Source organism: Pseudorasbora parva, chromosome 20 (genome assembly GCF_024679245.1).
Source record: "Pseudorasbora parva isolate DD20220531a chromosome 20, ASM2467924v1, whole genome shotgun sequence".
Taxonomy (NCBI): Eukaryota; Metazoa; Chordata; class Actinopteri; order Cypriniformes; family Gobionidae; genus Pseudorasbora; species Pseudorasbora parva.
In genome coordinates this window covers 35204251-35444978 of record NC_090191.1, presented here as the reverse complement: position 1 = coordinate 35444978, position 240728 = coordinate 35204251, and the positions used below count along the sequence as shown (strand labels likewise).

General features: G+C 37.1%; 12 protein-coding genes, 2 long non-coding RNA genes, 2 other non-coding genes and 1 pseudogene across 33 annotated transcripts; 9 read left to right on the top strand and 8 right to left on the bottom strand.

Moving 5' to 3' along the window:
- Positions 1 to 579: 579 nt before the first annotated feature.
- mical3b (microtubule associated monooxygenase, calponin and LIM domain containing 3b) lies at positions 580 to 26362 on the bottom strand. Of its 5 annotated transcripts, XM_067426932.1 has the most exons (31): positions 25670 to 26351; positions 21824 to 22149; positions 21530 to 21737; positions 20312 to 20425; positions 20136 to 20237; positions 19140 to 19295; positions 18835 to 18935; positions 18485 to 18742; positions 17344 to 17459; positions 17113 to 17239; positions 16954 to 17038; positions 16713 to 16860; positions 16024 to 16220; positions 15815 to 15921; positions 15418 to 15483; positions 15093 to 15263; positions 13148 to 13258; positions 12453 to 12636; positions 11398 to 11492; positions 10561 to 10838; positions 10222 to 10475; positions 9798 to 9875; positions 7247 to 8542; positions 7081 to 7169; positions 5626 to 5733; positions 5364 to 5457; positions 2887 to 2952; positions 2674 to 2766; positions 1256 to 1355; positions 1038 to 1111; positions 580 to 933 (listed from the first exon to the last, which is right to left on the bottom strand). In XM_067426932.1, the coding sequence occupies exons 2-31, from the start codon at positions 22082 to 22084 to the stop codon at positions 749 to 751; spliced, it is 5322 nt and encodes a 1773-aa protein (XP_067283033.1). In that variant the 5' UTR covers positions 22085 to 22149; positions 25670 to 26351; the 3' UTR covers positions 580 to 748. The 5 variants fall into 5 exon arrangements, with proteins under 5 accessions (XP_067283033.1, XP_067283034.1, XP_067283036.1 ...); XM_067426933.1 differs by lacking the exon at positions 13148 to 13258 and having other exon boundaries at positions 25670 to 26349; XM_067426935.1 differs by lacking the exons at positions 2674 to 2766; positions 2887 to 2952; positions 9798 to 9875 and adding an exon at positions 3482 to 3532 and having other exon boundaries at positions 25670 to 26349.
- A 1494-nt stretch (positions 26363 to 27856) lies between these two features.
- svopl (SVOP-like) lies at positions 27857 to 35780 on the bottom strand. 2 transcript variants are annotated; one of them, XM_067427572.1, is made up of 16 exons: positions 35070 to 35780; positions 34294 to 34471; positions 34085 to 34185; positions 33890 to 33988; positions 33547 to 33618; positions 33336 to 33460; positions 31908 to 31971; positions 31639 to 31764; positions 31409 to 31537; positions 30881 to 30954; positions 30485 to 30681; positions 30284 to 30395; positions 29381 to 29462; positions 28246 to 28335; positions 28028 to 28141; positions 27857 to 27915 (listed from the first exon to the last, which is right to left on the bottom strand). In XM_067427572.1, the coding sequence occupies exons 2-16, from the start codon at positions 34430 to 34432 to the stop codon at positions 27904 to 27906; spliced, it is 1536 nt and encodes a 511-aa protein (XP_067283673.1). In that variant the 5' UTR covers positions 34433 to 34471; positions 35070 to 35780; the 3' UTR covers positions 27857 to 27903. The 2 variants fall into 2 exon arrangements, with proteins under 2 accessions (XP_067283673.1, XP_067283674.1); XM_067427573.1 differs by lacking the exons at positions 34294 to 34471; positions 35070 to 35780 and having other exon boundaries at positions 33890 to 33984.
- Positions 35781 to 38610: 2830 nt separating this feature from the next.
- On the bottom strand, positions 38611 to 59041 carry si:dkeyp-27e10.3 (UPF0606 protein KIAA1549). The gene is made up of 22 exons (XM_067427977.1): positions 58599 to 59041; positions 57277 to 57502; positions 50375 to 51706; positions 50100 to 50188; positions 49844 to 50018; positions 48781 to 48911; positions 48431 to 48617; positions 48278 to 48337; positions 47575 to 47729; positions 47310 to 47487; positions 46900 to 47084; positions 46492 to 46697; positions 46024 to 46151; positions 43984 to 43998; positions 43671 to 43897; positions 43262 to 43491; positions 43041 to 43182; positions 42625 to 42969; positions 42482 to 42534; positions 41746 to 41873; positions 41512 to 41666; positions 38611 to 40831 (listed from the first exon to the last, which is right to left on the bottom strand). The coding sequence occupies exons 2-22, from the start codon at positions 57398 to 57400 to the stop codon at positions 40604 to 40606; spliced, it is 4473 nt and encodes a 1490-aa protein (XP_067284078.1). The 5' UTR covers positions 57401 to 57502; positions 58599 to 59041; the 3' UTR covers positions 38611 to 40603.
- Positions 59042 to 60006: 965 nt separating this feature from the next.
- Positions 60007 to 65479, bottom strand: parp12b (poly (ADP-ribose) polymerase family, member 12b). Of its 2 annotated transcripts, XM_067427627.1 has the most exons (8): positions 65010 to 65479; positions 64032 to 64167; positions 62876 to 63131; positions 61904 to 61996; positions 61676 to 61802; positions 61394 to 61562; positions 61174 to 61294; positions 60007 to 61006 (listed from the first exon to the last, which is right to left on the bottom strand). In XM_067427627.1, the coding sequence occupies exons 1-8, from the start codon at positions 65336 to 65338 to the stop codon at positions 60906 to 60908; spliced, it is 1332 nt and encodes a 443-aa protein (XP_067283728.1). In that variant the 5' UTR covers positions 65339 to 65479; the 3' UTR covers positions 60007 to 60905. The 2 variants fall into 2 exon arrangements, with proteins under 2 accessions (XP_067283728.1, XP_067283729.1); XM_067427628.1 differs by lacking the exon at positions 60007 to 61006 and having other exon boundaries at positions 61174 to 61310.
- Positions 65480 to 65558: 79 nt separating this feature from the next.
- On the top strand, positions 65559 to 68357 carry LOC137049188 (uncharacterized). The gene is made up of 3 exons (XR_010899566.1): positions 65559 to 65698; positions 66341 to 66397; positions 68221 to 68357. It is a non-coding gene; the product is annotated as an uncharacterized lncRNA (long non-coding RNA).
- Positions 65950 to 74003, bottom strand: ttc41 (tetratricopeptide repeat domain 41). The gene is made up of 15 exons (XM_067427626.1): positions 73045 to 74003; positions 72776 to 72873; positions 72471 to 72654; positions 72168 to 72385; positions 71237 to 71388; positions 70706 to 71165; positions 70382 to 70621; positions 70034 to 70193; positions 69756 to 69904; positions 69207 to 69337; positions 68922 to 69102; positions 68663 to 68813; positions 68212 to 68361; positions 68005 to 68123; positions 65950 to 66722 (listed from the first exon to the last, which is right to left on the bottom strand). The coding sequence occupies exons 1-15, from the start codon at positions 73728 to 73730 to the stop codon at positions 66592 to 66594; spliced, it is 3210 nt and encodes a 1069-aa protein (XP_067283727.1). The 5' UTR covers positions 73731 to 74003; the 3' UTR covers positions 65950 to 66591.
- Positions 74004 to 74278: 275 nt separating this feature from the next.
- On the top strand, positions 74279 to 81067 carry hsp90b1 (heat shock protein 90, beta (grp94), member 1). Its single transcript, XM_067428706.1, has 18 exons — positions 74279 to 74437; positions 75260 to 75362; positions 75698 to 75839; positions 75942 to 76058; positions 76506 to 76837; positions 76911 to 77022; positions 77105 to 77224; positions 77299 to 77415; positions 77504 to 77641; positions 77727 to 77804; positions 78205 to 78270; positions 78383 to 78652; positions 78745 to 78990; positions 79081 to 79217; positions 79496 to 79574; positions 79676 to 79831; positions 79919 to 80020; positions 80794 to 81067. The coding sequence occupies exons 1-18, from the start codon at positions 74389 to 74391 to the stop codon at positions 80818 to 80820; spliced, it is 2391 nt and encodes a 796-aa protein (XP_067284807.1). The 5' UTR covers positions 74279 to 74388; the 3' UTR covers positions 80821 to 81067.
- Positions 81068 to 81123: 56 nt separating this feature from the next.
- glt8d2 (glycosyltransferase 8 domain containing 2) lies at positions 81124 to 88627 on the bottom strand. 4 transcript variants are annotated; one of them, XM_067428708.1, is made up of 10 exons: positions 88476 to 88627; positions 87276 to 87313; positions 85616 to 85705; positions 85342 to 85534; positions 84135 to 84252; positions 83732 to 83819; positions 83482 to 83594; positions 82667 to 82833; positions 82478 to 82590; positions 81124 to 81426 (listed from the first exon to the last, which is right to left on the bottom strand). In XM_067428708.1, the coding sequence occupies exons 2-10, from the start codon at positions 87292 to 87294 to the stop codon at positions 81260 to 81262; spliced, it is 1068 nt and encodes a 355-aa protein (XP_067284809.1). In that variant the 5' UTR covers positions 87295 to 87313; positions 88476 to 88627; the 3' UTR covers positions 81124 to 81259. The 4 variants fall into 4 exon arrangements, with proteins under 4 accessions (XP_067284809.1, XP_067284811.1, XP_067284810.1 ...); XM_067428707.1 differs by having other exon boundaries at positions 81129 to 81426; positions 85342 to 85543; XM_067428710.1 differs by lacking the exons at positions 87276 to 87313; positions 88476 to 88627 and adding an exon at positions 86958 to 87097 and having other exon boundaries at positions 81125 to 81426.
- A 657-nt stretch (positions 88628 to 89284) lies between these two features.
- On the bottom strand, positions 89285 to 102362 carry fbxo18 (F-box DNA helicase 1). Its single transcript, XM_067428086.1, has 22 exons — positions 102264 to 102362; positions 101128 to 101265; positions 100719 to 100877; positions 100179 to 100645; positions 99898 to 100028; positions 99454 to 99586; positions 97448 to 97638; positions 97218 to 97292; positions 96790 to 96872; positions 96516 to 96684; positions 96188 to 96407; positions 95914 to 96001; positions 94949 to 95035; positions 94636 to 94772; positions 94429 to 94525; positions 94132 to 94295; positions 93418 to 93493; positions 93033 to 93236; positions 92781 to 92906; positions 91263 to 91369; positions 91005 to 91139; positions 89285 to 90239 (listed from the first exon to the last, which is right to left on the bottom strand). Exons 2-22 carry the CDS (start codon positions 101144 to 101146, stop codon positions 90072 to 90074), a joined length of 3036 nt encoding a protein of 1011 aa, XP_067284187.1. The 5' UTR covers positions 101147 to 101265; positions 102264 to 102362; the 3' UTR covers positions 89285 to 90071.
- An 8994-nt stretch (positions 102363 to 111356) lies between these two features.
- On the top strand, positions 111357 to 129816 carry LOC137049539 (uncharacterized). The gene is made up of 3 exons (XR_010899635.1): positions 111357 to 111446; positions 124780 to 124828; positions 129460 to 129816. It is a non-coding gene; the product is annotated as an uncharacterized lncRNA (long non-coding RNA).
- adm2a (adrenomedullin 2a) lies at positions 112600 to 123388 on the bottom strand. The gene is made up of 3 exons (XM_067427660.1): positions 123273 to 123388; positions 122748 to 122959; positions 112600 to 115777 (listed from the first exon to the last, which is right to left on the bottom strand). Exons 2-3 carry the CDS (start codon positions 122822 to 122824, stop codon positions 115369 to 115371), a joined length of 486 nt encoding a protein of 161 aa, XP_067283761.1. The 5' UTR covers positions 122825 to 122959; positions 123273 to 123388; the 3' UTR covers positions 112600 to 115368.
- Positions 129817 to 132052: 2236 nt separating the features above from the next.
- Positions 132053 to 186714, top strand: sbf1 (SET binding factor 1). Of its 7 annotated transcripts, XM_067428502.1 has the most exons (45): positions 132053 to 132312; positions 150040 to 150125; positions 150235 to 150372; positions 150670 to 150795; positions 152174 to 152284; positions 153211 to 153264; positions 155490 to 155519; positions 157041 to 157146; positions 157342 to 157474; positions 158264 to 158372; positions 160236 to 160349; positions 163624 to 163701; positions 163880 to 163993; positions 164072 to 164200; positions 164316 to 164414; positions 164812 to 165016; positions 165138 to 165250; positions 165563 to 165712; positions 165924 to 165992; positions 166308 to 166469; positions 166582 to 166838; positions 168047 to 168219; positions 168337 to 168410; positions 170826 to 171018; positions 171272 to 171399; positions 172104 to 172279; positions 173472 to 173608; positions 173713 to 173920; positions 174027 to 174223; positions 174659 to 174673; positions 175670 to 175807; positions 175953 to 176048; positions 176259 to 176333; positions 176682 to 176854; positions 177362 to 177538; positions 177644 to 177745; positions 177828 to 178013; positions 180992 to 181118; positions 181337 to 181467; positions 182548 to 182787; positions 182872 to 182979; positions 183062 to 183267; positions 184195 to 184282; positions 184446 to 184577; positions 184668 to 186714. In XM_067428502.1, exons 1-45 carry the CDS (start codon positions 132081 to 132083, stop codon positions 184764 to 184766), a joined length of 5994 nt encoding a protein of 1997 aa, XP_067284603.1. In that variant the 5' UTR covers positions 132053 to 132080; the 3' UTR covers positions 184767 to 186714. The 7 variants fall into 7 exon arrangements, with proteins under 7 accessions (XP_067284603.1, XP_067284606.1, XP_067284605.1 ...); XM_067428505.1 differs by lacking the exon at positions 153211 to 153264; XM_067428504.1 differs by lacking the exon at positions 155490 to 155519.
- An 801-nt stretch (positions 186715 to 187515) lies between these two features.
- Positions 187516 to 187602, top strand: trnay-gua (transfer RNA tyrosine (anticodon GUA)). The gene is given in 2 exon segments: positions 187516 to 187552; positions 187567 to 187602. It is a non-coding gene; the product is annotated as a tRNA-Tyr (tRNA).
- A 661-nt stretch (positions 187603 to 188263) lies between these two features.
- Positions 188264 to 188351, top strand: trnay-gua (transfer RNA tyrosine (anticodon GUA)). Its single transcript is given in 2 exon segments — positions 188264 to 188300; positions 188316 to 188351. It is a non-coding gene; the product is annotated as a tRNA-Tyr (tRNA).
- A 309-nt stretch (positions 188352 to 188660) lies between these two features.
- naf1 (nuclear assembly factor 1 homolog (S. cerevisiae)) lies at positions 188661 to 193626 on the top strand. Its single transcript, XM_067427125.1, has 9 exons — positions 188661 to 188793; positions 189504 to 190066; positions 190233 to 190404; positions 191052 to 191145; positions 192166 to 192248; positions 192421 to 192581; positions 192693 to 192744; positions 192904 to 192994; positions 193147 to 193626. The coding sequence occupies exons 1-9, from the start codon at positions 188755 to 188757 to the stop codon at positions 193467 to 193469; spliced, it is 1578 nt and encodes a 525-aa protein (XP_067283226.1). The 5' UTR covers positions 188661 to 188754; the 3' UTR covers positions 193470 to 193626.
- A 7005-nt stretch (positions 193627 to 200631) lies between these two features.
- ccdc136b (coiled-coil domain containing 136b) lies at positions 200632 to 238462 on the top strand. Of its 3 annotated transcripts, none has more exons than XR_010899495.1 (10): positions 200632 to 200770; positions 201053 to 201297; positions 219170 to 219499; positions 219711 to 219785; positions 223915 to 224226; positions 229277 to 229394; positions 230212 to 230485; positions 232282 to 232416; positions 235248 to 235313; positions 237105 to 238462. XR_010899495.1 is itself a non-coding variant. In XM_067426860.1 (10 exons), the coding sequence occupies exons 2-9, from the start codon at positions 201243 to 201245 to the stop codon at positions 235301 to 235303; spliced, it is 1404 nt and encodes a 467-aa protein (XP_067282961.1). In that variant the 5' UTR covers positions 200632 to 200770; positions 201053 to 201242; the 3' UTR covers positions 235304 to 235313; positions 237105 to 238462. The 3 variants fall into 3 exon arrangements, 2 of the variants coding, with proteins under 2 accessions (XP_067282961.1, XP_067282962.1); XM_067426860.1 differs by having other exon boundaries at positions 235199 to 235313; XM_067426861.1 differs by lacking the exon at positions 235248 to 235313.
- LOC137050141 (5S ribosomal RNA) lies at positions 227711 to 227827 on the top strand (annotated as a pseudogene).
- Positions 238463 to 240728: the final 2266 nt, after the last annotated feature.

The following is a 240728-nucleotide window of genomic DNA, read 5'->3' as shown; positions in this document are numbered from 1 at the left end:
ATAGATAAATATCCAGATATTTGAAATGAAAATGTAACAGTCCACACATTTTTCTCAAATAAAAAGTTGTTTAATGCAAGGAAGTGTTACAGAAGGAAATATAACAACAAAATGTAAAATGTTATTATGTTGAAAAAAATCTAGATAATTTAAAAAACACATTTCAGCCAATAAATTAATGCATGTCTTTATACTGAGAACTGACATTGAGTTGACATTGACTAACATTGTGTGTTAGGCTAGATTATGCAGGTTAAACAACAGGAACCGATGTAAATTAGGTGAAAAACAATCAAACAAGGAAAATAAAATAAAAATCTTATCTTCTGTATCTAAGTTTGCATGCGTCGGCCTGTACTGCACAATGACAATGTGGTTATATATGCCATTTCATATTCATTTCTGTCAAGTCAAACCATGATGGATCTGGGTAAAATGACAGCTGTATCTTAACTTTACCCAGCTGCTTGAAATAAGACTACAAACAGAGCAGACAAAAAGATGTTCATTTGCATAGTAGCATAGCAGTCTTAGAGGAGCATTATTTGGCAGCAAGACATCGCCACTCGTCCTATTTATGGGCCAATATCTTGCGGAGTCCTGATTTATTATGTAGTTGCACATTCGACCAAGAATACAGGTGGACAGGCCTGATTGGACCAATGAAAACAGAGCAGCTGCATATTTTTGTAGCACAAACAGGGACAGAGTAGCCCTTAAAGCGGTATGAGATTCGTGCATGTGCAAGTCAATCCCAGTGCAAACTGAAGCCCTTAGACAGCATCACGGCCTCCAGGTCTCCATCCTCCTCTTTTTCCCTCACTCGCTGCTCCTCCAGCAAGGCCACCAGCGCATCCCTCTGCTCCACCACATCCAGCATCTCGCTCAAAATACGCCTCTCCTCCGCCAGCTCGTCCTCTCCTTTTAGATCGTCTGAGAGAGAGAAGGACGTGCTGTGTGACTGCTATGTAATTGTTATTAAGTGAAGAACCACAGAGGAGAAAGGGGAACTATTTATATCCTCCGTGTGTACTAACCGTCCACGGCCATGCGCTCTCTCAGTTCCTGCTGCAGACGGCTCTGCCTGTCCTCCAGCTCCAGTTCACGTGCACTGTGGACAGACGAGCACAGAGCAAATAGTACTAGACCAGATAGAGAAGAAAACACTTACATAATACCTGACCGCACAGATGAGTGCAATCTACACCATTTAGAAACTATTAAACATTTAAAAAGTTGAATGAAAAATACTCACAATATCATGAGCTCAGATTCATAGCGCACGAGAGCATTCTTTTCCTGCACCAGCTTAAACCACTGATGCATTAAACTGGGATCATCTTTCTTTCCCATTCCTATGAGAGAGAGAGAGAGAGAGAGAGAGAGAGAGAGAGAGAGAGAGAGAGAGAGAGAGGGAGAGAGAGGGAGAGAGAGGGAGGATGGGACCTTGTATGTGATGGACACGATATATGCATGTGCATGAATATGCTTATAAAAGGGTCCAAATGAGCACTTGTCAAGGATCTTATGAACTTTAGGGTCATTAAGATTTTTTTTTAGATAAATCTCACCAAAGCTGCATTTATTTGATCAAAAATACTGTAAAAACATTAATATTGTGAAATATTATTACAATTTAAAATAACTGTTTTCGATTTGAATATATTTTAAATGATTCTTGTGATGGAAAAGCTGAATTTTCAGCATCGTGTCACATGATCCATCAGCTGATTTGGTGCTCAAGAAATATTTCTTCTTCTTCTTCTTCTTCTTCTTCTTCTTCTTCTTCTTCTTCTTCTTCTTCTTCTTCTTCTTCTTCTTCTTATTATTATTATTATTATGAAAACAGTTGTGTTGCTTAATATTTTTGTGTAAACCATTTTTTTTAGGATTCTTTGATAAATAAAAAATGAAAAAAACTGCATTTATTTGATATATTATATATCTTTTTTTCTTTTCTTTTCTTCCCATAACATTACAAATGTAATGCATCTTTAATTCATTCATTCATTCAAAAAAAAATCTTACTGACCCAATGTTTGAACTGAATTTATATAAATTAGTGCTGTCAAATTGATTAACTCCAAAATAAGTTTGTTTACAAATAATATGTGTGTGTACAGTGTATAATTATGTTCATATAAATACACTTACATGCATGCATATATTCAAGAAACATTTTTTTAATTTACATATAACATATTTATATATAATTTCATATAAATTATATACAGTACATACACATTAAAATATTTCTTGAATATATACATGAATGAGTGTGTAAGTACACACACATATATCATGTAAACACAAACTTTAACTTTAATTTTGGATGCATTTGTTAGCACTAATATATAAATAACTAAAAATGTGCAAGCAGACAAAACTAAACAGGACACTGATACAGACAAGACAATAATACAAAACATCTGCATACACACGCACACACGCGCGCGCGCGCGCACACACACACACACACACACACACACACACACACACACACACACACACACACACACACACTCTGTCTTTTCATATAGCAATAGAATAAGACTTGATGTGACATTTTAGATCAACTGACAGCCATGTAGATCAATGACGGCCATGCCCATGCAACTCCACCACGAAAGGTTACAGAGTGTAAATTGGCATTGCATGAGAGAAATAACATACTTAGCTGGTGAAGAGGAGGTTCTTGCACTACATAAAGAAAAAACACTGTACAGACATAAACTGAATGATCGTGTTCTGTCCCTTTAGCTTTGGCTGTGTACAGCAGGATGAAAGAAGAAAGAGAAGAGAGGAAATAAAAGGAAGGATTTAGAATTTATAGCTCTGACAAAATTTGCACTAGAAGGGTGAGACGGGAAGCTGGGGTGGTGTTACCTTCAGAGGAACAGCAAGGACAGAGATAGACAGGCCTTCTACGAGGTGAACCTAGAAAAGGCTCGACTAAGACCGAAAAGACAAGCAGAAAAAAAGAGGGAGAGGAGGTATTCAGGAGAGAAATAAAGTGAGGGAAGGAATAATGGAGGAATGGGAGGTGCGAAGCTGAAATGGGTCGAGTTGGATGTTCATGTTCAGGCAGTGGTCTGACTGAAAACCTGCCGTCTCAGAAAGTAGGCCACCAGAGAGATTTGCCTAAATGTCCCCATGTGTTTCTAAGTTAGAAAAGCAGAAATACACCATGTTCCCTGACTAAAATCTGTGTTTGTATTACAAACAGTCCTGCCATTCAAACCTCATCTCACAGTCACACCCACCAGACGATACCACTCAAATAATGCTACCACGAGCATCTAGATTATATGCAGACACAAAGCTAACAGAAAGCAGACAGGACAGTGTCCTGGAACACGGAAAAAAACACCACCACACAAAAAATGGATGATTAATTGATGTTAGCACATTAACTAATAAGCCTGCGTAAACCTGTTGGTTAGTGTCACTGTCAGCGCTCATTTGAATGTGTTGTACATACCACCCAGATGTATGTCCAAGAGGTCAGAGGTACTAGAGTCTTCCCAGAAGTCTATATCATGAGGAAGGACACATCATGAGGACCGTGACCCTTAAAAGTCACAGGAAACATAATATCCTGCGCTGCTCTGTCTCTTCAATGTGTTTCAGCAAATATAATAAATGTAGCAATAAAAGATGGTGTTTTTGATGAACGCAAGACTTTGCAACAAACATATAATGGGTATGAACAGTGAAAGATGATGACATTTCATAGTACTTCATAAGATGCCTAAAAAACATTACATATATAAATATAATTCATAAAATATTTGTAAGATTTAATCTTAAAGAAAAGTGAACAAATATATAAATTACAAAATACACTTATATTCAAGACATTCTATAAAAACAAGCCGCCTTCTGTTGAAAAACTGCTTAGACCAGCTTAAAGGATAGTTCATCCCTAAAATTAAAATTACCCCGTGTAAAATTACCCTAATTACCCGTGATTTACAGCGAAAGAACAACCCCTGACCTAACGCATGACGTACTGACAAACACAGCGGTGCAGAGGATAGAGCAAAACAAAACACCAGTCACAAATTAGAAGTCTAAAACAAGATTTTTTTTTAAGAGAAATTTTGAAAGATTTTAATATAAGAAAAGAGCTTGAGTTTGTTGCTCTGTCCTATTTGTTTGAACCACGAGAGGCGTCAAAGCTTAGGCTACGCTATTCCTGCACCATTTACATTTTTCGATTTGCTTAGGCCGTCTATCGGAAGCTATTTATTTTAATGTATAAAGTTTATGGATCTTTTTCTCACACAAACGCATCATTTCGCTTCAGAAGGCCTTTAGTAACCCCCTGGAGCCGTATGGGTTACTTTAATCATGGATGGATGTGCTTTTTGGGGCTTTTTAAATCTTCTCCTCCTTTCACTGTCATTATAAAGCTCGGAAGAGCCTGAACATTTTTTAATATAAAAGAAGAAAGTCATATACACATAGGATGGCTTGAGGATGAATAAACTGGTTTTAAAGTGATTTTGGGCATTTCTTAGCTATTCAGGCTGGGAGACCAGCTAAATACTAGCTTGGTCAGGCTAGTTTGGTTTGAACAAGTGAAGACCATCTAATACCAGCTAAGACAATCAAACCAGAGGCCAGTTGCATAAACATAGCCATTCTAATAAGATAGAGTCTAGTATGACCCAGTCAATCAAGGGGCAGTCAGTCTAACTTTTCAGTGTCAAATAAGACCAATCCTACGATTTATGTAACCGTAGGCAAAATGCTATGAACAGTCTTAAAGAAAACAAACTGATGACTAACTTGTAAGACTAGTGTTAGCGGTTTATGCAACTGGCCCCAGGTTAGGCTGGTTTAAGCAGCATTTTTCAACAGGGTTTTAATGTTTCATGCAATGTTTTAGGGTTTTGTTTTAATATATATATATATATATATATATATATATATATATATATATATATATATATATATATATATATATATATATATATATATATATATATATATAATTTTTATTAAAAAAAGTTTATCATATTATTTTAATTCTATTTGATAAATAGAAAAAGTTCACAAGAACAGCATTTATTTGAATAAAATCCCTGTCTTTACTGTCAACTTTAATCAATTTACCATGTTCTTGTTGTATAAAATTATCTAGCTTTTAAGTTATTTTATTTTATAAAATAATATTATTTCTATTTTTTTCATCATAATTTTTCTGAAAACACAGAGAAGTACTTTTTAAAGTTATGTAACTGACAATAATATACATTTTTAAATAACTGAATGCAAACTGATAAAAACATTTCTATAAAATTTTATTCCAGAGTCTCATCAGTTTTTGACGAGAAAGTGAGGTGATTGACGGGTACCTGCTTCACCTCTGAGGGCCTTCTCCACAGCCACACCCTTCTCCTCCAGCTGTCTCTGCTTTACCTCCACCTGCTCCAACTGACGCTGGATTATCTGAGGCACCATACACAAAATTAAATACACATAGTTTAAGAGACAAATAAACAAGCATGCTTTAAAACATGCAAACAAACAAACACTCACACACACACACACACACACACACACACACACACACACACACACACACACACACACACACACACACACACACACACACACCTGTGCCCTGTGCAGCCTCCGCAGCTCCTCCTGCTTGGCCTGTCTGCGTGCTGCTCTCTGCACTCGGCGTGTCAGCTTTGCATTGAGTTCTTCCTCTGTTCCTGCTCTCTGAAACAGCGTGGTACACAAACTTATGCTGGAGGGGTCCGGGAACACCACCCAAACACCTACCACCTCTGACGGACATGATGAAACTGAGGTGGCTGCCTTGGTTGGCCGCTCAGGAAAAACACTGTGTTTCTATTGAGGAACAAGATGCCGAGTGTTTCTGATTCAGCCAACGGGTTTAAAGGTTGAAGGGGCTCAACACATGAAATAAAAAGATGCTACCTTAACAGCATAAGCCCTCTTGAACGCCAACGCATGAGGAACGTAAAGCGACTCGGGAGAGAGAAGGTAGAAATTTTATTATTCTAAACTGTATTTCAACAGGTAAACAGTGCTAACCACAGCACAAATCTCAATACTAACCACTACAAAACACACACCTATGTGCTACCAACCACAAAAGCTACTTTCAGTTTCAGCATCACAATCTAAAGTCTGAAGAACATTCAGTGCAATGATACGATACCTCTTCCCCTTCATATACTTCTTCATATATGGTCTCTTTCAGAAGGTCTGACTTGATCTCAGATAATTCCTCACTCATCTGAGAGCACAGCAGCCAGAAAAAAAGACATTTGATTGCCTCTAAAGTTTAATAATAAAAATCACAAAGTGTTAAATGATTCCATCAGTCCAGCTATACAACTCTAGGCCAGGGTGTCACGGATGAATGCTAGACAAAGGGTCCTATCGTTGTATAGGTTGAAAATAATTTAACTATTCGAAGATTGAAGACAACCATAAGAATGCGTACAGTAGAAGACAAAAATCAATACAAGAAGAAAACTGTATAAAAAGCAAGGGATTAAAGGGGCTATATTGTGATAAATCAAATTGTGCTTGATTTTTCAGAAAGAGTTCATTGTACTATGTAAACATACTTTCATCTATATATTCATCTATATATTTCAATATATTCATTTCAAAATATAAAAACAAAATTTATTGGAACTGCAAAAATGTCACATTTTGAAATTCTAAGACTTCTGACACAAAGCTCCACATGTGAAAAGGACGTTTATGTACAGTACAAGCACTGTACACGTTTTAAAGGTACAGCAGCAAAAATGGTCCATTTAATTGCAAGGATTAGACAGAGGGGTGAAACTGTCATCTAAAAGTAAATCATTTTTATGCAAAGAATATATGATATAAAATACAAATATATCATATAAATAAGTTAATATTAAAGTGACCCATGGGGAAAAAATACAATGGTTAAAAAATATGTGAAATATATAAAAATTATAATATCATATTTTTATCATGTTTTTTAATTCAAATATGAACATTCAAAAAGGAAACAAAATAAAGTGAGAAAGCAAGACGAGGGAGTGTTTACTCTACCTGAACTCTGAGAGGACATCTTTCTAGAAGAGCATGACAGGACAAATCTGTGTCTTCAGAAAAACTTGGATTCTTCCGGAAACACAGGTCTGAGATGTGGAAAGAAATAAAACCTCACAGCCACTACTTTATGTGATACCGTTTATTTATATATCCTCGATCTCACCTGTGGTTCTGTTGATACTCGGCACTTTCCGCTTGCTCTCATTGTTAGCTGCGGCAGGTAGAGTTTCCGCCACCACCACTGCCTCCTTCCTCTTTTTGTCCTTCTTATATACGGAAAAAACGCTCTTCCAGAGGGACTTGGGCTTCCCTGGCTCCTGCTCGGTCTCAGCTGCTGCATTCATGCTCTTCCTGCTTTTACGGGGAGAAAACAACGAGTTGCGCTTTTTCTCCTTCTCCTTCACACCCGTGTCTGCCCCCCACAGCTTTATCTCTGACCTACGAAGCCTGACCTCCGGTCCCCCTGCCAGCAGTGGGGCGACCAGCCGGTCTGGGAGCGTCCTCCTGTGCTCTAGCCTACGGGTGTCTGTCTGGCTGACCGCGTCTCCGTTCTCCACAACGGCAGATCTTTCTGGCAGTCTGGAAGCCTCTTCCGCCTCATCCCCACACAGGATCTCAATTTCATTCGGGGGAAGACTCCGAGCATGATCCAGTTCTGATTTTAAACCGCCCAGCTGCGAAACACGAGCAGCGTAGGTCGATGTGAAGGCCATAACTTCTCGGTCCAGTATGGGTTCGGAATGGCGAAGGGCGCGACACTGCTTGCTAACAAGAGGGGAGTGAGATGGGCTGTAGGGAGGTGTCGGAAGACCTGCGTCTGAATTCAAAATGCTTTCATTACAAAATGAAGTGGAATTGAGGTCCAAACCCTGCTTGTCTTCCATCACACAACCTTCTACAGTGATGCTGAGTCTGTGGATTACAGAACAGCGACCTATCGCCTCTTCTAAAGAGACGCCTGCATCGCCATCAATATTGTGAGGTGGTCCAGGTGGGGATGTACTTTTAAAGTCTGTCAGAGAGGGAGTTTGTGTGCTGGAGTCACAGTTTCTTGCCATTTGGTTGGCAGAATCCAAAGCAGCGGTATTGCAGGACGGTATGTATGCGACTGAGGTGTAAAAGCTTTCTTTAACATTAGATGTTTGGGCTTCTATATGTTTGGGGAGGAATTCTCTAGGCAGCGGAGTCAGGCCTAAACTCCTCCTGATCTCGGCACTTTTCAGCCAGAACTCCTCTACGACCTCTGACCTCTTGGCAGGTGAGTTCTCTGAGTTCATCGACAGCTCATGTGTGGGTGTGTGGCCAAATTCTGGTTGTTTCAAGGAGGGTGGGAACTCTGTGGAGGCAGGTGATTGGTTGAATGGAATGGACTCTTCCTGTTCCTGTTGGTTGCATGATTTGGAGTCTATGACTGCGCTGCCCTCTATTTTTGGGTCGTCGCTGTAACCTTCACAGGACTCTGGTTAATAAAAGAATAAAAGGATAAAGGAAAAAATCAAATGAAAATGTGAAAGAATTCTATAATCTAGAAAAATTCTTGAGTTTTAAATTCTTCTTAACAAAACAGTTTTGCGAGGGAAGCAGTGCATCCGTTCAGATGCTCTTAAATAAGCAGTATCATGAAGCAGCCTAAAAAAAGATGATAAAGGTGATAAAAATGGTATGGGTCAATCATGATATAAATAAACTATAATAGTTAGTTTGATCATTTTGGAGGTTTTTTACGTTTCACAGATCCAGATGTTCTGGAACTATATTTTCCATCAATTCTTAAGCATGTACATTAGCAAATGCATTTTTTAAATAAATAAATAAATACAATTAGAATTGTAAAAAAAAAAGATTAAAAGTTGTATGCCATGTATTATGCTTTATACCATGTATGATGTGCAATATTGCATTTTTGTGGATGTTTTTCTGTGCATCAGTTTTATTACTGTCTAGGATCTAGAAAGTTTTTAAAAAATATTTATACTTCATGAACTGCAAAAGTGATTAACACTACTGAATGTGATAACCAGGCAGGCAAATTCTGTTAAACCGTCAAAACATTTTATTGGCCTGGCCATTTACTTTTGATTTCTGTATGCGGCACACTACAAAGACTCTCCTTAGTGAAATCATATTGGTTAAAAATTATCACACTATATACAACTTATTTTGAAACAAAGAAGTAAGCTATTTAAGTGCAGTAAATGGCAAACCTATTTGTGCTACAAACCAGTATCTTAATAAATATGACAATATATTAAAGTAATATGATAAGATATACCAGTTTGCAGTATGAAGCAGCATAACAAGACATTTTGTACAGCTAAAAATAACTGGAAATGGGTCAAACTGAATCATCATACATTCAAGTTACAAATGGCAGCTCACACATTTATATGGACAGCCAATATGTTGACTGCTTACATTGTGCAGCATTATTTATTTCGTGTGGGCAGCAGATAAATTACAACATAAAAACTTGTCATGTCATGACTGGTTAGGACACACAGTTATGATAGCCAAACTAAAACAAATGCACATTATTTCAATAAAATCCAGCACAACGCAAAAAACATACAAAGCCAAAATAATTGCAAAATATACGCAGATTATTATTCATGCACAGCCTGCAAATGAAATAACCTACAAACAAGATATTTTAAATTGATCTAATGCAGCAAATGTTAAAGAAGGCTATCAATGGTCATCGGGGGTGGTGCTACCTTTAACAAACCCCGCCTCCTCTTCCTCAAGCCACACCCCCGAGAGCCGTTCCTTCTCCCAAGGGCAGTACTCACCCTCTATTCACATACATACACATTAACGTGTCAACAGCCCGAAATACACACAAATACAGTGGTGAATACACAATAATAAACTCAATATTTACCACTCAGTGGTGAATACACAATAATAAAAATACAAACAAGTGTGACAATATTTACCTCACACAAATACACTGACCAAAATATTGTGAGAATATGACACCAAAAAATGGATAGGACATTAAATTGAACAATAACTCAAAATAAGATGGTATTTCTGAAATAAACAAGCTATATAGGTCATAAACAATTTTAGATAAGATTTAACTTTGTTTATTTTATCAGTCATTTCTATAAATATTGAATATAAACAAACACTCACCATCACTGGACTCTCCCTCGTCCTGTTCTTCTTCTGAAACTTCTCCTTCTTCCTCCTCCTCCTCCTCCTCCTCCTCCTCCTCCTCCTCCTCCTCCTCTACCTCCTCCTCCTCTTGTTTTTCCTGGTTCTTCCCTCCTTCTTCCTCCTTTAGCCCCTCCCCCAGACTTAATTCTCTCTCTTCATTGGTCCTTGAGTGCAAACCCTCCCCCTTCTTCCAGACAAGCTCCTCCTCCTCAAGGTCTGACTCAGAGCTACTGAAGATCAAAAAAAAAAAGAAACATATTTACCAGGACAAAACATGCCAGTGAATATTAGGATAGCAAGAGCATGTTTGGATACCTGGACTGCTCCTCTGTGTTCTTCTCCTGCAGGCTAGCACTGAGGTTGTGCTGCGCAAGCGTCTCTTCTGGAACCTCATGCAGTGGGCTGTCCTGTTGCTGTGGACAGGGTTTATAGTTCTCCAGCTCAATACGCTCTGGTGTACCACACAGTCTCTTGGCCAGGCTGGATGCCATGTCGGGGTGGGCGCTGGAGGACCAGCAGTCTGGCGGAGTGGCTGTGCCCACTGACCCCGGAGAGGACAAGGACGCAGAAGTTGAGGAAGGAACAGGGGGAGCCTGAAGAGACGGAAACACAGACATATACAGCATATCTATTACTATCATTTAATTTCCATTCTAATTTACACATGTATATATATATATATATATACACACACACACACTGTAAACAAAAACAAGCAGGAATGGAAAATGCTTCGCAAAGACCATCACAAAGACAAAATAAATGATGAGAATAAAAAGTTTGACAGAAATAGAGAACAAATAGAGAATAAAGGAACCAAGAACAATAACTATAAGAATAACTATATTAGCATCCACACTGACGGATGATGATAAGCAGTAAGCACACATCATTTGAACAATTATATAATGATAATATATTGTAATTTATTGCATTTATATTTTACATAAATAAAATACATAAATATATATATATGCAGTATATAAGTTAATTATAGATGTGTACTATATATGTAAATAAAATATATAAAAACTATACAACTTTCTAAAATGTCTGTTTTTTTAGTACACATGAATATAGATAAAAACAGGCACATAGAGGATCTAAAGGTGATCTAAAGTATAATGGCGATCTGATGAATGATGAGGTTACCTGAGCAGGCCGAGCGGCCCCCGGTGGGGCCGGTCTCTTTCTCTGAGCCACGCTGGCCAGTCTGAAGCTGAAGTGCTGCTTACAGTAAAACTTCCCTGTACACACCGAAAGAAAGGAAGGGAGAGAGCGAGAAAATAAAAAAGCAAATTCAAGGAGTAAATGTCTTATTTATACTCTAGTAGAAGTCGGTCTGAATGCCGCCTCTTTTTAAAATTTGAAGTGTTTGAGTCATGTGATGTACATAACCCCCAAGGGTGTAGTTTTGGTTAGAACATTGGGGGTTTGAAGTGTAATAAACTGTTTAGCAGGGTCCTGGGGAATGCTCCCTCGTGAGATTTATTTATTTGTTTGTTTGTATATTTTTTGCAAAATGGTCTTACGTGGTGTCATCCAAACACGCATTAATAACACTTGCAACAAAGTAATAGCCTAGTTAGTTGCTGGTGTAATTTTTCAGAGTATACAGTGATTTGCATGCCATGCATGCACAATTAAATAAACCGTGCTTCAGTCATATTACGCTCTAATTGGTCCGTTCATTTCTTCCAGGAACTTAGTGCTTATAAAAGCTATGAGCGCTCAATGTAATTAATTAATAGCCTGATTATATGTTTCCATTAATCATGGCATAAATACCCCACCCCCCATCCACCCGCAAACTACGCCGCCCCAGCATAACCCTATCAGTTAGAACTTTTTGGTGTTTTGACCCTTATTTAAAAAAAAAAAATGTTTAAGGGGCCATTTGCTGAGGGCTTTTAGTTTGTGTGTGTATGTCTTCTACTGTTGGACAACAATAAAAGCCCTGTCTCACAACACATTGCAGACCTTATGACTGAGCAATGGTAACAAAAGAGCATTTTGCTTGTCCGAAAACAGTAGCCCACAGCAACAACAGGGAATTTTCACACTCCATGCCGCCCATCTTGTGACAACGTCCATAAATGCTAAACATCTATTATTTGTATTAAGAGCATAAAATCTTAGAATCACTAAGTAATGATAATGATAATTTTATTAGTGGAAGTATTAAATGGTTAATTGTGCACACACACCATGTAGTTGGTCATAAGCGTAGTTGGAAAGGCGTAATGTGGAGCTGCAGTGGTCACACTGGAAGCAGCTCCTATGGAAGAACTTTCCCTCCGCGCTCAGTCTCTCCATGACATAAACGCGACGGCCGCAGAAATAACACACATCACTGCCACCCATATTCACAGGAAACTCCTTCTGAGATCCCTACAGATGAGAAGTCAAAAGTTAAACAGTCGGAATAAAGATGCCTAACACACACATGGGTCAGTAGTAGTTAGTTTAAAAAAAATATTATCATTATTATTTAAGTTAATATTTAATTTGAATTTGAATAGATATAAACTATTTTAATACAATCAATAAAATATAGCTAATATAATGAAATGCTTCAAACAAAAGCTCAAACTTGACCAGATCCCACTGACAAAAGTTGGCAGTCATTAAAATAAATTACGTATGATTGCAGCACTTTCATGGAACAACACTTTGGGTGTGATCAGTCTAACAAAGCTGTCAAGCATTGGGCCTTATAAAAGAAATGGGATTACAGCAGGAACTCACACATTCACAGTAATTAGTAATAAATATAACATCAAACAAAGTTCAGCACTGGGTTACAGGCCTCAAACACACAGTAATACGGCACTTAAAGGGACACAAATCTATTCACAATGTTAGGAAAGCTTTGTTGTCAGCACTACAGGAGAACTCTTACCAACTCCCCCCTGTGAAGGAGCATGGGAGCTTGATCCTGCTGACTCTGAATCTGATTGGCTATCTGTTGAGCCAGTGAGCTCACTCCGCCTGTATACATCTGAATGTAGCTCTACAAATCAAAAGATGAGCATGGAAAAAAACAAGCACGAGTGGAAAATGCTCCTGAGATGAAAACGATCACAAAGACAAAATAAATAATTTATCAAATGAAAATAAAAGGCTTGACAGATTGGTCTAGGAAAGTAGAGAATAAAAGCACCAAGAACAATAAAACTGGCAATAACTTTCTGTTTGACAATAACTTTCTGTTTATTATAAGAGTGCACTGCAGTTATGATGTCTGCCACTTTAAATGTTTAAGATCCTAAAAGTCAGGCGAATTAAGCTGGTAAAAAGTGCTCTGAATGGTTCCTATGTCGTTATTGTATAGTTGTGTTGTCATAGAATTAGAAATAATTTTAAAACGGTATAGTTCTAGTTATAAGTTCTAGTTATCTATCTATTAAAAAGATCTTTTAAAGGAGTGGTTGCATGCAATTTCACTTTTTTAGCTTTAGTTAGTGTGTAATGTTGCTGCTTGAGCATAAACAGTATCTGCAAAGTTACAGCGCTGAAAGTTCAATGCAAACGAAGATATTGTCTTTTAAAGTTATGGCAGTTTATTGCCTACAAAAACGGCCGGATTGGACTACGAGCTTCTTCTCGGGTTGGTGACATCATAAACCCTTAGTCACCGCAGATGTGACTGCCCGTAATGGTAAGGGGCGTGGCGTTTCCGGACAACCTGTGCTTGGCACTTCAGCCAATAAAAATACATGAAACTACATTTAGCCATCTAACCAATCTAAGATCGTTTTTCGGAAGGATGGGCTTCATAGAAGCAAACGAGCCGTTCAAAGGACAGTGGAGACAGCGGTGTGTGGAATAAAGGTAAAATATAAGAAAAATATGGCGTTTAAAAAAAAAAGAAGAAATATAAGGACATGTTATACTGTGCCCCATAAACACAACAAAGTCTAGAAAAAAACACGGAACCACCCCTTTAAAAAATAGTCAGTCAGTCAATATAAAAAAAGATAAGATGGAGATAATAAATCATTCTGAATCTGATATTCTTCGGTTAAGACCCCCAAATCACATGTCCCACAACCTCCAGGTCCCCAGGCCACTTCACACACAGAGCTCCTTCACAACCCATTCATAGTGGGCCAACAGTCCCTGACTAACACCAAAGACCACCAGATTAGCCATTTCTATCGCAATAATTTACCCTACTGGATCCATTTTGTCTTTTACCTTCTCGCTAAAAGGCAGAGATTGAATCTTTTCCCTGTAGCATAAACCCTATTGCAGTGTGCATTTTTCTTCAATAGGGAGAGTGGACATCACAATGTTATACACTGTGCAGTAAAACTAAACATCCAATGAAGCATCTTCTAATGCTGCAGTTGTTTCTGTCAATCGACTAAATGGCTTTTAATCTAATAAAACGCCTGATGAACGTTATTCTAAAGTATGTTTAAAGAGGCTTTGCCAATTCTAGTTCAGCTTGTTAGCAGCTACGCTAAATTGTGTATGCTAAGTTTGTGCAGAGGACACAGGTTGAGTCAGCAGCTTTCGCTGGGGGCAAGATGAGCTAATTCACTCTATATTAGGAATACATTACATCTAATGGCTAACAGAGGCACTGTGACATTTTATCACAACCAAAACAAAATACTTTATTTCATATAAAAGATTATGAGTGAAATATAAGGCTGTTAGAACCAGAACTTGACTAATCAAGCTATATTAAATCCTGTTTTCTTTTGGTATCTATTTCTGTTGTGTCATGCTTCCTAGTCCCGTCCTTAATTGTATATTTTGCTTCTAGTACAGAAAAAATATGTTGCACCAGGTCATGACATGTTAAAGTACACAAGCATCACAAAATACTCACACACCTGTCTTCGCAGTGCAGTAGATGAGGCAGATGAAGAGGAGTTCTCCTCAAATTTAGCCAGCAGTAGGGTTGCCATGGACCGAACTTTGCTGTGACCCTCAGTGACCTTCGGTTCTGACCCAGGAATTACTGCTGAAGTCATATTTTCTTTGGTATCGTGAGGAGCGTCCTCCTAAATCAGGAAAATATAACAAATATTAAACAGAAATTGGAAAAATAATGTTCTATTATGTGCTGTCAAATTAATTGTGATCTAACATAAACACACACACACACACACACACACACGTGTTTGTGTGTGTAAACAGCTTGTCAGAATGCCTCACCTCCTCTGATTGGCCAGCCTGGCTTGTTCTCCTCCGCTTTCCTTCTGCTTCCTTTTCTTTCTTATCCTGATAGAGATGAAAAATAGATGAACAGAGCAGTTACAGAACAGTTGTGTAATTGTAAGTGTGTATGTGTGTTAGTATGTGTGTGAGGGTTTTTCTATTCCGGTGAGGATTCAGTCTGAATGCACACTAACTCATGGGGACTAGTGTCACAGTGGGAAACTAAATTGAGGTCCCCGTGAGGAAACAAGATTATAAATCTTTTTTTTTATTTTGTTGAAAATGCCAAAAGTGGGATAGAATATACAGTTTGTACACTATAAAAACAATTACGTCTATGGAGAGTCCCCACAAATATAGTAAACCAGACATGCACATGCGTGCGTGTGTGTACCTTGGGATTGCGTTTGCGGGACAGACTCTGTCCCAGTTTGCTGAGCAGTGAGATGGGTGACCTGGTGCTGGAGAACAGAACAGCTCTCTCTTCTGAACTTTGGTTTTCTGTGTGGAGAAAAAAGCTTTTGTTTACATAAAAAAAAAACATAAAGGGCCAAAAGTATTACACAAGTGAAAAGAAAATAACAAATAATGCCTTATTCTGACCACTAGGTGGGGCTGTGTCTTTGAGGAGCTCATGTAGTTGACTGAGGTACATGACCATGCAGAGAGAGTCACTCTCTTCCAGTGCACTCATCTCTTTGCCGGTCATTATAGGACAAATACCAAATTCTTGCTCAGCCATGTTCAAACCCAACTGACCATTGAGCTCCGCCTCACTCTCCTCCAGAGACGCAAAATCACTGCAAGAAACAAAGGCGCTAGTATCAGAATCACACATTCAGAAAAACTCAATGCAATAACAGTCAGCCCACACGTTTAGTCCCTAAATCTCTTTCTGATGCACTGAAACCCTCTGAATGTTTAGCTTTTAGTTTGAGCCATCATTATATATATATATATAAAATACATGCCACTATATAGATATGAATGAATGAATGAATAAATAAATAAATATACCAATACAATTTTTTTTTTGTAAAATGTCAATAAATACACCAAAGTTAAATTTATTTATTGACACATTTCATAATTTGTATTTCATTTATTAACTATATAGTGTTAAAACATACTGTCTCTTCTGGGAAATATATATAAAAATATTGATGTCACAGTCACATAATAAAAATTTCTTACTTTTGCCAACCTGTAATATAAGCTGGCAAACCAGACATTATCTGTATACAGTAGGCCATAGCCCTCATTCATGCCCAGATTAAAGAGTGTGGACTCACATGAGGTCAGGTCTGAATCTGTGAATGAGAGCGCAAAGGGCCAGGCCGCTCCTCCAGGAAGTTGTGAAGTCTGCCACACACACATTCATGTAACCGTGTGTCTGCTCCTGACACCAGGTCAGCAGCTTACTGTAACGAGCCATTGACTCTACACACACACACACACACACACACGAGAGAACATGTGAGATTGCAAATGACTGTGGGAGAGGTTATATATTATATATGAGGTCACACATACCTTGACGTGTAAGTCTTGGGTGTGGGGAGCTAACTGCATCAAGGTGCAAAACCGGACCCTCACCTGTGTCTATGAGATGACGCACCTGTACACACATTTTCAGCATCATCATGATCACCATTACTGGTTATGACTCGATTAGGACTGCACGTTTCTAACCTGAGCAGCGTTGATGAGTTGCATGTTGATATTGGGATAGCGGCTAGCAGGATCCACGCTGAACTGGCTGTAGTTTTTACTGACGTTTTCTGGTGTTGTCTGAGGAAGCAGCCGATACACACTCTCTCTGAGATAGGGAAGAAATGGATGGAAATATTAGAACAGAATTAAGATTTTGCAATTGTCAAAACATAATGTTCATAAATAATTCGGATCCCTTTTAGCGCTGACCTCTCAGCCAGAACCTCTAAAGGCGTGTTGCCCTGACCCCAGCTGCGAACCATCCAGGCTGCATCCATGGCTGCCAGGAAGCCCCGAGCAATTCCTGTTCCCATTGGCCAGAAAGGCTATAGAAGAGAAAAATGTTTAAAATCAACAAAATAAAAGTCAACAATACCTGAAAATATTACAAAAGCTTTCAGAATGTGCTACAAAAAACCATGGTGTTTTTGCATTTTCCAATAAAAATATCTGCATAAGATATTATTAACTAGTTTTTAAAATGTAGTTTATATTTGTAGACTTTTAAGTAGACTTAAAACGCACTAACATTAGCACTGAAATATTTGAATAAGTGATGTAATATGCCAAGTTAAAATCTACTAATATTTTTAAAAAATTGATACCGCTTAGCCAGTAAATATTATAGCTAATAGATGGCAAATATAAAAATTCTAAATGATACATATTTATAATCAATACATAAGTTGTTATTTTCTTAATTTTCATTCACTATATTAATTTATTATTTATATATTGATACTTTTATTAAAACATTTATTAATTTAAAAACTCTAAAATCCTTAAAAATGTATCTAATAAATTAAAAATAAAATACAAATTAAATTATACAAATGAACTTAGTCAACTTAGAACTTAGAAAACATTATAACCTATAGTTAAAAAAACAATTATATTTATTTATTTATTACATGAAAATATTATTTATAATTTTAATAATAACTGATTAATTAAATTATTAATATTTTAGTAGATGTACTAATTTAAATATGCTATAATCAATATACTGATAAATAATAATAAACTTTGATTATATGCTAATATGATATGATAATGAAACAATTATTATTTTATAACTGTAATATAAATATATTTATTACATTATTAATGTTTTAAGTGGTACATGTAAAAAGTAGAGATAACGTTATACAAAAATCAATAAAAAAAGTTATAAGCCGATAACAATATGATACCAAAATACTTTGTACACAGTTTTTCTAATACAATATTTCTTCTATCTTGTTAATTTATCTTTTTTCAAGGTTAAGGTTTTGGATATTTTAACTGCAAAACAAGAAAAACAACTTAACAACACACATTTTTGCATTGTATATTCTTCTCTGGCTCTCACCTCTAGTAAACTATCCCCCACCAGGGCGACCAGCAGAGGGTGTCCCCTGCGCTGGCGCACCAGCGCTGCGTTCTCAGAGGCGTACATGCAGGTGAAGTCAAACATGGCCACATCTGGCTGCCCATAGTGATTCATGGCAAAGTCCAGTGTAGGAAGCTGATGATTGGTGGAAAAATCAGCTGCTTCACGAGCGTACGAGAGCAGTGCATTCTGGTCCACGTTATCCCTGGACAGCAGCGTCTCAGTGTCAGCATAATCCTGCAAAAGAAAAAGAAAAGAATAAATCACTCAATGGTATGTGTGCGATACGCAGATATTTGCACACAACATTAAATCATGTGACGACTCACATGCCGAATGACTCCTTTATCCAGAAGACTTTGTTTTTTGGCGGTCATTACAAAGTAGTGAGTGTCGTCTTTGTAATATACTATATTCTCTAGATCAATTCCTGCACAGAAAAGATATTGACTGATACTCATGTTTACATCATCGTAAACAAATGAAAAAAAATACAAAATTAACAAATGATAAACAAGACAAAGGTGTGTAAAAATGTATATTAGTTGTTTATAATGCAGTTGAGTGCAGTACATCAGGTCTTGGTCTCTTTGAACTGTGGTAATATTTTAGTTAGACAGAAATAATTTAGTACCGGTATCTTGCCGGAGGTCCTGGAAAAACCTCTGGTTGAAGATGAAGGCGACGCCGCTGATCTCCTCCACTTTAGCCTCGGCGGTGGTGTTGCGATTGATGAAATTTGCTGTGATAGCAATGGCCAGTTTCCCCCGGAACTCCTTCCTACGAAACCCTACCGTAACCAGACACAGACAAATTAAAGTCTTACATTGGAGTGTAAAAACCCAGAAAATGACTCAGTGTTATGAAGACGTCCAAAGCAGGGTAATATTAGAATAGGGGAACTGTCTGCTATAGATGACTGTGAAAAGCTGGAAGCATGTGATACGCTTTTGTCACCTCTAGTAACTTTTCAAACATTCCTTAGTTCATGATGACACCACACAAGATAATATTTACTGCAGTATTTTTATGACGTCTTTAAATTAGGTTTAGACATCACACTCATGGTAACAACAAGATATCAAAAACACACGCTAAAAATGCTGACTTGTTTCAATTGGTTCAAATGTGGACAAACCCAGCTGTTGGGGTACATTTTTACCCAAAAGGTCGGGTTCGTCAATATTTTACCCAAATTTGGGTTTAAACAACCCACCGTTTTTAGAGTGTACAGTAAAAATACTTTTTATTCTAGTACTCAATACTACATGTTTTAGATTTCTTTGCACATCTTAAGTTCATCTTGGACATCTCTCTTTTTTTTTTAGAATTAGCCACTAATGACCACAATGTGAGTGCTGTCATTTCCTATGACTCAAACTAAAGTACAAATTAGAGAACAAATTGTCTGCACAACATATTTTTGGATTTGGTGCATGCATGAAAACAAAAGAAGGAAGACAAGTGAAAATTAGCAGGAACTACAGTTTATAAAAGGTGTGAACACAGGAAGACACTGCCATTGTGACCAACAAGGGTTTTTAACAACCACAGACTGAAGCATCTGTTTGGTGGATTTCTGATAATCTCTGAGTACAATAGATCTGAGGTGTTTTTGCAGATACTGTACCTGGTAAGGTGTTTCTTCTGCCGTCTGCCCCAATAACTACATCAAACTCCAGCTGTCTGACTGGATGAGAGTTGGGGTGGACGTCTGCTCGCCAGCCAACACCTGAGCAGACAAATATGAAAAATGTAAATTCATTTGCAGTTATAATTGGGGTGAGATTGTTATATCTCTCTTACGCTTGTCCTGGTCTTCTGGAGGTTCCAGTAGATTTTTGAACTCCACATTCACGTGAACCTCAACACCCAATAACAAGGCCACCTTCAAAAGCATCAACTGCAGCTGACGAATACCTGCGCATAAATGGATGTTGATTAAACTTCAAATTAAAGTAACAGGATAAATAACGAGAAAGGTAGAGACAGTAAAAGTGTAAATACACAAAACTGTTTAGAAATTAAAAAATATATATATTACTGAATATGTATTTTATGTCATTTCATATGTAAAACTCACTAAAATTAGTTATTAAATATATTAATAAAAGACAGCTATATTAAAATTCTGACTGATACTGTTCAACCAATAATAATTTTTATGTAACAAATTTTACATTTTAATTTTAGTTTAACAAATTTAGAATTTCAGTACTATTTAGTCTACAATAAAAAATGTTTAATTAAAAACTAAAATAAATACATTTAAATACTACTAAAGTGAATTAAGGCAACATGTTATAATGTACAGTTCAAAATAATGGATATTAATTTTGATATTTACTACAGACTAAATGTATTTAAAACATAAAATATGTATTTAATGTAAATCTACTTATTAAGTATTTAATGTTTTTTAAAAATGAAATGTAAAAATAGAGGAAATGCAAATGTAACAAATGTTACATTCATTTAAAAATCAACTAATACCAATAAATTAAATACAGTATATTTAAATTATTATTTAATAAAACGAGAGAAAAGTCAGGACATTTATTGATTCACTGGGAATTGATTGGAATGTGAAAAGTGGGAGATGACAAACAGACACAGAGTGGCCTAGATGATGGCATCCAGAAAGAAAGTCACTTTAGAGGCAGATCAATTTTGATGAAGGATCATGAAACAAAACGAAAATTTCCCCTTGGAAATGATTTGCACTGATAAATTGTGCACAATAAAACCATCCATTCATATCAAGAAAGTAAAAAAAATACACTGACCCAAGTTTTATAGACAAGGCTTAAACTTGTCTCAGACTAAAATGCATGTTTGAGCAAATAATATCTTAAAATATGTGTTTTGTCAAGATGCACAGCAGTAGTTTTTTCCTAAGGCACATTTATAAAAGATAAGTCAATGCTCTAATTAAACTAAAGCCTAATCCTGGCTTAGTCTAAGCCCTGTCTGTGAAACAGGGCCTAAGTAAAAAAAAAAGATTAAATTTGGCTGTTTACTCACTGATATGGTCAATGGCTCCAGCACAGAATTTTCCGTAAAACTTTTTCGCTCCCAAACCACGGAGGTCCTGAATGGTGAAGGGCCAGAGATGCAGAACATTGTTCCGTGAGAAAGCATCACGCTTTTCTACAAGAACCACCCGGGCACCCAGAAATCCCAGCTCTATAGCTGCCCGTAGTCCACACGGACCTGCGCCTATGATCAGACACTGAACACACAGCAATACTTACATGTAAAACAGTGAAAAAGAAAACTCTTTCTTGCAATGCATTGTGGGTGACCCTATGTATGTACCGTGGTGCTGGTGCAAGCGTGGCCTCTCATGTACTCTTTCTGACTGGCTCTTTTGTCCAGCTTGGCCCATAGTGCTTTGGCCTTCCAGTAGTGCAGTCTACTCCTCAGGGTGTGGTAGAACTGCGGCTGACCGGCGGGATGCAGCTTCAGCTCTTCACACAGCTCCTGGAAGGCCCTGAGGGTCTCTCTACATGTGCCAGCCTGCACGAAGGCATCGAACAGGGCGTGTGCTTTACACGAATCAGACCGTCCGTCCCACATATCTGCTTCTCACAAGACTCACTCAGGAGTCAGCTCACCTCCAGAACGCACCAGGCACAGGACTTCTGAAAAAGAGAAAGAGAATTATCTCCAGGGCTGCAGGGTGATTTTGGACAGACATGGAAGAGATGAACATAGAGCAAGAGAACATGAGAATTGTATCTCCATCAGTCTGATAGAGATAAAATTAAAAGGAAAGCAATTTGCATATACTGAAGACTGTGAAGCAGATGGAAAACTTCTTTTGCGTCAGCAAAAGTTCTGCCACATTCCTCAATCTCTCCATTCATCTACACATCATGGTCCACTCAGACTCTCATTAGCTCCTCAACTCAGAATGTCACTGATTATACAAATGTCAATAAAATGCTCAAGAAAAAGAAATACATTTACATTGAAATTAAATGAACTGATCTGAAATTAAAATATGTGGTTGGGAGTAACAAGTTACATGTAACGGAGTTAAGTAATTTAATTACAAAATAAATGTAACTGTAATCAGTTACTGAGAGAAAAATCTGTAATTAAATTAGTTACTTAAGAAAAGTTTAATCTCATTAATTTTCAAGGTTACATCTGAATATAAGCTATTTTAAGTTGAATAATATTAATTTTATTGCATTGCCTGTTTTTGATGTGATCGATGCCATGTAAAGGCTTTAGGCTACAACATGTCTGAGATTTGGTAAGTGCTACCATGCAAGTGATTAAAAAGCGTTCCAGTGCTGGAAAATAAAAAAGTAATCAAATGTAATCAGTTACATTACTGTAATAAGCAATTGAAATATTTACACTATTAATACCAGTGTTGGGTAAGTTACTCTAAAAAAGTAATGTATTAGTTAATAATTACATCTTTAATAGTGTAATTAGATTACTGAAAAAATTACTCTCTCCAAAAAGTATTTAATTACTCATTACTAATTACTTTCCCAATCCTATATTAACCTTGAATTAAGTGATTCCAGGATAGACATGAAATGGCTCTTTTAATTCAGTCCAATAGATAATATAAAATGTCATCAATTATTCTTATTAACTGACCAAAGTATTACAAATGTGAGAAGGATAGGTAAAAACATGCATTTTAAAGTTAGACTTTAAATTTTGAAGTTAATTCCACTATTGTGTGTATATATATATATATATATATATATATATATATATATATATATATATATATATATATATATATATATATATATGAACATTTTTCACCAATACACAGTATTTAGTTCAATTACTTGTGAAGTAACTGTAATTAAATTACACAAAACATAAGTAATCCCTTACTTTACTTTTTCAAAGGAAAAGTAATTAAATTATGAATTACTTAGTAACTAGTTACACCCAACACTGCTTAATACTTTTTAAACAGGGTAACTAGTAATCTATAACCTATCACATTTCCAAAGTAAACACTGTACATCTCATAGTGCACACATGCACAATACTTGATCTCTCCGAAAAATTATTATATAATTACCAATAGCATATAACATAATATATGGTTCAGTGAGATCATAATTAGGTCATATTTGGACATGTTGTGATCATTATTTTTGTTAGTTCCACAAAAAAAACTAAAAAACAGTCAATTGATAATACAAAATATCTGTTCTGAAATAGTGAATTTTGAGTAAATTCAAAATAAATAATAGTGGTTTCATGTAAATAATAAAAACGTGTTGTTCACCATATATATATATATATATATATATATATATATATATATATATATATATATATATATATATAAACAGTTGCTCCAGCACTGATTCTGATTGGCTGTTGTATAAAAGGGGCGGGGTTTCCATTGAGAGTCATCAATATGACAGACAGTAAACCACTTCATTACACACATTACAGTAACTGCATTTACTCAATTCACTCAGCACTATATTCAGCTGAATAGTTTGACCTCTAAGCGCCTGCATGAGAATGACTCATTAAATGAGTTTGCAGATGAAGCCTGATTTGATATCTCGTGATTAAATGCAATGAGCAGACTATTTAGTGTGACTTTGGTATTCAAGTCCTTTTATGGCAGGTTTTCTTTCCCTCTAGCACTCAAGGAAGATTAATTAATGTGCACAACTACACATACGTGTCTTGTCTCAATATGACACAGTGTGATTTGATTGTTTAACCCCACTAAAGCAGACACAGACATAGTGTCTGACAACGTTGACCTTTAACGGTGCATGGGGTCAGCCAGGCATTAACTCTAGGGAATGCAACCCACCGGGAAGAAGAGGGGGATTATGGGTTAAAGTGACAATCTAATCTTTCTACTATGAACATTACTACTATGCTGGCTCAAAAATGAAACGTCTGTCATAATTTTCTCTCCCAAAATCACAATAAAACAATAATAAACTTGTATTCTAAGTCTCCTGATGACTTTTTTTGTTAGGAACGGAGCAAAATGTGAGTTGTTTTTCACTGATAATCTTCCCCACACCTAATTTACCACATATTACGGAGCCCCAAAAAGGACATGATGGAAAAATTATAATACAATGCTTTTGTGTTCTTTCATAAATATTTTGCTTTCCCCATAGAAACTTTGCATTCGCTCACAAAATGTTTGCATACCCCCAAGAAACTTTTGAGTTCTTTTCGAGGGAATCTTTTGAAATATGTTTTTTCCTCCCATCTCATGTTGTTTTCCCCTTTAGGGGCTCTGTAACATCAAGGCACAAGGTTTGACATTAATTATTCATTTATTTTGATTCATAACTGCTAGTCAAGTGCCACAATATGTACATATTCAAATCATAACATTTCAGTGTTTTCCTCATGCAAAGTTAGGACTTTGGACGACGCACAAGTCTACTTTTATGGTATTTTTTGTCATTTTTGTAACTTGACAGACCTTGGTCACCATTTACTTACACTGCACAGAAAAAAGCAGTGCGAACATTCTGCTAAACGTCTCATTTGTGCTCAAACAGGTTTGAGTATGCTTAAATTACAGATTTTTTATTTTTGCATGCTTTATCCCTTTAAGCAAAGAATACACTCACAAGCATTTTATGTAAACAGCAAGTGGTTGTCAAAATGGAAATTCCACTGCATTGGACGTCACCCACACATGATAATGTTCAACATAAATGGAGGGCGAAACTCTGGAGCATCATTATAAAAATGAATGACCTGTATCAATATCCTTATTCCCCCCCTCTCCTCTCAAATGTCTCCGTGATTGACTGCTGTGCCGTTTGAGAGCAGAGGATTACAGAGAACGAGGAAAGTGCTGCAGAAAGAGGATCGATCAGTTTTTCCTCTAGTCAGCCATTCAGCCATTGATTACACCGTGAAACTATAAAGTCATATACACATAATAATGAAAAAATACAGCTAATCATTGAGTACTTACTGTAGAGCCATGTAAGCCTTTTCTGCTATATTCCATATCCTATTGAGCACCTGAATCACTGTAGGCTGCTTCAGAATGTCAAAAAGCATCAACACTGCTGCACCAGTGAGACACACACACACACACACACACACACACACACACACACACACACACACACACACACACACACACACAATTCAACACTAGCAAGTGATATTTACCCTGCTGCTTCTCTGCGGAGTGCACATGCTGCTGACATGCTTTCCTTCCTCTTCTCTCGCTCTGTTTCTCTCTGGCAAGTTCCCAGGTGGATCTAGAGCTGTTGGAGCCACATTAACTCTGGTGTCATATACACAGCTGCAGTGCAGGAATTAGCTCCACCGCTTCACACACACACACACACACACTCATGCACACACACTCTGTCCTCTTTCTCTCTCCACCATCTCTCTGTAGCCAAGGTCAGAGGAAGGAGCTACCAGGCACACACTGACTCCTCCTCTATTCACACACATGCTTTCAAAACAGGCAACAAACACAAACATTGTCTTTCAGGACACACACGTGCATCTCTAACCCACATACACACTGTAGATGATTCGCATATTTCAGGCAGCTCATGTTGAATCGCACAGATTCATTACTCAGTATTGCAGCGGATCTGCTGGTGGTTAGTGTTGGAGTGTTATTGAAAGCAGCCCTAAATCTAATCTGATTTACAGCGGGACGGAGACTTCTTAAAGAGATTACAGAGCGCAGATGAGGGAGGGTGAGCGAGGAGAGGTGGAGGAAAGAGAGATCTGGAGAACATTACCTTAAACTGTTACACTTTTGACTACTTGATCTTTAGCTCTGCTGAACATAAAAATAGTGCAATGTCTCCCTCAAGTGGTTGCATCTTTTTTTGGAAATTCTGATTTTTGGGGGGGTGGAAATTCTGAATAAAAATAAAATAAATACAAATTCAAACTGTTTAGCTTTTCAGTCTGGGGGAGCAACAGAGTGACAGGGGATCATAGAAAAATAAAAGTAAAAATAAATAAATAAACATAAATTCCCACTGGAAGGAAGAGTGGGATTAGAGGAATCTTTATGCATGTGTGTGTGTGTGTGTGTATATATATATATATATTTAAATAAGTAAATAGAATAAATTAAAATTAATTAATTAAATTGCGATTATAATAAAAATAGTAGTTAGTAATCTAGACTACATTTGATTTAAACAAATAAAATCCTAATATAAATCAATACAAATTAGATTAAAATGAAACAAACACAAATAAATAGTTAATACATTTAACACAACACATAGATCTATGCATACAGTGTATAGTGAGATAAATTAGCTAAACCTATGAACTAATTTTAGATTCATAATATAGGCTACATTTTTCAGGATCATCTGAAAGACTGAAAACCCCTCAACCAAATTACGAATGAAAATACGGTCAAGGTTAACATAGACTACTGTTGACGAAAATATGATGAGGAAAAATAGCGTGATAAACAATAAAATGCGGAATATTCCCTTTAAATGAGCTAAAGCATCGTGCTAGCAGGCTAGTTAACTCACCCAAACATGACCCAAACGCACAAGATAAACGTAAACTTACACGAATGCAAAAGTAAACCTACGTGCTAGTCAGACTACGTAAATTACGTTGTGAATGCGCTCTTGCGTAACAACTCACAGCACACGACAACGAATCTTCATGAATAATTAATAATCGGCGATTGTATTTTTTTGTTATTTACTTATTTATGGAGCTAATGAATGCCATTATAGTAAAACCGACTATTAATTAATGGCATAAAATACTGACTAAACAAATAGAATATTTTTGTCAAAAGACAAAAACAAAAAATCCTCTGCTAAATGAAAATAAACACACACACACACACACACACACACACACACACACACACACACACACACACATGTTGGTCTATGTGGTTTACAGGGACTCTCCATAGGCGTAATGGTTTTTATACTGTACAAACCGTATTTTCTATCCCCTTACACTGCCCCTGCCCCTAAACCTACCCGTGCACAGGAAACATTCTGCATTTTTACTTTCTCAAAAAAACATCATTTAGTATGTTTTTAAGGCCATTTGAATTATGAGGACATTTGATATGTCCTCATAAACCACATTTATAGAGTAATACCAGTGTAATACCCATGTAGTTATACAAATTTGTGTCCTCATAAACCACATAAACAGGCTCACACACACACACACACACACACACACACACACACACACACACACACACACACACACACACACACACACACACACACACACACACACACACACACACATTCATGAACTCAACACAAGCATGAACACAACACAGGCAACACAATTAATTAAAAAACATTTAAGTTTTAATAAGATCATGTTTTGTTACAAAAGTGCAATTATTATTAATCTCCATTTAGGTGTTTTCAGCCATGTTGCTGAAAAAGAGGAGGGGGTGAGGGTGGAAACAAAACAGATAAAATGTAAGTACAAAACCATCTCAATATAACCTCAGTGAAAAGTTGTTTTGAGAGTTGTAAAGATGCTTACCAGTAACGCACGCCCTCTGGTCTCAATGGGCATAAAGGCCACTCCCACCGCACAAATCACACACGCTGTGGCGAATGGTGACAGGGCCAAAATCACAGACCTAGACATTAACACCTATGACACAAGCTACAATGTTATCTTTGTATAAATCAAAAGCGTTAAACACAAAACAGATATTTATTTAGACACACACACATGGAAAGTCAAACACAGAGCACCTGTGCAATAAAAGGTGCGATCATTCCCCCAACTCGACTGAAGGATGTGCAAAAACCCATTCCGATTGAGCGCACGGATGTGGGATAAACCTGCAAACACACACCAATCATTACACTTTAATTTTAATATAATACTAATAATAATATTAATTTAATAACAATAATTACTCACCCTCATGTCATTCCAAATCAATAAGACTATGAAATCTGAGAGATTTCTGTCCCTCCACTGAAAGTCTATTCAAAATATATAAATGGATATTTTGGATGTATTGGAATGACTTGAGGGTAAGAGTAATTGATGACATTTTTGGATGAACTATCAATTAGGGTTAGTTCACCCAAAAATGAAATTGATGTCATTAATGACTCACCCTAATGTCGTTCCACACCCGTAAGACCTCCGTTCATCTTCAGAACACAGTTTAAGATATTTAATATTTAGTCAGAGAGCGTATCCAAGTGTATGCACACTATACTGTCCATGTCCAGAAAGGGAATAAAAACATCAACAAAGTAGTCCATATGTGACATTAGTTAGTTCATTAGAATCCCTTGAAGCTTCGAAAATACTATACAAAATACAAATACATTTTGGTCCAAAAATAACAAAAATTATGACTTTATTCAGTATTGTCTTCTCTTCCATGTTTGTGTTCAATCCTCAAATAAAGATTTAAAAGGTTGTGAATCAGCGTATTGATTCATGATTCAGACGTGTATCAAACGTGTATCGATTTACTGATTCATGACTGTTTGAATCTTTATTTGAGGATTGAACACAAACGTGGAAGAGAAGACAATGCTGAGTAAAGTCGTAGTTTTTCATATTTTTGGACCAAAATGTATTTTTGATGTCTCAAGAGATTCTAATGAACTAACTGATATCACATATGGACTACTCTGATGATGTTTTTATTCCCTTTCTGGACATGGACAGTATAGTGTGCATACACTTAGATACGCTCTCAGACTGAATATAAAATATCTTAAACTGTGTTCTGAAGATGAACGGAGGCCTTACGGGTGTGGAACGACATTAGGGGGAGTCATTAATGACATCAATTTCATTTTTGGGTGAACTAACCCTTTAAGATATGAAGAGGAAGTGGAGTGTTCATGTGTTTGGTCTCACCTCTGCTGTGTAAATATAGACCACATTAAAATTCATGGAAACCACAGAGCGGAGAAGGAAGAGCAGTACAGTGAAACCAAACCTGCACAGGGACAAACACATTATCACTTGTAACAACACATGGCCACAAGAGGACCAGGAATTGTTTTTACACCCCTATCGTAAGTAAATGACTATGTGGAGATTAGCTTACTGCCATACTACTTTCTGCATTATATTTTATTAACACTGTTCAAAGCATGTATAGAATATGTAAAACAGATGATACTATACTTAATTACTAAAGCAATAATAGCAGTGTGAACTTATCAGCAGGTACACAATATAATTCCAAATTAAGTATTACGTAATTGAACATACGAATCCCATAAATAAATTTACATTTTTCTTTTACATTTTAATTTTAGTTCAAGTTTGAGTAATTTTGTTGTTATTTAAATGTTTATTTATTTATATAAATGTTTATTTAAATGTTTATTATGTTTATTATTTAGATATGTTTTTTTCTACTTTCTTAGTTGGCAATGTAATTTTTTTTTAATAACATACATTTTATTTTATATTTACATTAATAAAAAAAAATTAAAAACTTTTTTATACTGTACATTATATTTGTAATTCATTTACAATTGTAATATTTGTCATTGAAAATAATTATTGGCTTTTTTAAATTATTAACACACAATATATATATATATATATATATATATATATATATATATATATATATATATATATATATATATATATATATATATATATATATATATATATATATAGTGTGTGTTAAAACAGATGTTTTTATTTAGAATGATTTATATTGTGTTTTAATGAGCAAATAATGCTTTTTATGGTTTTAATTTAAATGTAAAATAATTTTACAGAACAAATGAATATACTCACATTGTTGTGCAAATATTAACAAGCATGAAAAAAACGGCAGACAACACCAGCAGTATGGCCATGCTGGGCTTCCGTCCGAATACATTTAACAAGCAGATATTGAGGGGGATGACTGCAGAGGAAACACATACATCAGGTTTTAACATTCGACTAAACAGAATATGTGAAAATGTGGAGAGTGAGAGGTCAAAGGTCACTCACGTGCCACCTCGCCCAAACAGCTGATGAGGAGGGTCTGGTAATCAGCCATGTTGAAGGGGATGCAGTAACACAGCGTGTCTTCCTGGTTGTGTTTGATCTGGTGCTCTAAGTCGGCATCTGTCACACAGAGAAGGTTCTTCTCCAGTAACTCAGAGCCGCTGAGGACGGAGCCATAATAAGTGAAGGAGGCCACAAACCTGTGGATAAACAATGTAATACATCTCACATCTAGCATACAAACACTGCACAGGAACTGAAAAGTGTATTTGCTGATCTCACACACACACACACACACACACACACACACACACACACACACACACACACACACACACACACACACACACACACACACACACACACACACACAATAACCAAAGGGAAATTAGACATTACCATGAGTACCACAACAATAGTGATGTTCTTCTATATGTCGGGCTGATCAGAGTCATGGCATTTCCTCTTTCTGTCTAAATACAAACAGACATTTCAGTTGTACTTTTCTGTGCGTTTACACAGACCAAAAAGCATACATTATTCCTTAAGAACATATAGATACTGTTCAAAAGTACCCACAATCTCAAATGATTAATATATTTTTAATTCAGGTTTCATTTAATTGATTTCATACACATATTGCATAAATAAGTACATGTTATTAGTACAGTATACAACCTGTATACAAAAAACGGCCCCATATCGGTTATTGACCAATTTCCTTTTTATTTATGTGTATCTGTAAATATTGCATGTTTAAATGTACGGGCTTATTTTTACATTTAGGTCACGTTTCTCATCATCTAACACTCACAGAAAGTTAAGCTGAACATGATATCAAGCATTATGCAATTATTTACTTTTGCTTATTGCTTAACTGAAACTGTCATAAAGCAAAAAAAAGAAAAAGGAACTTCTCATACACACCACTTCAGGTTCCCGTAGTTCTCCTTCCGGTAGGGTGGCACCATTCATCCTGGCGATCCAATTAAGTGTAGACAAGGCTCCTTGTATGTTACCTGCTGAGACCTGGTACCGCGCAGACTCAGGAATAAACTAACATGAAGGAAAAGAGCAAGCGAGTGAGTCAAAGAAAAACATCTACTTCATCTTTCATTTACTTCAGCATGTTTCAGCACCATTTAGATGAAACTCACCAAGAAGAGGCCAATGAGTATGATGCTGGGAATAATGGAAAAACGGATCATCCAGCGCCAGCCCATCGTGGGCACCACGGTCATACCGAGAACGATAATAAGCATGGATCCCAGCATCCAGAAGATCTGTCCAACAACACATGTTAAGTCAGGGTTGGAGATTTCCCAGTTGCAGGTCAAACATAAATTTAAAAAACACTTTCAGAAGCTCCTTTAAAGGTGCTATAGAAAATTATAATTATTATTATGATTTTCCATTTGACACTCACTGAGGCAAGAGGAAGCAAGGATGCTCTGTGTTTAGCTGGGATGAATTCGGTCTTCAAAACAAACCTTTAAAAAGAAAAAGTTTTGGAACTTAAAGGCCCATTCACACAAAGGTAAACTGTATATTTTATCCAGCTGATGAATGATTAAGAGATTGACAGCCAATCAGAATGCATTGTGATATAATGATCTTGAGCATTTAAAGGGTTAGTTCACCCAAAAATGAAAATTCTGTAATTAATTATTTACCCTCATGTCGTTCGACACCCGTAAGATCTCCGTTCATCTTCAGAACACAAATGAAGATATTTTTGTTGAAATCCGATGGCTCAGAAAGGCCTTCATTGACAGCAATGTCATTTCCTCTCTCAAGACCCATAAAAGGTACTAAAGACGTCGTTACAAAGCCCATCTCACTACTGAGGTTCTACAATAATTTAATGAAGCAATGAGAATATGACTTATAGTGATAGCCGATTTCAAAACACTGCTTCCTGAAACTTCAGAGGGTATGAATCAGTGTATCGGATCAGCAGTTCAGATCGCCAATGTCACGTGATTTCAGCAGTTTGTTGGTTTGACACACGATCCGAATCATGAATCGATATGCTGATTCATTAAGCTCAGAGGCTTCAGGAAGGAGTGTTTTGAAATTGCCCATCACTATATTAGTCGTTATTTCATTTTTTTGCGCACAAAAACTATTCTCGTCGCTTCATAAAATTATTGTAGACTTTTTAAAGACGTCTTTAGTGTCTTTTATGGGTCTTCAGAGAGGAAATTATATTGTGGCCTTTCTGAGCCATCGGATTTCAACAAAAATATCTTAATCTGTGTTCCGAAGATGAACGGAGGTCTTACGGGTCTGGAACGACATGAGGGTGAGTAATTAATGACAGAATTTTTATTTTTGGGTGAACTAACCCTTTAAAGTGACAGACAAGCACCTGCTTAGAATAAACAGAACAATATTGTCTGCTGGTGTGGATGCTAACATAGTTATCGTTATAGTTATCATTCTTGGTGTGAATGGGCCTTTGGTCAATGCATTTGAATTATTATTTTTATGTATTCTGGAAAATTAAGTCTCCCACGATTTATGACCAAAGAATTTCCATGACATTTGCAGTTGTTTATGATTACTGGATCAAAGTTTTAAAAATACTTTGATTTAGACAGATTTCCTAATGAATCGATCAAACAAAAATGACTCCAAAGAACAATTTGCTCACAAAATGAACATTTCTATGGCTCGCAAGCAAGTCATTGTCTAACAAAGAGATATTTTTTAAATATTTTTCAGCAAAATATATGTATAAAAAAAATTTCAGAACTTTCCAGTCCTAAACCTCTATTTAAACAAACCTTGAAATTTCTAGGTTTGTATGTATTAAAAGTATGTGCATACAGTATGTTTTGCATATTCTCACCCTTGAGATGTGGCTGCAACACCGCAGCCCACCATACAGCGCAGGAAGATGAACCAGCCGTACGATGGAGAGAATGAAGTGAGCAGAGAAAAATATGATGCCCATATAAAACCACCAAACACCACCTGTGCACACAAACACATGTTTTCTAATCTAATTAACCTTAAAGTCACAATATACCACTTATGGGTTAAACGGAATATCGTCTGACCTTCCAGCGTCCATATTTGTCGGCAACATAGCCACAGAGGACCCCAAATACCATAAAACCCAGGAACACCATCTAAAATCATACACAAACACAAACAAAATACCATTCCTTTAATGACTATTTCTGAATTGTATAGAATGGCACACAAAATAATGGCAATCAAAAACCTGGGACAGAACGTACTTCAGCATGAGCTAAATTACATCACTTTTAAATGGATACAAAAAGATCAATCAAACTGGTCAGACAGGCACATGTGTGCACCTCGCACTGCAACATTCCATTCCTCTCGAACTTCAAACAGAAAACAAAATAAAGGGCTCTGATTGGACGAGCAGCTCACCGTGGAGACAAGGGCCACCTCCCAATCCTCTAGACGCCATTCACAGCGGATCTCAGGAGAAACCACAGCCAACAACATGATCTCCATTGCCTCCACTATCTACACACACACATCAGCTATGAAACATTCAAGCAGTAAAAACACAGTATGTATGCTGGTTAATGAATCATAGACAAACACACACACTTATCTTACATTGGCACTACCCATGATGACAAAAAGGAGAATATGGAAACGGCCGAAGCCGATGCTCTCCACAGCCTCCTCAACGGTGTAGCATCTCGGTTCTGTATGAGCTAGAGAAGTCAAAATCCCCCTCAATAAGATGACTGGAAGGTATTTGCATTGCTCTCTGAGAGAATAAACAGATCTACTTTAAGTTTTTTTGTTTGCTTGTTCCTCACCTTTGGCATCAGCAGGTTCAGCAGGTGTGTTATTGCTGCTACAAGTGTTGATCTCTTCATCCAGCTCCAGCTCCAGTTCCTGAAGCTGGATGGCATTGACCAGTTCGGTCTTCATGGAAGACGATCGCTTTAATGCCATCCTCTCTGAAAAGTCGACTTATTGCTTGAATCGTAGACACTGAAAAGTTTGGACGAAACCTTTATGTTAACAAAAAAAGAAAAGAAAAAAAGAGGCAAAGACCTAAAAGCAACAGATGAATGCTTACATAAAAAGTATGATGGAATCATATTTTTTTGATAACATTGTAACACCATGATTTTATTTTAACGTGTACCGTACGTGATACAGGCATGTTTTTAGGGGATTTTATCATGTTTTTGTACATGGCACCATGGTAATCACCTTTTTTGACATACATCATGGTTACACCATTTTTCTAGACAAATAACATGATCATAGCCTACCATGTTATTTTGTTGGTCATGGTTGCACCATGTTTTCTATGACAAGTATCATTACGATATTCTTTTATGTCTTTTGATCAATAAAAAAACGAAATGAATTAAACATTAATTAAACAATTAATTACACAAATACCAAATTACCACCTGATACCTTCACTAGGCTATACAACAGTAGATTTTTGAATGTGCTCAAATTATTATTTATGTTACAATGAAGGATGAACATTACAGTACACGATAACACAGCAGACTATTCTACTTAGCCTATGAGTTTATAATGAAACGTGAGCTTGATCAAATTAAATTCTTACTATAACACCGATGATAGGGTCATCAAAAACGATCCTTCGTCATGGCGAAGCCTTTCCCATCGCAACTCACCGCGATTGACACTTTTTTTGATACTGTATTTCACCGACAGGCAGCTGTTCCTGAATTTCCCGTATTTGTGTCAAGACCTTTCAGTGATTTATGCAAATCAGTGTAGCAAAACGATAAATATGGGTCCTACTAAACTACTTCGAGTGTATGATCCAGATTCTGAACTCTGTAGAAATGGTTAAGCTCCTTTGTAAAGATGCCGCATCAACCTCTCCCGCAGTATCAACACCTGTCGACAGGTAAACACCGTCACAACCTTCAGCGTGTAAGTGGTTCTGGCTAACTTTTAAAGGGCCATGTCTCTTTTTCTCTCTCTCTAAAGATAACACGCCCTATATCGGCTTTCTTTGCTCTACTTCTAGAACTGTGGATTATTTTGCTGTTTATCGAGACTGGACGCGGCTACTTTAAGTGGACAAACAGGTTTTAGTGTTGCTCATGACCTAAATCTGGTAAACAAAGCTGTGGGCTCTGACGTGTTTGTAGTGTCCATATAGCTTACATTCACGCCAAAAGGAAATAATTGTAATTTTACGGACCTGTTAGGCAGGAGACGTGAGTAATGTTACAGGTTTCAGACGAAGAGGGCGTGACCAAAATGCTGACAGGTGACATTAGCTACTGTAGCGACTGGAGGGATGAGTGAATTAATCACATTTATGAATCGAATCTTTTCAACGAAACGAATCCATTAAATCTCTTAACAAAACTGTTTACTTTAATGACATGGGTATGACATGGGTATTACAAGAAGAGGGTGACTTATGTCCCCACTTTCAAAAGGCTTATAAATCATATACAGAATGCGTTTTCTTTTCTTTTTGCTGAGAAAGTAAACTGTGGGGGGGAGAGAGAGAGAGGAGAGAGAGAGAGAGAGAGAGAGAGAGAGAGAGAGAGAGAGAGAGAGAGAGAGAGAGAGAGAGAGAGAGAGAGAGAGAGAGAGAGAGAGAGAGATAACATGGTATAGTCTTATAAGACAGTTCCCACAGAATCAGGTAAGAATATTTTAGGACATAAATATCCTATAATATTTATTGAAGCCATAACTGAATCTTTAACTGTTATAGAGGACAGACAGACAGACAGATAGAAAAATAGATAGACAGATAGACAGATAGATAGATAGATAGATAGATAGATAGATAGATAGATAGATAGATAGATAGATAGATAGATAGATAGATAGATAGATAGATAGATAGATAGATAGATAGATAGATAGATAGATAGATCTTGTGGTTATGTTTCACAACTGCTTTAAATTTGTATTATTAATCTTTTTTTTTTAAGATTTATGCTGCATTACAAATTGTATTAGACAAGTTGCCTCTACCCAGTACTGACACAAAAGAGACATAACTGACGGCACATTGTTTATTATTTATTTTACACGACAATATAGAGACATTAAACATCAAATACTGGGATGCAGTTTGCAGAGACCAAGAGAGAAATAAACAAGACAGAAGTATATATATATATATATATATATATATATATATACCTCCATGGTATGATCACAAAGATGGTGTTAGCATCTTCAACAAAAGAGATGATAACGTTGTTAGATTTCAGGTAGTTTAAATGAAATAAACTTTCTTAATTTAGTTTACATTCCTATGACATCCACTATGGCACCGACATAGGGACAGGGGGAGGTATACTATTGCGCACGCAAATCACACACACACACGACAGTCAAAATATCTCTCACACACACACACACACACACACACACACACACACACACACACACACACACACACACACACACACACACACACACACACACACACACACACACACACACACACAGCATTCAGTTAATCTCAGCGTTTGTACATTGTAATTGCTATAAATGTAATTAAGTTCAGTTCAATGCTGTAAGGATTTTATGGTTTCAGACAGTCAAAATATCTCTCTCTCACACACACACACACACACACACACACACACACACACACACACACACACACACACACACACACACACACACACACACACACACACACACACACACACACACACACACACACACTCAGTGTATTGAGTATAGCACCATGTTAATCAATTGACTGTAATATAACACTTATTCTCAACTCAATTTAGTCTTTTATGAATGCGTACACTTCTCATTAAGAAATATGCAAAATTGAAAATAAAAAAAATGGAAGAAAATTAAAAATCCCAGTTGGTCTTTGCTCAGTGGGAAAGGGGGCGTCTACCAATGATGTTTGCCTCTTACTGGTCAACCGTGGACTAGATACTGAATATTTAAATATGGAGAAATGTCCGTTTACATATTAATACTCTTTCTATGAGATATATTTTAGTCATAAATATTGATTTTCAAATACTTTCAAAAATATTATTCAGGTTTAAAAATGACAAAATACTGAAAATTTCTTTTCTTTTTTGATGATGATGATGATTAAGATGGTTTCTCTGTGCTTTGACCATTGGTTTTTAGTCTAATGAACCATTACATAGTAGTCTTTCAAAGCTAAATTCTATCAAGCTTGTTTGTTGTATTTTTTTCAATATTTTAGAGACTATTAGCATGCCCATCAAGACAAAATCACACAAAATAAACAAGGAAGAAATAAAGTAAAATCCATCACTTCACATGCGTTCCCATTGTAAGGCCTGCCAGAAGTCTACATGATTGATAAAAATATAGAAAAAATGAAGAAAGGACAGTGAAATTAAGGAGATAAAAAAACAAACAATCTCAAAAACAGAAAGGGTTTCCACACAATTTGACCAATACATTTTCATGACTTATCAATTAGTTGTTTATTGATTATAGTCATGATCTATTGCACTCCCGAAAGAGCAATTTCATGCAAATAAAATATTTACTAGATATATATGATGTACCCTGAAATCTAGAAAATATTACTATGGAAAACATTTTCATGATATTCCACATAAGTGTGGAAACCCCATATGACTAAAACATTTTTTTTATAATAATAATAATAATACAAATTAAAAAACATAGGGGAAAATAGAAATAAAAAGTTTGACCCAAATAATAAAAAAGAGAGTAAAATAATACAAAGAATTAAAAAGGAACATTGAACAAGGCCTTTAACCTCAACACATTTCCTTAAAGGAATCTTTACAATACCTCTGTGCAAATCCACATGACCAAATACATGAAAATACATTGAGAATGCCTACCGAATTACGAAGCTAAAGGAACTATATGCCTCAACAGTGATTTGGTCTTTTTTTAAATGTCCCATAGCAACACTTTTCCCCACATCTTTATGACGTTTCATAACAATAAAAAATAAATACAATCTAATATGTTTAACATATAATCTAACATATAATCAGATTGTGCTCAATGAGTTGATACATTAATATGCAATATATATATATATATATATATATATATATATATATATATATATATATATATATATATATATATATATATATATATGAACTCTTATATCTTTCTTTATAGTATTTATATAGTTACTGTATACTGTACTCTCTTTTCCACAATAAACTCTTTAACTGATTGACTTCCATTATCACAATGATATGAATGTGCAAAGATGAGAAAATGTGCAAAATTAATATCAACTGAGAAACCACCTCAGCCAAGACACTGAACTGATTAGACAGCCAACATTCATAACCCACTGGCAAAAAGAGCTCAAAAGAATACACACGGGCATCATGAATGTTTGCTTTGATATCTCTCCTCAGATACAGACATAATAATATGATGTTATCAGCATGGGAACCATGCTAGTCAGCAACTGAGGCCGTCTGTCGATCAACTCTATGTGAGCTTACTCAAAAACTATGCGGAGTAACTTCACTGCATGCCCTCCCCATGCAGTTTGAAGTACTCAGAGCTCAAATGTAAGGCAAGACCTGAAGACCTTGACAGACGGTAGCTCTGTTCCAAAACCTAGTGAGCTGCCGCATTGCCTACATGGGCAGCACCCCAGTTGTTATGGAACCTCATAAGTGGCTCATTTGGAACAAACTGCATTGCCTGCATTCATAGACTGTGTAAAACAATAGAGGCAGTGTTTGTGATGTAACCCGTAGGTTTCATTTTTGACGCAGGCGGTGCCGGCCGACACCATATTGGCAGAGTGTCACCACGCGGCACTCCCAGATAACCGAAAATGGGCAAAGAGGCGTGACATGGGTGGAGCAGCTAATAGTGACAGCACCGTCAATCCACCAGTCACTCAAGTGGCCAGACCCTTAATTATGCAGAACTTTAAGACTTAATATAATTTAAGCTAATGATTAATAAAAAAGTCACCCCCCTCACAGTTGTCATGAAGGGCAAAAATAGCTATACAGGCCAAAACCACTTTTTGTACCAGGTGTACATATATTTTTAACTAAAACTATTTAGCCTAAAGTTTTTACCATTTTACCATTTCTCCTGCTCTGTCTAGACTTTGATGTTAGCATTTTGCTAAGCCAATGGCATTAAACTCTAATAATACAAAAATACAAAGAACTAGCAAATGTTTGGTAAAATAATATATTTTAAGTTATCAATTAATTTTTTTTTTAATGAAATATAACTTTATATCCAACATTTCTCTTGCCCTGTCTAGCCTTTGGTGTTAGCATTTTGCTAAGCTAACGGCATTACGGTCTAATAAGTAAAAAAATACACAGAACTCAACTCACAAATGTTGGGTTAACTACTTATCTAATGCCTTGTTCACCATGCTGTTGGGTTTGCCTTCTCTGTGAAGAAGTCATGCAATCTTGCCTTATAATTTGCCTAAAATTTCAAAAGGTATCTCATAAGAGAGATAATTATGTCAGCTACTTTTTTCGGGCAGATCACTAGGTTGTGGAACAGAGCACGTTTCCACTTGATAAGCCGCCTTGACTACATGGGACAGGACAGCGGCAAAAACAAAACAAAATGCCACTTCTTTTGGACAGGGCTAATTTGTGTTATTGTGGCAGAGCCCAGAAATGATTTTTAGCACCAGAGGAAGTCCAGAGACACGAAGATGACCCATTTGAAGGAAGCACTTTGAGAGACATGGAACTAAATAGGAGTGATTTTCACATTAGCAACAGTCAGCACTAAGTCTTGAAGGTTCACAGCTCTCAGCATGCAAATTGAGAGTCTGAATATGGGGCAACTTTGTCTATTTTTTTAAACAGACTGGACATGACAGTTTTTTCTTTGTGAATTATAGTATTTAAGAGTATTTAAGTGTATTTTCTGCATGTCAGCAGTGAAATTTAAATCGTGGATTTTTCCAGCCAATACAAGTATTGATGATTGCTAGTATTTCTTCATATGTAACAGACCAGCCGTACTTGAATTTGAAGATTTTGGTTTGGGTTTTGTGTAAAGCAGTTTCTCAGCCATCGGGCGGTGTTGGGATTTGGGAGGTTGTTTATGTGGTACATCGGGAAGTTAACCAGGACTGGGGAGTTGGGATGGTCTTTCTCAACTGTGGTAGCTGACAACAGCAGCCTGTTTCTGAGAAAGTCTCTGCAGTTCTTCCCTGATGGCCTTGATGAGAGAGGCAGAGGAGTGAGGGGGTGGAGAACGCTCCACAGGGGCAATATACCCTGCGCTCGAGGCTTCCAGGTGCGCCTGCGGTGTTGTGGGATCCTGCAGGGATGTCCTGGACATCTGGAATACAGGTGAAGAGTATTCTGGGAATGTCAGTATCTGTGAGAAACAGAGAGGGAGAGAGAAATAATGAATACCAACAATTCAGGAAAAAATAAACATATAGATTGTGCTTGAACACAAACTTAAATTAAATTGGTTGTATACATTATACATATATATATATATATATATATATATATATATATATATATATATATATATATATATATATATATATATATATAAGTTCTGTGAATATATTCTGTGAGAATAATGATAGAGAATAATTAATAAAATACCAACAAACATACAGATTATACTTGAACACATAGAAATATACATACAGGCATATAAGATAATTGAAACAATTTATTTTAATTGTTTATTTTTGTACAGTATATTTAAATGTAATTTATTTAATCTAAAATAAATAAATTACATTCAAATATACTGTTTAAAAAATTAAATAAACGATTAAAATAAATTGTTTCAATTATCATGATTTAAAATGAAATCAAATTAAACCAATGAAATTGTGCAATTAATAATAGCTTACATATTCACATTATTGCCATTGTGCTTGATATGATTTTTATTGTATGCAACTAAACTGCAGTGGTTTGTAAATACAATAGCACAGTTTTGGGATTTTATAACATCCCATATTGAATGACACACTGTTATATTTACTAGCACAATTCTGAAAAAGTTATTATGAATGTGCATGTTTGATTTACAGCCTCTCGGTTGGATCCTGGTCTAGAGATCTCCTCATCTGAGCGGTACTGAGTCCAGCTAGATCCTGAGGGGCCAGACACACTACGGCCAACTCCAGGATACAGTCCAATCCGACTTGACAAGCCCACTTGTGTCAGCTGATGCAACTGTGCACCTACACACACTAAACATTATCAGCAACAGCAATCATAGCACATAAACCACATGTTAAAGTCAACTAACAAGACCTTCACCTGTGCTGCCCCCTACTGGTCGTGGCCGAGAAGACGACGGCATCTCTTCTCCATACTGCCCCCTGCTGGAGTATCCAGGATCTGACTGCATCTCTGATGGTGGCAGATATGCAGAGCCTTGCGCCTGTCTGTCAAAATTACACAAACAATTTGCTAAGTAAATATTATATCTAAGACTGATCAATATTTATACACTAGGAGACAAAGGAGCTAGTTTGTTTTTCCTGTACTCATACTTGTAATTTGCTCTGATAACACCACCTTGCATCAAATTTGCTGAGTGAAATCCAATATTTGTTTCTTACAAATCTTCTGGTGCCGATTCAAAAAATAGTGTCTGTTTTGCAGAGCCTAGCACATCAGACTGTTCCATAAAATATGTTGAGCTTATTTTTCCCAAAAAATTCAAAAAATCCAGTACTTGTTTCTTACTAATTGTGGGGTGCTAATTCCAGAAACAAAATGTGATTTTTATGATTATGACACTTTTTCTACCAATTCTTTTACAGATTGTAAATATTGTAAATAATTTGTGGTCATCAAAACGAAACCTTTTACTGCTTTGTTAATGCATTATTATTCATTCTTATTTTGTGAAAAAACTGTATGTGTTTGTCAAAAAGTTTAACTGAGCATCATCAAATTAGGTAATACTATGCCATGTTTAAAAGGAACAACATCCTTCTTGATCATGTTAAATGGCTCCCATGTTAAAACCTCCCAGAATCCTCCTCACCTGTGCAGTAAACCCTGTACCGATGTGGGAGACATTCCTAACTCGGCATATCTCTACAGAGCAGAGAGAGAAGAGATATTTCACATGAAATTTCACATTAGCTGCATTCCAACGCTATCCTTCAAATATCCACAGTCACTCACCGCAGAGAAAGGACTGTGTGCAGGGGCTGCTGGGTAAGAAGAGGAGCCCCATTGGCGTGCAGGGCGCGAGGACGGGCTGGAGGGTTGACCGGGGCTGATTCCTCCGACGCCAGTGACTGCTGTAACGCCAGTGAACGTTAGAGGAGCTGGGCTTCCTTGAGAAGAGGGTGAGACGAGAGCAAAAGCATCATCCAATAAGGAGTGCATCTGCTGTCTCGCCTCTTCGATGGTTGGGACGTAGGTGGGCGGAGCAGGGGCGGGGCCAGATGGTGGTGATCCAGGGTCCAAAAACACCTCATCAGTAGGAGAAGGGCTTCCTGCATCTGGGAGCTGATCTGCATCGGACTGGAGAAAGAGGATCTGTGAGTTTGTGTGTTTAAGTTGGGTAAAATCACATATGCATGTGTGTGTCCTACCACATATGCTACGTTGTTGACCCCTGGGTACTTCCTGTACGTGGCATCTCCGTCAGTAATAAGGCGATCTTTGTCTCTGAGACTTCCGCTTCCACTCAAATTTTGTCTCTGTCTGTGCCTGGGAGAGCGTTTTCCTCTGGAGCTGCAATTCCCCAACAAATTGCATTCACTTTCCTTGATAGCAAACTAGAAAAGTACAAGTGAGATTTATTTACACTGACCTTTTGCGTGGCTCTCCGCACGATGAAGGTGCGTGTTCCTCAGGATGCAGGATCTTGTGTATCTGCTCCTGAGCTTGTTGATAAACTCGCTGCTGCTCGGAGCTGTCCGCGAACGCTGCCATGATGTCCTCCATGGAGGGGAACTCATAGTGGCCCTTTCTCTTGGCACGCAGGCGGATCTTATTGCGATGGTGTTCAATCTCAGATTTATGCCTTAAGGCTACTTGGATCTGCGTCAGTTGGAAGAATGGGAATAAGTTATGAATATTTTCTTAAAGATGACATGAAATTAAAGTCATACATCATTTATTGATGAATATTCTGGAAAAAATGTTGCATTATGCAAGTGTGAGGTGCATGCATGTGAGCCTGTCATGCATTTGTTTTATGTGAAGAGGAGTTTGCTAACCTCACTGTTGACCTTTGCTCCATCAGGCATACTGTCTGTCAGGTTGGGACTCAGGGCTTGGCTATGTGGATAGGAGGGCGGGCTTGGCATGGGCTGCATGGCGATAAGCTGTATCTTATTGGACACTCTGCGTGTTCCATCTGACGAACCTCGAGACAGGCGGTCCACATGTTCAAATATGGACGACGAGGACAACTGCTCATCCACACCACTTCCAGGCTGAGTACCTGAACATCAAGGCCAGATGTTAAAGGCCACACATTTTTAACTAACAATATGCGAATGCAACATGACTATGGGTAAAGAAACTTACCAAGTTTGTTTTTTGCTGTTGATCCACGGAAATAAATGGAGAGAAAAAAAAGTTTAATTTCATTTTTAATATGTAATTTAATTTAGCTTTTCACATTACAAATCATTCCAAAGTAACTTGATATAATTATTTTAATTATTAATTAATTTATGGAAATAAGTATTATACTTAATTTTAATTATTAAAACTCACGCTTGACTCTCAAGCAATGACATTTTTTATCTAATTAATTACATGATGTTGCAAATAATTAATCTAATTTATTGCAAAAAAATTTTAAAAACATTAATTTTGACTGAGAAATTACCCCCAAAAGATAATGTCAAGTCATTATTGTGTTAAATGGGTAATCAAATAGGCACTACAAAAAGTATCTTTAAAGCCGCACTTGGCTACTTTTGCTCTCGGGGTCCCCCTACAGTTTGGAAAAAATAATGTCCTCAACTACTGTCGTAAGCTCTGAAATCCTACAACAGGGGATGCCATCGCGCGTGTATTTGTTGACATGACAACCCTGATAGCCCTGAACTAGTGATGCGTGGCTCGTCTCATAACCCGCGGACCCCGTATGTCTATTTAATGGTCGCGGGTGCGCGGCGGGTTGTAAAAAATATATACAGTGGTGCGGGGCGGGCCAAATAACTTCATAAAAGTGGCGCCGCGGGTCGGTGCAGCGCTAACAGTTCCCCGAACACTGCAAGAGGAGTTCGAGTTCTTCTGGCGTTGCGTGTGAAATGTCTTCATCCCAGGTAACGTTACAGTCAGTGGCATATGTTTCAGCATGTCATATGAATATAATTTCATGAGTTTTATTTTTTTCAAACGCCAAATAATCACAATGCTCACGTTTACAAGCCAGCGTCATTATAGTAGTCTATTGGTTATCGTTTTACAGAATCTATATGATACTTCAGTTCAATGTTTGAGTGGTAGGTAATCACCATAACAAGCAGGACCGCATCGGTCGGGCACGCCTCCTTCAGCTCACGCCGACGAGCAAACGCTGGTCACATGTTGACCCTCGTCCTGCCTTTAATCCCATCACTTTTTCGTTTCCTCTTATTGCTTTCCTCCAACAAAACCTTTTCTTTCTTATGTGTCTGTGCTGCTTCGGACATGACTATATTATCTGACGAACAAAGTTGGGCTCGCACGTCCGAATGTAAGGAAGTGTGTGTGTGTCGGTGGAAGTGACGCATATGCCGTAAAGCAGTCGAATTTTGTAGTTCTTTTTGTTCTCGGGTTACTACCTGAAACCTGAAGTTTAAAAGTACGATTAAAAACGATACAGACCCCATCAGGCTATGGCAGACGTGTCATTCAACCTATTGTAAGTCGATTTATCATCACAAGAGTCTTAAAAAATATATTATGAAGGTTGAAAAGTTACCTAGTGCTGCTTTAAAAAAAGATACGTTTGTTTTATTTGATTCAACATAGAATTTATAAATCATAAACTTTTTAGCTACAATGGCCATGTGTTATTTTTTGACAGCCATGTATATATGTACATATATATATGTGTGTGTGTGTGTGTGTGTGTGTGTGTGTGTGTGTGTGTGTGTGTGTGTGTGTGTGTGTGTGTGTGTGTGTGTGTGTGTGTGAGCCTGTTTATGTGGTTTATGAGGACACAAATTTGTATAACTACATGGGTATTACACTGGTATTACACTATAAATGTGGTTTATGAGGACATATCAAATGTCCTCATAATTCAAATGGCCTTAAAAACATACTAAATGATGTTTTTTTGAGAAAGTAAAAATGCAGAATGTTTCCTGTGATGGGTAGGTTTAGGGGCAGGGGCAGTGTAAGGGGATAGAAAATACGGTTTGTACGGTATAAAAACCATTACGCCTATGGAGAGTCCCTGTAAACCACATAGACCAACATGTGTGTGTGTGTGTGTGTGTGTGTGTGTGTGTGTGTGTGTGTGTGTGTGTGTGTGTGTGTGTGTGTGTGTGTGTGTGTGTGTGTGTGTGTGTGTGTGTGTGTGTGTGTGTGTGTGTGTGTGTGAGTGTTTTTTGTGTCATCTGGTACCATGCTTGCTCTTGCGATGTTGGGGTTTGCTGTCACTTGGTGTCACAGCAGGTCTGGTGCTCTCCTCAGCTGATTCTCTACCGCTAGATGCATCACTTCCTAATGAATCTCCATCTGATGGAGACATTCTGACAAAAACACAAGTTGTGTGGTTAAAAACTCATGTAAACCAGGGTTGTTATTGTTAAATAAAGCTAAAAGCTGAAATATTAGAATATTAGAAATTATGCCTTGGAAACGAACTGAAATGGATTCATGATGAAGCAATAAAAATGACTAACTGTTAAAATTTGTAATAAAAATAAATGAAACTTAAATAGTAATATTAAAAAAAATAATAATTAGAAAACAACATAATAACATGACTACAAATTACACTAAAATGAAAATTGCAAAAATAAAAGCTAATTTAAAATAATACTGAAATAACACTGATATAAACAGAACCTATCCAAAACAGTTCCTTACCGGCCTCTTCTCCGCGCTGCACGTGATGCTTTTGTAGACGAGCTCTTTGATTTAGGAGTGTTCAATTCTCCGCCCTCTGAGGGCGTGGCCTCTTTAACAGGCGGCGGTAAAGAAGCGGGTTCTTGGATTACCATGATGTCATCCTTACTGTGTTGCCCCAAGTGTAGCTTAGCAAAATCAAAGCCTTTAACGCTGGGAGGCTGCAACTAAACAGATCATAAAAAAACATGAATGGACAGTAAGTATGATACAACTTGCTAAATTAACTGTTGCAACTTGCAAAGCAGCCCTTTTTTCCATGAAAGCCCTTGACATGGGTGAGCACTAATAAGCACAGTCACGAACCTCCTTCACATGTAGTGCCTATGAGTGGGCAACACATTCACACACACACTCAGTGATCCAGACCTTCTGTCTCTGCTGGATGGTGCTCATGGCGTCGGGTTGAAACTCAAGCTTCTCAGAGCGGCACAGCTTCCAGTACAGGATGATGATGATGAGGATGACCACCAGCACTGGGACCACAACTCCTACGATCAGCCAAATGTTACTGGGCTGAGTCTCAGAGGGCTGCAGGGCCAGCTTCTCCACCGCTGAAACGGAGTAATGTGATATTTGGCACAAGAAAGTGCCCAAAATCCCATTTGAAAAGTGTCTTAAAGGGGTCATGACTTGAGAAATATAATTTTCCTTGAGCTTTTGTCACATACGGGGTCTTTGTACCATTAGGTAAGTGAAGGAACGTAGTAATATAATAAAGAAAATCAATGTCATGACCCCTTTAAAGCCACTACCTAGTCAATACTATTTTGACTCACGTGTGGCCAAAACTCCATGTACCCGGTAGCCCAGGACAATGGCAGCTCTCTGCAGGTTCAGTCTGTTGAGCATGGCTGCAGTAGCCTGGGCTGGCAGTCTCTCTCCTGATCCCGCTTCCACGAAATACACCAGTTCCAGTGGGTAATCTGGGCCATCCAGACGGGACGCTCGAACGATCTGAGGCACAACGGGGTTCATGCTTATGTCATGTGTGGGAACTGGGAAGGATAGAAATAGTGCATACACTTGTGTGTTTGAATGTACCTGTACACTGTTGTTGCCGATACTAGTAGCTCTTCTCCATCGTCGATTGCTAACCCCGATCCCAAGTCCCTCTCCAACCAGCAGTGCTAATCGCCTCTCCATTTTGGCCTGGAAGGTCCTTTCATTCACACGCTGGTCCAACACACCCAGTAAAACTAGAGCAAACGCACATAAAAGGAAACGTGTGTGAAGTACCAGAGAAATTGTGATATTTTTAACAGTTCCCTTTATAACTTACAGACTAGTATAAATCTACCCGTATTTTAGTATAATGAACATTTATAGGTGCTGAAAGTAACTGTAATATTGAATTTAATAAATATTAATTATTTAACTTAAATAAAAAATAATATTTATCTAACATAAGAACTCACATCAAAAATAATATTGCTTCCTTAATATTTATTAACATAAATTAATATTCTTTTTTATTATTTGATTATTATAATTATGGGTTAAATCCTTTTTTACTAAAATATATAGATCAGGTAAGCACAAGTAATGTAAAAGTACAATAAATATCCATTAATTTATCCATTATATTATTATTATAATTATTTTTAATATACATCTTGGCTGTTATCTTATACAGAATGAGCCAGCGACAGTGTTGGTATCAATCGTGTAAGCTTCCCAACAATCATTCCTATATATTATATTACTTCCAATATTCTACATCTCGAAATCTTTTTTTCCAACTTACCTGTTTTCACCCAGGATGTGCGTAAAATGTGGGTCACATTCAGTTCAGGATAATGGAAAGCTGGAAGACAAAAGTTTTGATAAAATAAGTGATAAATAAATAAAGTTTATAATAAATTAAAACAAAGAGCATGTGTGTGTATATGTCACTCACGTTCAGCGATCTGCAAGGTAGGAAAACCAAGATAGAAGCTGAACTCCACAGCACTGAGCTGCCTCATGTGGCCACTCACATCTGATCCCGTTAGGAAGCCTTGGGAATCACGCACTGCAAATGTGATGTCCACCGGAGCCTTCTGCTGACGCTGACCCTTCGGAAGGCTACTAGTGATATTCACAATCTAGACAAAACAATGATACAGCACTCTAAATACAATTTAAAGGTAAGAAATACTCTAAAGGAGAACAAGATATTTGTGTTGACAAGCTTTCATATATTCAGATATGCAAAGTGTGTTTTATTTTGAATATGCCTCTGTCAGGGGTTCTAATGGATATACGTACGTGAACTGTGAAATTTCCATTTTCTTGTGAGCGCTTGCGTACTTCCGCATAGGCCATGAGCAGCCCCTTCTCCACACGCTCGCTGAAGCTACACAGACGCACGTCCACATGACTCGGTACAAACTGCAGCACTGCAGGAAAAAATATGAATATAGCACTCATTCTTGATATATATATATACAATATTTATATTATATTATTATATCATATATCAAAATGATTATAAAAAATATGAACTAATATTAAAATATTTATTTTTATAATAAATTTGGACCCACTTTATATTGGGTGGCCTTAACTTTATATATGTACTAACATTTTAATTAATAATTTAATACAATGCACTTATTGTGTACATACAGGTTTTTACATTGTACTTACATTTAAAAAAATACCTGCATGTAATTACATCTGTAATTAATTTTCTGTAGTTACATTTGTAATTACACAGTGGGCACTTCCCTTGCACCTAACCCTACCCTTAAACTTACCCACACCACCACACCTGTCCCTAACTCTACCCATATCCCACCTCAATATCAGCAAAGGCGTTTTGCAATACAATTTGAACACAGTAAGTACATTGCACTTATTTTTTTATGTAAGTACATAGTACTTAAGGCCACCTAATATAAAGTGGGGCCATCAATTTTGTTATTGCTCAGAAAGAATGTAAAATAAAAATAAATGTATTAATTAACAATCACTTTATTTTTGTTTCCTTTAGTTAAACATGTAATTACTGATATTATTTAATTACCTCATGTAATTCCAAACCTGTAAGATTTTCGTTCATCTTTAGAACACAAATAAAGCAATGAGTCTTTGCTTTTTAGAAAAGTTTGGAATAAATTGCTCAATTTATGAACTTTTTGAAGCATCGAAGAGTCAATAAAGTGTTATAGCTGTCAACGGAGGGACAGAAAGATCTTCATCCAGTCTTACGGGTTTGGAACGACATGAGGCTGAGTAATAAATGACGGAAATTTCATTTTTTGTAAAATATCCCTTTAACCACACATGAGCATGCCATTCACTGGTTATATGTTTGTGTCTCTCTCACCTGTGTGGACCTGATGTTTGTAATCAGGCACTGCATATATGGTTGTGACAGATAGAATGGTAGAAGAGGAAGTGCTGTGTGCTGATTGGCGGAGAGCATTGATGACGGACATAGCAGTGTACACTAGTGGACCGGAGACTGCCCGGAAGATGAAATTGGGCGGGGCTTTAAGGACCTGGATTGATAGCACAGATTGATATCACTGATACTAAAGATAAATGCTGATGTGTGATGTGTTGTAATCTTATGCACGGACCTGTAACTCAACTGAACGGTTGAACTCTCGTCGAAGAATCTCCCGCACATGAGCTTTGGCAAATGCCACGGATGAGCCACTTGGCATGCCTGCAGGAGTCACAGAAGAGGGTCGTAAGAAAACTTATTTTAGCTTAAATTATTACTGTGTGATTAATAACTAAATACAAAAATGTATGTGAATAGAGAACATTAATAGTGGCCAATACTTGATATGATTTCAATATATTATTCATCCTAATTAAATCCTAAAATTTAAATATCTTGTTGTCTTACCCACTCGGACTAGGTACATGTCCGGTTTGGTGATGTTACAAACGTACTGTCGGGGTGCGATGGACAGAGGAATTCTGGGAGTTGTAGGCGGTGGGCTTTTAGTGGAGAGGCTGATGGGGCTCATGGTAGTTGTGGTTTTAGTTGTGGTTGTAGTTCTGATGGTGGTTTTAATGGTGGTTGTCCGGGGTTTCATAGCAGGGGGCTTCAGCGTGACAGCTTGGATTACTGGACCCTCTGAGGGGCCGGGTGAAGGCAGGGCAGTTGGCACTGACGGTCGGGTTTTGCCCCCATGGGACGTGGGTATGGAAGGAACACCCTTCTCCGGGGCTACAGGAGGTCGTTTGGTCTCGGTGGTTGATGGGATGGGAGGCTTTGTAGGTTTTTGAGGTGTAGTTGGGGTCACTGATGGAATAGACTGAGGAGTTACAAGGTCAATATGATCGGGGACTTTTCCCAAAGTTGCAGTAGTGGTGTGGGGGGTTCCCACAGTATGCGTGGGGGTAATGTGAGGGTGTGTCCTATTCCTCACAGTACTAGCGTTCTCTTTGGCTTGCAACGTGTTGTAGTATTCTAGACTGTTCATGTCGGGAAGCAGCATTTCAGTCGGCTCAATGGGAAAAAGCTCCGCCCAATCGAAATCCAAATCATCGTCCATATCACTCGTGGGGGCAGAGTCAGGAGCCAATGGAAGGCGGGGATCAGTAGGATGGGCTGTCCTTAAATTATTCCCGTATTTTACAGTTGCACTGGGCATGAGGTCTCTGGACGAGAGGGGCAGGATGGGACGAGAGGGGAAAGCTGTGTTGTAGCTGACTGTGGCGTCATCGTCAGCATCATAAGGATCATATCCATGGGTTGGAAGGGTGGTGACAAGAGAAAACTCCTCCCCTTCAGATCCCATGAACGTAAGAGTTTCCAGGTAGTCTCCAGAACCCCAGTCCACCTCTGCAGAGTGGGCGGGATACATGTCTTCGGGTGGCACCAGGGTCGGGGGGGCTGGCGTAGGCGGTCTGTTGCCATGGAGAGGAGGCATCTGGCTGGGCGTTAGAAGGTCTGGCGGCCGTAACAGCAGGTGGATGCCCTGGGCCCCGTCGCCTAGGTTACCCGACCCTTCAGAGCCAAGGGACGGGGTGGGATCTATGCTGGAGGCACTGTCATGGTGACCAGGGGACGAGGGATGTTTGGCACCTGGAGGCGTGTGAACTGGACGCCTGGTTCTTTCAGAACGCTGAGGAGATGATGAAGATGATGATGAAGATAAGGCAGGAGGTGAATGTGTTCTTGTTGGAAGTTGATTGAGACTCCTTCTAGACATGTTGGATGGGAGCTCCACTTAGGAAAGAAAAAAAAGGAAGAAAAGTTTGAGCGTGCTGCAAGATGGCATAAAGCCAAGTCACAAGAAATTCAATATTTGCAAACAGCAGAAGGACTGATCATAAATACACCTACAGTACAGAAAAAGCCAAGATTGTACCCTAGAAACTCAACTTCTCTATGGGAACTAGCTCTCTGGATCAGTATTTAAGTGAATGATCTAAATCAATCTATCAATCTACTCGACATATAAACAGGTTACATGAGCAAAGAAAACAACTTCTGAAAGCTTATTTTACCAAATATAGAATCATTTTCAGAATATTCTGCCATATTCCAGGATGACAATGTCAAGATTCATCAGGCTCAAATTGCGAAAGAATGGTTGGGAGTGAACATGAAGAATCATTTTCACACATTTTCACACATGAATGTTTTGCATCGGGCTAAATCTAGCAAAAAAACACGTCTGCCTTTGCATTGCGCCGGGTGTATGATGGGGCCATTAATTATTAAAACTAATTAAAATGAATTAATTGAATTCAAAATATTACTTAATACAGGTGATGGTTTAAGAATCAACTATTTAAAACCCCCTAATCTGAATATTAGGAGGCACAGCCATTTAGTGGCCATTGTCCATGCAGCTTGTGGATCTGACTTCTTAAAAGTGCATGAAACAATAATTGCCATTTTTATGAAAATCATGATCCAATTATGGTTTAGCATAGACTGAAATTATAACAGCTAAACTAAAACTTTTATCATAAGTCTTACTATCGCAGTAAATGTGACACTGTTGCCTCTTAAAATGACTGTTCTTTATTTCAATGAGCCATATGGTGAGGCTGCCCTATGAGAGCTGCCCTCTACTGTGATTCATCAGCATTGTGGGCCACTGAGGGTAGAACAGAGGGTTTGTGGGTAATGAGGCTGATTGAACAGCACAGTGTGGGGGAGCAGGGGAGTACAGGACAGCTGAGTGACATTAGTAGGCCAGTGTGTCATACACTAGTTGAGAGAAAACAGAAGTAAACATCATATACACTAGCAAAGATGAATCCTTCACTGAATTCGAATGGCTTCAAACTTCATGGTGGTACCAGACAGTGCCAGACATGGACATGCTGTGTCATGTTTCCTCGGGCCAAATATCATTGTTCGTCTTGTTAAAAAACACTTGTCGAAAATAGCAATCCATCTGTTTAGTGAGTCATAATGACGCTAAATGCTAACTTAAAAAATATATATATTTCTGGAGCTGTGTGCCAACCATCAGATAGCAAATCTGGCTATATTTTATATAGCTATAATTTATAACTATATAAAGTTTATAAGTTTATAATCTAAAACTGTGATTGGTCTATCTTGACCAGTGCAAATAAGGCTCCATGTGACAATGTCATCTACCACTTCCGCATGAATCTGGGTGATAATTTATACCCGAACAATGACATTGATCAAATTTAATAGCAATTGAATGATAAAAAAACACAGTCAGGGGTTAAAAGAGAATAATTACTATTTTGACCTATAGTATGACCACACAGTCAAACCAACATGCATTCAGACACCTTCAACATTTTCTCACATTATCACAGTTTATTCGCTATTGTTTAGAAAATGGTAATAAAATATAACAATAAATCAGTGTTAAACTGTGTCCTAACAAATTCATCTTGATGATGTCAGGTAACTTTGATAGAAAGATAGGTATATAATAGATAACAATCAACCAATCAGCTCCCATCTGTTAAATTTAAATACACAATTATATAATACCAATTTAGGTCAACCAATTACCAAGCGATGCTTCATTATGTTCAGTCTGTGGTGTAAAAGGTTGCATTAGCAATTAAAGCAAAAAACATGGTCAGGTCAAGGTGTCTGGATAGTTTTGTTCCCATATTTTTTATACATTTTACTGGTAGTCCACTGTATGAAGAGCTTTTGGGTATAATATGGCACAGTTTACTTTATTTTGCTATCCTCGCTTACATAAATGAACTAGTGTTCTGCAACCACTAGTAAAAAATATATATATTTAGTGTATGAATAATTTTTGGTTTGACTGTATGTAACCATTCTTCCTGGTCTGCTGACATTTGATATGGCATCTGTTTCAAACAATTCAATGCTCATAATAAGTTTTGTTAACTCTACAATAAGTAAATGCACTTCACCAGTCATTTTATACTTCTCTGGCACATAAGGTCTATTAGAGGCAATGTCTAAGCCACAATAAACCCAACACATTTGTTAGCTTCAGTTTCATGCTAATGGCATTTCTACTCACTTTTAACAAAGTGAAGTGCCAAGAAAGATTGGAATATAATCTGACATAGAAAATAAGATTTTACAGTAATTTACAGTATTAACGGTAACGACACCTTTACTTGGTGTATTAATACAGAATGTGTAGTAACAGATGCATGTTTATCATCTTTAAATGCAGCTTGGAATGTGGCTCATCCAATAGAGATGGGTCACGATGATAACTAATCAACTAGTTGTCCAACAACCCACTAGTCCAACAACTAACAATGAGGCTGAATAGTTTATGTAGATTTATCTTATACATTAGCAGAAGTACTTTAACCATCCTAAGCTGTTTGAAAAAGTGTCACACCTTGGTGGTTCATGGTCATTTTGGAGGAACATAAGAGTAACTTTTTCTCTTTTGTTTAATGAAATAATATAACACAAACTTCCCTGAAGTTGTAACAATGAAATTATAATAATCAATAAATAATTATATTATATACTTCTAGAGGATTTTAGGTCATTTAGATGACCTAAATTATACATATTATATATATAAAACATTTTTGTTGCTTGAATTTTTTTTTTTTTTAGCTATTTGGCAAGGCAACACTTACATTTATTTTAACTTTATGTACTAAAATCACTCAAATTAAAAAATAATTAAAAAAAACATATAGACATTAAAAACTAATAGAATAGATTATGACAAACATAACACAATTATAAAAACTTTAACTAAAATTAAAATGAAAAGTATAAAAATAAAATATAATTCAAAATATTAATACAAACTAGAACATTATCTTAATGATTCTAAAATAACACTGTTCATGTGTACATTTCTCAAGTTCACCGTCATTTGTAAAAGCAAATACACAAACTTTGCGAACTTATACTACAGTAAAAATCTACACTTTTAAGTTGAAACATAAGGAAATATAATAACCGTGTATAAGACAATATTGTATTTCATTTATACGGACAATAAAAAAAAATCAGTCATTCTTCAAAATATCCTTAGTCACCGAAGAAATAAAGTTTAACATAAGGCTGAGGAAATTATGATAGAATATAACATTTTGGGTCCCTTTTCTGGTCATGTACACCATCCCGTCTATGAAAGCTCTAATGTATGCGTACTGAAACAGCAGGAAGAAGCACTCTAGGGAACGACATGCGAAATAAGTTCAGTAATTAACTTCAGACTCAGTTAACTGTCAGAGCATCCCCGGTGGAGAACACAACTTCACACAGGGGGCAAGTGAGACCCTGTCTCCCTCACACACACACACACACACACACACACACACGCGCACACACACACACACATCCTATGAATGGCTCTGTGGCGTGGTCAGGCGAGGTGTTTCCATGGTGATGCTGCGTGTTGCATATGTGTGTGTTGCAGGAGTGTGTCACACGCCGACCGCTTCATCAGTATGCTACAGATGCAGCAGAGAGAGCACACAGGCATTTCTCACACCGACAGAATGAGCTCACGCGCACACATACACACTTACATTGATTCCACTGACACAGATTCCCAGGCATAAAGGAGAAAACAGAGGAGAAACTGCATCTAGGAATAGCAGCACATTATTACAGACCGAAGTCCACTTAGCCTTGATGTTACTAAATCCAATCGTCAATGCCGACCATCAGATACCGCAGACAGAGCCACAGAAAGAGAAAGATTGTGTGTGAGAGAGAGACACTCCACTCCTCAACGCAAGATCAATGGCTTTAATGGGGGGCTTGTTGCACCACAGGACACACTTCCATCACAGCTGTGGGCTTGCTGAGGGGTGTGTGACTCCTAATAAACCCCCATCCTTTCCAGCATTTGATGAAGTGGGTGAGCCAACGTGCATTTAAAAGTTGCCTCTTCCCTTACAGAGAGTGTTGAGACACTCATCCATCTGTCTGGGTTTGTGTGTGTGCGTATCTTACAGTGATGTGTAAGCAGCGTAAACAAATGTCAGCCAAAGGCAACCACACAGTACATCTCCAGTTACTGAGTGACCATCTTAAAAATAAAGCTTCCAAAACCGTTTGGGTTTGAAAGAATGTGAATGATTCTTAAAAAGACCCATTTTTTTCTTAGTGTAAAGAACATTTTAACAAACCAAAGCAGGGTTTTCCAAAAAGGAGTTTGTGAAAGAACTGCAAAAACTATTAATAAATTATATGAAATCTAAAATTTAAATAAATAAATGGGGATGCAAGATAATCACTATATATCCTAGTGCGATTATCAAATCAAAGGCTGCAATTTAATTAAACAACTATATCTAATTAAATAACTCTCTAGGTCACATTTCATTATCATAATTATCAAATATAATTATTAGGACAATTTACAATACTAATATACTTATAGTATATATAATTATCTAGTAATAATAATTAATATGAATAACATATGTTATTATTATATATAATATTAATACTACAGTAACAGTCAATAATGTATAACTATTATTATTATTACTAGTATTATGATTAGCAACATTAGAGAATAGTGAATATACAAATGTGTCATTTAAATATTGAAACTTGTTAAATTTAAACTTAAAATAGTTTAGGGGCTAAACATTATACGTAATATTATAAATACTATAGTAACTGTAGTCATTTCTGATGACTGACATCACAGAGTTTACCGGTATTTTGGTAGTGATGTGTGAATGGCAGGTAAAAAGCCAGAACGCTGCCGTTTGCGTGAACAACACATTTGTGTATTTACCGGAAAGGTAATTCTGGGAATTTTACTGTAATTTACCAGGATTGCCGTGTTAAAGTGCGGGGCTATAGAGAACGACGTTTGATTCTCCAAAAACCTTTCAGTGAATATTTCTTAAAAGAACCATTTTTTCATAATGTGAAGAATTAACGAAAGAACATTTTCCATGGATGTTAAAGGTTCTATGGATCCATCAATGGCAATAAAGAACTTTTATCTCGAAGAGTAACCAAAAAAGGAAACTACAACTTAGCTGACCATTTCTGAATTGTATCCTCAGCATGTAATATCAAGAAGTCACTATGTGGGCAGATATGCACTTCCTTCATGTTGAAACCGTCTCACACACATCTCACTGTGAATCCCATTCATTCTGCACCTCTAACAGACGTCATTCACACAAAGAGAGCTTGACTCGTACATACGCCCACCGTCTCTCTAACGTTCTGATCATCTGCGACAGAAAAGACTCACCATTTATGGGACTGACTCACAATATGTTCACAGAAACCAAATGAAACGTAACGGAAGTGACGAAAAGCAATAGTGCTAAAGCCGAACGTTTAATGACGAGATATACCTGCCACGCGTGAGCTGGACGTCGGCATGAATCCCACCAGCATCACGGTCGCGATCAGAAGCACACAACATCCGAGCAGACGCCGTGAGCTCCTCAAGACCATCCTTGAACTGGAGCTCTCCATTTTTTTCTTTTTTTCTTATTCAAGACAGTCCATCTGACCCTGATAAAATGTCCCCCGGATAGCCACAGGTCTTCCCGTTTGGTATCCTTCCTCTGTACATTGCTGTGAGAAGAGGAAACACACAATTTGTTAGAGATTAAAGCTGAATATCACAATGAGAGCACATAATAAGATGAACTGGAAGCATCATCATCATTCTTCCCACATCAATAAATCCCACATCAATTTTTTTTTTTTTTTTTTAATTCTTGGCAAATTTTATCATCACAGATTCACAGTTATAATCCATTACAATTCACCTTCATGGCACAAAAAAAAAAACTGTTTTAGATAACAAGGATTCTGTGAATATTATAATGCATTTTAACGTACATTATGAGTACCTTTATAATGCATGATACATAAATGCTTTAAGTAAAGTGTTACTGATATTTCTTCTGAGGAAAAGAAAGAATCAGAGTTTAAACTTTCACAAAAGATCTGTTTTATGGTCAAGATACCAATGTCTACAATCAAAGTCTGGGATTTCAATATGAACTTAATAACTTTTGTCCATAATAATTAGAACATTGTATTATATCAATATTGATGATGAACAATTTCTATTTTCAAAGTAGGCTAGATATGTGTAGGCCAATATCTATTATTTTGTATAATTAAATTTTAGCCTATTCTATCAAATATTTTATTGTAATTTTTTTTAACTGTAAATCACAAGTAAAATATCTAAACATATTGGAATTTCCTTCAAAGCAAAATATCTATCTATTTATCAATCACACATGCATCATCCGTAGTATGCACATTTTCATTTATTTCAATGCCATGCAAACCTATAATGCCACAAAGTGAATATACACAGTGTGGGAATGTAGGTTATAGTGACAGATCATCGGTGCGCGCGGCCCAAGGCTCCCGTGAGGTTAATATCACGCGTATCATGTCAGACAGGTATAGAGATAACGGGCATGATCTGAAGCAGATACATAGCGGTACAGATGGAAAAGGGCGGGTGTGGGAACCGACTAAGCGCATACACAGGGTCAAATATGGAAAAATAGCATCTTCAGACGCTTTTATCCACGCAATCTCCCCAAACCCTAGATTCATATGACCCATTTTTTGTATTTTTGAATGGGATATTGACATGCAAAGATACTGAGGGTGAATAGCGCCATATCGGAATCATTTTCGTTACCTGTCATGTTGAGATGCACCTCGCGCGGATGCGGCTCACGCGCGCGCCCCTTTACACACCAGATATTAAGATGAAAGAACGGCCATAAAAAGGAGAATGTCGATGTTATCGGTGGAGGGAATCAAATCAGATGAATCATATCATACATTTATGCTGACAGCTCCTCGTAAAGACGGTATCCAGTTCGTTGCTCGTGCGTGGTTCATTTCCCGGTATCCGGTGTAGATATATTTGTGCAGAAGCGGTTATAACGGTCTCGCTCTTCCCATGAATGGCCCATTTTCCAAGATCCCATCCCCTTCAAACACGCTGGACAGCTTAAAAAAATACGTGGGCCGCTTTTAAAAGATGTTGTTGGCAGCTCATGTCTATTTCTTCGGCATAAAACACTCCATTCAGTAGAATTACGCCTTATCGATATCTGCGGCGCTTGGCAAAGACCCGCCCCTTCTATTTATTCATACGAAACGTATAGAATAAACGAGGCACTGTCATTGGCTGTCAGCAGGATCCCTTAGCAACCCTCACACGCGCATTTTCTTTTAATTTTTATATTAATATTAAATACATTTTATCTTGTTTAAATACTGGACCTTGGTTTAGTCATTTTCTAAGCGCAATCGGGAACAAACACTATACACTAACATAACCATAGCCTACTATTAGTACAGCCATGCTATAAATCATGACAATTTTACTACAGTAACATGGTAATTTTTGAACGTGAGCTGCAATAATATAAAATAATAGGCTACATACTCCTTTCTTTGGCCCATTTGAGACCCCACAAGGTCAAATTAACATTCATTTAATTTCAAAACATTTGTGCTACTCACTAATATACGATTACAGTGATTAGCTCTAGTAGACTTGAATGGAAAACCTAGTCTTTTTGTTTTCAAACGAGTGACAAAATAGGAAAAACAGAGAGTATTTATTGACGAATACATGGTATGAAAAAAGTGCAAGTTTGTACCTCATGAGCTGATTCATATCACCTCACAAAGGTTCTGCATTCACTGAAGGCACACCAGACAAATCCAGGCATGAAAAACCAATAGAAAACTACAGTAAAGTCACAGTATCTAAATGTGTGGATTTGAGAGTTGGACCCTCTCATATGAGCAGTTATTTGATCTAAATAACTCATAAGAGCTTAAAATCACAGATGAAGCCACATCATTTCCTGGCAAATACAGAGCTATTTTGGATAAAAACATTGGAATATAGGCTACTTAATATTTCTTCATATTAATATAACAATATTTCAATCAAAGGCATTGCATTTCATTTCAATCAGACAATTGTTAATTATCATGAATATTATATATATATATATATATATATATATATATATATATATATATATATATATATATATATATATATATATATATATATATATATATATATATATATCCTCAATTCATTAATTGAGAAGTAAGAAGTTTGCAAAGGAAACTTAACACTGCACAGGACAATCACCAGGGGCCAGTTGCAGAAACCTAGCCACTATATCAAGAAAGTGTCTTAAAAACTAGTTTGACCAACTAGCAGTTAATCAGTCTTACCTTTCCAATTTAAATGATACCAATATACCTTTTTATGTAACAGACTTTAAAAAATGGTATTTAGTCTTTATGCAACTGGCAACAGATTACAGTATGCCACTTCTCAGACATTCCATGACCCGACAAACGCAATTGAACATGTCAAACACACTGATCAGACAAAAGCCCATCTGATTGTCTGTAGCCTTTGCTCTGGTTCGTCAGTGCATTGTGAATTGGCTGTAAAGGGATAGTTCACCCATAAATTAAAATGATGTCATTATTTCACATTATTTCATTATTTTAGCACTTTGAGATTTTGTTTAATATAAAGTGCATTATAAATAAAATGTATTATTATTATTATTATTATTATTATTATTTCACCCTCAAGTTGTTCCAAATCTGCAGGAAGTTCTTTCTTCTGTTGAACATAAAGGAAGATTTTGAAGAATGTAGATAACCAAACAGCTGCTGGACCTCTGACTTCCATAGTATAGAAAAAATACAACGGACGTCAATGGGGACCAGAAACTTTTAAACTGGTAGAATTCTTAAAAATATCTTTTGTTGTATTCAGAAGAAAGAAATGTATATATTTGAAACAACTTGAGGGTGAGTAAATGATGAAAGAATTTTCATTTTAGGATGATCTATCCCTTTAAGAGCACGAGAGTGTAATGGCAAGAAACCAAAGCAGTAACTCATAATTTGAATGTCTATCCTCAGGTATGCAAAGATTGAGTGTGTTTGTCTGTCACTGGGAAGCTTTAGTTTCCACCTCATTGATAGACACAAAGCGTGGTCGTCTGCGCACCCTTCTCTTTGTGTTGTGTTTGGGGTTCCTTTGATACATATCTGTAAAAAAAAAAAAGACAGTCAATATAATATAATATAATATAATATAATATAATATAATATAATATAATATAATATAATATAATATAATATAATATAATATAATATAATATAATATAATATAATATAATATAATCCAGACCTGGAATATGAAGGTGTGTAAGTACCTTGGAAACTGACATAGTAATGTCTATTGCCCTTAATAACAGTAACTTCAGCATTGCTGTCCTCCTGAAAAGCTTTCTCCAGCTCTCGGGACGTTACAGAGGTCACACGTTGCTTGTCATCCTAAAGAAAAACAGTACTGAAACAAAACCACAACCTGACCATAAACATGAATTTCTCTCAGATGAGAGTATGGTCACTATGTTTGCAATCCAGTCTCACCGGTTGACCGTACTCTATCCAGTTCTCGTGATCTCCTTTGTAGTACCACATCCACTCTGTTGTCAGGATGTAGTGGGCGGGTTTAGAGACGGAAGAGACTGTTGAAAGTCGACGCACAGGGTCACAGTTCCTGGTCATGGACACAAAATCCACCGATCTCGAGCCTTGACTGAGTCCAAGAGAAGGGATGAGCAAAGAGAGTGAGACAAAGAAAGTTAAAAGGCATAGCTCATTTTTTTAATTACCAAAAAGCCAAATTCTTGCATATGCATTTGTACGGACCTGTTTTCATTCTTTGGGTCGCAGTAAGCTTTCTCTATTTCCTCCATGTTTCTTAAATCCCTCCAGCTTTTTCCATCATAAACCTCCCACTTATATGGAAGATTAAAGTGGACAAGCACGCACTGGTCTGAAGCAATAAAAAATAAAAATACATTTTTTCTCAAATGTAAAGTAAATATGTTAAAGACAAGATTAACCACAAGTAACCTGGATAACATAGACACTAACCCTGAAACTTGCATTTCCGTCTTATGAAGTGCAGACAGATTTCATTCTTCTCTATCGGAGTTGCCGGTTTGACACCTTGATCTGATATCAGTTCTGAAACGTACATAAATGTCTATGTATAAATTAATTAATGAATGCAGATATGCCAAAACATCATGACCCCCTGCCTAATATGCTGTTGGTCCTCCGAATACTCTCAAAATATCCCACCGAAGCATGGACCGTACAAGTCCCCTGAAGGTGTCCTGTGGTATCTGTCACCAAGACATTAGCAGCAGATCCTTTGAGTACTATATGTTGCGAGTTGGGGCTGCCATAGATCGAACTCTTCATAATGTCCCTCAAACCATTCTTGAACAATAAGCTCAGTGTGGCATGGCGCATTATCCAGCTGAAAGAGGCCACAGCCATTGTCATAAAGGGGTGTACCTGGTCTGCAACAATGTTTAGGTAGGTGGCACGTGTCCAATTGACGTCCAAATCAATGGCCGGACCAAGTGTTACCTAGCAGAACATTGCCCAGAGCATCACACTCCCTTCACCGGCTTGTCTCATTCCTTCCATTACTTCATTAAAATTTTGTGTGGCTTATGCCACAGTAGACTTCCTGTTGGCTCAGACCAGACGGAATAGCCTTTGTTGCCCTTGTGCATCGCTGAGCCTCGGCCGCCCAACATAAAGTCACCAGTTTGTGGTTTGACCCTCCTCGAACCACTGTTGTTAAATTCTCACCACTGCTGCAACCCACAAGCCTTGCCGTTTCAGAGATACACTGACCCAGTTGTCTTGGCCCTTGTCAAAGTCAATCAGATCTTTTTTACTCCTGCATGTTTGCTTACTATAATCTCCCCAGACCATAATATGTGGCCTTGTTAGGAAATTATCAACAATATACACTTCACCGTTGATTGGTCACAATATTTTGGCTCATCAGTGTATAAAATGTGTGAATGAATATTAAAGTGCTCTTACCACTGTTTAGAGCTTGTGAGTTCAGGCGATAAATGCTCTGGTAGATGTAGGGCAGGTCATGGATGATGTCACCACCGAGACCCCGCTCCTCCAGCATCCTGCGGCTGTGCTCGTCGATGCCGTGATGCCGTTTGCACTTGGGGCCGAACAGGCAGTCGTCTTGCACAAAGTGCTGACAAATATGCACCTTAGTGCAGCGCTCCATAAAGGTACAGGCCCCAAAAAGCCCTGTGCTTTTATTATAGTGAGCACACACCTGCGTACATACAGCACGAGATGGATTCTTTAAATATTAGAGTTATAAGCACATTAAAATATTACAAACCCCCCACATGCATTTACTGATAAATAAATTAAACTATACTAATGAAATGCTTTACACATACTGTGAAACTTCTAGATTAAACCAGTGTGTCACAGAGCTCAGCAAAGCATTCTACTTTACCTGTTCACAGGACATTCTCCTTTCTTTTTTTCCATTTCTTTTGTTTTTTTTTTTGTTTGTTTTTTGTGTGTGTGGTCCAAACCAAAGTGGAGAAACACACTTAGGATCTTAGAACATCAATATCTCTCCATCAGCAACTCTTCATCCTGAATGCGGACCACAAATCTTCTGAATTCATCATTTGTTTCTTTCTTTTTTTTTACATTAACATACTGACTGGAATGCTGATGAAGTAGAGCTTCACCTGGATGACTTTTTCTTGTTCTGTTTTTTAAAGATCTTTTTCTGAAGATTTTTTTTTAAGATTACCAGCTTTTGATTGATGGTACTGATCAGACAGCTCCTTTTCCAGGACATAACGGAGAAAACAAGCTCCTTAAGTGTTCTGATGGACTAATGCTACACTCGAATATTCAATTACTTCACACTGTGACATTGTATATTTGGGTGTAACCAGTCGATGATTCAAACATGTCAGAACAAACGTCTGAGCGGTTACGTGAGCTCTGTTCTACTCTGTAAACGTCTCGCAACTGAGCAAACAGTGAAAGAAACGGAGAAGGGCGTTTCAAACGGCAGGAGAGGTACCTGGAATGCAGAAATATTCCAATCATAGCATGAGTTTGGCTTCGGGGAGGAATTCTCTCATGATATTGGAGTCCAAAAGACATTTTTGTAGCTATTTAAGCCTTCCTGTTTGTATTTCCTCACCTCTGGCAGTAGGGCAGGATCGTTCTGGAGCAGAAGCAGGAAGAGATCATCCTCGTTCAGTTCATGAAGGGTACACTCCCGCAGAAGGGGATAGTTATGTTGTGACTGGATATTATGGGAGAATTTACACTCCTTCCTGACAAACACAACCACACAAAGCATATAATGATTTTTGGTCTCTACTTAATTACCAAACTTTGTTTACACTTAATTTGAATGTGTCCTTTTTAATGTAATTATGCATTTAAGTGCTGAGTAAAATAAACTAACATGTAGTTACTATATAATTAGGGTTGCATGTAATGTAGCCTACTGTTATTACCACAGTAAGTACATAAGTTATCTTATAAAGAAGACACTGTACAATAAAGAGATTGAACGATATTGCTTTTAAATTAACCATATTTTTGTCTATGATAACAGATAGCTTATGCAGAACTGATTTTTTTTTCTGTTTTCTGATTGAAAAATAAAACGAAATAATTTTACTTAATACCACACTGAAAACATAATATGCATTGTGAATATTTTATTTACTGTTGTTATTTATGTTGAGTAATTATCAAAGCGATCAATTAAATGAATTAATATACGTTTGAATAGTTGCTGTGCTATTAATAATATAAATGAATTACGTAATTCCTATTAAAATAATCAACGTAGAAGATTTTTTATAAATAATATATAAATAAATACTCGATTTTTTAAAAGCTACATTATGTTCAAAGAAACAAATGAACAAAAGCAAGTCATATTAATAAAATAATTCTAGATAAGTTAAATCGCATGGGTCAACTTAAAATGCGTTATAAACGGATACTTTCTTACTAATAAACCGACTTGAAAGCTAATAGCTGTTGTTTTTTTTTAGTCTTGTATTAACGCAGCTGTCCTTTAAATTATAAAAACACTTTATGCACTATATTTCGTTAATAGGAAAATCTTCCACTAGCTATCCAGATATTCTCCCAACCTTACCTTCCTTTCCCATATCTGCAGTTGCCATAAACAAAATACTTGCAAAGGTGTAAATCCTGACACTCGTAACATTCGTTTTTGGAATATTTCTTGCAGAGTCGCAGAGATGTTTTCGCGACAACGATGTAGTCAGGCTCTCCATCCTCTGTTTTAGGTCTGCTCTGGACCACCGCGAAGCGGGCACATTTCTTAACGATGTACCAGAAATCTGCTTCGGTTATTTCAAAGCGCTGGAAGACCCTCCGGTGCAGCAGAGATATCTCCATAGAGCCTTTATTGCTACATAATATGCTGGTCGCATGATGTATAATCCGAGAGTAACCAGACATATCTGCGCAGAAGTGAGACCACTGCTGGCCAGCTGCGCGTCCGTATTTCTATGATTTCTAATAGCCTATGCGTTTCGGTTTCTAGCCTACCAGGTTTCTACAGAAATGAAAGCGGAAACTGTGATAGCAATTGCTATTTCTTGCCAAAGAAATACCCAGTGCCAACTACTTTCAAAATAAAAGTCTCATAAAAAACAAAACAACAAAAAGTGTATTCACACTAGGCACTCTAAACCGTGCCCGAGCGCGTTTGACCCACAAAGCCCGGTTCGTTTGACAAGTGCGATTGCTCCGTTCCGTGCCATGGCGGCTGGCGCGGTTTCTTTTGGCTGGCCCTGGGTTCCAAAGATGGATGGCTATGTGAGATTTCTAATATGGATATTCAAGGACTTTACTATAGACAGAAAAATGTATCTACCGGTATTTTAATAGTCCCTTAGAATAGAATATATATATTTTAAATTCTACAATATAGTCATTTAGAATAGAATCGAATAGAATTGATTTAATGTGCCTCTTACAAGAAAAGACATGGCAGGTCTGACCATGTGACAAAATCTTAGTGTAAACGTTCTTAGAAGCAAATTAACAAAAGCAATACAAGTTATATATTCATAAAATAGTTCTAGATGGCAAATATCAGTGGGTCATAAAGACTTGCTATGAACTGACCATTTCATATTAGAATACAAGTCTTAGAATATTCAACAATTAGAATATTTGTAACAGTTGCAATATTTCGCAATATTGCTGTTTTTACTGTGTTTTAAATAAAGAAATGCAGCCATGGTGAGCATAGCAAAAACATCTTTAAAATGTCCACACATTCTATAAAAAAACACATCTCTATGGGCAGAATTTCTAATATGGCCAAAAAAATTCTCTATTCTAATATAATATAATAAAATAGATTAATATGCCTCTTTCAATAAAAAACATGGCTGGTCTGACCATGTGACAAAGTGATATGCAGTAAGTCAGCCTTCTCATCTTTCATTTCAGTGACTTCAGAGCTTCCTCCTGGATGATGAGTCTGCCTGGGAAAGTCAGGTTGATCTGGTAAGAAACAGTCATCCGTCAAACACACCAGCATCAAATGTCACTCCATGGCCCAAATACAGAGACATGTAAAGCCGTCTACTGCCTTTTTAGGGTTTCATCCTGGTTACAAGGTCTTTCTGTATTAGTCTTTAGACTGTTGTAGCCCACTGTGTGATTCTTTTAAATGCAGTTGTACTGTAGTAAAATCGAGCTCACTGCTCCAGGTCTCTGGTTTTTGGGTGCTCAGGGCCCAGGAGGTGAATCCTTATGTCTGCAGCTCTCTGGAGGAGATCCAGCCCCTCTCTCCTCTCCACTCTACTGCAGCTACGCAACAACACTTTACCTGCCAGACACAATAAAATAGACTAGTAATATATATATATTACACACACACACACACACACACACACACACACACACACACACACACACACACACACACACACACACACACACACACACACACACACACACACAGATCAGGTATAACATTATGACCATTTTCTTCCTAATATTGTGTTGGTCCACCTCTTGGTATCAAAACAGCCCTGACCTGTAAAGACATGGACTCCACTAGAACCCTGGAGGTGTGCTGTGGTATCTGGCACCAAGATGTTAGCAGCAGATCTTTTAAGTCCTGTAAGTTGTGATCGTAACTTGATCATGGATCGAACTTGTTTGTTCAACAAATCCCAAAGATGCCTGATTGGATTGAGATCTGGAGTATTTGGAGGCCAAGTCTGCAACTCAAACTCGTGCTCCTCAAACTATTCCTGAACCATTTTTGCTTTGGGACAGGGCATGTCATCCTGCTGAAAGAGGCCACAGGCACCAGGGAATACCATTTTCATGAAAGGGCGTACATGGTCTGCAACAACGCTTAGGTAGGTGGTATGTGTCAAAGTAACATCCACATGAATAGCAGGACCCAAGGTTTCCCAGCAGAACATTGATTAAAGCATCACACTGCCTCCGCCGACTTGCCTTCTTCCCATAGTGCATCCTGGAGCCATGTGTTCCCCAGGTAAGCCACACACACGCACCCAGCCATCCACGTGATGTAAAAGAAAACGTGATTCGTCAGACCAGGCCACCTTCTTCCATTACTCCGTGGTCCAGTTCTGATGCTCATGTGCCCACTGCTGGTGCTTTCAGCATGGGCACCCTGACTGTTCGTGTCTGCAGCCCCATACACAACAAGCTGTGCATCACTCAGTGCTCTGTGTATGACAGCTTTCAATCAGAGCCAGCATCAACTTCTTGGGCAGCATCAACTTACGCTTGCCCAGCTTTCCTGCTACTAACACATACAATTTGAGGACAAAATGTTCACTTTTTGCCTAATATATCCCTCCCACTAACAGATGTCGTGATGAAGAGATAATCAGTGTTATTCACTTCACCTGTCATAATGTTATGCCTGATTGCTGTATATGTATATGCATGTATCTTTTCTCTCTCTCTATACACACACAGTACAAATACATTTCCTTCAAATCAGAGTTTCTTAAGTTGTGATTCATCTTAGAGCAGCTTGCTTTGCTTCAAAACTTTTAATAAAGAATATGCCTCTGAAACCAAGGCCACTTAAAAGTGGGTGGTCACTGATGTGTTTAGTCACTCACCAAGCTTCATAAGAAGGACAGCAAGGTTGAGTTGCGCGGTGGGAAGCAATGTCCGAGCCTCATTTTCTTTAGTACTTATAGCATGACGGTACAGTTCAACAATTTTCCTCTGTGTCCATCTAAAAGTGCAAATCAAGCCAGTGACCTTAAGGGTTGATGAGTGATTGAGGTAACCTGATAAGCATTGTACAGAAGTCCATCTCTTACTCTGTATAGGTTTGAACACTGGCCCAGAGATCTGCAAGCTGCTCCTCCACTTCTGCTACCAGAGGATTATCATGGCCATACCAGCGCCTCCTACTGGCCAGCGCAGCTTGGAAGCATTTTTCTGCAGTCTTGGGCTCACAAAGACTCAATCTTAAAAATGTGAAAAAAATGCACCAAGTAATTTATGTATGTTTTACTGGCTGGTTAAAACAGTAGTCTTTGACTATTTCAAAGGGCAAAATATATTGAATAAAAGTAAAGTGGACTGTGGATGTTGTGTGTTTAACAAAGAATGGACAGCAAAATACATTTCTACCAGTATCGGACAGAAAGTGGTGTGGAGAGTAAGTTAAAGATTACAACTTAAGTCGTCATTTGACACAGATGTAGCATCATTTAAAAATTTTATTAAAATTTGGGGGAAAACTTTTTCACACCCCTTTTGTCTTACTTGTAAATGGCCTTCAGTAGCATGGCTGTGCCTTCAGCACAAGGATGGACAGAAATGTATCTAGAAGAGCGGATCTCTTTGAAAAGCCCTGGCACTACACATAGCCGTCCGTCCGCCAGCAATGCCAGACATAGACGACAAAGCAGCTGTCCTGTGAGAGCAGATTGGAGCCACCAAATGCACGCTATACAAAATATAACACACTTGTCTTTTTATTAAAGTTATGTGAATGCAGGAAAAAATATAAAATGCATGTTACCAACTATCAGTTTGACCTCTGCGCTGTCAGGATGGGCTACTGTAAGAGACCTGGCAGTCTCAAGTCCCTTGTGGAAGTACATCTCTGAGTTTTTCAGCAGATGCATTTGGACGTAAAGCTCTGCCAGCATATGCTGCACTTTGAGCAGTAAGCTCATACTGTCACTATCCAGCTCCATTCCCTGTCGAGGAAAACAGAATGCAAAAAATATATTTTTTTGAATGCATACAATTTCTGACAATGATTTAGCTAATCATATTACAGAAAGACTTGTATTATTTTTACCTTAATTTGGACAATGTGATCTGCTTTAAGTAGCAGCTCTTCAGCTTGCTGCATCTCACCAAAACAGAGCAGAACTTTACAGCAGAACAATGATAATCGCCACACACTGCTGTGATCTGGAGGTTGAGCGTCTACGAAAGACCAGGTGAGTTTAATTAACATATACAAGAAAGTGATAATTATGCCATAAATTATAGTTTCTTGTACAATTTCTTTACTTACAAAAAGCTACCAAAGTATCCTGTCAAATGTGTCCGAGACTACATGAATACTATGAATCATGGTAAATATTTCATAAATATTTGAAATACAAATTTGCATTACTAATATTTATAAACACACACAAACCCCTAATAAATAGTATTATTTCAAGAGGCCGGGTTTAAAAGAATAACATGATAGTCCTACATGATGAAAATTTAAAAAAATATATTTACACGGATATGGAGTGTAGTTATTGTAATGCCATATATTTCTGTCTATATGGCAATGACAGAAGAAGATTTTTACATTTAATTTGATAATGATAATAAAAAATTTCGGTTTTACCATTAAGATGTTCCAATGTCTGAGCCATCTGATTCTGAAATAACGTTACATAGTCAAATCCTTTCTCCCTTAGTAGTGTCCAATAATGTACAACATCAGTTGTCATCTGTGGGTATTGCTTCAGGCTGCTTGACAAAAACTCCATGATACTATGAAAAAGATGGAGATATGATATGATATGAGATATATATATATATACACACACATTATGGACTGAAAACACAATGCCTGCATTAGGGAAAAAAATTCTAATCAAAGATAAATTGCAGTTATCGTACGCTGGATCGCTAAGAAAGTCCTGCAACTCGTCGAATGAACCAGTTTGCTTAAGATGCCAAGGAATCTCTTCCACCTTTCTTGCCCAGCTACAAAGCTCTAAACCGGACTTCTGAAAAAAATTAGCAAGGATCTGATGGCAGGAATTCTGACCCTCCGTACCTTAAAGTAAAAGAGACAAGAGCACAACAGTGTGAATGCACTGGAAATGCTTGTTCTGTTTTGAAATGATATTACTCTTCAAAAGTGTTTGTACTCTTTTTCAAGAATCCTAGTGAATTCAAGAATTTCTTGGTGGCAAGGAATTAAAATATAATAAAAAATAATAAGACAAAAACAAACATCCCAACCATGCAACAACAGATTCATAGCCTGGCTGAGGGACTGATGCATGATGGTCAGAAGACCATTGTCTTTCTCCTGAACCCAAGGCCAAAAAGCAGAGCGCAATCGGGCCCATTCCAAAACCTTGACTCTCAGATTACCACAGTAGCCTAGATCTTCCAACAAAGCCAGAACCTGAGCCTCAGTCAGGCCAGCACGAGACACATGAATAAGGCAGAGTGTGTCCCACACCCAGCCTGAGAGATCTGTAGAGAGGGGGGAATTATTGTTAACTATAACTAATGAAATCTATAAGTTAGGACAAGCCTTGTAAAGTAAAAAGGACTTACCATCACTGAGTGATGCAGTGCTTGTATGAGTCTCAGTGACTTCCGTTGGAGTAGTTCTGCTGAAATCTTTAACCCAGCGATGTATGACCTTCACCCAGAGCTCTGGAACTGAATCAGCTTTTACATAATCCTCCAATAGCTCCATCTCTTGGTTTTTCTCCCTCAGCACTGCACATGTCCGTAACTCCGTGCCCATGAGCGCTAAAAAGGCTGGCAAGTGGCACTGTTTCTTACACGCAATTCTTTGCAAAACACTGGTTGGCAGCTCCTTGTCGGGTAAAGCCAGATGTCTGAGCAAAATGCTCTGCTGAACACTAGGATCAGAGACACGGGGACAGCTGAGAATCTGGACATCGGTCCTGCTGGTGAGACTTTTGTAAGTGAGGTCAGTAAAGGTGGTTGTGATGATCACTTTACAAAAGGGAGGCAGAGCATCTGGCAGCCATTGTAGGGCCTTCACCTGGAAAACAAAATAGTGTTAATTTTTTTTGGAATAAAGAAGTTAAAGACAACAGGGGACTGAAAAATCACCTCTTGCTTTGAGAGTCCAAGTGTTTCTGTCAGAAGGTCAATACCATCTACAAGAATAATACAAGGCCCAAGACTGGCTGCTGCCATAAATGCCTGGACCGCTTGATGGAGGTACTCAGCCTCGATGGCGTCTTCCCAATCTGGAAAATCACCTGACAAACAAATAAGATGCAAATTATTATGGCACTTGGCTTTTATTTCATGATGCTCTAAAACAGGGGATCCAATTTCCTGCAGCGTTTAGCTCCAATCTTGATCTAGCTCATATGCCAAGAAGACCTTGATTAGCTTGTCCAGGTGTGTTTTATTTGGGTTGGAGCTAATGCTGTGTTCCATTGACCTCAGAAGAGGGATGTCCAAGCTGGGCATGACATCACACCCGAGTTGACCACATTCCAGTACACAGGTCGGAAAACTAATATGGACAAACCTATGCAAACCTTTGTTGTGATTGCTCTTTCAGAATACAAATGTATTAAAAAAAGTGGTATTTTGCACAGATAATGCCAAAGAATCATGTCTAAAAGTAGAGGTTGGATAGTACTGTATGAACGGTTTATTGAGACACTGACAAACAGAAATACTACTAAAAAAAATAATACTAGAGACTAGAGCAGGCATATTGGATTCTGAAGTCTGGGTTTTTGTGGTTCCTAAGAGTTTTTCAATCACAACTCCGACCAGTTAAAGTTCCTACAGGGAACTTGGAATTTCCCACTTCGAGGACAAATGGAATGTACCTCAAGGGCCAGCATTGAGGATTTCAAACATTCAAAAAAAAAATGTCTCCATGTCTGGTCAGCCCCCCCCCCCCCCCCCCCCCCAACACAACACAACACACACACAACATAATAAATGATATATTTGTTGTGTTTATAAAGGCAGTTACAAGACTCATAGACACTTCTGGTGGAACAATTAGGAAATTTACCATAATGTGCTCTTCGAAGTTGAGCAGTACACTGTCTGAGCATAGACCTGACATCAGTGCTGGATGTGCTGGTTCCACAGAAGTGAGCAATGACTGGGAAATCAGGATTCTGTCGGCAGAAGGCCCGCAGCCACCACGCTGCCAGAGTGGACTTCCCACAACCCCTTTCACCACATACCAGTAAGATAGATTTCTCTGAGTCTTTCTGGTCAACATCACTGAAAGCAAACAACAATTTGACCTATAATATAATATGTTAGTCAAACACAGTTTGCCTGCTGTATTTGGTTTTTATCTTCTTACCATGTAAAATGAGCACCTGGATTTCTTCTGTGTTTCTCAGATTTTGCATTATGGGTTATAGAATGCAGAAATTTGTTTAATGCATTCAGTATTTCTGTGGTGGGTCCTGAGGCCACAAACCAGTCACACAATCCATGTGCATGTCTCTCATGGTAAAGCCGATCAAATGAATCCTGCTGCCATCCTAGAGTAAAACAAACCAATTCAAAAATCCTAAATGTTTCTTATTTTAACCTTCACATTTGGGGTCTGAGAACCCTCAAAGAAATTTAACAACTCAAAATCTCAAAATATTATAGGCATACCTATGATGGATTTTTTTGGATCCTCATGAAATTTACAGATGACTCCTTCCCAGTCCACCCTTATCATCTCCTCCAGTTCATGAAGGTTTCTGAAGAATCTGTCAAACAGTGGAAAGACACACACACACACACACACACACACACACACACACACACACACACACACACACACACACACACACACACACACACACACACACACTTGACTTTAGTATTTTAAATAAATCTGTATAATCTGTTTTGAGACATTGTGATCTGCATACTCAAACCTGACAGGAAGACAGTGATTTATGATCCTTCTTTTTAGATCTCTGATTCTCTGTCTCTCACTTTGGCTTTGATTAGATAGCATGTTCAAGAAGATGTGCATTTCATCACTGCTGTCATCCTCTATGTCCTGTGGGGTATAATCTTTAAAATAAAAGAAGCAGCTTCTGTGGTTGTCAATGAAGGCTGCCTTGGTGATCTCCAGCTCTGTCAGACTACAGGTACGATACCTGTCCTCCATGACCCAAGGGTAACCAGCCTTTGCAGCAACATGCATGTTCCTAGCCACCTCAGACAAAGAACACGGTCCAATATCAGATTGAGAATAATTTTCCTCTGGCAGACATTGTCCATAGCTGTGTCCAAGAAGACAGATGAAAAAAGAAGAGCGGTCGATGAGATCCAAACTGATTTTCAACTGCTGGTCGAAAAGATCTGGCTTTATCTGATTTCCATCACTGTCATTATTTTCATAACCTCTTTCTTGTCTGCTTTGCTGTAAGTCCACAGGTTTGAAACAGGTGCCTCTTGTTTGGCAAAGTGCATCTAGGAGGGGAAACACCTTTGCTTTCAGGTAAGAAAACTCTTCTCGAAGATCACCTGGAAAATAGCACAGATAAGGCTGAAGAGGAAACACCAGGCTGTCAGAAACGCCAATACTTTTTTCTTGGGTGTTTATTCCTTGCATTTTTAGTGTGTGACACTTTCAGAACTAAACATATCTACATTGAACAGAGAAAAAAGAAATACACAAATAATAAAGGGTACATAATTTTAATCTCAACATTAAGAAAAATCCCAGTCAACATAAAATAAGTAAAACAGAGAAGAGTCTTTAAGTCAAAGTTCAAGAATCCTATCGGGACTTTCTTTTCTTGATCTTGTGGTCTATCGTGTCAACAACTTGTTGCTAAGGTAACCGTAATTATACGTTTAATTTGATTCTGAATCAGCTAGTTCCGTTTCCCCCAACCCGCTTATAGCAGTAAACTAAACCCACACCGTCCCCAGATCAGTTGTTACAGTCTAGGACACGATGGATTGGCATCCCGTCGAGCCAATCGACGCGAGACACGATCGGAACGTGTAAAATCGGACATGTAAGGCGGTGATTGGAAGACGCCAGCTGCGGATCGTTCTCTAATTGGCGCGGTGTTGTGCGTGGGGTGCTGTGATTGGCTCATGACGCCTGAGCACAGCCCTAACGCGCATGGGTTCATAAAGCCGACTTCTCCCTCTCTGTCCACGCACTGCAAGAGTTCACCGAGGCGTACAGGGTGCTGCAAAGCTCAAGGCGTTAATCTGCTATTGAGTCTCATTAATAAACCATTTTTCTTTCTAGAACAATGAGGCGGCTGTGGATTATTGGTCTCCTCTGTACACTATTGGCTTTCGGTGAGTATATTTTATTAAATGGCAATGGAACGCAACGTTATGCAGTTTGCTGTCTTTGAACTTGACAAAGCGTCAGTGAGTTTTTGCAGTAAGGCTGCTGTCTTTGTGTGGTTCCGCTTTCTGCCATGTAAGGTTTAGTATTTTATATATTGATTGGTGATTTTGCAGAGATGTTAACGCGTCCTAAATGGATGAATTATTCAGAACAGGAAATAAAACATGGAGCGTGGATTTGCCTTGCATGTGCTTCTGGAAGTTTCCTTAAGATTGAAATGGCCATCATATATTCAGAAGCCATTCCATTATGATGGTTATATGATGCTTTAAAATGACAAAGTTGCATTGAAATAGTTGGCCTAGTAATGTACGATTAAAAAAACCAACTAGTATAGTAATGACAGAATGTAACGTTAACCATAGTCTAATTGCACATTTAAAGAATCATCGATCTTGAGCCATGTGAACTCTCATCAAGGCCTTTAACTGCCTAACTGGGATCTTCTGGATCAAGAGAGTGCATCTGCAAACAAATCAAGGGCGTTTAGCACATTTCAGAACCATCTGGGCAATTTTAAGAATTTCACTTCACAATGTCCACATTCATATAAAATGAATAAACAAGACTATGTAGTTCAAATACTAGGCAATTAAGTTATGAAACTTGTGATTCAAATAAGTTAAGCATTTTAGTGATGTGTGCTGTTACTTCATTACGTTGAGTAACACCATAGCATCTGTATAGCTTTGAAGTGCTCTTTATCACCAATGTTGCATTCACACTTTTTTTTTTCTCCTTCTAATCTTCGTTTTGCATAATTGCAGCATCTGTGAAAGCTGATGATGACGTTGACATTGACGGCACAGTGGAAGAGGACCTTGGGAAGAGCAGAGATGGATCCCGCACAGATGATGAGGTTGTTCAGAGGTCTGTATGGGCTTGAACTGCACTTGACTGATTTGAACTTTTATTTATTTGTTACAGGACTTTGGAAAATGTCCTGTAACCCTTAATTTAGACTTGGATCTTAGTGCTCTTAGTTGCTATTTTTAGCATATTAAATGCACTTGTATCATGAGGTTACATTTGGATGTATTCAATTTAAGTTCCTCACAAAGACCATAAATGACCCCCAGTGAGGGTTGAACATCTGGTTGATGTATTTGTCTCGTTTCACAATACCCAAGGGTAAATGGTAATAAGTCCCCAGAGAAACGCATGTCACAAGCATCCTTTTTGCTCTCCCATCTCTTCTCTAAAAGGGAGGAGGAAGCCATTCAGCTAGATGGTTTGAACGCCTCCCAAATAAAGGAAATTCGCGATAAAGCAGAAAAGCATGTATTCCAGGCGGAAGTGAACAGGATGATGAAACTGATCATCAATTCTCTATATAAGAACAAGGAGGTGAGTGGTGGGGGCATTAGAAGATATTAAAGCTAGTTTGTCATGGTTTTGCAAATCGACAAGATTGACGGTTCATAATTATTCATCTTTTTCCCCCTAAAGATCTTCCTTCGAGAACTGATCTCTAATGCTTCCGATGCCTTGGATAAGATCCGGTTGTTGTCACTGACTCACGACGATGCCCTTGCTGGAAATGAAGAGCTTACTATTAAAATTAAGGTTTGTTAAAATGAGTCCTGAGACTTGCCGTCAACCCTGTCTGCTGAACCAACAGTACTTAATTTCCAGTAATGAGGGAGACATAACACTTTTACATTTGCGTTGCAAAAGGAATTCAAATGTGTGAAGCAAATAGAGGAGTTTTTCCTTCCTGTAATTTTCATTTTAATCTTAATTTTGATACTCAACACATTGTTTAACTATGCAATCTATTACATTTATTAGTTCCTTTAAAGTCCAGTATCTCAAATGTATTTGGTTAAATTATGGTTTAAGATATCTTAGAAAGTTATATTACTCTGCAAACACTTCAGAATAATTTAACAGTCAACCCTGTTTTAATCTAAAGCAAATTAAGACCTTTTATATAGGTCACCATAAATGGTCAATAAAGCAAGCGTGTTAAAATGCAAATAGTTTTAATTTAATCCTGTCCTCTCTCACCAGTCCGACAAAGAAAAGAATGTGCTTCATATCACTGACACTGGTATCGGAATGACCAAAGAAGAACTTGTGAAGAACCTAGGTACCATTGCCAAGTCCGGAACTAGTGAGTTCCTTAACAAGATGACTGAGATACAGGATGACAGTCAGTCGACCTCTGAGCTGATCGGTCAGTTTGGTGTGGGCTTCTACTCTGCCTTCCTTGTGGCTGACAAGGTCATTGTCACCTCCAAGCACAACAACGGCACTCAACACATCTGGGAATCCGATTCCAACGAGTTCTCCGTCATCGAGGACCCTCGTGGTGACACTCTGGGCAGAGGCACCACCATTACGTAAGCACTTAAACTTCAGACGTCTCATAGATAGATGTTGTGACAATCTGTGACTATAGTCTTGTTTCATCAGGTTGGTGATGAAAGAGGAAGCTTCTGACTACCTTGAGCTGGAAACCATCAAGAACCTGGTGAGAAAGTACTCGCAGTTCATCAACTTCCCCATCTATGTATGGAGCAGCAAGGTCAGTGTGTCCACCAAAGACTCGCTAGTTTAAAGTTCACCTGTAGTTTTAATTAACTTAACTCATTGTTTTTGTTTTTCAGACTGAGACCGTAGAGGAGCCCATTGAGGATGAAGCTGAGGCAGAGAAGGAAGAGACCACTGAAGATGAAGCTGAGGTTGAGGAAGAGGATGAAGACAAGGACAAACCAAAGACTAAGAAGGTAATCTATATGCAAATCCCCAACGGCAATTGTTTTGTTTCCAAATGATTACAATGATTCCTCACTCCCTTCAGGTGGAGAAGACTGTGTGGGACTGGGAGCTGATGAATGACATTAAACCCATCTGGCAGAGGCCTGCAAAGGAAGTGGAGGAGGATGAATACAAAGCCTTCTACAAGACCTTCTCCAGGGTGAGAATCTGTGCTTTGCACAAATTATAAACTCATGATCATCTGTGGCCTCTTGGATTGATTCAAGTGGAATTCTGCTTTCATTCAGGACACAGATGAGCCCTTGTCACACATTCATTTCACCGCCGAAGGCGAGGTCACCTTCAAGTCCATCCTCTTCATCCCGGCAGCTGCACCCAGAGGTCTCTTTGACGAGTATGGGACCAAGAAGAATGACTTCATCAAGGTAACTTTAACCTTTAAGTGGGAAAAGTACACATTCTCTTATGTTGTAGTATCAACTGTACCTAATTTTTTTTCTTTTCTCGCAGCTATTTGTGCGTAGAGTCTTCATCACCGATGACTTCCATGACATGATGCCCAAGTACCTCAACTTCATCAAAGGCGTTGTAAGTGCTTTTGGCTGGCTCTTTAAGTGTATCCATTATGATATTCAGGATGCACTGAAATTTGTGACCACTTTACAATCCTAGTTCAGCAGTGCAATTTAATATATATTGGCTTGTACACATTTCATTTAGCAAAAATCTATCTTCAGAATAAGTTTAAAATAACCAATTCCAATTTAATACTTAACCTAGGAATGAATTCAGTTATTTTCTTAATTTAAAATGATCATTTATATACATAAAATAAACTCTGAATAATTAGCTGGGAATTAGTGTTTTAAAATATAGATCCAACTTTATTTAATAAACGATTTGATTATCGTAATCCCATGCCAATGCAGGAAGGTATATGGTGTAATCACTTAAATTGACGTTGACTCCATGTTTGGTAATCTCTCAGGTGGACTCTGATGATCTGCCTTTGAATGTGTCCAGAGAGACTCTACAGCAACACAAACTGCTTAAGGTGAGCTAATTGTGTTACTCAAAGTAACGTTTACTTTTGTTGAATTATGAAGTTATTCATGCTGTACAGGCAAATTTCAGTTTTCATAACATGTTGGTTTCTATTGTTCTAGGTCATCCGTAAGAAGCTGGTCCGCAAGACCCTGGATATGATCAAGAAGATTGCAGAGGAGCAGTACAATGACAAGTTCTGGAAGGAATTCGGCACCAACGTCAAGCTGGGAGTTATTGAGGATCACTCCAACAGAACCCGCCTGGCCAAGCTGCTCCGCTTCCAGACCTCCCACAGTGAAACCGTGCTGTCTAGTCTGGAGCAGTATGTGGAGAGGATGAAGGAAAAGCAAGACAAGATCTTCTTCATGGCTGGAACCAGCAGGAAGGAGGTGCTTAAGTGGTTTAACTTTTACCTGTGCCTTACTAGGATAATCCATTTCTCTATTTCCATAGTAACATATTTCACTGGTTTTGGTTTTAGGCTGAGGCATCTCCATTTGTGGAGAGGCTTCTTAAGAAAGGATATGAGGTAGTCTACCTGACTGAACCAGTGGATGAGTACTGCATCCAGGCCCTGCCCGAGTTTGACGGCAAACGCTTCCAGAATGTGGCAAAGGAAGGTGTGAAGTTTGACGAGAGCGATAAGGCCAAGGAGACCAGGGAAGCTTTGGAGAAGGAATTTGAACCCCTCACCACCTGGATGAAAGACAAGGCCCTGAAGGACAACGTATGATTTCCTATATTTCATTGTATTTCATTTTATAAGCTGGCTGACTTGAAGTGGCATATAAATTGAAACAAGCTTGTCATGTTTCAGATCGAGAAGGCCATTTTGTCCCAGAGGCTGACAAACTCTCCTTGCGCTCTGGTAGCCAGTCAGTACGGATGGTCTGGCAACATGGAAAGAATCATGAAAGCCCAGGCTTACCAGACAGGAAAAGACATTTCCACAAAGTACGTCCTCTGACTAGGTCTTAAACACATCTGTGGATATACAGCATCTAGTAATCATCATAGCTGCATAGCAATGACCTGGCAAACATTACCAACATAAGCTGTTAATTTTTGCAATATTGCTCTATTGTCAAAAATATTGGTAGATGTTGCCATACCTTTAGAACTGATTTTGCAATTCCCCACTTCTTGGTTTGCTATGTGAAAATGGAGAGGGGTTAATTCTAAATGCATTTATCTGGTCATAATTGGGTAAACCAATTCTTCTCTCATTCTAGTTATTACGCAAGTCAAAAGAAGACATTAGAAATCAACCCCAAACATCCTCTCATCAAGGAAATGTTGAGGAGAGTCAAAGTACGTCAACTCATTTTGCTTCAAGTCACTTATTAAATATTACACAATCTGCAAATTGTTCAAATAGTCTGACGTATTTCTTTGCTGGATGTTTCTCCTAGGAAGACGGTGAGGACCAGACAGCTGCAGATTTAGCTGTAGTGCTCTTTGAGACGGCCACACTGCGCTCTGGCTACCAGCTCTCAGACACCAAAGCATACGGAGACAGAATAGAGCGCATGCTGCGACTCAGCATGAATGTAGACCTTGATGCACAGGTATATGCACAATCCAGCATTGGTGTACGAAACAATGTTCAAATGAAGATATCTCATTTCCTCAATATCCTGTTACTGTGTCTACAGGTTGAGGAAGAGCCTGAGGAGGAACCAGAAGAACAGACTGAGGAAGCAGAAGCTGAGGATGAAGAGGAGATCCAGGCAGATGAGGAGGCAGAAGAAGATTCAGTAAGTAGAAATGGTCACAAAGACAAACCCTCATGTTCCAAACGTTTTTTTTTTTTTTTTTTCATGAAATGCAAATGGAGAATTTAATTTGCACTAATTCGATAGCTCACTTTAGACATTACTTTAGATCACGAGACATAACTTTGCAACTACATGTCAGCAAACTCCCATTAAAATATTAGGGTTTAAGTTTTGCAGTTAGTAGATTGAGTTGACATGTACAAGTTATTTATAGTCAGTAGAATGTCTTTGGGCAATAAAATGGCATTAGCAGATATTAAGCAGACAGTCTAACAAAGACCTGGGTATAAACACAAAATTCTGCACAGAAGTGTGGCACAGCTTTCAAAGTACTCAACCATGGATGTGCGTTTGACACTTGACCAGTACAATGACCTTTTTATACTCTACCATGCCTGTTTAAAACAAGAACAGATTTTCTCTCTATACACTACTTTGACTACTGGACCGTACAATCACCACTGTCTATTGTTACAAGTGGACTTCTGTCTAAATCACCTTACGCATGTTGTGACGGTGCATATACAATTAGGCAGACCGTTGACAGCCAAAGTATACTTTGAGCTTTATGCTCTTATGCCTGGTATTTGTCTAACTACAAAGTTAAATGTCTAAAGTCGACTATTGAAATAGTGTTACATTTAAGTGGTTTAAAGTGACATGAGGGTGGGTAAATGGGAGGACTGTCCTTTTACCATTTGAGATGCCTTATGTCTTTTGTCCTAACACGCATACTTCTGTTTCCGTTTCAGGATACCACAGGCAAAGATGAGCTGTAAAGTGTAAATCTGGGAGGGACTGTGTCGAACTGCTGCAGAGTGAAGATGCTGATCTCAGTTTGTTGTCTTTTCTCTGTGTGGGTGGGTTGGGGGATAGGAGATGTTTTTTTTAAGGCGCTGCGTTTTTGTGTTTGAGATTCTTTTTTTTTACATTCCTCCATGATTGTAAATTTGTTAATATTTAACTGACCCAGTTGTGGAGTGCTGACTCCTGTCCACAGAACTATTAAATGTTTCCGGAAAAGGACCTTTTGTGTAATTTGTCTTTCCTGTTGCCTGGTTTTACCTATTTTACAGACACCCTTCAAAAATAACAGGGTGGGTTTGATTTATTGTAATATTTAATTGCTAAAATAGTACTGGAACTATTGTCCAACATAAAATTGCCAACTCCAATTTATTGTCTCAAAGTGAAATGACCACAGTTTAAGTTCAGGTCTTATGGTCGTACCAGGGTGAAAGTTCCTGTGGGGTCTGGGATAAACCATTTCTCCCAAAGGTCCAGATGGACACAGGGGTAGTCCCAGGGCTTGAAGTGGCCGTTCCAGTGCAGTAAGTGTGCCTCTTTGAGGATGGACCTGGGATAACGAGCATCAGGACTCCAGCCTTTATAGAACACCAGAACAGAGGGTTAGGATTTATTCTACTATAATGCAAACATTCCCAATTCTACATTCTCTCGGCTTCCAGTGTTATTTTAGTATCACTGCGCTGGTTGGTTATTAATATTTTGAATTGGTTTTAATTTTGACTTGTTTTAGTAATTTGTATTTTTTACATTGTTCACTTTTTCAAAATCTTGCTTTACAACTAGCTGAAAAATGTTAAAACACTTGTTATATCAGTTAACATTATTTCTAGTAAAAAATGGTTTAGATTAACTAATAACCCTGCCCTACATTCATGGGTTTTAAGGACTAAATTTGCCTGAGATGTCTGGTTTATGATTGAATAATGTTCATATGCCTGCATATTACATGGACTTCAGTTGGGAATATTTTAATGACAAATTCAGTATTTAAAGAATAGAAAAATTATTCTTTATAAAATTATATAATTTATTCTCTATAAATAAGTCGGTCTCCTATTGACTTTTTTTTTTTTTTTAAACCGTTCAAAAGTTTGGGATAAACTGTAATTATGAAAGATTACAATTGAAGAGAACACTTAGTTTTTTTTTCTAAAGTTTTTTTTTTTTTTTTTTTTTTTTTTTTTCAGACAAAGCTGAATATTCAGTAGCCATTAGATCCTTCAGAAATTTCCTCCCAACAGTTGTGCAGTTTAATTTTTTTATGGAAAAGTTTTTCAGGATTATTTGAATGGAAAGTTCTAAGCAAAAGCATTGATTTAAAATTTAAGTTGTTTGTAACACCATAAGTGTCTTCACAGCCATAATATATTTTTAATGTATATAATCTGTTAAATTGTGTACTCCTCAATTATTGTGTCTATATATCCTAAAAGTATCCTAAAAGTAATTTTCAGATGTAAAGCATGGTTTCATTTGCATGAAAGGTGGTAATTAATGTTTAAATGTTGGTGATTGTTTTCCAAAGTAACTGAAATACACAAATTGAATCAACTAGACAGAGTGAAAAGATCTAAAATAAGTCATTATTCAGTGAGATGTGGAAGAAAAGCCAGAAAACTAAGTTACCCAGGTGTCTGACATGCCACAGTGGATCAATGGTTGTGTATTTATCATGAAAGACGATCAGCATTGGAGGAGTGGCCACGCCCCCTGCCACAGCACTGCTGTACAGGTTATCCCTAAATTGGAAAAAAAAAGTTGGTTTCTACTGAACTAATTTGATTATTGAAAAATCATTATGAACCATTATATCACCTGACATTCTTAGCCATCCATTTCTCAAGCTGTTTAGTTATCTTTTGCTTTTTCCATTCACCAATGTCTGCCACAAAAACACCTGGATTAAAGGTGCAGTCTGTGGGGTTGATGCCCAACTCTCTGATTTCCTCTTTGCGGTAATCCAGAAAGCCCATATAGGTTGTCTGTGAGGCAGTTGTGTTTTGATGAAATGAAAGAATCAACCCATGCAACAGTGACTAAAGTGATTAACTAAAAAAGGACTTATGCATTTTAACAGGGTGTAATGTTGCAGTTTGAGCATTAAAAAAGTCTGAAAAGTTACAAAGCCCAGTCACTCCAAAGGGAGTTACTCTTTATCTCAGTGCACAATGTGATCTCCCTGAAACACATTGATTGTAGTCTTTTACGAGTTTCTTATGGAAAGGCACACATCACAGTATTTCTCAATTAAGTAATTTGTCCAGCTGACCAATCAGAGCAAATCACATTTTACGGAAGGAGGGGCTTCATAGAGGCAGGAACTAAACGGCACATTTCCCAAAAGCATCGTTAGCCAACTATGGTCAAAAGTTCCAATTAATTGTGTTGGTAACGACAATACTTGCGATCATAGTTGGCTTTGGGAAACGCACTCCGGGGCGTTACTTACAGACTAGGAAGAGAGGTGCTGCAACAATGTAAAATATGTGAAAAATAATGTTTTTTTAACATACAACCATGAGAACCTATTCTAGTAGACCCCCCAAAAAATATCAAGACTTTGTAAAATGACATAATATGGCCACTTTAAGACATATCCAAAATACTAACATGCACCCAGGAAGACCCACCTGCATCCCCACACTGCGCACCATCTCGTGAGTGGCGGGCAGATCACAATCTGAGGCGAACGCTGCAGCGTGCCCTGCTTTCAGCTTCATGTCATACAGTTCCTTTATATCTCCTGTAAGTCATATATAATACAAATAGTTATCACACTGAATATTGCAGTGAAGTGGTTTCATTTCATGCACTTGAAATATGAGATCATCATCCCAGAATCAATGTGTAAGGTTAGTATCAATTTCAGATGGATTCCACCTTGTACTATGACATCGTCATCCAGGTAGACAATCCGCTCGTGGTTTTCAATGGCAAGAAGCGGCAAATAGAACCTCACAAAGTTTAGCTGCAACACCAAAGAAACCAGGATCGAGAAACAAAACCTTAACCAATCAAAGCAAAGCTCTATGATGGACCTACAAGGTCACATACACTACCTGGCCAAAAGTCTGTCAGCACCACCCACAGTCAATGTTTGTCTAAGAAAAAGAAACGACTGTATGCTTGATTTAATGCACCTGTTAGTTTAGAGTGTAGCTGAAGAGAAGGGGGTGTCCACATACATTTGGTCATGTAGTGTACCAAGTGACCACACCTGTTAGAAATAATAAAGAGTTTACCTAAAACTTCAACTGTATGTCAAAAAATACGCAGAACTCACAGGGTGCAGCAGTTCTGGTCTGGACGAGTCCGGATTGACTTTCCCCTTCAATACCATCGGATTGAACTCCAGGATTTTGTATCTGATTTTTCTCAGCTTGGTCTTCTCTATGTATTCCCTGTATTTGAGTCCAGAGAAAATGCTGACTAAGCCATTTGGGGAAATATTTATTGATTGAGCACATTTCTTTTATTTCTCTTAATGTGTAAAGAGTGGATTAATAGGTCTGATTCACATAGTGTTATTTACATATTTTTTTAATTAAAACTATTAAAAATATGTTTGTTAACTGAAATAAAAAAATATTAATATTTCATTAAAAATGTAAAATAAAATGAAAGATTATCTTTTGCCTAACTAAAATATGTTTAATTTGAAGCAAAATTACTAACTGCAAATAAAAAAGAAAATTAATTAAATATTGATATTAATATTTTTCAATAAAAGTAGTAAAATTACTAAAAATGACATTGACATCAGCATGTGTAATTAGAATGTCATTCAGTCATACCAGTGTTATTTAAATATAAAAATTATTAATATTATTAATAATATTTATTACATTTAAAAATGTATGTATGTATGTATGTATCTGCATTTTTTTAAATAGATATTTTAATGTTAATATTATAATATACAATACAAACATATAATATCAAATATAAATTTATCATTTAAAAATAAAAATAATTTATACTACGGGGCCATTGAATGCTTGAATCTGATTGGCTGATGAACGTTCTGAGGTGTGCAATTATTTTCTGGGAAACGCAGAGCGAATGTAGCTTCGCGTCGTGACCGCATCACCACCTCAGGTGTGCATTATTTTTCTAATAATTCAACGGCCCGTCGTCAGTTACTCCTTACAAGGCAAATATATATTATTTTAACAAATAAAAATGCAATGAGTATGTTTATACACAATTGCAGAGGTTCTAAACTAGAAAAAAATAGGTTGCAGAGAAAATTCCCCAAATGCTGATGTCAAACACTAACCATACAATTAAAGACTACAGTATTTATGTAAAAACGTTTATGGTAATATTACTAAAAATATTTGATTTTTAATTTTTATAGGCATTTTGTACAATAAACTATATATAGTGTTGTATCACCACTATACTATGTTTTGTGTTCACCAGAAACAATGTGAGGTGTACCTGTCATCAGAAGGCGATATATTTGCATTAAAGTTTAGACCTAGCACCTTATCTTTTTGATGGCATCTCGCAGGGTAACTATGTAGAAGAAAACACTAGCACGACTGTTGCTATAGACACTGTTGATGGTGGCCATGGAAGCACCAATCCGCTCCTCTGAAGCACAGATCACCACAGGAATGTCAGTGTTCATCTCTTTCTTGTCCTCCATACCCATTTTGACCTCATCTTTCTTCAGCCCTGCATAAACTACAATAAGATCAATGTATAACAAACCAAAGAACATGCATATACTTGCATATCAGTGCCCTGCATGTGTACCTGAATACTTGGGCAGCATCTGTAGTCTGGTCTTGTTGTAAAGGAGAGCAAAAGCCACCAGGACGAGCATAATGAGGAGCCCACGATTGACTGGCGCGCACACACACACACAGAGAGAGAGAGAGAGAGAGAGAGAGAGAGAGAGAGAGAGAGAGAGAGAGAGAGAGAGAGAGAGAGAGAGAGAGAGAGAGAGAGAGAGAGAGATTCACTAGATTGCAATAAAATGATGACCACTAGAGGTCACTGTAAGACTGTAAGAGGTGAACGTTCATATTTACATCATCCCCCATTTAAAACTGTTCTATTCATTACTAGTAACTAATAAAAAAATGAAGCATTAGTATCTAATGACTAGTTATTAGTCAACTACCATTGTACTAGTCTGGAGTGTTGCTATTGTTAACTAAAAGCATTAAACATTGTTTTTGTAACTTAAATAAATCTGACTATAAATAAATATTAGTGAATTAAAAGGTTCTATTACTGTAATCGCTGACATTATTTTGGAACATACTGTATTGTTACCAGTCTTGTATGTCCCTTTTTAATAATATTTGATACTACTATTATGGGTGTAATTTCTGTTTCACAAATTTATCTATTTTCTTTCAGCCAATATCCAATAAAAAAAAAAATTACAGAATAAAAAAAAAGAAATATATCTGAAATAAAATATTTAAACAAAAAAAAAACTTTAAGATTTTTTTTTTAATAATAACCAAAATAAATACATCTGAAATAAAATATAAATTTTAGATGCAATTACCGCATCTTGCCTGGGCATTTAACTGAACTGAGTTTAAGTTGAAATACCAAAATTACTTAAATTAAAACTGAAATAAAAATAAATTAAATCAATATAAAAGAATAAAACCAAAACAGCATACCAAAGTTACTTAACTAAAAAAACTAAACTAAAATATAATATAATAATAATAAAAGCTAATTCAAAATATTACTATAATAGTATTTCAATTATATTAAAATACCACTTCCAGTCACACAAAATGGTGTCAAAGATAAAACAAACTTCTGTTGCATTTACCTCCTTAATGCAAAACATGCCTTTACTACCTATTATAAAAACAGGAAAGGGATCAAACTGACCAAATCTTTTTTAATACAAAGTTTCTATTAATACAATGACACAGCATTTATCATTAATAATGTTAGAGAAGAATATTGCATTTATGATTCTAATAAAGACTCAAAGCTACAATATAAAGGCCTGCAAATACACATGCACACTTAACACAGGTTAACTCTGGTAAATGTGTTCTGAGTGGGATTTCCAGAGACCCTGCTATACATCACTTTTATTTGTCCAAATCTGCCTGGTTACCTCATTTACTCTGGGACCAGTGGGACTGACCCCTCCTCCAACACATGCAAACACTGGACACATTCCAGTTTGGCAGGACATTGGCGCAAAGCGAGGCACTAAAACATCTCTGTGTGCTCTCAGTTATCCACAAGATTTCACGATGAACGTAAGACCTTTAGTTTTGTATCAAGAGTCTGATTCGGAGTGTGACTCATACACTGGCCATGATCACCGGCCTTGATGTTTTTCCATGTATCATGAAACAATGATTCAGTAAACAACTGCAGTGGCTGGTTCATGGGGACGCAATCTGCAAAACTTGCATTTGTTACTTACATTTCCTCAACAATGCCATTTCCCCCCACCATCAGCATCTGTAAACAAAGAGAAAGAAGACATTAGAACTGTTACATTTGGAGATTAATTTTGTTTAGTTAAAATTAGAAAACCAAAATGATTACCGGTACTTTAAAATATTAGGGCTTTCACTGTAACATCTTAAATGACAATACCGAATGATTTAAAAATGATCAAATTATTTGTATTAATTATTATTAAAAGTTCAATAAATTGTTTACAATTACTAAAATATTCAATTATTGTTATCTTTGATATAATGCATTGTTATATTATATTTCTAATGTGTTTAGTGATGTTTTATTTTCTTGTTTTGGTTAATGTCATCCCAGTCTTTTGGTTGTGTTTAGGACACATTTCTAAATGGATTTTGGGTCTCTTGAGGCTCCTGCACACATGTGGGACTGTTTAACGGGAGTCTCCTGGCCTTTCCTTCCTGGTGGCATTCTTCACTAAGCCTTGAACTCAATAGTTATCTATTTCATTTCTTTCTCTCCACATTTAATATCACATTTTCTAAGTCCTCCAAACACTGAGAAAACTTACTCTGACTTTGCTGAAATGAACCAGAAACTAAGTGTACAAAACACTATTGCAAACACATTTTGAGGTCTTATTCTGTTGATTTATTTAGGAATGTAACTATATTTAAAAAGCTCTCACAACTTATTGTCTTCTAACACAAAATACAAATTATTGTAATCAGTTTGTGTGGCTTTCAGATTTTAAAAGCATAAAGCATCTTAATTGTAGCCTAACAACATCATCGACTGAAAAGTCAACAAAATGATGTAACGTTAACCGTCTCCCTCAGACAGTTCGTGTTAACTAAAATATTATTATGGGCAACAAAATTTCCATTAATAACAATAACAAACATTATTAAATAGATCATTAGTTAATGTATAGGCTACTCGTGTACATGTAACATTATAAAAACAACAACAAAAAACCTTATACAAAAAGAGATGGCGGAGTTTGTCCATGTCTGGCATCGTAATGAAACAATGTCGCAAAATAGGTTTTCAAAGTCTTAATAACTGACACACAATATATCACTGATAGTTAATGTCGACTGTATAAGTAAAGCTTGGGGGAGCGTAAGGGGCAAAATAAGAGCAAGTAACACGCTTGTAATCGATTTACATTTAATTGTTTATAACTATATTAGCCACTTACCAGTTGCCAGAAGTCGCGCTTTAACGTTCATTAAATCTGTACGGCGCGGTCGAGTGGGCGTGGCCAACGCACGAGCAGTCCAGCTAAACTCGCGGATCCGCATGAGACCTAGCAATGCATTTTGTTCAGGTTTTCTTCCTAATATATCTTAAGTCCACACACGCCACTGTGTCAAGTCTTACAAGGGACGTCCTGAGCATTTCTTATATACCAATAGTGGGTGTGGTAAATACAAATAGCCTATAACACTATTCTATTCTATTCTATTAGCATTTTATATTATATAGCCTACATTTTTATAATGATATGGTATAAATATTGCAGAATCCATGATCATTAATGAAGTTATGTATTAATATACAATTCACATTATAAACGATTGATGTTTCATAATCCTCTGTGATCAATCATGATACTGTATAGCAAATAATGGTCCTTTTATTTATTAATTTAATCAAAATATATTATTTTCCCATGTATTATTATATACATTTATAATGATATAATATCAATATTGAAGAATACATAATCATTAATGATGTTATTATATATTAATATACAATTCACATTATAAAAGTTTAATGTTTTATAATCAGCTGTGATAAATCATTAAACTGTATATAATGAATGGTTATTTTATTTATTAATTTAATAAAAAATAAATAATTATCTTAATGTTTCACTACGCCAAGCTGCACACGCCACACAGAGTTTTTTTTTTTTTTGTCCAATAAAGTTCAGAAGCTTAAAGAAAAACACTGCATTTTGCTGAGATGTGTTTGTTGGGTACTTTAGTAAGTCTGTATACATTCTCAAACAAATCACTTTGGATAAAAAACGTCTTATGAAACAAAAAACAAAAAAGTTTTAGAAATGCAACATACATATACATTCTCAAATCACTTTGAATAAAAAAAAAAAAGTTATGAAACAAAAACAATTTGTTTTATACAATTATACAACACACATTTTTCCCCCAAATGGTCAATTTGTTTTCTGGTCAAACAATTATAGACGACAAATTATGATCATGCTTGTTCAAATAGTTAAACAAAAAAACAAAATTATTTGGAAAAAAAAGATTAGACAATGGATTTAGTTTATTACACCAACCATCTTTATGTGAAACAGTATATATATAGGAATGGTTATTTTTCTTCCCACACATCACTGACATGACAATTACAGACATAAACACAATCTTAAACATTAGTGTTCCTCATCAACTATTGTGTCATTTACAACAGCTGTAATACTGTAGATATCAAAAGGCTTGATGATGCCCTTCTAAAGCTGCCAGAAAAAGACACACTGCCTATTTTCCACCTAAAAACAGTGACGTCAATGTTTATCGTATTCCAGAAAAGGGCAAGTCACAATGTGGGAAAACCTGTAAAATAAAAAAAATAAAAACATTTGCAGATGAAAAAAAAGTAAATCTTTTTTTTAAATAAGTATTAAAATGGTTACTGAACATTTTTAAATAAAAGTAAAAAAGATGCAGACTAGATTAATCCACAAACGTGAATCTGCAAAAGCACCATAAAAGAGACAAAGGCAAAAGGCCACTTATATGATGCGAACACACGATGCCGTTTAAAGTAAAGATAACAGCATGGCGACGTTGATGGGCAGCTCCATTCTTTCATTGGTATAGGTCATGGATCTGACCCTTTCAGGAGGAGAGAGCAGGAAGGCTGTCGGTCCCACACGCTGCTCAACACAGGTCAAACACAGAACGCCGCCCGCATCCACGCTGTCCATCTGAAACACATACATTGGATGAATCAATACAGGAAGTGAGTTTTTGCTCTTATAGGAGTAGTTCACTTCATTTACTGAATTAAAATGTCTTGATAATTTACTCATCCCCATGTCATTCAAGATGATGTCACGCCTTTCTTTCTCAGTCGAAAAGAACTGAAGGTTTTTGAGGAAAATATTCCAGAATTTTTCTCCATATAGTGGACTTTAATGGTGTCCAACTTCAAATTGCAGATTGTAGTGCACCTTCAAAAGGCTCAACACAATCCCAGACGAGGAATAAGAGTCTTTTCTAGCCAAACGATTGGTCATTTTCTAAAAAAAGATTTTAAAATAACTTAACCACAAATGCTCTTCTTGCTCTGATCTACAATGCACAGCGCACATTACGTCATCACGTTGGAAAGTTCACGTGTGATGAAGGCAGGAGTATCGTGGTAGGACGAAAAACTCCTTAAAACTCAACTTAAAATAATCGAACATCATTACATCATTATCGTTACTCTAAGACACATATTCCTTGGCTGGGGTCACGTAGAGCCCTTTGAAGCTACAATTTGGACCTTCAACTCGCTGAAGTCCACTATATGGAGAAAAATCCTGGAATATTTTTGGCAAGAACTTGAACTTCTTTTCGACTGAAGAAAGACAGACATGACATCATCTTGGATGATATGGAGGTGAGTAAATCATTAGGAAATTTTAATTCTCAAGTGAAATACTCCTTTAACAGACAGACGAATGGTTGAGCAAAGAGACACTAACATATCTGACAGGGAGTCTGCACATGCTGAGGATGGAGTCTGGGGTGATGTGGTTCTGACAGTCATCAATGGAGCAGACGAGACACGGGTTTTTACTCAGCAGGGTGCTGGTCAGCTCTGACCTCAGGAAGTACTCCTGTGAAAGAGGAAGAGGCAGGAAACTTAGGGATAATAAAAATGCTTCAATGTCATGATATCTGGATGTTTTTTGGATTATAAAGGTCAGAATGAAAATGAAGCAGCAGCAGCAATAACTCACCCCAGGGAACGTGAGGATGTTATTGATGGTCTTGGTAATGTACAGTGTTTTCTTGGCTCGCGTGATCGCCACATATAACAGGTTCCACTCGTCATCTGGGACATTTGCTGCAGCCAGAGAGTAAATTTTTTTAGAATTTTCTGGAACACTCAATTTTTTTTTTGACAAGAAAAAAAATTAAAGGAAAAGAAAACAAGACAGACAGACCAAGGGACATCAGGCAAAATCATCATAGATTAACAGAAGTGTTCAACATTTAAAAAAAAGGAAACTAAATAAAGGCATACATCTCAATTTGTATTCAGATAAGATATACATTTTTCCCAGTATGCTTCACTTTTCTTTCAAGCATCTCTTAGAGAGAGAGAGAGAGAGAGAAAGTCAAATGTTCCATATCATACATTTCCTTAACTATTTCTATCCATTCATTAATTGTCAGTGAATCATTTACTCACCCTGGTGTTATTTTTCTGGTTTTCTCGTCACTACTTTTTAAAGATTTTTTAAAGGACTACAATCAGATATCGTACATCACTTATTGCCCTTATCTCTTTATTTTTTTAAAGGATTTTTTAACTCAAATTACAGATATATGGTATACAAAATACAAATTTTAATGCATTTAATAATATATATTAAATACTATGTTTAAAATGGCGATTTTTTTCAGTAAATAATATTTTATATTATAATCTTGGCATACTTCATATCCCCCCCAAAAAAATATTATTATTTTTTTTAGATGGGCTGCAGTGTTTTTTGCGTGAAAAGAGATCATATTTGTGTTTTTTCCCCAAAAATATGAAACTGTAATTTAATATACATTGTATTACCCTAGAACACTTGGAATATATAGCATGTAGAATCATTGTGATACTTTTGCATCTTTTAAAAAAAAAAAACTTTATGCTGGTTGCTATTCACTGCCATTATGGAAACTATGGCAGTGAATATATATATATTTATATATTCATGGACAATATATGGACAAATCGAAACAGGATCTTTTAAAAATTATATTTTTAAAGCGCATATGGCATTAAAACAACACCAGGATGAGTAAATTATGATAACTTTAAGGGATAAGATTCTTTTTACTCATTGCAGTGAAATGTGTGTGATAAAAATACACCTTTCCTATTTTATTTTTAATGCCTTTAAAAAAATTTTTTTTTTAAGAATATCAAACTGACAGGCTAAAATTGATGGAACCCATGATATATGCCCACAGATTTCAGATCATCACAAATGTACACTTTGATCTACCAGATGCCACTTGGCTAAAACCCAGACAGGATCAGGCTCCGATACAGAGACTGCAATAACTTTAAGAGCTGGGCTTTATTTTGTTATACACAGACACATTCATTGTGCAATATGTGACATCATTTTAAGCATCATGTGGGAGAGTAATATTGCTTTCTGTAATATTTGTTTTCTGTCAAATAAAACTATAATATACTAACTCTAATCTACAAATGATAAATACAAAAGATTTTTCAATAAATTACCACAAACCTGCATTGAAACCACCCACTCTCTGCAGGTTGTGTCGAGCACATGGTACTTTCATGAAGTCATCTGTCACAACCACTGTGTCAAACTCCAGGCCTTTTGACTTATGCACCGTACCAAGGACATAATCTGTCACAATAAGAGAGATGAAGGGGTTGCATATAAGGGCTGTATGCATACAGTGATTTTACAATGTGTATTCCTCAAAACCAGTGCTTTACTCTTCTTTTTCTTTTCTCTTTCTGTCTGACCCACCTGCACATAGCTGGCTTTTCTGAGCACGATCATAGATCCGTTTAACCAGCTCTGGAATGCGTTTGTTGTATTTCTCAACCACGGCTAGCTTGCCCTCCAGCTCGCGGTCTTCTGAGGCCATGGCATATCCCTTCAGACCTAAGAATCCACCCATCTTATCCCTGCAGAAACCTCGGATGAAGAAATCCTTGATCAAGAGCCTCTCTGATGTAAAGAGACAAACCAAACTTTAGAAAAACAAAACTTAAAAAAATCCAACAAGATATTAATAACGATTTAAAATAACATAGCAAAAACCTTAAATACTGCAGAAACCATCAATTATGATATTTTTTTTAAACGGTGAGACTAACATAAAATACCTTTTAAAGCTAAAGTGACTCACCATTCTTGCGTTTGTCCTCTGGTTGCATCAGGACCCAGAGATCCATAATTTTCTCCAGTCCAAAGTTTTCAACCCCCTAAAATCAGAAAAAAAGTTTTGAACATCAAATACATTTTTATGAAAAATTCTGTGCAAAACAAATCAGAGCCGAACAGAATATATATGAAGTTTAAAATACACATTAAGATAAACATTGCTATTGTCATGTCGAATGATTTAAAGAGGCCCTATTATGTCCTGTTACAAAGTCTTGATTTAGTTTGTGGGGTCTACAAGAATAGGTTCTTACTTGAATGTTCAAAAAAAACATTTTTCAAATATTTTACATTGTTGCAGCAACTCTCTTCCCAGTCCACCAGTAACGCTCTATTTAGATCCAAACTCTATGTAGGCCCTCCTTCAGAAAAGTGCAATGCGCTCTGATTGGTCACGCTCCTTACAAAAACCGCAAGTTTCAACACACTACTAACTCAACCCAACCAGCCCTTGTCCCTTTTTTGGCATATTTAGGTGGGAATTGTTTAAATGAGGAATATTGTGCTGTGTTCATTCCCAGAAGAAAACTCAAGGCTACGTTCCAGGCTTTTCTGAGAATCCGAAACAATGCAAACTGATACAGGGAATAACTCCCTTTTGAGTAACTTTGTGCTTTGTAACTTTGCAGACCTTTTTCATGCTCAAACAACGACGTGTAAAAAAGCATAATGGACTCACTCCCACAATGTAGATCTTGCAGCTGGGGTTGATGTCTGTGAGTCGGACAGCTTCGCTAAAAACAGTGACGTTACAGCGGCTCAGAATAGCCACGCTCCCTTCTGACAGCCTCTGTCCCAGCTTCAGACGTTGCAGTGTGTGTGTGTCCTCTCCTCTTACACTCCCTGTAAATGTACATATTTTTATTATATTGCCTGATTTATACTTTCATCCAAAATCTATCAAATAAATGACAGGTTTTTTAAAAATAAATACTCTCTTTATTAGAACTACCCAAATTTACTTTCTTAAACTTACCATCCTGATTCCCACCAACCAATATCTGCTTCACTTTTTTACAACTGTCCAATATTGTAGCGCCAACGTAGGCAATCTCGGAGCCAAACCTGAAGCTCTATGAAAAATAAGAGTGGTAATAATTGAACATTTACCCATAAACACAATATGCGAGGTACACTTTATCTATAAATAGTCTCTGGAATTTGCTTGTGAGCGTTTACCTACCTGTGTGAGATAGTAGATGTGTGTGTGAGGAACAGCGTGCAAAGCATTGACTGCTCCTCTGAAAGTGTAAATCTGTTGATGAGGATCTCCAACCAGGATTTTCCCACAGCTCTGAGAGAGCATAATGTCCACGATGACTGAAAAAACAAGACCACAAGCAGAACAGAATTAAGAAATTCAGCTCTACAAAAAAGTGAAAATTTAATTAAAAATAAAATCTAAGAAAATATCAGAACCAAAAACTCCTGCATTGTAAAGCTAACTTAAACGACCTGGATGAATTTACAAAACAATGATGGGTCATTTGTTTAACCTGGTGTGCAGTCTTGAGCTTCATCAATAAATATGGCATCATACCGGTCCAGCTCTGGTCTCGTCAGCTGCCAGAGTTTGAGGTATCCTATTTGCAACAATCAAAAGAAATGATTAACATAAGTTTTAGATGGAAGCATAGCTTATGTGGAAAACTGGATTATAAAACCTTAAACATTTTAAAACATTTGCAGCAGCAATTCCTTCTTGTGTGTTTAAGAGAACAAAATCGTGATTTGGGAAGTTGGCACAAAATATGTCATGTTATCTTGCAATCAGAGTCGGATGTCTGGTGTTTGAGAAAGATATCGTGTGAAACAGTTCTGGGAGGTAATTATACCAAATAATTTTCATGGCAGAACTCATTTACTGTAGACAGTTACTGTTGATTAAAAGGTTAAATGTCTTTCATTATTTATTCATTTCCACCCCCAATGTAATACCAAACATTGGGGGTGAAAATGATTAGACAATGAAGGACACCATAATAAAATTCATGATTCAGAAACTGGAAATACAGAAATATTTTAGATGAATATGCTTGCACTCATTATCATTGACTAGGTTTATTTTAAATAATGACATTTGGCATTATCAGGCCCAACAAATATTCCCCCACTCTATTTTATATAGTAGTACTGACTCTAAAACTCTGTAAACTTGAATTTTTTTCTAACATTAATTTTCATTTAAGGTGAACTATATACATAATACAGATCGTCACTTTCCAAGATACATATTGTTGCAGTCTTCTATTGCGATATATTGTTACACCCCTAGAATTTATGCACATCTTGATGTTTGTTTATATAATATACCGACAATTAGATAGATAGGTGGATGGATGGAAAATCTAAGTAAAGCAATAAACAGAAAAACTGATTTATTATGACTGAGTATGATAGGAAATTATATTATTTGGAGTTTATACAATAAATATCTGTATATCCAAATTTTGGTGCTTACCATCATGGGTCATGTTGTACACTCTCTCTTTTTTGGACTTCAGGTCTACCATTTGGTCCCATAAATCCTGCGCCATACCTGCAAAATTCTGAAGAGACAGACTTTTTAATGCATTTTTTGTCTCAAATTGCTACTGACACAATATTCATTTTAGACTACTTTCATTTTAATTTTAAATCGACTTTATCATTTAGTAACCTTTAACACAACATTCCCAGAAGCACAAGCTGTATTCACACATGTAAACTGATAGAACAGGGTCTCTTCACTTTACCATTGTCTGCTGATCGTCTGGTTGTACAGTCTTGCCATGTGTGTTCTTGTACTCTAATGGAACATGTTGGGGGCCAACCCGCTGATCTATGGACGCCCAGTAATTGTGGAGGGTTTGTGTCACCACTTTAGCATTGACGAATCCCCCATGTGCTTTAGGCAAGACCCATGCCACATCAAACGGCTGCAAATTATTGGACAGTTTCCGCATATCTTTATACCTGCAGAGCAGAAAAGACAAAAAATATCCGGATTATTATAAAGGCTTACTAAATATTAAATCTTCAAAATAGCTGATAGTTTCTCTGCTGTCTGAACAGTATACCGACCTCTGTCCCACAGCTCTGAAGGCCATTGAATGGATGGTACTACATTGGACGTTGTGCGGAAACAAACGCTGAGCTTGCATCGCCACGGATTTGTTGAAGGCCAGGTAGAGGAAGCGCATATGTGGTCTTTGCTGAGCGTACTTCACGAGTGTGGTTGTCTTTCCAGTGCCTGCAAAAAATAAGAATGAGATTATATAAACAGAATACTATATTACTTACTTTATTTGAACTAAAGATGTTCAGCAGCAAAATAATAAGAATAGTTTTTCCTCACCTGCAAAAGCCATTATTTTAACAACGTGATGAGTCTGGATGTCATGGTTGAGTATCTGCTGTTGCTCGTGAGTGGTAAGCTGTCTGAAAAAATTATGATGATCATTACAATAATATCATATATTGTTTGTTATATGCGCTATTCAATAGTTTAAGATTCAGCAAAGCTGTATTTTCAGGATCGTTACTCCAGTCGATCTTAAAAAATAATTTTGATCAAATAAATGCAGGCTCGATGAGCAGAAGAAACTTCTTTCAAAAACATCACAAATAGTAATGTCTCCAAACTTTTGGCCTGGGCTGTACTTGTTTTAAACAATCGTCCTGAACCCAAAGATTTGTTATCCAAAAAAATGAATATACAGACAATAATAATAAATGTATTTTATATAGCACCTTTAAAAGTGGCTCTCAAAGCGCTTATCCTACCTGTTGTCATGCAAGCTCGGAGGAGGTGGTGCGTTCTCCATTAAGTGCAGCACATAGAAGATATTGTAATGCCACCTAAAGATGGAGGTTCAAAAAGTGAAGAATCATTTAGATCAGAAGTGTTTGTGTTAAATACTATTCACTCTGCTAATCACATTACCTTTTTTTTTACTTCTCAGCTGCAATAAATAAACATCTTCTGGACTACTTACATGGACCTTGTCTCTCACCTGTTGCTGATGTTAATATTATTCGCTCTCATGGCCAGGAGCAAAGTCGCGACGGCCCACAGGTATTCAGAGATTCCTCCTGCTGTCAGCAGACACCCAGACCTCCGCAAGAGAGCTACCAGATCCAAGACATCCTTTACTCCGTCAGAAAAAATCAACATCAAGGCCATGGTAGACCAAGGATTTAGACCCTGTAAAACAAGTCGAAACAAAATTAATTGGTTAAAAATGTCCAAAAAGTGGAACCTGATGCAAATTAGAATGCTAAAGCACATTGTTGCGACAAAAAGACACTGAACTAGTAGTTTTAGAAACAATCACTTTATATATGATGAGCAGATTGAATTTAGGCTTTTATTTCACATATAAACATTCATGAATTTATGAATCTGGGTTCTGGGAAACGGAAACTCAAGCATGTTCGCTTAAAGTGCGAAAACCAATGAGGTTCATTCTTGTGTTACGCAGCACGTTTGAACTTCTGCAAGAACCAACGAGTTTTCTTCCTCAAGCAGGTTCAGTTGAGCTTCTGTTTATGTCCACTGATCAATGTTTAAATGTGAATAAAAGCCTAAATTAAATCTGTTCATCATATAAAGACATCGTGTCTGTTCAGAAAATTTGGACTAAACTGCTCAATTCATATTAATTTTATGATCTCTTCATCATCTTTTTGAAGCGTCAAAGTAGTAGTTGTGTAGCTGTCTATGGAGGGACAGAAAGCTTTCTGATTTCATTAATACTTCATTTGTAGACTGCATAAACCCAGCCTGATCTGCCGGCGATTTGATTTGGCCCTGCAACTCAGTCTGGAAACCTGTAAATGAATTTCTACTAGTGATGTTAGGTTCTTGAATGAATCGTTCTTTTGAGCTGGTTCTCAGCAAGTAACCAGTCGAGCCACTTCACTAATCGAACTGAATCTAACTTTGTTCTGTGTTAATGACGCAAGAAGCAAAAGCCGAAGTAGCATGTCCGACTGAAAAAGAACCGATTGAGGCGGCTCAAACATCTGTTGAAGTTTGCCGAGGATTACCGAGGCAAGGTGATTGAGTTGACAATGCATGTCTGAGGCACATAGACTACTGGAAATATGCTTATTATGATGAATACTGTTATTAAATAAAATTTTATTAAAACATGCATAACCATAAATTTTACTGTATTTATTATGCTTGCAGATTATTTATAAGGATTATTCTTTCTATATAGCTACTTTAGACATGTAACATATCCGCGTTTGTTGATCAGTGCCCGTAATGTGTACTGTAGTTGCGCAATTTTCAGTTGAATCTGACGCGAAGGATAAATTAATTAACTGAACACAACACCATTAAGTGAATGAAAGGCAATCATCAGAAAATGCACTCACGCAAATAACTATTTGATTGTTTCATTATGCATTGATAAAGATTATTACTTTATTTGAATGTTCCCTTGATTTAACATGACACAGAGAAATGTATTAAAAAGCATTAAAAAAATGCATAGTGACATCATTGCATGATGACGTCAGGAACCTATGAATCAGCTTTTTGAACCGGGTCATTGAGCCGAACTGTAAGAGAAGAACCGACTTGCGGAAATGAATCAGACTTTGCATCACTAATTTCTACTTCTTCTGTTACACTTTTGCGGGAACCAATCACAGACTGGCTTATCCATCTGATGCGCTATTGGCAGGTTTAAAACGATGACGGATAGAGAAGCAATGGGTCGGTGCCTGTTGATCATGCTTTTGTGGTCTGATTGGTTGAAGGACTATCCAATTGCATACGGAGTCATTTGAATAATGCTTCTTTATCACACCTCTTGTGGAGCAGAAAATACAGAGCAGACTCCCCAGACCAATGTTTAATTTTAAACTGGGTGATAGCCAAACAACTTAATTTGTGTTCCAAAGATGAAAAAGTCTTACTGGCTCAGAACAACACAAGGGTGAGTAAATTATGACAAATTTTTCATTTTTCAATGAATATATTCCTTTAACTGCGAGTTTACATTACCTCATCCTCCACCATGTCTGGCAGTCTGTCTTTGATGCAGCCTTCAGCGTGTGGGTAGAGCCGATGTACTTTCACACACTCCAACACGTCCTTCACATTCACCCGTTTACTGTGTTTGAACTGAGACATGTACCTGGAAAATCATGCATGTGTTTGATTTAGTATATTCCATATTTTACATGTGAATTCATTCTTTCCTGTATGTTTTGTTAAAATATTTTAGTTATGTTACCCCTATATCTGTTCACCTTTTTTCTATTTATTTTCTGTATTGTCCATTTTGGCACTATAATTACTTTGAATATAAACTATCAGCATTATAATTAAACTACAGATGACCCCCCGATGTACTAATGTCACACCTAACACCCTCGAGGGTGTGAGAGCAGGGGTTGTGAACCCCCCTTTTTTGCGTCAACAGATTGTTGAGCTGTGTATTCTTACCTCACCATATTGAGAAGACAGAGGTCTTCCTTTTTGATAATTTGATTATTCTGCAGGATAGACTTCACTTCATTCACTGCCTCTTTTTCCCGTCTACGGTATCTGCAGTACAACTTCTTCCAAGGTAGAAACTAAGGAACAAACCATGGGATGTCACAATATGTATGTGTGTTTGTGTGTGTGTGTGTGTGTGTGTGTGTGTGTGTGTGTGTGTGTGTATATATATATATATATATAAACTTTTATCTAAGTGTAAAGTTTGAAAGGCATCAACAGCACACCTGGGGGTCAATGACAACGGCCCTCCAACGATGGCACACCAGGCTTATGTGTCGATAGAGATCATCTGCTGGGAGGTGAGCGAACACAATCTGGAGGATCTCCTCTGGCAGGTCCTGGATCTGACCCTGGGGCACCTCCTGACCTCCCTGCACTCCCAGCAGCCCGTAGTGGGCATCAGGAAGGGCTTCAACCAGGTCCTCCTCCTGCTTTTCTTTTTCCACCAATTCTTCTTTTTTGACCACTGTACTCGCCATCTCAAAGTCATCGTCGAACATGTCCTCAGTGATTCCTTCCATAAAGTCTTCTACATTTTCCTCTTCTGGGGTAAGAGATCCGACGGGTTCCTCTTCTTCCTCCTTCTCCTCCTTTACTGGAGTCTTGGTTCCTTTTTGAGGGCTGGTGCTTATGACTCCGGTGACAGAGAAGAATTCGGTGATACCCCTCTGTTGGTCCACACCACCTGAAGCTTAAAAGCAAGATGATAAAGTGGTAAAATAGCACTGTTTTGAGCAGAAAATGCTAAACACACTGATAAATACCTTGTCTGCTTCTTTTAGTGGGTGTCCTAGGCTGAAGTCTTCGGTTTGGACTGTTGCTGAGGTTGACATTAAATGGCTGTGTGAGAGCTTGGTTCCCTGTGTTGCTTTGCACCAGACCATCACATTCTGATGGCCCGAGGTGCCTGCGTTTGGCCCTTCCTTTAGAACACACACATATTAAACACATTATTACCTACTTAAAACACGTTAAACAGTTAATAAGCCATTTAACTTACATTACATAAAACAGACAAAACTCCCAAAGTCTGGGCTGACTACGAACTTGGACCTCAGTACTGATTGGAGCTTGTAATCATTTATTTAAAAACATATAATCAATGAATCAACTTACAAACATGATGCGTAAAGAGAAAAGTGCAAAACAATTGTTTTAATTGAAAGCATTTACCTCTCATGGACGATTCCATGATATGCAGACGACGAGCCTCTTCAGCCTACTGATGTTATGATATTTGAACTTGCGTAGAATGCATCCACCGAAACAACAACAACAACTTCACAAGGGTCCCATTTCCGCTCTGCGTCCCTAAAATTTAAAGTTCACGCATTATTTCAAAATAAAAGTTCTAAAAGTTTAGCGCTTTTAACAGCGCTGTGTGACTGTAACTTACCGAAGAAGCGGCATTCAGGGTTAATATATTTCGGAGTATTTAAAAGTAAATTCATATACTTGCAATTTATTGGTGGAGAGTGGTGCTGTGTATTTTCTACTATCCCTTTAAAAAACATTGATTCATTCAAGATTACGCTGACCACTTGACTACGCCTACTGAAATAAAGTAATATTTAAAAAACGTAGCTTAATTTATTTTATCTAATTGCCAAAGTTCTAACTTTCATTTTGTTTAACTTGATGTAGCCTACTAAAATATTTAAAAGTAATAATAATAAAATAAAATAAAAAAAATTAACGGACTTTTATCTTACTTATCGTAGTGTTTTTTCTGAGGGCATTGACAAGGAACAATTCGAAATCCTCAGCATTTTCCTCACATTTGGCCAGGTTTTTTACCTCAGTAAGTATTTAGTTAATCTGTTTGTTGCTATTATACTTTAAAAAAAACTTGTCTGGTCTTATTCAAATATCCAATAGATGGCAGCAAAGAGAGAAATTAACGCTTCGTTAAGCCCCGCCCCCTCTGCTCCATTCAGTAGAACGTTCCATAGAAATCGTCTGTGAACATCACGTTTTTCAATAATAAGTCCATAGTTAAAATCTATTTGATTTTATTATTTTGAAGGCTATAATGAAGAATGATATTGCAATAATTTTTATGCCGTTTTCTATAAATTGTAACTATTAAACGAACAGCTCTGTATGCTGTAGCCTAATCGAGGACGCTTATCAACTTTAATCGCAATGGGGAAATCCTTATTTGATAAAGAGCTGATTACTGGTGTAAGTGAACAATGTAGCCTACTTACTGTAGCCTAGGCTATATTACAAAACACACTTTCATAACTGTGAACTCATTAGTTACTTTATTGATGTTTAACCGAAAATTGTTATTAACATCAGTTTACCTTGTTGCAAATAGGTCCTTGCCGTTGTTACACATTGTCATTTGGGAATGCCTTACCTCAGACGTGGAGCATGTCATTAATCGAGGGACTTTGTAAACGTACACTGACCTTGTTTGTTTTTGCAGTAATGATCTTAGTCTGAGCCTGCTAGTGTGTGTGTGTGTGTGTGTGTGTGTGTGTGGTTCAAGTATACCCTATAGGGACAACATCCACACAAAAATGGCAATATCTGAAATCCTTGTCCATATGGGCACAGTTTTGGTCCCCATGAGAACAACTGCTTAATCATACTAAGTGACTAAATGTAAAAATGCAGAACGTTTTCTGTTGGTCAGTTAGAGTAAGGGGATATAATATAGGTTGCAGTTTGTTCAGAATTATATGGAGACAGTCCCCATGAAATATGATAAAACAAAATGTGTGTCAGTGTTGCCTTTGCTAAAACTTTTAAAAATGAGCATTTTCGACAAAATGACAAAAGCACATAACTAAAATCAAAATGAAAACTGAAAATATAAAAAAGCTATTATATGCTGTATAAATAATACTAAATACAGTGTGTGCACACACCACTTACAGTCTGTAAATGTTCAAGGGTGGTTCTTGCTCTTTGACATCATCACGCAATACTGTCTGCATCGCCAGGCTGCTCCAATCATGAATCAAAAGCTTCATTTTGCACTTGAACTTCATGCTGTCTTAAAGCTATTCTGAAGATTAGACTACAAGACTCTTATGTGTAGATGAAGATGTTTTAAGAGATGCAGAGCTTTCACAAAAAAGTGGAATTCAGTTTGTAAGCATGCAATTCCTGCCAGGGAAAAAGGAGGCATGACGAAATAAACTACTACAAGTTAATACAAATGAAGTCAACCGTTTTTTTTTTTCTTCTGAAGTATGTCCAAAGTATTGTTTGATAAGGCGAGTCTTGAGTCTATGCCTGAAGATTAGGAGAAATTCTGCTGTCCAGGCACGTAGGCTTGTTTCACCATTCGAACACAAGGACAGTGACGTGTGTAGCCTTTTTGTGAGGTTAAAGTGTGACTTTTGTGCACTGTGAAATGTGCATTGTGGTGTTCAATCTGTGGTCTCTCTTGAACATGCAGTGAATAGGGACTGAAGGCAGCTATCACATCACTTCTGAAGACTTGAAATATACACAGATCAGGCGTAACATTATGACCTTCCTAATTTTTTTTATGGGTCCCCCTTTTGCGGACCCGTTGAGGGATGGACTCCACTACCCCTGATGCTGTGGTAACTGTCACAAAGATGTTAGCAGCAGATCTTTTAAGTCCTGTAAGTTGCCTTCATGGATCAGACTTTTTTATTCAGCACATCCCAACAGATTCTCGATTGGATTGAGATCTGGCCAGTTCGGGGGCCAAGTCAACACCTCAAACTCGTCGTACTCCTTAAACCATTCTTGCTTTGTGGCAGGTGCATTATCCTGCTGAAAGAAGCCACAGCCACCAACGAATACCGTTTCCATGAAAGGGTGTAGGCTACATGGCCTGCAACAACACTTAGGTAGGTCGGATGTGTCAAAGTACCGTCCAAAGGGATACTCAAGGTTTCCCAGCAGAACATTGCCCAAAGCATCACACTGCCTCTGCTGGCTTGCCTTCCTCCCATAGTGCATCCTGGAGCCATGTGTTCCCCAGGAAAGTAACACACATCCAGCCATCCACATGATGTAAAAGAAAACATGATTCATCAGACCAGACCACTTTATTCCATTACCCTATGGTCCAGTTCTGATGCTCATGTGCCCACTGTTGGTGCTTTTGGTGGTAGACAGGGGTCAGCATGTGCACCCTCACTGGTCTGCAGATATGCAGCCACAAATGCATGGCCATAGGGTCTGTTAAAAGCGTTATATAAATGCAGTCCATTTACCATTTACCTTTCTATCAGGGTCTTGAACAATTTGAGCTACAGTACCTCGCCTGTTTGATCAGACCACACAGGCCCCACATGCATCAATGAGCCTTGGCCACCCATGACCCTGTCGCCAGTTCACTACTGTTCCTTCCTTTGACCACTGTTGATACTGACCACAGCATAATGGGAAACATCATACAAGAGCTGCAGTTTTGAAGATTGTCGCCATCACAATCTGGCCCAAACTCAAACTCACTTAAATCCTTACGCTTGGCCATTTTTCCTGCTTCTAACAAATCAACTTTAAAGACAAAATGTTCACTTGGTGTCTAATATATCCCACCCACTAACAGGTGCCATGATGAAGAGATAATCAGTGTTATTCACTTCACCTACAGTGGTCACTGTACTGTTCCAATTCACTGCAATTAAATGGAAAAGAGTGAATACAATTTTTCAGAACTTCTTTTATGGCGGTAATACTTTAGAATACTGTTGCCGGTAATGTTAGATATAATCCACTAATGACTCAAGTGTTGCTACATCCTTTAGAAGGAATTCATTATTTGGAATAGTATTCTAAAGTAAAAAGCATAATAACCTCCTAGTAATGACTGAAGTCATTGTCACCATTCATGGCCTAATGGTTAGATAGTCAGACTGGCAACCCGAAGGTTGTGGGTGTGATTCTCAATACTGTCAGAAAATGACTGAGGTGCCCTTGAACAATACTTGAACAAGGCACCTAACCCCCAATCGCTCCCAATGGGTTACCACTTGGCCTTCACGTGTCTCTTAACCTTTTTAAATGTTTTGTATAGTAATGACTCGAGTATTACTACATCCTTCAGAAGAAACTACTTTATTATTTGGAACAGTATTCTAAAGTGAAAAACATGATAACTCCATTGTCATGACAGCAGTCATTGTAAACTTTTGAGGTTTTGTAAGGTTTTTATACAGTAATTCATTCCAATGGATTTAAAATAACACAAGTAATTCAATGACTCAAGTGTTATACCAAATCCATGGGCCCCCATGAAATCTGTGCACGCAGAATTCTGCAGAAAGCTGAGCAGATTTCCTCAGATTGTAGTGTCCATCATTTGAGAAGCACACACTTCCTGTGCGTGATTGTGAGGGTTAATTAGTAGACTGCACAATTTTATTTCGGTGAGAGAGTGATACTTTAAAATGTCTAAGATAAAATCGACATGCACTGAGAGGTTAAGTAAACGTCATTAGTCTACAAAAATTACTTATTTATTAACATTAGTTAATTTATTTACTTTGGTAGGTATTTATTTATACTGCTCTATTGTTGAATGATATGAAATTGTTAATTTGATGATTTGTCTACAATAAAATTGATAAAGCAATATTTTTACTTGCTTTTAGTGGATGTAGCCTACAATAAAATAGATTAAGCTTAGTTTAAAAAACAAGTTGTTCTATTTGGAGTTGTATTGTAAACCTTAAATAAAAGTGAATATTTTATATTTTATTTGTAATGCTTCCAGTTCCAAAATTCTTAGATCTTTGTAACACATTTAAAACCATTCCGCAAATTCCACAGATTCCGTGTGGCCCATTACTAGTGGGTTACCATGATCTTCACTTTAGAATTAATTCTGCATTATTCTTTACTTGCATTAATTATGAACCCGTATATTCTTAGTAGTCCGGAGTTCTGAAAAAAAAATGAATACCACTAATAGCTAAAACTACCACATTTGTCTTCATTAATCAGATTTTCTTGTTAGTTAATTTTAGTTACTAGAATGTTAAAACTGCGTAACTCATTTGTTCCATGTGTATAGTTATATTAATGACAGAACAGTGGTAAGTTAAAAGAGAAAATTTGAAGTAGAAACACTAAAATAGTATTGACTATAAAACAAAACAAATTTTTTCTCAAAACATCTATAGCAATATAGAACATCTGGTGAAAGTTTTGGCCATTGTTTAGTCATTACCAAACCATGCTAACCAAATCCTACCAAATCTTTCCAACCTCATTTTTTGGGGGGATTCAACTCAAGCAATAATATTAATAGCTGCCCTGTGCTGTTGGGTTTTTTTTTTTGTCGTTTTTTCCATATGCTGCTGGTGACTGAATTCCTGCCCGTGTGAAGCTGCACGTATGCAGAATGATTCCAACACTTCAGCTCTGCTCAGAATCCTGATGAGAGATTGTGTGTGTGTGTGTGTGTTAAGAGTCAGGCTTTGTTCCCACGTGGCTAGACTGTATGACATCACCTTCAGGAAGAGTGCGTCTTAGCATGCACTCCTCAAGACCCTCTCACACTCGTGTGCTAGTTTCAATCTACTTCTGAGGTGCATGCTTTTCTTTTTAAATTACTGGATCTTCCTGACATTCTTAAAGAATTTACATAGGCCTTTATAAAATTAAAAAAATTGTGAAACAAACAATACTACAGTTTAAAATAGTTTAGTACAGCATAATTGTCACATGACCTCCACACAAGTGGCTTTATTTGATCAAATTAAAAATAAGTAGTTAATTTGCATTTTAAATATAATTTTCTGATCAAAAAGATCAGTTCTTGGCATCTAACAAAAATATGTTGCAAGAACATTGTTCTAATGTTCCCATTAAGTTGTTATTTTGGAATGTTCTCTCAACATTCAAAGCATCCATTTTTTAAAACTTTTTAAACAAGTTGGAACATTTAAAAAATGTTAGTCCAACAAAGATGTTCCATGACTGTTTTTGTGCTAATGTTTTGACAAAATTAGCTATTAAAGAACAACACTGGAAGAACGTTTGCTCATAAATTTGTGAACCTTGCCAAATCGTTAGTTAAAGAGAACATTTCCTGTTAGCTGGGATGATCAAGAAAGTGCGTCCTAATTTGTGTTTTTAAGCACTTGGTTATTCTATGACGTTTTGTAGCCTACACACAGAAAAAAAGGGTGTCAAAATTGTACTTTTAGGGGTACAACAGCTTTTCGCTGGGGCATTACCCTTTAAATGACATCTTTGTACCTTTTTTACTCCCAAAAGGTGCATAGTAGTACCTTTGAGTACAAATGCGTATACCTTAAGGTACTACTATGAACCTTTTTGTGGTAAAAATGGTACAAAGTTGTCCTTTTAAGGGTACTGCCCCAGCTGAATAGTGCGAGTGTGTTCTCACTGAAAATTCCAAATAGAACAAGGACACTTGCAGTTGGCGAAAAAATAAATAAAGAAATAAGTAATTACTTTATACAGCCACATATGAATGTGTGTAGTATACATGTAAACTGTTTTTTGCCAACTAGGGAAGTATGCGATTTCGGATACCACCAAAGTGTTGATTATATGATATTTCATGCACTCAACTGTCGCAGCTTTAAGGGTCTCTACACGATTATGATGTTGAATGACAAAATAACCTTTTAAAATTCATACACTACATGGTTTAGTACATAGTGCATCATTTGGTAGGTCTACATAGTCCTTATATAGAAACTAACTTTTTTAAAGAACAGTTTGAGAATTAACTTTTGCGGTATAATTTATGTTGTAGAACAGAGTGTGAAAGTCTTTTTAAAATAATGTTAACCACATGAAGCCATTATTTTACTCATAAATCGAAAGTCTGCTCTAGAGGAAAACCATTGGCTCGAACATTATTTTAAGACTACAGCCTGAACAACTCCACAGCTGCTGACATGACTGTGACGTTCATTGCTTCTGCAAATGCGTCAAGACACTGGTGGTGAACTCTGCAATCTTTCTAAAGAGGTTATTAGTAACCTTTCCTTTTACTACTTAACCTGTTAACCGTCAGCCACTTTTTGGGCATAGATGTGAGATTAATTGGTTGTAGTTCATGAATACAAAGCAAGTCTCTTTTTAAAGACACTGCAGATTATTGCTGCAGTGAAAGCATGTAACATTTTAGTTTTGGGACCTATTCTCACTATTAACTTGCTTATTAACTTGCATATACTAGCATATTGGCCGTTTATTAATTCTTATAAAGCACATATTAATGCCTTATTGTTCATAACCATATTTTACATCCCATAATCCTACCCCATACCTAAATTTAACAACTAGCCTACAATTACTAGACTACCTAACTATTAAAAGGAGTTTATTGAGGCAAAACTCATAGTGAATATATGTTCCCCAAAATAATTTTTATACAATTTTACAATATAATTTGGTCTCTACAATTGCTTGAAAATCAAAGCCATATGTTATCATAAATTGATTATAAGTTCAAAGCCATAAATCAAAGCCATATAAGCTGATTATAATTTGCCCGCAAAAAGGATTTAGAGGGTCATGAACTGAGATTTTTTTTTTTTTAAGTCTTTGACATACAGTGTAAGAGTTTATCATACTGGAATGTCCTGTAACTAAGTTTCAGAAAACGTTCTTGTTAGTCCAAATGCAGCTTTCATTGTTACCAAGCCCATGGAATGACTCGTTGTGGGATGTGTGATAGATAGGTGAATGGTTCACACATTGCAACTTTGGCCTTGCCCACTAGTGTGTTAGTGAGATGATGAGGAGAGAAGTGATACAGGATGGAAATAACATTACCTTCCAAGGGATCGTAATGCGTGATTATTTGATTTATGTTCAACAATGTGAATGTCTCAGATGAGCATTTTTTTATTTGTATGCGGTACATTTCACTCAGGATTCTTTGGTTAATCAGTCGTAATTTCAGCAAAGGCTTTGCAAACATACTTTTGCCATTTGGACTCGACAGTAAAGTATAACTGTGTTAATGCCTGATCTGTGACATTCATTTCTGATATCAATGATTCATGTCCCAGTCAGATATTCTTTGTCTTTGTGTCAGTAAACCAAACCAATGACTTAACGATCAACTTCACATTGTTTCTCTAAGTAAGATGAAAATAATCCGTTATTTAAACTGTGACTAAATTATAAGTAGAAAGCGATCAAAGAACACTCCCTTTGCAATCGCTGAACTTGTCAATCAAACAGTACAAGTTCACCAGTCGCTGAGTTCTGGAACTCCCGTAATAATCAACTAATCTCTTATTGTGTTTGCACTGTTAGTTATGATGAAAGCATTTAGTTAGTGTGTAGAAACTGAGTTGCAACGACGAGATCGCTTCATTTTTGAGCTCAACATATCTGTTATTGGTAATAATACAATGCAACCTTTCATACCACAATCTAAATATAATGCCATAATCAACACATTTTACGATTAGTTAATCTTGAGAGCTGTAAAAGTAAGAATGTTCTAAAAGTTTTCAAGAGTGTTCCACATATTCATATGCAAAATATCAGCCAATCACAGCTGTGGGCGTTTCACTGAAGTCTCACAGCAGACACGCCCCTTCAGAGCATTTTAAATCAGAGGACTAGACTCAGGGTAGGGAAATGCATTTTATTTCTAAATTATGACCATATACTAAAAGTGCACCACATGAAACATTAAAACAACGCAGATCCCCTTTGAAGGACTGTTTTCATGAAAATGCTAAGTCCGATTTCATTACAGTTTTGATTGTTTAAGCTTTCAAATGACAACTAATTTATGATGATTACTAAAAATAATAGAGGAAAAGGCTGTATAAAAAAGCTTGCCAAGTGTTCCCACAACTGGGACACTGACAACAGTGCACAAAAACGAAACTTCTGATCAAACTAAGGTTTTAGCATTGACAGCCACGTGCGCATGACTGCTTGTTTGGGCAAGCTTATAGTTTTTACAATGACTGTATGCAAACTTCTAATTCCATTCAGTGGCCTCCCACACATTGTGCCTATATTCACAGTGAAGCTTATGAGATCCTGGCTGAGAAGAGCAGCATATGTTGAGCTTCGGATGCTGTGATAATAAACCACAGCATGGAAAATCATGCTGGTTGCTGCTGATATATCGTTAATGATGATGGTTTTTAAATACAAATGACTATAATTACCCATTACCCAATTACTGAAATACTGCAAAATACAGCATGCTGCGTTCATGTTCTGATGATTTTAGTTAAATGAGGCGCGTCTATATTTGACTCATTTTCTTTGGACACTTAGCTGGTACCACCCTGATTTCCCTGAAGTCCATAATATATAAATACATTTGAACAATATTTGTTCATTTCTTAAGCCAGATTTGGTAAATTTCCTCAGCATAATTGTACCCAGTGTATCTGTTTCTGAATATTTCCTCTCTATTATAACTAAATAAATAAGTTTATGTTGAAGAACTAAACTTAACTGGAATAAAAATATTTAAATATATTTAAAAATAAAATGACAAACACCCATAATAAATGAATAATACAATTAATAATAGTGGAATTAATAATATAAAATAAACTACAACTAATAAAAACTGAAAATATAAAAATAAAAGCTAATTTAAAATATTAAAAAACTATATAATTAATATAAAATTACACTGTTTGAATGCCCCTGCTTAATTAATATCAAAATACAAATAGCTGAAGGCCTTCCTACACTTGCCTTTATTTTATTTAAATAAAGCTATTTTCAGTAGGCATAAATAAATGTTATATTGGGGCTATATATTATAATGCTTCTCATAAGTGTACTTCATACACACCCCGTAGCATCATTGAAAGGTTAAAAGAGGTCAGCTCTCTGTAACCTTGAACTTTTAGATATTTGTTTATTTTGAAGTGCCTCAGGAATTCACCTTTTAAACATAATTGGCCATCTTTTATGAGAACCTGTGACAGGAATAAAAATAGAACTGTTTGATAAGTCACATGTTAAGAATGATGCAATCCTGGCTTGAAATTACCACCAACATTCCCACTCTTGGTCCCCAGATATGAGAGGTATACGGTGTCAGATGACATAAGAATTTGGTCATATGCAATTGGTGGACTTGTATGTTGGCCCTATTGCATTTGAAGGAGATGGTCGTGCAATCTCATTGAGCTTTTTGAAAACTTTGTGCCCAAAATGAAACATTAATACCTTTTTCTGTATTAAAATAGATTTTGTTTGTTTGTACCCACAACTGGGCACTTAAAGACTTTTGAAATATTTATTTCGCAGATTATCAGTATTAAACATTCTTCAGTTTCATATGATCATTTCATATGACCAAGTAATATTATTTTTTCCTGTGACGGCTGACTGTGTTCGCCCTATCGCATGATCAGCTGACTGGTTTACCCATCTCACAGTGACCTGCTTTTTCTGTCTGCACAGCTGTTAGTTGCGTGGTGCATGTGATGTTGCCTGCATGGTCACTTATTAATGGTTCCGTTAGAAACCAACTTTTCCTGTCTGAGTGGAAATTTGGTGGTGAATTTATATGGGTACGAGCATTTTATTTGCTTTCTAACTTCATTTTAATGTTTAACTTGTTGTGTCTGATGCCAAGGGGCATCATTGGTTTATTAGCACAGAATTTTGCATTGGGAAATGTTGTGTAATAAAGTTTGTTACAGGAATATGTTCGAGCGGTTCCAGTGCTCTTTAGATTCATAAAGATAATAGATAAGCTTGGACAGATATTGCAGACAGACACACATATTTGCTAATAGTATTTGGCGGTCATGCGTTATGTAACTTAATGTTAAGTGCAATACAAGGTGACAAGAGGACCTGAGTTATATTTTAAGCAAATCTGTTAAAAGTGAATATGATTTGATATCTGGGTTGTATATATATATATATATATATATATATATATATATATATATATATATATATATATATATATATATATATATATATATATATATATATATATATATATATATATATATATATATATATATATATATATATATATATATATATATATATATATATATATATATATATATATATATATATATATATTAACCCATGTGATTGTACATCACTTTGATCATGTTTATCGATATACAACAATTCAGAAAATTGGGGTTAGTAAAATTTAATAATAATAATGATAAAATTAATACTTTATTTAATAATGTGCGGATTCCACAAAGAAATATGAAGCTTTTTGATCTAATAAATGCATCTTTCTTTCAAGTTTTTATATTAAAAAAATCTTAGTAACCCCAAACTTTTAAACTGTGATGCATTTTCTTAGTGCACCTTCAAAGGGTTACTTCACTCTTCATTTATTCACCCTCAAACCTGTATGTTGGTTCAGTTCTATTCCACTCTCAAGAGAAGATATTTTGAAGAATGTTGGTAATCGAACAATTACTGGTCCCTATTGACTTCCATAGTACAGAAGAAGAAGAAAAATATGGATGGGACCATTAATGGTTTGATTACCAACATTCTTCAAAATATCATCTTTTGTGTTCAGCAGAAAAAAGAAATTCATACAGGTTTAGAACAACTTGAGGGTGAATAAATGATGACAGAATTTGTTGGGTGAACTGTCCCTTTAATATGTGTTTTGTGACGTCTGTGTGTCCTTTCAAAGTAACAAACAATCGCTGTTCACATTTAAAAGAGAACGACACATCAGATTTCATCTCACTACTGTGTAGTGCTTTATTTCACAGACAAAAAAAGAACATTGTATGGGCGTGACAGACTAATTTTTTTATCTTCCCAAAATATAATATTTTTTAGAACCCACCTACTCTGAGGTGTGAGAAAACACTGTATGTGATAAATAACGTCTTTGGTGACATAGATACATAAATGCAAACATAAATACATTAACTTAAATATCAAACCTAATGATATGATTCACAAAAGATTGTGTACATGATACTGACCTCGTCCTTACTCAGTGTGCTAACACCCTTTAACATACATTCATACAGATCCTGCTCAAATCCTTAACACAAAACTCAAGTTCAAGTGACAAACATAGAAACATGCTCCTGCTTTAAAGTGCTTCGCATGGTAGTAACAACACATCTAACCTATAGTATCGACTGAAACATTTTAAGTTTTAAGCTCATGATCAGGATGACGTTCACACTCTCACACACGCAGACATCTTTAAAAGTCACAGATTCATAACATTCTTTGTGTTCCTTCATCATGAAGACATTTTGTGCCCAGTGCTCATCCAAATTAGCGTGAAAGCTAATGCTTGTGTTATTCTTAATGAATCAAGTAAGGCTTCAAAGTGGGCCAAAGGTTATGGAAACACGCAATACATGGGGGCAGCACACGAAAACACATGCGTACAAAGAACGATCAGAGCCAGATGACGCACTTGTTACGTTTCAACCCATGTCACCAAGACGTTCACAACAACTCATCCGACAATAAATAAATAGAGAGTTAAATAGTCAAAAAAAGGAATGTGATCAATATATAAGTCAACATGAAGCTCTCCCTGTGCATGTACACAAAAAGTACAGATTAACCAGGCTCTCAGCAGTTTAAAAGCCTTTTAATGATCAGTCACGAGACATTTATCAGATCGATTACAGCAGAGAGAATGGTGTCGGATATATAGAGAGCCTTTGAGCAGATTAGCGCCAAAGCACTAGCGATCACTACTACTTCCTATTATCATCATTAGAATCAGCCATGACAAAGAGAAAGACTTTTACAGTTATCAACACCAACAAATCCAACTGAAATTCAAGCCTTTGTGAAAGTAAAAGATCACTGAATAACAGTATAGTGTGAACAGAAAGGTATCAAGTAAATTCAGGTTTTTTGGTCGGTTCTCTGCCTTTCTGGAGCGATCTGAAAGCAAGTTGTCCTAACATACAAACCACAAAGTGGGAAACCTAATGCTTTCTGAGAGTTTGGTCTGGACACCCTGTAGAAATTGAGTTTTTGATGTTTAAATAGGATTTTTAGGATTACGCCTGCTATTTTAATCCTCAGACATGCACTTTGATGTCTCACAGCATTCCCCCCAACATCCACAGACCCCCAAAAGCCAGGAGAAGTTTCTAAAAGTTTTAAATTGCTTGGTTTTTACGGCTACTTTTCCCATGTCTGCTGGGTATTTTTGGTGTGTATCCACCCACGTATTCAGACATGATTATTATAACAAAAGGGAATTCTTAAAATACATGACACGGATAGAGAGTGTTTTTGGAAGGACATTTTCCCGAAAGACTTTGGCACGCTCGCGCCTCACATTTTGGTATAACTAGAATCTTTAATTAGAGTTACAAGAATGAGCTTGCGAATTGCTTAAATTATGCCAGTCAGTGTGTGTTGAGGATATTTTTGAGGGCATTTATGATATTAACAATTTAATAAGAATAGTTTTTGTCCATACAATGCAAGTCAATGGGGTGCAAACCCACCATTGAACACTTTGACCCACATTAGGGTAAGGAAATCGTGACTTTTCATTGGCAATCAAGATGGGAGAAATGGTTTTCATATAGCCCTTCTGCTAGTTTTGTCCTCTGTTATGGAGCTGTAACCTTGGTTATGGGTGTCTAAGGGTGAATTATAGCCACAATTTAAGAATGCTCTGAAAAGTCGTGATTCTGTTTATGAAATGTGGCAAAGCCCAGCAGGATTCTGTCAGACTGGAAACTGAGACCTTGGGGATTATGACTTATTCTCGTGACTTTATAAATCACGTGAAGTGTAATATTCCAGGCGCCAGACCACACAGAGCATGCAAAGGCAACAATGTGTTAATCCGGATTCAGCGGCGATTGCTACTGTATTGTTTGCGGGTTCAATCAAGAGACCACTGTGTTTGTAAATTCACAATTCGCCATTGTTTAAAACCCAAGATTTAAAGCCAAACTTGCAGTAACTATTCATGTGAGAAGGTATCAGATGGGGGTCTTTAACAAGCTCCGAAGCCATCAGAGAAAGTCTGCTTTCTTCTTAAAAGAGCACTGGAGTTCAGTCTTCGAACACACGGCCCTCAGACTGACAGAAATCCGATTTGCACACCTTGTTGAAATCCACATTAAAGGCTCAGCGGGTTTGATCAGTGGTGTAGAAGTTAACAGCCTTAGATGATTCTGGATGTAATGCGGCATAACCCGGAATAATCTCTTATGTGAAGATTTAACAAGATGACAATATCAAAATAAAGAATCTGTTTGAGTACCATAAAATGAGAGGCCAAAGTCAAAGTGTTTCAGAGGCACTGAGTTCAAAATTTGCAATCAAGTAACAAGAGGTTCTTTCTGTCCAAAAAGGCACAGTATACACTCCAGAAAACCAAGGCAGAGAGCAGGAAAGAGTACTACAGCAGTATCGCAATAAAATAGACAAACACCAGGACAGATACATGTAACGCTGTTTTCTTGGTCTTAGTTTTAGCCGGACGTCCCCCTAGACTCATCCGTAGCTGTGTGGACTGTGCGGGTTAATGGGGGAGTCTTCGCGTCCGCTTTGGCCGACCAGCTGGTGGAGGCGGTGACCGAGATTTTGTACCTGGCAGGTACCAAGGACGCATCCGACGCGCATCAGTTGGCCGTGGTGATGTTTGTGGTGGCCCCGCGAGTGTGTGTTACGACGACCTCTCTGCCTAGGGCTTTCACCCGTCTTGCCGGACTCTCCTGCTTTTGGCTGACCAATGTGGAGTGTGTTTCCAGTTAGGTCTGGAGGTGGTGGTCTGGAGAGGATGGCCCGCCACAGAATGGTGCGGTCGATGGAGACGCCATGGTCAGTGTTTGGCCGTTCAGTAACATCTGGAGAGATAGTGCCTTCCTCTCTAAGCTCATGGAGTCTTGTCATGAAGTCCAACCTGCAATGAGAAGGAAATGGGACTTATAAATATTGCACTTGAACAGGATTTTAAATGTAAATGTTGTTTTATTACACTCTGGAATACTTGATTCAGATTGGTCAATCTGTACAATCTCAAATACACAATGTACAAAAATGATATTATTATAATCATTATACAATTATTATTACATAATTAATTCTCATAAAAAAATATATAGTGGCTAATTAACTCCAAAATAAAATTGATTTGGATATTATAATATCGTTTGTAAAAGTATAAAACTAAAATAAAATCTAATAAAATAGGCACATTTCTAAAATCTTAAATTGAAATTAGGTTTATGCAGCTATTTATTGCACATAAAAGGCTTGATCCAACATTAAGCGTCATTTACTGCTGATACTAAATGTGCAGTTTGGTCATCCGTGCAAACATTTACTGCAACCACACTTCTGAATAAGTCAACTGCTCACTGTTCAAAAAGGGTATGACTCTTTGGGACTCAATGTACGGTAAACACATTAGATTTACTCCGGTTTTCCTGTAATGGCCGAGGCCATCTGCCCTCTGTTTGATTATGACACTGGACACTGAAGCCTTTGGTTTTTGCACAGGCCACTAATTCAGGTCTCGCTCTTAGAATTTTCAAGCAGCTCATGGCAGGTTCACGCTAAGACAGTGGCAAAAATTTAAGCCTCGTGATTCGTAAAGATCCCTGATTTTGTACTTTTTCCAAATGATAAATTCCGGAAAAAAAGGGAAAGCATAACTATAAAACAGCAACCCATTTATACAAAAACACTAAAGCTGAAATTTGAGAAATGACAGGGTGTATTGTAAGGTTGGACCACACCATCTAATCTCACGGTGTCATACTAAACTTAGTGAAAAGGTTTGCTGAGTAATGCTGCCTTTGCCACAGACATGTGTTAGGCATTTTTGCTAGCACGTTCTCGCAAGCTTAACTCAACTTTCCAGAATTATCAGTTATTCTTGCAGTTACTCTTTTTTGTCCAAAAGTTTAATAGTTAGGCATATTTATTATTTATTTGGTATTATGTTTTAAATTATTCTTAGTATAATATATTATATTATATTATATATATATATATATATATATATATATGTATTTGTTTATCTTTTCTCAGAAAGATTACTTGCTCAGTGTGCAAACTATGCAGCCGGCTAGTTTTTTCCTTTGCATTGTGGTCAACCAAAATACCACCTCTTTAAAATATAATAATTATCTACCCAAATTGGCTTGGATGAATAGCAATTTCCCCCGTTTTAATGTAATTCCACTGGTCTAATATGCCATGCTGTATTTCAATTCTTGCGAATTCAGCAACTAAGTCTCCACACCTCTAAAAACTACATCTCAGCAGCTTCACATGATCAAAGCGAAGTGCTAAGAATCAGTTTCTCTTTGAGCTTGATCCAACTAGGTCTTTTAGATGCTTAAGCAGAGATAAGCTGCCCGTAGACTTCATCCATTCGCCCTTTGACCTTCTCTGAGGCTCCATTATCACACTTCCATATTTCTCAAATCCTTTAAAATGTCTGCTTGACCACCCTGTCTCATGGCTCGTCCTAAATGTGCCATCAACAAAACTCACTCACATTGCTAGGGAGTTTGCCTAGACGTTGGCCAAAGAGCTGGAGCAAGTTGTTGCTAGAAATGTCCTGTTTATCCATCCTATTGTGATCCATACTGTGAATAAACTTGATAAGGGCAGCCACTTGACATGTACTTGAAAAGACGTGCTAATTAAAAATCTCACCTGGAGACATTTAACCGACGGAACACAATGAAATAGGATCTGTGATTCTGGGATATTTCTACTCTGAGCATAGTGTTCAGCCAGGAAAATTAGCACCTGCCCCTCGAAATTCAACCCATCTTGGGATAAAGGTGGTAATCATGTTTTGCAGAAACTCTGTTTGCAATGCACTGAAAAGATCAGGCACTCCCAGAAACCAGAGGAGCAGTCGAGTTTTGTGTCGAATTAAAGTTGAGGCTCTATCAAATGAGCAATCAACCTGGTCTTTGCTGGTGGACTTTGTGTCTGAGAGATTTAATCTTTTTAAATGCAACATGCTCGTTGCTGCACACGTCTTGTCGGGCTTGGTACTGGCGGACTGCCACGAAAACCCTGTGATGCCTTGTGGGAACGAAATAATTTTTGGGAAGACAATACAAGTAGATCTGATGTTTGACTGTGATCCTCCACAGAGAGAGGCAGGTCAGATGTGTCCAGACCAGTATTATTAAACCCAGTGTTATAATTGTTTGTTCTTGCCGTAAGGCTGGGATTTTTGCACCTCTTTGAAACTGGTAATGGCTGTTTGTGAATTGGTCATCAGCTGGTTATATTTAGCTGGACAGAAAAAAGTCTTTACAGGTGACCTTCTCTAATTACTATAAGATGTTTGTTCCATTCAAACCAGCTTCTATCCTAGTCATAATGCACATACTGTAAATATTATGCTCAGAAACAGTAGGAGGAAAACAAATGCTCAGTACTGTAGGGGACCTGCAATGTCATTCGCGGTCATAACCCTGGAGAAGTACTCAAATATTAGTTACGTCTATTAGTAAAGTTGAAGGAAAATGAGCCTTAACTGCCTTGCATGCTTAAGACATCCATCTAATACTTGATGGTGATATTTATTGGACGGCACTTTAAGACACTTCTGAATTGCAATAGTGAAACTCAAAAAAGGAAAAGTGATTTATGTTAACGGTTAATGTGTGCCGTTGACTAGGGGCTTTTTATGTCCTTCCTCCTCTTGTGTGTTTGTTTTTATGGTTTTTATGGTTTCTGTTCAGAGTGGAAACATGCCGCATGAGGATGAGGAGAAAGGAATCCAGGTCTTAGTTACTAATCCACAGCGGAATTCTGCCTGACGGATGAGTTTTCCCTTTCGCCTCTAATAATAATGACCAAGCGGCGTGGTATAAAATGCTAATGTTTATGTTGTAAATGGAGGACTCAAGTCCAAACATGACCGGCCCAGTTTCCCATTGAGTGTGAACCAACGTATCATGGACAGCACGCTTCCACTTGAGTGAGCTTTAGGACTTGTTTCCTCCAACAACTGGAAATCAATATGATATGTAGTTTTATATGACGACCAAACAGCATTTTACTCAATTGAAAATAGAAGAAAATTGCTGTGCCTGATGCCCTAAATAACAGACAGTAACCGCGACTTTCTTAAATTCTGATTATAGCTTATCAAATGTCGCTCATCAAATGTTCTTCACAATTAGAAATAAATGGTTATTTTTTTGCCTGCAATCTTGGAACGGTCAACGCGAACTTCAGATTCATGTGGAAATGGTATTAACTCCAGGCAATAGTCCAGGTTTTTACTTTTACTGAGGTAACTTTTTAATGTTGTGACACCTTCGTCTTGTGTTAGTTTAGCAAAAACATCTGCTGAAGTGTATTGCAGATCGATTCGTACATGCATCTCAGTATGGTTGCAGATGCTCAGTGAACTTGCTCTCGAATGTTCACAGACTGACATTGACTGTTCCAATATGGCGGACGGCTTACTTATAGCAGCCCATTGAAAGAGCCGTTAGTGAGGAATCTATCTATCTATCTATCTATCTATCTATCTATCTATCTATCTATCTATCTATCTGTCTGTCTGTCTGTCTGTCTGTCTGTCTGTCTGTCTGTCTGTCTGTCTGTCTGTCTGTCGGTCGGTCGGTCGGTCGGTCGGTCGGTCGGTCGGTCGGTCCGTCCGTCCGTCCGTCCGTCCGTCCGTCCGTCCGTCCGTCCGTCCGTCCGTCCGTCCGTCCGTCCGTCCATCCATCCATCCATCCATCCATCCATCCATCCATCCATCCATCCATCTATCTATCTATCTATCTATCTATCTATCTATCTATCTATCTATCTATCTATCTATCTATCTATATCTATATGGTGCAACTACCTTTAGTGTACTGCAAATATACCCCACTATAGTGGGGCGATCCAATTTCCAACAGCTGCGTAGCAAATAAAAAAAACTACTTTCCTTTTGTCTCTTGGCTCCTGTCTCTGCATATTCTCTCTTTAAAAAAAAAAACTCAAGATGTTATGTAACGGAGAAAAATATAGGCTATGTTTGCGTAGCTTTTTTCAGAGACTAAAATCATGTTTAAACCACCAGAAAGGGCTCACTAACCGACATTTTCGGTTCAGGGACAGCATGTCACAGCATGTTAAACAATAAAGATCCCTGACTGATATTGCAAAGGTTGCTGTACGTTCTATGTACAACACTGTCCATGTAAAGAACGTCGAGTTCACTGAAAACTGAGAGGGAGAGATATTGGAAGGTCAGAGTGGAGATAGGGACTTCTTTTACAATGCTCTTATCAGGCTTTTTAGAGATAGGAAGCCTCCGGCCACTTTCACTGCATGCAGAAGTGCAGTGTGAACATCTTACTAAACATCTCAAATTGGTTTGACATGACATGAGGGTGAATAAATTAATTTTTGGGGGTGAACTGTCTCTTTAAAGGCACCTGACATTATTGCAGTAATCATAAACTTCCTGACACCACAGTATTATCAGCTGTTTATTGTTGGTTTGTAACTGTAAATCAACTTGTCAGACATCTGTGACTCAATATCAGTATAATGTCCTCACCAAATATCGCATATACCAGCAGAAAAGCATGCGGAATACAGGTGCCACAATTATACTGTAAATACTGTATGTCAAGGACAAGTACAGTCCTTCCCTTGACATTATGGTTTGTCATGTGACAGTATTGGGTGGGAAAGAATGTCACAAGATATTAATGAGTTGCTATGAAAAAAAGTTCTGGGAAAAAACTACCCATTAATTTTATCATTCAGGCTGAGAGTGATACACTATTCTATTACAGCTTTTGAAAGCCTTAGGCATCAGTTTTTGTTTGTGTCTTCCAACAAGATGAGGAAAATTGTACGGTTCAGCAAAACGTATGAGCGCAGTATACAGATGTCAGCCAGAAGAGGGCACACAGACACTTATACTTTGAAATTCATTCCTTTTGTCTGCTGTCATTAGTCATCAGCCAGAAATAATGAGTTGACAAAGCATGTCATTGCCTTCATACATTTAAATTGCGGTTTTCAAGAATAACTACATATCCCATTTCAGAGATTTGCAGCCAATTAAATGTGCTTTCGGGAAAAAACATGCTACATTAAGAAAACTACTACTTTGACAGATTTGTTGAGGAATTATAGCCTATTCCTACACCCTTCAGTCTGCTTCTTATTCGCCTACCCTCTGAAATTATGCAAATGTTTATCACTGCTCAAAGAAAAACACATTGTGCATTAATTTGTGTCGCTTCTGAAAGCATTGCGGTACAATGTATTCTGTTAATCACACAATGAGCACAAATTAACTAACAGCTTGTTTTGTAGGAGGTTAGGAGACCAAACATTTGTATGATGCAATGACTTTAGCTGCTTACATTATATGTAAAAGGGGACGCTAAAGCTGTCTTATTATCTGAACCCATTTAATCTGGGTTTTTACTCTTTGGAAGCAAGCTTTTCTAATAAAGGTCCATTCAAGCTGTTTTATTCCTGGTCACAGAAGGGAAATAACATAGTCAAAACATTCCACAATAAGATATAATAGAATTTTTTGAAACTTTTAAAAACTTTTTAAATAATGTTATAAAGAATTTCTTATGATCAGGCAATTGTAGGGAAAAGGAAATGAAAATCCAATAATAAACAGTACTTGGAAATCTTTCATAATGTGACAGTCAGTTCCTTATCCAAATATTGGTTTTGGGTTTCCCCAATGGTCTCAAATTCGACTGCTTAAATTCGAGGTGTTGTTGCCATGCTTTAAATGCGTAGCCTAATCATTAATAATATATTATCAATAGACCCTTTAAGTATACATGTACATGTTTCACGCTTGTAGTGATGAGAGAGCCGTCATCTTTCAAGCACAAACTGGAATGAATTAAACAGCTCCGGTCATGTGACTCTTACATCAGCATTAAAATAGTTACTGTTATGCAAACTTTGATAATGAAGGCTATGAAATTCTTATCTGAAGGCTATATCTATAAACTACTAGTAAAGTGTTACTGTATACAAGTTTTCTTAAGGAAGAGGCAAGGCAGCCAACTGTTGATGAATGAAATGGTGGGATGCGTGCGTTTGTGCAGTCACGTCTACCATCCTAACTGTCCTTGTTCACTGCAACCATTATCTCTCGCGACACAACATCCTCCTTTTGTGTAATAAACTCTTTTTGTATATAATACATCCCTGGTGACAACCTACTTCGAAATATTTCGGAAACTTTGTGCCTTTTAACAGGTGTTTAACTTTTTGAAGGAGCAAATACTGAAGTTGCGCTTTTGACTCGGTTCTTTTGAACAAACCGTTTTAAAGATTCGTCGTCGCGGAATAAAACATTTAGAATAAAGCCGTTTCTTCTTGCCTCGTTAATGCATTTTATTGTAATGTTAGGTATCCTTATTCAGTTAATATAACACAAAATGCTTAATATAATTTATAATTATAAGAAATAATACTTAATTAAATGTAGCCTATGTCTTGTTTAAAAAAAAAGTTTCGGCCCATTTTAATAAAATACTATTTAGTATCAAAGCCAACTCATTTTGATTTGTAAAATTTCTGCAATTAGGAAAGCAATGAATCTCGCATATTCAGACACATTTTTTTTTTGGTTTAAAATCTGTGATTTATTGACAAATCGTTCAGACCGGTTTTGTAAACCGGTTCAGCGGATTCATTAAAGAAGATTCGATTCAAAAGAACGATTCCTTCAATAGACATCGCAACCGTTCATTTATCCCTCAGAGCTTGGTTAGATTACTTCACCACATAAAACACATTTAGGCCACCTACCTACCTGCTATATTAAATAATAAGCATAAAAATTAAAAGTTAAATGGGACGTACAACAAATCTGAGACCATTAAAAGGCGGATTCCTACCTGTTTCTCACCGGTAGTGCCAACAGTGAGGAGAGCAGGCTGATGCAATACACAAAAACCGGGAAAAGGGCTCTCATCGTGGGCGAATAATGTTCTCACGCCCCCTTGGTCAGGAGGGGGCTTCCAATGCACCTGGTCAGTATTGAATTTCCAGCTCCTGAAACTTCCAAGTTAGACCAAAATTCCAACTCCAGGGAACTATGGTGTTTCAACTGTTCATAAAAGGAAGGGAAGGAAAATATTAATTAATGACTATTAGATTATCCCCCCCGCGCAGATTAATAACACATGCATACTTGCTGTGCATCAAAATACTATAGGCTATTGGTACTGGTAAAACATTTATGTGATTAAATATTATATAGGCTACAAAAAAAGAGGGGTGCACGAATAGTCCATCAGCTCTAATTAGTTGCCAACTAATTACAACCTACACCTTTCCCTTAGTTATCTTTTTTAAATAGCCTACATTCTGAGAACGTTATTTTTGTATACTAGTATATCATACAAATAAACTTTACTGACCTTTATCTCAGGTTAAGATCTGGTGCCACGCGCAAGAAATTGTCTTGAAAATGTTCCCACGGGTGCGCACGCGCTCGCCGAAATCAAACTCTCATGAAGTCTGAGGTCTAGCTGACATTGACGCGTTTAAATATGACTGGGCGGGACTACAGTGTGAGTTTTAAAGGTGTGTCTCTTATCCCTTATACAGCTACTGAGTCATTTTCTTATGGACAAACTTGATTGGTGTCAAATGCAATTACTTTTACTTGTTTGATTAGGGCATTTTATGGCAGGTCGTTAAATGTATAGGCTAATCAATTATATCTTTATGAAGTTTAATCAATTATATCTTCAGTATAGTTTTTGCATTGCTTGGAGACACTGACCTTCCACATTCTGATGATCAAAAACAAAATGCAACATGGGTTATGCAAAATGGTAACAGTAACTCAATGAACATTCTCACTAAACCCCTTCCCTTGTGTTTATCTCTAAGCATTGGGGTGAGTGTGCGGAGGGGATAAGGATGCTAGAGACCAGTTGACTTCCCCCGAAATTCAGGAGGGCAGGACGCACCCTTGCATGTTACTAATCAATGTGCATTTTAGCGATAATTGATTGGATAGACATTCTCTTTCATTTTTGTCACAGAAAGCAAACGCTTTATTTAACAATTTTGCTGTGAGATTATCTGCAAAGTGTAGTACAAAAAGACCTAAAAGTACTATATCCGGATGTGTTGGAGTGGAGAAGTTGGTCAGTCTTTCTTTAGTTTCAAGGGGGTTTATAAGTAGCTATTCTCCTGCAATGATGCCATAGGTTTATCTAATATGCATTAATTTCACAGCAATGTTTTATTATAAATGGTGAAACTGTTTTAAATGGTTATGTCATGATAATTACTATTTAGTATTTTATTTACTTACTATTTTCTTCTTCTTGGATCTCTTAGGCTTACGTCATGGTGCAAGTTCAATGCCAGGCGAGCATGTGACATACAAACTTTGAACTCCAGCTATTTGTGTTATTCTAACTTTTTCCTTGAAAAATCAAGGTGTCAAAAGGTGTCGAGCTCTTGAAGCTTGATTTTATGTTATTTTGCCCATGTTTGAGCAGCAACCGTGCCATTGATAACAGACAAAAGATTTAAGATTTCATCAGCTTTCTAAGGTAAAAGTCAGCATGAAATGGGATTTTTTTGTTAAATAGTCTTTTCTTCCCTTTTGCGACGTATATCTGAATAAAACTGCTTCTTGAACAAGAACAAATAGGGCGGGACTTGATATTATCCACTGGGAATTGATTGGATGGTTGTGGTTTGCTATTGGTCGATCTCATGTGAGTGACATGGTTGCCCCGCCCTCGCGCCAGTAAACTCGTCATGAGAGAAGGTGTCATAAATGATATAAAAATGATAACTTATTCATAATATATAAGGCAATATCCCATTAAAAAAAAACAAGAACTGTCCATTTTCATTTCATGGTGACTCTAAACACATTTCTCGCATATCTTCTGTTTCTAGAAATGTCTCACGGATCCAGTGGGTATGGGAATATATGTCACTTATTCAGGTCAGTGTTGGACATTTATTAAACGTTTGTTTTTAGTAAATGTAAAGTATAATGTAGGCTACCCCTGCTTTGTATGTTACTGGAAAACACAGCTAAAGTGAATATACATAATGAACCAAGGTGACTGATTAATGCAGAGAGACTAGAAAGTTGTACGTGCCTAAGAATTAACCAGGTTGGCAAGTCCCACCATTTGCATAATCCTGAAAAATCATGTGACAACAGAACTGTGAACTGGAGCCAAATCACAGACGAGAGCAATTGGTCTCCCGCTCTGATCTCTCATCAGCTGTACGTGTCAATTATAGTTCACATGAGTAACTCACCACAGCCAATGAATCCAGTTCAAACCGTCAAGCACAAGCCGCCTATTATTAAACTGTGCTGATTTTCCCAAAACATATGATGATATGGTTGTATTCAATTGCAATAGATGAGATAAAAAAAATAAAATAAAAAATCTTCCAGCGACTAAATCAATACACTACAATGTACAATGTTTTGCAATATTTAGGTAACTTTTTCAAAACTTCACAGTGAGTACAACTGCGCAGTCAATGTGGGCTATACCATGGATCGTTTTCCATTGCTTTGGCACATAATACATTCAATACATCTTTCAAATGACATTCTTCTTTCCTCACTCAGACACAAACAGTGGCAAAACATGTACCTATGGGACAATTTGCAGGGTTTTATACTTTTTAACAAACTTAAACTTAACTTAAAATCCTTACTCAATACAAAACTGAATGAGACATGTATGATGTTTTTTATTTTTTTATTTTGCATTTTTTATTGATGTACCAAGCTGACGTTTGGTATGAAGATATAGATAGATAGATAGATAGATAGATAGATAGATAGATAGATAGATAGATAGATAGATAGATAGATAGATAGATAGATAGATAGATAGATAGATAGATAGATAGATAGATAGATAGATAGATAGATAGATAGATAGATAGATAACGGTTAGTAAATGGATGTCTCATGTATGCTGCCCCCTAGTGAACAAAACTATAACTACACTAAATAAATATCATTGATGTAATGAGAGATTTCGGAGATCTAAACAGAAAGTGATGGTGTATTTGATCTCCCAGGGGAAAATCCTCAGTACGTTCAAAGTGCATATAAACAACATCTCTTAAACATCTTAAACACAAAAACAAACCTCTCCCATGACGGTCATTTTGCTGAAATATCAGTGACGTCTCTTCACTCGTCTTCCTCCCCAGTATGAAACAGTAAATCCCTGTGCTAAATCCATTTGAAAACATGCTTGTTCCCACTGAGCTTGTTTCCCTCGCATGTTTACGAATGTTTGAGTTTGAGAACGCAATTGGTTTGTTATGGCACACAATCAAGTTTATTTGCATTGCTGGGATGGACAGTTAGTGGTCTTGTTTGTTTTACAGGGCTTCTGTTTCTGTTCTGTTACTATTACCCATCAGCCAGTGCAGCTATCATACACATATCTTTGGATCTGTGTGTGGGAATGGCAGTCTGCTTAGCGGTTGTGTTTGGGTGTGACTGCAGGGGAACAATAGATGTATATTTCCAGAAGACAAAGACACGAGACTGTGTGATAGTGGGATCAAATACCTGGCAGTTATAAAAGATGAATGAATGCTGGTGTATCAAAACAAACACCGACCGCCTCATAAAAACACGTCACTAGTCATCCTCACATGATGACTCATCGTTATATTCCTGTCACTGAACAGGATTGATCTGGCAGGTATACCGGTTACATTCTCCAGCTTCATTGTTCAAGTTTATTAGACTTTCAAGTTTAATAGTTTATTGGCAGCATAATCAAGCGTGGTTTGCCAAAGTATACACTTATGATTCAATTGGGTTCTAGATAGAACCTAACCTATAGGGATCTTTTCTCAATTTTAAAGTTCCATATGCCAGAAAAGGTTCTACGGAGAGAGACCAGTAGTGTTTTTCTTTTTCTTTTTTTTTCTTTCTAGTGATGAAGTATGTTTACGAGCTGTTTAACTAATTAATAAAAATTTAATTAAAACTAAATTAATTTATTTAAACTAAATAGATAAAATGATCCCATGATGGGAACCCAAAAGGTTCTTTTCACCCGACAGAACCCTTTCTTTTTCTTTAAGCTTTAAGATTAGCATAATTTTGGATACAATATTGTCAACATATCCATATCAACAAGGCACCAGTAATATAGTCGTACAAAATCAAAACTTCTAAATATAATTACAATAAAATATAGTACAATCTTTATATAAAATAAAATCATGCAGACAGAGTTTATTCACATTATTTTACTACCCAATTTTTTTTTTTTTTGATTGATTGGTTGCTTGACAAATATATCCTAAGAACGTTTTTTAAGTCTCCAGTTTACCTTTTCAGTCACAAATACTAAAAAAGTTAAATTACTTATATAAAAACAAGACTTAATATCTTCAGTCATTTTGCATCTCCAGTAAATGTATCTTGGTTAAAGACATTTTTTATATTTGTGCTAAACTGTACAATATATATATATATACAGTATACTATATACTTAATTATATATATATATAATTAAGTATAAAATAGGGCATTTCTTTATGCAAATTTGTCAATGAATTTGGTCAAATGTCACTTCTGTCAGTTTTGCATGTTTGTTTAGGTGGAATACCTAATGCATCTGTAAACAAGATGTTTCATTTTTTATGTTTGATGTCAAAACTTTGTTAAATTTACTATACACAGAACAGAATCAAAATAAAGATCATATAGCAGCTAAATATTGGCCTTTTTTAACAAAACAACACATCATTCAGGCATAACATTGAGGTGAGGTGAATAACACTGATTATCTCTTCATCACGACACATGAGGGATATATTAGGCAACAAACTGACATTTTGTCCTCAAAGTTGAGATGTTATAAGCATGGAAAATGGGCAAGCATAAGGATTTGATCGAGTTTGACAAGGGCCAAATAGTGATGGCTAGTCTGCAGAGGTCATTATATCAAAAGCGGTCCAAGGAAGGAACAGTGGGGAATTGGCGACAGGGTCATGGGCGGACAAGGCTCATTGATGCATGTGGGGGAGTGAAGGCTGACCCGTGTGGTTCGATCAAACAGACAAGCTGTAACAGACAAGAAGTTAATGCTGGTTCTAATAGATAGGTGTCAGAATACAGTGCATTGTTGCACATGGGGCTGCATATCCGCAGACCAGTCAGGGTGCTCATGCTGAGCCCTGTCTACCGCCAAAAGCACCAACAGTGCACATGTACTAGCAGGAGCACCAGAACTTGACCACCGAGCAAAGGAAGAAGGTGGTCTGATGAATCACGTTTTCTTTTACTTCGTGGATGTGCGCTGCTTAAAGCAGCACTAGGTAACTTTTCAACCTTGATAATATATTTTCAAGACTCTTGTGATGATACATCGACTTACAATAGGTTGAATGACACGTCTGCCAAAGCCTGATGGGGTCTGTATCGTTTTTAATCGTACTTTTAAACTTCGGGTTTCGGGTAGTAACCCGAGAACAAAATAACTACAAAATTCGACTGCTTTACGGCATATACGTCACTTCCACCAACACCCACACACTTCCTTACATTCGGACGTGCGAGCCCAACTTTGTTCGTCAGATAATATAGTCATGTCCGAAGCAGCACAGACACATAAGAAAGAAAAGGTTTTGTTGGAGGAAAGCAATAAGAGGAAACGAAAAAGTGATGGGATTAAAGGCAGGACGAGGATCAACATGTGACCAGCGTTTGCTCGTTGGCGTGAGCTGAAGGAGGCGTGCCCGACCGATGCTGTCCTGCTTGTTATGGTGATTACCTACCACTCAAACATTGAACTGAAGTATCATATAGATTCTGTAAAACGATAACCAATAGACTATAATGACTGTACCTGGGATGAAGACATTTCACACGCGCCGCCAGAAGAACACCTGCATGTGAACTCCTCCTGCAGTGTTCAGGGTAACTGTTAGTGCTGCACCAACCCGCGGGGCCGCTTTTATGAACTTATTTGGCCCGCCCCGCACCACTGTATATATTTTTACAAACCGCCACCCAACCAGCGACCATTAAATAGATATACGGGGTACGCGGGTTATGAGACGAGCCGCGCATTACTAGTTTAGGGCTATCAGGGTTGACATGTCAACAAATACACGCTCGATGGCATCCCCTGTTGTAGGATGACAGAGCTTACGACAGTAGTCCCCCAACTGTAGGGGGACCCCGAGAGCAAAAGTTGCCAAATGCTGCTTTAATGAATGAATGAATAAAGCATTTATATAGTGTTTTACAATGTACTACTGTACACCACAAGCACTTTATAGATACTATATTTACTTTAGGTGGAGAGGAGAGAGCATGATAGATCCAATTGAGTGGATAGGGATTATTTGAAAGCCATGATTGATAATGGAGTACTCCAATGGAGGGAATTTGGCCTAATAAAAAGAATAATTACCCCGCTTGGGGGTTATTTTATTATTATTTTGAAATAATGACTACATATTATTTATTTATATAATTGTATTTATACTGTTTTACATCTGGAGACTTTTCTTGATGTGTGCCTTTCGCTTTCTTTTGCTTCCCTCTTGTCTTTCTTGCTCTTATAGGCGACTCCGCCCTAATCGGACATGCAGAAGCACACCTGCTGATTTGTCACCTGAGGACTGGCATCTTTTGAAATACACCTGGAGGAGGAGAGAATACAGTTGCTGTTGTCTTTTATGAATCAGTGTGTTGTAGTAATTTAGCGCTGTATTATAGTCTAGCAGAGTGACTTGCTGTTATATAATTTTGAGTGTTTATTTCCTTGTGTCAATTACTGTTTTGTTACGTAAACCCTTCTGTTCTTTTTCCTTGTTTTGTTTTGTCTGGCTGGCAAGTTACTTTACTGTAAAACAAAATGCTTAAATAATTGTGTGCCATTTATTTTTGATTGTAAATTACTTTTCGCCCCTTAAAACAGAGCGTTCAGAGCAGAGAGCTAAAATCAGGGTAAGAAAAATTACTTTTATTTATACATTAGGACAATTTTTGATGTAAAAAGCATTCTAACATTATATGTGCACCCCAGGAAACATCCTAAAACAACACAGTTCATGACCCCTTTATTCTTTTTTATGTCATATAATTTTTGTATTTTATGCTTTGAAACACTGAGCTTTGAAAAAAAAAATGAAATCTTTTATTTATTTTCATTTTTCAAGCATCAGCATCCAAAACACTTTTATCAATATTTGCAGGTTATTCCTCATATTCCAGATTAGGATGCTCTGAGATGATCTATGATTTTTAATCAGCCAAGAGACCTCTTCCTGTCTATTGGTTTGTTAACAGGATGTCATGTGACTTTCAAATCCGGCTCAAACAGCTCTGCTTTATATTCTCCCAATAGACTATATATCATGTGATGGAGGCAGACACCTCTACACACAGAGCACTTTTACGTATAAACTTGTGTCTACATTTGCCCTTCCTGTCACGTGGTGCAGACCAAAGGACCAAAGCGACTCTTCCTGTGAACTTCTCACTACTTTTCTGTTTCATATGTAGTGGAGAAAGACATGGCCATTTTTTTGTGTTCAGGTAGAATTATTCTGCAACATCAAGCTAAATATCCTTTTATGCTTCTCGTTGGAAATATAATAACCCACAATGCACTTTTCTTGATACGCAGTTGCCCATTTGGCTCGATAGTGTGGTTGGATACTTTTGGGAACTGGATATGGAGGTGACCCAGTGGTACGAGATACTTCATGACTGTTAATGTTGCTTTTCTCAAGGCATTGTGGGAAACTTGATCCCTGAGTCCATTATTAAACAAGAGGGATGGAGCTCATCTTTACAGACTCCACTCCTGTATATTTCTCCCTTTTTAAGACTTTCTACTTTTTATTAATTAATTTGCTCCTTTGGGCTGTCACAATGGAGGGCTAAAGTGTAATGTGATTCACCTGACCGAATAAAATGACACGACTCCTTTGGACTCCAGTGACTAGAACAATTACCAACAATTATAATATAATTATGAAAATACAGTAAATACAATAAATAAATAAATAAATAAATACAGCCAATCCACAGGGGCATTTCTGTCAATTGGAAAGCGCTTGTTATTTTCATTCCTGCAAACATTCAGATAAATTCAGAGTCGATGGCAGGCTGACAGTATAACATCCCTGTGAATGTTTTTAATTCTACTGTGATAAGTACTCTGGGTCAAAGGACTTTACACAGGAAGTGTTGGAATTCTTTTGGAGGCGTGTGGATGCTGACAGGCAAGGACACAGGCCTCAGATTGTGGGATAGGCGGGTTATCCGGTAGGCCTTTTCAGCTTTTTCCTCTGTGATGAGACCCGTAACTGTAGCATTTATGCAACAACTGTCCAAACACTGAATCTTTATAGCAAAACGCACCAAGTCAGCCACGTGTTCATGCTATCAGTGAGATTCTGCCTAAGCAATGGCAAGCAATGTAAAACCCCCTAAATAGGACCACCTAGTACAGCTACCTAGAATATGTGCAAATTGAAACAAAACATTTGCATGCAATTTGATGATGTTACAGTGTCATGATAATATTAGCTAGTTTTAATATCATAATATTTAATTTAAATGTTAATATTATGGCGATATTCTCCAAATGCTCCCTTCTTCAAGAAAAAGCCTATAAGGCGATTTTATTTTAATTTGAACAAATATTTACTGCACTAGTATGAATTTTTTCTACGCAGAGCCTTTAATATAATTTTATCATATACGTTAAGGTAACAAATCAATACTGGATAATTTAATGGACAATTTTTATACAATATTTTTTTACTGTGCATGCTTTTTGTTTATTTTTTATTTAATTAAATGATTCAAGAATGCTTCTGAGGACCGATATCACATAACCTCAATCAAAGTAGATTTTGTTTTCTCTCCTAGGGACACATTCAAGATTCACAGAATTTGGTGAAGCTTATTGGGTTCATTGCAATATAAAGGTTCTCCATAAAGTGTAATGTTAGAGTTTTTTTTGTTTATTTAAAATTCAGTTTACACCACGGTCGGACAGAATTAGAATAATTAGAATAATAATTAAGAATAACAATATTAGAAAAACAAGCAAACATGAACAACCAATACCATCCTTTACACTATATCTTGTACACGCACTTTAATGAATGACTACGCAACAACATTCCCTGACCGTGAGCCCCTCCCTGCGTCGCTGAGCTTACGGCGCATGCGCAGAGCGGCGCTGTCAGGGCACGGCACGGCACAGTCACAGCGACAGTATGGCGGCGGACTGCTGCTGGAGGGATGCTGCTGTCGCCGCTGCCTTCACAATGTGATCGGAATATCGTCTCCCTGCGGAAAGACTACAGTCACCCCCGAGGCCTGTCGCCGTGATCTCGAAAAGATGGCCAGGCTCGCCGATTACTTCGTGGTAGTCGGCTACGATTTCGATAAGAGAGGTAAGAGAGAGAGACACAGCAAGCGATTCTTCCTCCTCCTCTCCCCCTCCTCCTCCTCCTGATCTGTTAGATTGGAGTGTATTAGTCGCGGTTTATTCACGGTAAACACAGCAGAAGGCGGAGGGAGAGGGACGCAGTCCCAACACAGCTGATTCCGGCCTGGGATGGGCGAGTTACTATCAGCCGCGGATGTCCCAGGCCTCTGGATCTTTACTCCCGAACTCAAAAGCCGAACCTGACCGAAGTTGCACGAAGACTGAACTGTCTATATGCACTTTTACACGATTCATGATTAGAAATTTGGCAGCGGGTACTATTTTGTTGTTTTGCCAGGGTGTGACTGTTCTAGCAAGGATTTATCAGCGTAACCTTTGCCACTTTGTCATGTAACAGCCTGGAATATTGTCCAGTATGTGCCTGTATTGAATAGAAATTCAAAAGCTGCCCCAGTTCGTCCAATAAGACATGTCAACAAACATCAATAAGATGCAGCATGGCACTGACGCTTGTGGTAGTGACTAAAACTAATAGGTTGCCTACCTAGACAGCATGCTTTGCCACCTGTGATGCACAAAACGCTGTTTTAGTGGGCAACAAACTAGGTTTTGAAACAGCCTTAGTTTTTGCCATAGCACTGTTTCAGCCTGCACGATTCTGCATTATTAATGGAGTGGTAGTTCCTCATAAGTTGAAAATCTTTCTAAACTTGCAAAATGCAAAAGGAGACTTAAAAGAGTGTCTAGGTTGGATAATGCTATGGCCTTTAAAATGCCAAGCATCCAACAACAAGTAAACTCACTATAAAAGCATCTTAAATGTGGTCTACATTATCTGCGGGCCATATTGTGATAAGTTATACGATAACTTTGTGTGAGGAAACGACCCAAATATATTTTTTTTGCACCTTTCACCACATGACATGACATCTTCAGTCACAATTCATTGTCAAGAGTTATCAGGACGTTTTGCATTTTTTTTTGTGCTAACTTTTGAAACAACATGAGTTTTTCAAAATATCTTCGTTGGGTTCCTCAGAAAAAAGAAAGTTCTACATTTAAAGTATACTTATTTTTATTTGAATGAATGTAGAGAGCTTTGAGTATCTGTAAAACCTTCTGTCTTTAGTGTGTTTTGTTATCGGGAGGTTGAGTGTTTTGGTTAGTGGCCTAGATTCGTGCCATATAATGGTCCCGATGAGCATGCATAATTTACCAACCCTCATCTGAAGAAAGCACGTTGCTGGAAACTCGCATCAGACCAACCTTTATTTAGAGAGCTGCCTCTGTGCGTGTCTTATTCCTTATTTATGAGGCGCACACTAAAAAACGCGGCGAGTCCCCTTTATATGGACAATATCTGGGACTTTTGAGATGAATATGCATAAATTGCATGCTGTGTGCAGTGGTCCGCTTCAAGAGTTGTTCAGCGCAGATAGGCCTTTGGTTTTTGTTACCCGTGAGATGCAGCTTTTTATATGTGGCCGTACACGTAGTCTGGCAGGATGTTGAAAGGCTGCATGCTCTGCAGAATGTCTTCCTTTCCTGTTTCTAGCCTTCTGCTGCGTTTCAGCATCTGGTAGGCAGACCTTCACGTTACAATAAAGGTGTGTGGAGAAGAAAAAAAAACTCTCGTGAGCTCTCATGAAGACAGGAATTTGCTCTTTTTATGTCCATTGATATCCAAGAATAACAACATGAAATGCTAAAAATAACATTTAAAGTACAACACAATCATTCATGTTGTAGCATGCAATGCAACATAGCAAACTAAATCAGCAGGTCCTGATTGAGCTGTTTGGCAAACCCGTGACATTTATAATGCTGTGAGATCTCGGCGAGTGAAAGTGTTGCTATTTTTTCCGTCCCTTGACATCTGTCTCACAAGTTACGTTTTTTTTTAAATATGTAAAAGCAGACATGTTCAGCCATGTTGAGCCTTGGTGCTTATGAGGAAAATTTGAGTTTGAATCTTGCTTGCATATATCTCCTGATCTTGTTTTTTTTTCTTCTTTCTTATAACCACCTGTCTTTTGTTTGTTGTACCCATATAGAAAGTGTCAAAAAGCTTACATGGATTTTTCACCACAAAATCACTCTCAACATGTATGACAGAACATGTTGCACTTCTGCAGAACCCAAAGAAGATATTTTAGAAATGTAAATATTTGTTTGGTCCATGCAATTCAAGTCAATAGGGTCCAAGCCAACCCCATTGATTTTCATTGTATTCAAAGTTAATTTTTCAAGATATCATCTTTTTGGGTTTTGCAGAAAAAAGAAAGTCATACAGGTTTGGTTTGGAGTGAATTTTGGTGGAACTATCCATTTAAGGAAGTAGTCCTGTTATATTTATGTCTATCTGTCTGACACATGTCTCTTTGTACTATGTAGTTAAATGTGAACCTGGACATGTTTCAAGGGATTTTTATGAAGTGCCGTTGAAGTGGTGCCTACTTAACACCCAGAGGGCTGACGCTCTTAAATGAGATAACTTCGCTCAGTGTTTTGTTTACCAGTGCAGAACACGTCCAACTGACCCAGGGGCCATATCCCCGTCTCGGGCCCTTTGACTTAGTCTCCATCAGTCATATATCCCACTGTGCCAAGTTTCTTCCATTGCTAAATCACCATTCTTGAGCCAGCATGACTGTATCATTGGAGGGCATTGAGCTGTCAGGGTGGAGTCGCCCAGCGTCTGTTGTGAAACTGCGCAACGCCACTTGTCCGCTCGATTTTCAGGCCCTGCGAGGAGAACGGCGGTGAATAGGATTCTCTGGATGAGGGGCTTTCTGTTTAAAAAACAGGAAATGGGAGTCAAGGCTCTAGGGAGAAGACATGATTGAGTGGGAATCCAGATTGTGTGAGAGTCCTCGGTCTGCAGTGCAGAGTGAGAAAATGGAGGTCCAGAGTTTGGGGTGGGCTTCACTAAAAGTGGACATCCATGGAAATGTATTTTGGGGTTCGGCATAAACCCCTCCTCTCACTGCCCTCTTTCTCTTGCTCTCTCTTGTCGCTTTTTCTTGGGAGGAGCCCGGCTCAAAACAGAGAGGCCCTAAACAAAAGAGGAGAGCGTTTGTTCTGTTGCACACTCATTGTGAGAGTTGTCTCTGCCAGTCTGTTTTCTTGTTTAACCCCTGCGTGCTGTTGAGAATGTTAAAATGCTTGCCTGCAGAGTGACATTATTAACTTATAACCAGTCATCTATAAGAATTCTATGCAACATTTTTTTTACACTTTAAAAAAAAAGTGTTTCCTCAAAGCAAGGGTGTTTTGAGTGGATGTTCTTGAATCAAAACACTTGAATCAAAACTAGTTAATTACGATTCCAGGACGAATGACTCGATTCAATTGAGCGAATCAAGCACATACAGCTTAATTATCTTAGAGACTTAAATAAATGTAGTTACTGACTGATTGTTCAGATGACTATATTTAGTTAAAGATGCACATTTTGCTGATACAATATTATTGTGATTGGTTGCCAGGGTACTGTGCTGCAGTTTCTAAGGTGTTCTGAGTGGTTTTTAATGCATTTGTATGTGGTTGCTAGGTGACCCAAGTTTAAAAAATGTCTTTAATCAAATGAAGTGGTGGATGATCCAGTTCTGTTTGGTGAATTAAAAACATACAGCAAAGCCCAGTGTAGTATGCTAGTTTTTAGCGAATATAACACATAGAACTTACTTTATTTGGGATACTACAGCATTTATTATAAATTATTTATCCATGAACATATATTTTTTTAATCATATGCACTTGTTTTTTAATCAAAATAACTTTCCGCTTGCTGCGACATCTCTTCTCTGATGACATGTTTACTGGCGAAAGGGCTGGGAAACCTGTCGCTCACATGAGATTGAGCAATAGCAAACCTCAACCATCCAATCATTTCCCAATTTATATAATTAAATTCTGCCCTACATTCTTGCTCTGAAAACCTGAATAAGTTGGTAAAACTTAGTTCCCTCATTTATGTTATCTCCCACTTAACTAAACGTTAATTTTACACACGCAAACCCACACACACACACATACACACACACACACACACAAAAAAACATAATACAACACTTCATTTTGGCATTTATTGTCCCTTTTGAGTGCCATAGCAAAGCATGCTGGGAAATAGAAATCCCAGCCCAGTTAAATTTAAGTTTGTCTAAATTCAAATAAATAAGTTCATAAAACTCAAAACAAAGAAACAATTTAGATAACCTAAAATGTGTCAGTTTGAGAACTCAAAAGAAAGTTCTAAATAATCATAAAAGTTCATTCAAGCTAATTCGTTTCATAGTAACATGTATAAATAGAAACATGCCAAAGTGTAAAACAAAAAAAAAGTTGGTCAAAAGGGGTGGCGTACCAAACAGTGGCCCACCTTTAACAGATCTGCTCTCTGTCTGCCTTGGATAAACTCACTGACTCAGCCGGACGTCTAGAAATATTCACCAGTGGAGTACAGATTCTTATTCATGAGGAAGAATAAGGCAGAAGGGGGCCATGGCGTGATACGCCGGCCGCTCTGTGTTACCATGACTCCCCAATTCTGGTCATTTGGCTTGACTATAAACGGCTCTGTGCCGAGGAAAGGGTCGCTAGGGCCGTGGCTACAGAAGCCCGGTCCCCATGCCTGCAGCGTATGGCCGCAAAGCTCTGACGGCCAGCTGGTGGATGAATACTTCTCATTCATGTGGCAGCCGAGGGGCTAAAGGGCAATGGAGATTGCCCTCATTCTGAGACACACACACACACACACACACACACACACACACTCTTTCCATCTCTTTTTGTCTTTAAAAGGGTTTAAACTTTATGCATTTGATTGTACGCATGCATATGTACAGTAATGCACTGTGTAGACAATATCAAATAAATACATTTGAAACTCCTAGTTGTTAAGTTTCATTATGAATGTGGTGAACTCACATGATACAGTGTTAGGCTGCTGTCCAGGGCCTGTGCGATAGAAAATCACGTGCCTCTTTTGGCCAGTACTGCATTGTCATCTTATATTCGTTGGTCTTGTACATGCGCTTTTTATGCCTTGCAAACCCAAACATTTGCCTTGGTGTGACGCATTGAACGGAAACGTAGAACGTGTCGAAATTGTCACTTGTGATCGTATTGGAAGCGTTCATTCGAATGGGTTGAAAGTATGCTTTTTAATTGGTGTTGTTGTGGGAGCATTAACTTCGTCTAAAGTATCAAAGACATGTTACAAAAAAAATTCTATTTCAAATAAATCCTTTTCTGTTGAACTTTCTATTCATATTCTTCTATTCGCATCCATATCCTTCAGTATCCTACAAAATATGTATCAATTTCCAACAAAAATTTTAAGAAGCACAGCGGGTTTACAATATAATAAGAAATAAGTAGCCTGGCTCCACCCTTCTACGTACTTCCGATTTTAGTTTTTCTTCAGCACTCGGTACATTGCGGTACATTCTGAATGGACGTTGATTGAACAGATGATGTTGATGTTGTGCGCTTATATATGATACGTTTGATATACGTCAAACTAACGTTAACAATTGGTTATGGCAGATCTCGAGTGGCTCTGGGCAGATCCAATAGTTTTAAACTTTAGCAGAGTACCCGCCTTCAAGAAAGTTAACGCTTGTCAATGGAGAGTGGCCAGACTCTGTACAAATGAAATGTAAAAGAGTCTGGTAGGACCAGGCTAGCAAATCAGCATATTAGAATGATTTCTGATGGATCATCTGACACTGAAGACTGGAGTAATGATGCTGAAAACTAATTAAATAAAAATGTAATTAAATAAAAATAGAATACAATTATTTTAAATTGTCAATTTTTTAAATAAAATTATGGCAGGACAAGTGAAAATGTGAAAAATCCTTACTGTTCAATTTTGGATTTTTCTTTTTACTCGCACATGCAATATAATTAGATCTGGTAATGGGACGTGGTCTGCAGTGACTAGTTAATAACTGTTTTTATGCTTCATATCCAGAGGTCTTGTGGGTCAATGAGCAGTCTCTATTGGAGGGACGCGGAGGTCAGGGCGGGAAGGGGGAGTGAGCTCTCCGTGGCCGCAAACCTTTCATGGTCTTCCCTGGTATTTTGAGAATGCGGCCCATTCCTCCTCCCAAACCCCTCGGGTGGAGACTGAAGAGCTTATTCTTCACATGCCCATGGGGTTGCGGGAAGTAATTCTTATAAATCCTCTTTTTTTTTTTCAATGCTGACCTACTGGATTATATTTAGGGGTCTTTAGCATTGTGGCTGTTGGGATAGAGACACGGAGGAGTAAATTATATTCTGGTGCTCTTTCTGTTTTAATGTTGACCCGATTGGTCCATAGATGAAAATAAAAAAGTACCTGTTTGCAAAAAAAGACTGATCTGATTGTTAGCTTGGTGTGAGTGTGGCTTAATGCTCTGTGGTTAGCTCTTCCTGTGATTTTCAGGGTCTGTTTTGGGGGGTTTCCCTTCTCCAGACAGAGGCTGTTTTGGTGCATCAATTTACAGGCTATAATTCCCATCCATCCATCCATCCGTCCATCCATCCATCCGTCCACCCACCCATCCATCCATCCATCCATCCATCCATCCATCCATCCATCCATCCATCCATCCATCCATCCATCCATCCATCCATCCATCCATCCATCCATCCATCCATCCATCCATCCATCCATCCATCCATCCATCCAGTTTCTTTTAATCCACTGATTTATTTGCTTGCCAAAGTCAGTTTCTTCAAACCTTTTATTTATAACGCTGGGCTAGTGTTAATTTTGTTTTCTATTTTTGAGTCAGTTGTTATTGCTTTGCCATTATTACACATTTCTGAGTCATCTAACGTAGACATGAATCATTTATACAGCAAGAGAGACAGTACTCTTGAGTGTTGGGTTAAAAGCATGAGAAGCTTTAAGCCTCACATATAGACAACGCCAATGTCAGTATCAAAAAAGACTTTGTTTAATCTTGAATGTTTTTATTAATATCATTTGTGTCCTGCTGTCAGTTGAAAATGCCATGCACTTACATTGGAAGTCTGGGGCAAGACGTTTCAAAGCAGAAATGTGAAGTATGCAGTCAAGACGAGTTGAAAAATGCAATGTAACTTTGCATTGTCACACTTGTCTGAAAATGTTTAGTGGGTAAACTGTTGAAACACCGTCTGTATTATGCAATACCTTGCTCCATAGACATTTATTCTAAGTGCAAATTTTACTTTTCAAAAACTGACTGGTGAGTTCAAATAGCTTCCTGTCCTAATTGATAGCATGCCATAGATGCTTTCTCATGCAATGTTTTGCTGTGTTGTAGCCTTGTGGGAGGATAGTGAGACGTCAAACTTCTACTCTTATATGCTATAACTGTTGGTGATTTTTCTACTTGTATTAGAGTGCTAATAATCTCTTTCCTCAATCTAAACACCAGTCACTGTCTCATGTCTTCTGGCTGCCTCTTTCATTGCCTTGTCGGAGGAACATTGACTATCCCTAAGCTAATTTCATTACTGCTTTCCATATGATTTCCAAACCTTGTCAGAAGGCTTGGAATTCCTGCTGAGGTGGAATGCCTATCCAATGACGTCAGCATTATGCAAGCAAAAGGAGTCCAAGTGCGTTCTTTTAGTTTGCTTTTCGCGGTTCACGTAGGATATCAGTCACACTCTGAGCTTTAGTCCTTTGCAATGTTTGTTTATTGATGCAACTAGGTTTCAAGGCACTTAAAAAACGTACCTGCTTATCTTCTAGTAGATATTAGCCAGAGGTTATTTAAATATATTAATGTGTGTATGAGAGAAAGAGTATCTATGTTTATCTAGTGTCATGAAGAGAGATAGTTGTAAAACGTGCATATCCTTGTCAGGGCTTGGCTAATAGAAATTCTCAATATTTATTAGCATTTGATGGTATTTAAAATATTTTTTATTTAAATGTTATTTCTTTATTCATCTATCATTTTGACCAAATAGCTGTTCTTGTGAAGTAGTCACTAGACTTCATTATAGGCATTTTCACTGGCCACAGTTTTGACATCGATACCATGGGGAAAAACTGCCATATTCTTAATATTATCTGATTATTAGGCTGCTGTCACTTTAAAACCCGACACACGGATCTATTATACTGTTACACGTGTTTTCTTTCTTAGCTGTTTATGTTCACTTAAAACACAACTGACTGTGTTCACGGGAATACTTGCCATCAATCACTTTGTCATTATTTTGTGTGTATTTGACTGTTTAGGCACAATAAGTAGCTTAAAAAAAATGGATTTAAATAATAAGACTGTGTTGAGCTCTATAACAATAATTGATTATTCTGTCGATGAATGTACCCAAACAGTTAGACACCAATCTAATAAAACACATTATATATAAAAGCGTATTTGTTGTTTCCATGGTTTCTACAAATTAAAACAGTAAATCGAGGGTAACGCGGGTATGATGTCACTAATAGGGGACACACGGACATGGTCGGTGTCCTGGATTAAATTGTTTTTTTCTCTGGTTTTAAAAATTCTTGGAAACATATAGGATAATGTAAGTACACAAGTCAACAAAATATATAACACTGTTCTAGTGGTTGTTTGGATATTTTAATCCAAAAATCTTACATATTATACCTTTAATTTTCTCATAATCTGTGGCATAACAATGAGGGGGGCACGGAACTATACTGTGGCCATTTAGAAATTAACGCCCAAATAAAAAGCTCATTAAAATCATTGCAATGTTTCTCGCCCAGCCCTAATCCTTTTTTAATGCAGCAGTTAAGGCCTTTGTGCCAGTGTGTGTAAGAGTGTTTATCTGTAATCTAACTAAAACTCGATTTATGTCTCATGCTGTGACAGTAGTTTGTCTTAGAAGCCCATAAGCTCTTTAAGAGTTTTTGGAAAGACCAGTATACTTGTCCACTGAAAACCAAAGCGCACGACCTAAAATATCAAAACCGCAGGCCATTGCATAGAATACAGAGGGGCACCTCGGTTTCACACATTGCTGACGTCATTGTGGCTGAGCAAACGATTCAAAATTGTTGAGGTTCAAAAAACTGTGTTTATGATTTTTAAGCCACATTATATTTCTGGAAGTAATAGGTATTGTTTGTGTTTTTTAAAACTATTGCTCTGAATGGTCTCTCTCTCAAAAAAAGTGTGGAAATCTTCTTGAGGCTTTGAGTATTTCCTCTATTGAAAAAGCAGCCAGGGCTGAATGCGGTTGTGGGACGGGTGTTTGCTGGCGTGCAGGAAGGATGTGAGTTTGTTGAAGAGCTTTTCTGCACAGAAAGAAAAGAAAACTGCGCTCACAGTATCCCTGAACAAGAGCAGATTTTGGCAAATGCAATTCCCTCAATGCAAGTCCACCCAGAATGACCAAGGCCAAGAGTTTGTGTCTGATTTTGTTTGAGGTGCATTAAGCCATTTACTTGCTAGCGGTTAATAATTGCATTAGAAATAGCATTTGTGTTTATTAAAGATGGTTTATTAAAAATCTGGCTGATGTGAACAAGCCAATAATGAATATATTTTCTTTTGGCTGATAACTAGAAATAATATTCTGATATTTTGTCTAAATAAAAAAATAAATAGCAGTTAAACTTAACCTTTACAGTCATTACTAGATTTAAAAACATGCATACTTTTTATATATATAATAGCATGATGTCAGCAATGTGTGAAATCGAGGTAGTCCTCTGTATTCTATGCAATGGCCTGCGCCCTGCGGTTATATATATATTTATACATATATTTATATATATAAAACTTCACTGCACTGTAAAGCCGAATAAGTTGCCAAAAATAAAATGAGGCAACTGGTTGAAGTACGAGGTTTTTATTTTGTAATCAAACATTTGAATTCCTCTGAACTTTAAATATTTGAGAAAGCCAATTCATACATTTAACTAAAAAAAATTTTTTTTTAGTTTAGTTAACTTTTGTTATTTTTGTAGTGGAAACTTGACTATCGTTAACTAACTAATTCAATAAATGCCCCCCTGCTAAACACAATGCTTTGGTAGCATTAGCATAGCATAGATAAATGAGGACAGCAATATTATACAATTAACATATATGGCCATGGTGCCAACCCCCAAAAAACCCAACATAACAGAAACTCTTCTTAAGTAGCATAACAAAACATTAACCACTACTGAATCTCCCACTTAAAATTAATCTTGCACCAAAAACATTATATAACACTCAATTTTAGCATTTACTGTCCCTTTTGAGTCTCATGGCAAAAGCATGCTGGGAAATAGAGATCAGTTTTAGCCCAGGTAAATTTAAGTAAGTCTAAGGCTGAATTTGAAATCGCCCCCTACACCCTTAAATAGGGCATTATTTAAGGGGACAGCCATTTTTAGTGGTGTCTGAAACCAAAATGGACATGTTTGAGTGCACTTATTCAATCCCACATTGCACCGTAATAAAAAGTGTATAGGCGATGTACACTCAACGGCTGTCCGACTTCACGCACTCGTTTTCATTCATTCCTTCAAGTAGGGATGTGACGGTGTGGAAATTTTCCCACTGGTTAATCAACGTGTGACAACACCGGTAATACCAGTATCACCGACTGGGCTTTTAAATCACTAATTCTATCCAACCAAAAGGAACATGCACACAGCCGCTCTGGCATTAATAACGGAGCGGAGCAAAGCGAGTGGTGAATTCCTATGAAAGTTAAGCTTCCATATGCTTGTAATGAAAACGCGCCAGTGTTCATACACCATGAATGACAGCTCATCATCAAATGTGCGCTCTGTGTGGCCAAGCAGATTTTAGTTTCAGTTAAGAATTAGCGCTGATTTGGGGGCGGGTTGCTTGAACTGTGGGTTCATTAGCCTATTATTTTTAATGAAAAACACAAGAACACACAATGACAAACTCACTTAAATAGGCGTGTTTGCATTTCACTTTGAAACCAAATCTTCTGCGATCATCTTGTCTGTCAGCTGGAGATCTGACTCCTGCTGCGTTTGTGCTGCGACACTCATTCGGATCATGGTTTATCAAGCAGACACGTTCAGTTTTTATTTGTACTGTCTGTTCTCCAACTGAACTAAATGACTTTATTACTATAAAAAATCAAAACGACAGTGGGGGCGGTGTCACGGTGTGCACATGATGTGACCAGTGTTGAGCCTGAGCAACGGTAACAACGGGAACACCGACTATCGTAGCAAGCCTTCCTTCAAGTGAAATATATTAGTGAACTAATGCAGGGAATAGTGAATGGGGGGGATTTCGGATTCAGCCTAAGTTAAAAGAAACAAGTTCATAAAACTCAAAACAATGAAACTATTCAGATTACTTAAAATGTGTCAGTTTGAGAACTAGGGCTGTCAAAATTGCTCAAAAATGTCATTCGAATATTCGAACATCTGGGCGCGCATTTTGTCAATAACGCACATTACGTCAATAACAAGACAAATTAATACAAAGAGACATTAACTACTTGTATAGTTTGTCTATTTAAGTTTATACATATTTGACAACGTATTACTTAAACAAAAACAAGTAGATTGTTATTATAAATTATTATTATATATAATTATATATAAATTAACTAATGGCCAAGACCGCAGAGTGCAGACCTCTCTCTCTCTCTGATCGAGTGCTGATCAAGAGTTTTGTGCAAGCAATTTAAGGTCGCGAGACTCGCGACTCTTGTCCCAAATATAGCAGGCTTCATTCAGTGATTGAAACTAATATTATTAATATTAACTGCAATATTAACTTACAGCATATTGAGCTCTCCGAGCTAGCTCAGCTGTTCTAAACATGGACCTTTTCATTGACATGGTAAAGCAGTGCATTTATCCTTTATATCTCTTCAGTCAGTACAGTAGCCTACACTTTTTTTAATGTTTCTGTTTAATGTTAAATAAAATGAGGCATGACATGCTAACTGTATCTTACATAGCTTGCATATAACTATCTCGCGGCTCAACAATTTTACCTCCTACCGAACAAAATCCAACGTACTTCCAGACATGGCTTTTTAGATTAGGAAGTTAAAATCTCTTTCTCTGCTGCGGTCGAGTTGGGCTCTGCACTTTCTGCCATCTTCCCTGCAAGACGCGTCCACTTTCAGCAGTGACAGTGCGACTCCTGTGACCTGTCCCTGAACCCCAATGGCGCGCTCACTCGCAAAGCAGACAGCCACGCCTCTACTACCGCGGCGGGTTTTTTTTTTTTTTTTTTAAATTTTTTTTTTAATTCGAATATTAATTTTCTCCTTCGAAATTCGTTTTTTAAAAACTATTCGAATATATATTCGAATTTAGATTAGAATATTCGTTGACAGCCCTATTGAGAACTCAAAAGAAAAAGAAAGTTCTAAATACTCATAAGAGTTATAGTAAAGTTAAGTAATTTTAAATTAATTTAAGTAATTTGAGTTCACTCTACTCAAGCCAATTAATTATTTACACTGTGTTTGTATAGTATTTTTTAATCAAATAAATGCGGCTTAAGTGAGCAAAAGAATATCTATCTAAAAACATCCAAACAACCCCAAATATTTAAATGTTAGTAGATTATAAAATGTTTACTTTGCAGTTTTGCAGGTTATACTGCTTAAATAGCCTTCATTATTCGTGTTAATTTATTCATCTTATTTTTAAGCCTGTGTTCTTTCCACTTTGAACATTTTTCGGTCAAGACCCACCAGTTGAGAACCGCTCATATATATGGTGGTTGACAACTTCCTGCGTCCACCCACCTCGCCTGTGCTATAGTCTCTGACATGTGTAACTGCGGCCTCTCAGGTCTTTGCAGCCATGGTGACGGAACTGTTTTGACAACGTGGGGTGCAGGCCAAAGGAGCAGGCTGCGGTTTTCTAGGTTTTGATACGGTGCCAATTCTTTCTCTTGAATCCATGTTGAACTTTTAAAGAGACCGGTTTTAAGATCAGACTGTTATTCATTCTAGAAAAATTGCCAGGTGACGACAATACATTCTTTTCGCGTTTGAGAGCTTTTATAGTGCAACTCGGTCTTCTCACTTTGTGAGCCTTCTTGTTTTTGCCACCCCACCCACATGCGCTAACACACAGTCGCAACCACGCTGCATGTCTGTCTCTTACACAAGCGTGATAGTGAATTCCTGTAATGCACATGCGCAGTTGCTTCAGAATGCATGTTAAGGAAGTCCGTATTACTCATGGCCTAACCACATACTTCAGTTGTAATCTCTGTGATTGATACATGAGTGCTACATTGGTGGCATCCTTGCATCAGCTCCCTCATTGATTAATCTGAAGGAATCTTGTGATTTCTGTCATGCAGTGCCTGCTATAGTCTGTCACCTGCCTTCGGTTTCACTTCACCTGCTTCAGTCTGACTAGCAGGTCAATGTGACTCATGGCGTCTCTCAGATCCTTCATGAAGGAGCAGGTGAAATTTCCCTATTAATAACCAGACGCTCTTGTGAGTCATGGTAAAGCAGAAGTTCTTTGTAATGTGATCATTCAGGGTCTATGTCAATCTTACGCCAAAATTGCATGTATATCTGCATTGCATAAATGAAATTTGAGAGCTCTGTAGTTGTATGCCAGGGTCAGAGTTTACATAGTTCAGACCCATTGATTTGTTCGACCTCTCACCTATAAATAGATTTTTTCGAATTCAAGTTCTTTTAAGACTTCTTTAAAAGGTGTGGTGTAGTGATTAAAGCACAGGGGCGGATCAATTGCCACAAAACGGGAGCCCCCCTGAGTCAGACACTTAACCCCAGGTTGCTCCAGGGGGATTGTCCCTGTAATAAGTTCACAGTGCTATTTTGTGGCTATAATCACGCGAAAGTTGCGGAAACAAATCCCAATGGTCATTCCCGTTGTGCTCCGATAAATACACATTTAGCTTTTGGATCACATACACCTGAGCTTTGCCTTCCATCTAAACAAGCAGGCCTTGTCTTGGAAAGATTAATTGAAGTCTCATATGTCCAGATCCGTCTTGAGAGATTATCCAAGCACATTCCCCACGTCCATGTACCATACGACCCCATTCATGAGCCAAAATCTCAGGTGCAAGGTTTTTGGTAGTCTCGTCAAGGTGGATTGCATTGACAGATCATTGAGAAACCTTGTACAACCTCCATAAAATCCCTCTGACCCCATTTTTTTCTTTTGGATTTCAGAAGGTTCTCAGACTTGCATTGACTCCAGCTGCCTGTGGATTTGCTCTCAACTCGCTTGTATTGATTCCAAGCTTTTTGTTTTGTCCCTTGAGTCAAAAAATGAGGTCAGAATTCTCCTCCCGAATTGTCTAAAGCCTCGTCCAGAGCTCCTACTTGTGCATGTATGCAAAATCTTGGGTTTCAATGTGCTAAATGCACATTTATACCTTAATAACTTCTGTTAAGGTCTTTCACATTGTTCCCCTCAGGAATATTCTTGAGAAAATGCAAGCCTCATTTGCCAACTCAGCTGTTATCTGGGAGCACCACGGAATGCTGGAATTCGGCATGAGTGAATTAGTGCTGCAAGAACAGTGCCTGTTTGTGCTTGGACGTCTCTTTTTCCTCCTTCACTCATCTAGTCACTTTCATTCTCATTCTAAGAAAGCGGAAAAGTAGGAGGGGTGGGAACGAAAGTGAGTTTTAGATTTCCCAACATGTTGGAGGCCTCAAATATCAGTTTGGTGTTGGCACGCTGATTCTGGCTCAAATTAGTTTCTTGGCTGCATGTCTTGATTATTTTTTGTTACTTTTGTAAGAGAAAGCAAAAATAATCCTGAGTCTGCACTCTTAGCCTGTGGGAATAACATGTCAGCTTCACTAAACGGGGGTGAGTGTAGAGTGACGGCCTAGGGGGCCTTGGCAGCAGGCCAGAACTGTGTATGGATATCACCTGAAGATGGTGCATTTACTCTGCACCGGCCATCTTGATCTTTATCTGCCCTGATCTCTGGAGAGATAAGGGAGAAACCCAGGCAAGTGCAATCCAAAGATCATTTTCACAACAGGCGAATTATGGCATTGTACAGTGTTGTGAATAGGCTCTATTGTGGTGCCTGTACTTTGTACACACTCCTGGCATTTTTTTGCCTTGTGTGCGCTACTGTAGAATTGCATCTTTTTCTTCCATAAGCTATAGTCTTTCCTTTTAAACTGTACCAAACAGTGGTTTCACCCTTCTTGTCATGTTGTCCATATTATGAGGAAATAGATGAGAGGTCCTCGAAAACCTGAAAGTCTGTCCTTCCTGACTTGCTTCTCGACTTGCTTCTTGACTTCCTTCCTGACTTCCTTCCTGACTTACTTACTTACTTCCTGACTTACTTCCTGACTTACTTCCTGAATTACTTACTTCCTGACTTACTTACTTCCTGACTTACTTACTTCCTGACTTACTTCCTGACTTCCTGACTTCCTTCCTGACTTCCTGACTTCCTGACTTACTTCCTGACTTCCTGACTTACTTCCTGACTTACTGACTTCCTTACTTCCTTCCTGACTTCATGACATCCTGAATTCCTGACTTACTTACTTCCTGACTTCATGAATATGTAGGATCTGTATTTTAAAAAAAATATTACTATTATTCTCTTTCTTGCAAGTCTTCTGCATCATTTGCGAGATGAGTGTTTGAGTTTCTCTTGATATTTGCTTTCTTACCTTTAATGGCTAGTAGGTTGGCTTTTTTTTAGGGAGTGGTTAAAGTCTTATTCCAACTCCAGACTTGTTTGATGACACCCAGACTGCACGTAACAACTTTTAGTTAATTTCCCACAATGCCTCATTGCTTATGGCTCACCTGGGTCGCTCTTGAGTAAATATGACACTCTTTATTGAGCCCGAGCTAAGGTAAGGAGGGTGTGGTCGTTTACACCTCAGTTTATTATAACACCATCATCTATGTGCACTACATCACTCACTCTACTATAGTGAGTCACCTTTTTAAGCTTGTACACACGTGATGGTTTGAGGGAAATCCAGCCTCTGACAAATCAGGCAGCTTCACCTCTCTGTCCCTGATTTTCTGTTTATGAGCTTTACTATTTCCTTTCATAGGGATTTTTAAAATTGTATTATTATTATTATTTAAGATGTTGGGGTAAATTAACTAGTTAACGAACTTGGTGATGCATTCAGCTCTTTTAAAATGAAAAACAACATTATTTGATAAAAATATATTTAATAATAATAAAATTGCTAATTAAAAAGTATTCAGGAAGAATGTTTGAGAAGTTACAATTTTAATGTTTATTTTATTTTGTTATTATTTTGTTTTTTATCATTAGTTTATTATTATATTTGCAACACCATGGAAAAGTAGTTGGAATACAATTTTTTAAAAGGTCATTATAAAATAAAGAAAAATAAAACTAAAAATTATTAATTTAATAAAAGTATTAATTTACAGTAGAAAGAATAATAAAATCAATAATAATAATAATAATAATGATTTTTCCTCATTTTTCTTCTTCTGGAAGAAGATTTGAGAAGTTGAACATTTTAATGCATTTAACATTATTTGAAATGTACATTATTACATTATTTTTCTCTAATAATTTGGTTATATTTTCCAAACTTTCTTGGAAAATTAATGGGAATACAATGTTAATACAATTTTATAAAAAGTCATGAAAATGTTTGCTTTTAAGATTTAAAAAACGTGCATCATTATTCCAAGTTTTCCAGAATATTTTTCAAATAAGTGAGCTGTGTCCAAAGCACGGGACAAATACAGTATTCATTCGTAACCTTTGCCCTTTACTCAAATGGAGGGCTTTTCTTGGACAATGCTTTAGTTTGACACTTAAAGTCTTGTCCTGCTGGTCAGCGTGCCGTCAGCAGCACAGGGACTGGGTCCCTAACTCATTTATTCTGGGTGAAGAGGGACAGCTGTCTAAATGAACTCAGGCTCAAATCCCATGATTCCTTTGTGCAATAAGAGCGTGCTCTAACTGACAAAGTCCCTGTGTTCAATCTCACAACACTTGCTTTTCAACAGACCTTCTACTGTAGCTCAGTCGTGTGTGTGTGTGTGCGCGGTTTCCACATATCTGATAAGATGTTCAAAGAGACATGAATTCCTGAGTGATGGTTTTCTGGAGTGCCGTCAGCGCTGTACATTGGATCCTCCAGCCCTGCAAGATGATTTAATTTGCGTGTGTGCAAATGTGCTTTCTGATTTGTACCTCGAGTCTTGGAAGATGTCCCAGTCATTGTCTGCTTATGGTGGGTATGTTCGTGGTTTTGTTTAGCGGTTTAAAGCCCCAGACAGGTGCTGCTCCTCTTCTCCTCTACTGTTGTGACATTCACAGCACACACTCTTTTCGCCGCCTTCATACTTGAAAATGCTGGTGTTTTTTTGTTTTACTTTTTCCATTTACTTTTTTTAGGTTTTAATTTCAGCCTGCTTCATCCATCAGAACTGAAATGTTTTTTTAAATAGATATTTGTGGACATATTTCAACATGTTAACATTTTTATATTTTAACATTTATATTGTCTTTTTTTTAAAAGTTTGAAACAACTAAATAACAATACTTATCACAAACACTAATCACAAAGGCATAAACATAAGAAAGTTCTTGTTTATAGAGGTCAGGAAGTACACATTATCAGCCTATTATGCCAAGTTATGTTTTTTCCAGAGAGGGTTGTTGGGTTATCGTGTCATGAGCTAAACACGGTTTCTTTCAAGTCAAATTGTCAAAGCTTTACATGAGCTACTTTCATGCCCTATTTGTCCATTTATCTTTTGTTTCTTTTTCTTTTTGTGTAGGAGGTAGTGAGGGTCAAGGCCGGATTCACCAGCGTTTCCCAGAGAAGGACTGGGAAGATAACCCCTTTCCTCAAGGCCTTGAGCTGGTAAGCCTTTCGCAAACAAACTCAAAGCATATGATATCCCAAAATTCACAGATTTGTCCACTGGCGGTGTTTTCATAGGATCTGATAAAGTCTGTGGCATCTCTTTCAGTTCTGTCAGCCCAGCGGATGGCAGCTGGATTCAGAGAGAAAGCCTCCCTCTTTCTTTGTGTCGGTCCTCACAGACATCAACTCCGAGCGGCATTATTGCGCTTGCTTCACCTTCTGGGAGTCTGTGGAGAACCCGCAGGTTTGTGCTTGAGCACGTGCAGATAAACACAAGGAATGTGAGAGAGAAAGGAAGACAGAAATTATATAACAGGATGCAGTGGGGCTGATGGGTGGGGTGATTTACTGCTCTGTGAAAATAGATTATGCTGGTTTAGAAACTGATTTTTTGTATATGGATGTATAATGTTCTACGGAATGCCCTGGAGGTAAGCAGATAAACAAAATTTTTTTTTGGGTGAACTATCCCTTTAAATGATTTGAAGTGTGGTAATTCCAGGTGCTGTTTCAGAGTGTTTTATGGGATGTGTGTGTTCAGCTACAGAAAGGAGAGCCCAGTGAGGCAGATGAAGATGACGGTCCAGATGTGCTTCAGCCTGCTCAACTCTACGCTCCTAAAAGCCTCGTCCTCGTATCCCGTTTGGACCACACAGAGGTCTTTAGGGTAAGAGACGCATACACACAAAGTTGCACATGACCGCTACGGTTCAACTTCAAGGATTTTAAAGCATTTTTTTCTTGTCCTGCTAACATATTCATTGATCTGAATCACAAATAAACAACATATTTTATATATCAGAAAAAAATCTGTATTTTTATGTTTTTTTCTACATTTAAATGTTTTGTTAGAAAAATCCAGATATTATTATTATTAGTAGTAGTAGTAGAAAGGAAATGAGATCAGGACACCATAGGCCGGATTTGAACTTTTTTAATTATAAATAATTATAATTTATATAATAACTATAACTATAATAATTATAATTTATTTAATAACTATAATTTTTAATTATAGACAATTTTATTATAAATAATTGTCCGATATTCTGTACAAAAATAATTAAACGATTATATTAATATAAATGTTTAAGAAAATTATTTAATAGTACTAGCTGTAAATTATATATTTTGACTCCTCAACAGATATTAAATATGCACGGTTGTTTCCGCCACAAAAAAAGAAAAGATATATTAAAAAAAAATTGACTTTTTTGTTGCATTTATTTGTTTATATCCCAATTATTTGTATATTCTACAATTCTGAATTTTGTCTTGGAATAGCAAGATATAAACTCACAATTGCGAGAAAACATTTAGAACTGCAAAACAATTTCAAGTTTATATCTCACAATTCTGACTTTTTCTCAGTGAGATATAGGAGTTATAAAGTCAGAATTGCAAAATATAAACTAACATCAGGATTGAAATAAAAAAGTTACCTTCTTTTTTTCTTTTTGGGCGGAAACAAGCTTCCATAATAAGAAAAAAAAAGGAAAAGAAAAATTTTACAGATTAATTTTGCAACCCAGGGGCATCTAACAGAGTCATTTTTGCAATCTTGACAAAACCTCATATATGTCATTCAGCTAGATAATGTTGTGATGGTGACATTAAAATCCAAAGAATTTGCAGTGTTACACACACACACACACACACACACACACACACACACACACACACACACACACACACACACACACACACACACACACACACACACACAAACTAATTTGGCACAAGTGCATTAAAACCTGTAAGATGTAATAACAGAAGTGGCCTGACTGGTCAAGTGACATGCTGACATCCAAATTGTTGAACCCTGAGGTCAGAGCCATGGCCTAGTGTTTTACACATGCACTCCAATCATGTTGAGCCAGGAAATACAGGTTCAAGTCCGGCCTATGGTGTGTCCTGATCTCATTTCCCTCCTCTAATAATTTCCTGTCTCAATGAGTATCAACCTTAAAAAAACATTAGTAATAGCTTTATGATGTTATGAGATTTCCCTATATTTACACGTACTCGTATCTCTTTATTCTCAGAACTGCTTGAGTCTCATCTACACTGTTCATGTGGATGGCCTCACCGTTCCCATGGAAACGGTGATCGGAAACCTTCTGACCTGCATTATTCCTATAGCTGGAGGCTCTCAGGTAAGAAATGCGCACAATCCAATGTTTTAATCTAAAACCGATGTCTATATATACTGTTTTTTGAGTTCAACTCAGACAGGTTCTCTCTTGATGAATGAGTGTTTTTCTCTGGAGGGATTCTGATCAGAGGTTAAAGACACATTTGTAAATAATCCCGTGCATCATGGGTAGTGTGAAAGATCTGCACAGATCCCACAGATGGTCTAGGCTTAATTCTGTCTTTGAATGATGGACTCATGATGATGACCCTGAATACTGTGTTGTGTACATTAATGCACTCGATAACAAAAATGAACATACCATATTAAAAGTAATCCTAGTTTATAAGATATTTCACTTAATAAATTCATTAATGAACAATGAAATTATTTAAACCCCATATCAGGTTTTTTAAATATTTAAAGGAACAGTTCACTATATAGTGTAAATTCTGTCATTTACTCATCCTCATGTCATTCCAAACCTTGTTTGACAACGACTTATTTTTTTCACTGAAACATGAAAATAAGATATTTTGAAAAATATCTTGACTGCTCCTTTACATATAATGAAAGTCATTATGGGTTTGAGGTGTCAAGCTCTAAAATGACACAAAAACACTATAAAAATATCATAAATTTGGTGTTAATTAATCAGTCCAAAAGTCATAACATCCTAAATTTAAGAATTTATTTTCAGAATGGGTTTTTGTGCAGTCAAGCTCTAAAAATGAATGCTTTTCAGTTTTATTATAGGAAAAAGATTAGTCAATTTCTTCTTTTGTGTTCCTTGAAAGCAAGTCATATGAATTGGGTATTTTTAAGTGAACTATTGCTATAAATATGAGTGGTTCTTCTATAACATGTGACCAGTTCACTTTTGGTTTTTGTGTTACAACCAAATGATTCCCTCCCCTCAAGTGTAAACTTGATTCCCTTGTGTTCCAGATAAATGACCCCCCTCTTTGTAGTTTAACTGACTGGCTACTGGGTTGTTTCCAGGTAACATTTGCCTTTGAACGGCTTCAACCAATCAACCCATCTGTGATTCTGCCTGACAATCAATCGTCAATCTATGCTATTCATTTCGAAATCACTGCTGCTCATGCAAATCAAAAACGTGCCTTATTTCTTTCTGATTCACTTTGGCTGCAATCGTTTGCACCTGAAATCATTTAATCAACTTTGTTTTGGTGACTTTTTTTCCTTTTTTTTCATCTGCTTATTGTTTATTTTATGGGACAGTGTGCAGATAAACACTTAAGCACTTCCTCGCACACACAGGGGCTTATGGGGCTGGTCTTTGTATCCTGGGCCTGGTTGGTGTGGATTGAACATATGGGCTGGGATGGTGGCAGATGGTGTCTAAGCACACTGCAGTGTATGAATGACAGCCTTAGAAACACGCAAACAACATACTTCGGCTTCAGTGCGGTGTTTCCATTGGTTTGCTTATATCTGGTGTGCATTGAAAAGGGGTTATTTTGTGTATAATAATTATAAAATATACATTGGGCTTTGACCTTTGAAATGATGATGGATTGTTATGAATCATTTTGTAATTGAATCAGCCATGTTTTATAGCCATTATAAAATAGACTTTAACTTGCTAGAATCATTTTTTGTAGTATTGTCTTAAAGGTAACACTTTTTAATAAGATACTTAGTTAAGGTTAGTTGGCATTAACAAACTTTAAAATAACAATACACTGAACAATACATTTTTTACAGTATTAATTCATATTTATTCATTTATTCATAAAAATACAACAGTTCATTGTTAGTTCATTTTAGCTCTGGTACGTTAAATGATAACAGGTTTTAATTATGTATTAGTACATTTTGATATTACTTTGAAGTAACTCTATGTAACTCATTTTAATACACCATCACATTTCACATTATAGACAGAGTGGGATGGTTTTCATGGGAAATTGCGTACATAACGCCACCTGTGTGTGTGTGTGTCTATTCATATCCGTAAATATAGAAAAGTTGCTCCAGCTACTTTGACACGTGGGAATGGCCTAGGTTAAAGGTACAAAAAGATAATGTGACAGAGTTCGTCATATAACAAAAATCAACATCGGTGTGACTTTTTGGAGACGGTGAGAACAACGGAGGACATTTGTAATGTTGCAGAAGTGATAAATTATGGAAGCATCTATTGCGAAATGTCATTTCATGATGGTTGTTGTAGCGCTGTGCAGGAATTCATTTTCCAGAAAGTACAGTCTGTTAATGGGTATAGCTGCAGTACCATCTTCAGCTAGTCAGCCTGAGATCCTTTCCATCTAAACTGGTCATTTCTTAAGCCTAGTTGTGGATGTTTTATGAACAGTATGATAATCTCTTTTTTTAGTTATGTGGAAGAACCATGTTCATCTGCACAGTCACGCAGAGCCAGAGCACACCCAAAACAATGTTCTGAACCAGACGTGAAGAAATTGTTGAATAAAGTTTTTTTTTTTTTTTTTTGCACACAAAAGTATTCTAGACGCTTCATAAAATAGAAATTAAATAATAAAATACATAGTTATAAGGACTATTTTAACATTGATTTACTAACTTTCTGGATTTTAAAACGCTTCTATTTCCTTGCCTTAAACATGCAGATACCCTGACAGATTGCTAAAACAATCTGTAAAATATCAAACATGCCTGCCTTGGATTTAATGAATGTCTTTGTGATAGAGACAAGTCGTTTGGCAAGTGTCTGTGTGTGTTGGTAAGCCAGTGGAAGTCAGGTGTGACTTGGTCAGAAATCTGTGTGTGTGTGTATAAGAGAGCAGTTTTTCCTGGAGTAGTGCTAAGAATCCATAGAGTTTCCATTATTTTGGGCTTCCTGGAGGACGTTTTACTGTCCCTGACTCATGGCTGCAATGCCAGGTAAAACACGTCTTATCGTTTCCCAATTGCTACATAATCTATACAGATACGGCCATACCAGAAGTCACAAATGTAATATCTTATCTGTTATGCAAGTCAGAGTTTCCCAGGCCTCACTTTCTGTTTCAGTAAAGGTTTTACCTGTTGGTACAGCAGCTGTATGCGCAAATTCCTGTGACCCGTGCCCGCACAGTTGTGTTTTATCATCACAACCTTGTGTTGCATTTTGTCATGTATTTCCTTTTTCATGTTCTTTTGTTTGCTCTTTTTTTGTATTGCAATATCTCTCAATTCTAGTGTGTCTAATAGTTTGTGTTTTTTGTTGGTTGCTAATCTAGCCGGGCCAGGACGACAGAGAGGAGAGCTCGGTACGCCCTGTTTGATTTCGTTCAGCTCTTTCTGTCACTTTCAATTCTGCTTTCGCCTTGTTTTTTGCCCCAATTAAAACACACGCCCAACATCAGGGGACCAATTAGATCACAGAAATTCTGATCAAAATTAATCCAATATGTGACTAACCATTCTATCTATCTATCTATCTATCTATCTATCTATCTATCTATCTATCTATCTATCTATCTATCTATCTATCTATCTATCTATCTATCTATCTATCTATCTATCTATCTATCTATCTATCTATCTATCTATCTATCTATCTATCTATCTATCTATCTATCTATCTATCTATCTATCTATCTATCTATCTATCTATCATCATCATCATCACATTAAATAGGATGAATTTAGAGATGGAGGGACAGCACTTCAGCATTTTGTTTCCTATTTTAATCTGTTAATTTTCGCTGTATATGTTCATATATTCAAATGTTTTTTAGTTTGACCTACTGGCACCATGCATTGCATGGCATTTCTGTATTTACTTAAAATTTCCACATTTGGATGGGAGTTTTAAGTACACAGTGATTTGGGTTATCTCAAATAATCACCATGAATGCATGAATGCTAATTCCGCTTCTTTGCAGTTCCATATGTTATCTCTGTGGATTTGTCTTGCCATGAGGTTTCGTTACAGCAATAATTTTATGAGGGTGTGTAACGTGCACATGCTCTAATGTGAGGCTGTTAAACGCTTTTGTGTGCTGTTGGCTGTTTGAAGTGATGACATGACCCCCCCCTCCAGACAGTCATTTTACAGCATCCTCTTTACTTCCTGTCCTGAAGTTATATTTGCCCTTAAATGACTGATTTCTTGACACTTACGCAATTCACTTCCTCCTAAATTAACTTTTATAAAATCAGATATACGAGTCCTAAAATGGGCATAACTGCAGTATGTGTTGGGCTGTGTGGATGTATATACTAATTATATATAACATATCCTTGGCTGATTTTCAACTAGCTTATGATCTAGCTTATGAATGCTATGATCTTATTATTTCCAGGTCATTTTTGAAGAGATGTTTGTCATTGTATTTGCACTAAACTTTTTGTTGTATGACAGTACCTTTATAATTTAGAACGTGAAACATTGTATTATTCACTTTATACTCCTTTATACTAAATTTAAAGTGTGATTTTTAAGATTTTCTGGTATTCAACCACAATTTTCCCCTGCTTTTTATCCTGTAAATGTGAATAATTCATAACAGGAAATAGATGGTTTCTTTTTTGGTGCTGGTTTATAAATGGTGAATGGCTTCGATTTTCTTTTCTTTTTTCCTTTTCTTAATAACCTCCTGTCTTCAGCTCACTCTACGACCAACCTGCCGCACACATTAATCTATTCCATAATGCCGTAGTTGAGGTTTTAGATGGTGGTGCTCTTCTTTGAAAGATGAGCTCACTGTCATATGTCTTTTATCATCTCCCGATCTCTTGTCCACTTCTTTATTTTTGTTTTCTTGATCTTCTTTCGGTTTCTACAGAGGACCATAACGCTTGGTGCGGGCGACAGGCAGGTTATCCAGACGCCTATAAACGACTCCCTGCCTGTAAGTGGCTGCAGCGTGGCCCAGCTTTTCAGACAGCTCGGTAAGCCAATCAGCAGCAGGCTTAGGTGCTAAACAGCAAATCAGCCTCATTAAAACAGCAACAGTTGGTGTCAAGTGTCAGATGTGGACGGTGTAATCTCCACCTTGTGTTGTTAAATAAATAACAGTGGAAGTGGGACTGATATTTTTAGGCTAAGCTCTCTCTCTCTCTTTCTCTCTTTTCTCTCATGTGCAGGAATTGCGAATGTTCTCTGTCTGTTTTGTGCTGCTCTGACGGAGCACAAGATCCTGTTCCTCTCCAGCAGTTACCAGCGTCTAACGGACGCCTGCAGAGCGTTACTGGCCATCATGTTCCCACTCAAGTACAGGTAAAGAGGGATCATATGTTGGCAGCAAATTTGATTGCTTTATGAACAAAATTCTAAACATCCCCATATTTCCCCCCCCCTCCCATAGTTGTTTTAAAAATAGCTTTGACAAAATTTTATTTAAATAAAGGGTGAGATTTCTGGCTGATTCATTGTTAAAAAAAAAAAAAATCAAATATTATTATTTTTACAATTGACAAATTTAATATAAATAATAATAATATTATTTATTTTTATCATTGCTGTTATTTCTATATGTATCATTATTATTTTTATTATTACTTCTATATTTATCAATAATAATCAGATTTTGAAATGCATAAAAATAATATTTATAATCGTACAATATACAAATTTTAGGTGCTTTATAATATACATTCTGAACATCTTCATCCGTTTTCCCCCTCATACCATAGTTCTTTTTAAAATAATTTTTAAGACATTTAATTTAAATTAAAAGGTGAAATTTCTGGCTGATTTTTGATAATATAATAAGAATTGTAAATTTAATAATAGTAATAATAATAATACAAATATTAATTTATTTATAATTTCTGTTATTGCTATTATCATTATTACTACTACTACTACTACTATACTACGATTATCAAAAATAAATAATTTAAAAAATCATATAAACCTACTGTAGCCCCTTATTTATTTATTCTGATTAAATGGCTCTTTTCTTAAAGAGAACACCCAGCTCTGTTTTTTCATTTGTTTTCCCTGTTCCTCCTAATCTTGTCTTCATCTCATCCTCTTCCATGACTTTTCACCCACTCTCTCCAGTTTTACATATGTTCCCATCTTACCGGGAAAGCTGCTGGAGGTGCTCAGCACGCCGACGCCCTTCATCATCGGAGTCAACTCACACTTCCGCTCGGAGACACAGGAGCTGGTGAGATGTTTTTCTTTCTGTCCTCTTTTTTATTTCCTGTGCCGTGAGCCTGAGGGCGTAATGCGCCACACATCAGGATTTTTTAGATAAGCTTCGATCAGATATCTGACATATGGAGCTGTGTAACACATTAAATCACGTGTAAAATGATACAACGTTTCATGCCATGTACAACATGGGATTAGATGGTGGAATACATGAATCCTCGTACACCTGGATTGGTTTATCTCGGTGGATCTCAACTCGGTTTTGGCCCTTTTAAATGATGATGATAAGCATCTTCATTTTGGGGGTTATTACTCAACAGTTTATTTAACATAAACACAGAACTATCATGGATTTATTTCAAAGGCCATGCAATAATGTGCGATTGCTTCCTTGCCCTCACATTTTACAGACTTTCCTTTCAATTTTTGGTGATAAAAGACCTATTTTTCCAAAGTTTAACTTGTTGAACAAATATTACCTGCTGTTTTTTACAGTATTCACCCCAACAATCAAACCTGCTTGATTTGAATTAACTTGAGTCGCTTAGTTCAGGGGTTTTCAATCTTTTAGGTGCAATGGACCCCCCAAAAATGATAATCCTCATGCGAGGGGCCCCAATCTAAAATTTTAAACCCAATTTATATTGTGAAAATTAATTTTATAAATATACTTAAATATTTTTTAGAATTTGTATATATATTTTTTTCATTTTATCTTTTTTTACTTGCCTCATTATACTACATGCATTTTTTTATTTGTTTATATATTTACTTTTTATTTATCTTATGTAATTAATTTGTGTGGTAATCAAATTTGTATTTATTTAATACATTTTTTTTTACATTTATACACAGTTTTTCTCTAAACATTTAAGCCACCCTGGCTCAGTTTAATGGGAATGGAATTAAACAGGAAATGTTGGACATCCTTGAACATGTTGACGTGCGATGACCTGAATGTATTTGAGTTCAAATGAGAGATTATGTGATATTTGATACCAGTGTATGATACTTGACCTGAGGTCACTTTGTTTGGACCTGAACATTCCTACATGTCAGAATATCAAACAAAAGACATTTGCGGAGGGCATTGGATCTCGTTCAGTAACTTTTTTTTGTCAGAAAAGCTTGAATTGGGTCTGATGTGCATCGTTGGACTTGTCTTAAAGGGATACTTCACCGCTTTTTCATATTAAACTGTTATTCCCTTAACTAAAACGAGTTTATGCATGCCTCTCTCATATCAGTGCGTGCACTTAATCGCTCTGACGCGCGGTGACGATCTGATAGCATTTAGCTTAGCCCACTAAGCCCAGTTCATTCGTACTTCACCTCGGCGCAGTAAAAAGTCACGCCTGAAAAATCCTCCCTCACATCTCCCCCTCACTCTCTCATTTCTGTCAATAGGGGGGCGCCGAGTCGAAGTGCTATTCCGCCATACATTATGGTTCTCCTTTTGTATCCGCTTAGAAAAGCACCACATTTTATTTTATGTCACCATACTAGGTCGTTCAACTATTTGTATAACTGTATTTAAATAGGGAAAGCGTGGAGGTGTTTGGTCGCTTCTATCTTGATCTCTGTTTGGTACCATAGTGAATGAACTGGGCTTAGTGGGCTAAGCTAAATGCTATCAGAATGTCACCGCGTGTCAGAGCAATTAAGTGCACGCACTGAGACGAGAGAGGTATGTATCAACTCGTCTTAGTTAAGGGAATAACATAGTTTAATATGAAAAAGCAGTGAAGTATCTCTTTAAAGTGTTGTTCAGTTTCCTGTGTTTGAAATATGAGTTGACACTATGCATCTGCCCATATTGAAGAGTGCGTTTCAATGTGGGTCCATATTTACCTGTGTGCGTGTGTTATATTCACAGCTCGACGTAATCATTGCAGACCTGGACGGAGGCACGGTGACCATTCCGGAGTGTGTCCACATATCCCTGCTGCCTGAGCCACTTCTTCATCACACACAGACGGCCATCTCCATGGTAATCAACCCGTTTTACCCGTTAGGTGGATGTATGCCAGTCTCGGCGTTGAGTTACCACTGGCAGAGACAACAATGTCATAGTTACACCAAGTTTTTAAAGATGACTTAACAAACCACAGTACAGGTTAAGGAAGTGTTGCAGATTTAATGGACTGGGGCCATAAAACACATGATATAAATATTTACACTCATAACAGTGTAATTAAATGGTTCTCGGCACACATTACTCAACCACGTGTATTTCCGTTACACTCACTGCATTGGGAAGAAGATGATAGAGCTGATAGTGATTTTTTTACAGGCGGTTTTATAGTGGTTTTAAGTAGTTGCAGTTATAGGGCAATATTCTATATTGTAGTTGACAGGAAAAAGTTCAAATACATGTGAAGGATCCATAAAACATTTGATTACTAATTTATCTTTCAAAAGAATTTATATTCAAAGGTATATCCCTGAGATCTCAGTTTACACAATTTTTAAAAATTTAAAAATGTATTTTATAACATGTATTTTTTTTAATGTTCTGATACTGATAAATAAACAAAAAATGCATACCATATCAGCTATCGACTAATAACTGATATGTTGCAGATGCATTGTGCATCTGATATCAGTTTTTTGCCATTATCATTTAAAAAAAAGGATTTATTCATATACATTTAATTTATTTACTGATACCGATACATTTAAATCTCAAATTTCGGCTAATCACTGGTAAGATACTAATTTATTGTGTGTCCCTGATTTGTACCATTATTTTCATTAGTATTGATATTGAATATATTAGCTGATTATAATTTAGTTGTGCACTCTTCAGTTTTTCCAAATAAAGAAACCCAAGCAGAAATATCACATTTAACGTCCGGTTTATTGTTAACGATTAAGGAAAGGTCATTTTTAATTTACAGGAGGTTGTATGAGTCAGTTTCATACCTGGGTTTTTTTTTCTGAAAGGAAGTTATCTTTCTTTTCAGGAAAGTGAATGAATAGGGTTTTCCATTCTGTGCTCATACCTAAAAGTGTTCGGTTGTCTGTCTGTGTTGTTTTAGATTGCATCAAAATTGGCACAGAAAGGTCCTAGTGTGTGGCATTCACATTTTGGAAACGATCCCAGAGTCCCTCAACTTATGTGTGTGTATTTTCTCAGTCCCGTAGACACTCTGCTGTCTCTCTGAAAAGTGTCTGTGGCGCCAATGCAGACAGACCATCCCAGCAGAAGTGGCAGAGGTTGTGTATGTGTGTGAGCAGGGCTCACATAACCGCATCCCCTCAGGGAAATAGATGATAATCATGACTGAGAAAAGAGATGGCCATGGCTCAGTAATAAACCCATTTCATTTGTTTAATTGCTTGAAAAACGCAGGGTTTCTTCGTTTTCTTTTTTCTGAACCTCATCGTTCTTTATCCAAAGGTTAAAGATGCTTTTGATAGTTGTGAAGGCAACTACCATCTTCGGCTTATGTCCTGTGCCTAATCCCGTACCTTATCAATTAGCTAAGTGAGTTTGTTGTAAGCTCCAGCTCTGGGCGGCAGCTTTCTGTAATTACAGAGCACCCATGTGTACAGACGAGCCAGATACAGATACTTTAAGTGGGAATTGTATATTCAATCACAATAATAAAGATGTTTTTCAGTCATCACAGAAATCGAAATGCTGTACAAAGTGAAATAAATGTTTAAATATGGGCTATGTTGAATCGTAATCTGGCTACGCAGTAGTATGACAAAAATGTAACATGCCAAACAACTGACAACATAACATTACTGTTGTGGCTGGACAAAAACTCAAGAAAAATATGGGATTTATTGCTTTGTCATGTCACGACACAATGAACATTGTGTTTTAAACTGTCCAGCTGACATTAAACTGATTTATGAGTTGAAGCTTAAAATGGTGGTATTGTTAGTAGGGGTGTAAAAATGTGTGACGCACCAATGAAAATGCAGGGCATTCATTACAGAATTAAATAATCTACTGTAATACTAATAATCTTATGCTGTAATAAATTACATTCATGTCGTATCCATATTATGAAAAGCCACCACATCCAGACCATAAAAAAGTAAAACTGTGTAAAACAAAATGTAGATGACACGTTTAATCTTAAATCTTCAGCAACTAACTAAAGTACTAAAATAGCTAATAAACTTAAACTGGAACAAAAATAAATGAAAGCTTAAAAAAAGACTAATAAAGACAAAAGCTTGTAATAAAGTTAAAATGAAAACTATATATAAGCACCTCAACCATGATCTACAATGCGTGTTATTTCTGTAGCGATTTGGCGAGGAAATGTATACTCTTGTTGTGGCTCTGTTAATATGTGGTTAAATCAGATTGCTGTTTTCCTACCTCTAGAAAAACTAACCTGACTTACGCCAGAGGTCTAATGATTTCTGCCATATTGGGTCCCCTCTCTGGAATTTTCTTGAGAATTTATGCTTTTTGTTTTTATTTCGTGATTCTTGTTTTTTTTTGTTTTTGCTGTTATTACCCTTCACTCGACCTTTGAGCTATCAGTTGATGGAAGATTGTATGATGGATGACTGTGACTAGTAATTAGTTACTGAGTAATTAATTGCTGTAATTTAATTACTCTTCCCTTGAAAAAGTATAGTAAGGGATTACTCCTTATTTTTTCTGTAATTTAATTACAGTTACTTCTGATGTAATTGAACTAAATACTGTGTATAGACTGTAGAAAAATTATATATAATACAGTAGTGAAATTAACATCAACATTTTAAGTCTAACTTGAATATTTATGTTTTTATGTATCCTCACATTTGTAATACTTTGGTCAGTCAATAAGAACAATTTATGCAGTTTTAATTAAGAGTCGTTTCATATCTTTCCTTGATTTTTAACTAGCTGAGGTTGATATAGGATTAAGAAAGTAATTAGTGATGAGTAATTTTTGGAGAGAGTAATTTGTACAGCAATCTATATATATATATATATGCTCATTTAAAATATAAACTACTATAATAAAAAATTAACCTTTGTGCCTTTTTAACAATAATTATGAATTGTAACAAAACCGGTAGTCATATTTTGCTAATAATTAACATAATTTCATGTTTAATCATTTAGCAAAGAATCGACGCCAGAGCAAATATTTACATCTGTCATTGTTTGTATTGTTATAGTATTTTCCTTAGAAAAGAAAATGTGTTGCTTCTTATCAGTGCGAGCATGTGTATATAGCAGGCAATCAAGTAGAGGGATTGTACTGTAATCTTAATATATATGTATGTTTTGTTTGATAAAGGTTCTTGATCCGGAGCTGGAAGTATCTGATCACGCTTTTCCTCCACCATCCATTCAACCATCCACACCTAAGATTCAGGTAAACACTGCTAAGATTGTGCAAAATATGTTTCTATTTTATCTATAAATATGTTTTTCCTCCTTCCTTGTGAAATCCTGTGAATTGTGTTTTAATGATGTTGAAACTGTGATGGTGGGCGTGACATTGCAGGAAGTGATTGTTTCATGAAAGTGCCATTGTTTTGTGTGTGTTGTAGGATAAAGAGATCCGCGCTGTCTTCCTGTGGCTGTTCGCGCAGCTCTTTCAGGGTTATCGATGGTGTTTGCATATAATACGCATCCACCCTGAACCCGTCATACGCTTCCATAAGGTAACGAAGAGCCCACTCAGGGAAAATGGTAATACAGAAGCATGAACAGACCTATAAAGCTTGTTGTTTTATCTCCAGGCTGCATTTTTAGGGCAGAGAGCGTTAACTGAGGATGACTTCCTCATGAAGCTGCTGGACGGCATGGCCTTCGCTGGGTTTGTGTCTGAGCGAGGTCCTCCATACCGAGCCACAGACCTGTTTGATGATGTAAGTCATGGTTGTCAGATGGACATAGCGGACTTCTAATAGGAAATTGAGAAGGATGCTATCTCTCTGTGTTTCTCAAACCCGTGTTTTTCTCGCTTATTTCCTTTCTCTGTAGCTTATAGCCAATCAGGTGCAGCGGATTCGACAGGAGACAGGAGATCCTCATAAAGTGATGAAGCATATTAAGGAGCTGGCGGAGCAACTCTTCAAAAATGTACGTTAATTCACGTTTCGTGTCTGCAGTGCACCATGTCACAAAAATAAAAATAAAACCTTTCCAGGTCAAAATTTAGACTAAAAATGTTTTTTGTTCAGGTGCTCTTTTATTGTAGTTTTTTGTATTTTTGGGTGGATTATACCTTTAATGCCAATATTGTTTATTGTAATGTTTAGCAAAAATAATGTGAAAATAGATTTTCCGTAAGTACATTACAATGTTGTAATGCATATAAATTAATTTGCAGTTTTGCAGATTTGAGTTTTAAACTTTGTATAGAGTTTTAATATTGGCATTATTTCTAAAATACTCTTTATATTTTTTTTATTATGTTTTAAATTATGCAGTTTTTCTTGTCAAGATCGCTCTACAATTTTGTCTGTTTTTCTGGCAGGAAAACCCATACCCAGCAGTGACCATGCACCGAGTTCAGAGGACAGCTGAAAACCTACAGCACCGGCTGCCACAGAACTGTTTCCCGCACCTGGACGAGGTCTCCGTGCAGCTCTTTATAGACCACGCTACAGCAAAACTCAAAACTGCCCCGCCTGTGGTCAAGGCCGAACTAAAGGGCATGGTTCCTTCAGGACCTCCTCTGGGTGAGTTCAAATCCAGTGCTCAGTTTTAACGTACAAATCAACTGAAATTTGATATGTAATCTAATGATACCTAATCTCAATAAAGCCCTAATGGATAATCTTTTAAATCTCTGGCTTCCAGGTGACACAGTGGACAGGAACGGAAATGTTATGGCAAACAGCGCCAGGAGGTTAGAGGTGGTCAGGAACTGCATCACGTATATTTTTGACAACAAGATGCTGGAAGCCAAGAAGGTAAGAACCTGTAAATATTTGTCAGGCTGTCCTGTTAAAGTGCCCCTATAATTCTATTTGAAAGGTTATACGATAGGTTCCCACTTTCTTTTGGGAGACAATAACTCCATTTATCGTACACTTTGATCTTTGAATCTTTGCAGACATTTTACACAAATAGCTATATTTCACAATACATGACAGGTAATACCAGAAAAAGCATAATAGGGGCACTTTATACTTAAGCCAGATTTATGGTGTCTGTTTCAGCTGAATCTCTTTTGATCTCAAATGAGTCGATTTATGTGTGTGTGTGTGCGCGCGTGTCTGCAGTTAATGCCGGCAGTGTTGCGGGCGCTGAAGGGTCGGGCGGCACGCGTTTGTCTGACCCAGGAGCTCAACCTACACGTTCTGCAGAACAGGGCTGTTCTGGACGACCAACAGTTCGACTACATCATCCGTATGATGAACTGCACCCTGCAGGTAAATCACAGGAATGTACTCTTAACAGTTAACTTTCAATGAATCAGATACTGTGTATTTATGGGTATTGTTGTGCTGCAATAAGGAAGTGGAAAATATGATGTTTTGGTGTAGTTTATGATTGTTGTTGGCCTTCTGTTATCATTGTTCTTCTCCATAAATTGTGTTATTCAAATGTTTCAAAAAAACATGTTTCTATTTTTATCTTCAGGACTGCTCACACATGGATGAACACGGTATTGCTGCTGCCCTGCTGCCATTGGTCACTGCCTTCTGTCGGGTGAGTGAATGGAAGACTTTTAAGGAAAATAAATACATATATGGTTAGCATAGAACATTTTGTAGTTACCAGACAACAATTGCATTTCTGGGATGAATGAGGAATCTATAAGAGACATGAAGATCATGAAGATGGAGGATAACATTTGGTAAACTTTTGTGATAATGACTACCCCAACTGGACATATTTGGCCAATTTGAGAAGTTCAGTAATAAGTGATGAATGAATGCATGTCTGTTTTGTCTTTGTACTGGATAAAACGTGGATTTTCTGTTACCCAAGTATATGAGTTTACAGTTTTTGTGTTTGTTACAGAAATTGGGGGGAGGCATCACTCAGTTCGCCTACAGCTGCGTTCAGGAGCACATGGTGTGGACGAATATGCAGTTCTGGGAGGCCATGTTTTACAGTGACGTTCAGAAACACATCCGAACCCTGTACCTGGAGAACGGCGAGCAGGGAGACGCATCCACCCCTGTAATTTAAATATTTTGTTTTCTTTTTATGTTGTTTCATGATTAAAAATGGACGTATATTAGTGTATTGTCTTTTAGTGCTGCCCCTTACATTTGACCTCTGCATCTTTCAGGAGGTGGAGGGCACGGGGGGTCAGGTGAGCGCCCTGGATTTGGCATCAGAGCAGAGCCGTCTGTGGCCCACGTTGAGTAAAGAACAGCAGCAGGAACGCGTTCAGAAGGAGGAGAGCACGGTGTTCAGTCAGGCCATTCACTACGCCAACCGCATGAGCTACCTGCTGCTGCCGCTCGACACCAGCAAAAACCGGCTGCTCCGCAACACCGGCCTTGGAGATGTGGAGAGCGTCAGCAACAGCTACGTCACTAACAGGTGTGTGCGGCTGTGTCTGGGCACAACAAGACAGTTTGAAGATACAATATCATACAATACAATACAATACAAGAAAATTACAATACAAATTTTAAATTACAATACATTTTTTTAAATTAAAATAAACAATAAAAAATATTTAATAAAATAATAAAAAAACAAAGTAAAATAAATACTAAAGTAAAATAAAAAGTACAAAAAATAAAATGACAAACTGTAGACCACTAACAGGTCAGACCACTAACACTACATCACAATAGTGCTCGAAAAGTCCTTAAAATGATTGGAATTTAATTTTAAAGTATCTGTATGAACCCTGAATAAAAAATAAAATGCAATAAAAAAATACAATAAATAAAATAAAAAATTACAATAAAAATGTATAATGTAATTAAAGGTGCACTTTGTAGGAATTTTACAGTAAAATATCCAAAAACCACCAGGCCAGTGTTATATATTTTGTTCAGTTGAGATCTTAAAATATCCCAAATGTTTCCAACTATTTGTAAATTGTGAGAAAATTGCTTTTTTAACCAAGGACCGGGACGTCTGTGGGAGTCGCCTGTCATTTGCGTCATAACTGCGTTACCCTCGGTTAGCAGTTATATTCTGCAGAAACACTTCACTCTTAACAGTGTGCAACAAGTGTCACATTAGACACTGAGCGAACGCACAGAGTAACATCATAACATACTTTTAAACACACTCAAATGTATCTAATATGATAAACAGAGCTGCATTCCCTCATACTCATGACAGCAGAAATGGCGCCGGCGACTGTGTCCCGTAATAATAAAAGTCCCGCTGCTCGCGAGCCGTGTTGTGTAACAATCGCTCCAGCAGCGATTGTTAATAACTGCATTCATCAACATGATTTCTGCCCGAGTCCTAGCCTGATTCTTTTCCATTGGCTGTGAGGTGAAGACCACATGTCTCAAGATGCTGCGCTCAAACCTGCCATCATCAATAACTAATAAATAACTAATAATATATCATAACATAGAAAGTAAAGTAATATAACATTTTTAAAAGAATTGTAGACCACTAACAGCTATATTATCAACAGGTGTGTGCAACTGTGTATGGTTTTTTTTAAATGAAGTAAAATAACAAAATAAAATGAAATTAAAAAAGTATATTAAAATTAAAAACAGAGTAAAATAAACCAAAAAATATTAGACCACTAATTTAGTTTTTCATTTGTCCAGTATTGCGGGCAGCATGGCAGAAAGCTACGACACAGAGAGCGGCTTTGAGGATGCTGAAAGCTCGGATGTCGCGAACTCGGTTGTTCGGTTCATCAACCGTTTTGTTGACAAAGTGTGCAACGAGAGCGGCGTGACCAACGAACACCTGAAGGCCCTTCACACAATGATACCAGGTAAAAGGACTTTCACAGACAATGCAGCCGTCAGAACGGGTCTGAACAGTGCAAAACTAGTTTTTCTTTGAATCATATTTTTTAAAATGTTAATGTACTGATGTATTTCTCTTTTAGACATCGTTCAGATGCACATCGAGACATTGGATGCTGTTCACAGGGAGAGCAAACGACTGCCACCTATCCAAAAGGTAACCAACTCATTGTTTTATGTTCCACTGGGCAGGAAATGCAGTGTAGAAAACCAGGCAGATCCACCCACATACCACTTCAACCCCTTCACCCTTCAGTCAAAGCGCCGCGGCAGGTACGTTTGCGTGACGGCACTGCCTCACCGACCGCGGCCTGAGTGATGCATGCTGGTCTTATATTGGCCTGCTGATTTGGGCACACTTTAGGCTGATGTTCTGCCATGCTTTCCTTTGACACGTAGGTTTGATTTTATCGCAGATTCTGGTGCAACATTACCATAATGTCCTAGCAGAATGCTCTAATCAAACCTTCATCGTTTATTTAATCTGTTTTCATCTAAGTTTGAGCTTATTGAAGACATTTCCATTGTATTGCACAATCCACATACTCTTATCTCAAAGCAATCTTAAAGGGATAGTTCACCCTAAAATTAAAATGATCTTCATTACTCACGCTCGTATTGTTCCAATCCTGTTTGACTTTGTTCGTTTTTTATTATTTTGTGTGTCATTGGGCGTGGAATAGAATAAATGGAGTCATTTTGAACTATTGTTTTTTAAATGTCCATCTTTTATCGCAATGGCAGAACTGCGCAGTGAAGTGTGGGTAAATACTTTGCAGTGTTTTTTCTTCTGTATTTTCGACTGTATTTTCACTCCACTGAGTTCTAAAGTAAAGTACTCTGTGTCAGAGAAGCCAGTCATGCATCTTTCATCACTCATTGCCTAGCAACCAGTGCTGTCACGGGACGCCAGCATTGAACACTTTCCCAAGAACTCAACTGAAAGTGTGTGAATGGACCCCACATACTGTAAAACACTCGACAGATGGACTCAAGATTGCTTCCCATTACGAGGACACTTCCTCTGAAAGATAGTAGATGATCATGAGATCTGTAAATTATTCAGAATCTCTGCATCGAATGCGGTGAAACTTGCTCTTGCATAAGCGCCTGGAGAGAATTCTGGGTCAAAGAGCGTACTGTTTTTTGGCACATAATGCATTTTGTTTATTTGCAAAAGAAAAGAAAAATGCATCGATTAAATAAACATAGGCTACTTTCCCTGATGAAAATGTAGCTTCTGTAATTTCTGTGGGAATGAACGCTGTTTTACAGAATGTTTTACAAGCTGATTTCTAAATACACGTATCCAAGTATACCATGCTTTATGCCAGCTTGAAATCAATTGTGCATGATCCATCAGTGTACATTAAGGATGTGCCCGAAGCCTAAATCCAAAATCGGAAAGGCACTGAAAATGAATAACGTTCTACAGAGCCCCTCGGGGGACATGGTTAGGCTTGCTGTCGTAGTTGGACCTATTACAGTACATCGGATTTTACTTATCACGTGAAGATATTAAGGAGAGATGACTGACAGGACAATGGAGAAGGATTCGGTGCGCAACATCCATTGACCAATATCTTGTAAAATGTGTGGTCAGCACCAGCGCTCCCTGTACATAGAGTACGTGTGATCGTGAATTCAAAAGTAAAAAGTGGGCACATGTTTAAAAGCAATTTCAATACCCTCGCAAATTATATAGAATACATAATTACCCATCTATATAATTCGAGAGGAAGCAAAAGTATTGAAATATATTTTTTAAACCCATCTCATATTTTTTTCTATCACCATGTCCCTTTAGGTGCTCCATAGAATGGGTCTTATTTTTTTCCTCTCTAAATGTGGCGTTTGGCTTCGTGCACATCCCTAGTGTACATTGTTCAGAAGTTTGTTGTTGCTTTTGGTACTGTAGTCTTTCAAAAAATATTCCAATTCAAAAATCTAGTAATTTAATAAAAATATGCTAATTAAGTTAAAATGGGTCATTTGATTTAAGTTAAAACATTAGGTCATGTTATTTAAAAGAAAATATAATATTGTAATTTAATTCTAGTTCTTGTTGATGTGAATTTGTGGCAATATAATTAGTGCTTTCAAATCTATTAATGTAACATAAAAATGTTTAAACTGTATCTTTATAAATACAAGACCAGTTCCCATTCATAGAATCAGCCTTACTTGATTTAATATCCAGTTTTACTCAGAAATAAGTCACCTTATGACTGCAGTTTCATGTTGAACTGAAGCTTTCTCTTGAATTTGGACTGACATGTCCTCATTAGGCTGAATATGCTTTTACATCCTTAAGACCACTAACCCTCAGAAATGTCAAACCAACTGAGAGGAAATGCACTTTCCTGTGTGCTGAATGTTTTTGTGATTTGAATGATCTGTTCCTTCCAGTTCATATGTTGAAGCATTCTGCATGCTTGATGTGAAGTGTGGTATGAATTTTACACTTGAGCAACTTGAACATAGTACATACGGACAGTCATTATTTTCCTTTTCTCTGTCCTCAATTTCTTTTTATTTACTCCTCCTTTCTCTCTCTTTTCTGTATCTCCAGCCCAAGCTTTTGAGACCAACTCTACTGCCCGGTGAGGAGTTTGTGATGGACGGCATGCGGGTGCACCTCATAGCAGACGGCCGAGAGGAAGCCACAGGCACGATGGGCGGTCCGCCCCTGCTGCCCGCTGAAGGAGCCATCTTTCTCACTTCCTACCGGCTCATTTTCAAGGGCACACCCACCGACCCTCTCGGTACGCTCCTATTGGTCAAGAAGCATGCTTATCACTCCGATTTATTTTGCATGATTAGTTCAGAGTAGCAAGTCTCTGCCGTCTTGCTGTTGGTCATGAATTATAGAAATTTCATCCTTGTCTCAAGCAATTTTCTCCTTTTAAGAGATGAGACACTACTTTGACTCACACTGTGAAATTCGAAAATGGAAAAAAACACAAAAAGCCTTTTTGGAGGTCCAATAATGTTTCTGTATATGTTTGTATTGTGCAGTTGGAGAGCAAGTGGTCACTCGCTCCTTCCCCGTCGCCTCCCTCACAAAAGAGAAGCGGATCTCTGTTAGTCTTCCCATGGATCAATTCATACAGGAGGGTCTCCAGCTGCGGTCCTGCACCTTTCAGGTATTGAACATCACCTGGCTTTTCTTTTGCTCCATCATGCACATTACATGAAGTTATGTAAGTGCATAAAAAACCCTTCAGTTAATACATATTAATATTATATGATATATTCATTATGTAATTTTGATTTTTCATTATTTAATTTTTAATTTTTATTTTTTCATTCATGCAAGTACCGGATGGGGAACATCAAATTCTTCAAAGCTGCTTTCCAAGCTTATGATTAAATTTCATATTAAAAATCACCAATGAAATCTGACAACAACCGTCTAAATTCTCTTTCAAAATGCTCTAAATTATGATAAAAATGTTTCAGGCTGGACTAGCATAGCAATATAATAATAAATAATGAGTGCACTGCTTTTATACACTATATTGCCAAAAAGTATTGGGACACCATATTAAACCCTATGGGTTAAGAATGGCATGTTATTAAAATTCATGTGCATTTAAAGGCAGGCGTCCCTAAACTTTGGCAATGTAGTGTATATCTAAAGTCTTTGGTATTTTTTACATGCCACGATAAAAACTCAACTGACCATTTAGATAGTGGCAAAAAAACTGTATCTGACTTGGTGTTAAGGTTTTTGGTGCAAACAACTGCTTGCAAATATTTTATTTTGATTTATTTGTGATTCAGTGGCATACAAATTGATCAAGCCTTTATTCTCCTCAGTTATTTCAATCTTTCTCCTCTCTTCTAGCTGATGAAGATAGCCTTTGATGAGGAGGTGGCGTCAGATCTTGCTGAGGTGTTCAGGAAGCACATGCATAAGCTCAGATACCCACAGCACGTCCAGGGCACGTTTGCCTTCACTGTGGGTCAGTCTGCAAAGCTGGTAGTGGAGCACAAGACCAAGGACAAGAACCAGTCGCTAAAGTAAGACCTGAGTGGATGTTAGTCTAGGATGAAAGGATCTTCCCCTTTAAACAACACACAACTCTTAGTCTTACCACATCATTTCTTTTTCTCACACTCGCATACATATTTCTCGGTCCAGCCTCTTCCTGTTTGGGTCATGTGTCCTAGTGGCACTGGTTAAATAAAAACCGAGAATGAGAGGAAAATAAATATTGTGTGGTAGCACTGCGCAAGCCATGAATTATTTGGCAGTGGAAATTTTGAAAGCTGTACTGCATGAGTGTCATGGCAACCTCAGATGCGGTTCTGTTCTTCACTGCTCGTGAAGGCAGGACCAATTATCTTCAAACTCTTTTAAGAGCAGCTTTTAGCGTTTTTGAAAAATACACCATGACAACAGCTCAGAGATGTTATTTATTTAATTGGTGAGTTTTCCCTCTTGGCTTGGAAAGTGCTTGATACATTATGAAACATTATGAACATTATTTTATATGTGTTTTTTTATATTTGGCTATAAATTATGAACCTTCAAGATATATTTAACTGTCTATATATTATGTATTATATATAATATATAAATCAATAATATATGTGCATAGATACATGTAATATATGTGCATAGATACATATATTATATGTGCATAGATACATATATATATATACACACACACACACACACACACACACACACACACACACACACACACACACACACACACACACACACACATATATATATATATAATATGTCCACTGTGATAATCTAAAAATAAATCCAGAAATCACAATATATGAATTTTGACAATCTGCGATGACAATTTCAGACCCCTCCATGATATCTAAGTGGGAGAACTTGCAAAATAGCAGGGTGTCCAAAATACCTATTTTCCTCACTGTATATATATATATATATATATATATATATATATATATATATACAGTGAGGAAAATAGGTATTTTCCTCACTATATATATATATATATATATATATATATACAGTGAGGAAAATAGGTATTTTGGACACCCTGCTATTTTGCAAGTATATAACATATATATATATATATATATATATATATATATATATATATATATATATATATATATATATATATATATATATATATATATATATAATGTTTTTTTCCCTAAATATTCACATAAAATATGATTTTTCAAGGGATTAAAATGTTTGAGCTGCTGTTTCTTTTAGAACTCTGTCAAAAAACCTGGTTAAGACTGCGAAAAGAACCATTGGTCGTCAATATGTAACCCGGAAGAAGTATTCCCCACCGACCTGGGAAAACCGCAGCAGCTTGCAGTCAGAGATTGATGAGGATGAGATCTCTGGTAAGATAAACACACAAACACACACTTATTCATTTACATTGATTAATGTTTGTGATCACCAACATGTCATTATGCAATATAACGCAACTTCTCTGACCGAACAGTGTCTGAAGAGCCGGACCAGAGTTCGCTCACACTGTCCTCCACTATCCGCTCGTCAGACCGGCAGACCATGAGTAATGTGGTCGAGCGGGCCTGCTGTCGTGACTATCAGCGCCTGGGACTGGGAACGCTCAGCAACAGCCTGACACGCTCCAAAAACGAACCCTTCCGGATATCCACCGTCAACCGGATGTACACGGTCTGCCGAAGGTGAGTCCCATAATTCTCAGAAACAAAAGTTCAAACACTGTTAACCATTGTATCAGCATAGTATTTATTCCTAAATCTCAATGCTTTGTCTGTCTGTGTGCTTCAGTTACCCAGGGTTACTGATCGTGCCTCAGAGCATCCCTGATTCCACCATCCAGCGCATCTGCCGCTGCTACCGGCAGAACCGTTTTCCTGTGGTGTGCTGGAGGAACTCCCGCACCAAAGCTGTGCTGCTGCGCTCAGCCGGCCTGCATGCTAAAGGCGTCGTAGGCTTCTTCAAATCACCCAACGCTCCCACTGCAGGTCAGAACCAGAGCAAATGCTTTTATGCCATTTAAGCGCGACAAGACAAAAGAGAACATGCGTGAACACAAACAACACAGAAAGAAGCACGCCAGTATTGTGCACAGACAGCGCATTAGAAATCCGCTCTTTTTCGCACTTGGAACAAACAATAACGCACAAAATGATGCCAAAATACACATTTTGTTGAGTATACTCATAAGACCAGTCTTAAATTAGTTAAATAAAATCTTAAATTAACTTAGAGCTGTGAGAAAATGTGACAGCCCGTCAGATCTGCGTCATGTTCGGTCTGATTGTCATTAATGTTAATCAAAGAACAAACGTAACAGAAAATTGCAGCTTTAAAAAGGATTAATATATATTTCATTTTTAATATATGCTGTTAAGAAAGGTGTTTGATAACTTTATTCAATTTCTGTATATGTCTAACAGGTAGAAAGGCCACAGGTAAATATGACATTTATTATAATGGTTTTATGTGAAGATTGTTCTCTCAAATTAAAATATATTTTTAATTTGTTAGTTTTAATAAGTTAGCTTTCAATTATACTGTAATGTAATGTTGAATGTCTATCATTCATGTTTTAATAAAAATCAATTTAATAGAGACATCAGTAGCCGTATGAGTATTAGCGATACTGACCTTCCTTCATAAAAAGATGCCATTAAACTAAAATTTTAAATATAATATCTTTAAGTTGTTTCTACATTTAATTTGGGGAGTAACTGAAATTATTACAATTTAAACTATATTAAAAAATATATATATTTAATGGAGAAAATGTGTGATTTATTAGTTTGATGTTTTTTTTTAATCAATTGACAGTACTAATATATGTACGTATAAATGTGTAAATCAGTGTAAATTTTGTATTCTTTATAAATTAATATAGTATTTATTAATATTTTGAATTTGCTTTTATTTTATCTTCAGTTGTCATTTTAATTTTAGTAATTTTATGTGCTTTTGTCATGTTTATTTGTTTTTAGCTTTAATTTATAATATATAAATAAAATCTTTTTTAGTTTTAGTCATTTTACTTTGTCAACCTAAACTGATTTTATTTCGATGCTACTTAAAAAAATGTTTTAAAGTTTGAGCTTTTCATTAATGTTATATTTTCTTCCCTTTTTGTTTAATGCTTTAATTGTAATTAATTTTGAGAACGCTGGTATATGTTTGTATATTACATTATATAAGCTATTAATGTATTTGACTGTCACTTCTAAAAAGACATGCATGATCATTTGATAATTTCACGCATTCCATGGAAATCAACCCTATGACCTTTGGCATGCTAGCACTATGCTCTTCTGTTTGAGCGCTACTATTTAAGCCCAGCTCTCTAACCACTAAGCCACATTTACATGAAGCAGACGAGCAAGAGACAAACCAGAGTATATTGATGGAAGAAAGTAAATGCAGTTGTGTTTTTGTTTCAGGCCCATCCCAGGCCGACTCCACCAGCCTGGAGCAGGAGAAGTATTTGCAGGCCATCATCAGCTCCATGCCCTCGTACAGTGAGGTCAGCGGGAGGAACACACTCAGCGGCTTCACCTCCTCACACATGAGCACCTCAGGTCAGACTGTGACCCTAACCTTACAATACTCTACCCATACAATACTAATCCTCACAGACCTTGTCAGACAATAAGATGTACTTTAACAATTCCCTTATGATATTCACACCCTAAAGTGTTAAGTTGTATTATTTTTGGGCCTCAGACTCATCAGACAAGCTGAGGCAGCCTAAAATTGGAGCTTTAATGAAACAAGTCATGGGGACTAAAGAGGACGTGCCAGGAACCTTCAGCCGAGGAGGTGAGAAGTTCGAGACATTTGAAGACCCTTGTGACTTAACCCATCCCTTCATTCCCCTGTTCCCAACCATTTATATTCAAATATAATTTGAAATCCAATCCTACATGACGTGTGCATTTTTGTATTGGCTTGTTATGCTAATGTTAATCAATTGGGCTAAAATAGCTGTTTGCTGATAGTAATGGGCATTTTTATGTCATCTGACCTTAGCGCTGGGTCAGAGGGCAAAGGTCATCTCCCTCTCCCAGCCTAGAGTTTCAGTCAAGGCCCGCAACTCGCCTAGAGGTACAGTAGGCCCGCCCCTGCTCTCAAATCTAACCAAACAAATTTCTCGACAATGACGCCAGCAAGTTTGAGCACTAAGTGTCCATGTAGTGTTGTCATCCTCTCTTATCTGTGCTAACTAATTGTTTTGACCACCATATCTGTTTGATTTATTTGTATTGTTTGTGCGGATTTGATGAGCATCTCTTTGCATGTGATCCACCGGATTGTCATTGTCATTGTCTGTAATGTGTTTGTAGAAGTCACAAATTCTCTACAATAATACCCAAATAAACACACAAATGATTCCACAAAGCAGAAATAATGGCCCATTCTCCAGCATTAAATGATCCTCTTTGTGTTTCTCAGGGAAATGGGGCAGTATTCGTGGAAGTGGCCGGCTCAGCACGTATAACCCTGATGTCGGGAACAGGCTGGCTGGGAAAGAGTCTCCTCAGGCTAATGGAGGCCCAACCGAAACCTATTTCCTTCGCCAACAGAGAGCGTACCTCTACATCATTGGAGACAAGTCTCAGCTCAAGGTTACAGTCTTAAAATACACAGAATAGTGCTGTCAAATTGATCAATCGCGATAAATCGCAACCGAAATAAAAGATGTGTTTACATAATATATGTACTGTGTATAATATATATATATATAAAACTTACAATTCTTCTTGTAACTTACAAGAAGAATATTAGTTGGTTTTGATTTTGAGGTTAGAGTAGTATGATTACCAATAATAGTGATAAAGATTATGCTCATAATAATTGTAATAAATGTGTTACTATTTTACTAATTATATTTTATATATTATTTAATTATATAATTATTTTTACAATGATTTATTATTGTTATTATTATTATTATTATTATTATTATCTTATTGTGGTGTTTTCAGGGTCCAGAATTAACTTTTTTGTTGGGTATACAAATAGTTTTCTACAATACATATTCCACAGATTCTAGATTTTATTAAACCTATTAATTGCAAAATGTAATTGTGGGCGCACAAGTTAAACTCCCAGCCTTGCTGTGTCGTGTTCAGGGTGGAAAACAGGACTCCTTCCAGCAGTGGGAGGTGGTGCCCATCGAGGTCTTTGATATACGGCAGGTGAAGAACAGTTTTAAGAAGCTGATGAAAGCCTGTGTGCCTTCCTCACCCAACCTTGATCAAAATATGACTTTTCACCGTTGCCTGGAGGAGTCAGAGTGGATGAATCTGGTACCTTAAACTTTTCCCCATTTTTAATTTGGCTTCATTTGACGTTTAATAATCCAGTGTGTCATTTTTGATGTCATTGATGTATATTGTGTTTGTGTCCCACAGCTTCACAGGGTCCTACAGGTGTCCGTTCTTGTTGTGGAGCTGCTGGACACTGGTTCCTCTGTCATGGTTAGTTTGGAAGATGGCTGGGATGTCACAACGCAGGTAGGACACACACTTAAACATGCTTAAGTGGTGTCTGCCATAGGTTTTGGCCATGTTTGAATTAATGTTGTGTTGGATGTAGGTGGTGTCCCTGGTGCAACTGCTGTCAGATCCATACTACCGAACGATTGATGGATTCAGGCTGCTCGTGGAGAAAGAGTGGTTGTCATTTGGCCATCGATTCAGCCACCGTGGAGCCCAGACGCTAACCAGCCAGAGCAGCGGATTCACACCCGTCTTCCTTCAGTTCCTTGACTGTGTGCACCAGGTATGTGTTCTGGTAGCTGTTCTATACAGGGTTTCTAGGGACTGACACCAGTAACTAGAGAGCAGGGTGGTTGATGATAATTTATAATCAGGGCTTTACACTGCGACCAAAAAGATTAATTTGCAAGGGATGTTTTTGCTAAGGTCGCCACTGGCAAACATGGAAATTTACATGTTACAGTTAAAAATAGCATGCTTTTTTTAACTGCATGTTCTGTGATGAGTAGCCCATCACTTCTTTTGTTGTGTTGAATTTGAAAAAAAGTTGAGTTTAAAAAGTTAGAGTGCCAAATCAGCTTTTTCGAAGCCCTCAGCTGCTCTCTCGAGCAACAACACATATGGCTGTGCCAGCATATGAGAGAGAGCGAGAAAATGACAGACGTGTCAATGAATGAACATCCAGGTACTGTAAAAGTGCAGGAAGGTTGTGTCTATTTCGTGCACACAACATGGATGAACTTCAACAGATAAACATGTCAGCTGTGTGGACGCCACCTAAACGGTAACTAATGGTGCTCTTTAATGTGTCCAATCAGCATTTTGACCTTGGAAAGAGCCTGTGTTAAACAGCTTAAGAACAATCATGTCGAATTTACCTCAGAAAGGCCATTCAATGCTCATAAAAATAACTATAGAAAGAGACACCTTGCTAAATATACGCGCTCCCATAATCATTATACTTTTACTTAACCTGTTGTCTGCGTGAGAAAGAATGGAAGGAGCTAAAATTAAATATAATTGCATGTGAAGAACTGCATTTCACCAAATGTACCTCTCAGATATTACTAATGAAGAAAAAAGTAATTGGGTGTGTGTAAGTTTATAGGATGCATTAGGCCAAACTATACCAATTGGCCAAGTGATGGATGAATATGCAAGAAAATGAAAAGGAGGGCATATGTGACAACATTACAAAATTAAAACAAGTTTATTCTATTGTGGCACCTATTTATTTTTATTTTTTTAACCAGGAGAAATCATATTGTTCCATATTGTCTCCTATAAAGGAAACATCCTATTTTTCCCTTATGGGAGCCAATGGTTCCCATCCTTAATTGATTTTTTGTTGTTGTTTGGAGCCAAGATAATAATGTTTTGCTTGTCAAGAAATTAGTATCACTATCAGTAATTGTACATGCACATGCGTTTGTGATATATGCCAGTATTTTATGATGTTTTTGAGCAACTGTTTGTTAATCTGTTACCATTTTTTTATGCTCTCAAATGCATGCCATTATTGGATACAGGATGCTTCGCTTACATGCATTATTTATATTTTCTTCCGTTTTTCATTGGAGCTGTTAAAATCTATTTCTGGAATGTTCTTTGTGCACTGTAAAAATTACTTCTGCACAGTTAAATGACTGTTTTATTGGGTGTTCTTATAAGGTGTTGTTCAAAGGAAGGGGAAAAAGAATATTCCTTGTCTTTTTGGTGATTATGCGAGCAGGTACAAGAAATGTAGCTTGTTAATACATGCTGATATTGACATACCTGTCCCAACTTCCTGCTTTGTGAAGATGAGATACTGTAGTATAACCAGATTGCGTAATCCTTTTCCGGCTAGTTTACCCTGAAGATAAGGACAAACTTTCTTTCGCCACACATATAAAGAACGAGATTGCGTAATAGTGGGATTTCAGATCACTGGTTCTGGATTTGACAAGATATCAAAGATGATAGTTATCTTTTACATGATAAAAAAAACGATTAAGCTTCTAAAATTCCAGGAGTTCTTGTTTCTTATCCCATTTCCTTCTCTCATTAATGGCTTTTACATCATCACTTGGACTCCGCTATACCATATTGTTGCCCCACAATGTTCAGTTCCTTTTCATTTATACTTTATGGTTCTAATTGTGCTTTTTTTCTTATTTTTTTTGGACATTCTTAGTTATTCTTAGTTTCTGAGTTCATTTCATTGTTTATGCCACAAAAATAGTGAATTATTTTTAAAATATTGTGGTAGGAAAAAAAAAGGCAATATCCAAGAACTTGCCCACTATGTTCTGTTCCTTTAAAAAGCCATTTAAAAGGAACAGAGCGTAGTGGGTAAGTTCTTGGATATTGCCTTTTTTTTTTTCTACCACAATATTACCTAATTACTATGTCTCCATTGTTTGTACATGGCTTCATAAGTACTTTTCTGATTGTTCGAAATGCACAGTAAAGATTTACAGATGAACTGCTTAATATTTCTATAGGTGTCCCACAAGGTTCAGTCTTGGGCCCGTTTCTTTTTATCATACACACACACTCACACACACACACACAGGCTGAACATTGGAATATATATATATATATATATATATATATATATATATATATATATATAATAATTAGGGCTGTGAATCTTTGGGTAGGCTATAGATTCACGATTCATAGGTTTTCGACTCGATTCAAGAGCGATTTTTGCCAATTCAGACAGATTCGTTTCGAGACGATTCACATTAAAATTCGATACGATCCAATTAATTCCATTTGATTATGCATTTTCTTATATGCATTCATAGAATTATTCAAATGCTTCCCCTAAAATGTATCTTAGTCAGAGTCTGAATTACATTAAATACATGAATACATGAATTAGCGGCCTTCAGAGGTCAGAGAGTGGGCAACAAACAACTTTACAATATGGTTCATTAGTTGTTTGCTAATATTTATTTTACCATTTACTAATGCATTATTAAAATCTTGTTAACATTAGTTAATGCACATATGAACTAAAATGAACAAACCATGAACAGCTGGATTTTTATTAACTAATAAAATACATGTTTCAAGATCGATGCATATGCATCGTCAGCATTTGTAATCGTTGCATCGAGAAAATGACTGAATCGTTACATCCATAATAATAATTAGTCTCACGTAGCCAGACCTTCAGAGCTTTCATTGGTCAAGAACTGCCCAAGAGGATGTTTAACCAAGAATAGATGTTACTATCAATATTCTCCCCTCTGCTCATTTTCACAACAGATCCATCTGCAGTTCCCCATGGAATTTGAGTTCAGTCAGTACTACCTGAAGTTCCTAGCCTACCACTACGTCTCCAACCGCTTCCGCACCTTCTTGCTGGACTCAGACTATGAGCGCATAGAGCTTGGTGAGTCTAAATCTGCAACCATTTAATCAATATAATACCTATAACTATAGTCTTTGACTCTTCTAATAAGATTTTTTTTTATCTTGTCACATTATTGTTTCCTTATTGTGTAATAATGTCAAAAGTCAAATTACCTTACGGGAAGTTTCATGATTCATAATTATAGCATTCAATCATTAAACCCTATTTGGCCCTATCCCAATGTGTTTTCTGTTTAGGTGTCTTGTATGAGGAAAAAGGTGAAAGGAAAAACCCTCAGGTGTGCAAGTCTGTCTGGGATTACATCGACCGACTCAACAAGAAGACCCCCATATTCTACAACTACATGTTTTCTCCTGAGGAGGAAGAGGTCACTTTCTAATTTTGTTCTTGTCTTTCTCAGTTTAGTTTATTATTTAATCTGCAACAAAATGTGACTGACTTTCAACCTCTACAGTATTTTAAAAAAATGTTAATTGATGTTAGTTTATTAAAGGGTTAGAAAATTTGATGTTTATCTGCTTACCCCCAGTGCATCCAACATGTAGGTGTGTCTGTTTCTTCAGTAGAACACAAATGAAGATTTTTAACTCCAACCGTTTCTGTGTGCCAGTCAGATAATGCATTTGATTGGGTAACAATTATATGAGAGAAAACATGCTTAGACAAAACCTTGATTGGTTTCTGTGAGAAACCGAACAATATTTGTTATTTTTATGCAATTTTTTTTACCTCATATCCCGATGACTCTCATCTAGTGTTCCCACCCGCTATTACTTCCATCTGATAAGGTCAAACTGGTGCAAACAATATATATATTGTTCGCACCAGTTAGATAGTTAGTTAGTTAGTTAGTTAGATAGATAGATAGATAGATAGATAGATAGATAGATAGATAGATAGATAGATAGATAGATAGATAGATAGATAGATAGATAGATAGATAGATAGATAGATAGATAGATAGATAGATAGATAGATGCCTCATTAGTGCCTGCGTGGATCTATCATCGCGCCAGTTTGACCTTATCAGATGGAAGTAATAGCGGGTGGGAACACTAGATGAGTCATCGGGATATGAGGTAAAAAAAATAGCATAAATACTGTTCGGTTTCTCACAGAAAACGATCGGTTCGTGTCTTAAGACATCAATGTGTCGCAATGAGCCAAGGTTTTTGTGCATGTTGTCTAAGCATGTTTTTTTGTTTGTTTTGCTCTCATTGAATTGTTACCTATTCACCTCATTATGTGACTGGCACACAGCAATGGTTGGAGTTAAAAATCTTAATTTGTGTTCTACTGAAGAAACAGACACACCTAAATGTTGGACTCACTGGGGATAAGCAGATCAATTTTCATTTTTGGGTGAACTAACCCTTTAATACTAGTAATACACTAGTGCCCTCTGTTGGTTAGTGTGTGTAAGCCACATTTCTTTTTTTTTCTCCAGGTCTTAAAGCCCTACAGTTTCATCTCCAACTTAAAGGTTTGGGACTTTTACACGGAGGAAACGCTTTCTGAAGGTCCGTCCTTTGACTGGGAGTTAGTGCGGGGTCGACAGGAGAAGCCACAGGAGGAAGCCGGTGAAAGACAGGAGACGACAGCCCCCAAGTCCCAGCGGAGGATCGTCTGGCCTTGCTATGACAGCCTCAGTAAAGTAGTGCCTGATGCCATCACCAAACTGTTGCAGGTGAGGAAGAAAGCAAAAGTTCTCATTATAATGACATTATTTTCACATGTCCTTTTTAATATATATGTGTGTGTTTGTGAGCAGGATGTGCAGAACCTCGAAACTGAGTTGGGACAACCTACGGAGAAATGGAAGGACACATGGGACAAGATTAAGACCGCTCAAAGGGCTGAGTCCAGACTAGAGAGCAGAGTAAGTGATTAAATAACTTCTTATCTCCATATACAATTTACTAATGGTAGGGTGTGCTAATAGTCTGTTTCTCCATCCTCAGAACTCCTTTTCCAGCTCTCTGCTTATGTCGTCTAATCTGAGTCACCAGCGACGCTCTCAGGGTGTGTATTTGCAAGAGAGTGGAGTTGGCTCCTCCATTAACTTGGCATTGGACTGTGAAGTCAGCGCCACGTCCACGCCTGCAGCTGGTCGGCCCAGTACCAGCACGCTCTACAGCCAGTTCCAGAGCACTGAGAGTGAGAACAGGTCTGGAAATGATTTCTGCACTCTTTACCGTCTACAGTACCATACTCTCAGTATCCGGTATAGTTGTATAGATGTATCAAGCTTTTTTAATTTTTATGAATAAAAAAAGTCTAAATTGTAGGTCCTGTTACTCATCTGTAGGTCCTGTTACTCATCAACAAGTTGTTTTCTGATTTTTAATATTCTTTTTGCCTTCGCTATTAAAATATTTTCTTTGTTTTCATTATTATTATTTTTGACCAGTGATGTTATTGTTAACTAAAACCATTATAATGATTAAAAATATATATTTTTGCTATTTGAAATTAAGCTGAAATACAATTAAAAATAAAACTTTTAGGGATAGATCACCAAAAAATATAATTCTGTCTTTAATTCCTCACCCTCATGTCGTTCCAAACCTGTAAATTGAAGATATTTTTGATGAAATCAGAGAGCTCTCTGTAGCTACTACGCCAATAGCATACAAGTTTTCATAATGTTTTCAGAATTTTTATATTTGGGTAAATTATACCTTTAAAAAAACTCAAATGAAAGTTAGAAATGTTTGCTAAAATTACTAAAACTGAAATAAATAAAAAAATATTATTGCTAAATAGAAATATTTCAAAAGCACACAACAAAATGACCAGTAAAATTTAAACTAAAATAACTAAATTATATAAATATTTTAATAAATAATCAAATATTTTATAAACTAAAATACATTTTAACTAAAGCTAATGAAAAAATATGAACAAATACTATGATAGTATATAAAAATATACTAAACTAACTGTTTTTAGTCTTTTAATATGAAATTATAAAAGCTATATCATAAAATATTTAGCAAAATCAGTAAGTGCAGTATGGATTGGACTGAAGGTTGAATGTCTGAAGGTCAGATCTTCTCTTTAATAAAAGTATTTTTTTTTGTGTTGGATATAGGAGCTTCGAAGGTATTTTATACAAAAGAGGCGCTTTGCTGAAACCTTGGAGACCCCGTTGGTTTGTACTGGATAAGACCAAACACCAGGTAATTCATTGCAATTTAAAATTTTGGATTTAGACTTAATAATATTTTCAGTATGCAGCAAATCAATACCAATTAAAATAAAAAATCTATTGAATTTTTGATCAAGAAATATTCAAAAGGACTGCTATTGAGGCTCCTGTACCCCTTTTCTCTTTTTTCTTAGTTGCGATACTATGAAACTAGGCAAGATAAAGAGTGTAAGGGGGTGATCGATCTGGCTGAAGTGGAATCTGTCATTCCGGGGACGCCCACCATGGGAGCACCTAAAAACATAGATGACAAAGCCTTCTTTGATGTAAGTCTTCTATAATGAGCTCACAATGCATTATTTATTCATAATTCACAGCATTTATAATTCATTAACCACTCCCTCCCTCTCTTTCAGCTCAAGACGACCAAAAGAGTATACAACTTCTGTGCCCAGGACAGCGTGAATGCACAGCTATGGATGGACAGTATTCAGAGTTGCCTATCTGATGCGTAGGGGGGAGGGGCTTTGCAGAGGACAGAACTGTGACAATTTGTGGGGGGGCGGAGCCAGTGACGGACAGTGCTCATAGCCAATGGGCAGCGCTTCCCCGGCGTTTACAGAGGAAAGTAGGAACGGGCTCCCGTGTCGGTGGTATTGAACTTTACGATGTCGCACCTCACCACATTTCAGCGTTTTTTGTTTGTCGAAAAGCTACTAAAAGCGAAGAGTTCCCTTTAAGACTCAACCCCCCCCCTGGATGTTCTCCTACGGTTGTTCGAAAAGGCATGACGTGCGTTTCTTCATCTCCCGCCATCTACCGCCCACCATATTACTCCAATACTGCCAATGGCACCTTTCAGCTATGCAGGGTCTCTAAGTATGCCCAACAACTAGTCACAGCTCGCAAAAGGGGGACCACTAATGTAACGTGTATCCCCTTCTGGTCTCCTTCCCATCACTATGCCAATGCCTGGAGTCGAACTGCACATCACACGTCCCGCCTTCTCATTGGCTAGACAAGTTCTCTCGCTCCCTTCTGATTGGTTGGCTTCATCAAACAGGGTCTCCATGCAACGGTCCATGAAGGATTTATGTTCAAGAATTGTTTTTCATTATGTTATTTACATAAGAATAATACAAAAAGATCCATTGTTGTGACAGTTTACCTTGTCCAAACAGTAAAGTTATCAAAATGCCATCTGAAGGTTCACATTTGACTGTTTACAAACTAAATTCTTGGGTTCTTCCTATGAAAATAAAAACCACTATTGCTTTTGAGAATTTTAAGGGATGCTGAAGGAAAAGGAGGGATGTTTTGTCATAATTTATGCACAAAATGATGATTCTTTGATTTTTAGAAGACAAAAGATGGTGTGTGGATGAGATTTATAACCTCTTCGTTTCATCAAGTTTCTGTTTACACCAATCGGAGGCCAGAGCCTGGAGCTGGTCGCAATGACGACTGGGTTTCGCATCATTTTCTCTAACAAAAATATATAAGCAAACTCAATATGCATTCAGAATGGGTACAACTCTTAAATTTGAGATTTCTTATTGGACCTAAGTGAGATATCAGACTGGCCATATCTGTTTAGCAAAGCTTTTATCACAACTAATCAGCCTTGATAAATGCGAGGCCAGTCGTCATGCGCTTCTGTTCTCCAGCCTCTGAGCCCTGGATCTGTCAGAATCAGTGTTTTAGTTAGTCTGTTACCTGTTCTGTTTTGAATCCTGTACATAGAGGAGTTTGTTTATATTATTCCTTTAGAGAAAGGGTCTATTTTGCTGGACTTAGTGAGGATGCATAAAAGTATCACCTGTTTATCACAGGACTGCACCGTTGCAGGGTTTTTTTTTTTAATTCCAGAAACAACAACTAACACGCATACACACACACACACACACACACACGGTGTAAAATAGGGTAATACTTCATAACTGTTGACAACAAAATTTGAATTGTAGATTTTTTGTTTCAATAACTCCCTTTGTATATAATACTTAAATGTGTATGTTAATGGTAGTAATTTATTTAACTTTGTCTCCTGAATATGACAGTCCTCAGAGCACCATTTAACTTTTAAATTAGAAATCCAATATGTGCCATTGTTTATCTCTGTTAACGTGACTAATTATATATATATATATATATATATATATATATATATATATATATATATATATAAAACCTTCAGATGTGACTCATAAATAAATCCTACAATTTTTTTTTTCTGTCTTTAAAATACTTGCTCAGCACAAGTTCACATAATTCGAGTCCTAGGATGCTGCAGTTTTGTAACATTCGTTATATCTGGCAGCAAATACTGCATAACATTTTTAATTATTTATTTTTCATACTTTTTTTAAAATTAGATTTATTTAATCTGATCCAGGTTGTGTTGTCAATCATGCCATATATTTTTTAGGATTAAACCACTGTGAGGTTCATGGCCTCCTGACATTTGTGTGTGTGCTGCTTTTTCTCTTTGTCTGTTAGTGTCACTGCAAATATTTATATTAATTTAAAAAAGGAAAAATATCCAAATCCCTCGTTTAATCACCAGAATATCTGGCCTTTGACTCTGTCACTGTCAGTCAAACTGGGAGAGGTGGTGAATACTTTTACTTTTTAGTCAGTGTACATCTTGTTTTGTGGATTGGTATGGATTGGCTCCATAAAGGACAAATTCACCAAAAAAATGGTAATTGTATCATAATTTAATAACTCTCATCTTGTTCTAAACCTGCCATGACTTCCCCCAGAGATTATGGTCAGAATGAAATTAAACCTTAAAATCTTTGTGTGCTTGTTCCACTCAAATACAGGTTTTGAACAGCATGAGTGTGTGTAAATAGTTGTTGTTAATTTAAAAATATTCTGTAAACATTTCTGTAATTGTGCGCTTTATTATCGCACATGTAGGATTAATGAAGGGACCTACAGCACCATCTGTTGGTAACTTCATAAATCCTTGTACATGTAACAGTTACGACATGTCTTTTGACAAAAAATGTAGATCTGGATATGTTTTGTAGCCATGAAGCCACTATTTATTTTCGACAATATCATCTTTATTTATGATATCTGTCAGAACGATAAGCACTACCCAGAGCCATAGAAAAAGAGAGTTGCGACACTTTAATTTCGCCGCCACGCTCTCAATAATAGTTCCAAATAAGCACTACCGTTACTCCTGCTCCTCAAAAACGTTGTGATTGGTCAATGATAAAGCAATCACTTGTGAGCATGATGCACGTCATCCCTTCGATAGCTCAGTTGGTAGAGCGGAGGACTGTAGTGGCTAATGCTGGTATCCTTAGGTCGCTGGTTCGAATCCGGCTCGAAGGAAGATGTTTATTTGCTTCGGTTTATTAGCAAACTAACAGTAACCGCCAACTAATGAAAGACCAATAACATCTTCTGTAAATATAATTGCGTTTTGTTAACAATACTGATACATAATATTAATTTTCTTTCTCGTACTATAGTGATGTGAAATAATCATAATGGTATAAATCGTTTAATTTATAATACATTCCTCTGAAGACCTGACCCTCCTGCTGTGGAGAATCAAGCAAATGTATTCAAATGCTGTGGGTTCATTCGAGCGTTGGCCTAAAGACCGGTTTAATTTAGCAAACCAGTCATTCGGGGACATTGAGAGTTACAGGCTAATGTTTTTGCCTTCTGTGAAACTGAACCAGTTTTTAAGAAACGACACTCCTTCCTACACCAACTACAAATACGAACCATACGAACACATCTTCTATCCATAGCTTCTATCATGAATGATGGAACCAACCAATCAGAGTAGGTATGGGGTGTCGTCGTATCGCCCCACCCCGATCTGGAGGCTGCTGCCAGGTCCTTCACGGTTTATTTTTTACAGTCTATATTTGCAACCAGCAATATACTACCGGTAATGCTAACAAATAACAACCAACTAATAGTTTTAGTATTAAAATACTAGGCTACGAGTAAATTCCAATGCATATGACGTCACCACAAGCCTTCGATAGCTCAGTTGGTAGAGCGGAGGACTGTAGAGGTTCAGAGCTGATATCCTTAGGTCGCTGGTTCGAATCCGGCTCGAAGGAATTGTTTTATATCACTTGATTTAATTCCAGCTTTATACCGATGATGCGATATAGCTTGTTGGCTACCTGTACAAATAACGGTTATGCTATTTAATTAGGCAAACAATGAAAACAAGATAATATTTGTGATTAATTCCAGTAAAGTTGCACCAGGTTTATTGTTTCTCTTCCCTACGTGTCCTGGAAAAGCCAGCTTGTGCTCTTCCTATATACCGCCTGCTAAATATTATCAGCATCTGTAAATACATACGATAAACAAATGTTTTATTTTTATATTAATAAATGTATAATTTTGACATTGGGCCTTTTATTTTGAAAGGGTATCATGGCTCCTGTTGTTGTGACGCAAATGACGTAAAACGCAATTTCTTCGTTCACGCTGTTCTCACATGGAAACCTAAACATGGAGAATTCAAGCACAGAGAACATAATTGATGGACAGGTAAAGAATAATCTATATCCTTACGTGTGATTTGATCATTCATATTCATTTGGACATAATTGTTACGTACAGAATAAGTACAGAATGTTAGAAAAGTGTATGTTTATACTACGTGAATTGTCAATAAATCAGCATTCACATCAACCATGAGTAGTTGGGTTACTATCATTAACTGATAGTAACGTTAGGTGATACAGCTCACATTTCTAAATGAATTGCAACATTTTTGATACTAAGTTGGATTGCAAGTCATGGAATCACTTATGCCACCCTCCTTACTTTTATCTTGCATGCTAATTACTTAAAGGTACACGTTTTGTTAAATAAAATAGTACGCTTAAAGAAATGACCAGCACTTGTGAGAAATAACATTAAAATGATTTCTACTCCCATGAGGTAAATATTCTATACAGTCTTCTAGAAAAAATGCTCTTTATTCTGCATGTTGCGGGTCGCCTTCTCATGGAATCATGTTGATATCACGTGGTGACCGTATCATGCTATTTAAGCTATTATAATAACAAATAACATATTTTTAGTGTTTTCAGTCTGTGCTCAACACATTTTATAAAGTATAAATGTAAAATAACTTAAACAAAATAAAAAATATATATAATTTTTGTTGATCTTTGTCTTTAAATAATCATTTTATGTTGGTGTTTGTAATTTTCTCTCATCTTGTCTGTTCTCTCAATCTCGTTTTTTTTCAGGATCAAAATGAGACCAAATCTGAAAATGAGAAAATGGAACTGGATATTAATAATACAGAGTTTAAGACTGAAACAAAAGGTGGTCAGAGCTCCAGTCCTCAACTCGGACCAGCAGATAAAACATGCGCCAGTGATCAGTCTGAACCAATAGAAGAGCAGCTCTCCAGCATTCAGGCTGAACAAACAGAAGATCAGTGCAGCAGGGGCCAGCTTGTACCTGGTGATCAGTCTATAGACACTGGAGATCAGAGCTCCGGTACTCAGTCTGAACAAACTGGTGAACAGAACTCAATCAGTCAACTTGGACCAACATCTGAACCATGTACTAGTGATCTTTCTGGACTGGCAAGAGATCAGATGTCCATTATTCCGTCTGAACAAACAGGTGATCACAGCTCCAGCGTTCAATCTGAACAACCTGGAGACCAGAGCTCCGGCATTAAGACTGGACCTGCAGTGATGCAGTGTGGAATTGTGGTTAGTCCTCTCTCTGGCACTGGGTCATTGGCTCTGTTGAGCACGCAGTACAGAGGAAACGACTCCGATGATAACTGTTCAGACAGGTAAAATAATAGGACGTTAAAGTCTGTAGCATCTGACCCATGCCTTGGTATCTTCAGTTAACCTCCTTCTGATCTAATAGCATATAAAGCTCATATTCAATAATTGTATCATTTAATGTACATAATGTTCCAAAAAGCTATTCAAAATTATTTGTATGTGATTCAGTGACTCGGACTCTTCGTCCTCCACATCGTCCTCTTCATCGTCCTCGTCCTCTTCTTCCTCTGAGCCTATTGAGGTAGTGATGAACAATGCAGATGATGAAGATGAAGTTGTTGCCATGGGCAATGAGAAGAGGCCAGTACCAGTGAAAACCCATGATGAGTTGCTTATCGAGGTGAGGGGAATGAGCTATAATGGACCACTCAATTTTTTTTTCCTGAACAGTGATATATCAGTCAAATAAATGTCAAATAAATGTTTCTATTGGCAAAATTTCTCAAGTTCTTTGATTAGATTGTATATCTTGTAATTGAATCAATCAGGATGTTAAAGGAGTAGTTCACTTCAGAGTTAAAATTTCCTGATAATTTAATGACAACCTATGTCTTTCAAGATGTTCATGTCTTTTTTTTTCTTCAGTCGAAAAGAACTGAAGGTTTTTGAGGAAAATTTCTCCATATAGTGGACTTCAACGGGTTGAAGGTCCAAATTACAGATTCAATTAAAAAGTATAATAGTAAAAAAAAATTTTTTGAAAAGGACAGATCGTTTCGCTAGATACGATCTTATTTCTTGGCTGGGATCTTGTAGAGCACTTTGAAGCAGCATTGAAACTGCAACCCGTTGTACCCCGTTGAAGTCCAGTATAGGGGGATTTTTTTTCTTCAAAAACCTTATTTTCTTTTCCACTGAAGAAAGAAAGACATGAACATCTTGGAAGACATGGGGGTGAATAAATGATCAGGACATTTTTATTCTGAAGTGAACCACTCCTTTAATACCAGGCATAAATGAGAAATAAGGTATCTTTTGTGCATTTAGGACCTTCCTGCAGTGGAGAACCTGATCATCAGCCTTCCAGAGGGTACAGAGATGGAGCCCATTGGCACGATATCAAGCATTGTGGAGCAATTAGGTATTCAGGCTTCTGGCAAACTCTGTGAATATACTGGTCAAATTGTGGAAATATTACTATTTTCAATGTTCTTGAAAGAAGTATCTTCTGCTCATCAAGCCTGCGTTTATTTGATGCAAAATACAGCAAAAACAGTATTATTGTGAAATATTTTTCAAATAAGTTTTTTCTATTTAAATATATCTTAAAATTGTATTTATTTATCTGATGGCAAAGTTGTATTTCAGCATCATTCCTCCAGTCTTCAGTGTCACATGATCCTTCAGAATTCATTCTAATATGATAATATTTATTATTATTATCAATGTTATAGGATTATTTAATGAATAGAATAGTTCAAATAGTTCAAAAGAACAGCATTTTTCTGAAATATTTTGCAACTTTACAAATGTCTATACTGTCGCTTTATCAATTTAATGCATCATTGCTGAATAGATTTATTAATTTCTTTCCACAAAAAACAACAACAACTTTTCTTACAGACTCCAAACTTTTTAATGGTAGTGCAATGTTACAAAAGCGTTCTATTTCAGATAAATACTGTTCTTTTGAACTTTCTATTCATCAAAGAATCCTAAAAAAATGTTTTACACCACTGCTTTCAACATTGATAATATTCATAAACATTTCTTGTGCAGCAAATCATCATATTAGAATGATTTCTGAAGGATCATGTGACACTGAAGACTGGAGTAATGATGCTCATAATTCAGCTGTGCATCACAGGAATAAATTGCATTAAAAAATATATTGAAATAGAAAAGTTATTTTACATTTTAATAGGATTTCACAATATTACAGTTTTTTTTGTAATGCAGCCTTGGTGAGCAGACGAGACTTCTTCAAAAACATAAAAAAAAAGCGTACTGTTCTCAAGCTTTTGACTCGTAGTGTGAAAAAATTACCTATTTGTTTTAGAATTTTTAAATGTATGCATACATTATTACTCCAGTCTTCAGTGTCACATTATCCTATATGTATATACACACATCTCATTCAAAATGTATTAATTTTCTTTAGTGATAGTAGAGTCATATAAGAACACACCAGCACTGAATGAAGACAGTGTGCTATTTAGCAAAAACAGAAACTCTGTTGGCAAGGTCAGTAACACTTATCCATATGGGGCATTTTATTTCCAATCCTTTTGTACCTGTCTGTAAAATGACTTTAAATCAGTTGTCTTGCAATGAGAAAACAATACTTCTTTTAAAATACATATTGTGCAATAAACAGTTGTTTTGTGGGACTAAAAGTTTGTTGGATTCTCCTCAGGTCTTTGAAGTCTTTGGGCCGGTTTGTCAGCCCTACTACGTTTTGAGGTTCAACTCCCATGAAGATATTGACCAGAAAGATCTTAAAATGCGAGACCCGGTTTACTTCGCCCCGAAAATTAAAGATTTCACAGACTACATCTTTACAGAGCGACTCCAAGAGTAAGTTCCTCATCATTCGAGCAGAAAGCTTGGGTGTGCCTCGGTTTTATTGAAATATGCCTTGATGCTGTTCTGCTGTGGTTCATTTACAAATGATTCCTCTCAAACAAGGACAAAAGGCTCAGATGCATCCTGGAAGAATGACCAGGAACCACCCCCCGAGGTAAATTTTCCCCTTTTCATAACAATTATTTGAGAAATCGGGTCAGCAAAAGCTTAATCTCTGTTGAGAGAGTGATATCCTGCATTAATATGTCATCAGTGTTATCTGTTAATAAGGGAGGGTTTAGCCTCTCTGCTGATTGGATTTTATTCTGTCTAGGCACTTGACTTTAGTGATGATGAGAAAGAAAAGATGGCCAAACAGAAGCTGAAAGAGCAAAAAAGACGACAAAAAAATGATTCTGACTCAGGTGAGATTTGATGTCCACCTTTTTGGCCCTTTTTATTTTTAGTAATGTATTGCGAGCTGAACTCAAACCTGCATCGCCCACATGAGCGTCATGACTTAATGTGCATAAGCGCTATCCTCTCTCTTAACCACTATCTTTGGTTCCCTTACCAGAGGATGAATCTGACGCCCATAAAGTGCCTCAAAAAGCAGTCCGGCGGAAGCCCAGACAGAACCGCAACATTCCCCGTGGGCAGCACCACAGTCGTGGCGGCGGTTTTCATAGCAACTATCACGCTCACCCCCACTTCCCACCTGACTACATGTTCGCCCATCAGGATCCACGCATGTTTCCTTTCCAGCGCCCCATGATCCCACCCTTTCCCAGACCGCCACCCTTTCACATGGGCATGACCCCGTGGCCCCCAGGGCCCAATCAGGGCTTTATGTTCCAGCCCCCACCTCCACCTCCTCCTCCACCACCATTTAATCAATAAACCTGTGACTGAATCCTCTTCACAACCTGCGCCCTAAAAGGGATTACAATCTTTGCATACTAACATAACTGTATACAGATGTGTAGTGTGGATCATATTGACCTGTATATTGTAAGTGCAAATTTTCATTTTGTATTAAAAATTATTAATTTCTTTATACTGTGTGTGTGTGTGTGTGTGTGTGTGTGTGTGTGTGTGTGTGTGCATATAGATAGATAGATAGATAGATAGATAGATAGATAGATAGATAGATAGATAGATAGATAGAATTTCAGATGACCTATTACAACTTAAGTTACCTGGCAAAGTGAGTGGTTTTCTCTTTTTCTTAACAATATTGTTGTGATAAATGTTGTCTAATTGTTCATTTTATAATCTAAACAAGGCATCTGGTGGATGAAATAAGTAATTTCCATGCCCTGTTAAAAAAATGTCTCCAATTTAAAATTTTCTAGTGACTGATCACATCTAAATTCTTCAGCTTGCCAAATTGAAATTCTGTGAGTTTAAATTCGGCCAACTGAAAAATTTAGATATGATCAGTCACTAGAAAATTTTCATTTGGAGACCTGATTTTTTTTTACAGTGTGCATTTCCTTTTAACTTAAAGCTGATTCTGGGCTTCATTAGCTCCCGAGACTTGAGCATAACTCCCGAATATAACATTGTTTATATTTTAAAAAATTATCTCCCTCTCATCTTTGTCCTACTCAACATTTTCAAAAGAACATCAGCTCTGTTACCTATCCCATATTCCTTTTCCTACCGATATAATGTATGTCCTGCAATTCTCATTCTGTTGTTTAGATACTGTAATTTTGACTTCAGCATCCCAATCTTTGTGACTCAAGGTCACAGTGTGTGTTTCCAGCAGATTGCCAATGCCCAGGGCAACGTAATCCATCTGGGAACTGGCAGTTTCATTTGCTTCCGTGCAAAACGGGGCACCTGAATGGAAAGCATGGACTGTGATTGCTATCAAAAGCACTGAGCCACTGAAACAGGAAGGAAATGAGTGTGGTTTATTTTGCAGTTATATCTCGTTTAATAATTGGGGGTACATTAACTAAAGAAAGATTTAGGCTACTTATTTATTTTTTATTATACATTAAAATTGCAAACCATAGAAATGTACCTAACAATGTTGACTGCCAATTAGACTAGTATATATTCCTTGACAATCTGTTATTGATAAAATATTGAAAAAGGGAAAAACTTTTATAGGCTACATCAGTGTTTCCCAACCTTTTTTCAGTCACCCTTTGAAAATTTTCAAAATTTTGTGGCACTCCTCACGTATGTTACACTAGGGGTGTAACAGTACAGGTTGCTCACGGTTCGGTTTGTATCACGGTTTTAGGTTTACGGTTTCAGTACGGTTCGGTATTTGCTATGTTCAGGGGAAAAAGGACTACTTTCAAATGAAAATAAGAACAAAAAACTTAAAAGCAGCAGCACAAATAAATACTATTGGGCAAAGATACTAATAAAATAAACAATGCTTTTCAGGTTTTTCAGGTAGGTCTAACATTAGTTTTTAGGTAGAGAAATTGAATAAAGTAATCAAATGTAAAATAACTGCATATTTAACTGTTTAAATTAAAGATTAATCCTTATTAAACTTACACAAGCTATTCAATCAAGAGCAGTAAGTGATGTCCTTATCTTTTGTTTGACATTTACAAAAGGGGCTACTGCCCCTTTAAGACCTAAGGAAATGCGTGGTCTTTCTCGACTATATAAAGCATTGCTGTCAACATTGAACATTGAAAATAAGGGAGATTTCCCGGAATCCATCCCCAAAATAAGGGATTTTTTTTTTTACACGATTCTTGTCCACAAACTAAAAAAAAAAAAAAAAAAAAAGAAGCACTAATCATAACAGTCTAAAGAGTTTATAACTACACAATATATATTAAGCATAATGTTATTGACATTATGCCAGAGCTACCTTGGTCTATTGTCTGTAATGTTTGTTTACTGTAATATTTACCAGTAAAGAGTATAGCTTTTTTTATACATGATTCTTATACATGATCCCACAAACAAAAAAAAAAAGCACTAATCATTAACAGTCTAGAGTTTATAACTACACAATATCTATTAAAGAATGACAGACCAATGTATATGTTTGAAGTGCTTTATTTAGGAACAAATTAACATTACTCGGTTTTGGTTTTGGTTGGTTAAACCTAGGGATGGGTATCGTTAAGGTTTTAACGGTATTACTACTCTTAACGATACTGCTTATCGGTCCGGTACTTTAACGGTATTCTTATCGGTACTTTTTGAGATTTTATATATATATATATATATATATATATATATATATATATATATATATATATATATATATATATATATATATATATATATACACACACACACACAATTAACAAAGATACACATTATATAGGCCTGCACAGTGCTTTAATTTCAGGAAGAATTCTAGTAGGCTAATCAAACGTAAAATAACACTGCATAGTTTATCATAAATAGCCAAAATAATGCTTATTAAAGCTGGTTATTCATTCAAGAGCTGTGAGTGATTTTCTCTTTGCATTTGGTTGTTTAATTCGCAGTAATTCGTCATCATGTTTATTTACACCGCTGCCTCTTTAAGACAGATGTGCAGATAGGCGACTGATAATAGGCAGATACATTACACTTTCTCCCGACTATCCATAATAACTACGTCCATTTTAGACACAAACTGTGTTTAAGAGACTCTCCAAGCCGGTCATTTTGACATAGATGTTTGTGATTACATTTGATCGTTTAGACGCGAGTGTGAAACCGAAAGTGTGATTTGCTCGTCTCGTTGCGGCTGTTTCAGAGCGCGCGCCGACTTGGGAACAATCTTTTGCACACATGTTTGTGCTTTTAATCGCTCTTTTTATTATTAAACGCGTCCCACAATTTACCAACAGTAGCTAGACTGCATTTTACAACAATCACTGATCGTGCTTATTCTGTCATTGCGTTTGAGTTATATGGAGAAATGACAGCGTAGGCAACTGCTGCAATGGGAATTAAGTTGCGCTAGATATGAATATCAAAATTATAATCTTTGCCAAAGAAGCCAAAATCTAAATTAAATCACATTATCACAATCTAGTGTAAAGTGAAACTAGGCTATTTGAATGTTTAGTTCTGTCCGTGGGCTGTCGTTTTGTTCTCTCTCTCTCTCTCTCTCTCTCTCTCTCTCTCTCTCTCTCTCTCTCTCTCTCTCTCTCTCTCTCGTCACGTGCATTTTCAAAAGTACCGACAGCAGAACCGATAACGTCCGAGCTTATCGATACAACGGTCTTTCAAAATTCAGCCCCGGGGCCCGTTTAATACCGGGTTTCGGTACCCTTTTCCCTCTTTCTCCCGCCCGCCGCTGCAACTGTCTTCTTCTTCGATAGTAAGCTACTGTCTGTATACTGCCACCTGCTTGACTGGAGGTCTAGCAACCCAAGTGCAAAAGCCACTTCACACAGCATAGACCGTTAAAAGCTTCAGACACAGATGTAGTTGCGTGTTCTGAGTTAACACAATCAGAGCGTAAAAAACGGGATATTTTACGGGAAAATACTAAAACGGGAAGACAGCGGGAAAAGAGCTAAAATACGTGAGAAACCCGGGAAAAACGGGAGGGTTGACAGCTATGATATAAAGTTATCTTAAAGGTCCCATGGCATGGATTTTTTTTATTATTTTATAATGTTTCCAGAGGTGTACTTGTATTGTTAGTATGGTTTTTACATAAAAAATGTCATAATTTAGAAATAAAAGGCCTTTTTTTTGTTTACTGATATTAGCCCTCTGGCTGGAATGCTCTGTTTCAAGGGGCGTGTCTGCTGTGAGTCTTCAGTGAAAACACCCACTGTTGCGATTGGCTGACATCTTTACATTTGAAATGAGATTACATGCGGAGGGGGCGTGGTTTAGTCAGGCACAAGCAGCAGCAGCACTCAACTGCCAGTCGAGAGAGACAGAGCTGGGGAAAGATTGCTGAGGAAGTGTTATTGCACCGAGTTGTTGAGAGCGTGAGTTTATTTTGCTTGTATCTGAGAGCTCTGAATACACACGAGTGAACTTTGCAACGTTATTTCTCTCACAAAATGCTTTCACCACTGCTCAGCAAACCCACGACATGAATACAGTAAGAGCTTCTGTTGAGCATAATGAGCAGCATCATTCAAACGGCAGTTTGGGCAAGTGTGCACTGCAAATATAAGTATGATGGACCGATCCAAACATTATAAAGAGTGTTCTTTGATTGCTCTCTGTAGTTTATTAATTTAAATAACATATTTGTTTCATGCTGCTAACAGAAACGAGGTGAAGTTGATGGTTTTAGTCACTGGCTTGATTCACTGATGAATCAAGCCAGCTGCAGGACTGACCTTATTAACGTTAAATGATTTAGAAAGGAAGTTTGTGTGAACTGGAATGATTAGCTACACATCAGAACTCACTGATCCCAGATCAGGCATTAATGGACACTGTTACTCAATGTTTGTGGCGGTGCTGTTGAATCCGTATGGTAAAGCCTGTGATGACATTGCGACCATAGACTGTAAAAAAATATTTTGCGACTGATAAACTGAATCAATTCTCTACTAATTCTTTGGGCGGGCAAAGGGGAGGAAACCTTTCTTGGTATGATGTCATCACAGGAGAATTCAAGATCAGCTCATCTGAGCTCTCATTTTCTCAAAGGCAGAGAAAGACAGCCAGAACTCGGTTTACACCGATCAACATTTCTAGCCACTCGGGGACAATATTCAGGCTAGGGGAACTCAAATTACTGTTGAAAAACCTCATAAAATAAAAATGTCATGCCATGGGACCTTTAAACACTTACTTCAGCGATTAGCATGGCTTTCTATCAGTAGAAACCCTGGAGTATATTCGAATCAGAGCCATAGAAAAAGTATTTCAATGGCTCTGATTTGAATGATTGTACTCTATAACTATTGTAGCTATTTCCGCATGTTTCCAATCGTTTTCAACCCGCTCTCACAGCTCAGCTCGCAGCTAGGTAATTTTTGATTAACCAGTTTTAGTTGCATGGGTTTATTTGGTCTGTAACATAGTTGACATAACTTGCGAATATAAGAATAAAAGGTTTATTCTTATAGAAGGTTAAATGTAGGCCTAAACTAAAAAAGTAATAAAAACCTGCCCTTATTATGAAGCATTTAGAGTTTACACGTTATATGTTCTACAGGCTTGTGAAGGCTTTTCACAGTTCAAAATGGTTAGGCTACTATTTTTTACGGTTTATGGTTACAACACGCGTGAAATAGGGTGCACAAATTAATTACATTTATTAAATGAAAATAAATTAAAAGTAACATGTATTTTCTAAAGAAAATTGCTAGTAAAAAATATTTTTTCCTTTTAAATAATTTAATACTTTTATCAACATCAACGCCTTGATTATCAAACTCCCGCCCTAGAATGACGTTATCGATCCTTCACTGTGGCATGTTGTAGATTTCTGCAGCTTTAAAAAGATTGTTTTAAATTGATTGTTCACATAAGTGTTTATGTGAAACAGAGAGAATTATCAAAACGGAGCGTGTAACTGACTCCTAAATAATGTTACCTTGAGCAGGTGTGTGTAAGTATGTGATTAAACTTTCAGTTTAAACTTTACACAGGACCCTTATCAGTTTCTAATGGTGTTTTGTTTTGCGGTGTCATTTAAGGGCAATATTCTTGGCCCCGTTTCAACGGTGATTCAGTTTCCTCTCAGCACCAGCGGACCGCTCGGTTGCCAAGCAACGCCATCAGGTTGCTGTGACAGACTGGCAGCTCGTTGCACGCTAACACGAATGTCCTACCTACAATCTGAATGGTTTTGCAAACAAAGATTCTGAGCTACTGTGATTGGCAAAATATGTCTCTCAGGCAGCTGTTTCTTACTTCAGCTCTGCAGCATATTTTGAATGATTTAATGATGATGCAATATTGGACCCACGGCCACGGGTCGGGCGCAGAGTTGAATTGGTTAATGAGGGAAGTAAGTTCACTTCCCATAGTGTAGTAATTGATACACGCAATACCTAAAGTACATTGCATCTCAACAATAAGACAGGCCATTGTATCGATACATTACGTTTATATGCTAATTTAATTTAGTTTTGCTAAATTAAATTAGCATATAATTTAATATTCCCCCCCCCCCCGTCCTTTCTAGTCTTGTTTGTTTAGTATGTTTGCGTTTATGGTCAACAGTAGGCTATTCAGTTGTCCTTGGCCTGAGATGTAAGGTGAGCGTGAGAGAATTAATCTTTTAAACTGTTTAAAAATGTTCTTCTCATAAACCCATTGTTTATTAATATTGATGACATATGTCTTCTATTTCAGTAAAAATCTGTTTTATTTTTCAGGGCTTTGCAATGCTGTGTCGTCACATCTTGCTCGGACATCTGCCCGATCAGGACGAGGCCTTAATGTTGTATGAATTCGGATTCAGATCTGTCCAAATCACATTTGGTATGTAAATATAACCTATGTATAATATACCAAATAATATTAAATATCTTAAAGTGATAGTTCACTCAAAAATAAAAATTCTGTCATTACTCTTCAGTACACAAAGATCTTTTTTAGATGAAATTAGAGCTTTCTGTCCTTCCATAGAGAGCTACACAACTACCACTTTGACATTTCAAAAAGTTTATAAGAGAACATGAAACTAATTCATATGAATTGAGTGGTTTATTTGAAATTTTCTGAAGAGACGCAATCTCTTTATAGGACGAGCAGATTGAATGTAGGCTTTGTTGTAGTTGTGTAGCTGTCAATGGAGGAACAGAAAGCTCTCAGATTTCACCAAAAATATCTTCATTTGTGTTCTGAAGATGAACAAAGAATTTATGGATTTGGAATGACACGAGGGTGAGCAAATAATGACAAAATTAAATGTTTTTGTTGAATTAACCCTTTAATATAACACTGAACGAAAAAGTCTTATACTAAACTTACTAAAAAAAAATCAGTGTATTCATTGTGACTCCAACGTGAATCTAAGTGCAAAATCATCAAAAATGCTCCCAAAAGCCAGCTGATATAAATCTGTGAGAGAATGGAGTTAACAGATGAGAAAAGAGCAAACTGAGGTAAAAGATAAAGGGGGAGCAAGAGAGCTAAACGGATTGAGTGAGCGAGAGAGTGAGAGAGAGGGGGAAGGAAGGAGGGAGAGGAGACGAGAGGACGGCACGCAGTAAACGACAGATAATACACAGCGAGTAACGGAGACGCAAGCTGTCAGTGTCCTGAGCTGCACACAGATCTCATTAAAGGTAAGCAGACCAATGCTTTCTGTGTGTTTGAGAGTCAGAGAACAATCATGCTGCTGAAAAACCCTTGGTGCTGTGCAGGGTTTCAAGCTTTGTTTTGCAAGGAGACAAAAAGAAACAGAGAGAGGGAGGGAGAGAGAGAGAGAGAGAGAGAGAGAACAGGACAGTTGTTCAGGAAGAGGGATAAATCATCTGTGAGCAGTTTAGACAGTGATTTCTGCAGTTGTTTAGAGGGATATTGAACTGATCTGTGTGTATTTGTGTTTGCATGCGTGTGTGTTTCAGGATGTATCGACCGTCGCAGCACAGTGTGTGTGGAGCCTGACATTTCCTCGCAGGACTGTGTGCGATTGTCCCTCCTGTTTTCTGACCATTATCACTGCGCCTGCTTCACTGGCGAGCTTGTGTTTGGACATTTAACCCCCCTCCAACCCCCAGCCCCCCCCACTTCCTGAGGCCTGTCGCCACGACAACCATGGACTGCGGATTGCGTCTGCCGCCCGTCATTGAGGAGGTCTTGGATCCTGCAGGTGTGTGTGTGTGTGTGTATGTGTGTGTGTGTGTGTGTGTGTGTGATGTTTCTACAGGTGTTCATTTGTGCAACAATGCATGAAACAATTATTGTTTTCTCTCCTCCTACCTCTATCTACATTGTTATCTGGTCTGTCATGAGGCAGAAGGTTGTTTAGAAGGATGTCTGGTGTTAAATATAAACAGAGAGAACATCAGTTTCTCAGTCAAAGGTGAGGTTATGTGTGTGTCTTGGTTAAGACAAAAATGTGTAAATAAACAACAAACTTGGTTATACACTCGGTTATAGCTATTATGATATGATGGATTTGCTACAATACAAAAATGCAAAAATGATTAATTTATCAGTATATTTGTCTTGGTTTCCAGTAGAAATATTGGTAACACTTCACTTAAAGCCTTTATGTATGATGCATTATAAAGGTATTCATTATGTATGTTATAATGCATAAATATACATTTTCATAAATAATTGTAACCAAAGTTGAAGTATATTATAACATTTGCAGATTGCTTGTTACATGAAACTGTCTGTTTTTCATTGCTTTAATGCATAAAACCTTTTAAAGGTGTAACAATGAATAGATAAGTATTATAATGTGTTATAACTTTTATTTTTGAGACATACAGTGCATTATAAGGTGCATTACAATGTATAAGTAATACATTAAATATTTTATAATGAGTTATATGTAAAGGCTTTAAATGAAATTTTTACAAAATAACTGAACATTCATAAAATATGAAAGAAAAAAAATTCTTTAGAAGGTCAGAGGTAAAATTGCGTATGAAATTACACTTTATTTTCAGAGACAGTTCTTCTGTTTAGTGTTGTATTACTGACAGACAAACAAAATTACCAAAATTTAACAACAACAAAATATTTCATGATTCATTTATTAATTAATTGATTAATTCAATAATAATTATTATTTGCCAGTGGGATCAAACAAAACTTAATTCAACATATATTCTCTAAAAACAAGACTTGTCTTGAGAGGCAATTTTTTTAAACTGGAAAAAAACCGGTGTAAGATAAAAAAGAAAGACATTTTTGTATGTATGACTGTATAGATGTATATCTATATGTCTAGAGAGTAATGTTTTCACATTATTTATACTTTTTGGGGAAATTAACCTACAAATGGCTAAATTATATTGTCTGCATATTAAGAGACAGAAAAACTATTTTAACATTTAAGAAATATAAATTATATGGCAAAAATTGCCAGTTTTGACAATTCTCTGTATGACTGATTTTGTCAACCAACCAAGTTTGGTGTACTGAGGTCTGCTCGTGTGTGTCAGCTAGCAAATTAAGCCTGTTTTGTTTTTACACGCTATGTATTTACAAGAGAATGGATAAGCTTTGTTACCGTAAATAAAAGTCTTTGAAGACTTGCAGCAAGAGGTTATGGGAAACCAAATACTTGCTTTCCGATATGTTGCGTGCTCACTAGGGTGTTGTTATGCAACTATTATATTTTGAGTGTTTGTGCGCATACATTTTTTGGGCACACTAATATGCTGTAGATGTCTCCCGGAAGTGCTTTTATGTCTTAAATAGCTGTTGTCTGCAGACTAGAGGGATTTTTTTAAATTGTGCTTCTGATCAAAAGCAGCTCAGAGTGTGAACTTCAAAGCTTCAGTCCCAACATCTCCATCGCCGCTCCTCTGTTCACAAAGAACCTCGCCCCCTGCGACAAGATGCATAAGTATTGTTTTACTTGATCTGACTTAGTATTACTGCAGTAAATTGGGACATATGTTTCTGTAGGTGGACTTGCGATAGATTGAAGGAGGTTTAGAAGCTTGCACGGTGTCTGGGGAGGGAGGGAGAGAGGATCATTTTAGCACAGCACTTCCATGTCACACCACACACATGCCTCTTATTTGCAGCGTTCCAATGACAATTCCCTCTAAATGCCCTGCTGATTTAGCCAGCAGTGATGGTGCTGCCTACCTCTCCTCCATCCACCAGACGCCCACATGATCCACATTATTCGAGTGCCACTTGCATTCCCTGTCCTCCCCCGGATGATGAAAACACACGTTCTTTCTCTCACCGCCCACATTCTGGGTCCCATAGCACCTGCAAAGTTTAGGTCCAGTCAAAGCCCAAAAGTTTTTGCTACCACAGCTCATTTACATATAGAGGCCCTTTCTCATTTCATGCTTGTTTAAGTCTTTGTCCATGCAAATTGTTCTAAAAACGTCTCTGAGTACTGACGTCAAGAGATTGAAGGTTTAGAATTTCCCTGCAGCCTGTTTTTTGTCTTTTCACACTAATAGAGAAGTCAGTTTTTCAGTCTGTGAAATCAAAAGAAAATTGGTACCTGTTCAGTTTAGAAGTTGGTACCATATCCCCCGGTTTCACAGACAAGGATTAAGCTAGTCCCAGACTAAAATGCATTATCAAGCTGTTTTAACTGGAAGCAACTCATCTTAAAATATGTCCATGCCATTGTTTTGTTTCAAGATGCACATCAATAATGTTTTTTCCCAGACATGTTTATAAAATCTACTTAAATTCCCTAACTGAACTGATCTTAATCCTGGCTTAGTCACCAATGATTTTAAGGATCTGCTTCTTTATAGACATCTCAAAAATCTCCTGAAGAGAAAATGGAGGCAGCATACCATTATTTTTCCAGCTCTTCTAACCACATTTTGAATATGTGACCTAAATTTAACAGTTTACCAAACCATATTGTAAAACCATCCATAACATATTATAGATTCAATAGCTGATGTGTACAACAATAACATGATACTTTTATCCAACCCATAAACTTTCTGTGAAACCAGATATTTACATCTAAACATGAGATTATAATCACATATTACATTTATATATAAATATAAACTCCTGCAATGACTATGTAAAGTCATTAAACTTGCTACTTTTAATTATTGAATTATATACAGAAAGGCATTATTTAAATATGCCTTTCTGTATATAACAAAATGTATAATACAAAATGAGATTTGGAACTTTACAGGTCAAAAAGTAAACATACAGGCTGAAAATTTTGGCTTAGAAACGTCTCTTGCTAAAGATTTTTTTTTAATGTGCACTTATGCGTTAATCAATTTATACACTTTTTTGGTAATCAACCGTGTGCTACAGCTGCACGATTAATAGTTAAAAAATCTTGATTCAAACACCCACACAATCTCATTTCTAAATGACAGCAATTCCCCTGTTTCTATTATACCTTTGACAAAATCATACTGGAACATTTAAACCTATTTTGCACTGCCGCTAATCCAGAAAGAGTCATGTGTAGGTATTAAACAGCTTCACAAACAGTCTTTTCAACCACACAGTATAGTTATTTCAGTGTTAAATATATTCAGTATAACGGAAGTACTGGAATAAAAGTTTATAGTTTAAATATAAACTCCGATGTCTACAGAAGGGATCAAAATAGAGTAAATCACCTTTTAAATGTAGCGTGGCGCTTTAATGATTGTGTCAATCAATGGCACAATCATTAAAGGGATAGTTCACTTTAAAATGAAAATTCTCTCATCCTTTACTCACCCTCAAGTTGTTTCAAACCTGTATGAATTTCTTTCTTCAGCTGAACGCAAGAATGTCAGTAACCAAACAGTTAACTGGAGCCATTGACTTCCATAGTATTTTTTTTTTCCTACTATGGAAGTCAATGGTTCCAGTTAATTGTCTGGTTACTGACATCCTTAAAAATATCTTCCCTTGTGTTCAGCTGAAGAAAGAAATTCATACAGGTTTGAAACAACTTGAGGGTGAGTAAAGGATGACAGAATTTTTATTTTAAATTGAACTATCCCTTTAAAGGTGCAGGATTTTAAGTGCTTATGGTCAACAGTCCAGAGCAATGGGGAGTGTGGAAAAGAGGTGAAGAAGCGTGTGCAGGCAGGCTGGAATGGGTGGAGAAAAGTGTCAGGTCTGTTGTGTGATAAAAGAGTACCAGCAAGAATGAAAGGAAAGGTGTACAGGACAATAGTGAGACCAGCGATGTCGTATGGTTTGGAGACAGCTGCACTGAGGAAAAGACCGGAGGAAGAGCTAGAGGTAGCAGAGCTGAAGATGTTGAGCTTCTCTTTGGGAGTGACGAGGATGGATAGGATCGGGAATGAGTACAAGAGAGGAACAGCACATGTCAGATGTTTTGGAGACAAAGTTAGAGAGGCCAGGTTGAGATGGTTTGGACATGTTCAGAGGAGGGAGAGTGAATATATTGGTAAAAGGATGCTGAGGTTAGAGCTGCCAGGCAGGAGGTCAAGAGGAAGACCAAATAGGAGGTTTATGGATGGTGTGAAGGAGGACATGAAGGTAGTCGGTCTGAGAGAAGAGGATACAGAGGATAGGACTAGATGGAGGCAGATGATTCGCTGTGGCGACCCCTGAAGGGAACAGCTGAAAGAAGAAGAAGAAGCGGAACCCTCTAGTAAACTACGTTATTTTGTTTAGTTGTCTGTTCAGAATTGTGGGAGAATCGTGGTGTATATTTGAAGAAAAAACAACTTATAAACTTCAATCCAGAGTCTTGCAGCTCTCCCGCATTCCACAAAAAACACTTATTTTGAACCTACTATGTTCTTTCGTTCTTATTTATATGTTGCGGAGGTTTACATATGTTGTCCGAGTGACAAAAACAAGGCATACTGCAGCTTTCCTTCCTCCAAATCTTCCTCTCCTCCTTCCTGCGGGTTTCCTTCCTCTGTTGCTCGCTGACCCAATCTCGGATTGGCTCTTAAGAACATTCCAGAAGAGCTGACGGCGGGAATCTCAAGGGCAGTTGGAGTAAGAGCACGCTCGGTTAGCAAGAAAAGTTACATGCAGAGAGAGAGATAGTGTGTATGCGCTGCTCGTTGTGTAAGTGGGGGCCCACACACACACACAGAAAAAAAACGTTCTTATGAAAGAGTCCACTGAGAGCGCAGGCTTTGAGGGTTTCTGCTTTTGGAGTCGAAGAGATCGAACTCACTTTTCTTTCCTCCTTTTTATCTTTTTCTAGTGTTTGTGATTTTTGAGTGCTTGTCCTCAAAATATAAAATTGAGATTTGACCAAATTTATTTGTCTAATCCATCAGAGCATATTACGCTAAAGGGCTGTTCTCCATAGTCTTTCATCAAAACTTTCTCTACCTCTGAAATGAATTTTCTCTTCTGATGATGTAATCCAAATGGCATGAACAGGGGAAAAGAAATCTTAACCTAGTTTTTTGGAGAGTTTTTGAAGAAAATATGATTTACTATCCACGGAATGTTCTTTTTAACCCCGGAATGCGATTGGGATAGTTTTGACCTCTGGGTTTTGAATGGCAAAAGGTCTGGTTTTGTTATGCAAATCTGGCAACCCTGATTAATGCAAATTTAATCACTGCAAATGTTATGCCTTGTTCTATTTTATAATGTTTAAATTTGATATTATATAACTCCTCAGATGACGAAGTTGTGTATGTAGTTTTTATTATGGATGTTAAGTGCAAGAAGATTCCGGTAGGAGCTATTGGGGCTTGGGAAGGGGGTAACCATGGCAACATGGCGAGAGCGTGTGAACTCCCGCAAACTTTAACGTCATACAGCTCCCCCTTTTGCTTCTGTCAGAGTGAAAACCAACAATCCTGTTTTTTTCGATGCCACTTTCTCCCATTTTCCTGCTTCCTATTTCTGCCCCTCCTCCCTTTCTTTTTCTCTCCTCTTCTCTCATTCCTTCTTCCTACCAAGTCAGGGTAGAGACAACGTGAATAATTCATGCCTCTCGTCACTGCGCCAGAAATGTGACACACACACACACACACACACACACACACACACACACACACACACACACACACACACACACACACACACACACACACACACACACACACACACACACACACACACACACACACAAAGCACTTTAATGCTTCTGGGACCCGGTGATATCTCACTTAAGCCCAACTCTCACCTTTCTTGTGCCAAACTTAAGCATTTCTCTATTGTAGTCTTTTATTTCAGCTTTATGGTGTTATGACACATTGGATTGTTCTCTTATTCTTTAAGAAAATGCGTTTGGTTTGGATGTTTCCTCTGTGTTTATAGAGAAATTAATCCAATTGTGAAGGACACAGTCAGTGTGAGCCCTTTGTACACAAGACTTGTCTTACACTACTCTGCATGTGTGTGTGTAATGGTCAATGATGCGTCTGTCAAGGTTTCAGACTGGACGGCTTTACCTCACAGCGGACAAAAAGCTCAGATATCGTACTAACAGGACCAAAAGAGAGATAAAGGATATATTTGGTCTTTTCTAAATGTTTTATGTGGTTTTCTTGTCAGTACTATAGGGAGCCAAAAACAATTTTTCAATTCATTGCGTCCACAGCTTCTTACTCTTTTGGGTCACACTGCACATTAGGTGTCTTTAACTACTGTGTACAAAAAATAAGTAGAATGTACTTATTGTGTTCATGTTGTATACACCGACGGTTACTATAGGGTTAGTTGTATGTATCAATGCATATACGTTTATTACTATAGTACACTGTAAAAAAGTTACATTATTAAGTATAGTCAACTTGGTTGTTTAAGTAATTTGAATTTAAATTACATTAAACTGACTTAAATCAAAGTTGAATCTTGAATAACATAAAGTTGAAAATTGCTTAACTTATTTTGTGAGTAAATTTGTTTTGTCATAACTTATTGATCATATTTTTTTTAAATATGTAATATGCATATAATTTTGTAAAATAAAGTGTTATCCCGTTGTATCACATAAACAGCGAGTCACAGTATACAGTATACACGACAGTAATGGTAAGGAGTCAATCAGTGTTGTTATGGTTAACTATTAAAAATCTAACTATACATTAAAGCCAAATAGAAATATTAAAATACTTGTCAAAAGCACATAAAATTGCTAAGGACCTAAACTAAAAAAATGAAAATCAAACAGCTAATGCGGAATGTTAATAAACACTGTAATACTATATAAATAATACTAAAATATCACTGCTCACGGTTCAGCGAGGGCGTTTGTTGTGAACCTGGTGTAAAGTCTCTGATTGAGTGAGTCTAATTCAAACTTCTCAATCACAGGTGAGTTTCATGAATCTTTTTTACAGACTAAAGAGCTGGTTTATGATTCATTTTTTTATGAATTACAAGTCCCAGGTCACATTGTATTCAGTCTTGCATGCTGGAAACACTGCATACTCTTTAAACGAGATGATAGCGGACAAAACGGTGTATGGTCCCTCATAATGTTTTCCTGTTGACTGATACAGTCCCAGATGAAGCCCTGCTTTCTCTCTTTTTCTCACTCATTATGTGTGTATGAAAGTCTGATGAGATGCTTTCTCCTGCTTTGGTAATGTCTATGTTGTCATCACTTAATGAGAACTAATTAACAGTATTACAATAGAGAAGAAGATAGCAGACACAGACACATAATTGGGGTGTTTGGAGAAAATGTAATCCTCCCCCACCTGTGAGGTCTCATTGATATTCCTGAAACGGCCTGTGCTCACGAGCGGATGCTGATTTACAGTGTGTTAGTGTGTGTATTTATGTATGCACCTGGTAAGGCTATACAAGCTTTGTTTAATGCTTGTTTTTGGACATATCGCAATGTAGAAAATGGTGTAGGAGATATGAAATCAAAACTGACCCTGTTTGCTTGCTTAATAAATGCCCTTGGACGTCTATTGCACATCATTCATCAGTGCACATTATTGTAATATAAAAAAGACTTTTATAATCTTTCATCAACTTTCACCGTCTCTGAAATGACTCATAATTTTCCTGTCACTACAAGGCTATGTGAAAGATTAGGTTGATTAATCCAGTCAGTGCTGTTTCTTAAAGGAGTAGTTCACAGAAATAGGACACTTTGTCATTTATTTATGAACCCTCATGCCTTTCCAATCCCATATGTCTTAATGTTCTCCGTGGAACACAAAAGATGTTTCACAGAATGACCTGACCTGTGTCCCAATCGCGTAATAAGTTCACCCAAAAATGAAATTGATGTCATTAATGACTCCCCCTAATGTCGTTCCACACCCGTAAGACCTCCGTTCATCTTCAGAACACAGTTTAAGATATTTTAGTCAGAGATTGTATGCAAGTGTATGCACACTCTACTGTCCATGTCCAGAAAGGGAATAAAAACATCATCAAAGTAGGGCTGTACTAGAATAATCGAATATTCGAATATTCGTTCGGTGAGGTGGCATTCGATTTTCAGTTTTGAGATTCGAATATTTGGTTTTTTTTTTTCAACACGTGACTTCCGTCGCGGACTCATTCTCACTCATGCTTGAAATAATAATAATAAATTAAAAAAAACACCGCAACATGCTTTCAATAAAAGCATCGCGCATTTTAAAGATTTAAATTAACAAAAAGTCAGAATAAGACAAAATAAATCCCTTATATAGAATAAAACTAATTGTAATAGATATTACATTTTGTGTCATTTTAAAAACAATTCATTTATTCTTATTCAACTGTTTATAACCATGCTACCGTGTTCTTTATTTATTACAGTTCATTGAAATCACTGTGTGTTACTAATTTAATTTCTGTTTTGGGATTCATTTGTTTTAAAGAAAGGTTCGTTATTAATACCTTATTAAAGTTCTTGCTCTCAACAGACTTTGTATTTTGTATCACTTGTGCACTGTCCGTTTTCGGAGCATAAACCTGCCCGTGTAATGCGTACCGGAAACTGTTCTATTTAAAAGATTATTAAATGTTTATTAATATTTAAAGAATGTGTGCCACCTGATCATATTGCACCAAATGCAACACTGCACTCCACTGGGTCTGCCGCAACACATTTACGATGCCGAAGAGTGAAACGTGAAGTCGTGAAAGATGATACAAATGCAAACCGACACAATTATTATATATTTAGCCCCACCCACCGAAGCTTCGAATATTCGATATTGATTGCCACCTAAGCTTCGAAGCTCAAAAAATGGCATTCGAAACAGCCCTACATCAAAGTAGTCCATATGTGACATCAGTTAGTTCATTAGAATCTCTTGAAGCATCGAAAATACATTTTGGTCCAAAAACCCCCCAAAAATGACGACTTTATTCAGCATTGTCTTCAATCCGCGTTTGTTTTCAATCCTCAAATAAAGATTCAAACGGTCATGAATCAGCGTATTGACAGACAATGCTGAATAAAGTCGTAGTTTTTGTTATTTTTGGACCAAAATGTATTATTGATGCTTCAAGAGATTCTAATGAACTAACTGATGTCCCATATGGACTACTTTGATGATGTTTTTATTCCCTTTCTGGACATGGACAGTATAGTGTGCATACACTTAGATACGCTCTCTCGGACTAAATATAAAATATCTTAAACTGTGTTCTGAAGATGAACGGAAGTCTTACGGGTGTGGAACGACATTAGGGTGAGTCATTAATGACATCAATTTCATTTTTGGGTGAATTAACCCTTTAATTACGCATGGAGGGAGAGGCACTACCAGATTCCAACGTTTAATGACAAAAGTTCATACCACATGGTTGAGTATATAGAGCATATGCACATAGTGTATAAGTGCATAGTGTATAGTGCGTCCTTTGGACACCGCTCTGGTTAAAATACAGTGAAAGTGAATGAGGAAGTAAAGCTCTAAAAATAACAAACAAAACGGCACAATAAAAGTAGTCTCAGCCTTCTGTTGCAGGCTCTTGATTGCTGATCGTTCACCCAGCACACAAGCGTCATTTGAATTCCAACTAAATCATATGTGCAAGTAAAAATGTGAACTGTTACATGATTTATGTATAACGGATGGTTATCCACATTATTACAGGAAGGGGGTACAGTAATCACATGATGTTTTCAAGAAGTTTTCTGTGCGCAAACATTAGTTGCCTCAGACAGTGTGAATTACATAATGAATTGAGTTCTCTCTCTCTAATGTCTTCTTGAGCTTTAATAGACAAATTCACATAAAATTATGTCTGTCTCTCTCTCTCTCTCTCTCTCTCTCTCTCTCTCTCTCTCTCTCTCTCTCTCTCTCTCTCTCTCTCTCTCTCTCTCTCTCTCTCTCTCTATATATATATATATATATATATATATATATATATATATATATATATATATATATATATATATTGCGACCCCCTCATTTTTAGATGGGACCCCTCGTAAATAAAATTCTGCCTATGCCACTACTTGAAGGCTGGGGTTATTAATTTGTTTATGTGAAAATATCGAGGATTATGAAACCTGTAAGGTTTTGTTCAATCTTGTAGTCAAACGAAGCACACAAATGAAAGGGTTAACATTTCAATTGTATCGCTTACCTCTAAGTAGTTTACAGTTAATTGAAAGTCATGGTGGCGTAACACACGACATCTTTAGCCCCTTATCATGCAAGACAAGGAATTAAAATGTTTACATAATGGAGAAAATACCCTGTTACCCTTCACTTTTATTATATGGAATAGAGCAGCATGAACATTCTGCAAAACATCTTGTTTTGTGTTCCTTAGAAGAAAGTAAGTAGCAGTGGCCGTTACAGATCCCTTTCGCATGCATCTATTTTTTTCTTCACCATAGCTGTCAGTTTAATAACTGACAGGCACCATTTAGCCAGCTCAGTCTGGGTCCCTTTCGCAAAGACGTTGGTGTCTATACTTATCCTGTGGTTTGCTGCAGGCTTATACAACACCAAACATCGACCGCATCACTTCCCTCAGTCAAAACCCAGCAGCAAACGATCTGGTAGCTGCTTGACTTCACAACCAGCTGTTTAACATTGACAAGTTCGACTTTTGCTCCATTACTGAAGACTTTAGCCTTTGCTCAACCCAGTACTTGTTTTTGGCAGGTGTTAACTATGGGAAAAACAGCTCTCTGCATTGCAGTCATTCTTTAATACCGATGAGGAATGCAATTTGAGTAGAGCATTTCTTGCATGGTTTAGTGTGTGTGTGTGTTCAAGAGTCTAGTTTTGTAGGTTAGTTTTTGGGTTTTGTGAATGTATGTGTGTGGAAGGTGTTTGCTTTGCCCTTGCTTGTTGATTTCCCAGGGGCCATTGTGACTGTGTCCATCATCTCTCCTCTTATCAGTGTTGTGCTGAGCTTATTAATGATGTTTAGATTCTGCTTTTCACTGCGGCTCATGTAATGGCGACAGACTGCATTAAATTAAGCGTTTAAATATTATTTTTGGGTTTGATAGATAGCTTGAGACTAAAAGGCTGAAATTGATCTATGTGTGTATTAAGGTTAAGTCAGTGTAGCGTTACCCTGGTCTACCATTGAGAGTAAAAGCAGCGCTATAAACAGGAAACTGATGTCACCATCTGGATTTTATCCAGACACGGACTGATCATGGACAGAAAGGGTAATGTTAGTGTATAATACGGTTCTTTCAGGCCAAAGACCCTGAAAGAAGAGCTGGAGCGGTGATTCCCGGTTAAATATAAAATCAAATTGAGTGTTGCATGGTAAACCTATGATAACATGCATGTATTTACATGCTGCTTTTATGATGCTTACATTGAAAAGGCATTTATATATTTTTGTACACACACATAAACTTAAACACACACACACAATTGGAATTAACTTTATTTATTTATTTTTTATTTTAATGACCCCTGCAGTATTGCAGTGACTCTGAAATATATATTTTTTCCTCATGACAGTGATGCATTTAGTTGTACTGTCCCCTCCCTCACTGAGATCATATCACTCTGATTGGCTGCTGACAGTATTGACACTGTGATTGACATGTCGGTAACATAAAAATAATATAATCAAAAAAAGAAAAAGAAAGGAGAGAATATGAGTGAAGAAAATGGACGAGCGCTCGCCTTCTGAATTTATTGTTGTTTGATTGATGCTGTTTTTGTTATGAAAACTGCATCAATCACATATCATCACCATCAAATAACAATAATTACAGTGGATTTCTGCCAGTGTCACAGGCTGATCCCGAAGCTATGCTTGTGACTGGAATGATATTAATTCTCTGAGCTCATGAGAACTATATTTGTGTGTGTGTGTGTGTGTGTGTGTGTGTGTGTGTCACGATCGTGATGGAACTCTTTGCATGTCAGCATTTAATGCCACTAATGATATTCATAAAATGCCCTCCAGTCATGGTCTGATATTAAATCGTTTCGTTTTGATTGCCATCTCCAAAACACCAAGTGCTCATTTTCAAATGAATTGTTTCAGTTGTTTTGTAAGTGACTGTTCTGATCTCAGAGTTTGGTTTATGTCCCACTTTAATACCATTTCTCATTTATTTATTGCAACGGCAGATAGCATTATGAAATTATAATCTGCAAAAATTAAGGAACGGGACTTTCACATTCTCTTAAACTATTCTAACTATGTCTGTCAGAACAAAGATGCCTATTCTTTGGCTGTTTCCATTAGGAATCATTATACACAAGTGAAATCACAAGAATCTGAGTTCAACAGGAAGTGAGGCCTCTGTTCTGTCAGGCACTGCACATATGGTGCATTATGTTATTACAAGAGAAAAAGGTTCAGTCCATGTGTTTTGCATTCTGTGCAGTGTTAGATTGTGCTATTTAATAGAGTTGAATGTCACTGTAAAAAATGATATGTTGAATAAGTTATGACAACATGTTTTTACATAGTTTTAACTCATCAAAATAAGTTAAAAAAGTTAAACTTGTTTTATTAGTTATACAAGATGTAACTCATTTTTTAAAAGTCAGTTTAACATAATTTAAGTTGAAATAACTTAAACATCCAAGTCGATTGTACTGCAAAAGTTCTAAATTTGCCTTTTTTTTACAGTATACTTTACTTTTGTCACACAGTATACAGATAAAGGGGTCAAATACAATTAATATAAATTTAAAATCATTGTAATGTAAGGATGAAAAGTCAAGGTTTCTTACACAAAATAACTTGTTGGAAACACTTTAGTTTAGGGTCCAATTCTCACTATTAACTATTTGCATATTAACATTTATTTTATACTAAGATATTGACTATATTTGTAGCCTACTTATAAAACACATATTAATACCTTATTCTGCATGACTTTTAATAAGTCTCACTAAATATTAATAAGCAGTAATTAAGAGTTTATTGAGGCAAAAGTCATAGGTAATTGTGAGAATTGGACCACAATCTAAATTGAGTCCAACTTTATATATATACAGATCAGACATAACATTACGACTACCTTCCTAAAATTGTGTTGGTTCCTCTTTTGCTGCCAAAACAGCCCTGACCCGTCAATACATGGACTCCACTAGACCCCTGGAGATATGCTGTGGTATCTGGCACCAAGATGTAAGCAGTAGATTCTTTAAGTCCTGTAAGTTAGGAGGTGGGCCTCCATGGGTTGGACTTGTTTGTTCGGCACATCCCACGGATGCTTGATTGGATTTAGATTTGGGGAATTTGAAGGCCAAGTCAACACCTCAAACTCCTTCTTCCATTGCTCCGTGGTTCAGTTCTGATGCTCAGATTCCCACTGTTGGTGCTTTCAGCGGTGAACAGGGGTCAGCATGGGCACCCTGACTGGTATATGCAGCAAACTGCGATGCATTGTGTATCCTGACACCTTTCTATCACAACAAACATTAACTTCTTGAGCAATTTGATCTACAGTAGCTCATCTGTTTGATCAGACCACACGGTCCAGCCTTCGCTCCCCACGTGCATCAATGAGCCTTGGCCGCCCATCACACTGTTACCGGTTCACCACTGTTTTTTCCTTGGACCACTTTTGATAGATACTGACCACCAGACCAGGAGCACCCCACTAGAGCTGAAGTTTTGGACACACATCACATTTTGGCCCTTGTCAATCTTGCTCAAAACCTTTCGCTTGCCCATTTTTCCTGCCTCAACACATCAACTTTAAGGACAAAATGTTCACAAAATGTACTTTTTTTTAATGAATTATGTTATAATTCATTTTTTTGAACATTTTCTAACATTTTCACTGATAGAAATGGGATACACACACACACACACACACACACACACATATATATATATATATATCCCATTTCTATCAGTGTCCGATATCCCATTTCTATCAGTGTTTCTATCTGATAATAATTTATCAGTGACGTTAGAAAATGGTCATAAAAATTAATTATAACATAATATATATATTGTATCAAAGATCATAGACTGACAGCACTACTTTGTAGTAGTTATTTAGAAAACCACAGAGGCTACAGTTATGTAACCACTTGGCCTAATCCATTGTGAGGGATGCTTCATGATTGCGGTGTGTGTTGCCTATCCAGTGGTGGATCCGGATGTCTGTGTGCGTGTAAAAATAATTTTCTGTCCCCACAGAATAATTCATAGCTCTGATTCACTGGATAAAGCTGATTTGGTGCTATCAAAGCTGCCTATAATCCTGTGAGCTCAAGACCCTGCTTGTGCTGCTGCTGCGTGTGTGTGTGTGTGTGTGTGAGAGAGAGAGAGAGAGAGAGAGAGAGAGAGAGAGAGAGAGAGAGAGAGAGAGAGAGAGAGAGAGAGTTTCCTCGCTGGTTCATTATTATTTGATAGATGTTTGAAAGACTTTAATCTACAAAGCATGATCAATAATACAGCACAGCGCTCATTACAGTGGGATAAATATCATTCAGGAAGAGAGAGGGAAATGAAAGAAAACAAACCAGAGGAAAAGAGAAAGAGGGAGTGAACGGGAGAAAGAAAGACAGGAATGGAGGGGGAGGAGTTGCTGGCGAGACAATTCATTTTCCGCACCGACAGATTCTGTTAATCCCACACAGGCATCTGATCTAAGAGGATCAGAGAGGTGAATCGTACAGTCAGGTCTGGCATGGCCGACTGTCTCCCGTGTCCCCGCGTGTGGACTTCAGATCGCTCTGAGTTTGTCAAAGCAAAAGCATTATACAATTTGATTTGCCTTGTGATATTATAGACATATATAATTGATTCAGCATTTATATATATTTTGTATTCATGTGTACATTTTTTTTTTTAAATAACAAAGAATCACTGTAATTGCCATGCTAATTAGCATAACCAAAGTTAATAAACCTCTACTAGCTAACTTGATGTGTTCACAAGTCAAACACACTACATTTTTGACTAAAAAGTGAAAAAAATTGATTAGTATCACATATTTCCACCCCAAATAATACAAAAAATGTAATTATATACAACATGTCATGATCAAATCCTAATTTCAGCACATGCTTTTAATGTTTTTTTCAAGTCATCAACGGTGCCAAATTGCATGAGTCATATATCGTCACACTCAGCCCTTCTGTCATTAAACAGAACTAGTGAGTGAGTTTGTATAGAGATTAAGTGTGTGTAATTGCTTCGCCAATGCTTTGGTTCTCTGAGTTCAGAGGGCATGTGAGAGAAACCTAGAGTAACCTAGTTATAGATCAGCCTGGAAGAAATGGAGAGAAAGAGAGGTGGTGTTTAGAAAGAGGTGATAGATTTAAGAAGAGAAGAACAGGTGACTTGTGAAAAGAGGGATGGACCCGGTGGAGGATCATTTGGATAATAAGGTGATGTGAATAGTGAGAAAGCGAGGGAGGAAATGATGGTGTGAGAAATGGAAGAGAAGAAAGGCATAGAAGAGGAGGAGAGAAGGATGGTGTTGAAATGAGCTATTTTTAACCAGCTGGTTTGGTGGGTGATTAGCACAGACTAGAGAGGAGAGCGACAGCAGGAGGAGATCTGCTGCTCACTTTACATGAGGATGTTTGCCACTTTTCATTCAGCATAGAAAATCACAAAACATATCTGGTGTGTGTGTATATATATATATATATATATATATATATATATATATATATATATATATATATATATATATATATATATATATATATATATATATATATATATAAAATCATCATTACTCCAGTTTTCAGTGTCACATGATCCCTCAGAAATCCTTCATGCTGATTTACTGCTCAAGAAACATTTATTTTAATAGAAAAAAAACTTTAAAAAAGCAGATTTTGAGCCCCATTGACTACCATAGTAGGGAAAAAAATACCATGGTACTCCATGGGGCTCAAAATCTGCTTATACAAACATTCTTCCAAATATCTTCCTTTGTGTTCAGCAGAAGAAATAAATTCATGCAGGTTTGGAAACTCTTGAGGGAAAGTAAATTATGACATAATTTTCATTTTTGGGTGAACTAAAACCCTTTAACATTTATGTGAAAATTGTTATATATTTTTCAGGATTCTTTGATGAATAGAAAGTCAGTGAACAGTATTTATTACATTCGTCTATTTAATTTATTAAAACATTAAATATGCATATTTTGTAAAATACATGTCTTCACTGTCGCTTTTAATCAATTTATTCTCTATAAAATAAAAATAAAAATCAGGTCTCAAATTGAAAACTTTCTAGTGACTGATCACATCTAAATTTTCCCATTTTTAAATGGGAAACATGATTTTTTTTTTTTTTTTTTTTTTACAGTGTTGCATCCTTGATGAATAATGGTATTTTCTTTCTTTCTTTCTTTCTTTCTTTCTTTCTTTCTTTCTTTCTTTCTTTCTTTCTTTCTTTCTTTCTTTCTTTCTTTCTTTCTTTCTTTCTTTCTTTCTTTCTTTGTCTATACCCACTCCTGCCACTAGAGGACTCTTTGGCTCTCTTACTCTTTGAAAGGGCCACTGCTGCTGCAGGCTGTGAATTCTTGTCAAGACTGTGTGTGTGTGTGTGTTTTGTGTTTGTGAACAGACAACAGGTGAAGGCAGAGGGGTGATTCATGGCCTAAATCCTTAAAATAGCACACATTTCTTTAGCGCTGAGGCACTGTTGGGTATTTTGATTGCTTGAGGGGGGTCTAAAGGTCTGTTGGGGCCAGCAGGTGATGAAGGGCTTCCTCAGATGAAGGTGGTGGACTGGATGGATTTAGTAAGTCCCCACCAGAGACAACAGGTGGAGGTTGGGGGTGGGGATCTGGGACATGCAAAGCTGCACATCTCCTTTTCAAACAGTGAATGTGGATTTGACATCAAGAGAACTGTTCAAATTTCATTTTACTGGATGAGCAAATATTATTAGAGCAGAGAGGTTTTGGGATATTACAGGTTCAGTACAAGTTAAACTCAATCAACATAATTTCTGGAATAATAGTGATTGCAACAACTTTTCCCTCATTTTCTTAAAGGGCCAGTTCACCCAAAAATGAAACTTCTGTCATTAATTACTCACCCTTATGTCATTCCAAACCCCGTAAGACTTTAGTTCATCTTCTGAACACAAATGAATATATTTTTGTTGAAATCCAAGAGCTCTCTGACCTCTCCATGGACAGCTATTTAATGAACACTTTTAAGGCCCAGAAATGTAGTAAAGACATCAATAAAATAGCTCACGTATCTCCAGTTATTCAAACTTAATTTTATGAAGAGACAAGAAGTCATTTTTTGTGTGTAAAAAACACAAAAATAACAACTGTATTCAAAAATCTCTTCTCTTCTGTGCCAGTCTCCTACGCTGCTGAAGTAGTAAATACTGTTAATGAAATAGCTTTTAATGGAGGCATCAGAGAGCTCTCAGAATTTATCAAAAATATCTTTACAACGAAAGTGTTATGGGTTTGGAATGACCTGAGGGTGAGAAATTAATGACAGAATTTTCATTTTTGGGTGAACTAACCCTTTAAAAGAAAAAAAAGAAAACAGAAAAATCTGGGTTACATTGAGACAGTCTTCCAATGGATGTCCGTAAATGTTTAAAATACTTACTATTTCAATAGTATTGACACAAAATGTAAACAATTTTCTTTAACTATTTGTAAAATATTAATTTAGAATTTTTTTTTTTAAGGACTGTTGAATCAAATTTAGATTGTCTGATTTATTTACCATTGATTTCTTTTTCTGTCTCAGATGATGTGTGTGACTTAAAAGTGGAGCGGCCGGGTATAGGCAGTGAAATGACGGCCAAAGAGCGAGGTTCGCTGGAGGAGAACGAGGAGAGAGACCTGGAGGAAGTGGAGGCCGGAAATGGAGAGAAGGGGCAGGAGGATGAGCAAGAGAAGAAGGAGGTGAAAGAGGATACGCTGGACCAGGAGGAGGGGGACCCAGAGGAACGAAGAGATGAAGATGAGGAAGATGAACTGGAGGTGCTGAGGTCGCAGGTGGTGCAGCTGCTTCTGGAGCTGGAGGAGACCAGAGAGGTGTCGCAACGACACGAGGAGAGCTACAACGAGCTTCAGGGTGCGTATGCTAATAATAGACATCATCACCGGGAGTACCCTCTGAGCATGCTCAGCTGCCATTGACCACCTGTTTCTCGAGTCATGTCTTCACACAAACATTCATGGCTTGTTGATATTGTCAGATGCCAGTAATAAGTTACTAATTACTCATTTCCAATGTCCCTCTAGAGATTTCCCTCATCTTTTAATGCCATTCTTTGGCTTTGTAGGTCTTTTGGAGGAAGAGCGACTGGCAAGTGCCCACCAGGCTGAGAGCTTTACGAGACAGATCCAAAGACTTCAAGGTGAACAGAAACACACTTAGAAGCAGAAACAAAAGTCTCTAAAGAGTCACGAGCACACACACACAATACATCATGGCATTATCCCTGGATAACTTTTGATTCGCTATACGTTCACGTTTTTTTTCATTATATGCACTTACGTGCCGATTGCCAAACGATCTGCAAATCCAGCGTCGAACTGGGCCTTGTTTATAAAACATTCCTCACCGAAGTTCTAGGAAGCTGAACAAGATTACCTTTTCCTCACAACCAAAAACACACTTCTTTATAGACTAAAAACAAAATGACAGCACTGCCGAGTCGATGGCTTCAGTAACGCGAATGAAGCTTGTCGACGGGTCAGTGTGCTCTTGTTCTCGCACACGCTCATCCGGGAGAAGTGCTCATACGAGGTTTTCCATCCTTTATGATGCAAAACTGGATCATACTCCAATTTTTTTTTACTAAAGGAGTGTATTTGGATCAGAAATGTGACCCTGGACCACAAAACCAGTTATGAGTCGCACAGATATATTTGTGGCAATTGTCAACAATACGTTGTATTGGTCAAAATTATCGATTTTTCTTTAATGCCAAAAATTATTTGGATATTAAGTAAATGTCATGTTCCATGAAGATGTTTACTACTGTAAATATATCAGACATGTATTTTGAGTAGTAATATGCATTGCTAAGGACTTCATTTGGACAACTTTAAAGGCATTTTCTCAATATTTTTTTTTTTTTTTTTTTTTTTGCACCCTAAGATTCCAGATTTTCAAATAGTTGTATATCTGCTAAATATTGTCCTGTCCTAACAATCAATGGAAGCTTATTTATTTAGCTTTCATATGTTGTATGTTTTATAAATAATTTAATTATTTAAATTATAATCTTTTTTATAACTTTGACCATGTTTAGCATGAAAATAATAAGTCAGAATGCTTGACATAACATTAGACATCCCCTTTAAACGCAGTGCTAATGAATACACTAATAACTGCAGTCAATGATAAATTAAATACAATTAAAGGGGGGGTGAAATGCTGTTTCATGCATACTGATCTTTTTACACTGTTAAAGACTTGGAATCCCATACTAAACATAGACAAAGTTTCAAAAGTTAAGGTGGACGTTTGATGGGAGTATTTCTTTGTCAAAAATACTACTTCCGGTTAGTCATAAGTTTCGGCAAGTTTTTTGAGATCATGCGTCCCCTTTGACGTTAATGGGGGCGGAATTTCCTTGTATGGGCCTTACGGACAATTCTACCGGAAGCGCGTGAGAGAGAGAGAGGGAGAGAGAGGGAGAGAGCGAAAGCAACAGCCTACGCCCATCAAATCGCTGGCTTGTAGGATGCTGGACAGGTGATGTGCACATAACAATGTCACCAAAAAAGTGCGTTTTTGGTTGCCAGACCAAGACAGTCCTGCACAGATTCCCCAAAACCCCGCGGTAAGGCAACAGTGGATGTAATTTGCTTTTCCGGATCAGCAACTGAGTTGCGCGAATGTTTATATCTGTTCGCTGCATTTCGGTGCCGACTGTTTCATAAACAAGGCCCAGCTCGACGCCGGATTTTCCCAATCGCCTAATGCTGAATGATGGAGCAGTCCCAACGTTAGAAGGGTGAGTGAGACTGCTTCAAATGTCTGTGTTTTTTTTAGTCCGCTTACTGTCTACACAAACCACGCGTAAACACACAAACACACGTGCACAACTGCACTTCCCACATGTACACCTTCAAAGACAAAAATACGACGATATAATTCAAGTATAAATATGTAAATAACACAAGCCGCTAAGCATATTATATAGTTAGTGTATAACTTGTAACTTACCACATACAGACGTCCTGCTCTAGTCGTTTTTGCTGCTGCTCCTGTTCAACTGCAGCCTCTGGGTCTGATTCCGGATCATAGATGTATGGCTGTATCTGATTAAAAGCCATATTTTTATTTTGAATAAAGTTTTTTTCCCGCTGTTAGGGATGAGACAGCTTTACGACGCACTCGACTCAACACACAGCGCGCTGCTGCACACGTCATTATTTAGCTCCGCTCACACGACACGCCCCCACCCGCTCGGCTTTTTTCGGAAAGACTCGGAACAGCGCATCTTTCTTATATAATTATTAAAAAAATAAAGACTTTTCGGAGATATGCAGGATGCAATGCTACTCTATAGGTACTCAAGATTGACATGACACTGACTGAAACTGAGTGTTTCACCCCCCCTTTAACTTCAAATATGGCAGATAATAACATTAGTTTTTTCTCAGTCATTACATTATTGTGTAATTTTTATCATTTAATTCGTTTCATTTATTATATTAAATTTTTTGATGCAGAAATTATAATTTGACATGACGCTAAATTTGACAATGTTGCAAACTGTATAGTGTTTTCCAAACTTTTTTCAATAGTAGCTGACAGTATGCAGTACATACTATGCATAATGCAGTAAGCTTGCATCATATTTTGAATGTAGCCAATGTATCTTTCTTCCAATACAACTTCATTAATGCTTTCAAATTGATAGTTTCAACTAAGTTGATTACTCAGTCTCTGCAAGCCACATTCAAACACTTTCACAAGGCTTTCTTATATTCAAACTCGATTTTATCTGTGAGCATCTATATTCAGTCAGGTCCTTCAAGCATGATGTCATTTCCTATGGCACTGACACCCTTTTCCCATTCGTTTGGTCGACTGTTACTTGGGGTGTGAGTGTTTGAGCTGAGGAGAGATGGGAGAAGCAGATGTGATGTAGATGTTGTTTGCTTCCCCACTGACTCACGTTCACTCTCTCAGCCACTGTGCTGTAATTAAATTAAATGAACCGTGAGGAGGCAAAGTAAACCAGCATTTGCAGAAGCGCACAGGCTATGCTATGGTACCGTCATGAGTAATGGAATCACAGATATGAATAACACAACAAACCACGGCCAGAATCAGATTCACACACTGTGTAACGGAGAACAGTTTCTTTACTTTCCATATTCACGCTTTGCAATAACTGACTGATTATAATTTTCCAAAAAAAAGCCCCTGAAGACTCAAAATCATACTTTGTATGGTTAGTTTGAGAGGTTTTTGCTACTCAACAACAGTGATTGCTGTAATGAGACATCTTTTTTATTTTTATTTTATTTTTTTACTTCAGATGTCCTTGGTTTCCAGTAAAATGACTGTTTATAGACTTCAAATAGTATTGCTGCCCCTAAGTGTCATATATAAATGTTACATTGATTTTATTAGTTGACAGCTCACACATAGTAGGAGTGTTGTGCTAATTACGATTATTTATGCAGTATATACTATCTATGCTGTGCATCCATATTATCTGTGTACACTTAATATCTAGATGACCCACAATGCTAAGTTTTTGAATTAGCTTTCATTTTTATATTTTTAATTATATGTATATTATATTTTAAATGTTTTTTTTCCACATTTTTCAAATTTAGCTTTAAGTTATTTTAGTTTTATTATTTTTTATTTTTATTTTATTACTTAAACATAATTATTTTAGTTAGTTGCCAAGGCCACATTTCTTTCCATAAAATATTTACATTTTATTTGATTTCAGCTTTATTTAAATTATACATCTTTAATAGTTTTAGATTTAGATAACAATAAAAACACTGCAGGACTTAAAGATAGTTTTGCACAAATGTGCATTAGAAATAATTTGTTAATTTGATGATGATAATTTGATCTATTTCCAAGATAATAAGTGGGCACCACATGCTGAAATAAACATGCAATGTGGGGATGCTATGTGACAACAATGTAGCATGCTACTGTTGGAAATGTTGCATACTGTTTCACATACTATTTAAAACAACACTAGACAGTATAAAGCTTCATTAGGTTAAACAAGTTTTCTGAGATATTCATTCATACACAAATAATTAAAACGATGGTGCCCAAATCTGTTTATCATATCCATTATTATTTTTAAGAATATCTCACTTACCCAGTAGCACACTTCTAAGTACCTTAGACTACCATGTTAATACCATGGCATATGAATATGGTTTTATTCAGTACTACATGTCATGGTGTTACCATATGACTCCAGCACTGCAGTCCTTTTTATAACCCAATTTTCATTAGAAAACTGTTGTTCTGTTTCTGACCCACAGCTCAGCTGCGCTCGGTGCAGGAGGAGCTGGACAGCCTTGAGGAGGAGAAGGCCAGCGAGCTGTGGGAGGCGCAGGAGGAGCTGCGTGTGGCCCAGGAGGAAGTGCAGGAGTTGCAGCAGGCGGCGGAGGAGGCGGCGGCCGAGCGGGAGAATGACATCGCCCTGTTGCAGGAGGAACTGTGCCGTCTGCGTGCCGAGTTGGAGCGTCTGCGTGGCACCACGCAGGAGTACGAGCTGGAGCTGACCACGCTGCGGGCCGAAATCAGCATGAAGAACCAGTGCAAGGAAGAGCGGGACAGAGCAGGAGGAGAAGGTCTGATTCCCACCACACTACAGGCTCAAACTATGGGGATATCCTTAAACAGACTAGTTTGTACCAGCTTCAAGCATAGTTGATAATCGTTAGCACTGGTCTGGCTGGTGGATCAGACTGGTCTGCAGCAGGTATGTGACAGTGAGGAAATTTTGATAGTGTGGCCGTGAATGAGCGTCAGTGCAGTTGCGAATGAACGACAGTGCAGCTGTGCGCATTGTACTTTCGGTTTAGAATTAGTTGCTTGAATAGTGGGTTCATTAGACTATTATTCTTAATGAAAACACAACAACAAAACAGTACAATAACAAACTTAAATAGATGCTTTTACATTTCACTTCCGAATCTTTCACCATCATCTTGTCAGTCCCTTATGATAAATGAAATCTGACTCTAAAGGAAAGCTGATGTGCTGTGACTCCCGTTCGTCTCGCTGTATTGAGTAGACACGTTCAGTTTTAATGGTCTGTTCTCTAACTGAACTAAATGATTTTATTACTAGCTTACTAAACTATTACTAACAAAAAAAATGACGGTGGGAAAGTGATATAACCGGTGTTGTGCCTGAACATTGGTAACACAGACTATCGCAGCAATATTCCATAAAAAAATGATTTTCTTAAATTTAACCCATTTTAATTTTATGTGACTTTAATACCCATTCACACCGAGGATGACAAATATAACGGTAACGATAAAGATAGGGTTTTAAAATCCACACCGCATTATAATAAACAGAACATAATTGTACGTTGGTGTGGAAGTTGATACAGTTATAGATATTCTTTATAGTTATCGTTCTTGGTGTGAACTGGTCTTTAGTTAGAGACTCCAGCATAATGCGCAGCGGACCAACATCCAAAACACAACCTGGTTGTTTTCATTAGTTATCAACATGAAGTGTCCTTACCATCCTTGCCTATTTATTATCTGTATTAAATAATACACTACAGCTGTGAAAGTAATTCCCTCATATGGAACTCAATACACTTTTAAAAACTGCAGTAATATAGGAGTAAATGACCTCTAATGAGCAGTGAGATACAATATCACAGCACACCCTCACACCTCGTCCAAAACTACTTTCTGCAGTTGGCAGGACAGGCCAGTTTCTCCATGAGGGTGTGCTTGTGAGATCTGCTGGCTGTGTGCTTTGGCACAATCTTGTCCCATATGTTTGTTTGGATGTGCTCAAATGCAATAGCTAAGAAGAGTGAAATACTGTGGATGCAAATTAAAATAAAGCTAAAATAAAAAGTTAAAATGCAAAAAGGTTTATGTGAGGATTATGTGCTAATATCATTAGCTCATTCCAATATAAACATATTAGAAGGCAGACTTTTTTTTTTTTTACTATTCTTTTGTTTTTATATTGAATAATATACTTCACCATAGAAAAACAAATGTATGTTTTGGTTTTTTGTGTGTACACATCTTTGATTTTGGGGCATAATCCATCCAGTCCACACACATGCACATATTCTGTTCTCACAAATCTATGGAGTCACTTTTTCCAGACCTCATCTGTGTTTTTGTGTGTTAGCCAGCTGAGATTTCTTCAGCAAGACTTTTCTTTATATCACATAACCTCATTGCACCTTTATAAATGGCAGATGCTGATGGCGAATAAACCCTTTAGGGCGATACAGACAATTTATCTTTTTTCTTATTTAAGAAAAATCTTATTTAAGTTTTTGTCCCCATTTCCTGATGTAACAGTGCTTTGATATTACCCAGTATGCATTGCCACTGACAAATGTGATTGTATTACAGGTTCTTTCAAGGTCTGCGTCTCTGTTTGACATTCTGACAGAGTGCAGGACCTCCGCGGAGCCCCATTTGTCTGGTGTTGATGTCTTTCTCTGCTTCTAAGGGCGCCGGGGCTGCTTTCTGCTCCCTGGATGCTGTTAGAGGTTTACTATATTAAGATCTGAAATAAAAACAACATACCAGTGATTGCTGTTGGGGCCGTGGGGTTAGACGCGCTGAACGCAAAACTGTGTTGATCGCGACCACATCAGAGCCTTTGATTGAGGCATTCATGTTAACTCTGATCTGGGGTCAGATGCAGCAGAGGGGAAGTTGTTTATCAGGGCATGCGCTTCTGATGGTTATTTGCACCACGTATACACTCATGCCTGGCAGAGACAGAGTGCAGATGTGTGTGAGTTGTTTTTGCAAGTGAGATTCCTTCTAGATTAGAGGCTATGTTATCAGGGGTTGAACGTTGCACCATGGGGGATGTGCAAGGCAAACATGACTCCTGATTGACAGGTCAGACTGCCGCAGAGGAAGAAGAGTGGAATGGGTTGTTTCCATGGAGACTAGTTACAGGGTTTGGTGTGCATTTACAGCTGTCTGGTCAAATGTTTAATACTTTCTTGCTATAGACATGTAGCCTTCATATTGCTTGCAGTTTGGCACTTAGGACAGTCAAGTCAAGTCACTTATTTATATAGCACTTTATACAGTACAGATTGTTTCAAAGCAGTTTTACATTGATAACAGGAAAATTATACATTGCGGTTTGTTTTCAGTGTTGATTCAATTCCGTTGTAAAGATAATGAATTATAGTTCATTTCATTTATAATAATGGGTATGTTCCAAGTGTCATGCAAGTTTTAATGTGGTGTGTGCTGCATGTATACTGGGTAAATTAACCATTTTTATGCATAGAATATTTAAGTTTAAACAGAAGCAATATCAATCATATGTTACATCCTAATCTGCCTTATGAATGGGAGTAAGTGTAACTCCCATTATGGTGAATAAATCATATTGAAATCTACATTTCTAAATGAAAGAGCCAATTGTTGATTAGGAAAGTAATCGCATCACTGCAGCTGCCGTTAGAAGCTCTGGGTGCTATAGAACAGGCCGTGTTCTGAGACACACGTCTAGGACTGAATTAGCTTTGTCCAGTTTTTGTCATGATTCGAGCATTTAGAAACACAATGTATGAGGCAGTTGTTGTCAGATTTCATTGGTGATTTCAAATATAAAAATGTAATCTAAAGCTTGGCGAACAGTTTTGGAGAATGGGATGTTTCCCTTTTGTCTAAATAACTTTTCTTAAAGGCAAAAAAAAAAGCCAAAAATGAAAATTCTGTCATCAATTACGCAACAGTTTTTCCAAACCTGTATGAATTTCTTTCTTCTGCTGAACACAAAGGAAGATATTTCGAAGAATTTTTATAACCAAGCAGATCTCGGCAGCCATTGACTCCCATAATATGTTTTCCTTCTTCCAAATATCTTCCCTTGTGTTCAGCAGAACAAAGAAATGTATACAGGTTTGGAACAACTTGAGCTTGACTAATTGATGACAGATTTTTTTTTAAATTTTTGGGTGAACTGTCCCTTTAAAGGGATGCACTGCATGGAATACTGTATCCCACAATGCAATGCACCCAGCCTTCCATTTTAAGTGAAAGCAATATCAATCATATGCTGCGTCCCAATTTGCCTACTTATACTCTTGTAGCCAGCAGCCATATCACCCTGTAGCCCAAGACTGGTTTCCCACTGAAGCTAAGCAGGGCTGAGCCTGGTCAGTACCTGGATGGGAGACCAACTGGGAAAACCAGGTAGCTGCTGGTAGTGGTGTTAGTGAGGCCAGCAGGGGGCGCTCACCCTGTGGTCTGTGTGGGTCCTAACACCCCAGTATAGTGAGGGGGACACTATACTGTCAAAGAGCACCGTCCTTTGGATGAGACGTTAAACTGAGGTCCCGACTCTCTGTGTTCGTTAAAAATCCCAGGATGTCCTTCGATAAAGAGTAGGGGTGTAACCACGGCATCCTGGCCTAATTTGCCCATTGGCCCCTGTCCATCATGGCCTCCTAATAATCCCCCTCTCCTGATTGGCTTAATCACTTGGTCTCCTCTCCACCAATCAGCTGGTGTGTGGTGAGCGTTCTGGCGCAATATGGCTGCCGTCGCATCATCCAAGTGGATGATGCACATTGGTGGTGGTTGAGGAGATTCCCCCCTCTATATAAAGCGCTTTGAGTGCCTAGAAAAGCGCTATATAAATGTAACAAATTATTATTATTATTAAAAGTATGTTCTCTTTTTGTGAAGAAAAAGGTACATACTTTTGAGTGTGTAGCAGAAAAGTAGACAAGCTTTGGGACATACTATCACATAATAAAATAACATCTCAAACGGTTGCTCTGTCACTTAGTTACACACATCCTGTCAGCATTAACTGGCCTGTCAATCATCTTGTCACAGTTAACATCCTCTAAATTTCATTTAATTTAATTTCCTACCATATCAGAGAGAAATGCAGGAGCACATTGATCTACCAGTCACGAGTGTTTCATGCAGAGACTGTCCCTATATTATTAATATTAATGCATAATGATACTTTTAAAAGTTAATGGCCAAACGATCTTTATCAAAGTTCATGTTGTTGCAGATGAAATATAAAACGCATAACATTCAATAAATGTTTATCAGGTTAAATGGTGATTTATTAGCCACTCAAACCTTTATCTAAACCTCTCTACTTGACCGTCAGTCGTGCACTTTAGCAATATTAGCCTTTATAATTTGTATGGATACACACTTCGAAAATCTACCGGAAATAGTCGTCCATCCGAGGACTTTTGACATACTCTTTTAAACATACTATGCTTTGGGACACACTTATTGCAATCTCACATACTATTTAGGATGGACATGATGGACATATTACAGTTTTTATACTGTGCAGTATGCTGTACTCAGTATTATGTTCAGGACATTGCCTATGACTAAATTCAGAATAGCATACTTACTAGCATACTGCTGTTTTAATAATTGCTATTTGGTGAATATAGTAGATTTCTTGCATAAAAATGCATGATATTCACAGTCTACATACTGTACTGCATACAGCAAAAAGTAGTACAAGTAGTATTGTAGCATTTAATTTTGAACATACATTCAGGTTTGCAGAAATAGTAAGAGTAGTTGGCTATGCTAACATGCTAATATTCTGAATTCAGTGTTTTCCCCCATTCTACTTTAACATTTGTTCCTGTGTTGTGTTGTGATGGGACAGGTGACATGGATCAACTGATGGAGGAGTGTCGTTCCTTGAAAGATGAGTGTCAGATTCTGAAGAATGACAACAAGCAGCTCTCTGAGAAACTGGAGATGCTGGAGGAGCAGCGGGACAGGTGATTGGCCACATGGCCTGTCAGTCACACACAAACAAGACAAATCAGCCAATGAGCATCGCAAATGGTCTCTCTTAATAAGGCTGGAGTGACCGATGAAGCATTCAGCCATAATCTGTCTCAATGGACACTCTCACTGAAAACTATTTAGCAGCTATGAAAGTGTTTCACAGCAACATGAAGCATTAATGGCTGTGTATTTTATCTTATCCAAATAGTGAGATGAGCCACCAGTTGTCTTACAGCTTTGAAGACATCAAGATCTCATCTGACTTTATGAAACTAATGCTTCTGTAAATATGCCATTATGTTTTCTAAACTAGTGCTAGATATTTCAGCTCAAAAGAATAACTTGTCTCCAAAGTGAGAACAGCCAAATATAAACTATTTAAATATTCTGAAGGTTATTAATATATCATAAGGTGTCTGGGCAAACACATACATTTCTAATTTTCTAATTAATGGGATTTGTTTTATGTATTTATTATTTAATAATTGGACATTCATATGCTACATGTAAAGACTTTGTAAACACTGCTAGAGACTCGAGAGTGACTGAGAATTTTTTGAGATTTTGAATAAATAATTATGAAAATTATTTGATTGAGTACATACCCCCACATGCCCCCCCCCCCCACACACACACACATACACATACACACGCATACATTCACACTCAATCTTAAAATAATCTGAAAAGGTGCAGCAAGGAGCTCACAAGTTCAAGAACATTAGTGCTAAAAAAAGCCCCACCACTTGTACATCTATCTATAATAAATGTCCTGAACATTTCCTTTTCTCATTTCTATCTGGACAGCTCAGCTGATTCATACCTGGCCCTGAAAGCAGAGCAGAATGATAGCGAAAATGACACGGAAAATGATGGTGAGAAGGAGGGGAAGGCTGAAGGTTTTGTCAGCACGTTGGAGGTTGAAGGTGGAAAGTGGGTGGATGCTTATACCCAGAAGAACATCTCGTTTGAGGGCAAGCCTGTCACCCCGACGGGCAGGAGTGGAGGGTTCTCAGAGGTGTTTTCTCTCCGAGACCAACTGAAACTGGCCGAGGAGAGAGCATCACAAGTCCAGAGAGAAGTACGGCACATTCACTAGTGACAGACCGATATATAGGCTGATATTTTCAGATTACCATGCCCACTTGGCAAAATAACAGAAGTTTGAACTTTAGAGTGTGCATTTTCTATTTTAAACCTTTTTGTATATTTTTTAGTTAATGTTGTACGAAATAACTACATGTCAATTTTCAGTTTGCCGATGGATAAAATCAAGAATTGTGGTTTGTGAACATTTCCATGTTTTTTACTTTACTTTCTCATTGATTGGTATTATGAGACCTCCAACAAGAGGCATATTTAAATGTAAAAAAAAATTGTGTATATTATCAAAAGTATTGGGACATCCCTCCAAATCATTGAATTCAGGTGTTCAAATCAATTCACTAAAAAATCAAGCACTAGGCATGCAAACAATTCCACAAACATGTTCATTTGCATATGAAGGCAGATGTCCCAAAACTTTTGGCAATATAGTGTATATATAATTATATATAAAGTGTCCAACAAGAGAAATTTAAATTATATATATATATATATTAGGGCCGGGACTTTAACGCGTTAATTAAGATTAATTAATTACGTGACTTTAACGTGTTAATTAATTACGCAAAAAAATTAAAAATTTAACCGCATTTATTTTTGCACCGCGGAACGTTTTTCAATGAATCAGTTTCGACGGACCGATTATACTGGAACACCAACTAGCGCTCCGGAGTCAAGACAACAACAAACCTTGGGTGCGTCTCAATCAGCTCCCTAGTTCAGTAGTCAGGGCACTGATCAGGGAGTCAGCCCATTGACTTATGTCTTGATCAGTGCCCCGACTAGGGAACTAGGGAGCTGATTGAGACGCAGGGCATGAGTGAACATGAACAAAGAAGCTGATGAGACTGCTTTGCTTGGCCCCGTGGATGGGAAATTTTGTTTTAAAAAACGAAAGAATGGAAGCGTCGTCAAGAGCAGGGTTGTGTGCAAGCTATACAACAAGGAATTTGCGTATCACCGCAGTACATCGAGCCTCAAATATCACAAATATGCTTTTGCTACACTTAATGGGAAACACTGCGCTGGTCTGCTGGACTGAAATAAATAAACAATATTTTGTTGATTAAGCTTATGTATTCAGTCATTATTCAATGATATACTAAAAATACATGTGAAAAATTACTTCTCATTGTTCTCAGGTTAAATATTTATATGCGATTAAAATGCGATTAATTTCGATTAATTAATTACAAAGCCTCTAATTAATTAGATTAATTTTTTTAATCGAGTCCCGGCCCTAATATATATATATATATATATATATATATATATATATATATATATATATATATATATATATATATATATCTATCTATCTATCTATCTATCTATCTATCTATCTATCTATCTATCTATCTATATATATATATATATATATATATATATATATATATAATTTGTGATATTGTATAATATAAAAAATGATTTAAAAGCATTCTCCACTCACAGTATTGGGTAAATTTAGTCATGTCAGTTTGAAAATAAACCCATCTGCCACATTATTAATACAACTTCTGAGCCATATTAATACTAGTGCAATACCTTATTATTTTTCCTTCAGCATTGCCTTGCAGGAAATATTGCTGAATATATCCTGACATTGTAACAAGGAAATTTCGATCCTTCTGTCCACTATTGAATATTGAAATGATTAAACAAAGGTTTTTAATTGACTTCTTTCTGCCACACAAGTTAAAAACTCTCCCTTGTTAATGCATCTATTTACTTTTCCTGTATTGTGTTATTTCTCTATATTTCCCCTTCTTTCAGTGTGAGGGCCTAAAAGGAGAGCTCATGGAACTGCAGGGGCTGTACGAGAGCAGCCAGAGGGAGAGGGCGGAGCTAGAGGCGGAGCTGCAGCGCTGTAGGGCGGAGTTTGATCGGCTGGCTGGTAGGAAGGCTCAGGTGAGGGGTCATAAAGGGGCGTCAGTCGTAATACACTACTTTTTTTCCAAATCCACAACAGCCATCAATCAGACAGAGGTTTTGGAATGTGTGGACTTCCTTGGAGTAAAAAATGTGACCTCAAATAAATCACTGTACTGTACACATGCTGAAAACAAACAGACATTACTCACACAGCAAGTAGGGCGAGATATTATCAACAGAATGACACCATGACTCCATCGACCTACATGTTTGTCAGCGTTTGAAAATGCTCTGTACATGACTAACGTTTTGCATGTGGGGTCAACCACCCCTAAAGTGACCATCTGTCCAACAGCAGTACCTGTCTTTCAAAGCGCATCCTGTCTAACTAAACCACTCGGTCGAGTGTGTATGTTTCACTTTGGGTTGCTTTTTGCCCTGTCACACACATTGATTCTGGGCTATGTGTGTGTTTTCACATCTTGTGTTTGTCAAACCTCTAGCAGCTAATGTGTTTTGCTAGTTTTGTTGATCCACTGCAACATATCAAGCTTTTGTGTGTGTACAATGTGCACTGACATAGAGGTCTTTCTAACCCCTGTACTGTCTAACAACAAGGTCTTAGAATACGTTTTTCCAAGCCACAGAAATCCTAATTAATTAAGGTTTTTTCCTATCAAAGAGTCTGTCCAGTCTGAGTACCGTGTCCCATGTCAATCATCCGTCCTCCATAGTTGTACTTTAATTGTGTGATTAGCCCCTCACTCACACTGTTCTGCCGCCTTCAAACGGAGCTCTGTCAACAGATCTGTAACATGTCAGCGAATATATCAGAAAAAAGTAAAGCGTTACACAAGAAAAAAAAAATCACATTTAGTTTAATAATTCTGAAAAATCACTTTGTTTTATATAAGTGTGGGGTTGGTAATATATATATATATATATATATATATATATATATATATATATATATATATATATATATATGGTGAGACTTCTTAAAAAAAACAATATATATATATATATATATATATATATATATAATATATATATATATATATATATATTATTATTATTATTATTTTTTTTTTAAAGAAGTCTCACCAACTCACCAAGAATAAACTCACCAAGACTGATTCATTTGATTAAAATACAGTAAAAAACTGTAATATTGTGAAATATAACTACAAATTAAAATATTTATAGTTGAATATCTTTTAAAATGTAATTTATTCTTGTGATCAAAGCTGCAAATTTTTTAGTGTCACATCAGAAATCATTCTAATATTTGCTGCTCATGAAACATTATTATCAATGTTTTAATCAAATAAATGCAGTCAGAGACTTCTTTTAAAAACATAAAAAATATTACAGATCTGAAACTTTTGAACAGCAGTGTATGTTAATTATTTCATTGCTAAATTTGTAGTTTAAAAACAATGAAAGAGATCTATCAGAAAAGTCGCTGTTGCTGTGGAAACAAAAATTCTGAAAATTTGCAACCACACCCACTACCCATTAAGCATTGTGAAAGACATTCTCTGAAAGGTCAGTCTTCCTTCATTCTCAAATTATATCAATATTTACACATATTTTGAAATGTTTTTTAAAATATTTTCCAAGGAAATAGGCTTTTTATATACTTAATGACCAAAAGTCAGTAGTTTGAAATGGACATTTCAGCAATTGAAAATATAGCTATACTACAAATGTGTATAATTTGTTCTGCTGGACAACTGAGAAGCATCTTGTGCCTGAAGAACTGGTTTATCAGATGCGAACACAACATCCTGAACAGCAAACTGACTTCAGGTACCCAATTAAACTAATTTAATTACCAAAAAAAAGAAAAAGTTTTTGCTTTAAGTTTTTGGCTATGAAAACTTTACATTTGGTTTTGGATTTATTCCCTCTAAAAGAGTAAACACATTCATGCACCTTTATCTTTTTCTTGAGTTTTGAGTTTTGTATTGGTTACTTTTTTTTGGACCTGTTCTTTACTTTGTGAAAACACGCACAGTGCAAGAATATGCGGAAAAAGAACAACACTTTCTCTCAGCTTCTCTTTACAAACTGAAGGATGAATCCAACTTTTTTTCTGTGGTGTTTAGCAACATATCCCAGATACTGTTGACAGATTTAACCCAGTACATTGGTTTAATAGAGTGGGCTGGCTGTGCAGTGTGGGCAAGGATCTTTAAATGCCAAGATGGCGGCCTTGGCTCTGTGTTCATCAGCCGGAGGGTCAGAACGAGCACAAGGTTTCCATTTTGTGTTTAACCATCTTTGCTGTGTATCTAATCTCGGTGTATTTTCCTGTCTCCCTGCTCCCCCGTGGTCCTTCATTGCTTCGTTCTGTTGCTTTCTGACCACTAAACACCTACATAAACATACCATAAACACCCATATGCTCACAACGCACACTGCACTGTATCAAATTCCAAACAAATTTGATGATTCTTGATAAACTGCTGCCATCTATCTATCTATCTATCTATCTATCTATCTATCTATCTATCTATCTATCTATCTATCTATCTATCTATCTATCTATCTATCTATCTATCTATCTATCTATCGATCGTCTGTCTGTTTTTTTTCTCCCTTTCATCCTCACTCTTTCATTCTTTCTCTCTATACAACTTTTTTAATTTTATTATTTTCCATGTTTTGTTTACCTGTAATTTCACATGTGCACAAACCTCCCATGTGTGATCATTTCCTTATTTTGAGTGTGTCATTTTTTTCTTTTGTTTCTCTCACCACCTCTTCCTCCTCTTCCTCTCTCCATCCCTGCACCCCCTGTGTTTTTCCTCAGAGCTCCACTCCTTCGTCTGAGTGCCCTATTCTCTCCATACCCTTCATAGGAATGGTTGTAATAATGGGCCTGATATGGTGCTGCTGGAAGGAGCTCTTGTCCTAAAGGGGGAAAGGTATGGCTTTGCCTTTTCATTCTCTAAGAGTCCAGAGACGAGCCATTTTGTCCCTCCTGTACTGTGAAACTCATCTTTATCCTGGTCAAATATCACTTTTTATAAGCCCTAATGAATGGTCATAACTGTCGTGCTAACAAGCCTGTTTGCCCATTGGACACAGTGCCGGATTCTTTACGAGGGCCTTTTATGGATGTGCACATTGTTTCACAACCGTAGTTTTCCATTTAACTAGTCTGAAAGGACAACTCACTCCTAAATGGACATGTAAATCTTAACTTCGCAAATTTTCATTAGCATGTATTAGCCATAGACTTTTAATTTAAGTGTTTCTTAAAAAATAGAGCAATTCCTGTCAACACATCTTTACTTGACAGAATATTTTATCATTTAGTTCCTGACTGAAAACAGGTTTAAAACCTCCTTAAACTAAACATTTAAAGCTCTCTTTAGAGTAAAGGATGTTAAAAATGGGTAAGTTCGTTGAGCAAAATGAATCCTGTATGAAGAAAAATGGACTCAAAGGAAGTTGTCTAGTTTTCTTAGAACATCTCCTGTGTTTTGTAGTAGAGCAGCATTTTTGCATTCTAGACATACAGCTTTTCTCATGTTCTTCAGTCAGGATTTTTGGAATCATCAACAATCAGATCGCATGAAGTCATATTCAGACGTCCTCTGAGATTTCCAAACGTTATTATCCCAGCCAAACGCATGACACAACTCTGACTTCAACAGTTCTGCTGCCCAGCAGGACCGACTGAAGCCACACACATTTACACAGCTCTTTGATTCCACTGGACAGTCATGCGGTTTCCACTGCCAATTTCACAACGCCAGATGGAGAGAGAGTAATAGAGTATGTAAAAGAGAACGTGTGTGACAGTGATTGGAGTATTTACTGGGTCGTTGCTCTTGGCTTTGTATCTCTTCACATTTCTGGATGGGTATATTTAGCTCTCATATCCAGTGCTATAACAGAAGAGGACTGGGAATAAACAACAAGTCCTCAGAAGGTTCATTAAAACCAGAACAATTCTGTAGCCGCGGTCACTGAATTCTAGCCAGAGAAAAATTGGGTTCCGACTCTGGTTTGTGCAGTTCCATCGGCATATGTGAGTGTGACATTTGGTGAACGCCTAGATGAAAAATAAAATGTCAAGAACATTGAAGCCTGTTTGTTAGAAAGCATATATGGATTTTAAAGTTAAAGAAATTAGGAAGACAAAGATTTGAATTGTGATTTAAAATGTAATGTGTGTATATATATATATATATATATATATATATATATATATATTATGTATTATGTATGTATAAAAGTATAGTATAATTGTATATATTTTATATATACAATATAATAAAATTCCTTGTAAGTTTATATAATATATAATATAAAGTTAAGTTTTTCATTATATTGTTAAATGCACACTATGTATATATATATATATATATATATATATATATATATATATATATATATTTTTTTTAGATAATATACGCTATATATAGTGTATATAAATTATATATATAATAGTGTGTATTTAACACAATAATTTTATATATTTTGCAATTGTATATTTTATAATTTTGTATATAAAAATGTAACATTTATATCATTTTCATTAACCATAACCATTTTCAATAACCATTAAATGACCAAAATTTAAATTCTATACTATAATTATAATAATATGAACTAATTAAGAGCAATAAAGAATAGTTAACAATTTAAATATGACCTTTCTTGACCTTTACCCTCTGATGTCATTCTCTTCTTCTCATTGACCTCAGGATAATGACTGGAATCTGGTGATGGTTGTTGCTGTGGCAGCAGCAGCAGTTCTACTCATTCCCAGTTTCACCAGAGCTCTGGCCTGAGGGCTGGACAGGAAGTGACATCATCATCCCACTCCGCCCATGGTACACAACTCTATCGCCCTGACCACATTCAACCAACAATGGGAACTGAAAACCATTACTCACCTGGGTCATACAGGAACACTTGATGCTTTTTGATGTGCAATGTGATGCTGGTTGTTCGCCGTCTCAGCTGCTTTGCTCTGCTTTTGTAGACAGTTGTATCATTTTGACCAGTAGTGCTACAGACACTGATGGGTATTAAAAGGTCAGAATGGAGGAGCTTCTGATTGGTCTAGCTCCCGCTTTCCATTTCACAAGTTGTTTTCTTTCCTTAATGGACGCATTCAAAGGTCCTCTCGAAACAGTTTGCCTTATCACTTTTAGATAGAACATTTGCACAATTTACCTCCTTTTGGCTATCAAAAATAAGCAGATCTCTTGGGGACCGAAGAGGATGCCATTCTTCATCAACAGCGCGTTAGATGCCGAATATATTGCTTTGTGCTTCATTGCTTTTTGATTAGGTAGAAGCATGCAGTATTTATTTAATCTTCCTGGATCTTGCCATTTGTAATAATTACACACTGAAGTCTCAGTACTGTCAGAATAGTTTGTTGTGTTTAGGTTCAATAACTGAGAACTACTTTCATTTGTCCATGGCATGGTTTTTAACTCAAAAACTAGGTAAGTAACTGTACAATACTTCTCTATATGCTCATTTTTACTTTAATTTTAGTGAAAAAAGGAAGATTCCAGGTGAGTTAAGGTCTTTCCAATAGGTAAACATGCTTATTTTAAACTTTCCACAGATATTTTTGTATCTGAATTGTTTATTTAAAGACATGAAATGTATTGATTTTCTGAGTGTAGATTGCTAAATAATGCTAAAGACTGATAGATATTTTTATACAAGGGTTGACTAATCTCTACATGACACTAAAAGAACTCTGAAACGAGTGTAATGAACAAACACAGATCTACTGTAATGTTGCTTTGATGATTTAATCTGATGTTATTTAATCTTTTTTTGCATGTCATATATATATTTATATATATACAATCTCTTCTCTCCAAAGAAACTGAGGCAAAGTACAGCGTTGGAAAGTTATGACAGAAAGTATAAAATGTCACAAACAAGTGGTTCTCAACTGGACTGTTGGGTATGTTTTGTTGACAGCAGGGAAAAACAGCCGATGGTTAAAATTCTGTAGCAAAATAAAATCCAAATCTTATAACAAATGCTAAATAAGACCTTTAAAAATGTCGGTTGTCGTCTGTAAGTATACCCTAATCATGGTAATCATTTTAAATATTGTTGGGCCTATGCAGTATTTTTAACAAAAAAAATAAATAAACTATTTTAATAGTGTGTTTGGCCACACACTATGTAATGTAAAAACCAGTTGAGAACTACTGTCATAATGTCTTCTAGAAAACCATGACAAAGGTGTTTCTTACAATGCAATGCAATCTGTAGCATAAATCCATAGCATGAATTAATTATCTAGCTAATGAGTGCTAGGCTCAGAAACTTCCATACTGCCTTTCACCAACAAACAAAAAAAGTTACTACGATAAGAAATGTGTCTTACATTATGTTAACTAAAGACAAATGTGTACTTAAATGTAGCTTAGTAGATTAACATTACTGTAACTGAACTCATATCTATCATGTAAAGGTTCTGGTAATCGAATGCTTCGAGCCTTGAGGTACTATTATTATGAACAGAATCTATTACTTTATACTTACTGTATCTATTACTATATAATCGTTTCTGGTATACACACACAAGTTGTCTTCACCTGATGTCTTTTTGTGTCATTTTCATGAGCTCAAAGTGACTAAACAATACAATGGTAGACATTTTTGCTTCTCGACGGTTGACTAGCGTTGTGGCAGTGATCTTTGTAGTGTGGTTTTAAGGCTTGGCATTAGCTGTTGCCGAGTCTCAGTGTTTGGGAATATTTACAGTATCCCGGGTCATTCCAGTGGCGTTTTCTGCTATCTCATTGATAGACTCAGAAGTGGTAGCACAGCTGAATGTTCAATGTATCAATGGTCAGCTGACTTTCTATAAAACAGTGCATGCTACTCAGTGACTTGTCCTCGAAATAAACGTGCTATTGTCCTGCACTGCATTGGATAGTTTGTTACTTTGATGAAATGGAATATGAAAATGTGAACGAGTCAATTATGAGTCGGAGCGAAATTCGTACACTCTTCTATTCAAATGATGTAATATGTAGAGATTGTGCATTAGCATGTCTGAGTCTGCATGCAGAGTGATAGAAACCAGTGGTAGATTTTAGATCCGTTTTCACAGTTTTGTACCAGTAGACGTCGCATGCATTGTCCAAATCGGCAATTTTTTTAGTTTTTTGTGTTGAATATGAAGACCAATGTCATTTATGTTCTCTCCTAAGTTATTATTTTAACTGATACTTATGAAATTGTCCAAAATATAGCAACTTTTGGAAAGCCCAGTTTCTCCAAATGGATACGAAGTGATCTTGAATGTCTATTTTAAGTCCATACTGCACATTCCAGTTCTCTCTTCTGTTCCTTTTATCTTCTATGTAAAGTCTTTTAGTTGTTGAGAGAATTGCAAGTTGTACAGATTAACAAAACCGTTTGTATGTGCGCTTTAATGGATGCTGGAGGGTGGTAAATGTATGGAAATGTCTGTATGTGGCGATACTGCTGCTTGTCGGTGTGTGGTTGTGTAATTGTAACTGTTCTGTACAATGTCTTTGATATGTTTACATGTTGTCCTGCCTTATCAGGCATTTATTTAAAATATTTGAAGTATTTTGGTAACCATGTATATTTTGTAAATGAACAGGAACAAATAAAGTAGTTTATCCAAAGCATCCTGATTTAATATGTGCTCGGTTATTCCCGTCAGCCCAGAGCTTGCTTTTGTTTCTGGCTGTTGTTGAATCATAAGGTGAGCTGACATCCATGCCGTCCACCAAATGATAAACAGATGTCCCCCTTCATTTATCTAGTCTTTTTCCTGACCTCCACACTTTGTCAGTTCACGTCGACGCGTGCTGAGGTTCTGAGTCATGGCTGTGACTTCATTTTAAGTATATGAACCTTTTCTATTCCTGGGTTTTGTGTCTCAGTCTGTGGAAAAGCTTGCTTTTCTTTTGAACACTTCTGAATTAATGTCTTTGTGTGTGACGCATAGAACAGTGTGTCCACGGGGGTCCATACTTTTCCAGAAATGGTGAACCATATGCCTGTATATGGTTTAGTCACCGTCCACCACAGGAGCAAACACTCCACACATTACAATAACTCATTCTGTATTACTGTTACACAGTCACTGTATATACATTTCAGTACAGACACATAGTATCTGACAGTTTGTTATTGTAATGAATTCAGCCGTGTAAGCACTCTATAGCATAACTTTGTGTTAAATATTTGTAACATTTTCATTAAAAGGTTTAAACCACATATGGAGTTTGTGTAACATCAAATGATACAAGTTTCCAGGTCATTGACATTTGACAGCACTGGGACCTGAGGTCATGAAATGGTTTGGG

Coding starts and splice junctions, on each gene's coding strand:
- ccdc136b (XM_067426860.1), top strand. CDS start 201,243: ATGGACTGCGGATTGCGTCTGCCGCCCGTCATTGAGGAGGTCTTGGAT. Junction 224,227..229,276: donor GGACAGAGCAGGAGGAGAAG/GTCTGATTCCCA, acceptor GTGATGGGACAG/GTGACATGGATCAACTGATG. Junction 229,395..230,211: donor CTGGAGGAGCAGCGGGACAG/GTGATTGGCCAC, acceptor CTATCTGGACAG/CTCAGCTGATTCATACCTGG.
- mical3b (XM_067426932.1), bottom strand. CDS start 22,084: ATGTGGGACGGACGGTCTGATTCGTGTAAAGCACACGCCCTGTTCGAT. Junction 17,039..17,112: donor AACTCATCAACGCTGCTCAG/GTTAGAAACGTG, acceptor ATGTGTGTACAG/GTGCGTCATCTCATAGACAC. Junction 5,734..7,080: donor GATGTCCTCTCAGAGTTCAG/GTAGAGTAAACA, acceptor ACGCTGTTTCAG/AGAGCAGGAACAGAGGAAGA.
- parp12b (XM_067427627.1), bottom strand. CDS start 65,338: ATGTCTGGTTACTCTCGGATTATACATCATGCGACCAGCATATTATGT. Junction 63,132..64,031: donor ATCCTGCCCTACTGCCAGAG/GTGAGGAAATAC, acceptor GTATGTACGCAG/GTGTGTGCTCACTATAATAA. Junction 61,997..62,875: donor CTCACAAGCTCTAAACAGTG/GTAAGAGCACTT, acceptor TGTACGTTTCAG/AACTGATATCAGATCAAGGT.
- ttc41 (XM_067427626.1), bottom strand. CDS start 73,730: ATGCAAGGAATAAACACCCAAGAAAAAAGTATTGGCGTTTCTGACAGC. Junction 72,386..72,470: donor CCAGGTGCTCATTTTACATG/GTAAGAAGATAA, acceptor GTTTGCTTTCAG/TGATGTTGACCAGAAAGACT. Junction 69,338..69,755: donor GACATTGGAACATCTTAATG/GTAAAACCGAAA, acceptor GGTCTTTCGTAG/ACGCTCAACCTCCAGATCAC.
- si:dkeyp-27e10.3 (XM_067427977.1), bottom strand. CDS start 57,400: ATGGAGAGCTCCAGTTCAAGGATGGTCTTGAGGAGCTCACGGCGTCTG. Junction 47,488..47,574: donor TCGGCAACAACAGTGTACAG/GTACATTCAAAC, acceptor GTTGTGCCTCAG/ATCGTTCGAGCGTCCCGTCT. Junction 41,874..42,481: donor GTACAGGGTTTACTGCACAG/GTGAGGAGGATT, acceptor TAATTTTGACAG/ACAGGCGCAAGGCTCTGCAT.
- glt8d2 (XM_067428707.1), bottom strand. Junction 83,595..83,731: donor TGACGATGTCATAGTACAAG/GTGGAATCCATC, acceptor TATGACTTACAG/GAGATATAAAGGAACTGTAT. Junction 81,427..82,477: donor GTGGCATGTCAGACACCTGG/GTAACTTAGTTT, acceptor TGTTCTATAAAG/GCTGGAGTCCTGATGCTCGT.
- hsp90b1 (XM_067428706.1), top strand. CDS start 74,389: ATGAGGCGGCTGTGGATTATTGGTCTCCTCTGTACACTATTGGCTTTC. Junction 75,840..75,941: donor CTCTATATAAGAACAAGGAG/GTGAGTGGTGGG, acceptor TTCCCCCTAAAG/ATCTTCCTTCGAGAACTGAT. Junction 78,991..79,080: donor ACAAGGCCCTGAAGGACAAC/GTATGATTTCCT, acceptor GTCATGTTTCAG/ATCGAGAAGGCCATTTTGTC.
- fbxo18 (XM_067428086.1), bottom strand. Junction 94,296..94,428: donor GGTTGGTGGGAATCAGGATG/GTAAGTTTAAGA, acceptor GTACATTTACAG/GGAGTGTAAGAGGAGAGGAC. Junction 93,494..94,131: donor GCAAGATCTACATTGTGGGA/GTGAGTCCATTA, acceptor TTCTGATTTTAG/GGGGTTGAAAACTTTGGACT.
- svopl (XM_067427572.1), bottom strand. CDS start 34,432: ATGGCATTAAAGCGATCGTCTTCCATGAAGACCGAACTGGTCAATGCC. Junction 33,989..34,084: donor TCATCATGGGTAGTGCCAAT/GTAAGATAAGTG, acceptor GTGTGTGTGTAG/ATAGTGGAGGCAATGGAGAT. Junction 28,142..28,245: donor TCGCACCTTTTATTGCACAG/GTGCTCTGTGTT, acceptor CTTGTGTCATAG/GTGTTAATGTCTAGGTCTGT.
- naf1 (XM_067427125.1), top strand. CDS start 188,755: ATGGAGAATTCAAGCACAGAGAACATAATTGATGGACAG. Junction 188,794..189,503: donor AGAACATAATTGATGGACAG/GTAAAGAATAAT, acceptor GTTTTTTTTCAG/GATCAAAATGAGACCAAATC. Junction 191,146..192,165: donor AAGCATTGTGGAGCAATTAG/GTATTCAGGCTT, acceptor AATTTTCTTTAG/TGATAGTAGAGTCATATAAG.
- adm2a (XM_067427660.1), bottom strand. CDS start 122,824: ATGAGAGCCCTTTTCCCGGTTTTTGTGTATTGCATCAGCCTGCTCTCC. Junction 115,778..122,747: donor GCACTACCGGTGAGAAACAG/GTAGGAATCCGC, acceptor TTCTCATTGCAG/GTTGGACTTCATGACAAGAC.
- sbf1 (XM_067428502.1), top strand. CDS start 132,081: ATGCGCAGAGCGGCGCTGTCAGGGCACGGCACGGCACAGTCACAGCGA. Junction 152,285..153,210: donor CTATAGCTGGAGGCTCTCAG/GTAAGAAATGCG, acceptor CTTGTGTTCCAG/ATAAATGACCCCCCTCTTTG. Junction 171,019..171,271: donor CACACCCACCGACCCTCTCG/GTACGCTCCTAT, acceptor TGTATTGTGCAG/TTGGAGAGCAAGTGGTCACT.